At 41.9% G+C, this 288358-nt stretch overlaps 4 protein-coding genes and 1 long non-coding RNA gene across 18 annotated transcripts; 3 read left to right on the top strand and 2 right to left on the bottom strand.

Moving 5' to 3' along the window:
• Positions 1–68469: 68469 nt before the first annotated feature.
• LOC123373056 (V-type proton ATPase subunit S1-like protein) lies at positions 68470–95612 on the bottom strand. 3 transcript variants are annotated; one of them, XM_045021807.1, is made up of 10 exons: positions 95562–95612; positions 88843–88914; positions 88433–88497; positions 86496–86541; positions 78208–78248; positions 77266–77327; positions 75422–75654; positions 72150–72200; positions 70226–70469; positions 68470–68907 (listed from the first exon to the last, which is right to left on the bottom strand). In XM_045021807.1, the coding sequence occupies exons 4-10, from the start codon at positions 86516–86518 to the stop codon at positions 68605–68607; spliced, it is 957 nt and encodes a 318-aa protein (XP_044877742.1). In that variant the 5' UTR covers positions 86519–86541; positions 88433–88497; positions 88843–88914; positions 95562–95612; the 3' UTR covers positions 68470–68604. The 3 variants fall into 3 exon arrangements, with proteins under 3 accessions (XP_044877742.1, XP_044877741.1, XP_044877740.1); XM_045021806.1 differs by lacking the exons at positions 86496–86541; positions 88433–88497; positions 88843–88914 and having other exon boundaries at positions 95562–95603; XM_045021805.1 differs by lacking the exons at positions 88433–88497; positions 88843–88914; positions 95562–95612 and having other exon boundaries at positions 86496–86683.
• LOC123373057 (40S ribosomal protein S23) lies at positions 95549–98738 on the top strand. Of its 2 annotated transcripts, none has more exons than XM_045021808.1 (4): positions 95549–95798; positions 96231–96390; positions 98097–98217; positions 98545–98738. In XM_045021808.1, the coding sequence occupies exons 1-4, from the start codon at positions 95582–95584 to the stop codon at positions 98689–98691; spliced, it is 645 nt and encodes a 214-aa protein (XP_044877743.1). In that variant the 5' UTR covers positions 95549–95581; the 3' UTR covers positions 98692–98738. The 2 variants fall into 2 exon arrangements, with proteins under 2 accessions (XP_044877743.1, XP_044877744.1); XM_045021809.1 differs by having other exon boundaries at positions 95653–95779.
• A 2019-nt stretch (positions 98739–100757) lies between these two features.
• On the top strand, positions 100758–103690 carry LOC123372196 (40S ribosomal protein S23). The gene is made up of 4 exons (XM_045020192.1): positions 100758–100906; positions 101377–101536; positions 102966–103086; positions 103494–103690. The coding sequence occupies exons 1-4, from the start codon at positions 100903–100905 to the stop codon at positions 103638–103640; spliced, it is 432 nt and encodes a 143-aa protein (XP_044876127.1). The 5' UTR covers positions 100758–100902; the 3' UTR covers positions 103641–103690.
• Positions 103691–111799: 8109 nt separating this feature from the next.
• On the bottom strand, positions 111800–271478 carry ATG10 (autophagy related 10). 11 transcript variants are annotated; one of them, XM_045021168.1, is made up of 10 exons: positions 271290–271390; positions 255451–255575; positions 238760–238885; positions 230997–231113; positions 163211–163337; positions 153067–153164; positions 122095–122192; positions 121681–121800; positions 115817–115866; positions 111806–113425 (listed from the first exon to the last, which is right to left on the bottom strand). In XM_045021168.1, the coding sequence occupies exons 3-8, from the start codon at positions 238883–238885 to the stop codon at positions 121689–121691; spliced, it is 678 nt and encodes a 225-aa protein (XP_044877103.1). In that variant the 5' UTR covers positions 255451–255575; positions 271290–271390; the 3' UTR covers positions 111806–113425; positions 115817–115866; positions 121681–121688. The 11 variants fall into 11 exon arrangements, with proteins under 11 accessions (XP_044877096.1, XP_044877095.1, XP_044877099.1 ...); XM_045021160.1 differs by lacking the exon at positions 255451–255575 and having other exon boundaries at positions 111804–113425; positions 271290–271470; XM_045021164.1 differs by lacking the exons at positions 255451–255575; positions 271290–271390 and adding an exon at positions 239493–239578 and having other exon boundaries at positions 111805–113425.
• Positions 242496–282481, top strand: LOC123372754. Its single transcript, XR_006580436.1, has 4 exons — positions 242496–242615; positions 279305–279385; positions 280431–280628; positions 280737–282481. It is a non-coding gene; the product is annotated as an uncharacterized LOC123372754 (long non-coding RNA).
• Positions 282482–288358: the final 5877 nt, after the last annotated feature.

Here is a 288358-nt window from a genome sequence, read left to right as displayed (position 1 = left end):
CAACTTTGTATGGATGAACAAGAGGAAAGAGAATGTAAGCAGCCTCCGCTCCCTTTGTGAAACCGTGTAGGTGATGAGCACAATGTGGCTCTGGCACAAACTGGGGACAAAAATTGCATGATCCTAGTACTTCTACCTGCACAAAGTGATGCTGTTCTCTCCCCATATGCCTCCAGAACCTCCCACTCTGCCCCTAAGGTGGGACTTTGCCTTAAAAATTACAATATCCCTTAGACTCTGTGCGTTTATTTTAAACCATCACAAAACATAATATTTAAAAGAAAGTGTGATTTAAATGTAACCAGTTACCATCATCAAATTCTCACTTCCTGATTTCCCATGGAAACCCTGTTCTGATTCGAATCACTCATGTACACTGAAAACCTATCATTCCATCAGAGAACAGTCATGGCTATAAATTACTTCCTACTTCAAAAACTAACAAATTACTTTGATGCATTTTGAATGTCAATGTTTTCAATTCTCTAACATTTTTGCCTTGATCGTATGATAGGAAATCATTAAATAGGAGAGAACACCTTGTTTCCATTTACTATTGTTATCTTTATGGGATGGCATTAACCTCTCTGCCCTATTAGATATTGGTATCAGTAGTATCCAGATCAAACAAGTTCAAAGAACAGCATCAGCCCAAACTGAGATACTGAAAATTATTTTTAGGGAGCATTTTTTATTCTGACTGGTCCTGCCTTCTGCCCATCCAGTTGTATTGCCCACCAAATCAGTTAAAATATTTTTGTGTGTGTCCTTAGTAATCAACAAAACAAAGCATCAAAAAGTAAAGCAACTGGCTATTAATCACATCTCTTTGATAACCCTGACCCTAATAAAGCATAACATCTGTCTTGTGTTTTTTGTGGCTGAGAGCCAAAGCTCGGATCAGGAAACAACTATTTCACTGGTCAGATGTTAACGTAGCACAGCATGTTGCCTTTATAACCACCCTGCAAACCCAGAGAATTTAATGGGGCTGTCTTTTATTTGGCTGAGTCCCATCTACTAATATTACTGGAGTTGAGTGACCCATGTGATCAGACAGGCAAGACATGTCTAGACAGACCCAAAAGTGCCCACTCCCTTTTCCAGAATTAGGTAAGAGCTGAAGATTGTGAATGGGATAGATACATTCATTGCCCAAGTTCACACTAACATTGCCATTAATTACTGTCAATGCAGATACTTAAAATGGTAATTATACAGTCGTATCACAGGAAGGACTATATTCCATGGACTGAGCATTTAAAAATACCAGACATCTGTATAATCTTAATGTTAACCAGCACCAAGAAAGAAAGAGTGTCAGAGAAATAATGAAGATATCAAAAGGAAAAGTAACAAGCCAACAACATATTTGAAATTAGAAGTTCAATATCAATAGACCTTGGCTTCATCTAATACCTGAGCCCAGTACTTGGTCCTAGTATGGAGATGATTGGTCCATTAATCTCCTGCAATGTTCCACTACCTAAACATCTGCTTTCAGCAGTAAGTCTTTCCAATACCTTTCAGAGGTGTAAAGAGTCTTTAGAGAGTTAGGCTGATGAGCCCAGATATTTTGTATAGCAGTTATATATAGATGCACTTTCCCTCAAATCCTGTTCCCAGTGGCCAGCCTGAGATACTAGGTGACTGATGAGTATCACCAAAGAGAGTCAATGGCGTGGCATCAGAGATGATACGCACATGCTTTTGGAGTATGCTTCCCAGATCTAGCCTATGTGCTCTGCAGGGGGCCAGTGGATCCATCAGCTCCACCCTCTTGCCCCCTCCTTGTCTCAACCCTGCCCTCAATCCCACCTGCGCAACAGTACATATGGAGCCCTGACTGGAGTTTACCCTCCATGTGGTCCTGAAATCCTCCCCTACTCCCATGCCATGGAGTGGTTCTGTGACCCTCTATACCTGGGGGTCCCAGATTAACTAAATTTGGAGTATTTAACTTAATGTTAAGAATAACTTCACAGTAATCCGTGCTAGGTTTGCAGGGCCGGCTCCAGACGTCTGTGGGAGGTCCACCGGAACCGCAGGACCGGCGACCGCTAGAGTGCCCCCCGCGGCGTGCCACCGTGCTTGGGGCAGCGGAAATCCTAGAGCCGCCCCTGTAGGTTTGGATTTAAAATCAGATTAACTCTGCAGACTCAGTTCTCTAAAATAAATGGAGTTGTATTAATTAGTGATCACAATGAAGCCAAATATTCCTCTTGATGCAGTAAATTATTACTGTTTATTTTGACATAGATCATTAATGACAAACTAAATGTTCTCATTTATCACATGAATTTGTTCTATTTCTTTTTGACAGCCCTGGCAGAATGAACTACTCAGACTAATAAAAAAATGCAAGAGCAAAAATATCACCTACCGATCCCTGGCATGACTAATGTCTTGTATAATGCCTTGCAGAATCATCAGTACATTTTGCATTTGGCATTGTTTAAATGTAACATTGCCAAACAATTCTACCTGTTAAGCAGTCTGGCATTTACAGCACATCAAAGCTATTCTCTAGAGCTCTCGCTATTGTAATTATTACTAAGTATTTGTATTACAGTAGTAACTAGATGCCTCAGCCAAGATTAGAGCCCCTTTGTGCTAAGTGCTGTACAAACACATAGTGAGAGATATCCTCATTCCCTCTCCACTCCAGGCCAGCTCCACCTCTAGCCCCAGCTCCTCCCTCATCCCCAGTGCTGCCACCCAGTCCACCTTCAGCCCAACCTCCTCTGCTGAGCCAGCTGTGCTGTAATGGAGGTGGGGAGAGGGCACAGACAGATTCAATTACTGGTAAGAGGGGGCACAATAGGAAAAGTTTGGGCACCACTAGTCAATATTGTAAGCTTTGGATTTAGTAGAGAAAGCACCAGTCTTCAGGCCCTGCAATTCAGACTACAGGATGCTGTGCTGTGATTCCCCCATGTGCATGCTGTGGGTGTGAATCATAGACTGGAACAGGGGTCAGCAACCTTTCAGAAGTGGTGTGCCGCGTCTTCATTTATTCACTCTAATTTAAGGTTCCGCGTGCCAGTAATACATTTTAATGTTTTTAGAAGATCCCTTTCTATAAGTCTATAATCTATAACTAAACTATTGTTGTATGTAAAGTAAATAAGGTTTTTAAAATGTTTAAGAAGCTTCATTTAAAATTAAATTAAAATGCAGAGCTCCCCGGACCGGTGGCCAGTGTGAGTGCCACTGAAAATCAGCTTGCGTGCCGCCTTCGGCACACGTGCCATAGGTTGCTTACCCCTGGAATAGAATATCAGGGTTGGAAGGGATCTCAGAAGGTCATCTAATCCATCCCCCTGCTCAAAGCAGGAGTTATCCCCAGACAGATTTTTACCCCAGTTCCCTAAATGGGCCCCTCAAGGATTGAACTCACAACCAGACCAATGCTCAAACCACTGAGCTATCTTTCCCACCATAAAGATAGTCCTTCAAACAGGACAATATTAATATGAACTAGGTAACATTTCATTTGTTTCCACAGGATCCACATGGGGAAGGTAGAGCACAGCACTTTGAGGCATACTGATATTCAAAGGTGGGAACTGTGAGGCAGTGGAGATGTGTTCTTCGTGTGCCTAGAGGTACACAAATGCACCGAACAATGTATTTTGAGCATTTTAGTTCCTAGGATCTCCTAATATCATGGGATTTAGTTGTTCATACTCAACATAATATGCCCATTAGAGATAGGGGCGATTGATGAGTATCGCCAAAAAAAGCTAATGACGATTTACTGGCCGTTGAGAGAAAACAAACACATCTTGCTAACTCGTGAAATACTCCTGGATGCTTTAAACATACAGCCTGACTAATGCACTCTGCTTTAATGCCACTGCGTACACTTTGTTGGCAATTGATCTCCATGTGGTGTTAGATAGTTCCCGGGTCAGAACTACCATGTAGAACTATTTTGCCCAATTTTCAGTATACTCCTTTTTATAAATGAGATGGGGAAGGCAGAAACACACTTTGTGAGATTCTTTAGGCCGTGATCCAGCAAAGCACTAAAGCATGTGCTCAATTTTAACCACCTGGGACTACTGAAAGTGAAGCATTTGCATATATCTCTTCCAGAGTTAGCGAACTCAACAAGAAAATGTTTCCAGCAGCTCTGCAACCTAATTGTTTGGGACCCAATCTTTCCCTCTGATACCTGGGACAAATCCCACATGACATTTGGAGAATTTTTTTATTTTTAAAAAAATCCTAAAAAGGCCATGTAGTAAGTGCAGGCCCTGATAAAGGCCCGGCCTGAGGCCTGAACTAAAGTAATGAACAAGACTTAGCTAAAAAGCAAAGTAAGGCTGTGAGCTGAAGGCCGGCTCACATACCGAAGTATAAACACAGCACTAGAATACACTATACTGAAACATTCCATAGATAATAAAAGGACAGGCCGACCCATCCCAATGACAGGGGCAAAAGGGTAAAATGATGGATAGAGTTGTTTTGATTGAACCAACATGTACAAGGTGAGGGGCGGCACCTTAATACGTAGAGAGGTTGAACCTTGCTGCGTAGAGGGGTTGCACCTCAATACGTCAGGCGTGATGTGTAACTTGTTTGTATCTGTGTATAAGAATGCATCCCTGGGGTGGTGTCTTTGTCTGGCCTAAGGGGCAGTGGAAAGTCCCACCACTGACTGAGCCGGGTCCATTGCCAAGAGGCACTTTCTCGTAGTATGCCCTGAATTAGGCTAAGAAACCTACAGGGAACTGCAATTGTGTCTGAGGTCGCAATAAACCTAGCCGACGTGGCTTTGCATCTTACTGGACTCTGTGGTTATTGGGGGTTCTCGTCGGGTCTGCTGTGTCAGCTATCTGCGCAGAGCTGGGGCAGCACACAGAGGGAACACACGCACGCAGCCGAGTGATATCAACATTGGAGAGAGCAGAGCACCATACCGGTACCACTCTGACAACAGGCCACATCTACTATATGGGGCTACTTTATAATGTGGGGAGTCTTTCACACTCAGGCTAAATGCATGACAAACCAGGCATGGCCTGATACCCCATACTCATCAGGAAAGAAAGTGGTTGCCAGATAAAGCACCTGATCTAATTGCATCAAGTCAATGGGACTTTTGACCCCAATTTCAATGGGAGCAGGAGCAGGCCCTATATTATTAACTGGTAATTTGTGATATTTGTGTACTTTAAAAGACCAAGAGGTAGGCAAAGGCATGAGGTGATCAAAATTTTACAATGTAAATAAATAGGTTAAGAGCATCTCTCTTATTCTAATTATATACAGTTCACTATATAGTTTCTACAAAGGAAGATGTTGGTATGGCATGGTATAGCACTGAGAAGAAACACTTATCAACAATAGATAAATTGAAACCTGAACAATGGCCACCAGGGTAAGTGTAGTCTGTGCAGTCTGCCAATATCCATCCTGACACCACTGACTCAGGTGAGTACCTTCCCAATCCCTCTCTATCTACTAACCCGGTCAGCTCACAGCTCAGATCTTACCCGCAAATCATGCTGTTGCCAATCCTTTAGAATCTAAAATCTCAAGGTTTATTCAAAGAAAGAAAGAAATATAGATGAGAGCTAAAATTGGTTAAATGGAATCAATTACATACAGTAATGGCAAAGTTCTTGGTTCAGGCTTGTAGCAGTGATGGAATAAACTGCAGGTTCAAATCAATTCTCTGGAGTACATCCACAGTTTGGATGGGTCATTCTGTCCTTTGTTCAGAGCTTCAATTTGTAGCAAAGTTCCTCCAGAGGTAAGAAGCAGGATTGAAGACAAAATGGTTTCCAGGGCCTTTTATATCCTCTGCCATGTGGAAGGAAACCCCTTTGTTCCTACTGTGGAAAATCACAGCAGCAAGATGGAGTTTAGAGTCACATGGGCAAGACACATGTCCATGCATGACTCAGTTTGCAGGCAGCAACCATTGCTCACATGCTACCTTGAACGTCCCAGGAAGGCTTCTCAGAGGTGGATTGGAGTCTCCCATGGTCCACTGTCAGTTAAGTGTTTCTTGATGGGGCACTTACTCAGAATAGTTCCTTCTCAATAAATTGGCCAAATGCTTCACTGGTGCTACTTAGAAACAAACACATTGAGATTCAAATACATAGCCAATATTCATAACTTCAAATACAAAAATGGTACACACATACAGACAGCATAATCATAATCAGCAAATTACAATCTTTTCATAGAAGCCTTACTTGACCTTCGATATACAACATTTGGTGCAACTATAGGACCTTGGTTGCAACAATGATCTATATGGCCACAGTTCATGTAAATAATGTCACAAATGCCCACAACATTTGTTTTAATTTCCCTTCTTGGAAAATTTCAAAAAAAAAAAGAGTTTTGCTCCAATGGGAAACAAAGCCAAAATTCTAAATCTTTGAGAAGCAGAACTTCCATCCTCCATAGGGTTGCCAACTTTCCAATCACACAAAACCAAACAGCCCTGCCCCTTCCTCAGTGCCCCACCCCTTCTCTGCAGCGCCGCCTTGCTCACTCCATCACCCCTCCCTCCATTGCTCACTCTCCCCCACCCTCACTCACTTTCACCAGGCTGGGGTAGGGTGTTGGGGTGCGGGCGGGAGGTGAGGGCTCCAGCTCGGGGTGCAGGCTCTGGGATGTGGCCGAGGAATGAGGGGTTTGGTGTGTAGGAGGGGGCTCAGGGCTGGGGCAGGCTGTTGGGGGGTGCAGGCTCCAGGAGGGAGTTTGGGTGCAGGAGGGGACTCCAGGCTGGAGTAGGGGGTTGGGATTTGGGGTGCAGGGTCCTGATGGTGCTTACCACAGCTCCCAGGAAGCAGCCTAGGGGGTCTCTGCAGCCTCTAGGTGCATGAGCAGCCAGGGAAGCTCCACGTGCTGCTCTTGCACCCGTAGGTGCCGTCCCCGCAGCTCCCATTGGTCGCTGCTCCCAGCCAATGGAAGCTGCAGAGCCAGCACTAGGGGTGGTGGCTGCATGCGGCGTCTCCCTGGCTGCACGTGCCATGGGGCCGCAAAGACTGGTGGCCGCTTCTGAGAGTCACATGGCGCTGGGGCAAGCAGGGAGCCTGCCTTAGCCCCGGGGCCCCGCTGCGCCATTAATCAGACTTTTAATGGAGGCACCAGCGTCTCTGTTTGACCGGGCGTTCCAGTCAAAAACCAGACACCTAGCAACCCCAATCCTCCACACAGCTCTAGTCATTTTTATTCTTTTGGAAACATAGAGGAGAGTGGTGGATCTGCACTGTAAGTGTATCTCCTCATTTCAAAAAAAGTAGAAAGGGCCTTACTGCACTTGTAAAATCATGAAGCATAAAAATGATCTTGCATAACTAGTCCTCAGAGAGAATACATTTTAACAAGTGCAGGTCTTGAACTGAAACTGTGTTTACAATGATTCCGTGAATTTTCCCTCCCCTGATTACATTCAGTCATTGCTGGAAGTTTTCTTGCCTCTTCCCCTCACCCTCCCTATCAGTAAGTACACATGAACTCAAGCCAGGAATATTGTTTTCTTATTCTGTATTTTAGCCTGGAAACTCCTGTATAGCCAAGGATGGAGGAACTTGTTTCTATGTATAATACTGGCACAGCTGTCAAAACATTGGATTCTCTTCTCCTATCAGTTTTACGCAGGGGTGCTGAAACAATTTGTATAGTGAAGGTGCTGAGAGCTGTTGAACCAAACTGTGAATCCTGTAGATGATGGAAACTACTTCAAGCGGCAGCACCCCCAGCACTTCTAGTTCCAGGACCTATAGTTTTTTGCAGATGTGACTTCATTAACTTCAGTGGAGTTACATCTGATTTACACTGGTATAAGCAAAGGAGAATCAGGCCATTGGAGTTTGAGATTTATCTGTGTTTGTCATTGTAGACAGAAGTGTATTTTTGTGATATTCAGAGTAGCCAGAGCTTCATAAATGAAGAACTTCTCTGGAGTAACATCTGTATTCTGCCATAAAATTGATGGGTCCACTTTATAAAGCACCACTTTAAAAATGAACTTGTGACACCTTAAGTGGCTTTCCACAGTGTGTAGTCGTGTGTGCCTGATGGTTCGCTTCAGCGCACATTTTTACAAACCAGTTGTCAACAAAATGAATAGAAAGTCTTCTAACTCCTAGATCCCTACCTCTCATCTATTTCTCCAAACTCAGCCTTCTTGACAACCCCCTCAGCTGTCAACAAAACATATAAATACAGACACAGCTGAGTTTGGGGTATCTGCATATTTACATAGCTCGCCACCCGGTGTTTCAGTCCCACAGCTGTTTCCAACTGATAACTGTCTGCCTCCAACCATGGCTGTGCAGTTTTATTTCCTTGGGGAATATGTGTAATCATAAACATGATATGACAGTCCTGTTTGGTATATTAGTCTGTGTGTCTCCAGAGACCATTTGATGCTCCACATATACTGTAGGACTGCTGGATTCCATACCTCTTCTACAATAATTTTAAACATTATTGTCCCGGTGCCAGTATCATTAAAATGAAGTGGTCATAATGCCATAATGCCAAGTAAGGAGGGAAACAGGGTCAGTCTCTATATGTGATAGAAACTGTGTTTTCTCGAGATGCCTAAGTATTCAGCAGCGCCTAAGCACAAAGGGCAAATACAGATGGGCGTTAGGGGGTGCAACTCCATTGAAGTTGATGTGCTAGACATGGCAATATCCTTGAAAACTTTATTGACTTAAGTTTAAATATCTTCAGTTTGCATTGTATTAAAAATGCAAACTTTATGTGTTATTGTGGGATTGTATGGAACTTTTCCAGGGGAAGGATGTGGCCAGTATAAACCTTGGGAAGTGTCACGAGCGTCAAAGGACAATATTGAATGATGGTACAAACAGAGTTAAGTGAGAATCTCTAGGGGAAGCTGTATACAAATTTATCCCTCTGTATTTATGCAAAAACTCAGCCATTTGAAGTTATGCCCTGAGGAAGGGACCTTTGTCTGCTGATCACCTGTTACAAGACCAAAGGCCCAAGCTATATAAAGGAAAGAATGAACTATTCATAGTTATTCTTGTTCTGAGCAAAAGCTGTTATGAATTTGTAACCCACAGAAAAACTCATTTGTGGGGTTTGAAGAACAGACACCTACCAGAGTCCGTGTTGGAGTTGGTAGGTGGTGATCTCTGGTAAGCTGGTTGGCATGGATGGATGTTCTTTTATTGTTTTATGTGTTTCTTCTGTAATGCTTTCACCCTAAGAATAAATGTGTTTCATTTGAAAAAGCTGTGTGGTAATTTATAACTGTGGGCAATTATGCTGGTCAGCCTCTGAGGAGAAAGCAAAGAACAGACACAGGCCTACTTAGGCAGTCTGGCTTGCTGGGGAACTCACAGTGCAAGAACAAAAGAATGGCCATACTGGGTCAGACCAAAGGTCCATCTAGCCCAGTATCCTGTCTTCTGACAGTAGCCAATGCCAGGTGACCCAGAAGGAATGAACAGAACAAGTAATCATCAAGTGTCATCCATTCCCAACTTCTGGCAAACAGAAGCTAGGAACACCATCCCTGCCCATCCTGGCTAATAGCCATTGATGGACCTAGCCTCCATGAATTTATCTAGTTCTTTTTTGAACCCTGTTATAGTCTTGGCCTTCACAACATCCTCTGTCAAGGAGTTCCACAGGTTGACTTTGTGTGAAAAAATACTTCCTTTTTTCTCTTTTAAACCTGCTGCCTATGAATTTTATTTAGTGACCCCTAGTTCTTGTGTTATGAGAAGGAGTGAATAACACTTCCTTATTTACTTTCTCCACACTAGTCATGATTTTATAGACCTCTATCATATCCTGCCTTAGTCATCTCTTTTCCAAGCTGAAAAGTTCCAGTCTTATTAATCTCTCTTCATACAGAAGCCGTTCCATACCCCTAATGATTTTTGTTGCCCTTTTCTGAACCTTTTCCAATATCTTTTTTGAGATGGGGTGACCACATCTCTGTGTAGGCAGGGAACTGTGCAGCCTGGAAAAACACCTGTCAGGAGGGAGAGAGACATGAGTCTCTACCCTGGAGATGTGATAGCTGAAGAGCCGGGAGCCCAGAGTGGCTTAATGGGCCATGGAGGGGGAATACAGATGCAGTTGCCCTGAATCTGTGACAACACCCACATATACCAAAGGCAAAATTCTGATCTCTGTTAAGCTGGTATCCATAGAAGTCAGTGGACTCACGGAATAGTAGTGGAGTCCTGTATTTACACCACTGTGTTCTATGGTAAACTAGTGTTTTTCTGCTTTCAGCTGCTTTGGACAGGGTGCAGTTCAAATGCTTTTTATCTGAAAGCTTTTCAAGGACACACCAATACTATTTGATTAGCACACCACCTACCAGGAGCCCATCCTCACAAACCTTTACCTACACAAATAGTCCCACATATTCCACAGACACTCTTATCTGAGCAACGACTACTCCTGCGGGTGCTAAGGGTTTTCAGGACTAAGCCTGAGAATTATACTAACCCTTCCTCTCCCTGCATACATAGGAATTTTAATTTGCCCCCCTCCCTGGGAGGAGCTCGCTGCTCCCCACTGTCCCACCCCCAGAAGGAGCTTGCTCTTTCCCCACCCCGGCAGGAGCTCACTCTTCCCTCCTTCACCACCTTGGCCCTGGCAGGAACTTGCTCTACCTTCTCCCCCAGCCCTGGGCCTGGGAGGAGCTCGCTCTTCACCCCACCCCAGCAGGAACTTGCGCTTCTCTGCCTCTGTGGCCCCGAGACTGGAGGAGTTCTGTACCCCCCAACGATAATTGGGAGAAGCCATGCCCCTGCTTGCCCCACCTTGTGCATGCCCATCTGAGACTGGAGAGTAAAAGATGACATCCATGATTACTTGAAATATTGCTTTTTGAAAACGCTCCAGTTTAGAAATATTGCATGGGAATTCCTTTATGCAAGAATCTTCAATACAGCAGGACAAGCTGAGTTGTACATCTTATCTGTTTTCTCAGACACCAACAGTTCAATTTAAAAAAAATCTTCATTTTCTAAGCCAATTTCAGGATTTTCTTTTGACTACCAGAACTGACAATGCTAGGTATCAGCACAACTGAATTATAAAACTGTCGTCCAGTCTTATTCACTGACCTCCACCCCATAGACAGTGTTTGACTGTAGAAATTTCAGTGTGAAAACAGTCTTCTACTGAACAGGTTTTTGCAAACGTACAAAGGCGTTTAAAAAAGAATGAACCTTGTTGTTCTTCTACTACTGATCCATTCATTCGCTTACAGCTGAACTGTCACTGCTGAAAGCATTACCACTTTAGCAGCCAAATGGAGGATGTGGGCCAGAATAAATCAAAAGGAGATTGCAACAAATGATTTGGTTCTGGTCCACAAGGGGTGGCAGGTTTGTGCTCCCTGAAAAGTATGGGTACAACTCTACAGGAACTCCCTCTGCACTGTTATACTTTACTGGAAGCAAGAGCCAGAATGCCTACTACTGCATAGATCCTTTGCCACATCCTCATGCAGTGGGTCAATACAAGGCTAGCACTTTTAGCCATCAGGCTGGAGTAGTAACCATGCAGTGGTTCTGTTGTTGATCCACAGCCTCTGAAGGAGGAGTCCCCCTACCCACTTCACTGCTTCGAATTGGTCAGCACCCAGCCATGCACAGCTCACTTTGTCTGTATCATATCAGCCTGCCATACCTAAAAGGTCCACCTCATCCTCTACACAGAACTTTTACACAAAACTTTCAATAAATAATGATAGCCAGTGATGGCCCTTTGAACACTGCTATCTGCCTCTCTGCCTGCCATATTAATTGTTGGTATCTGCAGCATCCACAGGACTAACTCTAGCTTTCATGAAATTGTGTATATTGACAGCTTATGTGTAAAAGAAACTTATTTTTAGAGCTGGTCAAATTATTTTCAACAAAACTTTTTCTTTGTCAGAAAATAGTATTTTTCAAAAACAATTTTTTCATAATATAATATTATACATTCATCATATGATGATGATGAAACATCTTCCCGGTCAATAATTACTCAGGAGTCTGTTAAACAGTAGCTACTAAATTTAGACATTTCTAAATCAGCAAGTCTGGATAACTTCCATCCAAGAGTTTTAAAACAGCTGGTCAAGAAGCTACTTAGACAATTAATGTTGATTTTTCACTAAGGGTATGTCTACACTATCCGCCGGATCAGTGGGCAGCGATCGATCCAGCGGGGATCAATTTATTGCGTCTAGTCTAGACATGATAAATTGACCCCCGAGCACTCTCCCGTCAACTCCTGTACTCCAGTGCTGCGGGGGAGCAGCAGCAGTTGATTGACCACAGTGAAGACACCACGGTAAGTCGATCTAAGTACGTCGACTTTAGCTACATTATTCACATAGCTGAAGTTGCGTAACTTAGATCGATTCCTCCTCTCTCCTCTACCCCCCAGCGTAGATAAGGGCTAAATCTTGGAACACTAGGGAAGTTCCTGAAGTCTGGAAGAAAATTAATGTTGTGCCAATATTTTAAAAGGGTAAATGGGACAACCCAGGTAATTATAGGCCTGGCAGACTGACATCGATCATGGGCAGCATAAAGGAGTCGCTGACACAGAACTCAATTAATAAAGAATTAAAGGAGGGTAATGTAATTAATGCCAATCAATATGGGTTAATGTCAATCAATATGGAAAATAGATCCTGTCAAACTAACTTGATATCTTTTTTTTTAATCAGATTACAAGTTTCATTGGTAAGGGTAATAAAGTTGATTAATATATTTAGACTTCTGTAAACATTTGACTTTGTATGGTGTATTTTAATTAAAAAACTTGAATGATACAAAATTAACATGTAACACATTAAATGGATTAAAAACTGGCTAAATGATCCGTCTGGAAATGGAAATGGAGAATCATCATCAGATGTGTTTCTAGTGGGGTTCAGTTCTTGGCCCTTCGCTATTTAACATTGTTATCAATGACCTGGAAGAAAACATAAAATCATTACTGATAAAGGTTGCAGATGACACCAAGATTGGGAAAGTGGCAAATAATGAAGAGGAAAGGTCACTGATACAGAATAATCTGGATCACTGGGTAAGCTGGTTGCAAGCCAATATGTGTTTTAATACAGCCATCTCTACTGAATACCGAGGCTTGCGCGCCTCCACTCCAACAATTATTTTGGATTCAATAGAAAACGTAATTTCTCTTCTTTTCTTTCTCAATGTCTGTATGAATTTTTCTGCTGAGCTGATTTATGGAAATTCAGGGGCTCTATCTAGTACTTGATTTGAGTCCTAATATTTCCCATGTTGGTGATTTGGATCAATTAAAATTCCTGTAGAACATTTGCCATCAATACAATTACAGATCAATTAATTCTGACCTTTTTTCTCAAAGTGAAAATGGAAAACTGATCATAAATATTTCACACTGGGGATAAAAAAGACATTAAACAGCAAGAGTTCCATATAAAGAAAATTTGTTTGGGAGGTAAAGTCATTTTGGAAAAGATTTATCCATTTACATATTTTATAAATACACTTTCTCCCACATCCTCTCTGTTTTCATTAAAATCAAATGCTGCTTTGGTTGCCTCTCTTAGTCCTCCTGGTGCCAGTTGTCTCACGGAGCCAAGCCTGAGGGAATTGTCTGAACTGCATGTCTCTAACTTGTAGATGAAGAGCTTGATTCATCTCTGCTGGGGACTGCTTGTTTGAAGCTCTCTCTGCCAGGGGGGACAGCTGTGCCATTGGGGATTCCCCTGTGCCCTGGCCACACCCCCAAGGCAGCTAGTCCTATTCACTTTTGGGCCTGCATTAGCTTGGTACAAGCCTGCCAATGGAAATGGGAGTATAGGTGGCTTGGATTACTGCAACCCCATTTACATGCAGACTTTCTGCTAATTATTTGGAAACTTTGGGCCAAGTTCTGGCCCTTGTTCCATGACCTTTCTGTGGCTCTGGCCAACCCCAGCTGGCAGATGTCTCCTAGAGACCTGACAGCACAGTTAAAAGCAGCCCTCTTAAGATCAAAGCTGGGTCTGGCATAAAGCCAGCCCCAGGATCAGGAGTCATAACCATATCCCTTACAGTCCCCACCCTCAATAGTGGAGATGGGGCAATCTGAGTCCCTAACTTGCAGTGTCACAAAATTTTACATCATTGTAATTTCCAACAACATTTATTTTTCCTCAACAAATACATCATAATTTCTAAGTTATAGATTCAGTGCAGCTACGAAAACAAAATGCTGACAAGAAAAGCATTATTTCAGCACTAAAATAGATGTATAACCACAGAGAGGGATTTTCCCATGAAAACTGGAGCAGAAAATAAATCTGGAAAAGGACTTGGAAGAAAATTCATGTGAGTCTTTTTTTCCTTTTCAGATTACAATAAATTTCCACAGTATTCAATCCTGTGAAAATGTTTCAAGACAGACTTCACAACTAGAGTAAACCCTAAAGCTTTGAAGAAACCTACGGGTAGCCTTGATTAGGTTTTACTTTAGATTCAGCTTAAACAGCCAAATTAATCTCTGACCCACAAAAAATTGCCTATTACTTCTGGAGCCTGAACTTAGCAATGTCCATACATCTCTTGCTCCTTTCAGTGAGACCAGCTCCTACATCACACCTTTTTAATAACCTTCATTTTTCAAGAGAGAAATAAAACCCAGACTTCATCTACTTGGTTAAGTAAATGTGTGCCTGGTCCTGCAGAAAAACAAGGGTTGCTCCTAGTTTGCTTCTGTTGCCAATTCAAAGCCTTGGTCTTGAGCTTCAAAGCATGTCTAGACTGCAGTGCGACTAGATTGTAATCACAGAGTGAAACTGCAGCTTGAGTAGATTTACCTGAGTTAGCTTTAATTTGGCTAGCCAGGTCCCAGAGTAGTGACGCTACAGCAGTGCATCCTTCAGCACAGGCTACCCCACAAGGAGTTACCTAGGCTTCTGGGCAGGCTTGTACAGCCTGCGCTAAAGCACTCACTGCCACAGCTTCACTGATCAGGTCCCGGGCTAGACAGGTTAAAGCTAGCTCGGGTATGTCTACTCAAGCTGCAATCACACGCCTGGTTTGCAGTCTAGACATGCCATATTGGCAGTGGCTATCAATGACTCAGAAAGACTGCCGAGCCTCTCTAGCACAATGCCCTATTTTGAGGGTTTAAGTGAATCATAGGCCTTGCACTGGCCCTCTGCACAGAGGTCATTTGACCCCTAGTCCATCTCCTATCTCACATTTTGGGGTGCAATCAAGTCCAGTGAGGGGTTGTGTGACAAGGTTGGGGGCCTCACAATGCTTTGCCATTGTAGCTCACAACCGGGCCACTCACCGATAGCCGACCAGCATGCAAGTCACACCCTGAGTGTCTGTGTGTGACGGGTTGGATCACAGTTCCCCCTTGGGAACTGCCAACTGATGTGCCAAGACTGCTTCTGCCCCTGCTTTCCCTGCCAGCTCAGGATCCCAGCACCCTGTCTTGCTGAGCCAGACACCCCCATCTGCTCCAACACAGACCCGGGGTCTGAATTACTTGCCCCAAAGCTGCAGACTTAACTGAAAGCAGCTTACAGAAGTGTCTTTGTTTTTAACACTCAGATGCTCAACTCCCAAGGGGGTCTAAAACCCAAATAAATCTATTTTACCCTGTATAAAGCTTATACGAGGTAAACTCATAAATTGTTCGCTCTCTATAACACTGATAGAGAGATATGCACAGCTGTTTTCCCCCCACTCCCCGATAGTAATACATTCTCTGGATTGATTAATAAGTAAAAAGTGATTTTATTAAATACAGAAAGTAGGATTTAAGTGATTCCAGATAGTAACAGACAGAACAAAGTGAATTACCAAGCAAAATAAAATAGAACATGCAAGTCTATGTCTAAGAAACTGAATACAGATAAAAACCTCACCCAGTAAGCTTCCTTTTACAGATTAGTCTCCTGGGTCCAGAAATTACTCACACTCCCTGTAGTTACTGTCCTTTGTTCCAGTTTCTTTCAGGTATTCTTGGGGGTGAAGAGGCTCTCTCTCTTTAGCCAGCTGAAGACAAAATGGAGGGATCTCCTGGGAGTTTAAATAGACTTTCTCTTGTTGGTGGAGACCTCCTCACTCCTATGCAAAGTCTAGCTCCAAGATGGAATTTTGGAGTCACATGGGCAGTCACATGTCCATGCATGACTCAGAACTACAGGTAGCAGCCATGGTTCACATGCTACCTTGAACGTCCTCAAGTAGACTTCTTATGTGGATTGGAGCATTCCAAGATACACTGGTCTTTAAGTGCTTCTTGACTGGGCACTTAACTTTGCAAATTCCTTTCTAAAGAAGCTGGCCAAATGCCTTACAAAGCTTACTTAAAAATCAAGCAAGTATACAGCCAATATTCATAACTTCAAGTACAAAAATGATATATGTGTACAAATAGGATGAATAGATTCAGTAGACCATAACCTTTACAGAGATAAGTTACATGGCACATGTAGCATAAAACATACTCCAGTTATGTCATATTCCCATAAAGCATTATGGGATACGTCGCCACATTGTGTATAGCTGTAGTCCTGGTCAAACAGCTCTGACCCCAGTCAGGAACACTCCAGTCACACTCTGGCTTCCAGCAGCCTTGGTTACTATTTGCAGGGTGACCACAGCACACTCCTAGTTCCCAGTTTTCCCCAAAACATGTGTTCTGCACTGTTCAGCCCTTTCTTGATATTTAAGGTCCATTGCCCGCGTAAAGGGTCAATATTCAATGGTTTGCTACTCTAACTGGACTTACCAAACAGTTCTGTTTAGACACAACATTGGATTAGTTTAGATTAAAAATAAAACAAGTTTATTTAACTACAAAGAGAGATTTTAAGTGAGCACAAGTACAAGGTATTAAAGTCAGAAATGGTTACAAAAGAAATAAAGATAAAATGCTTTCTAATAGCTAAAACTTAACAAGCTAGACTTGGTTCAAAGTAAAATCCTTACCCCAGGTTCCCTGCAATGTGGCAGATCAAATTCTCAGGTCAGGATCTTCCCTTGAAGTCAAAAGGCTGGTTCCTTTGTCACCTTAAGTGAAAGAGAGCAAGGAAGATAACCTGGGGTATGTTTGCCCCTCATTTTTATAGTCCAGTCATCCTTTGAAATGCATTTTCCTGAGGGTTACCTGCAGATAAAGTTGACTCCAGCTGTGAGGATGGAGACATGGAGTCTAGTGGTGAAAGAGGTTCCATGTTGTTGTTTGCTAAAATGCAGATCAATCTGTACCTGCCTCCCTTCATTGCCAAAGAATGGCCACTTGACAGGTGATTGCCAATCAACTTTGTTGACACCTGGCTGGAGACATCATCTTGTCCTTTGTCTTTGAGAAACGGTTTATCCTCTCCCCAGACCTGTCTGGTAAACACACTGTAGTCATAATTTCAGGTTATGTTCATAACTCTTAATATACATTTCATACATACAGTAAGAATATTGACAATCAGTGCGTTATTAGTTTTTAAATTATACCCTACATGGCATATTTTACAGAAAGATTATTACAATAATGTGTACGGTGTAAATACAAGGGTACTTTCAGTCACTCTGGTATTGCGTCAAGTCTAGTTTTAAATATCCCATATGATGGAGCATTCATCACTTTCCTTGCGAGTCCAGTCTAACAGTCCCCTCCTGGGCAGGATTTTTTCCTGCTATTCACCCTACACTTTCACATTCTGAATTTCATCCCCTTCCTCTTAGATACATCCTCATGCATGATCATAAAGGACGAGCAGGACTTAAGGCTCTCTCCATTACAGTGAGAGCTGAGGGAACAGAGCAGCCAGCCAACAACAGCCTGTAGCTGGCAGACATAAGCTATTCTGGATGTCAGCTAGGTTTACTTCATCAGCAAAATAACACTCCACTGAAGAAAAGATTGTCATCTTCTTTTATTAATTTCTTTTTATTGCTTTTGCAAGAAAGTCAACTACAAAAGAAAATGTTTAGATATGTTATTCAAGAAACCGCCTTTAATATTCCTACCCACCAAAGAAAAACATAGGGCCTCATTTGGTCTTATATCCATTTTACATCTGGGTGATGCTATTGACTTCAATGCCATTATTTCTAATTTACACTGTAATAAACAGGATAAGAACCAAGACCATAAAACATTTTAAAAATACAAAGGATTGAAAGAACCCAGATAATCAGGTCTTTTCATCCAGAAATTCAATCGTCGTGGTCCAACTCTTCAGAAAGCAGAGCTAAAGACCTCTGAAGAATATCAGGCTCACCCATATATCTGGTTTTCAATAAAACTATTCCCTCACTCCTTATTCTTCAGATATTTTTTCTACAAAAATTGTTTCTCTTTTTGCCAAACATAATCCTAACTGCACTCTGTCACTGACTCCTTCTGCAGCCTAAATGGGAATACTAATATTTACCTAATTGACAGGGGCATTAAGAGTATTGAAATTAGTTAATGTTTCTAATACACTTTGATTACAGAGGGTGAAATTCTGATGTCAGTTACACTGGTGTCAATCTGAAGTCAGTGAAGTTATTCTGGTCTCATTCAACTCCACAGTAATTAAGAGTAAAAATTGTCTCAAAAAGCAAAGTTTGTTAATTGTTGTTATAATCCAATGATTTTTTTTAATTGTACCTCCAACTTTGACATTTTCTGGGATTAACTCAGACTCAGACAATTTAAAAGATGGAGCCAGTAATTAAGCAATTACTAGAAGTTGTCTAACACGGCAAAAGCAGTGATTGTGGGCATTTGTTTGGATTCCAGTTGCTGTTTGATCTGAGCGTGTTCAGATTTCTTACTATTTGTGTTTTTTTTCACACAAATGACTGTGCTTCATACAAATCCCCACAGTCACAAGCAAAGGCATTTGTTCATGAACATGAATACTCATATGTTCACTATTTTCTATTTATTATTCATTATTCTATTGCTTTAAAAATTTCAGTGCCCGAATCAGGGAGCAGAAACAACACCATGTGATTTAGGCCTGTCTACACAAGCAAGTGGTGCTCATTTAACTATATAATTGTAGAAGCTGATGTAGATAAATCACTCCAACACCTTTGTGTGGACAGTCTTAAATTATTATTTGTATTATGGTAGCACCTAGAGATCAGGGCACCAATGGTGGGCACTGTGCAAGCATATAACAGAGACAGACTCTGTCCCAAAGAGCCTAATGTTGATTTAGATTTCTTATTGACTTCAGATACTTCGATATAAGGCACTTTTAAACCAACTGAAAAGTGTCCACCCAAGGTGGTTGCACCAATTTAACCACATCACTTCCTAAACTGTTTTAATTAAATCAGTATAACCTGTATGTAGACAAGGCCTTAGGGGCCCAGTGATATCCACCACAGTTCTCAGAAACCTCACAGGCTGAAAGACATTTGTTGAATCTATTCAGTAAAGACATAAATAACAAATTCATTCACAGAAGTGGTATCCATTCTGAACAACTCACAAATAAAAATAAGAGCCACATTTCTCCGATAATTTATTCACACAGGATGAGTCAATCAGCTCTACACGTGACTAGTGTTTCTGAATGACAAAAAGATCAAAGTTGCTATCTCATTTTTTATTGTATTACAGATTTTGAAAAGATTTTTGCTATCAACTTCAGCACAATTACTGGCTCCTTTTGGCACAGCCCTGCCAATGGCTCCCATTAATCTCATGCTCTATATAAATACCCACCGTCTTTATTGTGGTATGGGAAGCCATTGCTATTATGTACAGATTTCCCCAGTGGCTCTGCTTGGTTATTGAAACAGCCCCCAAACTAACGAATTCACATTAAATTGAAAAAATCCCTGCAACTGTCTCAATTTACTTAGTCATGTCACATTTTTGTTAACAATAACAAACCACTTCCTGAGCAAAACAATATGATGTCAGTGAATCCACGATATTTCAAAATTATGTGCTAATCCATTGGTATCCAAAGGGTTGTTTCTGGGAATATTAGTAGGTCAGCACAATGCAAAAGCTACAGCAACTTACTTCTCTAGCTTTATTTTTCTTCATAGTTTTCTTCTTTTTTAAGAAATATAGTTTAGGGCTCATGTAGGTTCATTCCTGGTAGTTCAAGAAGACTCCCATTACCCCCTCAGCATGGGAGGTCAGACTAAATAAAAGAACGCCAGTAACAAAGTCACTGTATTTCTTCTGTTAAGAAAGCAGCCAGCACAGAGAATTGATAATTGGGTCCAAGGTTTTGTGCCCTTCTAAATCAGCCTTTTCTAATCTAGTCCAGGGTGACAGTGAACAAATGTTGTTACCATCTGATGAATGCTTTGCAGTCTAAGTTCAGTTTCAAAAGAACAGGTCTGTATATCACAAAAGCCACTGTGGCAATTGACACCAACTGGCACCTTTGTGGACATGCTTAGCAGAAAGACCAAGAAGTGAATGGGCCGTGAAGACTAAACTACCTTCTCCAGCTACGGGTTGAGGTTCACTGACAGTGATGTGGCCTGTTCTCTACCTGCTCTGAGGATTTCAGTCTCATGGCTGTGAATCCCAGCACATGTCAAAAGCCTACATTAAAAGAGAGCAAAACAAAAGTGCAGCCCCCTAGTACTGCCACGTAAATTCAAGTACAGCGGTGACGTGACTTTGAGGACAACATCCCCATTCACACCTTGGCAATATGGGACATGATTTTGCTTGACTTCTACTTTTATTAGCCTTAGTCAAAAACTAGTTTCTTCTTGTCAAGAACTTACTGTACAGAAGAAGGAATAAAATCAGACTGACATAACTACTGTAAAAATAAACTTGGGAGTTAGCTAGAAGTAGCTATGGCAAGTCTCTTTCTTAGTTCCATCTGGAGCTCCTTTTAAAGGTATTTTCAAAAAGAAAGCCTTTTGGGGGAAGCTAATGACAAAGAAAAGGAGGGAAGGCTCGACTATGATAAAAGAAGCCCCGGAACACATCCAAGGAGTATTATTAAGAATTGTTTCCCAAAAAAACCCCAAAAATCTCTTGGGATAAACTTGCTGGGAAAGCATTTACATTTAGTCACATCCATCTTAGTGGTGCTTCATTTGCCAGCACAGATAAAAGGTAGTGACTGATATAAACTGTTTCAAATCTTTTTGCTTATCCACACCTTTGAAAAATATGCCAGGCTTTATTTCCTGTCCGTGATTCAGAGAGGCCCATGCTTTCAAATTGTCAGCAATCTCTCCCATGCGTTCGGAAAATGAATATTTCCATGCATATATGAATAGTAGTCAAGTGCAGCATTAGGCCATGCTTTGACCTTTTTGCAATGGATATACAGAGTGACTACAGATGGTTTACTGGAACTTAGAAACAAATCTCAACATAGTCTCTTTCCCTCTCATCTGTTTATTATACCTCTTCCTTTTGTCTCTTCCTGAGGGAATACACAAGTATCAGTGTGTAACAGGGTGCTGAAGTCCTTGGACAAATGCATGTATCCCAGCACCCTCTTTTCCAAACTCTGGCCTGTGGGTGAGTCAGGTGACCAAGGGTCACATGCTGATAGCTCAGAGGCGGCACTTCAAGAGGCAGCCCATTCAGATAGAGAGGGGACCCAGGGTCAGGGGAAGGACCTGGGAGAGAGCTCTCTGCCCTAATCAAGTGGGAAGCAGGGAGCTGGAAAGAAAGCCTCAGATGGACAGGGCTGCCCAGAGGGGGGGGCAAGAGGGGCAATTTGCCCCAGGCCCCGGGCCCCACAGGGGCCCCCACGAGAGTTTTTCGGGGGCCCTGGAGCGGGGTCCTTCACTCGCTCCGGAGGGCCCGGAAAACTCTTGCGGGGCCGGGCCCAGGAGCTTCTTCTGCTCCCGGTCTTCGCCGGCAGGGGGTCCTTCCGCTCCGGGGCGGAAGGACCCCCCACTGGCGAATTACCGCCGAAGCGGGACCCGCCGCCGAAGTTCAGCTCGGTCTTCAGCGGTAATTCGGCGGCGGGGGGCCCTTCCATTCTGGGACCCGCCGCCGAAGTGCCCCGAAGACCGGGCTGCACTTCGGCGGCGGGTCCCGCTTCGACGGTAATTCGGTGGCGGGGTTGCCCCCGCCGCGGGCTTCGGGGCACTTCGGCGGCGGGTCCCGGAACGGAAGGGCCCCCCGCCGCTGAAGATCCCAGGACCCTGGAATCCTCTGGGCGGCCCTGCAGATGGAAAAGAAACAATTTTGGGAATGAATTGTACTGCAAGGTTTGTATTTGAGTTCACATTGAACTGTTCTATTTTGTTAATAAACCAGACCCCAAGCAGGGGATGTTACTTGTACTATGTCAGTTGTTCATTTATTAGGGAGACCAAGAATGGGGGAAATTGAGGCAGCAGACACAAGACAAGGCAAGATAAGCTGACCATCCCTCCTTTGCCTCCTAGATCTGCCCCAAGACTTATTGAGAACTCTAGCACAAGGCTATCGGAGGAAATCAATTTGTGATCTGAGTGAGATCTTGGCACAGGAAGCAAGAAGGAAATCCACATGTGTCTGAGCAAGCTCTTCTTGGACTCTGAAGATACTTAGTTATTTGTGGGCCCATTTTTTTTACTTGCCCTCATTGACCATTACCCTTGAATTCAAAATGTTACATTCTGACAGATGGTTGATGAGCCCGAGGGTGGCAAGGGTTAAGAAATATAGTCTCTTAGCTGGGGGGTCACTATTTTAGCAACCACATAGTTTCCCTCTCCTCCCTGCCTCTCTGAAAGGTAGGAGAAAGGAGAAAAACTAACCATAATCCATCAGTCAGAGTACAGTAAATCTATCACAACCCAAGGTCATTGCTTTCAAAGAGAATTTCATTGCCTTTCAAATACAAGTCAAGGCGCTTTTTCTTTCTAGCGATGACAAGACCTGCCCTCAGGCTGCAGGGCCATTGCAATTGCACTGGGGAAATATTGCTGGGATTCTGAAATGGTTCTCTAGTCTAATTCAGAAGATATGAAAAGCAAGAAAAGGAGCTCATGTCAAAAAAAAAAACCCTAGCTTTCCTTCCCCCCCTTCCCAAACTCTTTATCCCGAGCTAGATATGGAAAGTGGGTTTTAGAGTGGCTTACATTGCAGTCACTTTAGAATTCTCCTTTTCCAACAGGATCCTTTAAAGTAAATGGCAATGGCCACCATATGAGAAATGCCTGGCACAATCCAGTTTTGTGAAGCCTACTAGTCTAGGAAGCTTCCCAAAAATCTGAATTCAATTTCCAGGACACTAAATGTTGTTTGCCTGGTTACAACATACCAGAAGCTTCATACGCTTTTTGTTTTCCATTAAGAAACCAATTGAATTAAATTCTGGATAAAAATTAAAACATCCCAGTTATCTATTATTGCTTGTTCATTGTCCATATGCTGTTCTACATTTGTCCTCTTCAGTGAGCTATTGCTCCATAGGGGCACTACAATTCTAAGAGAGCACAAACTCAAACCACATTGTAAATAGTAGATGGCTTCATTTAATCCAGCGTGTATCCATTGGCATCAGAAAGCACCCCAGCCTAGAATAGCAGCAGGCGACCTGCAAAAATGATCTCAGTCACAGTCATTAGATATTGGCTGCTGTATTCTAGTGCTGGGTCATTGTTTTCTTTATTTATATATATTTTTAATTGCAAACTAAATGGCTTCCCCACAGTAAATTGTCACTGTTATATAGATGCTTTAAGAGTCTCCATGTGCTAGTTAAAAGCTGCCACTCATGCATTGGCCTATTAAACTCTCTTAGCAAATTTACTGATCTGTTCCTCCATTATAACCGTTTTGAAACACAGGCTGCTGACGCCCTCTGCTGATTCACTGCAGTTTTTTCTGTTTCTGCAGAAAGAGCGAGAGAGAGCTAGTTGGTATTATTTTCACTCCTAATAAACATTTGTGCCTTGTCAACAAGCTACTGTAAATAGCCTTCCACCAAAAAGTCTGTTACAAACATACAAAAGAGCATACTGTTAATTACAGTGTCTTCTTTTTCATTCTAAACTATAACCTCTTTCTTTTTCTATTTAAATCTTACCATGTCAATATTGATTACGTTCAAGACAGAAGGAATTTATAATAAAAATGACAGGCATTAAATCTTGTAACCCCACTGTTCTCTACAGAAAATTGTTTTTTGTTGGATAATTGCCTCGAATACACATCATTTACATTTGATCAAAAATTATTAGAAAATTCACTGAGGCAAATATATATGGCAAAAACCATATATATACTACCCAGCACCTGATCCTGTTCCCATTGCCTTTAATGGGAGCAAAAGCAAGTCCAGGCTATGTTCTTTAGGCCAGATTTTCTCTTTGTTTATTAAATCTCTGTTGTCCATGTCACAGCACAGGTCATCCACTGGAAAAAAATCCACTAGAGTAGATTGTTACATCCCAAAGCAGTTGTAATCTCTCTTTCCCCATAGGATTAGCGGCCCCGGAAACATGAAGGACACTGGGTAGGGAAGGGGCATGACCAGCGGGTATCTAGCTTTATGGGATTACATTGTAGTATGTATTTTAGTAGTCTCCTGGAACCACTGAAGGAGAATTTCTTGTCAGTGCTCTACCCGTATAGTACAGATTTCCTCTTGCTAAGAGATGATAAATTAAGATGAGACCCAGGCAAAGAGAGCTGCTTAAAGATGAGTTTCGGGGTGGTTCTACCCTAGTAGCATCCCCTCAGAAAACTGAAATCAAAGTAAAACAGATGTACCTTCCCCTAGTTCTTTACAGTATTCACCACTGTTAATTTATTGGGCTCATAAGCTTCTGAAGACGGTTTGGGGTGGGCAGGGGAGGTGTGTCTCTTCTAGTTCCCAGAGGGTAGTGTTAAGGTATGTTCGATGGACAAGAGCCATCCTGGGTGAAAACAATTTGACAGTGCAAAAGATGAAAGTGGAGAGTGACCAGAGCAATTCAGTGCTATATCCTTTGAGTACCTGTCATGATAATAGGTCAGACTAAAGAAACAGACCCACCTACTTCTGCCAACTACATTTGATCAATGAAGTATAATTGAAAAAATGCTCCTGACAAGGACTGACATAAACAGTGCATGACCCAGCTCACAAGTGGAAAACAGGAGAGGGAGGGCGGAGCAGGCACCACTTGTGGTTAAGTGCCAATGTAAGAAGGAAGCCTGCAGTTAAGGAGATATTTTTTAAAAGCTTTGAGATAAGCTAAGGGGCTGGAAGCAGACTTAGCTGCGGCATTTAAGATTATGAAGGACAAAGTAAAAAACTCACCAACCCCTCCTTTTTCGCCTTGGCCCATCATGTAAGAAAAGGGGTATGTTAAGAGATGTAAAGAGATGCACAGAGGACTCTATTTACAGTGCACAACAAGTTTTATTACTGGTCCCACAAAACCCAGGAACTATGCTACACATTCTTGACATCCATCTATTGGCACCTTGTCTATTAACTACTTACCTATTTACAGACATAGAGCTCTCTTGTAACATCTCTTCCTATGAAGACAACTGAGTAAATTCAATTCACTCAATAGTCTGAAACTACTCGGCATCTTCAGCTTCCACTTCAGATGGTTCCACTTCGAGTCCTTTCCTTCTCTTGCTCCCTGCTCTCAGAAAATTTCTGTGCAGCTAGATTTTCTGCCATCACTTTGCCAACTCCTAAGGGTCAGAGGTGAACTCCATTCATAGTCATTGACATTTTCTCCTGCATCCTTATACATGCGGGATCAGTCTTCCCCCACTCCTGCTGGCTTTAAAGATTATTTGCTGTAGGCAATAGATTCTGTGGGCAGTGTACTAGGCTTCTTTTGGTGTATTTCTCCAGTCCAGTAACATTGCCCATGAGTCTTTTTTATCCCAGTATGCCCTTTTAAAGAGTTTCTGGTAATCTTGACAGCTGCTTCTGACTTGCAGGGCCGGCTCCAGGCACCAGCTTATCAAGCAGGTGCTTGGGGCGGCCACTCCAGAGCGGGGTGGCACTTTCAGCTATTCAGTGGCAATTCAGCGGAGGGTCCCTCACTCCTGCTCGGAGCGAAGGACCTCCCGCTGAATTGCCGCAGATCGCGATCGCGGCTTTTTTTTTTTTTTTTGGCTGCTTGGGGCAGCAAAACCCCTGGAGCTGGCCCTGCTGACTTGCCATTCGTATCCGCAGTATGCACCAAGGCTGTGATATATTTGAATTCTGCTCATGCTGCAAACGGCAAATTCCCAACAGGAAAACTGAGGTTCATTATCAGTAATAACAGTCTCTTCAATTCCATGTCAGGCAAACTGAGCTTTGCAGGGTTCAGTAATAAAGGTTGCTGTTGCTGTAGGTAAGGGATCTATTTTCTCAATAATCCAAATAGTAAGCAACCATCACAAGGTATATTTGATTTCCTACTACACATAGATCCATGTCTACCTTCCTCCATGAATGATCAGGTATTATGAGTGGCTCCTTTGTTAAAGACATCTGGCTGGAATTCTGCAGCTTGTAGCAGAAATTCTTATTATTAAACCTAAGTGCATGATGTTGCACTTTGTACTATTGAATTTCATCCCATTTCTGTCATTCTCGTCTTCAAGGTCATTCATATATTCCTGTATAATATTCAGATCCTCCTCTGTATTGACAATGCCTCCCAACTTGCATCACCAGCAAATTTCTTTAGCACAGTCCTGCTTTTTTGTGCCAACATCATTCATAAAAATATTGAATAAGATTGGTCCCAAAACCAATCCTTGAGGAACTCCACAAATATCTTCCCTCCATTCTGATAATTTGCCTTTTAGCACAACCCATTGCCTTCTGCCCATTAGCCAGATCTTTATCTACCTTACAAATTTCCTAATTTAACTAATAACTTGATTAAATTGAAGGCAGGTAATTCAAAACAAATATAAAGAAATATTCTTCACATACAATCTGTAGTCAGTCTGTTGAATTCACTGTTGCAGGAGAGCATGGAGATAAATCACTGTAGCCTCCTGACTTGGACTCTGACCCCTTGGTATCAGCCCTGGCCTGGAACTGACTGTGAACTTCCCTGCCACTCTCAGCCTCAGATTTGCCCCTGCTCTGACCCTTGGTACCAACTACCCTTGTTGGGCTCCAGACAGACTTAATAAATCAATGGGAAATCTTATGTTCCTAAGCAAGCCAAGTGGTAAATATAGGAATGGTAGAATTAAAGCCCTGAACGCATGGTAATAGGAGTAAGGAAGAGTAGACTAGTATTGGAGGAGAGAAGGGGAACAGAACACCAAGTCAAGAGGTAAAGAGAGGTAAGCTGTAGAGGAGACAAGATTGGAGACTTAGGAGATCAAGGTTCAATTTCCTGCTCTACTCTATACTTCCTCTGTGACCTTGGGTAAGTCACATAACCTCTCTGTGCCTGGGTACCCCATCTGTAAAATAGGGATATTTATACCTCCTTAACTCACAGGGATGTTGTAAGGATAAATGCATCAAATCGGTAATACTCAGACTGAGGCTCACAAGCTGCAAGTGGCTCTTTCATGTGTCTACTGCGGCTCTTTGCAGCACATGGCTATTAAAACACTGGTTAATAATTAAATCACATAGTCTAGGTTATTAACCACTCGGATGCTTTTACTATGTTATTAACCAATTGTAGTTGATAACGTAATAATACTTAGTCATTTTACTGCAAGAATTATATATAACTAAATATTGCCCTGTCATACTGTTTCAATATGGATATATAGTACTAAAGTAAAGGAAACAATGAATTCACACTGCTGTGGCCCTTTTGGGTAATGTTGATCTCTAATTTGACTCCTGAACCACTGAGGTCTGAGCATCACTGCATTAAATGTTTAAAGTACTGCAGATACTATGGCAATGAGGGCCATATAAGTAAGATATGTAGGTAGAATCATGATTATGAATGCAAAGAACAAAATAAAATAGACAATAGGAAATGTTCTTTACACTGTAGTCATCCCATCATATGATGTTTTTAAGGAGATATCTTTTTCCTTTATTCCACCCTCAGCTGGGAGCTACAGTCACTTTTTCATGTCTAAATGCACCCATGTTCTTCATGTAATACATAGTTGTCAACCTATCTCATTAACTGTGTTCATGAAGAGCTATTTTTCAGATTAAGTTTGACAGGCATTTCAGTCAAGCACCCTCTCCTTATCACTGAGAATAGCTCCTTATCACTGAGAAGAATGAGACTTCAAGCAGGTGTTGACACATCTTCTGTCAAACAAGTCTCTCAGGATGAACTGATAGTGACTGAGATACTTTCAGGTGCTTTCCATTAGCATCATCTGTTACTGGGCAACATCAGTTACTTATTAATATTACTTATTAGTATTGTTTAGTATTTCCATTGTTAAAGAATAATGGATGGATTGTTGGCCTGTCTGGGGTTAGCAGCAGCAGCAGCAATAATACATCCCAGAATACACTAGGATTTTGACTAGGACTCTCAAAGAGAACTAAGAGTTAGGTGCCCAATGCCCATTGGTTTCTTTGGCTGGGAGGAGGGTACCTAAGGCCCCTTTGAAAATCCCAGTCTTGTGTAGAATTTATTGTTCTAATGGATCGGAAAATGATTGCACAAGCCACAAAGGGGACCACTGTCAGAACAAGCTATGAGAAGCAGCATTGTATGCTGGGATCTACTGTTTCCATGGGCTGCACCTCCATATTAACAAGGAGGAAGGGCCATAGGAAATGGCTGGCCTCATTTGCTTGTGGACTGAACTTTGGCCACCCTGATTCTAGCCCTTAGAAATCAGCTGGGAATTATTTTGTTGCCGCTAAGAAGAAGATTCATTTTCAAGCACAGCAATTTTGCAAGCATTATGTGTTTCACTGGGGTTAACTAAAACAATACCAAACAAGTGGATTATTCTTAGTAGAACAAACAATTAAATTTGGTGTTTTAATTTATCTTTTTTTTTAAAAAAACAATCACTACCATGCTTGCTTTGTTGGAAAACTTAGCTCCTTCAAATTTGCCTGTGCACTTAGTATCTGGAAACAATTGACTGATGAGTTAGACAAAATAAGAGCCTTTGTTAAGCTGTAGCTCTTGTTCACTGCTGTTGCTCATGAATTTATTCACTCAGATTCACCCAGCTGCAGAAGAACCCTCAATGAAGAGAACTGCTGTCATCTTTCTACGTATGGGATTGTGAGCTGTGGAGAGGACAAACTGGGAATTCCTAACCTGGTATGTTCAGCAGAGCTGAGCTCCATGTCATAGAGCCATTGGCACAACTGTGGAGCGACAGGTTGTCTTTCAAATAATATTTAAGGGACAGATCACCCCCTCCCATTGAGTCTTACCCAGATTGCTCCATAGGGCAGGCAGGTTTGCACTTATTCTCTTTACAGAATTAGCAGGGAGGTTTCAGCCCACAGAAAACCTTGGATCCCCCAAGATCCATGTGAATTTTTGTGGATTTCCTAATGACATAGGACCATCTTTATGGAGCTTCTGTTGATTTTTGGGAAAACTGTTTGTTCTAGATTAGTCTACTTACTCCACAGAGGCATCCTGGGGTTGCCTGAGCTGAGCTTGAAAATTGCATTTAATTTGGAATTTGCCTCTGTAACCAAAAATGGAATAGGTGCATGACTATTCTTTTTAAATCCTCAGTTGAACTTGAATGTGAGTCAAAGATCTTATCTGATTTTTTCCTAATTCACAGCAAATTATAAAAGTGGCTTTTTAAATAGGTCAGAAATACTCAGAACAGAAAGAATGCTTGTTCATGACCAGTCCTACATCATTCAATGTATGTGCTATTTGCCTTCATTCAAATCAGAGATGCATGCTCCATTATTGCACTAACTTGGGCCCTTTTTCAGCACAGCACTTGAAGCATGTGCATAACTTTAACTTCAAAGGCACATAAGCCTGTATTTAAAATTAAACACCTCCATAAAGAATCAGAGCCTTTGGGCTTGATTCTCTAGCACTTACACACATGTAATTCGCATGGGACTTTTGTGTGTGTAACAACTGCACGATCAGACCAATTATTGTATCTTTTATAATTCAGTGCCAGTTTGGGGGGGTTTTAATAAATATTGTCATTAGACATTACAAGCCTAGCTTTCATGATTAGGTACATGCAATTATACATGCTAAGACGAGTAAGTAGTTGCTGTGTGTTTAGTGTGCACACCTCTGGTAATTGCACACTAAACGGCAGTGAGCTGTGTAACATGCTCTTTGCCCACACAATTACCTGATTTGCTTTCACAATTTACACAATTATTAACTGTATAATATTGCATAGGTAATCAAACACACCAAATTTTGAATATCAAGGCCTCAGTTACAAATAAATTAGTATTGAACAGAAAACATCTAGAAGAATGCTGAGAAAATATGCACATAGGGTGAAATTCACCTCAGCACATAGGAATAGGTTCTATTTCTTAATTTAAATGTTCAGTAGAACTTCCTAGTGGAAAGTGAGCAGGATTTGCCCCAAAAACATATTTTTTAAATGAACATGGTGCAGATGTCACTATTTTAGATAGACAGAAGTATTAATACAAGTGAAAGGAGTATTTGTAAAGCTAAGCAATGGTTATTAGCAAATAATCTGTGTTTCAAAATGTCTGGTGTATTAAAAAAACCCAGCATACTTATATCTTGAGTGTTGTGGCCAGGGACATCTATTCTATTTAGCAATGCAAATGCAGTGCTCCTAACAAGGGTATTTTTAAATTTTTACATGTTACAGCCTTATTCCAAAATTCCAGAATGGAATGCTGAGTCGCTTTAACAACCATGACTTGCACATTTGCTTTGTAGGAAAAAAATCAGCAAGAGAGCAAAATATGTAAATAACTCTCCACAGGTTGAGTATAATTGCACAAGCTGGATGTAACAGTGTAAAGCATGTTCTTAGTCCAGATTAGTTTAAATTCTTCTTCAAACTAACCCAAAGGAAAAAGTGTAGATGAAATGTTTCCATGAATAAGAAGCCCAGTGGTTGCAAAGTCAATTACAGTAAAAATATAGCTGATATTGAGTCAAACTCTTTTGTGGTAAGTAAAATGTTCTTTACATGACAAGTAGAAACTGGGTATACAAAAGAGGACAAGTTCCAACAAACAGGGATTTCTTAGTGTTCTCAGCAATCAGAACCAAAAGCCTGAATCTTAGCTGGGTTTGCTCTGCCTTTTATTTTTCAAATGCAAATAAGCTGAGCTCCCATTTGTTTAGGGAGTGAATGTCAATCAGATGGCACCTTAAATTGAAATCTTGTTGTCGTTTCATGAAAAGGTTTGCCCACTGTCCTAGACTGACGTTTCTCTGACTGTCCAGTCTGTCTGCCTGAACTGCCCTCCTAGCCAGCTGTATCTTGTTTGTAATACTGTCTGTGCAGTGTACGGCTGGTCAAAATATTTCAAAATTTGAAATATTTCAATAAAGGACAATTTTTGTGAAATGTTTGCAAAAAAAAGTCCCTATTTTTCAAGCAGCTCCAGAACAGTACAGTATTTCAGACCTTAGCCTTCTCTCCTGACAAAGGCAAAACTCACAGTGAGGTCAGTAAGGGTCTTATCTGGGTCAGAACTCCAGGATTAGGCCCATGTGTTGGAAAGCACTTTGGGATGGAAAGCACTATTACTACATTATCTGCCTTAAAAAAAAAAGAAGGCTTGTTGGGTTTGTAGATCTGTCAAGTTTTCCACAAAACCACATTCCAATAACATAAAGAGCCTAAAATCTTTTTAAAAGCAAGGTATTCAGAGTTCAAGCTGAAAATGTGATCCTAAGTTTCTGTGTTGTGCCTAGATTTTGCTAGCCATTCGTTAACATAGTGCATTCAGAGTTTGAAAACTTGTGTGAAAAATTAACAGTTATAGCTTCAAGCCCTAACTATTAATTTGTCAACAACCAGAGCCCCTGAGAAATGCCTGAGCTAGCAAAGTACGATAGACTGTGTTTTAAGTCAGACACTAACTAAACTTTCAAAAAGTTATCCATAGTTCTAGAGCCATTAAAGTCAACATGAATCACATGACTGAAACCCCACAACTCTTTGAAAGTTCATCCTATGGCTGTAATAGGTTTTTTGTGGATTAACATTGTCTCTTTACCCTATTAATAAAAACATCAAGAAGAAAACTGCCCTTGATTATGTGGATGGGAATTGGCGACAAGGCACAGAACCTGCCTAGTTTCTAATCCACTCAAACAGTGTGGGTTTGAAAGCTTGCTTTGAACTGAGACATGACCAGGCCGGCATTCTGCTGAGCAAAGACAGTGCTGCAGGTAAGGAGCAGAAAGCACAAAGAGAAAATACTGAACTGAAATACTAGGATTGAAAAGCACATAGAGAGCAGCCAAAAAATCAAATATACAACAGTGGTGGCCTTAGGCACCCACATCAGAGGGCACCATTGCTGCTACTACTAAACTTTTATTTTTAATTAATATCTGTAAATGCAGTCGGGAAATAATGGGACACTCATGTCATTGTACTCTGGTTGTAAAGCAGAGATCACCTACTCCCACCTTTGACTGGGCTGCTCTGATGCCCTCTCTTCCCTTCTCCAAAGATGTGTGTTGGCCTGAGCCACAAGGATAAGGGCACACCAGATCTGGTTGAACCCAGCTGTACTGCCAGCCCTGAAAATCCCTACACTCCCCAAAGCAGAGATGAGACCAACAGCAATTATTTGTGGACTTGTCAATTAGACTTTTAAATTCCTGACTTCTCCCACAAATCAAGATATCCAAATAACACTTGTGATGCGATAACAATCGCAGGTATAATTATGCACCAACAGTTTGTGGATGCAATAGAGGAGACTCACAACAGGAAATCTGGTCCTAACCATTAAGTTTAAACAGAGAAATGTTCCATATTTTCAAATAGTATTGGGAGGTTGTAGAAACTCCATTTCAGCCTAAACAATTCCTAGTTAAGGGAAGCCATGATCAAAGAAAGGAAAAAAGGCCCATTTCTATAATGATGGCTTTAGTTTAGATTAGATAGAGGAGAACCAGTAACTGCCATTATCATAATCTCTTTAAGATGTCTAAAGCTGTACATCACTGGTATGAGACTCTACAATATCAGCATAATACAAAGACAGATCTTTTTCTACCTGACTACACTGGTTCAGTCAGAACTCAGAGGTCAAAGTTATATATATCATCATGACAGCTGGATGGGTGATGAATATCCCAAAGGTTACAAAGCAAATAAAGGTAATGTTTGCAGTTTCTCCACCTCTGGAGTTTTATTGCTTAGTAGAGACAAAAAATAAAGGATTCAATACTGTTCACCAAAGGAATTTTATCTATTATAAAACTGAACTATATTCTCCTGTTTATTTACATAGTGTGGGGATTTTCAGAAACACTCCGCATGGGCTTAACTGCACTACCACTGAAATCAATGGGAGCTTTACCATTCACATCAGTGGAAGTGGAGATAGACACACTGAGAGATTTTGAAAGTCCAACCCATACTGTACAGCATGAAGAAGGAACCCACTAACAGAAAAAAACACTGGGGTTTGTGGATTTTTTTTGGTTGTTTGTGGGGTTGTTTGTTTGTTTGTTTGTTTTTTGAGGGAAAAGACAAGAAAATCCCTCCACTGGAGGATGGTAAAAAGAGAAGACTAAAGCAATGCTCTTCTAGACCAATCCCCAAAAGACCAATTTGGAAATTTGTTATCCAGATTTCAGCAGTAGTCAATGGCAAATAATTATATAACTGTCTGAATATTCCAGTGTTGAAATATTTCATATCAGCACTGGAGATATCAAAAATGTTCAAATATCAATCATATTTGAAATCTAATAATGTCTGGAAGAGATGTAACCAAGAGACTCACCCTAATGACACTGACATCAGGAGAGGGAAGGTACTGAGGTTTAAGAAGGCCAAGAGGAGAGCTGAGAAATATATGGCCCATGAGAATATGTCTGATACTCCTTAAGTTACTGTCTTGGGTATGGTTGGGGTCATGTGAGTGGTGGAGGGGTCTGCCTGCAGATGTCAGTGGCTCACAACAAAACTAGATACAACCGCATGTCTGACTAAAAAGTTCTTTCTTTCTTTGAAATTTTCTCTACCATTGGAAGCCACAGACTCTGACTATAGACACCTCTCACCCATACAAATGTGTATCGCCTAAAGCAGGGGTCCCCAACGCAGTGCCCGCGGGCGCCATGGCGCCCACCGGGGTGTCTAAGTGCTCTCGCGTACTGGCCAGCGGACGAGCATCCACCAAAATGCCGCCGACAAGCTGCATCATCCACAGGTGTCACCGCCGAAATGCCGCCGATTTTCAGTGGTATTTCAGCGGCGACACATCTGGATGATGCTCCTTGTCAGTGGCATTTCGGCGGCGATGCCTACTGACATTGCCGCTTGTCAGCGGAATTTCAGCGGATGCTCGTCCACCACCACGATCCTCCGTGGCTCGTCGTCTGGCACCCGCCAGACAAAAAAGGTTGGGGACCACTGGCCTAAAGGATTCTTATCTTCTTCAGATAATGGGTTATTCAAGTAATCAAGTTTTTGCCCATTAATTCATTTTGGGCCACCTTTGTCCATGCTTTTTTTAAAGTTCTTTTCTGCATTAAGTGTTTCTGTGTTGGCATCTAGGAGCTTCCTGTTCCCAAGGAGACTGAGGGAGAGAACTTTGCTACACAGTCTCTGAATGAGTCCAAATATCATGTCTAAACCCAGACTTCCTCAATGGGAATGCATTCCACTACCAGACTTAAGAGCTTTTATCAGCCTAATAGCCTAGCAGATAGAATATCAGTCTATGCTATCTCTTTTTTGTTTCTTCCTTACCTATGAGGGGTTTAAATTTTTACTATTATGATCTGACTCTGAAGCTTGCTGTTCTAATAGGTTAAAATGGTTCTTCTCCAACTGCAATAATAACATTTCCTTATCTCTAGTCCCTTTGCCTGAGAGTCTTCCCTAATGTTCCTGTGTTACAAGCCACAAAGTGGATCTCTTATTTAGATCATGATTCCATACTTTGCACTCATTCATGCATTGAACTTCTATCAACTTCTATGGGAGTTTTGTGAGTGGATGAAGTGTAGAATATTCAACAGAGATAACAGATCCATGGGGCGGGGGAGAGAGAGAGAGAGAGATTTTATCCTATACGATTTTCTCTCCATTTTCTAATTCCCTTTCCACCTTCTGGTGTTCAACAAATACGGGAAAAGTCTTCTTGGGATTCAGTTACTTATAGCCTAAGTAGGTTTTCTTAATCCCTCTGGCTTCAAAATAATTATGTAATATGTCAATTACAGAACACAGATGCACTGTATTAGCAAGAATGTAGGGTGGCTTTAAGCCAAGTCAACTATTATCCTTACCTGAACTAGTGCTCTGCCTTTATCCCCTATTATGTTCACAGATTTCAAAGGGAACTCAGGTCCTCTTGACCTCGAGCATATGTATAGTGGAACTTTCAGCACCTGCAGGTATATAGGAGTGCTGTCTATTCTTACCAGGCTTTGTACTGACACAAGTCTGTTATTAATCTAACCCCTAAGTCTACTGTAGAGTGGAATGCAGCAGTTCAGGGCGGATGGGGAGGGGAGGAATGAGTTTGACAGAAGGAAAAGACATGTATTATTTTAAGATCTTGGGTTTTATAATCCAGAGTCGTGAGTTTTAATCTGCCTTGAAGTGGCATACACAGCTATTTAAAGTAAATGCATATTTTCACACATTATAGCAGTGCCCAGAGGCCCTATTCAAGACTGGAGCCTACTGTGCTAAGCACTGTACAAACACAAAGACATGGTCCCTGCCCCCAAGAGCTTACAACCTAAAAAGACAAGCGACACAAAGAGTAGTGGGGAGTCATAATGGGGTATGTACTCCACAACAGGCTCTGAAAGGGTTAATATGAGCCTGAGAGGCCAGTTAGGCTACCTGGCTGCAGCTGGAGGATGGGCCAGGCCTAATTAAAGATGAGTCCCAGGTGGAAGAGGAGCTGGGTAGCTAGTTTAAACAGAGGAAGTTCGGAACGGACAGGGGATGTAGGGAGGAACAAGATGTGTTGTCTTTCTATGGGACTAGGCAGGTTGTGAGGAGAAAGCCCAGGGGGAGAGTTGGCCCAGGAAGCCTGGCAATTGCCAGGAGAGATATGGAGCAGGCTGTAGTGGTGAGCCCTGATAAAAGGGCAGCATCTGGACTTCCAGGGAGAGAGTGCTGGGAGGTGTTCAGTTGAGGGACAAAGCAGGGGAAACAGAGCTGTAGAGAGGGTAAAAGGTCAAGCCCAAGAGGGCAGAAGTCGGGTTTACATTTGTACTTTAAGAGATTCCATGCGGAAGGCCCTGTCTGAAAAGAAGGTGAACCAAGAGAGGCAGCAGGAGAGAAGACCTAAGAAAGGTAGCAGCAAGAAGCTGCATGGAACAGATCTTGGCTGCTAGTTAAAGGGTCCCTGGATGGAAACCTTGAGGGCTCAGGTCCCCCAACAGCCTCTGTGTTGTATCAACCAGGCAAGGTACTAACAAACTTCAACAGGACTTTATTTTTAAAGTGGAAACCTCTTTACCAAGCTGCTGCTGCACCCTCTGTAATTCTCACTCTGCCTCCTCAACTCCTCCCCCCTCCCTCCTGTTTCCTGTCCTTTCAGACTCCCAACAGCCGGTGCTCCCAGTTCTAATAATCACAAGCAACATCTAAACACCACACTCTGGTGAGGTGGTGTGAGGACAGAGAAGGGGACAGGGATGATGGTAAGCTCTGAGAGAAGGGTGTGAGGTCCCCTGGGCCCAGTGTTTGGAGCTGGTGAAGACCTTTATGCAGGGGCATTTGGACTTGTTGGGCTTTGTTACTCCAGAAGGGGTGGTACTAAAACATAACCTGGCCAGAGGTCTGAGTTCTGAGAAGAGACAGCATCACAAGGCTGGAGTGACCACTGGCAGGAGGTACTAGAGGAGAAAGAGCCACAACCAGCCATGAGGGAGTGCTCCAGTGGTAAGTCTGGCCTTGCACAGGAGGCATACAATAAAATATAATTAATGCATGCATACATAATTATTATTTTAACTTATTATTAGAAAGGCCAACTATCCTGAACTGCCTCTCAGTTGAACCATTTCTTGGAACCAATGATCCAACCAGCAGACCAAATTCAGTGATTAATCCTGGTCATGTACCACCTGAAGCATGTCACGCATATGCTAAGAAGCAGCAGCCCTGTTATGTTTGACTTGAATAACTGAGTAATGTTAGTCTATAAGGTGTGTCATAGGTTTACTCCCCACTTTGAACTTTAGCGTTCACAAGATGGGGACCTGCATGGACTCCTCTAAACTAAAATCCTAGTTTAGATCTGGTAAAGCTGCCACCAACCAAAAATATAGTGTTTTGGTACACTTTCCATTCCTCCCAAACCTTCCCTAGGAACACAGATCCAAGCTCCTTGAATCTTAACACAAAGGGAAATAATCCATTCCCCCCTCCCCTCTCCAAGTCCTTAGGAGAGATACCTGGATTCAAATTCCTTGAATCAAACAAAGAGGGATTCACTTTTCCCCCTCCCCTTCCCCTGAATATCCAAACAAGGGAAGAAATCAATCAAGTTCTAAAAAGAAAAGATTTTATTAAAAGAAAGAAAGTACATTATCTCTGTAATACCAGGATGGAAAAAATTACAGGGTCTAACTTATAAAAATTGGAGAGACCTCCCCTCCCTCCTCCTCAGAATAATCAAAGTAACAGCAACAGAAATAAAGATATTTCTCCAGCAAACACACAATTGCAAATGCAGAAATTAAATTATAAGACTAATTCACCTTTCTAATACTCACTATACTGAATAGAAGAAAATACTTCAGGAAACTTTGGAGAACTTGAAGAATATGTCTGGCCTCTCTTAGATCCAAAAAGAGAATGAATTCAAACAAAGAACACAGACAAAAGCTTCCCTCCACAGAGATTTGAAATTATCTTGTCCCTTGATTGGTCCTCTGGTCAGGTATTCATCAGGTTACTGAGCTTGTTAACCCTTTACAGGTAAAAGAGACTTTAACCCTTAACTATCTGTTTATGACAAGGTGCCACAGGACTCTTTGCTGCTTTAGCTGAGTAATGGATTCCTCAGGCACTGTAGGGGCAGAGAATCCCACATACAAAGGCAGGAACAAGGGACAATCAAGTAATCACACACATGTTGGGATTCCCTCGCGACCTCTTTCCGCTCATCTTCCCAAGAACTCAGTTAAACTCCAACCTTCCTCACTCAGGTATCATTATAGCAGTGCTATGCTGAGTTGATCAGATTCAAATGCGGCGAGGGGGAGCATCACAACTCCAAAATTACACAGAAAACTTCTCCCTTTATATATACACATCTCATTGCATTTACTATATATTGCATCACACATTTTTGGATTGGCTTGGTTACTTTGCAGGAACCAATCTCTGTGCAGCCTGCACTTTCCATGCACCTTCCATGATTTGACTTCCTCTTTACCTCACCTTTACATTCCTAACATATTTTGTCCCTTGTTTTCTAGTCCATAGTAAATATTTCCCTGGGTATTCTCCCACTTACCTTAGTCTGTCTTCTTAGCCTACTGACCTATTTATTTAGCTTATTTAGCACAAACATCCTGTTCTCAACCTGATGATTACATCCCTAATTCTTCCAAAAAATGAGGCCTCCCTCCATGTGTTACCTACTCATGTCAGGCCAGGCCTCAGCAATAATATAATCAAACAATATAGGGCAGATTTTTTTAACAAGTTATTCAATTTACTGAGGTTGTGTGGCTAAGGTTTTTAACTAAGAAACCCCTAAATCACTATGCTGTTGTAATAAAGTTTGGTCAGACTATTTTTCACTAACTGTGTGGGATATTAAAGAAACAGAATTGAACATATGCTTCCTAGCAACCAACATGATATGAAAATAAGCTTGCAGTCTTCATTATCTTGTTCTGCTAAATGCTTTTTATATGTAAGCAGGTAGATATTAATCTGCATTATATGCATGTTTCTATTTAAAGATGACCTGATCTGATGCTCTCAGTTAGCCTTTGAGAGCCTTATCATTCAATCACTTTGGTTAAACTGGTGGGGACTCTTCTTTCAGAGTGGCTTATTTAGGTTGAAATTAAAACCTGGTTTTAGGCCTTGTCTGCACATAAAAATTATATTACTTTAACTGTACTGATATTGTTAAAACATCCCAGTTCCCCCTGGCCTGCACACAATTATCAGTACTGTTATGCTGGAAGGCGCTAATGGCTGCTATCAAGCAGGTCTTTAACCATTAAGCAATCACAGACCCGGCTAAAAACAATGGGTGTGCTATGCACCCTTCATTCAGGCTAAATGGAAGTGCAATTAAGTTCTTTTATATAATGATAACTGGAAGGGATAGAAACCACTGACCCAAATACCCAGCCACATGACAAGGTCTGAGCAAGAACTAACCTGGGGAAGAACAAGAAGGGTTTCCCCGGGATTGGTCAAAAACACAGGGGCAAAGTTTGGCAGGCTGTGTGAGAGAGAGGCAGACAGCAAGAGAAGCAGTTGGCATGGCCATGACAGGAGCTTTATTACTCCCTGAGGGAAAGGAGTAGTCTAGTGATTAGGGCTCTGGTTTAGGACATAGTTGACCTGGATTCAGTTCCCTGCTCTGCCATGACTTCCTGGGTGACCTTCTGCAAGTCACTCAGCTTCTGTGTTTCAGTTCCCCATAAGGAAAATGAGGATAATAGTCCTTCACCTCACAGGGGTGTTGTGAGTATAGACACATTACATTGTGAAGCACTTTGAGATCTACTGATGAAAAGCCCTATATAACATATTACGCATTATTATTAACTATACCAATATAAGGCACCTTTGATACTGATAGAACCATAACCACATCAGGGGCTGTATGGATTTAACTATTTGTTTAAAAAAAAATCAGCCCCCTGATTGAAATAGGTACACTAGTATAAAAACAGTGCAGCCAAGGCCTACTCCAGAGAAGTCTGGTTTGCATTTAATCTTTATTTCTATGACCAAAAAAATCCTCTTTAGGAATAGCTGCTTTTTAGAATTCATACCCATGCAAGTAAATGCAACCATAACATGGAGCTAAAAACTTTACACCTTTCAATGTATTTGCAGCTTTTGCTCTGTACATCACAGGGCAGGAGAGGCCATAAAATCAACTCTCTAGTAGCTTTATTTGTGCTACAAGATGTAAACAGAGAAATCCAGGCAGGCTGGACTCTCAGTGGTTCTATTTAAATCTTGTTTCCCTAAGATTATGGGATGGACTATAATTAACAGTGTTTGGCATGACACTGAGATTGAGAAAAGGGGGTATTGAAACTGGAACTGAAATGTAATGATATTATGAATGAAGTGTTTCTTCTTGCCTGCACTACCTTGCTCCCTAATTGTGCAAAGCATACAAGGACTGTGTCGGGAGTTCAGACTTTCTGTAGATCAATCTTTTAAATGCTTTTTCTTATTTACGCATTTTTAGCATATTCTCATATCCCTTAAAACTTTTGACAAACGGGCATGATGGATATCCACTGCAAATGCTAGAATGACAGACCTCTTTGTTACTGAGCTGAGATGTGGCTCTGGCAAACTTTCTAGCCAATAAAGCCAACTTGAGGTTTATGGGCTCATTACCTCTTTTCCCTCCAATGCCTCAAGAACAAACATCAGCACAAGTGAGATCCAAGAAGGAACATGCCTTCTGTCATCTGAAATGTGCTGCTGACTTACTAGTTCAAGAGTTGACATCAGTACCTCAAAAGGAGACAGCCATGATTTCAGTCTGCAGAATTCTGCTAGTTAGCACCAAATCTCCTTCTTACACACTTGGATGAAAAATGTCAAAGCTTTCACTGAATAGAGGGCTCCTCTTAACATAAGGATGGTTCATATAGCTGAGGGGGAATGTTTAGTGTAAATGTATGCTGAAAATGCACATTATACAATCTTTTGACTAAAAGAAATTATCTGTAAGAGGAACAGAGACAAAGTGGGTGGGATAATCTCTTTTATTGGACCAATTTATGTTGGTGAGAGAGAAAATTTCAGAAGAGCTTCGTAAGCTCACAAGTTTGTCCCTTCCACCAACAGAAGTTGGGCCAATAAAAGGTATTACCTCACCCACCTTGTCTCTCTAATGTCCTGGGACCAACATGGCTACAACAACATTGCCTGTAATGGGAATAGCCAAGTTGTTGGGAACCTGGCTATTCCCCTATTTCAGAGATGTGTAGGAGGGACTAAAGGGGAAATTAAAAGGAATTTCCCCTTGGAGTTCTGACTTGTTCTGCACTAGAAGAATGATTTAGTGATTACAAATGGATCCCTGCCATTTCTTGATACTGCTAAATCACCCCCCTAGAGAAAGGGTCATAAAATACTTCAGAAGAGGGTTTTGCTAAGGGTTTTTCCCCCTTGGGAACAAGCCGGATTGCACCAAATGTCAAGCACTGTTGTTGTTGTTTTTGTTTTGTTTTTTTTCGGGGGGTGGGAGGTTGTTTTTGTTTTTTTTAAATAAAATATCCCAGAAGAAGATACCCCCGAACTTCACTCCAAAGACTTCCTAGACACATCCTCCACCTCAAATTACACAAGCAGAATACTGCTCCTTTCTCCGTATACTTTCCAACGTATCTTTCAGGAACAAAGAATAAGTACACCCAGGGAAACACACTTAACAGCAGTTAAGCTTCCTTAGGCTATGGTTCTATGAAGTGGCTTGTTTAAATAAGAAAACAAATGAATAATTTTCCAGTCTCTCTTCCCTCCTCCCTGAAAGCGCATACACCCCTGGTATATGGCATTGGCTCCCAGGCTGAAGGAGAATTTTTGTGGGCCATTTTGTGCCATGTTAAACTATTGGCAGCACAGCTCCTCTGTTTCTGCTCTTTAAGATCCTGACCCAAAGCCCAATGAAGTCAATGGCAAGACTTTTAATATTCCCATTTTCTTCTAGTATTGTGATGATTGCAGTGATATAATTAAGAGGGACCTGATATTTCTATTATAAACTTGAATTCATATAATTCTCTTAATTAATTTTGCTCTGACCTGATCTTGGCATTCAAATTTGCAGCTAAGAAAAGTAAGTGTGTGTGTGTGTGTGTGTGTGTGTGTGTGTGTGTGTGTGTGTGTGTGTGTGTGTGTGTGTGTGTGTGTGTGTGTGTGTAAAAACAATGGCCTAGTTTTCAATATATAATGATCAATGAATTAATTAATTAACTCATATACTGTGTTTTTTGTAGGTTCTCTTTGAACCTAATTAAGTTTAAAGACTTACCTAATATTTTGTAGGCACCAAGTGAACTGTCCAGTATTGCCCATTGATGTGGGTGGAATTTACATTGCAAATTACTGAATATGTTAATCTTTTTAAAGCCACTTCTGTGCATGCTTTTCCATAGGGATGTTTAGGATCTCGCAGTCAATGCTGAGCTGTTTAACACACTTCCACTGAGATACTGGAGCCATTATGATGTCAGTGAATAATTGTTTCATTGCAAAAGTTTTGAACTTGGTGCCTCATCAGTGTAGTAATTTTTCCTATTCTAGTAGCTTATTTCTGGGCTTGCGTTTCCTAGTTCCTGTGCCTCCACATATGGGTAGAAAACTTGGGAGTGTCTAGTTTCACCAGTAATGGTAGCACTCTATGTTATCCCCCTGTGTTTACATAGCACAAGCATTAAGATTCTTGTTGCCCCTTTGAAGCAGTTAAGCAAGGCTATTTTAAAAAGCCACTTGTTTTGTGCTGCCTGAAGGATGAGACTTCATCAGTAGGCCAATTCTGTCACACAGGACATGGGTGCCTGGTACTACGTGTATTAAGCATGATGTCATCAGAGTGCTTACCACTTCTGAGAGTGAGATGAGGTGCACCTTATGTTATATAAGAACTTGGGAATTCATTCTATAGAGATAAAATAATCATCCTCAATAAACAAAATTATCATGATGGATTTTTCTTGATACTTCCAAAACCACATGCTAAATCGAAGATTGGGGGCTCTCCACCAGGGGGTGATGAACAAGTGGCAAAGGGTGGGGACCAACTACCCTTCCAATATTGCTAAATGGGAAAGGGGTGTCAGCTAGACCATGGTTAGACAGGAGTGGTGTTCTACTATGGAAAAGATTGAGAACCATTGTTGTAGATGACTGGAACTCTTATATCATCATAACCTCTTTTCCATCTACTGTAGCAATAATTTGTCTCTTCAAATATTCTAGAAGAGGGGAAAGTCAAATTCTAATACAAGGGGCATAACTGGACACTGCAAGATGGAGGTTCCTAGGGTTGTGTCTGGGTCTGGAGATATTGGCTAGTGTCATTCGATTGCACAATCCAAGGAGCAGCTTACATGCCAGAGGCTGTGCATGAACAGCCCAGGAGTGGGGGTTTTCACAGCAGAGCAGGGTAAGGCTGGCTCCCAGAGTCAAGGATTGGAGTGACCTAGCAGATCACTAGTCCATATAACACCAGAGGGGAACGTCACAGTGGGGAAAGACTATTTTTGGGTTGCTCTAATCTGGACTAAATGTAATGAGTAATGCTGGTCAAATAACAAAACAAATTATTTGCACAACATTTGATTTTGAATTTGATAATGTATTTGGTGAATATTAGTTGAACATAAATAGACCAGATGCAGTAATGAAAACACTTGTTCATAGATAAATACTGGGCATCTGGCACAGAAATTCTGCTGAGAGAGGTAACCTCAGTCTTCTTTCCACTTCTTTATAGAAGTGGCTATAATGTAGAAGACTGGAAGTATTACTGCAACAGTAGTTCTCAAGTGCTCTATGAGGGGAGGAGAGGGGAGGTGAGGGGAGGAATCTTCATAGATTGATGCTGCTGGCCAGGAAGGGGGAAAGGCATGCTGCAAATCAGGGCAACCTTGCGCCATTCTCTGGTTTATTTCTCCTAGCACAAATCCTTAGAGAAGTCCTGTTTTCCCTTTGGTAAATTCCTGTAAGGTGCAGCAGAGAAGGATGCAGCTGAGAGGTGTAATTTGCATCACCCTGTGGCAGCAGGAGTGAAGTTGCTCCACAGTTTTAAGAAAAATGTTGCTAATGAGTACTACTCTACCAATCCTTCTCCTATTAAAATCAATTGCAGATTTTCCACTGACTTCAATGAGAGCAAAATCAGGCCTGCAATCTATGGACATATTAATAAATTCCAATGTAGTTCAAGATATGGTTACTGCATAGCAACAGTTCCAATAGCGAGGGGCCAGAGTTATTTTCTGATTGTTGTGAGATGGAAAATGAGACAATGCCACAAGGGGCATTGCTATCCTTTCTCTAAAAATAGCTTGATTTACACTTCTTAGTCTGCTCATCTGCTTTCCATAATGGTGGAAAACAGCCAAATGCATTTTCCACCTATCTTGCAGCATTGTGCAATTTTATACAATGTAATCCAGCTTGAATAAGAGTTTTAAACTGCTTAACAGCTTTGGAGCTCAAAGGTTGGTGTCATAACTTGTAAGTCATATAGTTTACAGATGATCCCTTTTACATTATAAGAACAGCTATAGTGGATTAGACATCTAGCCCAGTATCCTGTCTTCCAACAGTGGCCAATGGGGAATGAACAGAACAAGGCAATTACTTAGTGATCCATCCACTGTCATCCAGTCATAGCATCTGGCAGTCAGAGGCTTATGGACACCCAGAGCATATCCCTGACCATCTTGACTAATAGTCATTGATGGACCTATCCTCCATGCAGTTAGCTAATTTATTTTTTAACCCCAGTTATACTCTGGCAAAGAGTTCCACAGGCTGACTGTGTGTTGTGTGAAGAAGTACTTCCTTTTGTTTGTTTTTAAATCTGCTGCCTATTAATTTCATTGGGTTACCCCGACTCTTGCGTTATGAGAAGGGGTAAATAACACTTTCCTATTCATTTTCTCCACATCATTCATGATTTTATAGACCTCTATCATATATCCCCTTAGTCATCTCTCTTCAGAGCTGAACAGTCCAATCTTTTTAATCTCTCCTGATATGGAAACTGTTTCATGCCCCTAATCATTTTTGTTGCCCTTCTCTGTACCTCTTCTAATTTAACATGTTTGAGATGGGGCAACCAGAACTGCATGCAGTACTCAAGGTGTGGGTGTATACATGGATTTATACAGTGGCATTATGATATTTACTTTCTTAATATCTAACATATTTTTGACTGCCATTGCACATTCATGGAGGATAGGTCAATCAATGGCTATTAGCCAGGAAGGGCAGGAATGGTGTCCCTAGCCTCTGTTTGCCAGAAGCTGGAAATAGATAACAGGGCATGGGTGATTTGATGATCACCTACTCTATTCATTCCTTCTGAAGCACCTGGCATTGGCTATTGTTGGAAGATAGGATACTGGGCAAGATGGACCATTGGTCTGACCCAGTATGGCTGTTCTTATGTTCTCATTGACCAGATGTTTTCAGAGAATTATCCACAATGACTCCAAGATCTTCCTTGAGTGCTAACAGCTAATTTAGACCCCATCATTTTGTATGTATAGTTGGGATTATGTTTTCCAATGTGCATTACTTTGCATTTAGCAACACTGAATTTCATTTGCCATTTTGTTGCCCAATCACCCAGTTTTGTGAGATCCCTTTGTAACTCTTCACAGTCTGCTTTGGGTTTAACTATCTTGAGTAATTTTTATCATCCGCAAACTTTGCCACCTCACCCCTCTTTCCATACCATTTATGAACATTTTGAACAGCACTGGTCCCAGTTCAGATCCCTGGGTGACTCTGCTATTTACCTCTCTCCACTGTAAAAACTGACCATTTATTCCTACCCAGTGTTTCATGTCTTTTAACCATTTACTGATCCATGAGAGGACTTTCCCTCTTCTCTCATGACTGCTGACTTTGATTAAGAGTCTTTGGTGAGGGACCTTGTCAAAGGCTTTCTGAAAGTCCAAGTACGCTACATCCACTAAATCCATGTTTGACCCCCTCAAAGAATTCTAATAGATTACTGAGGCATAATTTCTCTATACAGAAGCCATGGAGACTCTTCCTCAACAAACTGTGTTCATCTGTGTGTCTGATAATTCTGTTCTTTACTATAGTTTCAGCCAATCTGCCTTGTACTATATTTAGGCTTACAGGCCTGCAACTGCTAGGATTGCCTATGGAGCTTTTTTAAAAAAATTGGTGTTACAGTAGCTATTCTCCAGTCATCTGGTATAGAAGCTGATTTAAATCATAGGTTACATACCACAGTTAGCAGGTCTTCAATTTCAGTTCCTTCAGAACTCTTGGGTGAATACCATCTGATCCTGGTGACTTATTACTGTGAAATTTGCCAGTTTGTTCTAAAACCTCCTCTACTGATACCTTAATCTGGGACAGTTCCTCAGTGTTGTCACCTAAAGAGAATAGCTGGGGTATGGGAAACACCCTCCCATCCTCTGCAGTGAAAACTGATGCACAGAATTCATTTAGCTTCTCCACAATGGCCGTGTCTTCCTTGAGTGCTCCTTCATCATCTTCAATCATCCAGTGGCCCCATTGATTGTTTGGTAGGATTCCTGCTTCAGATGTACTAAAAATAAAAAATAAATAAAATAAAATACTTCCTAGTTGCTGTTCAAATTCTTTTTAGGCCTGCCTAATTATACTTTTGCACTTGCCAGAGTTTATGCTCCTTTTTATCTTCCTCAGTAAAACTGCTCATACCTGAAACCCTTAAGGGTCCATTTTCAAAGCAGTTTGTAGGAATGATGCAGCCAAATCCTGTTAACAAACAGTGAGTATCTTCTATATTCCTCTTTTGGGACACCTTCCTGCTAGGAGTTTAACATGTTCCACTCCTCCTGTTCAAGCTGAGAACCTCACAGGATTGGGCCCCCAAATTGCTTTGATCATTTAGGTGGTATGTCTATTTGAACCAATGCACAGGGATTAATGCCAAAGGGAAGGTGTAGGCCTGAAGCCCCTGCAAGCTTAGTTCAGCAGTCTGTAATGAAGGCCTGAACAGTGTGGATAGACAAAACCAATGGGTATTTTGAAATACGGATAACATAGGAGCCAATGTTCCCTTCCTGCATGAAAAGGTGCAGAAGACTGAATACCTTGCCATAGTCCCATTGGCCTGAAGAGGCTGGGATTTGCGCATGGCCTCACAAATGTGTCCAAGAGTTGCAAAACATGAAATCCCACAGAACTCCAGCTAGAGGCCAGGTGGTGGTTTTTTCCTCCATGCTTTTCTGCCCTCCTGCCACCACTGCTTGCAACATGGTATGGTCAGAGGCCACCCTGCCATAGGCAATCCATGGGGGGGCATGTGGGGTCAAATGCCACACACACACCCCCGATTGCTGCTTGGCCTGCTGGGGTGGGGAGGGAAAGGGGCTCTGTCCTTCTCCCGCTGCGCCTGCCCCCCAGCTCAGGTGGTCCCATGGCAGCCTAGCCTTGGTGAGGAATAGAAGGGTCAGGACCAACCACTTCTCACACTGGCTGCTCAGGGTCACTGCTCTGTGCAGCACACCAGCTGCCTGAGAGAGCCTAGCTGGGGAGGTGGCAGTGGCCTGCCCTCTCCACTGCCTGCCTGGGCCTGGCTTCCAGGGACAGGGGCAGAGTGAGCCAGAGTCCCTTCTTCCCCCTCATATGTTTCTGGCTCTGCGGGGAAAGCGCGGTGGCTGCTGGCTGGGGGCAGGGCGGGGGTGGAGTCGCTGGGAAGAGGAGACATGGGGCAGCCACATGTCCTCCCCTTTAGATTGTGCCCCCCAGTATGGAGAGGCACAAATCATCTCAGCTGTGCTTTGCGATGCCTTCAGGGAGGGGGTCCCAGAGCACAGAGTGGGAGGTTGTATTAATGAATACATTAATTAATGAATTCCCCTTTTGAACAAAGCACTTAGAGCTTACTTGAGGATCATGAGTGGCTGTTTCCTGACTCTGAACCTGGCTGCATCCCCTCTTAAAGCCTCTCTGAACGACTACTCTCATCAAGAAAGACAGTGTTTGGTGACACTGTGATAAGGTTCACTCAATAAACCAGGCATGGGAAGCAGTTCAAAACATCTTGGGACTTGCACATAGAAATAGATGGTTTAGCTCCTTCAGGACAAGATTGTCTTTTTTACAATCTGGCCTGAGTAAAAGGTGATGGAATATTTTACTGGCCCAGGAACAGACCAAGAGAGTTACTTGGTTCCTGTTTTTCTGCAAGGATCAAGTAATTTGCATCAGCCCTGTGCCTGGCACAGATTACTTCCCCTTCCACACCAATGAAGCTACACTGGCTGGCACACTGCGGGAAAGGGTGACAATGCTCTGCCCACTCCAGACCCCTGCTCAACTACTCCTAACCCATTCTCACAGGGTTGAAAGCAGTGGCTCTACACAACAGGGCTACTTGTTTCCAAATCATTAGAATGCATGGTGGAGGAGACCTCATAAAACCTCTGCAGCTGTGAAAAGAACCTGGGTAACCAGAGCAAGATCCACAGTGCCAGATTAAATAGTGACTCGAGCCTGCACAATTAAACTAGCATCCCCCAGTCTTAATTTAATGCTTTCAAAATATGATGAGTTCTTGGAGCTTGTTGAAATCATTAGTTTCATTCAGGTGGGTGATAAAGTGATGCATGAAATGTTCATTCTATGGCACTGACATTCATCATAATATAGGAACCTACCAAAATACATGGGAGAAGAATTCATTTTCAGAACTGTGGTTGCATTGTTAAACTTAAAAACAAAATAAGAGATTTTTACTGGAAGAGGCAGCAGAGGCCTTCAAGTTCCTACCTAGGGTGAGTTCAATCTGTCTCCCTTTTGGATCTTTGACCCACATCTATTCTGATAGTGGGGCCTGCTTTCTGTAAAACTGCTTTAGAAAAGCCAACCGCTGCATGCTTTCAAGAAAGCTGTCAAATATGCCCATCTGATGTTGCCATCCTGGAATTCACCAGCAACTCATAGTCCCAGTGTTCCCTATACTCCCGAGTTCAGAGGAAGTAACAACACCATATTACACCTGGATTGCTAGGCCATGAGGGAGGGAAACAATGCTTTCTGACCCCAGCTAGTGAACTGGTTATGCCATGAAATATAAGGATTGAGAACCCAGCTAATTTTAGCCTACCTCGTATAACAGCAGTTGCTCTTCTTATTTAAATGTCTATACATTTTTTGTAATCTTAATAAGCTATTTGCATCAGAAACTTACTGGCACAGGCTATTAATTTCAATGTGTTGCCTTTAAATGTTGTTATCCTTTGTTCTTAGATCAAGAGCAAAAGGAGATAAGGTTACTTGATTGACTTTGATTGACCATTAATATATCATATTTCCTCTTCTCCTTTCCATACTAAATAGTTCCAGTCTTCTTAAAGTTCTCCTCCTGTGGATTCCCCTCTCTAGGCACTGAACAATTTCCATTGCTTTATTCTGTACTGATTTTCTTATACTATATCCTTCTTTCATCTCTTCTCAGGTGACAGCTAGTCATCTGTCATAAGTTTTTCAGGATATAAGGAGGGGAAAGACTTTTCATGTCGCTAATGATATCAGGTTGCAGTTGTAAAGGAGCTATGTTCTTCGTATGTATCTGCATCCCCTTACTAAGCAATATGCCTTCACTGGACAAGTGAGCTTCATCACAGGCAGCCCTGATCTGACCCGACCCTCTTCTGAAGAAGAAAGGTACCTGAAGCTTGCTGAGCATTCCCCAGCCTTGCTATGTCTCTTAAAGAGATCATGGGAAATCACATGCGACAACAAGGAATGAACAGAGGAAGAGCTATCCCTATGGAAAGGAGCTACAGGAGAGCAGATGCCAAGGGCATTCATGCTTGTTAAGTCTAAAATCTCTCATACAAAAGGAAGCAAGGAAAGAAAGGAGCAGAGAAAGATGAGAAAAGGCTGCTGGTTTTGGTTTTGTCTTCCTGCTGCATCTACTTCACTGTTGTGTTAGGTGGACCATCAAAGGCTGTTAGTCCTTTGGGAAGCTCAAGTAGAACTGCTGAGGGGCAAAAAATGACAAGAAGGAATTGCATGACAAGGGCACAAGTAGAAATCAATAGAAGGAAGATTCTCACAGATGATCTGACTGGCATGATGCAGGAAGAGAAAAGATCAGAAGCTGGATGCTCTTGGGGCTAATTAAAGAAATAGCAGAGCTTTCTTTGTACAGTCTAATGTCTGTCTTCTTCTTAATTGTCCCCCCCCGGCTGTCAATCAAAATGTGAAAAGTAAAGCTGAAGTGGGAAACAGAGGATATGAGAGAAAGAACTCAATAAATGATATGCTGAATGAGTGGCTCTTGCTGCAGGGCATAGACTGTTCACCTGTCGGAGGTCAAGAAGGATTTTCCCAGCATATACAAGATAACATAGATAGCTAGGTTCACTGTAGGCGTCTTCTAATCCCTGACGCATGTGGTACTGACAACTGCTGGAGCCAGGATAACAGACCCAACAGCTTGAATTACTAGTGCCTGATCCAAAGCACATTGACTTCACTAGGTTTTGGATCTAAACTCTATATTTCAAATGAGTGCTTACAAGATATTGCCTAGATAAGTTAGACAGACCAATATGCCTGTCATCTAAACCTTGTTTCATTTGTTATCTGTCTCACCGCACAAGTGCTAGACAAAATCCGGTAAAGAACCATGAAAATGAGCACTGCTTTCTTAACTGTCAGATCTTTATATTGTAGTATAGATCTGTGTTCTACCATCCTAGAAGATATCTTCTTCTTTTGATAGACCCAACAAGGACTGTCAGAACAAGAGCACTAGCAGAGAAGGCATGCAATCCTATTGCAGCAGGACAAGGGGCACAATCTGCCTATGGCAGGATAGGAATGGGGGGCAATGGGAAATGTCTGAGCCAGGATTATATATGAATATGAGTTTTCAGACTTGCAGTCACTTTTGTTGCTTTCCTCTGAATTCCTTCTCATTTGTCAGCATTTTTCTGGTAGCAAGAGACCTAGAAACTGAACACAATATTTCAGATGTGGTCTCATCAGTTCTATCTAGAGTGACTATTACCTCCTGAACACCTTTTTGTATGCAGCTCATAATTATGTGGGGGAGGGGACGAACCAAAATCACATTTTAAGCACGTCTAATTTCCTGTCTAATAAGGGAAGTGCATATATAAAAATCCCATTAATTTCAATAGGCGCTTTATGTACCTTTTCAGAGTAAAATAGACCTTTAGGTCTACAGAGCCTGCTTAGACAGGTATAAATGACTGTTAGCATGGATATCTATCTGCTAACATTTCATCTGGTGTGTGTCTTAGAGGGTGAAGGGGTTGATATGTTAAAACTAAGGAGAAAGGTTAAATCCTGCTGGCTGTATGAATCAACAATCAGAGCTCTAAGTGCTATTTATCAGTGATCAGGTCATTGATAAAAATGTTAAAGTTTGCAGGTGACACAAAAATTGGGGCAGTGGTAAATGAAGAGGACAGGTCACTGGTACAGTGTAACCTGGATCACTTGGTGAACTGGGCACAAGCAAACACTATGTGTTTTAGTACAGCTAATTGTAAATGTATGCACCTAGGAGCAAAGAATGTAGGCTATAGTTACATGATGAGGGACTCTAGCCTGAGCAGCAGTGATTCTGAAAAAGATGTGATGGTAGTGGATAATCAGCAGAACATGAGCTCCCAGTGTGACACTGATCAAAAGCGCAAATGCAGTCCTGAAATGCATAAACAGGAGAATCTCGGGTAGGAGTAGAGAGGTTATTTCACCTTTGTATTTGGCACTGGTGCAACCACTGCTGGAATCCTGTGTCCAGTTCTGCTGTCTGCAATTCAAGAAAGTTGTTGATAAATTGGAGATGGTTCAGAGAAAAGCTACAAGAATGAAGAAAGGATTAGAAAATGTGCATTAGTAATGGACTCAAAGAGCTCGAGCTACTTAGCCTAAAAATATCTACATGGGGAACAACTATTTAATAATGGGCTCTTCAATCTAGTAGAGAAAGACATAACATGATCCAATGGCTGGAAGTTGAAGCTATTCAACAAATTCAGACTGGAAATAAAGCGTAATTTTTTAACAGTGAGAGTAAGTAACCACTGGAACAATGTACCAGGGGTTGTGGTGGATTCTCCATCATTGACAATTTTTAAATCAAGATATGCCCTAAGAATTATTTTGGGGAAGTTCTATGGCTTGTTATACAAGGAGGTCAGACTAGATGATCACAATGGTTCCTTCAGGCCTTGGAATCTATAAATCTATGAAAAGATAGTAGTTGCAATGTAGCCTATGGGATACAATCATTTATTCAACTACCATTTCAACTTCTGAACAAAAGTTTTCAAGGGATCTACATTAAAAAGCATGGACTGGAAATAAGTTGATTAAAAATTCCGATATCTAGTCACATGGTCAAACAATGACTAATTTCCCCCTATCTATCACTGTGTAAACCCTAATAGCACACAAACAGAGTCTGACAGGTAGGGTTTGCGTGTATTTTGACAATGGACCAGATACATCCCTGCAAATATGCAGAGACACAAACTTTGCCCCCTCTGTGTTTGAGGGAGATCTGACCTGTTTGGAGGGTGGGTGGAAGAACTGTTCACAAACTCTCCAGGTGGTTCTGCAGAGGGGAGGAGCTTTAAAATCTGTCAGAGATTAACCAGAAGATGTGCTGGAGCAGCACATCTCTTAGCTGACCTGGCCATGCCCCCTCCCCAAACAGCCCTGCCCATTTTGGTGCCTGTATCAGCTGGCTCCAACCCTTCCTTGGCAGAGAAGGCAGCTTGTTGCAGTTTGCTCCCATTCTAGGTGGAGTTTCCTGCTGGGGTCCTGCAATCTGGACCACCAAAGGAAGTGAATGTGACTCTTACCTACCTCTAATCATTGACTGTGGATGAGAACAAACTAGTTTAGTATGAGCTCTTCAAGGCAGGGGTCAAAGGTTTATATATTATAAGGCCAGAAGGGACCATTATGACCTAGTCTGACCTGCATAACACAGGCCAGCTTTCCCTTTGTGTTTATACAATGCACAGCACAATGCAGCTACTCAGTACGACCGGAACACAAACTACTAATACCAAATCTCAGTTTTTGCAAACATCAGGTCCAGGACCAGTTCCCCTTCCTGCTTCAGATTTTACTAATCAAAAGAACACTTCAACTCAACAGTTTCATTGCTAGGGTGTGGAGTTTTTTGTTTGCTTTAGTTTTTAAATTCAAAGTAAAAATACAAAAAGGGAAATGATTCCTTAAAATAACAAAATGCAAGTCCTTAGAGAGCAGTTTGTAGCACAGTTCCATGTGTTTGCATTTCCAGTGCTGATGCAGTGGCTTCATGAGCTTGTACCTAACAAAATAATGTTATGGCGGAAAAATGGTTGGTGGAGCTGAGATAGGAACTAGTTGTTTTTTTTTAACCAGACAAATTTTTATCAACTGATGTGGTTTGGAAAACTTTAAAAAGTCTAAATCTATCATAGTGTATACCGTGTTCTATCAATTTTGTGTCACCCCAACCCCCCATGTTTCCTTATCCTGCTCCCATAAAAGATAATGGGAAAACTTTAGCACTGTAAGATCTGCTCCATCATTCTGTGTTAGTGACATAGTAACAATTTCCTCATTCACAAATTCTGTTTCTGATGTAAAATATGGAATAAGCAGCCACAGTGGATGAGAGCTGAAGAAATAAAACTACTGGCATCTAGCCTGGGGTGCCTCTTACATTGTTTTGCTAGTGAACAGCAAACCCCTCTAGGCTCTGTTCACTCACAGCCACCAACATGTAAAGTCACACCCAGCTGAATACATGAATGCTATGTCTAGCCATCCATGAATAGATACAGTGTGACACCTACATATCCCTCAGTCCCAGCCTTGCCCCCCAGAAATGTGCATCTTGTATCGTCTAGTGGGCTACTGAACAGTACAAGTTCATAATTAGTCCATCATTCCAACAAAGAGTAATGAATATGCACTAGCCCTGTTGACCTAAGTAGACATTTCCCACACACTGTAATCAAATAAACTGGTTTATATAAAACAATAAAATAAGTTTATTAACTAGAGAAAGACAGATTATAAGTGATTTACAACTGATAAGGCAGAAAAGTCAGAGTTGCTTACAAAAGAAATAAAAAGATAAACACACAAGCTAATTCCTAAACTTTACCAAGACCAATAAGTTTAAAAGCAAAAAGGTTTCTCTCACCCACAAGCTTTCCACAATCTGTACTGTCTGGAAAAATATCCAAGCCAGGACTGCTCCCCGCAGTTCAATGCTGTACTATTGTCTTTCAAGCAACCTTGTTGCCATGAGCAAAGATGGGGGAGGAGAGGAATCTAGAGGCATTTTTCCCCCTTCTCTTACTCTGACCCTTTGTACTGGAAAAGTCTTTGCATAGTCATGGAGTCAGGCAGTTCCATGGTGCACATGAGCTGCCAACTGTCCCTCAGGTAAATTGTAAACTTCTTGTTTACAACTTCCCTGCTGGTGAATCTCCAATTAAGCAGGTAATATCCTGTTAGCATCTAGCTAGGGTGCTAGTGTGCCACTTCCTGGACACTACAGTGCAAATAAGTGATGGTCACATAAACACCACCCCTATACCGGAAATCTACGGACCACTATACTTACCTACATGCCTCCAGCTTCCATCCAGGACACATCACATGATCCATTGTCTACAGCCAAGCCCTAAGATACAACCGCATTTGCTCCGGTCCCTCAGACAGAGATAAACACCTAAAAGATCTCTATCAAGCACTCCTAAAACTACAAAACCCATCTTGGAAAGTGAGGAAACAGATTGACAGAGTGATACGGGTACCCAGAAGTCACCTACTACAGGACAGGCCCAACAAGGAAAATAACAGAACACCACTGGCCATCACGTACAGCCCCCAGCTAAAACCTCTCCAGCACATCATCAATGATCTACAACCTATCCTGGAAAACAATCCCCCACTCTCACAGGCCTTGGGAGGCAGGCCAATCCTTGCTTACAGACAGCCCCCCCAACCTGAAGCAAATACTCACCAGCAACTACACACCACACCACAGAAACACTACCCCAAGAACCAATCCCTGTAACAAACCCTGTTTCCCTCTCTGTCCCCATATCTACACTAGCGACACCATCAGAGGACCCAACCACACCAGCCACACCATCCCCAGAGGCTCATTTACCTGCACATCTACCAATGTGATATATGCCATCATGTGCCAGCAATGCCCCTCTGCCATGTATATTGGCCAAACTGGACAGTCTCTATGTAAAAGGATAAATGGACACAAATCAGATGCCAGGAATGGTAACATACAAAAGCCAGTAGGAGAACACTTCAACCTTCCTGGGCACCAATAACAGATTTAAAAGTAGCCATTCTTCAACAAAAATACTTCAAAAACAGACTTCAAAGAGAAACTGCAGAGCTACAATTCATTTGCAAACTTAACACCATCAATTTGGGCTTGCATAGGAACTGGGAGTGGCTGGCTCACTACAAAAGCAATTTTCCCTCTCTTGGTATTGACACCTCCTCATCAATTATTGGGAGTGGACCACATCCACCCTAACTGAATTGGCCTTCTACATTGGTTCTCCACTTGTAAGGTAACTCCCTTCTCTTCATGTGCCAATATATATTTAGACCTGTATCTGTAATTTTCACTCTATGCATCTGAAGACGTGAGGTTTTTTACCCACGAAAGCTTATGCCCAAACAAATCTGTTAGTCTTTAAGGTGCCACTAGACTCCTTGTCATTTATGTGGATACAGACTAATATGGCTACCCCTCTGATAGAGTGTGCTTTTGTCTTTGAAAAAATGGCCTGAGGGAATTACCCAGAACTACAGCATATTTTCAGTAACAATCATATAACAAGATCTCCTAGCTCCATATACAAAGTTGATACACACATTTTAACAGGACAGTGGTTCCGTGGATTATGAGTTTTCAAATGATACCTCACAAGGCATACTTTGTACACAATATATCATAGCCATATAAAAAAGTGGTGAATATGGGGTGCCACAGTAATGAAGAACAAAAGAAGAGAACGTTTCTTTGCAGAATATTTCTAAAAGCTTTCACAAGATGTCAACCTCTTTACGGGACAACTCATTATACTGGAACATGAGAACTCTGGCCTTGAGGAGGGTCAGAGAAACAATGAATTACATAGGCACAAATTCCAGGAGGCCCCTTCTGTTTTTATACAGAGCCCATACGTTCAGTTAAAATACTGGCTTCTTGAGGACTGAACCAGCTCAGATGCCTGCAGAATGAATGACTCTATCCTGGTTTCCACTAATTTCTTTCCTTTGTTTTGAGAGCAGTCCATTGTGGGCAACTGGAAAGCTGGGCTCAGGACCCACTGGAGACTTCTGCTAATAAGTGACTATTGTATGTATTGTTATGAGGTAGAAAAACATGTCATGGCCTGGCTGGAATAAAAAATATAGAAATAATCCCAGCTTTGGATGGACGTTCTTATAAACCAAAATAAAGAACAGTGGCTTACCATTTATTTATCCATTTCCTTATCAGAAAGAAAAAACTGGACTTTCCTGGGAAATTGCTGGTCTTCAGGAGACCACTAAAGGCTTAATACTACAGTCAAACTTTGCGATCCTTTTCTTACTAACAAGCTCCTGTGTGTACTTGAGCAAGACCAGATAGTCTTAGACTTGAGCTCTATTATGCTAGGATGGAAGGAGAACAGCTGAACAAAAGGTGGAGACACAACCGCCGCAATCTAATAAGGGATCCTATTCTTTATAAGTCATTTTGGCAAAGAAAAGTATGGTAGCTTTCCTCTCTCTCTCACCACCCCCATCTTCCATTCCTCCTCTGTAACAAATATGAGCCTCTGAACAAAAGGACACAAACTGTACATCTCTCATTATTAATACACTAATAAATACTACTCAGCACCTGTGAAGTTCTTTACATGTTCAACACACTGTACAAATATTGATTATATGCAAATAGATATTGTAACAGGCAACCCCTCCTCCATTAACTTGGTTTCAGTTGAATCTGAGAGAGCGTCTGGGGAAATAGGATTGAAAGAAAAGTATTTATTGTGGCCTGTCACCAAATCTAGAGAAGTTGGGTGCTGCTTTGTGAGGGCTCTGGCTAAATAAAGTTTGTTGGATTCTATTTCACTTTCCACGGGCACAGTAGTCAACCCTATCACAAGGTTGTCCCACTGAGTATAAGGGACCAGTTCGTGGGTGAAGAAGTGGCTCAAACTTAGCTCTTTTATACAGCTCCATGTGCTGTAGTATCCGAGCAGCTCATAATCATCAGTGTATTTACCCTCACACACTCTGTTCAGAGGTAGGGCAGTACTATTTTCCTCATTTTACAGATAGAGGACCTAAAGCTCAGAGAGGTCAAACGACTTGCTCAAGGTCACATGGGAAGTCTGCAGTGGAGTAGGGACTTGAACCCAGAAGTAGCCCAATCTCAAGGCTAATGTCCAAGCCACTGGACCACTCTTCTCAAAGTGAACTCACCCCACCCAAGACTAGGGTGATACTGGTTGTAAGGGGAAACTGCCATGACGAGTCAGCAGAACATTGTGCCTACCTTCCCTTGAAGGCATCTGCATTAGTACTCATTAATGAGAGCCAAAGGGTGTTAAATAAACACCTGTTATTGGTGAAAGTTTGAGACCATTATATTACAGAGATAGAATATGTGATTTTTTTACTTAGTTTGGGACAGCAGAAGAGAAGTGATCTAGCATTAGAATAGGGAAGTGAATCATTAAAGAGTCTGCTTGTTTTAAATATACTTTATCTGTGTGGTGATTAGGGGGATGTATGCTGACCCAGACAACAGTAGTGTTTTGTTAGATGTAAGGTTCATTTGGTTAATGGCCATTTATAAAAATCAGGATATGTGGTTGGGAAGATTAAGACATCATTTGGTTCCAGAATATTTAGGAATGCTGATGGTTTGGAAAATATTTAGCAATCCTCATCTGCATTTCTAATCTCAGAGGGGTCATAATTTTAAGGAAGAGCTGGTTGGATTGTGTCAAGTGATACAAAACTGAACTCTATTTATTTAGATGAAGCCATGAGGGGGAACAGAAATCCTCAAAGGGTTCAAGAACTGTCTGAAAACATCAGGGCCTTGCTGCCTGAGCTGCCTACAACATCTAAAGGGGACATTGATGTTCTGGGGTCCAGAGACTGGCCATGAAGGGGAACCAAGCAACACTGAAGACTTGGTGCATACAAGCACACAAACGCTTCCCATTGGAAGGGAGTCTGCTTGCTCAGGCTCAGTTATGATGCTATATATTACTGTCTGATTCACCTCTGGTTATAATTTCATCTTTCCTGAAAAACTGAATGACTGAGACAAGAGCTGAAGAGTTTGCTTATAATCACTTGGGCATAAGGATCAGACTTTTTTTCTTTATTCTCCACTTAGCAGTTACAGTGAGGATCTGGCTGATTTATTAGGATCACTTCCTAAAAAGGCTGGTAGGTTCCTGACTGATAACCAAGATCACCTGGGTATGCTTTTTAGACAGTTATGGAACCCATACCAAAATGGTGCCACAAGGGAGAGTCCTTCAATTTGCTGAAGGGAGCCTTGAGCCAGGCAGGTATTATACATAAATTAATTAGAATTTACATTTTTATTTCAGTCGCTCCTAGGATCCCCTGTGATGGACCAGGGCCCTGTTGTAATAGGCACGGTGCAAACACACTAAACAAAAAGATGGTCCTGGATGGGTCAAGAGGGTTATGAAAGTGTATGTATATAGTATGGGTTGACTTCAGTGGAGCTTTGTTGACTTGGCCCTGAGTGTACAAAGACTTGAGAAATTACTTAAGGGTCTATATTAGTCTCAGTTATTAGGGGTTTATTAGAAATTGTGCTGGTGATGTATGTTGTGAGGGATTAACCATCATATGACAGATGCAATCTGGGAAGGAGGCGTGGATGAATTGGTGTTGGAGTAATAGTCCAAATATTAATGGCTTTGAACACGGGATTGATTTCTGCCCTCCACCTATAGGCACCAACTTCTCCTGGCGCTGGTGGGTGCTCAACCCCCCTGCCCCTGCCCTGACTCCCCCTCCTCCGTCCCCTCCTGCCCCTGCGTCTCCCCCATTCCAACCTCTTCCCCAAAGTCCCTGCCCCAACTCTGCCCTGTCCCTGCCCCTATTGGACTCCTTCCCCAAATCCCCACCCCAACCTCGCCTCTTCCCCACTTCCTTCCCTGAGCGCACCGTGTTCCCGCTCCTCTCCCTCCCTCCCACAACTTGTCACGCCGCCAAACAGCTGGGAGGAGAAGCGGGGATGCGGCATGCTCAAGGGAGGAGGCGGAGGCAAGCTGGGGCGGGGCGAGGAGCTTGGCTGCCGGTGGGTGCAGAGCACCCACCCATATTTCCCTGTGGGTGCTCCAGCCCCGGAGCACACATGGAGTCAATGCCTATGCTTCCACCTTCCTGTACACTAATGGAGCTGTTTGGCCAGTATGTAGGTATAGCGCTAGCTTGAATTAATAAACTTGCTTTATTTGCAGACTTTTACTTCAACAAATGGAGGCCACCTTTCCAAGTTATTAGATGGGTAGAATGGATATTAAGATCACTCCTTTATTTGAAATTAGCCTGCCAGAATGAATTTCAGATTGCTCTGTTGTTGATCATAGAAGAAAACCTCTGCTGGGTGTAGAGGCAGATGCACAATGATGTCCCTTGTGCTTTTATTTTAGTTATTGGCTGCTTAGGGTGACTAATACATTTTTTTTAATCCAAAAAGGAATTTCAAATCCATTTTGTTTAACTTAAGCAATGGGGTACTGTTGAACCATAAGAATTTTAGGGAGGTTAAATAGGACTAATCAGACTTTGTACAGATTAACCTTAAATTTCTCACTCATTGAATACAGTTAGGAAAAGGAAAACTTTCGTCTCCCAAGGGGCAAGAGTAGGAAGCATGAGAACTGCCTAAGAGGTAGTACGTCTAGCAGTTAGAAAAGGAGACTGGATTCCATTCTCTGCCACTGAATCATGTGACATTGGCTAGGTCACCAAACTTCTGTACTTAATCTGCCAATAAAATGGGTGTGATAATAACTTCCACATGGTATTGTGAGACTTGCTGTGTAAGTCACTGTGAACACCTCAGGTGAATGTTGCTGTGACATGTACAAGACTTTATTGTTATATAGTTTGCACACTCTCATGACCAAACCCAGGAATACTCTGGGTTTCATCTGCAAATTCCCAGTCGCTCTCTGCAGTACGTCTTCCCTGCACAGCAAGCTTTGTTATTTGAAAGCAAATCAAACAATAGGCTGGAGGAGTGGGACTGACAACAGGCTGTCCAGCATTCAGAGTGATCAGTAACTTGTTTCTCAAGGTGCATATTTCGAGAGATTTCGTTTATAAAGAAATTTTAGGGAAGAAAATCTCGGCAAGTCACACCCTCAAGTCCCAATCCTGCACATATTTTATGCATGTGAACAGTCCCACTGAAGTCAGACATCATTGAAGCCAGTGATACTTGCCCCAGTCACCTACATGAAATTAAGCAAGTGCATTAAGTGTTTTCAATATCAGGGCCCTGCCACTTTCTGATTTCAGAGGGGCTCTGCAGCAGTGCTGGGGTCTGTCTGCATGGAGCAGCTTGAAAGCTTGGGACCTGGGTTAGCAGCTCATTACTGTGCAGAGCATCCCCTGAAGTGGTACATTTTCTACCTAGCACACTTAGATGTTAACTGTACCTGCAGATTACAGGCACGTGTTTGTGTACATGAGATTTTGAATGAACACAATTGGACTGCAAACTTAAAATGTACGCCATATCTCACAGTGGTTCCTCTTATTAGAGAGTCAAGCAGGTGAGGCAATATCTTTTACTGAACCATTTTCTGTTGATGAAAGAGACAAGCTTTCAAGCGAACAGAGCTTTTTTCAGGTCAGTGTTTTGCTAGATAATAAATAAACAAGTAAAACATTATAACTTGACTTCTGTATAATGTGGCCTAATTATCTAAGGAGTAAAAATGCATAATAACTGTTGCTTGGAATATATGACAGTCTTTATATGTGCTGAAAATTATTGAATGTAAACCCTTTTTAATTTATAGATGCAACTGTCAATGGTGACCACAAGGAGGCTGTCGTGTTCTGAATGAACAAAAATAATACTGTTACAGTACAGACATAATTTCACTGTTAGATACCTACAAACTCAGTATTTGTTGTTGTTTTTTATACAATTCCCATAACCTTTAAGCAGTGTTTATCTTTCTAGTGGCTTACAAGAGATAGACAAACGTGAACAAACAAACATGAAATCACTACATAAACAAATACAATTCTTCAATTATTTCCACATAAATTCCTACAGGAATATTATATAACTCACTACGCAGATTTCCAGCAGAACAGGAGTTCCCTTTTATTACAGGAAAAATCTATCTTCCACGAGCTTTACATGATCACTTCCTCATGCATGGTGACCCATTAATCTCTATAATATTTAGACAAGATTGTATTTACAGATATATTTATCTATTTGTCACTGTAAAACGTATGCAGAACTCAAGAAGGAAACCTAGATCATACTGAGGCCAGAGTTATCAATCTGGATCTTAAGTGACATTTGCAGAGCATTAATTTTTGTGTAATTACATATACATATTTCATCTGTTCAATCAGTGGATAGGGCATTAGACTGAGATTCAGGAGACGTAATATAGGCTCTTGGGCATCACATCTGTTTCTATTTTCTCTCCCACCTTCCATCTGATCTATTTACATTGTAAGCACCTTGGGGCAGGGACTGTCTCCTACTCTGTTTAGACAGCACCTAGAACAAAGAGGCCTCAAAAGAAGTTGGGGCCTCTAGGAGCAACTGTATTACTAACAGTAATGTGATAAAAGAATACTGCTGACAGGAAGTAATCATTTAGTGCAAGTAATCTGAGGTGGGTGTTTGAATTATTATTCATTATTTGTATTATAGCAGCACCTCGAGATCCCAGTCAGGATTGGTCTGCATTGTACTAGGTGCTGCACAAACACAGAGCAAAGGGTGATCTTTGCTCCAAAGAGCTCGGCATTTCAAATCTAAAAATAATTCAGAGATGTTCAAGGCCACAAGGCCACGTAGCCAGACCTCCTATGTAGCACAAGCCATAGAATTTCACCCAGTTACCCCTATATTGAGCCCAACAACTTGTATATGACTAATGCACATCTTCCACAGAGACCTAGTCTTGACGTGAAGACCTCAAGAGATGGAACATAGACTACTTCCTGTGGTAGTTTGTTTCGGCGGTTAATCACCATCACTGCTAAAAGTGTGTGCCTTATTTCTAATTGGAATTTGTCTGGTTTCAGCTTCCAGCCAATGCTTTTCTCACTAGACTGAAGAGCCCATTAGTAGCTGGTGTTTTCTCCTTATGAAAGCACTTATATTATAATCAAGTCACCTCTCAACCTGTGCAACAAATGGATGGAGGATGAGAGTAGCAGGGATAGGAACACAGAGTCTGTATCTTTCTTTACATATTTTACAATAATGTATAAAGGAGATGAGGCGGCTGTTGGAAGTGTTTATAGGGCAACAATCCAACAGAAGGAGCACAAAACCCTGTGAAGGGCCTGTGCAGTGTTGCCAACCCTCGGCACTGGAAAATCATGTCAGATTCCCCAAAACCATGAGATTGGCTTAAGGATTTTTTTTAATGAAATGGGGTTCTCTTTATTTCCCTTCAGGTTTCTGAGTCTCTACGGTGCTCTCAGGTCACATTTTCAATCTTTCCTCTGCAACTACATAGGTTTTCCTTTAATGAAGGCTGAGATTTTCAAGCAATTTCTTGATTTCAGCAGTTGAGGCTCTAAGAAAAACCCCTGATATCATGAGTGTCAGGGTTAAATCCCAAGAGCTGGTAACACTGCTATTGCAATGAGCTTCATGAGATAAGCAGTGAAGGCAAACTAGTATCCAATATTGTAGAGGCTGGATGCCTCCTGCAAGGTGCTGTCTTCCTCATTTCCCATTGACATAATTAGACTTGCCACCTCTGAGATGCACAAAAACTGGTCCCTCTCTCCCAGCAAAAAGGGTCGTAGTGCCAACTATGGCTAACTTTCCCCCAGGAGCCTCTACACCCAGGCACTCGCAAAGGAGCCTCCTCCCTCTGGGGTCCCCCCTCAATTGTCCCCTCCCAGGAGTCCCTGCCTCTCCCACCCCTGCCAGTGAGAGTCTGTCCCACTTCCCAGTCCTCTGCACCAAGAGAAGCCACCATGGTTGCAGAAGGATGAGGGCCTGGCATGCAGAGCAGGCCCCAGGTGCCAACCATGCTCTCATCCATGTGATGTGTACAGTAGTAACACAATCATTGCATAGCCACATATATGCACAGCTTACAGTGAACACTGGTCCCAAGTGGCAGAAAAAATGGCACAGTAAATCTTTTTACCAGCAACCAGCAAGGCTAAACAAAACCCAGCAAAGTGGCAACCTTAAGTCAGTGGCACTGTGAGGGGAATCAGGGCTTCATTGGCGGCAGCACCTGGAAGGGTTGAATTCCCAGTGCGCCAGGCTTTTGGGGAATCTTGAATGCTAACCAGCTCGGAAGGAGGTCATGTTGGTTTAGATGCCGATAGCGTACAAGGCCCCTACGAGTTCTGTTTCTACACTTAATTCTCAACTGTGCAATGAATTTCCATCCTAAAATGCTATCCCAGTTATTTGTGAATGGATGGGTTCTACCTTGCCCTGCACTCTCTCCTGGCAGTAACTTCTCTAATGCTGATACCAGCTGGTTGCTGGCAATGATGAATTGCTGTAATATCTCTTCAACTGTTTAAGCTGTTATTGGCCTGCAGGATGGGTCAGTATTGAGAAGTGAGACTTCCATGGCATCCTCAGATGTCACAGAATGATGCTGATAGGTGAACCTTTTTTCCCCCTCTCAGTCACTATTGAACCAAAGTGTCAGCATGGGTTTAGTGCTGCTGGAGGTGTTGGTTTACAGATGATGTAAAACCAGAGTCCTGACCAGTTGCAGATATTGGGATCCAATGGTACTTTTCACAAGAATAGGGGGATTCACCTGAGCATCATGGCCAATTTCCTACTTGGAAATTACATTCTACTACCAGAAATTACCTTTCTGTTCTAAAGGACGATGATAGTCATCACTGATTATTGCTTTGCTTTGGGCTGTTGAACAGCTGCTACATTGCAAGGCGAGGTGGCTACATTTTACTGGTGAATGAAGTGACCCCTTCTCTAGCCTTAGTTATTACAACAATGAGTGCTGTACAAAACCTTGACAAAGATGGATGGACAGAGAGATCGGAATCACTCCCTGTTTTGTATGAAAAAAAATCAAAATCTTCAGGTAAACTAGTAAAATAACTACAGTGTTAATTAAGAGAGATGAATTCAAATTACCAAATCAAGACAGAGTTTCCATCAGAGCTTCCCAAGAACTCCACACACCCCATTCTCCTGTAGGATACTCAATGATAACACAGTCAGTGAAGCACAAGACCCAGAGAAAGTGATGAGTGGCTCCGTGCAATTCAGAGTGACATGTTTTTAAGGAGCTATCTGCTCCTTTGCAAAGCTAATAGAGTCACTTTTATGGTAGTTGGGAGCTTTGCCATTTTACATCTCCTGCAGATGTGGCCTCTTGTTTCTGACAAAAGGACAGCTTTGTGAGATTAGACAGAGCTTTGTGCAGAGTATGCCAAACCTGCACTAATACTGTTGAAATTGGGGTTGCCAACTCTTCCAGATTGTCCTGATATCTCCAGGAATTAAAGATTAATCTTTAATTAAAGATCATGTCATGTGATAAAGCCTCCAGGAATACATCGAAACCAAAATTGGTAACCCTAGAAACTTGAAGTGTGTACCTTTAAAAACCAAACCAACCATGAAAATTAGCTTTTTAAACACGATTTCTTTAAGGGACTGCAATCCGATAGTCCAGGCAGTTGTGGTATGTCACCTAAATCCTGAGAGAAACACTGTAGATAAAACAATAGCAAAAATCAAGAGATGCCTTATAGCTCTGATCAGGCTCATGAAAGAAAAGGAAAGGATCTGAAGCGATGGTCAGCAGTTCAAGTATGATACCCTCCTACACTACCAGTATATGGCAGAGGAATTGGAAATCTGTGTTTTTCTATGTTTCTTTCCCAGACATTAGGGATCAGAACCTAAGGAGTCCCCAGGGTAAATAGAAGAAGGAACACTGTGACCCACTTAATGGTGGTCCATAGAACTGCTCTATAGTCCTCCAATAACTGATGCCCAAATACGAGTGCTAATGGTTTTTGAAGGAAAGTTGACTTCTGTATTGATTATTTCTTTTAACAAGTAACGTAGGTTCCAGAAACTTTGAGGGCTTGGGGTGGAGGATATGAGCAGTCATCTTAAAGGCTGACCAGTTCCCCATAATAAGTCTATACTCCTTACACTGCATATGATGTTGAATCTAAACAAAGCAAGGTAGTCATCTGGAACCCAAGAACTAAGATTGATTTTTGTTAATGAAAAGTGGCTCATAAGGACACTGTTTACCAGTGACCCGCTTTTAATATGGAACAGGGCACTGAGACCAAATGGATCCTTCTTTGTAATGTGCACTTGAACACAGCTCCACAAAACGCTATTATTAACATAAACCCCAAGCCGTTTAGGGGTTGTGTCCAGTTGAGGGACTGCCTTTCCTCTGGGCAATATTCCCACAGGTGTGGCTGATGTAGTCTCGCTGGAGCCCCAGTGGTTTTAAGAATGAAGGAGATGCTAGCTAGGGCATTTTCCTTGGGAAGTCCTCAATTTTGGAACTTCCTCCCCACCTTAGTTCCAAAACAATCCTAATCTATTGACCTCCAAAGCATGCTGTGAGGCCCATCTATTTACCTATCCTATTGTAGTGAGAGGCATGATAAGAATTGGCATTTGTGAGTCCAGGGGCATTGGCTGGGTATGGTTTCATCTCTGGCTGGTATTGTCTGGTTTTGTGGTTAGAAGAAACTGCTTAATCTGGTGGTAGTTTGTTGCGGGGGGCGGCTAATTGGGCTAAGGTGCTTGAGATAGATGTTTCTGAAATAATTCTCTATATATCTAAATAAATATGTTGGGTTTATTACTAAAACCACTCTTTACAAAATCAGGCATGAAACAGAGTTGGTTGCGGATCTGAAGGGCCAATACATTCCAATAAATACTGATGTCTAGTACTTTCTTAAGTGCAAAGCTTCTCACCTGATCATTGTGCATGGAATCTAAAAAGTGAATGCTTCAGGTCAAAACTTTGCAATCTACAGCCTTTGGGTGCCACTGGCTAATTAATGGACCCATATCTATATATCGCTGACCTTGGTTATCTCCTCTTTGATTATTCCATTAGGTATCTATATAAAATTCCAATGACAATAGGTGATGAATTTTCCACAAATAACAATAGTTTACACATCACCTGAACTCCCTTAGACTCCTGCATAAGTGAATCCTTCTAGATTTGTGGATGCATTTATGTAAAGGTTAAACTAGAGCAGATAAAACATATGACTGATATTAATTTGCTGATCCATTTAATTCAGTGTAACTATTGACTCAGATAGTGACAACTGAATGTACTAACTGTGGGTCTTATCCCACATGCACTGAAGACAATGAAAGCCTTTCCATTGACTTCAAAAGGAGTTGGGTCAGTTTCTACATTTGACCTTTTCTTCTGCTGAAGGTATGAAATAAACTTACAAAAAAGTAACATGTTTTTATGTTTAATGCTCTGTACCAAGTAATACGCCTGATATGATCTGCAAATCATGTTTGAAACAAAACAAAGAATGGCAGTATTAATATGTATTTGTTTTAACAAATATAAGTTGTTTCTTCATTGTACTAAAACCTCATCTTAATCAAATGTTGGACAGGCAGACTGGAAGTTTGTGCCAGTTCAGCCCATTTTTAAGCAACCAATTAATTTTGATCAAGTTTGCTTGTTTTAGAATGTCCTAATTGTTCTAAAATGTTGTTTATATGACACACTCAAAATGCTCTGACTGCAACACTCAGACTGACTGTGCAAATCCACATTTTTGTCTTACAGGACTGGATCATCTTCATCTGTGAGAGTGTGCTTTGGCAGCCTAGAGGGCAGCTTTACAGTCTGTCACTTACTCCTGCTTATTGTTCAACAAGGATCTTTTTGAAGTACGTCACTCAGTGAACCACTTGCTCCAGAATGACTTCACCAGCACATCTCTCTGTTGCTGGGCCTGATGAATTGTCTAACTGCAATGCACTCCCAACAGGAGTTTAGGACATATCTCCGTGAGTGCAAGGAACCCTAAAATAGATTCATCTTTAACTACAGTTTGGAAAGAACATATTCTATCGATTAGCTTCTTTTCTCTAAAATTAAAAAGAGGGTTGGTTACTAAATCTGGGTTTGCAAAAGATTTGCCAAAATATTCTTTCAGGATTAGCTTTGGCCCAATAGCAACATGGGTAGCTCATTATCACCTGCCTTCTTGCTGAGAGCAAGAGCGAAATTAAGACTAATTTTGGGTCCTCTAACCCTGGCAATGTCAATTGATAGGATTGTTAACAAGATGAAATTTTAATCTCCCACAGGAGGGAGAAGTGAAAATTATGTCTTGTTTCTAAATACCCCTTGCACTGCTGGGTGGCTTCCAGCCAACATACTTTATATGTATTTTCAGGTGTAGAACCACCATGTAGCTGTGACTTCGATGTCTTGCATGGGAGACTGACAGGATTTAGTTGTAAAGAAATTAGCCTAGAATTAAAGTGTGTAAAACCCATAATCTCTCTTTTGGCATAAAGCTCAGCAGGTGAAGTATGGGAAAGCCTATGGCCAGATGTCAAAAGCTCCACCAGCACCTCAACAAAGTAAGTCTCATGCCAAAATATAGAAAAACATTTAAGATGCCACAGTTCCAAAGATCCATCACCATTTCATTGGGGTGGCGGATGATATCAAAATGGTCTTTATGTATGTGGAGAGTATAAACAAGGAGGAGAAGGACTTTTATGATGGCACAAGGGGAATAAAACTAGGAATAACTGAATAAAATTAAGACAAGAAAAACTTAAGATGAGAATCAGCAAAGACTTCTAATGGGTGGAATCTATTTATACTGTTGTATATACTTTCTAAGGAAAGGATGGAAGCTGTTTTGCCAGGGACACTTGATACAGACTGAACAGACCAATAAAAAATACAGTGCAAGGAAAAATCTCACCCTTCGAGGAGATGAGTTAGGAGATATTATTCATCTTAATATTAATTATTATATTTATTTAACCCTAAGGTTCTGTTACCAATTCCTCTGTTCAGTGTTTGTAAGGTGGCTGTAACGAATTGTTTTAGTAATATGAGAGCAGACTCTCACCATGTTCATTCCCTCACTCCCATGGGAGATTTTTCTATTGTTCTGATTTCCAAGACATCTTTTAACTGGGTCTCAAACAATAAGCCAGAGAATGGCTAAACAAGCAGTCTGATATATTTATTTTTAATTTGATCAAATAAATCATTTGGTGAACACTTTTAGCTACTGTACAACTAAACAGGACAGAATAGCAGAAAGAAAATACCAATAGCCTGAATGAGACACTCTCTTCTAAATATAGACTTTACAGAACTGTTGACTTCTAAGTTCATAGGACTCATTTCCATTGCTTCTCAGTGGTTCTTTTTCATCTGCCATGTCACTGTCTTTCATTTGTGCAAAATAGGCAGGAGAGGCTTTGCTTTCATAATGCCTATCAAGAGACTTCAGGTGGATCAACATATGGAGAGCATAGGCCAGGACTAGAAGCAAAATCAGTGACATAATCAAGCCCATCAGAATTGCTGGTGAAAAAAAGGATGCACAATCTTTGGCATAAGCAAACTGTCCTCCTTCAATGTTAAAGCCTTGAATCTGTTAAGAGAGTAAAAGGATTTATATTAAAAATCATCACTTTCTTGGTTAAGGGGCAGTTCATGATTTTGCTCCTACTGCTAAGTAAGAATTTTTAAGCCAATGTTTACATATAAAAAAATGTATCTAGCAGCACTGGCTGGATTTGATTCACTCAGTTTATTCATGTCAATGTTTTAGAAACAGTCACTAATTCTAATCCCCTTGGCTCTGGGGCCCAAAGGATTTGCAGATTGATTTTAAACAAACTCTTCTGTGATCACTTTTGAGAGCCAAGTCAAATTTAACTGTGAGCTTGATCACTCTGGTTTACATTGTTTGGAAGGAGTCAATAGTTTCCCTGTTTCTGATTATACAAACACGGACACAGGTATCCAAAAAATGACCAAGAAAACACTTAAAGTTGCCTACCTCTAATAATTAGGTTGCGGGACCAGATTCAGTCCTGTCAATGTGGATGCAACACCACTGAAATAAGCAGTTTTGCATTCACATCTGGTCTGAATTTGGCCCACAGACTATAAATTTCACCTATGGCTGCAAACAAGTGAGAATTACTTTAACTCTAGGATGAAGTAAATCTGCTGTGCAGTCGTACATAGAGAAGACAGATGGGATTGGCTGCCTGTCTCAGATTGCTCTGGAGTTTTAAAGACCTTCCCCTCTTTTGTAGCTACCTTCATCTTCCCTCTCTTACCCATCCTCTATTTATTTATTTTGCTCCTCTCTAGCTGAAGAGTCCATTCCTGGGTGAGCTGTTAGCTTTGGCCTCTATCTCCCCTAATTCTGATAAGGAGATGGGGTCAATGACTGTTGTAAAAAATCCACCTTGACTGACCTCAGAAACGGACCCAGGTGTGATCTATTCACAGAATGTTGGGCTATGGAACACTTAACTTTCTTTCCCAGCTGACTGACGGTCAGCTGGAGCTGCAGGCCCTATGTAAGGACAGCTGGAGACTTGCTGACAGTGCTCAATGAAGACTCTACTGAAGTTGGTCTTAAGAGCCCAATTGCCAAATATACAAAGAACAAAGGTACAGAGATGTAGAGCAGAAGGTGACACTCCTATGTGTTGTGCTGACGTATATCCCTAAGAAGAAATTAGATACCAAATCAGTGCAGCCCTTTATCTCCCTTAACATGAAGTTAAGTACAAGACTTTAAATCTTCTTTTCTGTTCATTTTCTACTCCTTGATCCATCTCTGGAGATCCTATAAACTGCTTATAGTATGTCATTGTTTTCTTGGCACCAAGGCCTAGAGGTGCCAGTCAGCACACCTATGACATTTTCTTGGCTTAACTTCATCTTATTACCTGGAAATCGATAAAAGTGACTTCCCAGAGCCTGGACACATCGTTTGCGGAGCTGGGCATCAGGAGTGCATCATACCTCTGCAAGCTGCTCACATGTTCACAGTGATAGGAATAACTTGCTGGAGCATATATTCTGGTTGCATTAAATGTTGCTTGCACAGAATGGTTGTAAAGCAGCTGTATTCTGTATAAACTAAACCATTTCTGAACAGACAGCTTGTAATAACTGTTTATCAATAAAAATCTGAAAATAATTTTTAAAAAAAGAGAGAATTAGTAAAGTTGCAAAAGTGAGGGCATATACTGTTGAATCCAGCATGCAGAACAGCCATACAGGACTCACTGAAGTCGACAGATCTATGCCAATTTACACTGGAGAAGGATCTGGCTCTTTCTTGCTATATGGGAGACCTGAGTCTGGAAAATAATTTTTGATTCCTTGTTGCTGCAGCTGAAGAAGATCATTGGCCACACAGGACTGGTCCCAGGCTGAGCAAGGTAGTCACAAAAATCCTGAGCATCTTCTGACTGCCTAATTATGGAACAGCACTAGAAGAATATCATCCATTCTGCTTCCTTCCCTGCTATTACAGATCACATGCTGCCCAGGTAGCTGACTATAAGAAGCAAACTGGCAGAGGAAAACAAAGTAAAAATAGATGGAAGAAATTCCACTGGTTAAAAAAAACTTAACTCAGTCAAGCAATGGGTAAATTAGAAAACATCATATTGCCACTAGCTTGTGCTCCCATGTAAATATAGCTTTCCAAACCACATGTAGGTGAGCTCTGAGATAGGGGTCAGGCTCCAGGGAGGTAGCACCATGGATTAGTGGTTTGGAAGAGGAACAGGGAGCTGGGGAGAAGCCAGCTGGATGAAAAGCTCAAGCCCAAGGTAGACACCAGTAAGTTAACGTGTTTGGTTTTGTTTGAGGGTATTTGAGTTCTGTTGTGTAAACTGGGGAGAAACCTGCTACTCTGAAAGAAGACTAGGATTCAAGAGGAGCCCAGAAGGGACTGAAGACATTGTATGGATGACTAGGATTTGCTGAACGCTATCTATTTTGGGGACACTGACAGAGGTGAAAGTAAGCCGGTCCGGTACAGCGTACCGACAAGAGCCAGTACGCCATGCCAGACTGGACCAGCTTCCCCAGGCTAGGATTTAAAGGGCCCGGGGCTCCCCGCAGCAGCCAGAGCCCTGGGCCCTTTAAAGTGCTGTCCGAGCCTCACTGCCGGAGCCCTGGGATAGTGGTGGCAGCGCTCCGTTGGCGATTTAAAGGGCCCAGAGCGCCGCTGTGGTAGCAGCGGCTAGAGCCCCGGGCCTTTTAAATCACTCCTGAGCCCCGGGGCTTCCAGCCACTCTGCAGCTGGTAGCTCCTGGGGTGATTTAAAGGCCCCAGGGCTCCCAGCCGCAGTCAGAGCCCCTGGGCCTTTAAATCTTGATTTAAAGGGCCCGGGTATTTAAAGACCACGCCTCTTCCGGTTGAGGCCACGCCCCCTGCTCAGGACTCCAGCGTACTGGTAAGTCCTTTAAGTTACTTTCACCCCTGGACACTGATACTCTGGAAGGGTTGGGGCTGTAGATGACCTGGCTGGAGGGCTGAGTCACAAGAAGCAGTGGACCATCAGGACGCCTACCTAGATGAGGGGAGCCTGCGGTGCAGCAGTGAGGCCACTCATCTAAAAAAAATAGGGGGAAAAAATAAAACAAAAAGAAAATGTATTTAAATAGGCAAACTCTATTAAATATAATTGTCTGCTTTATACTTCGCTATATAATTAACAAATCTGACTCACAACCCTTGCTGATACATAATCCTTCTCACAGTTAATTTCCCAGACAACTTGCATTGCAAGTCATTCAGTAGATATTAACGTTTGATAATCTAATAAGTGTCTTTATCCTTATCTTGTAAACCTACCTAATAACAAGCCCCTTGAGGTTGTCCATGTCACCAAACTTAAGTGAAAGCCTAGATCAAAAAGAAAACAATGTCAAGTTGAAATGCAAATCTAAAGGAAAAAACAAACAAACTGACATTCATCAAAAGAGCAAAACATGATTACAACAGACAGTATTTTGAGGCTTTATTCAAATCCCACTGCAGTCAATGAAAAAAATTTCAGGGATGAAATACTGGTCCCAGTGAAGTCAATGGGGATTTTGCTGTTGCCTTGAGAGGGGTCTGGATTTCACACCAGGAAAGCACTTAACCACATGCTTACCTTTAAGCGTGTAGTTAAATCCCATTGACTTCAACATCAGTGTACCTAAAGCATAGTCAGATGAGATATACATGTTCCTTCACAGATCTATACATATTTATAAGGCATCTATCACCTTGGTATCTCAGATAAAAGTATTTCATTAATGCAATAATATAACCCATTCTTTGTCTCACAGACCCTGCTAGAGTATTACAAACCCATATGATAGCTAAGTTCAAAGTGTTACATTTACACAACATCACTGAATCAGCTTAAAGATGTTGATTGTAGCAGAGCTCTATCCAGCTTATTGTCCAATCAGTGAGGACAGCTGTGGCTTACCACGGTAAGAAGCATTGTTAGGTCAATTTTAAAATAGAGCCTTAAAATCAGTATGATTATGTAAATATTGCTCCAAGTACCATCTTTCTACTTTCTCACAAGCTAACAGATCCAACATTTCATTACTCTGTAGCGTACAGATTTTTTATTTAATGATACTATTTTGCATCTTAGAAACCATCTGTGTAACTGACTTTCATTGTTGACATAACATTGTGCTTTTCTATATCTATGATTAGATATTGTTACACAATTAATTATCATGCACACACTTACGTCACTTTAGAACTTATGGTGGAGGGAAATTAAAAGCATGATTAGTCAGACAATTTAATACTGGCTCAAGACTGGATGGGTTTCAAGTGCAGAGCTAATTTCTTCAAAGGTCACTTAACTCACTATCCCGAAATTGGGTCCAGTGAGCAAGGAGGAGGATTTCAGACCCTCACTTGCTTAAATTACGCCAAAATCAGACATAAATTGTGCCGATCTGATTATACCACACAGTTGAACCTCACATTAAATTCAGTGCCTGGACAGGACTCTGTGCATACAATATTTACCTCTGTGTTTGTGTTACACATATAGTACATCCAGACACAGAAGAGGCCAAATCCTTGGTTATAGGTCCAGCTGCTTTGTGCTGATCTAAAGGTAGATCAGAAGATTCTCTTAACAAAGTAGGGATATAAGAGCCTGGCTAGAATGGGAGGGGATGAGGTAGAGTACATAGAACTCTGCCTTATCTGCAGCCTGCAAAATTTAGAGCAGCCCTTAGGCCCAAAATCAGAGGAGCAGAAAGGGAGCTTCCACCCTTTCCCCTGCTCTCCTCAGCAGCACCAAGTGGAAACAGTGCATCTCAGGATCTGGCCCGAGGTTTCTATTTGGCAATTCCTGTGAGGCTAATCCTGATTCAGGAGTCTGATTATCTATTTTCCTATCTGCACAGCATGGATTTCCACATGCAGGGAATTGGGTTAATACTTAAAGACTGACAGAAGCACATGGACCAAAAAGGCTTTCTGTTAGTATATAGCAGGACTCCAGCAGAGATTCCAAGGATTTGGTCAGAAAGGTTACATAACGCTTTGACATACATCTCCTAATGCTGGCTAGAATAAAGTGATAGATACATCTTGTAAATTTTATCTCCTGGCCCTTTCCAGCAGGTTTTTCCATGAGATCTGAGGCAGAAGGCTATATATTCTAGTAGCCTATTGTTATTTTATTTGTTGACCAGTAAATTTTCCCAAATATTTTTATTTTATAACAACAAAGGACTTTAAACTGGCCTTACAGTCCAGGTTTGTTGTGAGAATATAGACACTAACAACTGTGAAGCACCCAGGCACTAAGGCAAGTATCTAAGATTGATAGAAAGTTACAGGATTTTGTTTTGTATTCATCTCCTTAGTCACTGTAAAGTGAGACCAGCTATTTTGATTCCATTTGAAAATGCTGAACACGTGAATAATTTTAAATCACTGATTTTTTTTGAAGTACTATGTACAACTGTAAACCTGTGCATTGCCTTTCAAACCGTTTCACATTTGTGCAGTGTTCTAGTGGGACACGGCCTTTACTGAAATGTTCCACGTACATTAGGAGGTTTCTAGGTCTGCACTAGCAGACAGGCTTATTGTTTTGAAATGTATCACTTCTTTTATTATGAAAACTAACATTATTTCTTCCTCATTTCTCTTTCCCTTCCACAATACAGCTCATTTATGAGTCAGATTCTGATTATTGAGAACAGCAACTGGCTTTCAGCACAGTTATGCATCCTCTACTCAATAGCATACATGGATTTTGCTGTATTAATTTGCCACTTGTTGAAAACGGAATTATTTTAGCTACCGTGGCCCAGTGGTGAGGGCACTCAGGAAATGTGGATTCAATTCCTTGGTCTGCCACTGGCCTGCTGGGTGACCGCAAGTCACCTCTCTGTGCCTCAGGTTTCCATTTGTAAAATGGGGACAATTACTCTTACCTTCTTTGGAAAGTGCTTTGAGCTCTACAGCTGGAAAGTGCTATATAGCAGCTAAGTAGTAATATTACTGCTGTGTGGCATCATATAGCCACACACAGCTTTACTTGCCTTTGCTCATTAAAGGTGTGATTCTTCCACCCTTATTCTGAATAGCATTTTACACAATGGTGCAATCCCATAGACTTTAATAGGACTATGTGTGGACTAAGGGACTACTCCATGTGAGTAAATGTCACAGATTAAGGGTTGAATTATGGCCAGACCTTACATAATCACCCTCTACCACCCTTGCACAGCCAGTATAAAGGCTGCTGAGAATCACAGTCCCTGCATTCAAGGCAGTTCAGAGGCTGCTCCCCACCCTGGCCAGCCACTTTCCAAAAAGGCATGGGGAGAGGGCAGAGCGTATGGGGTGAGGACTCAACCCTCACAAGCAGAGCTGGTCGGCCACACAGGAAAGAGGATGCCAGCCATCCCCTTAAAGGGTTAAAGAAAATGAGTCTTTCCCCCAGTGTAACAGGGGGAATTCTTAGGAGGCATTGTGCCACTGGGGCACTGTAGCTCCATCCCACATTACAATAGGCTGTGCCCCAAGGATTAACTAGCATCCCTGCCAGTGCCTGACGCCGCCATGGAGTAGGGATGTAGTCTTACGTTGCACTGTCTTCACTGCAGTTGGAATTTCCAACATCCACGGTTGCATGAACGCCAAATGTCTTCTCTGTCAAGTCCAGCTGTGTATGATTTTTAAATTTAATCATTATCCTCCTTGCCCAGAAAAGAATGCAGGGACTTCCATTAACAGTGACATTCACAGGGCTGTGTGGCCATGTCCTCCAAGAGTCTCTTTCTGATTGTCCTTTTCTGCTCAAGTTGTAACTGACCACCTAATAAACCACATAAAAGATTGTTATTGCAGGAACTACTTTCCACATCACATAATGAACAATAGCACTGGGATAGCACCCAATGGGTCCAGTCCTCAGCTGCAATGAGCTCATGCTCAGAGCTACTCAGCTGGGGAGACAAAGATGGTTCTACCCACCATTTCCATCTCCTCCAATCCTGGGGATGGCAGAGGTCCACGCACACACAAGCGTAGCCAGAGAGCTGATGTGACTTACATTGACTGTAATAGCCTCCTATGGACTGGACCAGGAGCATTGCAAAAGGGATTTAGCTTGGGCCAAGGATCAGTCTCTACATGCTGAAAGTACTGTACAAATATTAGCCAGTTTAACAAGGGAAGCAAATAAGGTTGCATGTGTGTAACTGGGAGCAGAATTTGGCCCAATATTGTTTTTAAACAAATGCAAATTTTTAGATAACTTCTACATAGGACCACGGCCAGTGTTAGGGCTCCTTTGTAAAATTATTAGTTTATATGTTTAAAATAGGGAGTGTTGCATTTTGCCTCGAAGTCAGAACATTGACTATAGGTACTAGAAAGATACTGAACCCTCATGGTCAACTTTCACAGTCAAGCAAAGCTCCCATGGAAATGCCTATAAACAAATAAAAATGTCAGTGAGTAAAGACTTCAGTATTTAGCTCTAACTCTTAGTTTTTGCTCAAGAATTCAGACAATGAGAATTTTTTCCAGTGTGCAGACCTACCATATCTGATAGTATAGCTGTAATTTCCATGGAGCTGCACCTGTGTAACTGAGAATGGAATTTATCCACTAGGTCTTGTTCATATGAGACAAATATTCTGTGTCCCAATCACACATACCATTTTATCAGACTGGATAGCTACAGTTAAGCAACAAAGTCTTGTATTGACTAGTAAGTTTAGCATACCAACTTTCCTAGCAGCTCCTAAAAGTCTCCTAAAAGACTCCCGTGCTACTTGGTCTGACACATGGCACAACAAGACCGCTTGAGTGTTGTGATTTAAAACAAGTAGATGTCTGCAGAAGACCAGGAGAGAACTTACAAAACAATCACGAACAAATATAATTGATTACTATATTATTATGACATTATCTCAAGGAAAAAATAAACCTGTCCATCTTCCCTGTTATAATGCAGAACATTTACCCATTAGCTCATTTAGGTTAAATTGCAGCATTTGCAGGATTCCTGACGTGTAAACCTTATTTTCATAGGCATGTATCTTTGGGACAAGTCCTATGGTCCTTACTCAGGCAAAAGGCCCATTGAATTTAATAAACCAGCAGTTTTTCTCTCAGTTTGATATTCAGCACCAAGTCGTACAAACAAATTCCTGCATCCCCTGCTCAGTGCCTCTAGATAGGCATCAATACTCTGAACTCTCATTAACTTCCAGTGGATGTCGAGATGACTCAGAACCTGCCAGGAACTAATCAGCAACTAGCAGGATCAAGTCATTACGAGGAATATCTGACTAGACTGTGGGAAATCAGTATTGTACCACAATAATTAGACAAGGCTGATTGTTAGCTCATGAAAATAATAAATACAATTAATTATGCCATGAAAGAACTTACAATCTGTTTCCTGATACCTCCATACCTGTGTAATTGCTACTTGTTTTAAGTTACGTTTTGGCTTCACACCACCCTCATAACGTCGGTCTACAAAAGAAAGAGAGTTATGAGTATAAATGGAAAACAACTGATATTTTAAGATGCATGATGCTGCATGTTCTCTTGCAAAGATCGACCTACAGCCAATGCACCTTTATGAGGGCTCTATTGATTTATGAAATACATTTCAGTTTGGTGCAGAAAACACTCATATGCTGAGCTCATCTTTGCCCATCACAAAGCAATTTTCTAGCAAATTTTACCAGTGTTGTACATCTTTTTTTTTTCTTTTAGAGACAAATCCTGCAGCCCTTATTCAGGTAAAACGCCAGTGGAAAAGAACTTCAGGGTTTAACCCGTGGTGCTGTAAATTCATCCACCTTACATCCATTTAAAAGGGACTCCTTGTTTCTTCATGCTTTGGACCACATTTTCAAAGGAGGGTGCACAGAAGGAGCATACACGAGCCTCCATGCACAAGTGGGGATTTTCATGCCTGTGTTGGATAAAGCTACACATGAACTGTAGGCGAGTTAGCAATTACTTGATATATTTGCACAAATGCAAGGTTTTGTGGGGAAAAACACAATGATGTTAGTTTCTATGTACACTCCCATTGCAGCATCCTTTGAATATTTGGCCCTGTATGTTTTCAATTGATGCCAAAAATGTAATATTTTATATCATTTTGTTTTTATCAAGTTTACACCCATTGCTCTGGGGAAATCCATACAGTTTTTATTTTAACAGGGCTAATTGTTTAATTTGGAATATTTAAAGAGGATTGCACTATGGAGGTTGTATAATACTCTCATTCCTTGGCAGAGCTCTCAATGACTTCAATGGAAATTGTGTGTGGGATTCAAGGGCATACTATGCGGCTCACAGAGACAATATCAGTGCATTCAGATTCATTTAAAAGCCTTACCATTTCTTTGGGGCAGCTCTTGGTATGAAAATGCATGTGAACTGAAACAAAGGAGACAGAGAAAAATCTTTATTGTACAATTGTGTATTTAACATCTGAACCAAGTTTGCTAAGGAGAGTTCCACTTTGTAACGTTTCGTTCAACAATTGTGCACTCACATGCAAAACAGCCAAAAGCCAGTGTATCCAGAAATGACAGTCACCCCAATATCGGAGGCTCTTTTGATGTAGAGCAAGCTCCTAAGCCGTCCCATCCCTACTGACAGAACAGAAGCTGTGGCCAAGAGACAGGTTAGGGCTCCCTCCCATCCTCCCCAATGACTCTAGCTTTCTGTATCAGCACATAGGGGATACTGTCGGCTATTTTAATTTAGACCAATCTTCAGATTCCTCCAAATTACAGTGGGGTACTGGCCGGTTCACAGCCAGCCCAAGAGCAAGGGGGAACAAAGCCAGCACTGTGCACTCCTCAGCTGCAGTTAAAGATTGGCATCAGCACATTTAGGAAAATATATAAACCCTAAAATACTTTTTCCTACTTCAGGAAAGAGCAGACATAATCCCCCAGATATATGGCTGTACAAAGGAACAATCATTCAAGGTGCCAAACATCCTCAACTCCCACTGAAGTCAATAGGCAAGGTGCTTGTTAAGAAAAGCTCAAGAAAACATTGACTGAATGCCTGCCTAAAACTGTCAGTCTCCTGAAATTTACAACCTGCGATTAGCCTCCTACAACATTTAGGCCCAGACACTGAGTGGGTTTCAACTGGTGCAGCTTTATTGTGGTCAGTGGATCTGTGTCAATTTATACCAGCAGATGATTTGGCCTGTAGGATCAAATCTTTTACAATGGCCAAAGCCCAAGCAAACAGGCTTTGTGCAGGTTTGCTTCATAGTGTATGGAGTGGAATCATCCCTCCCAATCCCATGGACACAAGTGTAGACACTCCTACACTCTCAGTGCTCTGGTAGCCTCCTTAGGAATTGTGCCTCCCTGTGGTGGATTGTTTGGTCGATCTGTTTAGATGCTGATCCACTGGCTATGTGCCCATTTCACCTGAGGCCCACTGCATGCAGGGGGTGATGATCCCCTCGCATCCGCTCTCCACAGCCTGTCCTGGTTTCCTGTGATGTGAAACCACTCAGTTCACCAACATGTGACTGGGGAGGGGCAAAGCAATAGAGTTGCCCCTTAGCCACTTCATCTGAGAGCATGCGTCCATGGGTCGGGGTTTTTCCCCTAATACATTTATTAGATTTAAATCCACCATGCAAGCAAGTTACGAATAAGACATTTCTAAAGGCTAGTTTCTTGAATGGTATTAAAATAAGCATGGTAGGTCAGTGTCTTAGCTGCACGATGGCTGGCCAGCTGGTGGATCCAGCCCTTTGAGGATTCCTCCTGTGTAAGGGTGGGGGTATGTAGGTCACCCCTTACCCCCACCCAGAGCAGGGGTGTTCCCAAGGAAAAGGAGGCATGTCTAGGGTATCCCTATGCCCTGGCGTTCCCTGGCTGCCAGAACAATCACTTGGGGCTAATGGCAGCAAGGCCTAAACTAAAACAATATATTCTAACTTATGCTGAGGGCCACCTCCAGGTCTGGAGGAGCATAAAGGTGTCTTAAAGCCACCTTTGCAGCACCTCCCCTCCTGCTTTTGTGCCAAGCCCAGCTCAGGCAGATCAGAGAATCCAGCTACATTCCCGATGGTAAAACTTCTAGGGTGCCTAACTATGCACCTCAGTGGAGCCAGGATTTTATCCTTAATGTTTGTTAAGGAGGCTTTGTCTTTATACCTGGTTCCTCCCCATGAGTGTGTGTATTTTCAGGCATACTCTGTGCAACACGGAATAAAACCATTGTGTTCATTTCCAAAATCCTCAAAGCCAGAAAGCAAAACTGAACAAACTAGGGTGGACTCTGTATTCCAGCTTGTCACTTTGTCCCTAACTACAAGGACTGGTGAGCAGCTTTGCTCCAACCACTGTGCAGACTACGCTCTGCTGCAACAGGAGGCAGCAACAAAACAGCAGCCGTTCTTCTCAAAAACCATAATAAACCAAGTAGAAAAGCCAGCTAAGCTTCTGCTGCTCCAAGACTGAGACTCTAATTAGGGCTGGGAGAACCTTAAAAGGTTCTACATTCCAATCCAGTTCAATGTAGATAAGTACCATGCTCCTACTTAAAACTATCTAGGGTGAATTTTAATTAGATACAATGAGCCAAATTCTGCTCTTAGTCACACATGTCCAATCCCACTGACTTCAGTAGGGTTGCACACTTTCAAGAAAGAGCACAATTTGGCCCACTATTCTTCACTTGCTATTCTACACTCTAGGTTAATGTTGTTGAGAACTATTAAACAATGTCCATGTTTCACACCAGAGGTGAGCATATTTCAGTAGGTGGTGAAATTATTCTTGTCCTATAATTAACCAAAGGTTGGTCAGATCCCTTGAAAGTACTGGGCACCATGCATGACCCCACTCTTCCTCCTCTTTTGGCATCTTGGTCCACACAGAAGAGCAGGAGCAAGTGTTTTGCTGTACTCTCCAGAGTGCAGAGACTGTTATTGTGGGAGACTCTTGCAGAGCTACATAAGGATAGGGGAAATTTCTTACATTGGCCTAAACACAGGCTGGTGATGGTCTGGCCCTACTGCATTTATCATTCTAACATATCAGGCTCCAACTTTTCTAAAAGTTTGGTTTGATGAAAGAAAATAGCCCTAAATCTCACCCATTGTTGGTTTGTCTTGAGAAAAGACTGGGGTGGGCCAAATCCTGGATTGTTTCCTCTCTTTTTAGTCAGTGGTTACTAAGGTAAAACTCCCACTCAAGTCAATAAAGGAGTCAGAACATGGACTTAAGGATTTGACAATTTTTTCTTTTCTAGCATTCTAAGATAGAACATCGTATCTTGTGGCAAGCAACAGCAATGCAAGGGTTATTGACATTTTTCATGGTAATATATATAAAGATGAGGGGAGGGAAGGGGAGAAAGCCCCAAAATAGGCATTCCAAAAACTTAAAGGCAAATAACTTAACATATAGTTATTTTACTGAACGTAAAATTAAAAGTTCTAGCCCCAGTGTTTCTACTCAGACTAAACGTTCGTGTTAGAACACTTTAATGCAAGGTTGCAAAATTCAATTCATTCCCTCATATAGTGGGAGCATTTTTTTTTTACGGGCTAGTAAAATATCATCTGCCCCTCCACCTCCCCCCCCCCCCAGAAGTCTCCCATCCCAAATGGGGCTAAAATTAAGACTGTGTCAAGTAAAAAATGAATACATCTCTGAGGAAGACTAACAATATTCAACACCAACCCCCATGTCAGAAAACAGACAGGATAAGGGGCATATTCACATGTGGAGCCATGCATATGTTATGTCCTTAACAGAACAGTCTGAAATTGGACTCCTCAAGGCCCATGATTTCACATTGGAAGCTTGTGACAAGAACAATTTAACACCCATATGTCTCGTGCGAAAATGTACCAAAGCTGCTCATGCAGACACGTCAAGATTCTTCTCTCAAAAGAAAGACACTCAAAAATAGATGAATGTGCACAGCCAATGAAACAGTCATACCCCAGTGAGGAATTCATTGGAGAGAGTGATGTGTAAGACACTGCTGAATACCATACTATGACAAATACCATCAGCCACATGACTGTTTCCATTTGGGAGGTAGGTGGCAATGTGGCAGGCATGTCAGTGAAGTGACCTTCGATATGCATTAAGGTGTGTGCATCTTAGGCATTTATAGAGTGCCAGTCACCATAGCAACTAGAAGTCTGAGATTTCTTCATTATCTATTGCTGCTCATTACTGCTTACATGCAGGAAAGTGGTATGTAAATTTCTCTCTTTTTCTGAGAAACATACTTGAGAAGATAGTAGTTAAGAAGCTATGGCAATACCTGCAGTCTTCAGTTTCCCTTGACCCTGGTCAGTCTGGTTTTAGGCCTGTGTATGGGACAGAAAGTGCATTGATGACAATGGCTGATGATCTCCTCCAAGCACATGTTTATGCTGATTTTATTAGATCTGTCAGCTACCTTTAATGCAGTTGATCATGAGGTGTTGTTGGCATGTGTGAGGTCCCTGCCAGGAGCGGGTGGAACCACTTGGAAGTGGCAATGCCGCTTCTTATACAGAAAGACCTAGAAGGTAATTATGGGCAATTATTCCTCCACCCCATGTACTCTCTCGTACAGGACACCACAGGATTCTGCTCTGTCTGTCCTCTTGCTCAGTGTATGTGATGAGGCTTCTGGGAGAATTAGTAAATAGACATGGTCTGCAGTGTTTGCAATACATTGATGATACCCAGCTGGGTATCTCCATTATATCACATCCACTAGAACAGAACAACCCCGTGTCTGCAGCAGATTAGGACTTGGATGCAGGCTAGCTGGTGTGAGACTCAATCTGGACAAGGCTGACATTCATAGGCTGGAGAGATCATTCAGAAGCAGAAACTAGGTTTAAAAGATTATTTGGCACAGTTTCACATTGGGAGAATGTATCTGCGCTTGTGGACTGCACCGGCTGCCTGTGGCTTCTAGGTAGAGTTCAAAGTGCTGGTTTTGCCCTACTAAGTCCTGAATGGTTTGGGCTTGAGTTACTTCAGATCTCTCCTCATGCTACACTACTGTGCTTCTGATCAATGGAGGAGGCAGAGTTGGAGCCACCTCAATGTAAAAGAAAGGGAGCCGCTGGCAGGGCTTCCCCGTGGTCTCCGAGGGCCCAGTTTGTTAACCTTCCAAAGCTCATATTTTTTTATAGACATCTGAGGAGGGAGCAGGGAGGAATCAGGTTGGGAGGGGTTGTTGATTGGTTTATAGCAGGATTAAGTTTATGGTAGGATTTGCTCTGATTAATAATGTAAGGGAATATAAGCAATTCTACTGGTTATTGTAAATGAATATTTTGTAAAGGCGCTCACAGCTTGGGATGGGCACTATCTGAATGCTGTCTCTGATCGGGTTACATGTGGCTCTCCAAAACCCTACCACCATCAGATCGGCAGCATTCAAATTCAAAGGACAAGTTGGGGAACTCGAAGGAGATCTGCTGGAGCAACGCTATCCTCGTAATATTGATGGGTAGATCTCAATGTGTGGAGGATTTTGGCCACGATGGACCATTTGGAGCACATTTCATGGCTCTTCTGCTGCTTTTTAAACTTGCTGGCAAAACTGTAGGTCAGAAATATCACGGGAAGACGGTGTGAAAACACAAATGAAAATGCCTTTAATCATTCTCAGGACTCACCCTAGACTTGTGCATAACAACATTCTGAGTAATAACATTGTAAATGTGAATATGACAAGAGAGAAACTAGCTGAGACTATTACTGCTAGACCTCTGCTATTGGCTAAAAGGGTCACATGAGCTAGAAATTAAACTATAAAACACTTAACAAAGAGTGACTAGACCTGCAACACATTTGGAGCAATTTTTAAAAATATAATGAAATAACTCCTGAATTTATGGTCACTTTTCCACCTATTTTAAACTAAAAACTTCAACTTCGGTATAATGTGTTAAAAGCATTGGCCTTTCTTTAGAATTACAAATCTGAAAATAACTGCTCCTTGTCCATGGTATGTCTGTGTCTGTCTTGTATGCTGAAATTACCATTCTAAGTTTGTCAGGAGCCCAACTGAAATTGGCTTAGTCCTAATACAAAGCACTGGAATGACTAATCACTATGTAATACCCAACTAAATAAGATTATATGTATAAAGAAGTGCAAATTCCTACTTATCAGATGACATTATCAGTCTATAAGGTAAGGAAGTCTTTTTTCCATCTGAAAAAGCTCATGTAAAAGTATAGGGCCTACTCCTGAAAACCTTTATGTGAGTGGCCCTTATTCATATTGATTGCAGGGGGAGTTAGGAATGATCAAATGAGGAAGAGTTTGCCATATGTAGTTTTCATTTCAGGAGATAAGGCAGCTAAAGGGAACTACATTAATAACACAAAATACAATCTATAGTATTATTACTGAATACTATCACTTTGAAGTGCAGATTACATCGGATAACACAATGTTCAAAATAAAATAGACTCCTGTAATATCTTCATTACTCCTTAAAAACATATCAAAAAGCAGTGCAGCCCACTAATGTTATCCAACTTCAAACTGACTATTGCTCACCTAGTGCACTAGTTTCAATTATTTACACAATATTTTACTAGAAAATAACATTTGAGCCACAGGTAAATCAAACATAATGCATAAAAGTCTGCTAGTGGACCATATAGCTACGTACCTGATTCTAATCTTAGGGTACAAATACACCACAAATTAAGATGTGATTGTAGAGTGGTAGACATACCTTTCCTAGCTTTACTCCAGCCAGGGGCGGCTCTAGGATTTGCGCCGCCCCAAGCAGGGCGGCACGCCGCGGGGAGGTGCTCTGCTGGTCGCCGGTCCTGCAGCTCCGGTGGACCTCCTGCAGACGTGCCTGCGGAGGGTCCGCTGGTCCTGCGGCTCCAGTGGACCTCCCGCAGGCACGGCTGCGGATGCTCCACCGGAGCCGTGGACCCTCCGCAGGCATGCCTGCGGGAGGTCCACCGGAGCCGCCTGCCGGCCTCCCGCGGGACGCCGCCCCAAGTGCACGCTTGGCGCGCTGGGGTCTGGAGCCGGCCCTGACTCCAGCTAGCATGGGTAAAAATAGTAGTGAAAATGGACTTCAACCCAAATATGTACCAAGGGTCCCTGGCCTACTCACGCTACAATCACACCTTTGTTTGCAGTGTAGACGTACCTCAGTTACACCAACCACAAGTAACTTGACTGAAGTTAATTCACTTACACTGGTGTGAAATCGGTGTAAGTGAGATCAGAATCAGGCCCAAAATGTAGGTTTCTTTAACAGAATCCTCCAATTAAAAATATTTTATTAGACGGTTTATTTCTTATCATTAACAAAGAAATCCCTACAAAGATAGTTAGCTTTACAGAGGGAAGCAATCATGCCTTTCAAATTATACTGTATTATTTTTATAGTAATTTCACAGGAGGAAACATACCTTTCAGAGACCCACATTTAAATAATTATTTTATATTTTAATTGAAATTTCACAATTAAGGACTTGATTCTGCAGTTCCAACTTAGGCGAAACTCCCATTGACTTTAATGGATTATGCCTGAATAAGGTCTCTAGGACCAGAACCTAAGAAGTAACAAAACTGTAAAGCTTTGTTTTTAAAAAAATAAATAAACTGAGTTCAGTATTACTCCTGGTGACTTAACATGTGAAGGGTATGATTCTGCTTCAGTCAAAGACAAAACTTACATTAACTTCAATGGGAACAGGATTGGGCCTTAATGCATTAATCTTTCTCATAAAGTTTGTGTGAAAACTCAATTAGTTCCATTCTGTTAGAACATCTTACTGATCGAAGAAAAGTGAAACGGCGAGGGAGGCACTAACTGATCTGGAAATTGCCAGATGAGAACAGAAAATAAACTATTTCCATGAAAACATATTGTAGTATTTATAACTGACTCACAGATCTCTTAATACAAGCTTAAGCAAATCACCACATGTCCCTGTTGCCCAAAATATTCAGACTTTATTGCCAGCTATGATCATCATCATATTTGATCTGCACGTTATTAGTGACTGTGTGACATGATGCAAATAATTTGGCTATTTTCACTTTTATAATGCTTGGCTTCAGAAAGCACCCTCTCTTTCTTGTCATTTTCAGTGCCCTCTATTTATGCTATATAAAAAAACAGAATGGACTCAAAGTCAATGGCAAATAAAAACACTTAGGATTAGGAACAATGTTGTCAGTTTAATATTTCTTACAATGTTGAACCTAGATTTCAATAATATACACTTTACAGAAATAGAATATTTTAGCACCTTTGTTTCTTGGCACCTCTGCTGCTATTTTATTTATAATTCTGTTTTAACAACTGGTTGGGAATGAAAAAGTGAGAAAAGCATTACAATGTAACCAAATATGAGAAAGAGATCATTAGGGCATATGCCTTTTTAGACCATTGTAGACTTATGTATAAAATAATTTGAAAGAGTTACAGTAACATTTCATATCTTAGAGTTGAGTAGGTTCATTTCTGCATTTGTCCTAGATGTTTTAAAATTAAAAATATTCTAATCCTCTGCTGCCATGCTGAACTGTGATCAAATCTATTTGAATAAGACACAAAGTAAAATTACAAAACTACAACATTTAAAACATGCATTCAGCTTCACCAAAGTAGTTTGTTGAAATGTAACAAATTACTGACCTTCCATCCATTCTTACAAACATTTGATCCACAGAGACTGAAAATCCTACACATAAAAAGAGGAGTAAAAAGCTAAAAGCAATATTTTTTTCCATTGAGAAAGGAATCTGCCTCTCCTGACCAAGCACATCTGTTTTTGCAAAGAGATCAGAGCCTGTATTCTCACAGATCATGTGATGGATAGCACCTCCAGCCAATAGGAAGCAACATTTGCTACTGCATCAGTTGGCATGCACTATGTAAACATAAAAAGCCTTTTCTAAGCCATTCTTGCTGACATACTCTATTATTCATGTTAATGAATTATTAGAAAAGAACTGAGTTCTTGGGTCCTAGTGAGTTAGGAAGTGAGCTGTCTTTTAAGAAAATAAATAATATTAAAAAAAAAAAAACCTCTCAAAGCTCAATGGAGCCCGCTACAGGTTACTCATTGTTGTAGTTGACCTCTCCCGTGAAAAGTGTGATTTCAAATAATAATGTGACTTTACCGTCTGTAATCATACACAGCTGAGAAGGTCACATTTTAATTAATTAAGCCTCATAACACCCCTGAGAAGCAGTTAAATATCTCAAATTTACAGATGTGGAAAGTGAGCTACAGAGAGGATAAAGACCTCTTTTGGGGGGGGGGCGGAATGGCATGAATTTGTAGGTGCTTTACTTTCTATCTTACTATGTTTTATCATCATAATTAACTTTACAATTTTCAGGTGTCAATTGATTTTTAGGTGCCTCATTTTGGGGATTGCCAACTTGAGATGCCTGGGGTCCCTTTGGATCCCTGAGGATTTGCCTGGGTTGATAGTAGGACCCGTGGCCTTATCCACGGGGATTCAAACCTTGCCATCTTTTGGAATGATGTGGGGGATGATCTGGGGCAAGCAAAGCAAGTGGTCAACTGGCAACCGACTCTTTTACACACTTTGGATCCTATGCAACTTCTGCAAAGCATGGGATGACCTTGTCTCCCTTTACAGTTGCAGGACCAGACAAAGAGGCAACTCAATAGTCCTTCTCTCAACCTCTTTATCCAGGAATTTATGAGTCCCACTCTTGTCTAGCACCTCTCAAATCATAAGGCTGATCCCAATTCCTTATTACTTTCATATTTTTCCAGTTTTTATTCTCCACACCTGTTGCTCTTTCTCATTTAATGTTGTTTCTTCCTCCTTGCTCCCCTTCTTCTCTGCTCTCCTCTCTGTTCAATATTCTCTCTCCACTCCCCCATTTCTTCATCTCTGACCCTGGAGCCCCCACCTTTCTCTGTTCTTCTCTCCCCACCCCACCTCCTTGGGACACTATCTCCTTTCCCCCAGAAATGTTTGCCTTCTTTTCCCCCTTTGAGTTGACCTCTCCCCCCAATCCCTCTCAGCAAAGTGCCTCCACTCTCTTCTCCTCACAGGGCTTCTCCTTTCTCTCCTCAGAGTTTCTCCCTTTTCATCCCAAAGAGGCTACCACTGTTGCTGATGAGGGAAGTCCAGGCTCCCCCTTGCTCAATACCCCATGCCTCTCTCTTCTCCTTCTTAGGAAGCTGATGCCACTGGGAGGTTAGGTTCCCCCTTCCTCTATCCTTCATGTTCCAGACAGAAACTGCAATCCATCCCTGGGCACAGAGCAAAAGGTAGAGACTCTTTGTGGCCCTCCCCACTTACACACTCACACTGGGGGCCAATCACAAGCCACCGCAGATGAGCCCCAATCTGCTGAATATATATACTATCCCATATTACTTGGCAGCTAATATCAGATACCTGCTGATGTGATCACAGAAGTAAGCCCTATTTGACTGATTAAGAGCTCCAGTCTGGTGCATTCTACATACAAGATTATGCCTGGGGCTTTAGCATCTGCAACCATTAAGCTCAAGGATTTACCGTCTTTAATTAATTTTTCCTAGAGTGATACAAAGGGTATACACTAATCTTAAAATCTCTCACCAGTTTGTGTTCAGGACTGCTACTACCAATTAGGGGAACCCCTGATACTTCTTAAGTGAGAATCCCTGCATGGAAAAAAAAAAGAGAAGGAAGTGCAGGTATAAATTGTTATGCAAGGCCTGGCTGAAAACAATATGTTTTATTTGAAGCACACAGATGTTTGTGGCACCAAATATAAAAGAAACATTGAAGCAAAGAAATGCAGGGCCAGATTTTGGTTTTAAATCATACCGAGGGAACAAGGAAGGGCCATATATGTATTAAAAAATGAATAAGAACAGCCGTTAAAGTTACAGACCCGTCAAACTTTCCAGGACCCCTAATCCCTATCTCTTGGAAATGAAATTCTACCTCCTGCCTTCTTTACAAAACTATTTCAAGCAAAAAATAAGACACTTTCACACTTGTACCTTTCAGAGGAGATTTCACACACAGGCTGCTATTTTCTAACTGCTCTTCAATATTTGGCTTGGGAGGGGGAGCTGTGAAAGAAAAATGCTAAACTGAAAACCAGTATGATATAAATCACTAGATGGGAGTCCTATTACAATAGTTTGTTATTTTGTATAAAGACAAGACTTTGGAGAAGGATTTGGTGGAAGAATGATTCCTACACAACAGTAGGTAAGCCAGGGCTAAGTCAGTACTCACTGAACCAGTAACTTCTCTTCTAGCCCATTTAGTTTCCAAACGATTTTTTTTTCAAAAATTACATTTCTAGTCCTTATATTTCCTGAGTCATACGCTGCCAACATTTTAGCCAGACTCCCAAAGAAAATGGCCTTCTTAGCATATGATGAACTCTGTGTTACAAGAGTGTATGTGATTGTAGAGAGAGGGCTACGTATTCATTTGCTTGATAAAAATGCTTTCAACAACCACAACCAAGAAGAAAGGCAATTCCACCTCACTTATTATAAGCTTCACTTTGTATCTGAAAAGTATACAGTACTGACTTTTACACTGGCTATACGCTTATGACGTCTGATGATACCTACCTTTAACACTGTGCTGTACTAATCCGAAGTATGGGTCATGATTAATACCTTCTAGAGCAAATATTGGGAATTTCCTCCTCCTCTGGGAAATTTTTTTATAATGTCTGGCATTCAATGCAAATTGCACAATCCACACAAAAAAAATGCTCTCAGAAGTATTTTTATGAGCTTCAGTAATAAGTAATTTCTGGAAGGACTGAACGAACAATACCAGAGAGGGATGAACTCCATTGGAAACAAACCATCCCTGACAGGTGTTTGTTCAGACCATTCTTCAAAACCTTCATGATGGGGATTCCACTACCTCCTTGAGTAGCATATTCCAGAGCTTAACTACCTTTATAGTTAGAAAAATATCTAACCTAATATCCTAGTATCTAACCTAAATCTCCTTTGCTGCAGATTTAAGCCCATTATTTCTTGTCCTGCCTTCAGTAGACATGGAGAACTATTGATCACCTTCCTCATTATAACAGCCTTTAACATATTCTCCCTATTCATATCAGTCTATTACTATTACAGGATGCTACAACCAAAGTTGATGACAGACTACTGTAAAGGGTGCATGCTCTTAATTTATTTATATTCCATTAATAAGTATTGGGCCAAGGACGTCTGGTTTTGCCACACATAATGAACCGGCTCCAGAAATGCTACATAAGAGCATATAAGAACCTGGTCCCAACGTACAGTAGCAAAAATTAGTACAAATTCTAGGGAAAGGCTCGTTTTGACCAACCATTCTACCCACATGCTACCTAACTCTCACTCTCACCATAAACTGGGATTCTGTGTCAATTCATCGCTTCACAAATCAGCTTCATTCCCTCAGCAGCCTGTTTCCCACACACTTAGGCCCCAGGCAGGCAGGTGGTGTGGCCCCAAGCACCGCCAGCCCTGGAGCCAGCCAGAGTCCCTGGCCACAGGCAAGCCACCACTAGCCCCAGCCCGGCCACGGGGGAAGAGTGCCATTAGGAATCAGGAGAGGGCCTGAGGGCGGAGCCATTTGAGCTGTTTGGAGAGGCTCAGCCACCCATGGATCTCCCTCTACCAGCACCCTCTCTAACACCCACAATAACCACTGCCCACCCTTAGTATTCTCCACACAGACTGTCCCGTTCCTTCCTAACAGGCCTCTGCAGAATGGGGACTGTCAGGCTTGCAGAAACTGAAGGAGCTGATTTCTGGAAATAAACCAAAGGCAACCTATATTTCACACTGGAACCACAACTGCAAAGGTAGGCACCCAAATTTGCACCCCACTGCTCCTTCAAACACACAAAAGTGGAAGCAATCCAGATCTGTGGGTCTATTTCCTATCCACCAATACTTTGAAAAGGAGAAGCATCCCACACCATGGGCACGAGCTAGCATCAGAGAAGAGAAATGGCCCATTATTACCAATTGTGAAACCTTGGCCTTGTCTGCAGCCCAAGTCCAATCCCTAAAAAGAAGCAAATGAAATATAAACCCATCCTTTCAACAGCAACTCAACCCAACAAAGATCTAATGTGGGAGACAAGGATCCACAGAGATGGCAAGCCAACAAGAACTCCTCTCTTCTTATGAAGGTCATGGTGAGGAGGCTGACGAAAAGATTGCTCTAAGTGGAATGATTGCATGAACAAATGGCTAGTTAGGTTTCTTGGCCTCCTTTTAAAAAAAAACTGATCCCCAGACTGCAGTTAAAAAGAAAACAATTCAGCAATATTAATTAGCGTCATCCACTGAGAATAGACAAACATGGGACATTAACTTGATGAATGTGTCTAGTTGCAGAGCAAATTAAGAACTCATTGACCAGTTTGAAGAAGCAAAGAGAGAAGCTGAATGAATAAAATATGCAGGGCAAAATTAATTCCCTCAGTTATAACAGACAGAGATGGCTTGGGCTGTTTTTCTTTAACCGTCCTTCATGGGCTCAGTATCGTTAACTTTTGTGATGTTATTGTAAGTCTTATAATATCAGTGTTTTTCTGGTAGACTCAGCTCCTGGATTCGTGAGTATGTGAGAATCTCAGCTAAACCTAAAAAAAAGTAACTTTCTTTCCCTTGTGGTTGTGGAGAAAACCTGGAAAATGTGACCCCTAAAGACACAAACATGAGAAGGTGAATAGACACCTCACTGTTGTTATCTGGTGAAACTGTGTGCTTCCTAAGCTAACCTCGTGATTTTGGGGGCCCTTGGCTCATGCTTTCTGAATGCTTGGGGTTGGCAATGCTGCAATGTGAGACCAAACTAGAAGATAATAAGGTGATTAGTAAGTCAGCATGGATTTGTCAAGAACAAATCGTGTCAAACCAACCTGATAGCTGTCTTTGACAGAGTAACAAGCCTTGTGGATGGGGGAAGCGGTAGACGTGGTATATCTTGACTTTAGTAAAGCTTTTGATACTGTCTTACATGACCTTCTCATAAACAAACTAGCGAAATGCAACCTAGATGGAGCTACTATAAGGTGGGTGCATAACTGGTTGGAAAACCATTTCCAGAGAGTAGTTATCAGTGGTTCACAGTCATGCTGGAAGGGCATAACGAGTGGGGTCCCACAGAGATCAGTTCTGGGTCTGGTTCCGTTTCTGTTTAATATCTTCATCAATGGTTTAGATCAGGGCTTCTCAAACTGGGGGTTGCGAGGTTATCACATGCAGGTCACGAGTTATCAGTCTCCACCCCAAACCCTGCTTTGCCTCCAGCATTTATAATAGTGTTAAATATATTAAAAAGTGTTTTTAATTAATAAGTGGGGGGTCACACTCAAAGGCTTGCTATGTGAAAGTGGTCACCAGTACAAAAGTTTGAGAACCACTGATTTAGATAATGACACAGAGAGTACACTTATAAAGTTTGCGGATGATACCAAGTTGGGAGGGGTTGCAAGCGCTTTGGAGAATAGGATTATAATTCAAAATTATCTGGACTAACTGGAGAAATGGTCTGAAGTAAATAGGATGAAATTCAAGGACAAATGCAAAGTACTCCACTTAGGAAGGAACAATCAGTCACACACATACAAAATGGGAAATGACTGCCTAGGAAGGATTACTGCAGAAAGAGATCTGGGGGTCATAGTGGATCACAAACTAAATATGAGTCAACAGTATAATGCTGTTGAAAAAAAGTGAACACCATTCTGGCATGTATTAGCAGACGTGTTGTAAGCAAGACACAAGAAGTAATTCTTCTGCTCTACTCTGCACTGATTAGGCCTCAACTGGAGTATTGTGTCCAGTTCTGCGTGCCACATTTCAGGAAAGATGTGGACAAATTGGAGAAAGTCCAGAGAAGAGCAACAAAAATGATTAAAGGTCTAGAAAACATGACTTATGAGGCAAAATTGAAAAAATTGGGTTTGTTTAGTATGGAAAAGAGAAGACTGAAAGGAGACATGATAACAGTTTTCAAGTGCATAAAATTTGTTACAAGGAGGGAGAAAAATTGTTGTTCTTGACCTCTGAGGACAGAACAAGAAGCAATGGGCTTAAATTGCAGCAAGGGAGATTTAGGCCGGACATTAGGAAAAACTTCCTAACTGTCAGGGTGGTTAAGCACTGTAATAAATTGCCTAGGGAGGCTGTGGAATCTCCACAACTGGAGATTTTTAACAGCAAGTCAAACAAAATCACCTGTCTGTATGGTCTAGAACAGCGGTTCTCAAACTGTGGGTCGGGACCCTGAAGCGGGTTGCAAACCCGTTTTAATGGGGTCACCAGGGCTGGTCCTGGACTTGCTGGGTCCTGGGCTGAAGCCTAAACCCCACCGCCTGAGGCCAAAACCGAAGCCTGAGGGCTACAGCCCTGGGTGGCTGGCGGGGCTCAGGTTACTGACCCCCTGCCCAGGGCTGAAGCCCTTGAGCTTTGGCTTTAGCCCCACCCCTGCCCGGGGCGGTGAGGCTTGAGTGGGCCCAGGCTTCAGTCTCCCTCCTGGGGTTGTGTAGTAATTTTTGCTGTGAGATAACAGTCACGGTGCACTGAAGTTTGAGAACACTTGGTCTAGATAATACTTAGTCCTGCCATGAGTGCAGGGGACTGGACTAGATGACCTCTCAAGGTCATGGGTGGCAAGTTTGTAGAAATTTTGGTGGTGCCCAGAACCTGACCCCCAACTCCGCCCCCCCCAACCTCCACCCCCACCTGCCTAAGGCTCTGGGAGGGGGCTCGGCGGGGGAGGTCTGGGGTGCAGATCCTGGGCTGGGGATTAGGGTGCAGGAGAGGTGCAGGGTGCAATCTTTGGGATAGAGTTTGGTTGCTGGGTGCTGGCTCTGGGCTGGGGCAGGGAGTGGGTGTGCAGGAGGGGGTAAGGGTGCAGGCTTTGGGATGGAGTTTGGGGTTGGGAAGGGGTGTGTGGGAAGGGGGAGGGGGTGCACCTTTTGGGGAGGGAGTTTGGGGATAGGAGGGAGTACAGAGGTGAGGGCTGGGGGGCTGAGGATGAGGGATTCATGATGCAGGAGGGGGCTCAGGGCTGGGGCAGAGGATTAGGGTGCGGGGGGATGAGGGGTTCATGTTGCGCGGTGGGGCTCAGGGCTGGGGCAGAGGATTAAGGTGCGAGGGGATTAGGGTTCTGGCTGGGGCTGGGGGATGAAGGGTTAATGATGCGGCAGGGCTCAGGGCTGGGGCTGAGGATTAGGGCGCGGGGGGATGAGGGCTCCGGCTGGGGCTGAGGATTAGGGCGCGGGGGGATGAGAGCTCCGGCTGGGGCTGAGGATTAGGGCACGGGGGGATGAGGGCTCCGGCTGGGGCTGAGGATTAGGGCGCGGGGGGATGAGGGCTCCGGCTGGGGCTGAGGATTAGGGCGCGGGGGGATGAGGGCTCCGGCTGGGGCTCAGGATTAGGGCGCGGGGGGATGAGGGCTCCGGCTGGGGCTGAGGATTAGGGTGCGGGGGGATGAGGGTTCCGGCTGGGGTTGAGGATTAGGGTGCGGGGGGATGAGGGCTCCGGCTGGGGCTGAGGATTAGGGCGCGGGGGGATTAGGGCTCCGCCTGGGGCTGAGGATTAGGGTGCGGGGGGATGAGGGCTCCGGCTGGGGTTGAGGATTAGGGCGCGGGGGGGATGAGGGCTCCGGCTGGGGTTGAGGATTAGGGTGCGGGGGGATGAGGGCTCTGGCTGGGGTTGAGGATTAGGGTGCGGGGGGATGAGGGCTCTGGCTGGGGATGAGGGGTTTGGGGCGTTGGGGAGGCTCAGGGCGAGGGCGGAAGGGCAGGGTAAGGGCAGCCTGCCTTGCCATTAGTGGAGGGCAGCCTGCCTTGCCATTAGTGGAGGGCAGGCGCTAGGACCCTGCAGCAGCAGACAGCGGTTCACGGAGCCGATCTCCGGCAGCACAGAGCAGGTGGGGGAGAGGCACGGCTGCTTTCTGTCAGGCAGGGACGCGGTGGGGTGGGGGGTGGGAGACCCGCGGGGGCCGGGGCCCAATCCAGGCAGGACCGGGGGAGAGACCCAGCTCCAAATATTGCTGGAGCAGGGCACCTGGCCCTGAATATTCCTGGATCCCAGGCACCGCACACATATATAACCTGCTGCCTATGCTCAAGGTCCCTTCCAGTCCTATGATTCTATGAAACCCTGCACACACACCACCTCCCACTGACGCCAATGGGCGCAGAATGGAGCCCGGGGCAAGCACCAGGCCTTGGGAACAAGGGTGCGAGGACACACATTCACCCGGAGAAATGGAGTAGACCCCTTGCCTGTATTGCACCTGCCCTGCAGCACCAGGTAGGGTTGCCAAACCTCCAGGATTGTCCTGGAGTCTCCAGGAATTAAAGATTCATCTTTAATTAAAGATTATGTCATGTGATGAAAACTCCAGGATCAGGTCCAATCAAAATTGGCAACTCTAGTGCTAGGGCATCCAGCCCAGCTCGGGGCAGCCACCTCGGGGGGTGGGGATAGGGTGACCAGACAGCAAGAGTGAAAAATCAGGACGGGGTGGGGGTCATAGGCGCCTATAGAAGAAAATGTCCCAAATATCGGGCCTGTCCCTATAAAATAGGGACCTCTGGTCACCCTAGTGCAGGAGACTGCGGCTCCGCCGGGGGCAGCCCTAGCACGGGGGGCGGGGGGGTCACACAGTCAAGGGCCGCCACTTCCGGGATGCCACAAAGGAAAGGTAGAACTGGGCCACGCGAACATACCACCTGGCGGGTGCGGCGCGATGCATTGTGGGAGTTGTAGTTTCCCTGACAACAGCTTCCGCGCCGTCATGGATTTTGCGACTGTCTCTGCGCCGGAGCTGCGTTTCCGATCAGGCGCGGCCAGGCCGCCTCGCGCGGGGTCCTCGCAGCGACGTGTAGGAGCCGCGGTGCAGGCTGGGTCTTTCTCTTTGCGGCTCGGGCCAGCAGCAGCGCGATGGGTGAGCGGCCGCGCCGGGAGTGAGTTCCCCCCCCGCCCCCGAGCACGGGGCCGGCCCAGGCACAGCGAGTCCCAGGGGCTGGGGCCCATAGGCAGCCCCCACCCGCCCCTGGCCGGGACCAGCAGCGCTCGCCCGGGGCAGAGGGTCCCTCCCCGGCTCGGGTCGGTGGCGCCGCCGCCGCGCTCAGTTGGTGGCTCCGTTTCCGAAGCGCTAAAGGAAGCGAATCCCCCTGAACACGCGGCGTTGCGAGCCCGCTGCGGGGGAGCATCGCGGTGCTCGGGGTGTTAATGGGGGGGAACCGCTACGTGCGCTCCTGAGGTTTGAACAATCGGAGCCCGGGTTGACCCAGTCGCTTCGATTCTGCAGCGGGTTTAGCTGGGCGCTGTTGTCTCGTGCGTGTAGTGTGTGGCACTGATTGTTTTTCTGTATCCTGCAAAATTCTGTTACGTAGGTAAGTGCCGTGGGCTTCGCACTGCCAGGAAGCTTCGCAGCCACCGACGGGATCAGAAATGGCACGACAAGCAATACAAGAAGGCCCACTTGGGTACCGCCCTGAAAGCCAACCCCTTTGGAGGAGCTTCTCATGCGAAGGGAATTGTCCTGGAAAAAGTGTACGTGAAATCAAAGTGTATACTGATGAGATAAACTGTGAATGTGTACTGTTTGTTGTGCTTAGTGTCTGGTAGGGTTGTTTTACTCCACCTAATAACATATGATCATACTATATTTGCAGCCTTTGTTAATTTGGTTGCAACTCTGTTGATTAAAAAAAAAGTAACCCTTATTTCTGCACCATCTGTTGCCTTTTTTGAATTCATTCAGGGCAGAGTTTCAGGCTTCTTCATTTTTTGTAGTTTAACTTAATAGTTAGGTCTGGGTCATCAAATATCTATCTACTTTACACACAGTACCATCCCAACATTATTGTACATAACACCTGAAAGACCAGTGGTTCTTAGATAGCTATATATGGGATTTAGAAGATTGTTTGTAAATCCTGTGTTTTAACATAGTTCTTCCTTATGCTTAACAAAAATGAACTATGCCTGCAGTTGTTGCTACCTTTTTTTCCTAATCTACTTCTCCCGAAGAATACGAGTCAATATATCTTCTTGGTCTTGGGGGTAGCTATGTTTTGTATGTGACCATTCGAAAAGGGGATGTCATTTCTCCAACATGGGCATCTGCTCTCCAGGAAGAAAATAGACACTTCTTAGACTAGTAAAAGAAAAAAGCATTATTAAAGGAAATCTTTAGTGATGAGTGAATTTCAAAGGAGCTGTTGGTAACATCAGTTTGAGTTGATTCAGAAGTTGTGTATCTTTGTTGTGACTGCCGTTTTAATAGGATCATAGAAATATAAGGTTGGAAAGGGACCTGGAGAGATCATCTAGTCCAGCCCCCTGTGCTGAGGCAAGACCAAGTATACCAACACCATCCCTGACAGGTGTTTGTCTATTCTGTTCTTAACAATTCCAATGATAGAAATGCCACAACCGGTCTTGGAAGTCTATTCCTCTGCTTAATTATCCTTTTAGTTAGTTTTTATCCTAATAGCTAACCTAAATCTCTCTTGTAGATTAAGCCCACTATTTCTAGTCCCACCTTCAATGGACATGGAGAGCAACTGATCACTCTTTATATTTGAAGACTGTTACCGGTTCCTCCTGCATCTTTTCTCAATACTAAAGATTCCCAGTTTTTTCACCTTTCCTCATAGGTCAGGTTTTCTAAATCTGTTGCTCTCCTCTGGACTGTCCAATTTGTCCAAGAATTGGGAGGCTTAATGCAGCTCTTTAGACTCTTCGGCCATGCTGCCAGTTAATGGTGCAGTTTTGTTTTGTTTTGTTTTTTACTTTGAAGAGGGACATTTGGTTTCATGAGATGTATTAAACCAGAAATTAACAATTTTGGTTTAAAAAAAAAGCTTACTTATTTTACCAAACAAAACACTTTAAAAATTATAAGTGGCAGTTTCCTTTATGATTATTCCTGAATGTGGAAGCTGAATGAGAGTTGGGTGTATAATATGGACACCGAGGGAAAAGAGGTGGAAGGATTGTGCAGCTGTTCCTGAGGAGAAGAGCTGGTACATTGTAAAGAGCTGCGGGTATCAATTTGAAGAGCCAACTCTTTGTTACAGCTCTGTTGCATTTATTAAAGAAACTGCTTCTTTTGTGCCCCTCTACTCCAATTTCAAATGCTGTAAGGAAGTTGAGAGATTTGTTTTTTAGTTTAGTGTTTACTATGTACATTATACAATTGATGCCAGCAGATGGCTACTTTCAGTTACAGCAATTACTTTTTTTCATTTCAGTGGTGTAGAGGCTAAACAGCCCAATTCTGCCATCAGGAAATGTGTCAGAGTTCAGCTGATCAAGAACGGCAAGAAAATAACAGCCTTTGTTCCTAATGACGGTTGCTTGAACTTCATTGAGGTGAACAATGAATCCCTAAAACTTTTTTTGTTGTGAATTGGCTCCATGTAATACAGCTCAAAGTTACATTATTGGCCCTATCTGTGCAGGGGCCTGTGGTCATCTGAAGGAAATTATTATTACTTTCTGCTTAGTAATATTATTTTTAAATTTCAAGTATCTTAATCAAAACATGAGCACTTACAGTACATTTACAGGTAAAAGGTTTGTTCAACCAACTGAATTTGCTTTTCTAAGTATTCTTAAACTTTTTTTTTATTTGGGTTCTCATTTGACTGAAAATTGTTTAATTGAACTTAGTAACAATCTTCCTTTCTTTCATTGTAGGAAAATGATGAAGTTCTAGTTGCTGGCTTTGGTCGGAAAGGTCACGCTGTTGGTGACATTCCTGGTGTCCGCTTCAAGGTTGTCAAAGTAGCCAATGTTTCTCTCTTAGCCTTGTACAAAGGCAAGAAAGAGAGACCACGATCATAAATTCCTGTCATGCCATCTAGGCTACTAATAAACTTCAGTTTGATAAACGGTGTGGTTTTTCAGGTCCTCCATGCAATGAAATATTGGGGCATGTGTTCTGATGAACATTTTTTGTTTACTGTTGCTTTTTGAAACACTTAAAATATTGTGCTAGTGCCTAAAAACATGAAACTATTTTTAAATGAAATTGGCTTTATTTACTCTAAACTAAATTAAAAATTCCCCAGTATAAATGCAGAAAAGTGGATGTTCCCAATTTAACGTGCGGTTAGATCTAGTATCTTTTCTAAGCCATGTCTACACTACAAAATTATGTTTACCTAACTTACGTTTGTGTACAGCCACCACAGTTATAAAATTGCTAATGTGCGCACAGGTGGTTCCTAGTGTCAGTGGTGCGCATCCATTACCAGGACCACTTGCATCAATTATATTGGGGCATTGTGGGTTAGCTCTTGAAAGCTAGTAAGAGTCAACATAAGCAATGTAATATCTCCACTGACTGTGTGTCAGTCCAATTACATTGACCATAACTACTCTGCTGGGTGTTACTAAATCAGAGTAGAGAGGCACTTACAGCGGTGGGAGCCAGATTTAAGTTGAGACACTTCCACAAATCTTGTTAAATTAATACATTCACCTGCTTTCCCTCCCCATGAACTTTACACTCTAACAAAAAAGAAGCTGAAGAATCTAGAGATGGCAAACGAATAATGGGTCAGGATATCTTTACAGGGTCGCTGGCTTGTTTAAGATGATATAATTTAATTATTTTTGCTTGAACTTCCTCGGTGGTATCTGTGGTGCAACAGCTGCTCTGGCATCCTTCCTCCATCCAGCTTATCTAACAGCGTGAACCATTGTACCATTATGATCTTTGTATGCATGGGGTGAGGATGCCCATTGTCCTTCAAGGCGAAGCTACAGGACTAAAGTGAGGGGTCCTGAGACAGGATGCGGCAGGTTTGTGGTTGCTGAAATCCTGACCACCTCAGTCTCCAACTAAGCCCGTCGGGGATGGCTGTAGCAATGCTGTCTGCTTCAAGCACGGGGCTCATGGGGGGCGGGATCTTTCTGCCACGTTACAGCGACAGGAAGGTGCCGGCTGCAGGCAAGAAGGGCCTGGCTCGCTGCACCTCATCTTGCTCTGAACCCGGCCTAGAATATAGTTGCAGAGCAAATATGAACTCATTGACTAGTTTAAAGAAGCAAAGTGAGAAGCTGAGTGAATAAAATATGCAGGGCAAAATTAATTCCCTCAGCTATAACAGACATGGCTTGGGCTGTTTTGCTTTAACCATCCTTCATGGGCTCAGTATCACCAACTCTTGTGGTGTTATTGTAAGTTTCATAATGCCTTCTTGCATCCGAAGAAGTGGGTATTCACCCATGAAAGCTCATGCTGCAAAACGTCTGTTAGTCTATAAGGTGCCACAGGATTCTTTGCTGCTTCTACAGACCAGACTAACACGGCTACCCCTCTGATACTTTCATAATACTGGTATTTTTCTGGTACACTCAGCTCCTGGACTCATGAGAATCTCAGCTTCACCTAAAAAAAAGTAATTTTCTTTCCCTTGTGGTTGTGGAGAAAACGTGACCCCCTAAAGGCACAAACACATCAATTGTGTTATGTGGTGAGACCTTGTGCTTTATAATCCAACCTCATGATTTTGGGGGGCCCTTGGCTTGTACTTTCTGAACGCTTGGGGTTGGCAATGCTGCAATGTGAGACCAAACCACGCACGCATGCACCGCTGATGCCAGTGGGTGCAGAACATGCCAGGGCAGGCACCAGCCTTGGGAGGAAGGGAGGGTGCAAGGACACATTTACCTGCAGAGATGGAGCAGGCCCCTCGCCCATAGTGCAGCGGGCAGACACCTGGGGGGGCTGGGAGGCTGCGGCACGACCAGGGGGCAGCCGTGGCACTGCGGGCAGGGCACAGAGCCAAGGGCCACCGCATGTCACACGGGGGGGGAAGAGCCGGACAGGCTTAGCGCCCGGAGGCGGCTGCGCGATGCATTGTGGGAGTTGTAGTTTCCCTGACAACAGCTCCCGCGCCATCATGATTTTGCGACTGTCTCTGCGCCGGAGCTGCGTTTCCGATCAGGCGCGGCCAGGCCGCCTCGCGCGGGGTCCTCGCAGCGACGTGTAGGAGCCGCGGTGCAGGCTGGGTCTTTCTCTTTGCGGCTCGGGCCAGCAGCAACGCGATGGGTGAGCGGCCGCGCCGGGAGTGAGTCTCCCCCCCCCCCGCCCCCGAGCACGGGGCCGGCCCAGGCACAGCGAGTCCCCGGGGCTGGGGCCCATAGGCAGCCCCCACCCGCCCCTGGCCGGGACCAGCAGCGCTCGCCCGGGGCAGAGGGTCCCTCCCCGGCTCGGGTCGGTGGCGCCGCCGCCGCGCTCAGTTGGTGGCTCCGTTTCCGAAGCGCTAAAGGAAGCGAATCCCCCTGAACACGCGGCGTTGCGAGCCCGCCCCGGATCGCAGCGCTGCGGGGGAGCATCGCGGTGCTCGGGGTGTTAATGGGGGGGAACCGCTACGTGCGCCCCTGAGGTTTGAACAATCGGAGCCCGGGTTGACCCAGTCGCTTCGATTCTGCAGCGGGTTTAGCTGGGCGCTGTTGTCTCGTGCGTGTAGTGTGTGGCACTGATTGTTTTTCTGTATCCTGCAAAATTCTGTTACTTAGGTAAGTGCCGTGGGCTTCGCACTGCCAGGAAGCTTCGCAGCCACCGACGGGATCAGAAATGGCACGACAAGCAATACAAGAAGGCCCACTTGGGTACCGCCCTGAAAGCCAACCCCTTTGGAGGAGCTTCCCATGCGAAGGGAATTGTCCTGGAAAAAGTGTAAGTACAACTGAAGTGCTCGTGGAGGTTAGCTGGAGAAATACACTCCAGCTACTGTGAGTAGTTTGCTCCACTGAGCGCTAAAGTAAATGCTGTTTAGCTTCATTGTAACTACCCGGCTCTGAGAGTTATTTATCACGTTATATGTGGCTGAGAGGCATTGTTTCTGCATCAGTACTTGAATCTGGAGGACTATATTGCCTTTTGCATTATGTACAATTGTTAGATACATTTTAGTTAGGTTCTGTTGGCGTTCAGAGGTCTTTGTGCTTGATTTCAGCAACATACTATTAGTTTTATTTTGGAAGTCATTTAGTAACATTTATCTTTAGAGTGGGCGTTGTTTTCAAAAAGGACTGGGCCTTGTTTTCAAAAGCGCTGAGTCGTCTCAGTTCCCATTGAAAACTGTTAGAGCTATAGAAATTCTGAATTTTTGAAAATCAGGTCCTGTGGAAAAATCCACTGTGTGATGTTTCTACTAACTTAGTGTTGGGCATTTTCTGAATAAAGCCTGTCAATCTACTGATTTATGTAGTGGTTTTTTTTTGAGAAATGGCTATTATGCATTAAATTGACATTACCAGAGCTATTTCTTGTTGTTTATCAGGAGTGAAAAATGTTTGCCATCATGCCACTCGATGTCTATACAGTGGAGTTGCATCATAGGCGCATTTAACTTGCGCGATTTTAACTATACGTGCTCGGTAAAACAAAACAAAAAAAGAGAAAAATAACAATTTAAATACTGTACCTGTAGTGCGGGTGATTCCGCCCGCCATTCCACTCAATGAGCATTTGACTATCCATGATTTTCGCCTTACGTGCTGTCTTCAGAACCTAACCCCTGTGTAAGATGCGACTTTATACAGCGACTAATACCTGGACTTGATTTGTTGTTTCAATCTGTATTTTGTCTGCAGTTACCACCTGCTTCTGAGGTCCCCTTCTCTCTTCCCAAATAAAAATCAGAACATAAAGACCTCATGCCTGGGTTCCTGTTGGCATTTTTAAGCCTCTTATTTAGGAGGCCAGATTATCCTAGTGGCTGCTCAAGCCTCCAGGGTGCCATTGTACTGTTTCTAATTTGCAGTGTCATTAAGTTAGCATTTGTCCCCATGGAACGCTTCCCTCTCCACTCCCCCACCCATCCTAGTATTGACTCAAATATTTAGGAAGCGAAGGGACCATTTGGGGCATTATTCTTTCTTGGACCAAGATACTAGACAGGCTGTGTTTCAGTAATTGTCCATTAAATGTTGGGTTTTATAGTACTTCATGAAAAACAGATACTGTTTACATTCTCCATAGAATGGAGTTGTACAAAGTGATCCAGCGTGTTTAATGTAGCAGTTCTTGATGTTCTAATAGATATGTGCTAAAATAGTCAAGCAGAATGTCAGTGATGCCTTTTCATGTGTTTCCATTTCAGTGGCGTAGAGGCTAAGCAGCCTAATTCAGCCATCAGGAAATGTGTCAGAGTCCAGCTGATCAAGAATGGCAAGAAAATAACAGCCTTTGTTCCTAATGATGGTTGCTTGAATTTCATTGAGGTGAATAATTTATCAGCAAAAACTTTTCCCAAGTGTAGTTGGCTGAACAGGGGGATGGCACGAACAGGGGCCACGCCCACTGCACTTTGATGAGATGATGGGCAGAAAACAGACATTAGAAGTGCTCTTTCACCTTCCGTCTGCCACATCATGCCTCAGCTGTGCTGTTACAAAGTAAGGGGTGTCCTAGGTAATATTTGTTCTGACCAAACCATTGAAAGGACTAAAGTTCCAAGTCTCTTTATATCTGACCACCACAGTTGTTTTTGTTTCATCTGGCCTTTCCTGGGAGAGGTTGTGATATGCTTAAAGCTATTGGGTCAAATTTGGGATGCTCTGATTTCTCACATGCATGAATCTGATGTTGATTGCTGTGCAACTGCAGTGTTTCCTGTTTTTAATTCTAGGAAAACGATGAAGTTCTGGTTGCTGGCTTTGGTCGGAAAGGTCACGCTGTTGGTGATATTCCTGGAGTTCGCTTCAAGGTTGTCAAAGTAGCCAATGTTTCCCTCTTAGCCTTGTACAAAGGCAAGAAGGAGAGACCAAGATCATAAACTTTTGTTACTCTGTTAAGGAAGTCAATAAAAATGTTCATCTAAAGAAACCTCTTGTATTTTTTTAATATTTTTTTTTTTTGAGAATAGTGTTGATTTTCTAAATGAATTGTTTGTAAATTACATGCATGTAACTGTGTTTCAACATCTGTAGTGCCCTGTTTGCCACTAACTTTTATTTTTCTTGTAATAAGAAATGTCTTAAAATTGACCAGGATAAAGGTGCTCAAGTTTCTTAATTCCATCAGTACTTCTGTGCACTACTGTAGCATTTGTTATATCTGTTTTACTTAGCTGGAGGCTTACAAGATATTTGTAAAGATACTCTAAAACCAGATTGTTAGCATACAGATAGTATTGGATCTGTTTGGGTTTGAGTTGAGAGTGGAGCTGGTTGGAAAACTAGCTCTTTTTCTTGTGGAAAATTTCATGGTTTTGGCAAAACTAAATCCAGACTTTTTCAGTTCTAAAATGATGCCTCACGGAGTCTGTAGTATGGGTGTTTCATGCTCCCATTCCCTTCTATAGGATGGGCTCCCTGGACTGTTTCTCCCATGATGCATCAGTTTCCCCTTTTGATGTGGGGAGGAGGTGTACTGTGAAGTCCAATGGGGAGCCTGTCCCATAGAACAGGAAGCATGAGGCGCTATGGCAGTACTTCTGAATCAATGTTTTTGCTTTCCATGGAAAACTAGCCCAAAACCTTTCAATTCCCAGGACATTTTTTGGTCAGGGAAAAACAAAACATCCATTAAACAGTTTTGATGAAAAAATTTCAACCAGACCCAGTTAAAGCACAGCTAAGAATAGTTTATTGAAATATAAATTTTCCTTCTAACTAGTAAATCTGCTTAGTAAGCGCTTGCTGAAGTAAACTTGGGAGTACTTGGCAAAACTGGCTTGTTAGCCAGGCCTGGTGCTGGGGAGATATAAGCAGAGGTAGTGGGGAAGAATCCCACATGCATCATCCCAGTTTGTAAGCCTCCATGGATACCATGCCAATGACTGGAGTAGCATGTGTTCTCTCACTGTCGAGGTGGGTCAGTGGATCTCCTTGATCTATGATCCCTACTCTCCAAAGCTGTCATGCAATGAACACTGGCAGATTCCCAACCCTCCTCTTGCTCCACTGAGCAGTTTCTGCTACTGGGAGACCCTGCACAGACAGGGGGGTAGTATTTGTCCTTACATTCAGAATCCTGGGCTGGAATCATGTCACTTGTTGAGTCATTATCTGGCAGAAACAGTGTTCAGACGGATGCTGCACCAGTGTACCATGTGAGAATGTTTCTGCTACGTTTAAATAAAGAAGAGTTGAGATTCCTGGTGGGTAAAAATGTAGCTCCTCTGGGAGGAAGCAAGGTCCACTAATAGGAGATGAGTCTGGCAGTTGAGTTTTAGTCCCAGATCTACCACTAGTAGCTGTGACCTTGAGCTAGTGACTTAACCTACCTCCGCCTCAGGTTCCCTGTCTCTTAACAAATGGGGGTAATGATACCCTTCTTTGTAAAATACTTGCCTGGGTGTAGCATGAATTTTTACTAGTGCTGAAGGGGGAAAATGCAGCCTTTAAGGTGACTAGCAGGGGGAGGGATAGCTCAGTGGTTTGAGCATTGGCCTGCTAAACCCAGTGTTGTGAGTTCAATCCTTGAGGGGGCCATTTAGGGAGCTGGGGTAAAAATCTGGGGATTGGTCTTGCTTTGAGTAGGGGGTTGGACTAGTTGACCTGAGGTCTCTTCTAACCCTGATATTCTATGATTCTAAGGGTCTCTTTCTTGGTCATGAAAGGACATTGCTTAGTCTATACTGATATTGTGGTTTTTGCTGATGTATGTGGGAAGGTTGGATGCAGGTACTGTATTTGAAGTAAGAGTTAATTCTATTAACAAAAAAATATGGCACTACAAAATCTGAAAGAAATAGTGGAACAGTTGCTGGCTTATTTTTAGATTGATACTTTCAGCTTCAGAACTGGTAAATGTTCAATGTACTTTGTGAATAGGCTTATTTTACTGCTATATGTCTAGAAAAGCTGGAATTTTATCCCCATAGCCATGTTTCCCCAAACCAGGCTATTCCCTTGGAAACATTGAGTAAGTTGCCTCTTACTCCCGGTATCAGACCAAAATCTCGGAGGTTTGTCGGGAACTGGTTTGTTCTTTTGTGACTGTTTGCTGCCCCTCTCTAGCAGGAAAGAGTGCAGGGAAAAGAGAGAAACATACTGTTGAGGTTTTTTTTTTACTTATGTGAAAAAATAACCTTGGAATGGAAAATGCTCAACGGAAGAATTGAATGTAGTGGTGGACTGTTACATTTATGCAAGGGTTTGGGGTGCGAGTAGGAGATCTAGTTCCGAGAGGTTTACAGCCAAATTTTCAAGTGACCACTGATTCTGTGAGCCTCAGTTCTTAGGAGCCCGACTTGAGACTGTGTCTGATTTTCAGATGTGGAGGACAACAATCTCCCACTCAATAAAATGTGGGTCCTTGACCCTAACACCCAAATACAAGGTGTCTAAGTATGCAAAAACTGAGGCGCATAACTCAGATTTTAATGCGAGAGGGACTATTAGATCATCTAGTGTTATACAGATCAGACAGGCCATCAGATTTCACTCAATTACTCCTACATAGCTGGAGCCTGGATCCTAAGCAAGGAGAAAAATCATAAGGAACTGTTGCAGGTGAAACTGGATGAACAAGCATCTCAAACAGGTGATTAAAAGAAAGCAGAAAGCCTACAAGAGATGGATCAGCAAGGAAAGCTACCTCCTGGAGGTCAGAAAGCATAGGGAAGAAGTCAGAACTGACACAGTCCAACCAGAGCTGGACCTTGCGAAGGAAATTAAAACCAATACTGAAAGGTTATTTAGCCATATAAATAAAGAAAACAAGGAAAGAAGTGGGACTACTACACACTGAGGATGGGGTGGAGACTAAAGATAATCTAGGATTGGCCCAACATCTAAATGAATATTTTGCCTCAGTTTTTAATAAAGGTAATGAGCTTTAGGGCAGTGGTAGGGTGGCTAACGAGGATATGGAAGTAAAATTGTGATATGAAAGCCAAACTTAAACACGTACCAGATTTGCCCTTACTTTGGGGTATTCTAATTTATTAGGGTTACTCTTCTGGGGGGGGGGGGGTTGTTCTGTAATTCTATTAATGTACTGCTTGTGTCACGTGTGTTTTCATAGGGAGCTCTACTTCTCCCTCTGCAAGTCCCTTCCCAATGGAGCTATCCTGCAGGACCTAGGTTCCCCAGGGCTGGGTTCCTCCAGAACCACACACCCACCAAGTCTGAGCGGACCAGGTCAATCAGAACTTTTCAAGCTGACCCTTTTTATGTCCCTGGACTCAGTGGGCTGGGTCAAGCAGCACTTTCAAGCTGCAACCCTTATATGCCACAGGTTCAGCATGTCCCTCTCCCCACTTTCATGTTACAATTGTACTGGTAGTAACCCACTTGATGAGCAAACCCCACAGTATTTTTGGGCGCCACAGGGATCTTTAGCTTAGGTAAAGTGTTGCTGCAGAGTAAATGGGGAAGCTAAAAACACAAAAGAGTAAAGTTGAGAGAGAGAAGCAACCAGCTTAACCATAAAAGTTATTTATTGAATAATAGTGGTAACTACACAAGGAGAGCTTAATCCAACATACCATTTACATTATTAAAGGTTACAAAAGTCATATATAGAAAACTATACCTGCCTGAGGTAGAAAAGAAAACAGATCTAGAGTTGGGATCTCACAGTCCATGAAGCTTGAAGTGGTTGGGGTTCCAAGGTTATGGTGGTAGCTTGGGCCTGAATGCTGGAGACAGGCAGACCTCCCAGCATGGTCAGTCCCACTGGAACTGATGCAGAGTTTGGATCCATGCATCAGAACACACTAGAGCATGGGTAGAGGTTTTTGTAGGGGAAAATACAATGGTTCCAGGGAGAACACTAGATTTGTTTATGGGTAAACTGATGACTCAAGGGTTTTCTTTAGGCTAGACAATAGGAGCTGATCACTCCTAGCTATGGGTGATGTTTCTTCCCAGGAGCTCACAATGCACTTAGGCTGCTTCAATATTTTGGATATCAATCAAGGATTCATTACTAGAATTGGTTTCATAACTGGGCTGGGCTAGGTGTGTGCAGGCCTGGGTTCATTAATATCTGAAGCAGAGATCCCTCAGGATGCAGTACTTCCCTGCTTTTCTGGTCCCAGAGTTCAGTGTGGTTCTTGCCTTGGAATCTCTGTTTTCCATTCTGTATGCTAATGGAGATGTCTCCCTGTCCATCTTCGATGCAGATGAGGCTAGGGGAGTTGCCTTAATCTTGTCACCCTTGTCATGAGGGGTCTAGATGTGTCTCCCACCGCCCTTCACTGCTCTCTGCAAGTCTTTTTTCTGATCAGTTTTGGTTCCAGCAGAGGCGGGGGGAGGGATGTTCTTTCATGAGTCAGACAGGCTGGATACTGCACCCTGGTTCCCCAAGAACACAAAACTGACTGGTATCAACACTTTAATGGAACCAAAATGGGGAGAGGGGAGAGAAGAAGGGAGGGGAGATATTATCCATCCAAGAATATTAAAGAAACTGGCATATGACAGTGCAATCCATTAGTAAGGAGTTTTAATGAATCCATAAACTCAAGGGGCATACCATATGATTGGAGAACTGCAAATATAGTACTTCTATTTTAAAAAGGGGGGTGGGGAATGATCTGGGAAACTATAGACCCCTTAGCTTGACCTCAGTTGTGTGCAAGGTCCTAGAACAAATTTTGAAAGAGAATAACTAAAGACATAGCAGTAAACAACTCAAACAGCTTAATGGGATGAAATCGGAGGGCCCAGATAATTTTCATCCAAGAATATAAAAGGAAACTGGCACATGAAATTGCAAGCCCATTAGCAAGAATTTTTAATGAATCAGTAAACTCAGGGGTTGTACCGTACGACTGGAGAATTGCTAATATAGTTCCTATTTTTAAGAAAGGGAAAAAAAGTGATCCAAGTAACTATAGCCCTGTTAGTTTGACATCTGTAGTATGTAAGGTCTTGGAAAAAATTTTGAAGGAGAAAGTAGTTGAGGTCAATGGTAACGGGGACAAAATACAACATGGTTTTACAAAAGGTAGATCGTGCCAAACCAACCTGATCTCCTTCTTTGAGAAGGTAACATTTTTTAGACAAAGTAAACGCAGTGGATCTAATTTACCTCAATTTCAGTAAGGCATTTGATATGGTTCCACATGGGGAATTATTAGTTAAATTGGAAAAGATGGAGATCAATATGAAAATTGAAAGGTGGATAAGGAACTGGTTAATGGGGAGACTACAACTGGTCATACTGAAAGGTGAACTGTCAGGCTGGAAGGAGGTTACTAGTGGAGTTCCTCAGGGATTGGTTTTGGGACCAATCTTATTTAATCTTTTTATTACTGACCTTGGCACAAAAAGTGGGAATGTGCTAATAAAGTTTGCGGATGACACAAAGCTGGGAAGTATTGCTAACACAGAGAAGGACCGGGATATCATACGGGAAGATCTGGATAACCTTGTAAACTGGAATAATAGTAATAGGATGAAATTTAATAGTGAAAAGTGCAAGGTCATGCATTTATGGATTAATAAGAATTTTGGTTATAAATTGGGGACACATCAGTTGGAAGTAACAGAGGAGGAGAAGGACCTTGGAGTATTGGTTGATCACAGGATGACTATGAGCTGCCAATGTGATATGGCCGTTAAAAAAACTAATGCGGTTTTAGGATGCATCAGGCAAGGTATTTCCAGTAAAGATAAGAAGCTGTTAGTACTGTTATACAAGGCACTGGTGAGACCTCATCTGGAATATTCCGTGCAGAATACTGTGGTCTCCCATGTTTAAGAAGGATGAATTCAAACTGGAACAGGTACAGAGAAGGGCTACTAGGATGATCCGAGGAATGGAAAACCTGTCTTTTGAAAGGAGACTGAAAGAGCTTGGCTTGTTTAGCCTAACCAAAAGAAGGCTGAGGGGAGATATGAGTGCTCTTTATAAATATATCAGAGGGATAACTATCAGGGAGGGAGAGGAATTATTTAAGCTTAGTACTAATGTGGACACAAGAACAAATGGATATAAACTGGACACTAGGATGTTTAGACTTGAAATTAGATGAAGGTTTCTAACCATTAGAGGAGTGAAGTTCTGGAACAGCCTTCCAAGGGGAGTAGTGGGGGCAAAAGACATATCTGGCTTCAAGACTAAGCTTGATAAGTTTATGGAAGGGATGGTATGATGGGATAGCCTAATTTTGGCAATTAATTGATCTTTGATTGTTAGCAGGTAAATAGGCCCAATGGTCTGTGATGGGATGTTAGATGGGGTGGGATCTGAGTTACTATAGAGAATTCTTTCCTGGGTGTCTGGCTGGTGAGTCTTGCCCACATGCTCAGGGTTTAAGTGATCGCCATATTTGGGGTCAGGAAGGAATTTTCCTCCAGGGCAGATTGGCAGAGGCCCTGGAGGTTTTTTGCCTTCCTCTGCAGCATGCGGCATGGGTCACCTGCTGGAGGATTCTCTGCACCTTGAGGTCTTTAAACCACGATTTGAGGACTTCAATAACTCAGACATAGGTTAGAGGTTTGTTACAGGAGTGGGTGGGTGAGATTTTGTGGCCTGCATTGTGCAGGAGGTCAGACTAGATGACCATAATGGTCCCTTCTGACCTTGTCTATTAAAAAATAAGAATAAACAGTAATTGGATAAAATACAACATGCTTTTACTAAAGGTAAATTATGCCAGACCAACCCGATCTTTTTCTTTGAGACAATAACTTGACTTTTTTAGACCAAGGAAATGCAGTAGATCTAATCAACCTCGATTTCAGTAAAGCATTTGATACAGTTTCACAAGGGAAGTTATAAGTTAGCAGAAGATGGTGATTAATATGAGAATAAAAGGTGGGTAAGACTACAACGGCTCATACTGAAAGGTGAACTGCCAGGCTGGAGGGAGGTTACTAGAGGAGTTCCTCAAGGGTCAGTCTTGGGCCCAATCTTATTTAACATTTTCATTAGTGACCTTGTCACAAAAAGTGGGTGTGTGTTAATAACATTTGTGGATGACACAAATACAGAGGCGGACTGGAATATCATACAAGAAAATGTGCATGACCTTGAAAATTAGAGTGTTAGAAATGGGATGAAATTTAATAGTCAAAAGTGCAAGTCATGCACTTATGGACTAATAACAATAATCTTTGCTATAAGCTGGGGATTTATCAATGGGAAGTGCCAGAGGAGGGGAAAGGCCCAGGTGATCACAGGATGATGACGAGACACCAATATGATGTGGATGTGCAAGAGGCTAATGCAATCCTAGGGTGCATCAAGTGAGGTAGTTCCAGTAGACGGGAAGTGTCAGTACCATTGTACAAGGCACTTGTGAGCCCTCATCTGGAATACTATATGCAATTTTGTTTAAAAATGATGAATTCAAACTGGAACTGGTGCAGAGAAGGGCTACTAGTATGATCAGAGGAACCTCTCTTAGGAGAGGAGAAGTAAAGAGCTTGGCTTGTTTAGCTTAACACAACAAAGGCTGAGGGGAGATATGATTGTTCTCTAAATACATCAGAGGGATAAACACCAGGGAAGGAGAGCAGTTATTTAAGCTAAGTGCCAATGTTGACAAAAGAACAAATGGATATTAAATGGCCATCAACAAGTTTAGACTTGAAATCAGACAAAGGTTTCTAATCATCAGTGGTATAAAATTCTGGAACAGCCTTCCAAAGGGAGTAGTGGGGTCAAAAAAACCTAAGACCGATCGTATGGAGGGGATGGTGAGTTAATACAGACAATTCTTTCCCAGGTGTCTGGCTGGTGAGTCTTGCCCACATGCTCAGGGTCTAACTGATTGCCATATTTGGGGTTGGGAAAGAATTTTCCCCCAGGTCATAGTGGCAGAGTCCCTGGGATTTTCCACTTTCCCCTGCAGCATGGGACACAGGCCACTTGCTGGTTTGAATGAGAGTAAATGGTGGACTCTCTGTAACTTGAAATCTTTAGATCAAGATTTGAGGACTTCAGTAATTCAGTCAGAGGTTAGGGTCTATTACAGGAGTGGGTGGGTGAGATTCCGTGGCCTGCAATGTACAGGAGGTCACCCTAGATTATCATGATTATCCTTTCTGTCTTTAAGAAACTATGAGACAAAACCTATTTTCTGTAGAACCAATAATGACAGGCACAATTCATATTTCTATCGTTTAATTCTTTATTGGTTGAATCTATATCATTTTTTTCCATTATTTTGTCCAGAACTGTTGTGAGGCTAACCAGCCTATAATTACCTGTGTCATCTTACTGGCTGTTTTAGACCATTGGCTTGACATTAACATTCTTCAAGTCTTCTAGATTGCCAATATTTATTAAAAAATAACAATCAGGCCAGAGATTTCCTCAGCCAACTTTTTTAGGACTTTTGGATACAAGTTATCCAGGCATGTCGATTTGTTTATCACATTCTCTTTTGTTGCTGAGCGATTGGAAGGGACTTTGTTGTCATGTGATATTAGTGCAACATCCTGCATCTTTCCAAATACAGAACAGAAGTATTTATTTAACACTTATTCCTTTTCTGCACCATTATTAATGTGACCATCTGGCTTTGGTAACAGGCCTAGCTCATTGTTGATTGTACAGTTAGGGAGCATGTCTGAAAATGTTGGTCCTTCATTTACAAACACTATTGTGACCAATTGCTGATGGTGGGATTGGGGCTAGTGTGAGGCTGTACTTAGCCCATCAAGAACCTGAAGCTCAAACCCTACTATTCATTCATGGCAGATCAGTTGGGTTTTTAAACTCACTGCTCTGGTTTAGAAAGAGCCACTAGGAATTGGAGCAGCTTCCAGAAATATTGAGGGAAATGATATCAACACCAGCAAGCAAGAAAGATAGCAAAGGGCAGTGTTAACGTGAAGTGGTAAGTGTTCAGGCCGGTAAGTGCAGCTGGTATAGTTTCCTAATGCAGAGTTGTCATGAGCTGCTTCTGCCACTAGGTGCTGCTATTGGTATGATGAGGGAGAAAGTTAAAAAAAGAGGGAGGGGGAGGCTGAAAACTAGAAAGCTGTTTAACTGCAGTTCAGTGAAAGAAATCTTCAGAGTGTTGAATCTGACTTTTAATTGAATGGGGTCAAAGTTTTGAAGGGCTAAGTACCCCATTCCCCTTACAGCCTTTGGGCACCTGAAAGCATACCTGGTGCTATAGAGAAACAGACATGCTCCCTGTCCTGAAGAGCTCACCATCTCAATTCAGCATGTAACGGGCCATACACAAACAAACAAACAAAAAAAAGGGTGGGGGGGCACAGAGAGGAAGAACATAGGTGCCAACAGTAAAATCAGGTGGAGACTCAGGCATGTGCACGTCTAGCTGTTTTTTTGTTTGTTTTTTTCTTAAGGAAGATGTTTTTAACTCCTTGCAGGCAATGCAGCAGGAGTGAATTTGGAGGAAGGATTTCAGTGCGGGGAGGAAGGTGGGTTTGGCACAAGTAGTGTGGAAGAAGGCCGTGGAGGTGGGAATGGGAGAATGGCACAAAGAGGCATCAAGGCTCATACTTTGTTTCAAGTTGAATTTTAATTTGTTTAATGAACCCATGTTATTAGGTTATACAGGCTAAACAGACATGTCAAACGGGTGAGTTAGCAAATGGTGTCAGGATTTGTCCAGAGAACACTTTCGTGTATTCTGCTAGCTCGGAGGAGCTCAGACTTGTGTTATTTGGAAGAAAGGATGCTCTGGAAAGGAAATCAAAGCCCAAATAAATTAAAAGGTAACTCAGATATTTGACCTTCGAATACAAATGGTTTTACACTTTATAAATCTTACAACCACCCGCTATAAAAGACAAATCCCCCAAAACAGGAGTCAATACAAATACGTCAGCGAGTAGCCTGGAGAAGAAAGAACTAGTTCCACTTTGCTGTTTGATTCTTTCATCAACACTAGTCAATGTTCCTGCTTCATAAAGCAGGGCATGTATAAATATTAAAGCAGATGGTTGACCACAGTAGGCAAGTGACAGCTAACTTTAGGATGTGAGAGAATGAACCTTATGATGCTTGGAGAACAGTTTCTCCAGCATCTGGCTCGGTCTTCCCTTGGCCAAGTAAAGCTTGGCTACAATCTACTAGTAACAGTTCAGGATTTTATTTTGAATCAGGTGCAAAGAGAAAAAGGATTAGCTCATTTCTACAGTTTGCCAAATCTTTTCTCACACAGGCTCAGCCAGTGTGCCACCCTGCTTTGGGCTCTCGTTGGCTCTGGAGGTGGAGGAAGCATCAAATATGGAGCTAAGCCAGCTATAGCAATAGCCAGCAACATGAGCTTTTCCCTCTGCATTTCAAGATGCGGTACACTAAAGGTGACCTGCTGAAGTTGAGGGGATGGGAGGTTGATTCAGCCAGCTTCCAGTAGTGTAACCCAGGGATGCAGATCATTGGTGGTGAAAATTTTCTCACAAGGGGCTGTGCAGACAAGGGGTGGGCATGGGTGGACCACACAGCCTACCCAGTTAGCACCCAGGCCCACCCAAATCTGAGTCTGTGTGAATGCAGAAGCCAATGTCCATGTGGTTGAGGGTCGGGGAGACTTGGCTTAAGAGAAGTTGGCTCTTGGCCCATCTGCAGAACATCATGGCTGGCCCCATCCCTGCCTTCACCCAGTGCTGCAAACTTCTCCTGGTTCTCAACAACTTTGGTGTCAGCTGGGCCTAGGCCCGCCGACAGCAATTCTGGGCCCCAGGGCAGAACAGTTAATGGGCACTCTTCTGGCACAGCCAGGGCTTCCATATGCCTGACCGGCTGCTTTCGCCACTGCCGGTACCACCCCATGCACGCCAAGGGGCCCTGCGGCCTGCCTGGGCAATTTAAAAGGGCCCGGGGCTCCCAGCTGCCATCGCCACTGCAGCAGCCAGCATCCAGGCACCCCCTGTCAGTGGGCCTGGCCAGGCTCCGCACAGGTGCTGACCAGCACCCCCAGCCCTGACAACCCAAGAGCTGTGGGGATTACCCATCTTCACTGGCCAGCCCAGTCCCTGGGCTCCCTGCATGCAAATTCCTTCTCTGCATCCTACAATCCTGGCCCCCAAGAATTCAATTAAACATAATAGGCAATAATAAATATATAGCTAGTATAGTAATATGCAAAATACATGTTTTGCTGTGATCTCAGAACTTTGGTCATTGCCCATCCACCATAAATTGGGGCCTACCCAAATTTCCACTCCTAGCTACACCAATGGCACACACTCTGCTCTGCCAATGAGCCTGAAGCTGGCTAGCAATGACTAGGAAAAGGATCGTGGGTAAATGAGGCACTGAATTAGTGTCTACCCCTATCTAGTGCCTGCTGGTGTGGTTTAGGGAGAACAACCACAGAGGAACAAACTGCCTGCTCTCCTCCAGATACGACCCTCCAGGGTGAACTAAGCACAGGATGTTGCTCTAGCAAAGCTACCACAAGATAAAAATCCACTGGTGCTGCAGAAACGGATGTTGTGATCTGACAGGCTTGAGAATAGGGAAAGGTGTTTCAATAAGGTCTTCTATAAGACCTCTTATCAAACAAGTGAATGGCTCCCCAACCTTCAGTTAAAAATCCTCCCTACTAAGTCACAGTTTTATCAGTCCCTTTAATTCTTAAGTGAAAGTTTCCTTGGAGTTTTAAAAAAACAAAACTTGGTGACAACCTTATGAAAAATAGGGCCTAACAGTGGTAAGCACAGCACTTTCCTATTCCCACTAACGCTCCCCAGCAGTACTTTCCCAGAATGCTGTTCTCAAGCTGGTCTTTTAAATTTAGCAGTCAAGCAGCTGTAGCCCGAGAGTGGGCAGTGGGAGCTTCTAGCTGTATCTTTCTCTTCCAGCTGGTAAGCATTCGTTATGACTTCCCTTTCTTATTGCTAAGGGGGTGAATCACAACAACATTTTTAAAAACTGTGTCTTTTACAAGATACATAACACATTACCGCAAGCTAGACTTTTTAGATGACAGAATTATAAAGGAGCTAGTAGGAACTTCACAGTTCAGGTTGTGTTATAATGGAATAGAAGTTACTCAATATTTTTTTGTTGCGACTGAAATTCTGTGTAACATACATTGAAATGTAAAAGTCAACAATAACTCACTGAATCATAGCTGTGTCAGCTGGCAAAGAACTATTGTCCCAAATTCATTCCTGGAAAAATGTCAATGAAATCAATGGAGTTAGAACAGGGATAAATTTAGGTTACTTGACCATATCCTGCTCTAATGTTGCCCAGTGTAAACTGAAATCAGTGTAGTCACTACTGATGAAAATGAGAACATTAATTTGACTCAAAGAATATTTATTCCAAAACCAAATTTTCTATTGGAGCAGATTATGCCTGGATGCAAAAAAGAAGCTTACATAAGTAGAACAGTGTTCCTGCCTACCCCAGGAAACCAAAAGCAAACTGCAATTGAGCACATGAGGCTTGTTCTGATTCTTGTAACCAAAGGCAAGTATTGGTAGCTTCCTTTAAGAAAAAGTCTCCAGTAGTAGGAGTCTCAATATATCTTTCCAGATTTCAGACAGGGCCGGCTCTACTGTTTTCGCTGCCCCAAGCAGCGCGCCAAATTGCCACCATGGACGGTGGGGACAGTCCGTGTGCCATTAGGGCGGCATGCGCACGACTCTACTTTCCCCTTTCCGACCTGCTCCTGCCACCTGTGCGCCCCCGCTCTCCCAGGCAGGCCGGGGCGCTTAGTGGTGTGACGTGCAGATCCCAGCGCACGCCACTGACCTGCCAGGACCGAGCTTGAGCTCCCCACGACAAACTCTTGGAAACCCCCAACCCCACCCGCTAGGTGCCGTTGCAACTCGTCCGACCGGCGCACCCGGCCGCGGGAGGAATGTTCCAGCTTCAGGAAGGGCCGGCCTGGAACGGGGCAGGGAGTGGTACCGGGCCCCCGGGGGGAGCTACACAGGGGTAACACATGTCCCCTCTCCCTCCCCCCCATCAGGCCCAGGCCACCCAAAGGGACGCCTCTCCCTCCAGCCACGCCTGGGCCGGGCTGACCCGTTACTCTGCGAGGCTGCTGTGGGTCGGCCCCAGCCGGCCGCCCACAGGCGCTGCCCGAGTTACACGGTACCCCGAGTTACACTCTCCCGACTGAGCTGCAGCCCAGCGTTGGTGCATGTGGAGTGTCCGCACTCCTATCTCCAGGGGCCCTGCTCGGCCCGCTGGGGACGGCTCGGCAAGAGCCGGCTCTGAACCTGGCCCCAGACCTCACTGGGCTGGACACTTGCAACTGGCTATGGTAGGGTTATTGTGCTAGGCTCTGCAGCCTCCACTGCTGGCCGCCAGGGCTGGCTCTACTGTTTTTGCCCCCAAGCAGCGTGCCAAATTGCCGCCGCAGGCGGCGGGAGCAGTCAGTGTGCCATTAGGGCGGCATGCGCGTTTCCGTGGCGGCGGCAATTCAGCGGCAGCTTCTGTCTTCAGCCGGAAGACAGAAGCTGCACCACCGTGGACAGCTGAATATAGAAGCTGCCGCCGAATTGCCGCCGCCATAGAAACACGCGTGCCACCCTAACGGCACATGGACTGCCCCCACCGTCCGGCAGCAATTCGGCGCGCTGCTTGGGGACAAAAACACAGGGACTACCGCTCCTTGTAGATTGGCGCCCCAAGCACCTGCTTGGGATGCTGGTGCCTGGAGCCGGCCCTGATTTCAGACAAGAAACTTAAGGAGTTTTAAAACTGCTTTATAATTGAATTTTTTTCTTTAGCAGTTTTGCAAAACTTAAAAGAGTAACCTATGCTGCCAAAAACTTAGGTGTTTTAGAACATACTTGCCAAATAAAATGAAATATAGCATTGGTAATTGATCTAATTTTGAAATTAGATAGGATTTTTGTGAGCAAACATGTTAAATGTTTTACAAGGTCACTAGATTACTTATACTAAATGTTTTTTATTACTGTTGACATCTTAGCCAAAATACAGAGAATTTTTGAACTAACCATCTTAATGATTTGACTCTTTAGTTATTTGTTAGTGCTAAATATACAAACTTAAGAGATATATGATGCGTTTTGCCGGATCACTCATCTATGTGTCCGACTCTCCCACTTGCTGTAACGCTCCTATTTATCTTCGCATTTAGTATCCATTATCATAGTATCTAAGCAACTGTGAGAGCAGCACCAAGGTGCTCATTATTACTCAGTTGGGATTTAGAAGGGGTTTATCAGCTGGACATGAATGGGCTTCAAAAACTGGAAAGAGTTTGTGTTTCAAAGCAGTTGCAGGGTGTGTTATTGGTAAAGAGTGCTCCTAGAGGTATGTACTGGGGGGAAAAAAGTCCCCGGTGCAGCTATCCATGTGGCATGTGCCTGGGGTTAGCTCTTCAAGGACAGATCTGAAATCAAAGACAATGTGCCATGCTTTTTCCAAATCATCCTGGGTCTTGTTTACAATGATAAATGAAAGAGGGAAAACCATGCTGTACAATGGGGACTGTTGCGTCTAAAAGGAACTGAATGTCGATTTCTCAGTCCACATGGCAACCCCATTTCTTTGTAAGGCTTGGATGAAACAGAGAGAAAATTGTGTCTGTAAAGGAACGTTGACCGAACAGAAGGGTGGTGAGGGTCCATTCTGTTGGACTAACTTCATACTTACCTCCCCAGTCTCAGGTTATGCTAGCTATGGCCTCATATGAGTAACTGCATTAATAAATGATACAAGCTGAAATTCCTTTGTCTATAATTATACTCCATGAGTTAATTTATCTAATGCTGTCACATGGGCAGAAAGACTGTATTCACAGTAACGCCTCAGGGCAGTGTTTTGTGGAACTTGTAATAAACAAGGATTATCTTAGGTAAATAGTATAGAATAGTCATGATTGGAAGGAGTATTATCAACAAGTCTGCTATGCCTGGAAAACAGGAAGCATTAGTCTCCTAGAAATAGCTAGGAAACTATGCAAATACATTTTACTCCAAACCATTTTGTTACTGCTATTTTCTGACAAGTGGCCAAAAACTAGTCCAATAAATAAGACTTTGAAAGTGAAAAAGAATATCTGTTGGTTATCAAGGAATCCTCCACACTAAGACTATGAAGAATATTTTAAAACAAGCACTCCAGCTATTTACATTAAATCCCACTCTATGCATTGTGTCATATTTTACTGGCCCTGTATCTTAAAAATTGAATTTCGTGGGGGCAAGGACTTGTTTATTCTGTACATTTGACCCATAGGTCAATGCTGGGTAACATCTGCGATGCTACATAAAGATAACCATGAGCTAGATCCTCCAATATGGCCATGCAGCAGTCAGTGCACCTGGTGCATATGTGTGCATACTTGTGCATGCACTTATATGGAACTGTGTATTTTTTGTGTGCCTCTCCTGCCTGATCCCGAGGACAGTGGGAGCTAATTCAATCCTCAGTGCAAGTAGAGCAGCCTTCTCTTATTTGCACTGGGTCTAGCAGCCATTCCAGTGTCCCAGGATTGCCAAAACACAATTTGCTTTGGCCACACCTCATCCTATCTCTTATGCTGGGGTGGAGGCAGAAGCAGTTGGTGCAAAGATGGCTAGATTAACCAGCTGGGAACCTTTAGCTGGTTATATGAGCCCCTTTGCTTCACTGGAGCAGCACAAAGGGCATGAAGCAAGGCTGAGCACAGGGCCGGCTCTACAGTTTTCGCCGCCCCAAGCAGCGCGCCAAATTGCCGCCCTGAGCGGGGGCGGGGGACAGTCCGTGTGCCCTTAGGGCGGCAGGCGCGTTTCCACAGCGGCGCAATTCAGCGGCAGCTTCTATGTTTAGCTGAAGCCGCCCCGGACAGCTAAACATAGAAGCTGCCACCGAATTGCCGCTGCCGCGGAAACGCGCCTGCTGCCCTAAGGGCACACGGACTGCCCCTGCCCCACCCGCCGCCCGCGGCGGCAATTCGGCGCGCTACTTGGGGGCAAAACAAGGGGGACTGCCGCCCCTTGCAGAATGCCGCCCCAAGCACCAGCTTGGAATGCTGGTGCCTGGAGCCAGCCCTGGCTGAGCATCTGGGCTTCTAAATACAGATTTAAAATTGTATTATTTTCCTGTTGTTTGTTTCTCCTTGTGTATAAAGAGAAATAATTCTTCTTTCAATGTGTGAAATAGGATACAGATATTGTTTACAATAAAACATACATAACCAAATGTTTTGAAAAGAAGGCAATCTGACTGCTGTCATAAGAAGTCAACAAAGAACTACATTTTACAAGTCATGGAGGGAACAAAGATATCACAGATCATTAGAATCCAGTATAGGATAAATAATGTGTTTTAGTATCATTTACTATGAATTCCAAATGGCTTGGCAAAAGAATTTCACCTTGTCAATAGCATTTTAAGGATTGTATTATGTTTCCATCACAAACACACATAATGCAACTAAGTAATAACATGAAGATAATAAAACTTCTGAGAACACAGATTTTTAAATCCCATAAATTTTACATTTGCAGTTTTGATCCAACATATTCTAATATTTGACTCCCCGTATGTCATCTTCACTGAACACATAAAGGCAAAATCTGTAATTCTTATCTACTGAGCAACTGTACAAAATAAATTCAGAACACTCGGAACAAAACGTGATTCAGAAGGAATCAAAACTGACTGTCATACTAAAGTTATTTCTAGCCTGTTTTTTGCTGATCTTGAGGCCCTATTATGCAATCTCTAATCACTCAAAACTCCATTGATATGAGTGGGAATTTAGCTTGAGTAAGGACTGCAGGATCAAGCCTTTACTCATGAATAACTACTAGCTCCACCAGAAATGCTAATTTACTACAACAGTACCTTCCCTTGGTGACAAAATCCTTTAGAAGTAGTGAAGAAGGAAGAAGCAGCATGCTCACATGATTGTACCAAGGCACCCTGAATTGTAGAATTGTATAATTTTAACCAATACATGGACTATTCGTACTATTCATCTACAATTCTGACCCATTTGTTCAATTAAGCAATACATATACAATACATTCTCCAATATACCCTGAGGTATCTGACGATCAGAGTTTTGGCAATTAAGTGTCGCTATCCTCTCCAGGTTACATACTAACCCTAAAATGGAATCAAGCCCATGTTCACATATATAACTGCATCATTGTGGACGTCTGCAGACTGATAGCATTCTTCTCTAAATACACAGTGGTGCTGTCTGATATCTTTCAGAGTAGAATTAAATCCATTGTTTCAATCCCATGCCAGAAAACTCAGCCTTTTATAGGTGTTCTGATATCGTCTCAGTAAAGACCAAACCCAAGGAAAAAAGGAGGGAGAATCTAAGGTAGGAAATGAGTAAGTGAATCCTAAAGAGTCAGTGCTGTCACATGGAATGGAGCTTGTGTCTGGGTGGAACATGAGGCGTCACTAATTGCAGCCAGCTCTTAGGTGTTCAGCTGTCATCAGGCATGTTGCTGCCAGGGGGGAAAACCCTGAATGGCAAGCTTTACTGACTGTGTGGGAACTGGGTAGTTTGTGTCAGATCCGTTGCAGACAAGGCTGCAGTGGCTTTACAATTCACAAATACCTGTGCTTCAACTTGGGGCCCTGAAGTAGAGACATTGAACAAGAAATTAGAAGTTGTGGAGGAGGCAAAATAAAAATCACTGCAGTGCAAGTACATTAGATCACACCATTAAATGTGCACTGGAGGAGTTAAGCCAAGAAGCTCTGATATTGCTGAGACAGCAGTCCCAGTACACAGAGCATCAACACCATGGCTTTCAATGGAGATCCTTCCTAGCTATTAAGAAGGGTGTTGGCAGAGCACCAGAAGGACCTCAGCTCAGCTCTCCAATGAAAAGCAAAATGGCAATGACACAGGGAGTGACTGTGTGTAAATTGTCAGATGGAAAATCCTCAGCACTCCTGAACTGAAGGCTCAGAAGTAAAAGCTGAAATGCTTGCAAACTAGAATCTGATTTTATATAAGACTAAAAAATATGCCATTCCCCTCTTACCTTTTGATTTAATCCGTTTTTGTATTCTGTTCAGACACTAGTTTTGCATAACTCAGAGGTAGATTTAGCCCCACAACTGGGCCTACAATACTCAGCCATGATGTAATGTAGTTTATATTCCTAAAAAACAAAGAAAACATGCATGTATTACAAAAATATTTAATGATGTTCAGATTTATGCCTGAAAGTCACCTTATGCCAGACAACTTTCTTTAAAATGAAGTTACTAATGCGCTTTATGCACTTTGAGTCTATTTTAACTTACTGGATTTAAGTGAAAACACAGAGTTTTACTACACACAGATGGGGGTGACAATTTCTTGATTGTTGTTCTGACCTTGCAAGTGTACACAACTGATTTACGTACATTAAACATCTTGCTATCGCCTCACAAACTGCACTGGTGTTCCTCACCTGTTTTCTCTTTGTGAATTAGCCAATACCGGAGCCATGAATTCATTAGTCCGGCAGGGATGAAGGACAAAGAATGGTTGACCAAGTAATGGGTGCTCCTGAAAGAATCAATCAGTTGTTTTTATTATCAAAATGGTTTTAGGGAAAAATACAACATGCTATTTGAACAAAAAAAAATGGGTCAATTCCTCCATAGTGTAATTCAGCAGCTCACTTCAGTGAAGTTACACAAAGGATAATTTGACCCCTGTTGTTTTAGTAACACTAAAGGCATTTAAGCAATCAATATTCAAGTGTACAGTTTCTAATTCTGAAATAGAAATAAGCGTACCATGTAGGTTATGCTCTCATTTTAATTATGATGCAAAGGTTTTCAAAAGCAGCTCAGGTTACTTGTAACAGCAGTGAGGAAGTTAACAGCTGAAAGCAAGTGGGCAAAGTTGCCATTTAAAAGTATATTTTGACAGAATGTAATGCATACCCCGGCTGAGCAGCCTCCACTGAACAGCTCCTTGACAATCAGGCCAGCTCTACACTACAAACTTCTGTCGATATAACTACATCACTCAGGGGCCTGAAAAATCCACACCCCTGAGCACCCTAGTAATACAAACTTAATACCCGGTGTAGACAGCGCTTCTCCATCAACATAGCTACTGCCTCTTGTGAAGGTGGATTGACTATCATGACAAGAGACTCTTTCCTGTCAGCATGGTAGCATCTTCACTAAAGTGCTACAACAGCGCGTCTGTGCTGCTGTATGTGTAGACAAGCCCACTGATCATGATCCTTGGGTCTTGCCAAGTTGAAGGGCAAAAATGGTTTTATCTGGGGATCAGATTGGGAGGGGGGTTCTCAGGGCTATTTTAACTTCCTCCAACTGGTAATGGCCCTGAGCTCTAGTCCACATGAACAGAGGTTATCTTCCAGTCCATACAAACAGAGAACTGCAGTTTTCTTCACAAAGAACACAGCCTATTAACAAACCAAAAACATGTTAAGGACAGTTAATGCTGCGGCAGGACATACCTCATCCACCCCAAGTATTAAAAGCATAGAATCATAGAAGATTAGGGTTGGAAGAGACCTCAGGAGGTCATCTAGTCCAATCCCCTGCTCAAAGCAGGACCAATCCCCAACTAAATCATCCCAGCCGAGGCTTTGTCAAGCCGGGCCTTAAAAACCTCTAAGGAAGGAGATTCCACCGCCTCCTTAGGTAACCCATTCCAGTGCTTCACCACCCTCCTAGTGAAATAGTTTTTCCTAATATCCAACCTAGACCTCCCCCACTGCAACTTGAGACCATTACTCCTTGTTCTGTCATCTGCCACTACTGAGAACAGCCTAGCTCCATCCTCTTTGGATCCCCCCTTCCGGTAGTTGAAGGCTGCTATCAAATCCCGCCTCATGAAGTAAGAAGTTAAGGGACAGGCTTTGTGCATTCCTTTTCACCTTGATATCATTTACAACACTGTTGATAACAGTCCAATTCTTCATAAGGCTCTCTCATTCATCACAAAAGCAATACACGCCAGACTCACTCAAACTTGCACTCTAATGCAAAACTTTAACAATGACCTCATCTGTAATTATAGCAAGAAGATTAGCACCTCTGACTCTCACATTGGGGAAATTAATTTGCTTTAACACTGCTAAGGTACCACTGCACCAAAATAAACAGAATCCTACTTCATCTCCGCACTCAGCAAGGGGCATAAGCATCTAGTATGTCACAGCCAAGAACAATCTGAAAACGATTCCAGAAAAGTAAAATATCAAAATAGGAACACCCAAAACAGGAACAGGTACCCTGCTATCTATCTATCTATCTATCTATTCTTACACAATACCCGTACTTAGTTTAGATGCTACTGAGCTAGATCTTTAGCTAGGGCCAAGAAGCTCACGCTGCAACTCAGTGGGGTGAAGAACAGGGGATGTGAGCATGTATATAAAGCCAGCATAAAGTTCACCTTTGCACTCTCCTAGTCCAAACTTGGCTCTGTGCAGGGCTTGAAACTGTAGTTGGGGACTGAAACATAATCTCTGGAACACTTGGCAAACATTGGGTTGTGTAGGTGGGTACATTTCCAGTACAAGTTCTCTGATAGACACCATACGTTCCTATGCTACTGGCTTCATTTTCACAACATCCCTGCCACCCATGCTGTTAGCTGGTGCGCTTGAATCAGTCAGAACTCTAAAGAGTGTGGAAGGGCAAGTTCTTCAACGCCAGCACCAACACAATGTTAAACTCATGAAACAAATGCTGGATGGACGCTGGACTCCCTGTAATACACTGTTCCAGTCACATCATTCCAATCAGGGTTGCAGATGGTGCTAAAGATACTGAGATCTGTGACAGACTGAAGAGTCAGCACAGCATCTCCTTCCAGGCAATAAACTACCCCAAAGTTCCATGTGGAGAAGAGCTGCTGCCTATTGCCACTACTCCTCATCACACACCTCAGATGATGAATTATTTTCTTGAGAAACAGGGCTTGATACTGTAGCTGGGGATTGTAGCTGAGGTGACAGAGGCACCCTGGCCGCAGGCCCTTAAATGCACTGTGTACCGGCAACAGGGGAAAGTGGTAGTACAGAAACCACAATACTGAGTTTACACTACTTGGGGAGGCCACTACTCCATGCGGCTGGATACATCAGCTCTGGGACCAGATTTCAGCAGTGGTTTGGCTGTATTTTATTGAAAGATTTAGGTCTTTGCTTACACTCACCAGCAAAATGTTCATAGACTTAGTCTCCCTGGAGTATAATGAAAAAATCACATTTCCTCCATTCCCCAGCCTATATCAGGGACAAATCCTGGTCCCACTGAAATCAGGGGATGTTCTTCCATTGATTTTATTGAGATCAGGATTTGCCCCACAGCATTTAAAATATTTGAATAATAACTGGGGGCCCTCTGACAGTGGCAGGACACTTTGTTCTAGTGCTAAAAACATGCACATGGGGATGGCCAGCATTTTCTTCTAACATAATATTCAGAGACTGAAAATATTTTCAGACCTCTTTGTTTTACCTCTTCAGTGCAAACAGTTAATTCATGCAAGACTGCTACCATCTGCTGTCAGTAATAGTGAACTGATGCCGTTCTGCACTGAGAAACAAATGCCTGTGTGAATTATGTATATTTGCCATTCAGCTGCTAGTCTGAATCAGTCTGATGTCTCTAAAAGACAGAGTTCAGGGAAGTGGTATTCCTTGGAGGTATTAAAAAGATATTTAATGCTGTTTACATACTATTAAAGCCCTCCTCCACCAAAAACAAAAAGTGCACAGCAAATAAGCAATTAGTCCCAGCAACCTTAAATATAATGAATAGTGCAAAGAGATATGTTCACCCCCTCAAATTAACAAAGGTAATTCATCTAGTTCTTGATTTTGCTTGCTTGTACAGGGCACAAAAATAATTTCACTAGCTGAATATTCACATTTTCTCCTCAGTGTCTTGCAGTCCATATTCGGCCTGATCCTGCACTGAGCTGGGCAAAACACCCTTAGGTGAGTCAGGAATGCAGGCCTATTGTTTTATGTAACATCCAGGGGCGGCTCTAGCCATTTCGCCGCCCCAAGCACTGCGGCACGCTCCACCGAAGCCGCGGGACCAGCGGACCCTCCGCAGGCACGTCTGCGGGAGGTCCACCGGAGCTGCCTGCCACCCTCCCAGCGACCGGCAGAGCGCCCCCCGCGGCATGCCGCCCCAAGCACACGCTTGGCGTGCTGGGGCCTGGAGCCGCCCCTGGTAACATCATATTAATTCATTGTTCTACATCTTTACTCTTCAAGTACCTCCTTGCTTTGTAACTTAATGACGCCTGGAGCTTGAAACATTTCCTAGATACTTTGGAGCCAGATGTACATATGAAAGAGCTGGTGCATCTTCACCATGCAGGAGGAACATTCCTGTCCCACCCAGCTGGTAAGACTGCAGCTGGGATTTTTACAAGCCTACTATTGTCCTTCCTTAGTCTCTCCAACTTTCATATCAGGCTCTACATCGTGGGTGTCTGATAACTGTCATCCTTCTATCTGCTGGAATGGAATAGAGCACTTTACCTCTTCTTCCTGTCCTGGCTGCTGGGAAACAAGAGTGCCAACATAAAAGCAAGTGGGTTTTTACAATACTTTGTAGCTGCTCTTCCCTCTTGTTGATCATTGAGATTTTAATTGAATATCTCTGCATTTCTCCGTCGGTGGGTTTAATCATATATTATTTTTAATATTCTCTTTCTGGCATGCAAACAGCTTGCCACTCCATTACTGCAAAGGCCATCACTGCTGGGAATGAGGAAGGTTTCTGCAACATTCCCTTCCATTGGCTTCCTGACTGCTGTGAGGGAGCCAGTGAAGTTTAGTCTGTTACTCTATCCCACCTCCCACTCTATTTCTTGGGTCCGTCTCCCTGTCAGTAACTCCACAGCTTGCCTCTGTCACGTTCTCAAGCAGAAGCAGCACCATGAGCGTGACATGATTCTTGAAAGTGTCATTGCTGTGCACAAGATTCTGAATAGCAGCAGTGAAGCTGACCAGTTTTGTTAATTTCATGCAACTGATGTTTGGCAAAGCTTTGAGCAGATGCACACTGAAAAAAGACAGAGTCACTTTGGTCCATATTTAGAAGGTTGTTGTCACAAGCTAATCACTGTGAATTATTTGTTCAGTTCTAATCCAGGAAATTGGAGTACATTACAGCTGTTTACTTTAAAGACCTCCTTTACCAGCAAGAGTAGGAGGGAATCCCATCAAGCAAATAGCTGTGTCTAAAGTTGGAAATTTAAATGTATTCACTATTGTGCAAGGATGTACTCGGCCCGAAAAAAGAGATATGAAAAACATGAATACTGTACTGCTTGGAAGTGTTCAAAACCTGAAGGTCAAGGATATGTGCCATGTAGAATGTACTGCATGTTTTGATGTGAAAGTCACTAAAGACCAGGAAATCACAACGCATCATTAGCCAAGGTCCACCAAGCACCATACCACAAAAACCTCCAGAAAGGTCAGGCTGAGGCAAGGGAAAAGGCTGCTGAGGGCTCAGTTAGAGAAAGTGGGAAGTCTGTCTAAATCCTGAATTCCAAGTCCTGTACACAGTCATGTCCCCATTCTTGTGTTAACCAGCTGTTATCATGCTCAATGTAAATTCAAGGTTAAATCACTGAATCTGCACCTCTGAGAAGGAAGTGATGGACAGTTGCCAATACATATGTAAGCATTATCACAGGATTGAATGACACCTGTGGAACTCCTTGCCAGAGGATATTGTGAAGGCCAAGATTATAACGGGGTTCAAAAAAGAACTAGATAAGTTCATGGAGGATAGGTCCATCAATGGCTCTTTGCCAGGATGTACAGGGATAGTGTCACTAGCCTCTGTTTGCCAGAAGCTGGGAATGGGTGACGGGTGATGGATCACTTAGTGATTACCTGTTCTGTTCATTCCCCTGGCGCACCTGGCATTGGCCACTGTTGGAAGACCGGATACTGGGCTAGATGGACCTTTGGTCTGATCCAGTATGGCCAGTCTTATGTTCTTATGGCATAAGAGATAGAGCCTTTTATTGCCAGGTCACCAGTTCAAATCCGCCCCAGGTTGGTAGGAGCTGAAAGTGATCATTGTACAATAGCCTTTATGAAATTAACTGCCAGGTTTTATATAATCAAAACTGGCATTATTTAGTGCCTTTGTTGATAGAGCAGAGAAGCCAATGACTGAATCAGCCATGGAGAATGAATTAATCTCTTGACCCTAGAGGTGGTCCCTCCAGGTCAGTGTTGAAGCACATTGGCAGGGCAGCGTAGGAATCTTGCACTATTACTGTCTGTGGTGCACCCATTACTCCTGGGGGAATTCTGTGCTACTGCGTGCACATATTTAATGAACCCGGCAGATTTCTAATCCGCGCAGAAAAAAGCTTCTGCCAAAATGTTACTGCAGTTCTGCCTTTTTGCCACCAGAGGGCGCTGTGGCGATAGAACAAAGTTGCAGCTCCCCGCAGCAAGGGAGAGCGCTGCCTTCGCAGCGCTTGTCAAGCCAGGCCAGGAGACAGGAGCTGGGGGGTGCAGGGAGGGGCGAGTCAGACAGGGCTCATAAGGGCTAGTGGGGGAGGACAGACTGGGGCAGGGGCTGAATGGGAGTGGAGGCACAGGGCCACAGGGGGGCGGAGGTGCAGAGACACATGGGGACAGGAGCAGATGTACCTGACTGAATGGGAGAGGCTAGGGGTCAGCCAGGGTCTGCATGGGGGAAGCTCCCTAACAATCCCTCCCTGCCTCCCCCCAAAAAACCTGTTCCATACTTTCCCCACCCATACCCAACAACCCTCCAAGTTCACACCCAGGCTCCTTCCCAGCAATTTACTTCCCTCTTCCTCAGCTCCTCCATTACCTGACTCCCCCAAGCCTTTGCACTGCTTCTGAGGGGTGTGCAAAATACAGTTCTGTACTGTAGTTTAAATGAATTATTACTCAGAATTCTGTATTTATATGCCTAGTAAGGAATCTATTGTCAAAAAAATTTCCTGAATCTTTTTTGTTGTCTGTATTGTTACAGACATACTTGCTGACAGGTATTTTGAAATAAATGACCAAAAATAATTGAAACTGGTATGATTATATTGTGTTATTTTGATAAATAAAATATGCAGAATTTTGCAGAATTTTAAAATATTGTACACAGAATTTTTAATTTTTTGGCGCAGAATTCCACCAGGAGTAACCCGTTCTGTGGATTAACAATGGACTCCAGTCTCTAGCACAGTCAATCCAGAATTCTTCAGAAGCACTACAAAAATGTTCTGAGCGAGAGTGAACAAAAGCCCCCTGAGAGTGCATTTCATACATATATTTATTATCTGCTGCACCTATGTGATAGAATGGTGATATGCCATATGCAGTGAAGTGGATGCTGAACTATATCCTAAGGAAGCAATACTATACATTAACTCAGTAGTTCTCAACCGGGGTACATGTATCCTTGGGGATATGCAGAAGTCTTGTAGATATTTGCCTAGTTTTACAACAGGCTATATGAAAAGCACTAGTGAAGTCGGCACAAACTAAAATTTCATACAGACAATGACTCGTTTATACTGCTCTATATCCTATATCATCAGCATTTTTCAACCTGGGGGGAAGGGGGTCATGATTTCTTTTATAATTATATGGTAAAAATGAGAGAGCACTTTTTCACTAATAGTGTGCTGTGACACTTCTGTATTTTTATGTCTGATTTTGTAAACTAGTCGTTTTTAAGTGAAGTGCAACTTGGAGTACACAACACAAACCAGCCTCCTGAAAGGGGTCAGTAGTTTGGAACTGTTAAGAACCACTGCTTTAGCTGGTCAGAGCTGTGTATCAGCCAGAAGAAAAACATGAGTCACATTGAGATTTTCAAGCACAAACCTAATTTAAATGGGAGGGGGGAATCTACTTATTTTTAGCTAGAAATTAATCTTGTTGCAATGTAACTCATGTAGTGGTAAATTTGCAGAGTAATGTGCAGGAGGTACAAATCGATTCCCACAATTGCTATCTGCAGTTGTACAGAATGGAATCTTACATTTATGGGTTGCACACAACTCTTCTGGACAGTAATGGAATGCCAGGCAGTGAGTCAGTTTATTTGAAATCTGCTGCATTATTTTCCTCTATATAACCCCACACAGACTCATAATACAATCTGTTCAGTGGCATAAGTTGGAATCCATCATATCTGCATCTCTCTTCTGAGTCTTGCCCAACTTTCATGGGAAATTGAATTTTTGCAAGCAGCAGCTCCTGTGGATTTTTCAGCTCAAACTGTTGTTTAATTTAGCTTCTGTGGAAAGACCTCTTTATTAGGTGACATCAAGAAAGATTTTTAAGGATGGTCCAAACCCATTTATGCAGCTGTTACCTCAGCTTCTGGCATGGAACATGCAGAGAAGGCTGATGAGCAAAAAATGTGACAGAGGAGAAGAGGTTTTTTTTGGTATGGTATTTGAAACTAAATTCAGTTTTTCTTAGTTACAGCAAAAAGAAATGCAAACTATAAGCTACTTGAGTAGGGCTGGCCCTAGATCAAATAGCGCCCAGGCAAGGAATGTCTTTGGCATGCACTGCTCCCCCAGTTTGTTAAACTTTTTAATACCTTATTTTTTATTGTATTTATAGCCCATTTCATGACTTTTATGCATGATTTGTATGCATGAGCAATCCAAAGACTGGCCAATGGCATTTTCAAATGATAAAATAGCAAGCAATGTCAGTCTCTCGGCAACCATCGTCAATCGAAGATATGTTTTAATGAGCTGCGTTTACCACTCGTGACTGTGACCAGGAGTGTAAGCAGAATCCTCAAAGCTATCCACACATTAGGAAAAGTGTTCTTCAGCGCTGCATCATGAATGAAATGGAGAACTTGAAGTGGAGAGTACTTCCCCTGTGGCAAAATGTGACGGATGTCGTCCAATTTGACATAAATGTCTTTATCATTGACGTTTGAACATTCCCCATGTGTCAGCATCCACTGATGGTCCGTGCAATTGTTCAAGCGTGTTTTCCTGTCTGCCGGCAGCTTACTAAAGTCATACAAAAAAACCCAGGTCTTTTTGTGGTGCTTCATTTGTCCAAACCTTTCATCCATGGAGGTTAATGAGGTTAATGAAAAATGAATCCACATATGGAATATCAAAACATTTTACTTCAAACATTCTATTTTTTCTTTGTCACTAACAACAAAAACAGCCCTCTGCACACACACACCCCCGCCAAGCCAGGCATCCCAGGTGGTCTCTTGGGTCACCTGCCCCTAAATCCTACCCTGTACCTGAGATGCTCAAATATGACAGTTAATGGCCACCTTTTTTCTTCAATGTGTGCAAGAGCAGCACTCTGGGAAGGCTGTCAGTCAGGGCTTTATTTGCTCTCTCTTATCACTCCCCTGTCAACAGTTACTAATTAAACTGTAACTTCCATCACAAGGTTGCAAAGAGTTAAAATATAAAACTTTGCTCCTTTTCTATCTTCTGCAGTGCAACAGCCTGCTATATACTGAAATGCCAGGGATCAATCAGAACAGTGACAAAAATGAGTATTTCCAAAGCACCAGTATAATTAAATGCAAAACTTCCATCGGGTTGGATTATGTCATTTTGAGATGGAACCTCAGGGTACGTCTACACTACGGGATTATTCCGAATTTACATAAACCGGTTTAACAAAACAGATTGTATAAAATCGAGTGTGCGCGGCCACACTAAACACATTAAATCGGTGGTGTGCGTCCACGGTCCGAGGCTAGCGTCGATTTCTGGAGCATTGCACTGTGGGTAGCTATTCCGTAGCTATCCCATAGTTCCCGCAGCCTCCCCCGCCCCTTTGAATTTCCGGGTTGAGATCCCAGTGCCTGATGCGGCAAAAATCATTGTCGCGGGTGGTTCTGGGTAAATGTCGTCAGTCACTCCTTCCGCTGGGAAAGCAACGGCAGACAAGCATTTCATGCCTTTTTTCCCTGGATTGCCCTGGAAGATGCCATAGCATGGCAATCATGGAGCCTGTTTCGCCTTTTGTGACTGTCACCGTATGTGTACTAGATGCCACTCACAGAGGCGATTCAGCAGCGCTACACAGCAGCATGCTTTTGCTTTTGCATGATAGCAGAGATGGTTATCAGCTATATTGTACCATCTACCATACCATAAATTGGTAATAAGATGATCGTGGCTACCAGTCCTTTTGCACTGTGCCATTTGCTGCTGTCATAAGTGCCCCTGGCTGCTCTTAGCCAGGGGCGCAAAAGCCAAAATTGGGAATGACTCCCTGAGTCAATCCCTCCTTTTTGGTATCTAAAAATAGAATCAGTCCTGCCTAGAATATGGGCAAGTGTACTAGAGAACCACTGTATCAGAGAACCAGAGAGCACAGTTGCTCTGTGTCAGATCCTGCAGAAATTATGAGCTGTATTCTATTCACAGGGGGTGCTCCTGCAACAACCCCACCTGTTGATTCCGTTCTTCCCTCAGCCTTCCTGGGCTACCATAGCACTGTCCCCCCACTTGTGTGATGAAGTAATAAAGAATGCAGGAATAAGACACAGTGACTTGTTAGTGAGATATGAGTGGAAGGCAGCCTCCAGCTGCTATGATAGTCCAGACAGGACATTAAGGAGTGTGTAGGAGAGGAGCCCAGCATCCCTCTGCTAGTTCAGGGGCAATTGAATCTTTTCTTTACACATGAAGGGTGGGGGCTGACGGAGCTCAGCCCCCTGTTGCTATGATGACGATGGTTATCAGCCATATTGTACCATCTACCAGGAAAAATTAGGGCCAGGCGCCCTTGATCGACCTAACAGATGCTAGTCAGCATGGTTACCAGTCCTTTTGCACTGCCCCATGTGCCAATAGGCTGATGATGAGGACGGATACCAGTCGTTTTGTACCATCAGCCATCCATAGCGTGGGGGGAGCAAGGATGTTGGTGTTGAGTGCTGCACCATCGCGTCTATCTGCAGCATTCAGTAAAGATAGGGTGACATGTAAAAGAGTCAAGAGAGGATTGTTTTCCCTTTCACTTCTGGGGGTGGGTGGGGGTGTGCGTAAATTGCCTAGCTATGCCCTGACCCACCGCGGACACTGTTTTTGACCCTAGAAGCATTTGGAGCTCAGCCAAGAATGCAAATGCTTTTCAGAGACTGCAGGAACTGTGGGATAGCTTGAGTCCTCCAGTCCATGAGCGTCCATTTGATTCTTTGGCTTTCCGTTACGCTTGTCACGCAGCAGTGCGCTGAGCCCCTGCTATGGCGTCTGTCTGGAGATTTTAAAAAAATGATTTTGAATTTCGTCTTCTGTAACGGAGCGCTGATAGAACAGATTTGCCTGCCCTTACAGCGATCACGTCCGCATGGTCCATGCGGGAGCTCTTTCTTTATTTTGATTTTTAACTGCATCGCCACACGTGCTGATCGGAGCTCCATGCTGGGCAAACAGGAAATATTCAAAACTTCGTGGGGCTTTTCCTGTCTACCTGGCCACTGCATCCGAGTTCAGATTGCTGTCCAGAGCGGTCAGTGGTGCACTGTGGGATACCGCCCGGAGGCCAATACCGTCGATCAGCGGCCACACTAACCCTAATCCGATATGGTAATACCGATACTAGAGCTACTCCTCTCGTTAGGGAGGAGTACAGAAACCGGTTTAAAGAGCCATTAAAATCGATATAAGGTGCCTCCTAGTGTGGACGGTTGTGGCGTTAAATCGGTTTTAGGCTCCTAAAACCGATTTAAACGCCTAGTGTAGACCAGGCTCCAGAGCTGGTGCTAGAAATAAGCAGACTAAGCAATTGCTTAGGGTCTCAAGCAGCTCAAGGGGACCCCCTGTTCACTTTTTTCAGTCTGTGTGTGGGCAGTCCCCAAAATATTCCTGCTTAGGGCCCCAATGGGCTAGCACCACCTCTGTGCAGCCCAAAATAATTTAGGGAATTAACAATAATCATCATTCCAGGCAATGGCTAATTAGCCGTAGGTAGCTAGTCTTGCTCCTGCTCCCCCAGCCAGCAGGTATTTTGTTGTCTGTACATCTCCTGTAACAGCGCCATTTATTTTCTCTGTCATAACTGGAGCATCTCCAATAATAATGGCTTCTATTTTCTCCAGTGCTACATTAAACTGCCTTAGAACATCCATCAAAACATTTATGGCCTCTCCATTTATATCACAGTGAAAGGGATTCGTGTCCAAAACAGCCTCTGCCACATCCAGTTTGCATGATGTTGCTTTGATAAAAATCATTCCTGGAGGGATGTCAAGCCTTTTATAAAGGGTGCTACTACTCAGTGCTGCAGCAGGCACTGTTTGTGCTAGAACATTTTTTCAACACTACCTGCAATCTCAAGTCAGTCTCCTGTCCCGCAGAAGAAAGTAGAAGTAATAAACCTTTTTTTCCACATAATCTTTTCCATTTGGGGCAATGGAAACGGTGATGCATTAAATTAAGATACACAGCTTCCTCACTTCACATCTGTAAGAGTTATGGTCATATCATGCCATCAGTGTTAAACAGTACTTGCCAATTAAATCAATGCCCATCTTTAACTCCTACATCTGAAGCTTATGCTTACACAAGTATTTTATGTTACAAAGTTTATTGTCACTATAATCTTTATTTTTTTAAATAGTTTAAGTTTATAGAATGATCCAATCTCCCTCCCTCCCTCTATCTTTGCTGTACTGGTCAGCCTTACCAATAATAATATTACAGAGCAGATAAACACTTTCCTTCTGTTAGGAAAATGGAACAATTCTCATGTAAAAACAAAATCAGACGTTTCCTTGATCCAACACACTGCATAAGCCAGTGTGCAATTTTAGGCATGTTGAATTTGAAGTAACTGGGATTACTTGCATGCTTAAAGTTACACACCAGCTTAGGTGCTGTTCTGGTCATGCTCTAAAAGGGAAGTGATTTTTTTTTATGAACTTGGGGGTGGGATTTCAAACATTACAATGCAGCCAGAAATACGGAAGTGAAGGCAGCATATTCACAGTGGGTTTACAATGATCAGTCACATTCCCTGAGAAGGCAACAGGACAGCAACAGCAGTCACATAAAAATATTCCAAAGTCTCTCTCTATGCACTTCTGCAGAAAATGTTGCCCCAATAATGGAGTTGCTACAACAGAAACTCTATTACTATGGAATCGCTATGTTGCAGAAGCAGCATTTTTCTAGAATTGCAATTACATAAGGAACTTGTATCATTCTGATAGAAGTTACAGATCACAGTAATAAAGACGTTATAATACTAATTGTACAGTACTCTGTTTTGCTTACTGATGGAGATTGTAACATGTCTATTAAAGCAGCAATTTCATAAAAATGTTTTAGTAATAGGTTTGGTACTGGCTATGCAGACGTGATAAGAAGAAGAAAATGCTTCAGAGTGGGCAAAATGACTGATGGAAGAGGTTTGCTGTAATGGCTACATACTCCAACTAAGACTAAAAAAGCTCCACCTATCTTATGAGCTGTGGTATATAACACACTGTCTTAGGCCATAGATCCTAGTTGTCCTGTTTTCTACTTACAAAGAGAAGCCCAGCCAATTTAGTGGAACCTTGTTTTCAAAAGCAACTCCCATTACCCAAGCCTTCTGAAAAATCAAACAATAGAGTGGAGGAGTTACATGTATCTGTCTGTAGTAGTCATTCTTCAATAGCCACTGAAGCACAACTGTTGCTGTCTTGGAAGAAACGCTGCACTCCATTCTCTTAATAATCAAAATAATATTGCATCGATGCTCAGCAAGGGTGGGATTTTGGAGGGGAAAATCAGATGAGAAATAATGGGAAAATTACAGAGGGAAGCAATCTTTTTCCACTACTGAACACCTGTGCAGGAGTACAAAAAAAGGCAGAGATGTTTTGATTTAAGTCAGGTTGTACTCTGAAGAGAAACTGTTACAGTGGCCCGTTGTTACTCAATAGATCTGTTCTCCATGTGTATTCAGAGTCAGACCATCTGACTTCAGTAACACGTCAGTTTTTACTCCTAATAACCTCCTAATAACCAAGAGAAAGTGAGCTGCATACTATTTCTTCTTCATGCATCATCAATAGAATTGTAAATTAAATTCCAATTGCAGGAGCAATTAATTACACATCACCAATTCCACTGAAGAGAGTAGAGTTGCATACGTGTGACTAAGAATGATTAAGAAGTCAATAGGGTTGTACAACACACTTGTAACAGTAGATACAGTTTGGCCTATGGAATCTTCATTACCAGTGTTGCATGAGAAGGAAAGATCTTTTTAGTTTGACTTTCAGATCCCAGGGTGAGTTTGCAGGACTGGCAATTATAAACGTCTTACTTCTGAAGTGAGCACACTTGATTTGGAAATTATTAAGATGGTGGATATTGAACCCCCAAATGACACTTTTTCAGAGCAGAGGTGCACTTTAAACTAGAGATGTTAGTGAATAATTATGAAAAGTAATGCACCACAAAAAGGGTACCATTTCTTAAAGAGCTCAGTGCCTGCATGAAGAACAGATGGATCAAATTAACTCTAGGTAAGAACAGGGTGATGCTTGTCTGAAAGAGTAAGTATTTCAAAGAACAATCAGACACTCCATCCTCTTCCACACTAGTCTGCCCCCCATTCATCACAATGGGTGTCATAGGTGCTGACTTCCCCTCTATTTGGGGGATGCTCAACCCCTCAACTCTGCCCAGACCCCACCTCCACCCCATCCCTTCCCTCCAAACCCTCACCCCTGCTCTGCCTCCACATCTTCCCCACCTTTTTCCGCCCTCGCCTATGAACATGCTGTGTCCCCACTCCTCCTCCTCCCTCTCAGAGCTGACCTGAATGCCATGAAACATCTGTTTCGCAATGGGTGGGAAGGGCTGGGAGGGAGGGGGAGGAGTGATCAGCGGGGCCACTGACGGGGGAGAGACATGGGGGGGCAGGGAAGAGGCACAGGGGGGGAAAAAGGGGAGCTTGTCTGCGGGTGGGTGCTGAGCACCCGCTAATTTTTCTCCTCGGGTACTCCAGCCCTGGAGCACCCACGGAGTCGGCGTCTATGGCGGGTGTAACATCTTAAGGTATGTCTACACTGCAATAAAACACCTGTAGCTGGCCTGAATCACCTGATTCAGGTTTGTGGGGCTCCGGCTGCAGGCTATAAAATTTTAGTATAGATGCTTGTGCCTGGCTGGGGCCTGGGCTCTGAGTCCTCTTTCTGCCTGGACAAGGATCAGTGCTCGATACTTTTAACCTCCAGCCTAGGTTACAGTAATTTATTGTACCTGTTGATGAAGGTGGAAACAATACAAAAGCTCCAGCTTGTGCAGAATGTAGCAGCCCATCTTCTCAGTGTAATGGCATGTCATGAGTACATGACCCCGGTGCTCCACACCCTCAACTGGCTGCTAATTCACTTCCCTAGTCAATCTTGGGCTTGTTCTTCAAAGCCATTAAAATATCAAGACCCAGCTACACCAGCCAACCCTATCTCCATCCATGACATCTGAAGACAGCTGTGCTCTTCTGGTACAATGCACAATATAGTTTTTACAAAGTCAAGGACTAAGCACGTCAGACAGAAATAAAGCGTTTTTAGTTGAGAGGACATAGGTGTGGATGACACATCTGAAGGAGATTAGTCTAATCTGGAATTTCACCATCTTTAGGGCATCCTGAAAGACGCCCCCACCTCATTTGGAATCATGGGCGGGAAATTAAATATAGCTATTCCACAAACGGTGATGAGTGGATAGACAGACAGACTTTAAAGGACACAGATGGTCAAGACCGGTTTCATTTTTTATCCAAATGACAATCTGCCCCATAGTACATGATGGAATGTTTGTAAGCTCCGCTCCTTAGGACAGGACAATTGTTTTGTTCGTCACAGTGCCTAACACAATGCATCACAATTCCTGATTGGGTCTTCTAGGAGCTATTGCAATACTAATAACAACATTGAGTGAGAGGGAAGAATGGTACCTATTTAATTGCCAACCCCACTTCTGTAGTATATTAGTATTTCCATAGAAGATCCAGAGAAAATCAAACCAGCCCAGCCTTATGAAGCTTGATCTGATGAGCTCACAGCAATAAGTGGTGTGACTGCAAAATTAGGTTTAAAAGGCTAAAGCTTTTTTTCATTATAGAAATAAAACACATCTCAGAAGTTTGCAACTCAGTTGTAAAAGTTTTCAAGAGGGATTTATAGTGGGAAAACTGGTATGCAATTATATTGTCACAATTGGCACCTCAGTCAGTCTTTCAAGAAAATAAACAGATGACTCGTTGCATACTTGCCAAAATAGGATTAGTTTAGTTGTCAACATTTTAGTAATCTTGCATGAAGTCTTAATTAATTACTATTTAAAATCTGTTCTGAAGTTAAGAGATTCATCTAATGTGTAAAACTTGAAGATTCAACAAGCTGTGGAAGTATGGATGAGATGAGATATGAGCCAGATTTACTACCCTGATTAAATAAGGACGAGTTGGGGGGGGGAAATGATTTTTAAAATCTCTCCCACCAGCATCTGACAAATATGTCTTAAAAAAAGGTTCATCTTATAATCCTAGGAAATCTTGGAATCTGATCAAACTAAGGTTGAACAAAGGGATCTCAGGAAAAGAGATGACAAGCACACCTCTCACAAGATTTATAAACCAGAAGTATTACAACCAGCAAAAGAAGAATCATGTGCATTCCTATCTAAGTTTTGCAGTTTATAAAGAAGGCGAAGAGACCATTTGATATAACAGAGTAGAAGCACAAATGAGTATCATAACCTGGTGAAGCAAAATCTTTGCTGCAGTGATCAGTAACAGGATGACCCATTTATCTCTGTCAAATACATATAGCACTGAATGTATCAATAAAAGTATGACTGAACCTTCATGTATGCAGCGTGGTAGCTGCTCTCAAATGAACAGAAAAAATAACGGACAAAAAACACCATATCACTCTGTATCTAATCTTCTAGTCCTCGTCCTCAAAGGAAACCTGCACAACACCTTCAAACAACGAGCCTGAGAGCTTAAATTCATACCATGGCTAGGCATTAAAAATCATGGACTGGAGACGATGACACTGAAGTTAGACACTGGCACTAATCACCCACACACACACTCAGCTGCCTTTTTTTCTTCCTCTCTTCCTTTTCTCCCCCTATGACTGAAGAAGTGTTAACAGGCAACTTCACCTTGAACGGTCCCTTGAAATATGTGTTAACTATTTATGCTAAACAATCTATTCCACACTGTATTTAGCTACAACACTCTGGTTATGTCTACACTGCAGTTAGACACCCACAGCTGGCCCATGCCAGCTCACTCAGGCTCAGGGGCTGTTTAATTGCGGTGTAGATGTTTGGGCTCCGGCTGCAGCCTGAGCTCTGGGACCCTCCCACCTCACAAGATCCTAGCACCTGGGCTCCAGCCTGAACCCAAACATCTGCACTGCAATTAAACAATCCCTCAGCATGAGCCTTTTAGCCCAAGTCAGCTGGCACAGGCCAGCTGCGGGTGTCTAATATCAGTGTAGACATACCCACTGACATTTCCCAGACCTGAAAAAATGCTCTGTAAGCTTGAAAGCTTGTCTCTCTCGCCAACAGAGGTTGGTCTACTCTATGCTGAGTTTGCCTAGAAAAGAATTCCCCCATCCTTTCATCACGTCTAGTACGATCTGACTGGCTATGTGCATTACAGAGCTGCATTCTCTTTCTCCTTCTAAAGCATTATGAATTGGCTACTACTGGAAATAGCACTTGCTGGACCAATGGTCTGAGGCGGTTTGGCAAATCTTATGTTCCTATGTAGAGAAAGAGGACTGTTGATATTATCCACGGTAGCTCTTTTGTTTGTTTGTTTGATAGAATCAAATTTAAGAGATTATGTTCTTTCTCTTATTAGAATCTCTGTGAAAGCTACCTCTTATAGCAAACTTTCCAAACTCAAGTAAAATAGGTGATGAAAAGTTCTAGAAAATTTCAGAGAACAACCCATCATTTGGATGGCTGTAGTCTGTCAATTGAAATCTTTTTCTGGAGAGGAGACATTTAGGAGAGAACAGTCCTTTCCAGTTATTACAGAAACTGAATCTCCATGGAAAGAGATCTACAGTGAGCACTGATACCTAAAAGGCCAGTAATGAAAATACCATTGCCAGAATGAAAATTAACAGTGGACCTTCCATCAGCGGTGGCAGTGCTCTCAACATTTTCAGCCTAGTGACTCCCTTATTTGAAGTAAAAAAAAAATTTTTTTGACCACCCCTTATAATTACAACAAAAATATCAGTGGTAACAATAAACCTATGTAACTTGTGTATGCTTTGAGAGGTTGACAGAGAATACTTGACCTTGAAAATAAGGGTGTGCACGGAGTGGAGGAAAGAGATTTCCTTAGCATTAGACTGCAATACAATTTTCAACACCATGAAACTCCCTCCCTGATTGCTTTTTGTGCCCCTTCCCTCTGGGGGATTGTGACCCATTGCCTGTAGCTCAGCGTTTCTAAACCATTCTCACTTCCCTCAGATTGTGCTAGCAAGTTCTCTCAACTTTTTCATAGGAATACATACATGCTGTAAGTGAGGATGAATGGTCTCCATTCACTTCTGGGACTGCAGGTCCCCTGAGGGAACGGACACAGCAATGCAAGCCATCTGCAACCTGTACCGTGCTGGAGAGACGAGAGGAGGGTGGTAGAGCCACCCAATTTTGCCTATAAAGTGAGCAGGCCCAGACCAAGAAAGGGATGTGTTGATTTAGCATCATAGGTGGAGTTCCTGTGGAGCCCTAACCAATAGTTAAAATTGCCTTCCATAGGAAAAACACCATATCCAGTGCAGCTATAACCCCAGGGGTGAATAGATGGGACAACACCCCAGGCACTGACAGGTGGGAATCTGGCCCAAATATATATAGCTGGAAGGTGTCATTTGTAGATATGTTGTTTCCAGATACTTTTTATTATTATACATTATTTATGTAGTAATGCCGGTGTGCATGGAGATTTACAGACACGTAAGGAAAGGTCCATGCCCTGAGGAGTTTATACTCTCAGATAGGCATCACAATGACTGCAGTGGGTAAGGTAGGGGTGCTCTCTTCTGCTTTATCTGGGGATTCAAGAGTAACTTTCCTATAGTATGAGAGAGGAATCAATACAATTAAGTTGTAATTCATTCAATTAATTTTGTATCTGTGCAGAAAGCAGTATTCAATCTCCATCTTATAGTTATAATCAATTCAAGTAACAATACAGCTATGACTTGAACCTCCATTCTGAAACTGAGCTACAGAAATCTGCAAGGAACCCTCCACCCCTTTCCTTATCTTTAAAGCATCACTCGATCAAGTATGTGTATGTTGTATTTTTTTAATATTTATGCAGTTTTCTGAAGAATGAGTACCTGCTCCCACTGATGTCAAAGGGACTTTTCCCATCAACTTCAAAGGGAGTAGTATCCATACCACAAACTGCTCTGTAAATGCTAAAACCTTATCATCATTAGACGAAAGCATCACTAAATGGAAAACTATGCAGTAGTGTTTATTCTAAAATCAAAAGTACTTGCTAGATTCAAGAATACTATGAGTGGATTGTATGGCGTAAATAAAACCTTTAAGTTCAATTGATCACAGAAAATTTTAGCTTGAAATAAATATTCAGCTAAACTGCCCTTTCTTAGACTTTATTTTCTGTATTGACTTTCTCCAATCTCTGCTGGTAAGACTGATATCTCCCTTCTCTCAGGAAGTAGTAATTCAAATAATTTCCCAAAAATATTAGCAGGGGACCCATAGCAACTGTTGATATGACTCAAAATGATTTAAAAGGCGATCTTAGCAGCCTTCTGTTAAGATACATTGTATGTAGCCTCCCCCACTTAGCAGAATCCCACAATATGGCAAGAAAGATTTGTATGTCTAAAAATAGCTACCTATACACATTTTTCAAGATGCCTGAGCCATAATGTTTTAAATCTTCCCAACTACAGTTTCAGCTAGATGTGCTTCTACAACACTATCAGTGTTCTGTTAAAAAGAGTTTAGAATCTTTTTCCTTTTAAAAAAAAATCACACCATTAACATCCCTGACACTTTAGAAATAATGTTTATTGATTTTTGTGTTAACACTGCCATAAATTAAATGATGTAATGGACAGAATTATTGTACTATAAAGAACCTGTCTTTCAGATTCTTAACTACATATTGAAAAAGAGCAGATTGTGGATTAATGTAAAAATAGGCCAGTTCTGTGCTGCTATTTGAGAGACGGGTGTGGATAGAGACTTTTATATGTGAGAGAATGAACATATAACTGGGTGGTTACCACAGCCACGTGCTAGATACCAAGTTACAACCCTTACATACCAGGACATCACAATCCTTCTAATATCAGTGCAAAGAAATACTACTAAACAGAGTAAGTTCCCTAATTATTATTATTATTAATTATTCTTATTATTATTTGAATAACAGCAGCATCCAGGTGTCTCAACCAAGATTGGGACTCAATTGCATTTGGTGCTGCAACAAGAAGAAGAAGAAGAAGATGATAGTCCCTGCCCCAAAGAGATTACAATCAAAATAAATCTAATTTTTCTCTTCCTTGTACTACACCAACTGTGTAAAACAAGTAAGCAGGGAAATGGTGATTCTGGGTAGGATTTTCTTAAACATTCAGCTCTGGTCCAACTATTTTCCCACTGAAGTCAGTAGGAGTTGTGTCAGATTAACACTGAGGTTTTTGAAAAACCCACCTTCATTTTTATCTCACATAGTTTAGAATTCTTTCCCCCTAATTTCACATGTATTTTTATAGTATTATTTTGCTTAATTAAAATCAAATACCAATAAGAAATCTCAATTGAAAATGCACAACAAAGATATTTAGGGCCTGATACAAAGCCTACTGAAGTCAAAGGGAGACTCTCAAGTGGCTTCAGTGAGCTTTGGATCCAGCCTTTTAGTCTTTACTCATATAATGGGTTTCCATCAGTTAAATGTATCAGTTCAGAACTAGGGTTTCTGCTCAATGTACTGTTATAAAATAGATTAGGACATATTTTTTACTACTAACTACTATTGCTTCTTGGATTGTAAACTCTTCAGGCATGGATCATCTTTTTGTTCAGTTTGTACAGTGCCAAGCACAATGGGGCCCTAAATTAGTGACTGGGCTCCCAATCACAATACAAATAATAATTTAATTTTGGTGCTGCCAATTCTTTCAGATGAAACTTCCACTTTCCTCCTACTGCACCAGAAATAAAAAGTTAAGCCAGTGAGGCACTTTCCCCAAAATAAGTCAAAAGTGGAACAAAATGGGCTAAATCTTGAAAAGTATTGTCCACTTGTTGTTCCCATAGCCTCAATGAGCTTCCATGATTAATGTGCAAGGGATGCCCTCAGCCTGGTGGACATGACTTGTTCCATGGACACAGGTGCTTTCTCTGAACTTTCAAATATGAACAAGATCAAAATTTCTTAGTTCCATGTAAACAAAATTACAAGGCTCCCAGAGCTCCAGTGGACTTTCTCAGAAGAGATTAGTAAAGAAAATCTATTGATTTAGATGAAAGGGAGAATAAATTTTGGGTAAAACCAGGCATGGGAGAGAGAATTAATTACTAGGGCATTATGTAAGCTTAAAGATCTGTAACTTACAGGACAGGGCTCCTAATTCATCCACTTTTGTTGTTAATAATGAAATACAGTATGTGAAATCAATTAAATAAATAAAAGCAAGTTTATTGTTACAGAAGATAAAGGGTAGAATTTTTTGAGAACTGTATTAATATTTCAGATAAGTTAATCACCATTCCAACAGAGTATCTGAGTTGATGAAGCATGAACTATGTGGAGGAGAAACAGCAGGGACACTATCAGTCCTAGTTCTATTAGCATTAGCATCTATGCCTTGTACTTTTATTTTAAGGGTTATACTAGGTGGATCTTTAAGCTAAAGTTGGAGCGTAGCAGAGGTCTTTTACTAGAACATCACATGGAGAACAATGATTTCCCATATTTAAAAATTTATTATAGAGTTTGAAAAATGGTGAACCACACACTACAGGGGAAATAAATTTTGAAGGAAAGTGTTTCTTCAGAGATCACTATTCATAAGCTAGACCACTGAGTTTATCTTTTCTGCATGGCTTTGAAAGAGGGGCCCAGGAAAAAGCAGCTTTGTGAGACCGGCAGAATAAAGGGGGAAAAATACAATTGTAGGACATCTTTCAGTCTTAAGGATCTCAAAGTGTTTAAAAAACTTCTGGAAGGGAAACATTGATGGAAGAAGATCTAAACTAAGAGCAGAAGAGCCACCCTGGAGTTACGTGGATTAGCTTTGCTCTGTTTTGGCAAACTATTGTAATGACTGTGGACACCACAATGCCCTGAATGTCAGCATTGTGGTGACAGCAGCTGGTGCACCAAATTAGATTCTGGGATGCTGAGGAAAAGGCCACAATCAGGGGAATTTGTCATATACTTACATGTTCTTTTGTTACTTGTTCTGTTGGTGGGAAGGAGCGCCTAGCACGATGCTGTTTTAGTGTAACAGGAGAGGTGTCTGAACAGCTTTTTTAATAATAAAAAAATCAATAAATTTCACAATCCCCCACTACCTTCATATTCATGAGTCAGTTCTAAGATTTTTAGACAATTTCTTCAGAACCTTCAAATCATCAAGTGTTTGTTCCAGTTTTATAGGGCAGTTTTTCAACTGTTGAGTCTCCTTCTGCAACAAGACAAACTGATTTCTATCCTTGGATATTTGATTTTACATTCCATCATCACTAAACATTGATTAAGCCTTAATGCATAAACTCTCTTGTGCTTATGACTTTGTGTTTCTCAAGGGAAGGTCAGGGTTTATTACAATGTCATACTCTTAAAACAAAAAACACTTGGTTACTGGTGACACACTTGCTACTGATTGCTATCAGCATGCTTCTTCATCAGAATTTTTTTCTTGTTTGTTTTAAAATGGGGGTGGGTAGGATTTTAAACAAGACCTTCACATGGCAAACAAAATCAGCAATATTGTCCCTTCAACAAAAAATATATTTCTAGAGTTTGGAAAATTTATTTCCAGTTTTAATGAATAAGCAATTTCTAAATATTTCTGTATCATCTGAATGATGTCCAGAGGCCTATGTGAAATTAATGGGTGATCTTAATCCAATTCCTAATGAATAACTGTTTACGTCACAAAATCCATTACCAAGTGATACTCTCTGTAAGAGAGGTCAATCAATGAATAGACACACGGAGTCCGAACTACTCTGTTGTCCCTAGATGTGGTCCTTCCAGAGTAAGTTCGAGGCATGTTGCCAGGACTGGATGAAAAAACTTGCCCTGTTGATGCCCATCTCTTATCCATTCCGTGTGAAGAGGACTTCAATCCCGAAGGCTGTCATTTTGACCCCTCTTCATGAGTGCTAAATTCACTTATAGTTTGAAAAAAAATTAAATAAAAAGGGGACATAGATAGTTTGGGACATCTTCATTCAAGTTGCTTTGTTTTTAATATGACATTACTTGAATAAAGCCCCTTTTGTTTTAAAGTTCAAATGGCTGAGTTATTAATTGAAAATTAGCTACTGGGCATATGCAGTAAACCTTTCAAAACACTTTTTATTGTATGCAACTTTATTTAATTTATAGGGGAAGGTGAACCAGGTACTTTTCAGTTCATGAAATTTCAGGTTAATGCGTCACCATTGCCAGACCAGTTTTTTATTGGGTATCTAAATTTAGGCAGCTAAAGCTTGAAGCCACGTGTTCTTAGCACCTCTCAAAATCAGACCACTTTAGGCACTCAGGTTTGAAATTTTGTCCGTAAGTCTTTAGGAGTTTTATGTCCACTAATAATTTTAAGTTAAGATTGCAAAAGAACTCTGAAGTGAAAGTATAAGCATATCAAGAAACAATACAGGTAAACAAAAGCACAAGCAATCTCAACTACGGAAATTAACAATAAAGGAGAGGTGGATACTCTAATACCCTCGCAGTTCAAATAAGTGTATAATTTACAGTGCATTAAAATAACATTAATTCTGCCCCACATTCTCACCCTTCTATCAACATATGGGCTGAAACCTATCTCAGCCTCTAAAGGAAAGTTAAACTCATTCTGTAGTGAGGACCAAATTGCATTTTAGTTAGAAGTCTGTGGGTCTGGTTGTAAATTTGACTACATATTACTTGTTTTGGTTCAAGGCAACTGCACGTGTATTTCCCCTCAGTGGTTCTGCAACGTCATCATTTCTCAGGCTTTCAAGCTTCCCCGCCATTGCTTTTCTTGTGTGGAGGCCCGCCTTTTATTTCTTTCAGACTCGGGGTATTTCCAGGCCACAAAATGCCCTGTTTTTACTATGTTATTTCTGGAGCAGACAGGCTGTTGAAGTACACCGGCTTGCTTTTTCTCCAGAAACTTAACAGTGTGAATGCCCACAGTAATAGATACCACACATCTTTCTTTCTGCAAGCCAACTTTATTTTTAAAGTAAAAAGCATTACAGAGAAGATATAGTAAAAACAATAAAAGAATCTACATGCCTGCTATAAGCTTACCAGAGATCACCCCAACACTCACATGGGCTCTGGCAGGAGAGTTCTTTAACACTTCACACCAGGTGTTTCTTTCTGGGTTTTAAGTTTTATCACCGCTTTCAGCTCAGAACAAGCATGCAGTTTTATGGAGCCTCAGTAAGCTCAATTTTTCCAGTCCTTCTCTAAGGATTGGGGTTCTTCGTGGACCAGAGGTCTTGTTCACTTGCTCGATTAGGAAGAAGCCATGAGCCCGTTTAAAACTAGGCTATTAATTTTTTTAAAATTATTGGTTCCTGGATAATTTAGTTTGAACTAGTAAATGCAAACTTTACTAATGGGTACCTTTAAAAGGGCTAATAACTGGAGGAATTATAGTAGCATCCCCCTCCTCTTAGAGGAGTTGCATACTATTCCACAATAACACATGCACAACTGCAATTTTAATACAATAAACCCCAATGGTATTAGCCTAATTCAATAAAGTTTAATTTCATTCAATAAAGTTTATTTTAATTCCATAAAGTTTTGAGTACAGCAGGACATTATCACTTTGTTACACTATGCTCAATCCACAGCAGATCTGCTAATGGCAGGTTGTTTCCACAAAGATAAAGGGTAGCATCTGGCCTTTATATAAGTAAACTTTTAGATATTATTGATTATTAGGTGACTGTTTGCTGCACTATGCATCATTCAGTGGTTAAGAGATTCACCCTATGACCACTGAGATTTCTGCCTTTTATTTCAATTCCTTCTCCATCCAGCTTTCTCTGTATCTGTCCCTTTTATATGTCTTTGTTTCTCCGCCTCTCCCTCCTCTGAATTTCCCTCCAGGCAGCAACTCCCAGCTTCCCATGCAATAGTGTTCTCTGAGCTGTCTCCAATTTTTCAGTCTCTTTCTGGTAATGTTGTACTTAGAATTTAATGCAATATTCCAGGTGAGGTCACATCAGAGCCACACGAGGAGGAAGTGTTACCTCTGTACTGTCTGACATGATGTCTCTGTTAGGGTTGTCAATCGCAAAAACAACAAGGAGTCCTTGTGGCACCTTTTAGAGACTAACAAATTTATTTAGGCAGAAGCTTTCGTGGGCTAGAACCCACTTCATCAGATGTATGGAGTGGAAAATACAGTAGGCAGGTATAAATACATGAAAGTATGGGAGTTGCGGCAACCACAAATATTTAAATAAATGGTATTCTAATATTGTTTAACAGTGTGATTAAAACTGTGATTAATTACAATTATTATTTTTAATCTCATGATAAATTGGGATTAATTTTCTTAATCATTTGACAGGCCTTGTTTCTGTGTATCTACCCAAAACTGCACTGGCTTTTTTTATTGAATATTGCAATGTCAAATGAGTGTCTTTTGCAGCCATCTATCACCGTTATGGTCTTTTTCTTTATCTCTGTTTTTTAAGCTTCTCCCTCCATTGAAAATGTTTTTCAGGTTATTTTCCCCCAGTTGTATTAGCTTGCATTTTTTCAGGTTGAGTCTCATATTGTTACCTTCTGCTAATATTTCAAATCTTTCCAGGACCCTTTGTATTATTTCTCTGTCCTTGCTATATTTACAACTCCTCCCAAATTAGCATATACATCAATGTCACAGACATACTGTTTATTCTCTTCCACTTTATCAATAAAGATATTAAATAAAACTGATTTAGTATTAATCCCAATGGTACCTCTCAAACTGGGAATATAACTAACGGATTTAACAATTCATTTTAAAAAACAATAATGCTAGAAAGGAACAAAATGTAGGACAAAGGAATATTCCTCTGTGATGGAATGAAAATCTGAAGATTTGGGATTCCAAAGGATGATGCTGTAACATTGTCACGGATGGTTACACATCAGAAAGCAGGTCTGGGAGTCTGTTCTGGTTTAAACTCAGATAGAAAATTCAGTTGAGATAGAGCTGAGGAAAGCTTTGTTTGCTTACAGCTCAAGATAAGTTACAATGGAATTATGTTTGGAGACTCTGAGCTTCAAGGAAGGAATGGATTTCTAGAATCCACTAATCCTAATAAAGATGAGAAGGGACTATTTCCTGAAATATAAGAACTGGAGGGAAATACCGCTATAAGATACCTGTGAAAACACTCAACAAATTAACACTAAACTTTTTAGGACGTAATCATGTGACGTCTGCACCTCCATTACTGACTTTAACAGAAGCCAAAATTAGATTTGGCAACAATTTTGAAAAAGCATCAGTAATCCATAAATACTACTTAATTTTCTTGTCATTGCCACATTAAGTCACTTCCAATTCACACAGATCTTACCAGGTGCGCTAAATTGATGTCATTATGAGCCATCAGGAAATACCCACAGAGACCTGTAGCAACATTTAGAAGTTTCGTTAAACAGCTGTGTGTTTGTATAATTGATTTGTATTATTTAAAACGGGAGCAGTTAAAGCAACTTATCTGATGATGTAGAAAAGGGATGACTGAAAATTCCAGGGAGATTCAGTACGGAAGAAAGCCAATCATTGGAACTTCAGCTGGCAGATTTAAAGATTATTACGAGAGGAAGTGCAATTAAATCATCACAGTTTATCAACTATCTTTATAAACCACTATGCAACTTATCAAGCTAATTTATTTATGAGAAATTAACTAGTTGATTTCTGCCTATTGCAATAAAAAAACAGGCTAGTCAATAAAAATATTTCAAGATAATTCCTCAGCAAGTGAACATGACTTCCCATAATAAATCTAAAGTAACTGAAATTAGTTTAAAGGTTACCTTAACCATATGCTCCAACATCCTAGTAATTACAGCTATGCTTTTACAGACCTGATTCATATCTCAGATGCTGGTTTCAGATACATGCCTGCATTTAATCACACAGCTTGTAAATCACTGACATTGCAACACATATGTGCAAAGTATAGCAGCAAGATTTTGTAAGACTCCTAGAATACAAGCCCCCAGTATGTTAAAATGGAGTTAAATCTTAAATGTGTAAAACAAATGAAGCTTGATATGACTTTCTACTACTAGTAGTATACCAACTACTGAATCCAAATATCAAAATTAGCTCTAGTTTGAATTCAAATGGCACTGTGAACCAGATGTGATTTGCTCAAATTTTGTTCATGTTGGAATGGTGAATGGTTTGTAGAATTTTTTCTGATTTATCTGAATACTATGAACTTTCTCTGATTGCTGTTCATGGCATACTGAGAGTTTTGAGTTTGATTTGGTGAGACAGCAAGTGACATCCACCAAGTGACCTGTGTCCCTAACTAGTTAAATCTATCTCATGTGACCAAGTGCGTCAGCCCATATAAGCAGACAGGAGACAGAGAAGGGTGCATGTCAGTTCAACTCTCAGATCTAGAAAAGACTTTCTTGTAGTCCTAGCTCCTGTTTTGGTGTGAGACTGGCAGGCAATTGCTTAGTATGTTTATCATCTTCTGTAATTCCTTTGTGAATAGTCTTATTTGTATGGTAGTTTTTTATATTTGGTCTGGCATTCCTATCTCCCAGTTTTACAAGGGGAAATGTGTTTGTTACACCAGTGGTAGCTGGCACTAAAAATATGTGATAGTGTTGGCAACACCACTAACTGCACTGGTTCCTTCCCTCCCACGTGACTCTCCACTGCCTTGTTATTGTTTTTCAACCAGACCAAAGGAGGTTGGATCACCTATTAATGAGCCCTCAACACTCAGCTTCTCTCTGGATTAATCTAAAATTAACACCACCGCACATAGAAATCTGCTCTTCTTGTAGGCTCTCACTCATAGCCATACACAGAAAGGAGGGACTCAGCAGGATCAGTACCCCATTTCACAACCAGGGTGCAACTGGAGACTTTGGATCAAGTTCATTACTGCTGTGAAGTGGCGCAACCATGCTGAATTCAATGGAATTCCAGTCTTAAACCAGTGACAAACAGCCTTAGGGAGAACATATTGCACAGAAAATTAATGAAAGTATAAAACTATTAAAATATATATCCAAAATAATTAGTGGTCTTATTGGTGGGGCTTAGCCCCTAATTGCCAGCAATCCTTGTATCACACTGATGTCTGAATTCCCTTGAGCCATCACCCTGAGGCCCATAGTCTGTATTATTCCTGAAAAGAGGGTTAAACTCATTCTGCAATTTCCCCATTTCATAGGAAATCACCGTAGTATTATATTCAATTAATATCTTGCTACTATAACTGTCTCTGTTTTGCAAAATGGTTTCCCCTGATATTTAAGTTCACTTTGGACATTGGACTAAAATGTAGTCTATTATTCCTGGAAAGGTGCCACAAAGACATTAGCTTCAGTGCAAAGCATATTTTACCAGCCAAAAAGCTTGTTACCACAAGCTTGTGTGTATCTGTGTGTTTCATGCACACCATTTGGTGTTATGTATCTCAGGGCAGTTTTATTTCATTGCTCCTTTACAGGTAAACATCAGCTTTGCTTTTGGCTTCCATTACTCTAATTTTACACAGTACACACATATTTTGTCACTGAAACTTCCTTTATTCTCAGAAACATCTGTATTACGATTTACTCTTCCTATATAGCCGTAGGTGTGGCATACACTGTTCTTTTCACAAAAGAGTCTGATTGTGGCTTTAAGCCACAGCCCACAGGTAGGGGAGGTATAGAGGTGCGGCAGCTAAGAAGGCACATTGCTTATGGAGTGCACACAGCAGAGGCTTCTGCTACACATTTTTACAGGTTATAGCATGCAATTGTTCTACATGCCAGGACAGCTCTGTTGGAAAGTACAGAGGGTGTAGGGCCTGTTCCATCCCTAGCCCTAAGGGGTTCCTAGCACTGTTGCTGGCATTAGAGTCTCAGGTCCTTGTGCACTGGGAATGCAAGGACTGAGGGTGATCCTAACTCTGTCAAATAAGCGTAAAGGAAGGCTAATTGCATTGTTCTTGCCCAATGTAGAACTAGTCACTATCCAGCTTTAAATGAAGAAAATTTACAATTTGAACCGTGATATCCACTGGAGAACACCAGTTTATCAGCTACCAGATTTTATTAAACTCTGATTTGCTCATCCTTAGTCTGCAATGGACAGGTCACACTAAGTAATGCATTGACTACAGGTATTTATTAACAACAGTTGTATTCTGCAAACTCACAGGCAAGACCTAGAAGTGCACAACAAACAGCATACATACAATCTCAGTTGGGGTCTCCAAGCACTGCTGTGATACGAAGAATGAGAATAGTTTGGGATTGTGCAAACATGAACGCAGCTCAAATTCCCATGACTGTGCATCTTTTATGAATGTGCTTCATTATTGTTTGTTACTTGTATTATGATAGCATCTAGAGGCCCCAGCTGAGATCAGGGCTTCACTGAGCTAGGCACTGTACAAACACAGAATAAGAGAGAGTTCTTGCCCTGAAGAGTTTACACTTTAAATAGACAAGGCAGACAAAAGGCTGGGGTGGAGGTGGGGATGAGGTAGCAAGTAGTATTATCTTAATTCTGCAGTGGGGAACTGAGACATGGAGATTCTACAATAATACAGACACTAAATAACATGTCCAAGGTTATATAGGAGGCCTGTGGCAAAGCCAGAAACTGAACCCAGATCTCCTGAGTCCTGCTTAGAGCCTTACCACAAGGCCCATCCTTGTCATGCACAATCTAGACCAGAGGTGGGCAAACTACGGCCCGCTGGCCACATCCGGCCCACGGGACCCTCCTGCCAGGCCCCTGAGCTCCTGGCCTGGGAGGCTAGCCCCCGGGCCCCTCCCCCATTGTTCCCTCTTCCCCGCAGCCTCAGCTCACTGTACCGCCGGCGCAATGCTCTGGGTGACAGGGCTGTGAGCTTCTGGGGCAATGCAGCTGCAGAGCCCGGCCTGACTTGGTGCTCTGTGCTGCGCGGTGGCGTGGCTGGCTCCAGCCAGGTGGCGCGGATGTAGCGCCGCCAGCCACCAGTGTTCCAGGCAGAGCAGTAAGGGGGCAGGGGAGTTCGGGGTGGTGGTCATGGGGTGGGGATGTGAATAGGGGTCGGGGTGGTCAGATGGCAGGGAACAGGGGTTGAATGGAGGCAGGAGTCCCAGGGGGGCAGTCAGGAAGGAGGGGGGGTTGGATGGGGGGTCAGGGGATAGGGAGAAGGGGTGGTTGGAGGGGGCAGGGGTACCAGGGGGGCAGTCAGGAATGAGAGGAGGGGTTGGATGGGGCAGCAGGAGGCAGTCAGGGGCGGGGGTTCTGGGGGCGGTCAGGGGACAGGGAGCGGGGGTGGTGTGTGTGTATGGGGCTAGGATCCCGGGGGGGGGGCATCAGGGGGCAAGAAGTGGGTGGGGGGGTAGGGCCGGGCCACGCCTGGCTGTTTGGGGAGGCACAGCCTGTCCTAACCGCCCTCCATACAATTTCCGAAACCCAATGTGGCCTTGAGTCCAAAAAGTTTGCCCGCCCCTGATCCAGACCGTTTTCTAGAGGGCAATTATTGGAATCTTGAGAAAAGCCCATAACTGTATTGGAACACTAATACTAATTCTAGTGACTTTTATTGCCATTTAAAATATACGTGGTTTAATCACCTTTAGCAGAGGATAGTAAAACAAGTTACAAGTACAGTATTGAGCTACTGTTTCTTTTAAAACACTGACTTCATTAAGTACTGACTTTTAAACACATTAGTCAGCAATAACAGATTATTTGACTAACAAACTAACTTTGTCATTCAATTTTACAAATTATTCGTTTATTTTAAATTGAAAGTTACACTTTAGTCTTCTTGATAACATAATTAGTAACCACCCCATGAATCACTGCACAATACACACAAAGCCTCTTCTATTTTAATCGGCGAATCTAATGCTATCTACTCTCTTGGTAAATGAATTCCATACTGTAAAAGAATAGTAGCATCTAACCTGTTGTGTAATGGTGTCCCAGGGCCCCTCCAGTAGACGAGCCCGGTAGCATTCATGAACGCCTTCCCAAATTTCATCCAGAGTTAAAGGTCTTCCATCTGTAAAAAGACACATACAATACTCTCACAGTGATCTTGCATTAAATATATCGAATGCTTCATATAAATCTGAAAAATACTGATTATCTGAAAATCAAAACAGACATGACAACAGCAAAAACATAACTGGTCAAATTCTGTGCCAGTAATTCCCAAGCAGCACAGCTCAAACCCTGATCTGTATGTGCACTTAAAACTATACCTTAAACTATCTGCTGCTCAGTTTCCCTACATGTAAAATGGAGAGAATAATTTAGCTAACACACTATAAGAGAGCTGTGAGACTAAATTATGTTTTGTAAAGATGAGCTCCTTGGACAAATGATACATAAGTGCAAAATATTTTTATTATCAAATATTTCACAAATACAAATCATGAATGAGAAACAAAATTCTATAAACAAAAGGTAAATACTTTTTCGTGTTCTACAGACTTTTTTCCCCCAACTGTATACATGCAGTATTTACTGTTATGTCCTGGATATTACCTGTGGCATTAAAATAGAATTATGATACAAGATTAGTGTCAACCACTTTGAAAATAAGCATGTCAATTTTGTATCAATATTTGTTTTTGACAAATAGCAATAGAATATTTTGATCTATTTCCAATAAGTAGCTTCATCTTGGCATTTATCGGGTGTCAGAAGGCCATTATCCTGTGATAAATAGTGCTAATCCATTGACATTTTCGTGTCTGTAAAATGAACAAGATTTATTCATCCAATTAACATTTGAATGTCATGTTTAGATACAAGAAAAAAACCAACTACCTACAGTCTCTCTTTTATCTTATTTTCTGCATACATTTAGAAAACAGCACTAAATTCTACTCTGACATAAGCATCATACTCCAGTAGCATCAAAACATGTGGCAAATTAAGCATTCGAGGAGCTAACAATATCCAGTAACTATATTTTGCCATCCTCAAGAACATGTGGCTTGTCAGACCAACATGCCCTCTGTGTTGTGATGACAGATCATTAGACTACAGTGGGGTAGGTCAACAGTTGACATTAAAGAGAAGTTTGTTAATTTATGCTTCTTAAATTTGTTCTAATTTTGGAAGGATTAATGTATGCTCTTAAATCGCATCCTCTATGCAGCTATTACAGGCTCCATGGCAACTTATTTTCCACATCTTTCAGCCAAATTGAAGGTACAAATGCAAAATCTAGGATATACTAGTTTTGTGATACTCTAGTGTAGGACTTTAATGCACATCTAGGGTTCTATATTTTACTCCCACCCTGGTATCTGTGTATCTTCAATGTGATACTTGAGCACCTTGAGATCCCAAAATCACTGAATAGATTACTCTGATTCTAAATGGATTTACTCTGCTTTAGTATTATGGAGGTACTGGTTGAATATCCATAGTTAAGAATGAGATGAATTTTGCACTTAAAGCAAAATTTCTACCACTTTATCTATAAAAAAATGCAGCATCTCCTCCTCAAAATTACAGCACTTAATCTTTGAGTTATAGAATAAATTTTCTGAGAAATTACAAATCCATTAATTAAATTGAATTAAAATTAATTAAAAAATGTGTCCTTTAAAAAATGTAGCAGCTGATGTCAGTCATGGTTTGGCCCAAAAGATCTCAGTAATGAAAAAACAGACTCTTCAAGCTTCCCATATAATTAACTCACTGAAATCTTGTGTATAGACTACATTTGAAAAACATTTTTTAAGATTAATGGTCATACTTTGTCATTATTCTACATAACTGAAAGTTTTGCCTTCAGCAAAGACTAAAGAATAACATTCTACTTCAGATAATTCAGCCAAGAATTGTCGTCTTTCAAACGGCTGCCATCTCCTATTGCTGGGACTGAAGCCAGAGGCTGTCCTTGGGCACAGATGGCCACTTCCTCCATTTTCCTCCACTTACCGTATTCCTCTCTGCCTGCTGACAGTGCAAAGGGCCACTATCTTCCCCAGCTTGTCTGAATTACCATTGGGAACAATGGAAGGCAGTAGCTATTTTGAAAGAGGGCATCTTAACTGAGGGAAGCCTGTGGCCTCAGTGGAAGGAGGAACTTTCTGTAATGAAGAATAATGGTAAAAAATACCATTAATTCTAAATATTTGTTTTCAAAAACTAACCAAGGCACCAAGTTTATTCTGGGACAATGAACACTAAAATACTTTAATCATAAACATATATTGTTGTTTCATAGCATCACTGCCGGGCAGAGTGAAGGCTATTTGAATGCCCAAACTGTGCATTTCTGTACCTTAACATATTTTGATTTACATTTAACCTTGTCTGAATTTCCTGCATTGTTTTGTAACAATTATACCATCCCTGTAACGCATTTTACCCTAATCTACTCTTAACCTAAAGTCCATTTTAATGTAGTTCATCTGGGAATTGATAAAGATGGCATAGCTGCAGATAGCTATTGTTTTCCCTGTAAGCTCCTACCTTAATTTACCAGTCTAGGTCTGCTGAATGATAGGACATCTTCTCAATGGTGCCCTAAATCAGCCAGGTGATTCCCCTGGTTTGATCCAGCAGCCAGAAGGAACAGGTTATCAAGCATTTAATGGATATGAGGACCAGCTGTGTCGGTGGGAAGAATTAGTGCCTGAAAGGCTAGCAATCTTCTCTCACAAATATCTAGACTATGGGAGGATGCAGCATGACTGACCAGAGGATTGTTCTGGTAGCAAGTAACCTGGGAAGGAGGGAGGTGTTTGTAGTCTTATTTTTTCAGTGACGGTGGTAAGGGTGGTAAATAGCAGAAATCTACTCCCAGCAAACATTTGAGTAGAGGAGTGTTTTGTGTTGGGAAGTTCACTGGTTTGCATGCACTTGGTCAATTGTTTCAAGTTATTTTTGTTTGCTTGTTTTTGCTATACTAGCTTTACATGCCTTTTACCTAAAGCAAATGCACACAATTTTGTACAAAACACACATCTATATACTGTGGACACTCCACGTCCCCCAGGCCCTATGGCTGCCGACGTTCATACATTTACCAGCCTTTTCACACATTCCTGCAGCCCAGTTAGATCTCACACAGCCAACTGGGCAGCAGAAGTAGTCTGTAATTGTTGCTGCTAACCACAAGGGACAATGTGGCACCTTTGCCTCTTATGTCCCTACTCCCACTGCTGGATCAGAGCAGGGAAGGTGCAGCCATAAAGAGGAGGTGATGGCAGCCAGAACAGCAAACACAGGGAAGTGGAAGGGAGAGAAGGTGAAGGGCCCAGAGTTGGCCTTAGGGTCCTCCAGTGTGCACCCACTCCATCCCTGCCACTGCTGCCAAGTTTTGTGCAGCTCCATGTCCTATCCCCACCTTTGCTTTGAGCAGGGTGTGTTGACCACAAGTGGAAATATGTAGTTTATTTGTTAATTAGTTCATTAAATAATCTGCATACAATGTCATAGAGTGAAATGAAAATTTTTTCACATATCTATATTTCTCCTGTGTGTCATACAAGATTTACTGTGCCTTGACAAAACATAGGTGCCATTAAAGTAAAAAAGCCAGCACATGATATGTCATGAATTTAGAGTTTTAAAAGACTCCAAGATTTTGGTTCAGAACCTGGAGCACATGAGAGTTACTGCTAAAGAAGCACTAACCAATACATCCACAACAGTGGAGACTGAATGTGGACTCTGACACCTACCCAAAGGAAAATGGGAAAGTTGTCTTGGGAAATGTCCAACCAGGAAATGTTTGATTTTTTTTTTAGCACAGTCTAAAAGAGGAATGAGCAAAGAGGTAGGAGTTAGGAACTCCTGAATAGTACTCCTGTCACTGCCACTAACTCATGACAGTATATGGCCTTGGACAAATCAATTCACCAGACCAGGTATATGAATCTAGATAGACACAAGCAGCAGCAATCGGCATCAAACTTTTCTTAGGATGGAGGCCTTATTAATCAAAGCCTCAGATCTTCATATTTTACCTCTCTGTGAAATGGTCATAATCAAATTCCTTTGAGAAATGTTTTTCCATATTCCAAGGTGGGTTATGCACCCCGATGCTAGCAAGATTCAGGAACATCCAGAAAACAGTAAAGAGCACCCCTTCTTGGCACCGAATGTTTGGAGCCAAGACTATATAAGGGCTGTGCAGTTCCAACTGCTTCAGTTTCTTCCTTTCTACAGTTAGAAAGGTTGCTGCAGATAGAAAAATCTTGGCTCCATTCCCAGAGAGCTGTACTGGGGTTCTCCCAAGTTTCTATCATATCTTTTTTTTCCTTGTAGTTTAGTTAATTAAGGATTTTAATTTATGACACTTCTAGCTAAAGTTTTGTTTTCTTGTTTGGCTTAGTTTGACCCCATGCTTGGCACCAGGAGCATCATGGCTAAGTTGCCTCTTAAAGAACCAGAGAACAAGACCCTGTTCTCAGAACTGATGTGTGTTGTCTCAGGAAGGCTCACTACCCACCTCAGGCCCAGAGGCAGCACCAGATTGGACATTAGGATAAACTTCCTGTCAGGGTGGTTAAGCACTGGAATATATTGCCTAGGGAGGTTGTGGAATCTCCATCATTGGAGATGTCTAAGAGCAGGTTAGACAAACACCTGTCACAGGTGGTCTAGATAATACTTAGTCCTGCCTTGAGTGCTGGGGACTGGACTTGAAGACCTCTCGATGTCCCTTCCAGTTCTACAATTCTAAGCTTGCCTTATGATAGTGGCCTTACAAACCAGAAGTTCCTAAGAGAGTTAGAGTGCAATGTCCACCACATTCCTGTCATAGTTTCAGGGTAACTGCACCTGTAATCCCCCTCCATGGTCCCTTGAAGGCACCTACTTAAAGGCTTCTGGCTCCCAACTGTTCCTCTCTTGGGTGTAGACTCGCGTCTATCTCCCTCCTGACTGAGGTTTTAAGGCTGTGTAGCTCCCTGCCTTATGCTGTGATATTCTCAGCAAGCCAGGCTGCTTGAAAAGGCCAGCATATGCGCTTTGCTTTCTCTTCAAAGGCTATGAACAACATAAATGCCAGCAATTATAAGTTACCATGCAGCTCTTTATAAGTAAGCACATTTATCCTAAAGGTGAAAGCATTACCAAGAAAACGTATTAAAAACAATAAAAGAACCTACATGAATTCTAAAAACCTTATCAGAGGTCACCTTGACTCCAACCCTTGCGTTCTGGTAGGTGTCAGTCTTTCAAAACCCACAACTGGGTTCTCCTCATGGTTAGAAGTTCATAACTGCCTTAGATTCAGAACCAGAACCCAGGCTGGCCAATTCAGCCATTTCTTTATATGGCTTGGGCCTTTGATCTCCAATCCCTGGGTTCAGGTAATCAACAGACAAAAACCCTCTCCTCAGGACATAGCTTCGGAAGGCTCGATTTTTGCCTAACCAGAGGTGAGGAATTTGCATTAACCTCTCCCTGGTGTTCCCCAGGAAATCCAATTCATACTTATTGTCCAAAATGTCCTTTCTTGTCTGGCACATTTTCAATATAGTCCTTTGAACTACCACGCCTCACATCACATCTTCCACCTGGAGAGATTACCTAAAGTCCCAGCCCACAATAATACATAATCTATTAATTTAACTTAAACTTAATTCAATAAGGTCTCCCAAGAATGTGACAGGACATAGCCATATCTGTCACAACCCCACCAATTCTCCTTTTTCACCGCTAACCAGCATCTGTGACTCCTCCTCTGCCTGTGAGGAGGAAGAGGTGGTGGGTGACTTGCATCATTCTTTTCCTAAAGATCAGGAGTGATAACCATGTCCACATGCTACATCCGCATAACCACAAGATTATGAACAGCTTCAGGAGCTGTTGGAATGTATGGAAGATTCCTTGGAGCCAGAGACCATTACAGTCCATAAAAATACATCACCTCTTTTGGCATCTTGAAGACTAAAGGAAAAGGAAAGTTACTCTTTTGATTAATGCAGGGTTACTAGACCCAGCCCAGGACTTCTGGTTCATGTCAGCATCGAAGAAGGCTGACTGCTTACACCAGCTGTCTGAATGAAATCTTATAGGCTACATCAAATACTTCAACCAGGATTCCTGTATTTCTTCAGCTATCCTATTCTTGGATCTTTGGTAGTCTCAGCAGCTAGGGAGAAGATGAAGAACTTCCATTGGAAAAAGGCAATGAAGAAGGTGGCATGTGGGGGAAGGAAAGTATATTTCTCTGGGACTCCAGGGATGTCTCCTGCTACCAAGCTGTAATGGTTCTATACCAGTTTCATCTTTGGGAACGGACGCTTTCACTGCTGGACCTTTTGCCTGAGGAGCAGCAGGAGTCAGTGAAGGACTGTTTCAGAGGAACATGTGATGCCTAAGAACTTTCTCTTTGTGCTCTACAATGCTTCTAACATATCTGTTAGAATAAGGGCATCAGGCATCACGTTTAGTCATTATTCACAGACCAAGTCTTTGCCCTCACTAAGGCATAGAGGTCTTTCCTGTACATTGACCCTCAAAGTCTACAAAAAGTTTAGATATCTTCCCTAAATATTTTCATTCTATGCAAATTCAAGTCCTTCTGACATGTAGGGTAATGTAGTTTAACTTTCCCTGGATAAGGAGGAGATTTCAGGAAGAATTCCAGATAATGATCAGTTTCAGGTAGGTATAAAGTTTGGATGAGGATAAAGAACAACTTTGACCCTGTGGAATACATTGAAGGGAGAATCAGCCATTAATGTCTCAGCTCATTCGCTCTTCTTGTACATGAGAATTAAAGCCGGACAAAGATGTTGCAACCAACCATGAGGCTCTCAAAGCTACCATCCAAGAACAGCTGAGGATCTTAGTGGAAAAGTACCAGAAACAATTTCTTGGGGAGCCTTTTTTTTCCTTAAGGTGCAGCCAGAGACTGACTGAGTAACTCCATTCAAGATGGAATCTTATACAATAGGAGAAATGAAGGATGTCATTATTCTAGAACAGTTTTTTTAAAATAGTGTGCCTGGGAGGGTGCAGACTTGGGTGTGCTGGCACCAGTCATTTTTATAACAGACAATGTAAGGAAGTGCTCATGAATATTGTAAAATATACAAAGCTATGTAGTCTGGTTGAACAGAGGAATTATTATTTCCTAGGCTGGCCTACAGGTCTAATGGCCGCGTAACACATTGCAGTGCAGAATCTGAGTTTGGGATTCCAGTTTAGCCCTTTCCTGTGGGAGCATGATGATCAAAGTCCCTAGAAGGGTTACAGCTTACATTTATCTCTTGCAACCCACTCTAATGTAAAGGGAGATACAGACAGGCTTCAATGGAAACCATGCACAGCCCACCTACTCCAGAGAATCCTAGCAATGCAGGATATTTGGGATGTAATATACCAAAAAGGGGAGAAATGAAGGATCCCAGGGAACCCCAGAGGAGACAAGATAATTTTCTAACAATGATTCTAACACAAGCGAAGTTCCAAAATAGTTCAAACACCAAGATTTTAGGTTTGTAAGACCAATTTTACATTTACATTTTTGTTAAAAGTTAAAAATTAAATTAAAAAAGAGTGAACTGGCCTAATAACACGATCCTGTTTCCAGATTTAGGGTCCTGGCCCTGGGCCTGGAGAACTTTGGACCACATAGGGGAGAGAGAGTCAGAAAGAATCTATATGCAATAATAACAATTTACAGAGTTGCCAAATTTCATATGTTGTAAGCAGATAAATAATGAATTCACAGAATATCAGGGTTGGAAAGGACCTCAGGAGGTCATCTAGTCCAACCGCCTGCCCAAAGCAGGACTAATCCCCAGACAGATTTTTGCCCCAGATCCCTAAATGGCCCCCTCAAGGATTGAACTCACAACCCTGGGTTTAGCAAGCCAATGCTCAAACCGCTGAGCTGATGTAGGGCTGAGTGTGGGGTGTTCTCCCATCCACTCAGCAAACGGAAGAGCTGAACAGTAGTGGCTCTCAGAAGAAAAAGGGGCAAGAGGTTATCAAGGGAAGAATAGTAGCATCATAATGAAAAGGCAAAAGTGGGGACCAGGCAAGGCAAAGGAAAAGCTTGCTCAGATGTCTGTCATAAATAATGATCTGTATAGTCTGAAAAACGTCATATGGGGGGTTTTGGATAGCACCAGGCAGTAAGTAGATAATCTGTATCAAAGGAAGGATTTCCAATATCTAAAAAACTATGCTATACAGAATGAAAATAAGAGATTTAGTACTAATAGAATATTCTTCTGGGAAAAAAAGAGTTGGATGCCAGTATTTGTATCCTCCTCTCTTCAAGCCAGATACCAAAAGAAAAATGTTAATAAGGATATAAAGAGACTCCAGATAACTCCAGAAATTCTCAAAAAACCCATAATTTTCGACTGTGAAAGATTCCCAAGAAGTGTGTTAAAAACATAATTATACTTGAAGGAACAATTACAGTTCTGTACTGCAAGGGGAGCTATTGGCACATAATACTAAGATTGTGCATTAGCTCATCCACCAGCTTCTGTAATATCCACTTCCAGCTATAAGGAGTCATGTTTCAACACCTCCGATTCCCTGATGCTGACAAGCTAAACAACTTGTTTTGTCTCTGGGAGCTCTTCTCTGGTGATTAACTGCTTATAGTGAATACTAATTATATGAAAGTACAGTACTATAGAAATACTGTTTCCTCTACCTGCAGCATCACCATTCTCTTACACAGAGAAGGTATACTGTTAATTCAACTAAAACGAAGATGACCTTTTTCAGCACCACAAATAAATTAATCAGCCTCTTAATATGGTATTTCGAGACAGCAAAAGTTACTGACTAGCAAGAGTTTCTTTATCCTTCTGCCTGCAAAACAAGTTTAATGACAGATTATTGCACATTTGTAAATGCTTGTAACAGTCCTAGGAATAAATTTGCAACATGAAGTGTATGAGAATTTGTGATCTGTTGGTGGTTACGGAGACTGAGCTGTATCCCCAATTCCCCAATTTGAACATTTACCCCAAATTATCAGTTCTTAGAAATTGCACCTCAGACTAAAATCTTTTCACCAGTGAGTCTGAGAATTTGTTTTTCAATTTTAAATCTAAAGTGCTTGTTAAAACGCTAACATTGCAAAATTAGAAGTGATTAAACAATAAGTCCATGAGTGATTAAATCTACCAAACACAGTCAAAGCAGCTTAAGCGACTTTTTAATTAAAAAGAAAAATATCACAAGCAACGTTCAGATGTCATCAAGATAAAATTAGAAGATCATTCAAAACACAAAATCTGCTCATGCTGCCATGCAGGAGACCAAGTTTAGAAATGACCTCAAGATTCCAACTCCTCAGCCCCAAGTGCATTGTCTTTTGGAAGAGGAGAGAAGCACAGTCAGTGCTGCAGTATGATCCCTCTATGCTTGTTGATAAAATAAGCATGACTAACAGTGGCTATGAAGGGAGACAGTGTGTTCCACTTTCCTGACAGGAGACAGAGTGAAATCACAGTGGCAGTAGTAACTGGGCAATGGGTGAAAAGATGTATAGATTAGGTAGAAAATAAATTATTTTATTGATTTCAGTCATTTTACGCAATGTTTTAAAACTGTTTCTTCCAGTGCAAACTGACTTTATGTTGGTTTTATGTTTAAAAGATTTGGTATCTTATAAAAACGGTTTAAATTAGAAAGAAAGACAGCATACAGACTGTTTTAAATGTAAATTTTGACCTAATCATTGTGGATCCAATTCAGCTCTGAAATAAGCAGGCGCAACTCAGCTGAAGTCACCGCAGTAGAGCTTACTTATTCCATGGCTGAATTTGATGCTGTAGCTTTAAGTTCTTTGTATTCATTTAAAGAAATCAAAAAAGAAAAATGGCCAGCAGGTTTCGTCAACTATGGGCATGATGCCAGGAGTCTAAAGATCAGACTTCTCCAGGCTGAGATGATATCATCTACTCCAAGGTCCTGAGACTCACAGTGTCTGGAGTATCAGAAAATTTACTAGTGAACACCCCATCTCATATATTTTATATTAAACATTATTATTATTATACTGCCAGTTGACTACAAAATCTGTTTCAAAGATTCCACTTCATCCCTGCATTTTTTTCTTTTACTATGTGTTTAATGTATAACAAGTCTTACCTAAAAAGCATGCCCTAAAGTACAGCACAGGTACTTCGTAGCTGCTGGAATACAAGACATGATACTCATAACGAATCACTTCTGATGTTGCACAGATTCCAGCTACTTGAGAATCATCCAGGGCTTCCTAAAACAACAAACATTAATACAGTACTTCAGTAAATTATGGGCTTACCCGTGAGGAGAAAATAAGGGCTACCGTTATAGTAATTAATTTAATAAATATAAGGAGCAGACATGAGAGGCATTGTCTCTTACTGAACACTCATCAGTTGAGTCCTGAGGAAATAGTAAGACCAGAAAGAAAAACACGAAAGCCCCAATTCTGCAAAGATTTACCTACTTGCTTCACTTCACACACCATGAGGACTGTGTATATAGTTAAACCCATGTGTAAGTCTTTGAAGGATTGTGGCCTTAATTAATCCAGATTGCTTTTATGAGACAATCAGACAACAAAGCAACTGTGGAAAATCTTTATCACAATACTTTTAGCAATATGTTGGCTACAGCAGCTACTTCCTTAGTTACCTGTTACTATTGAAGATCATCCTAGCAACTGAAGGTGAAGTTACAATAGATCCTTAAAGAATCTGCAGGTTTAAAACAAACAAAACAAAGTATTTCTTCACACAGCGCACAGTCAACCTGTGGAACTCTTTGCCAGAGGATGTTGTGAAGGCCAAGACTATAACAGGGTTCAAAAAGAAGTAGATAAATTCATGGAGCTATTAGCCATGATGGGCAGTGATGATGTCCCTACCCTCTGTTTTTCAGAAGCTTGGAATGGGTGACAGGGGATGGATCACTTGATGATTACCTGTTCTGTTCATTCCCTCTGGAGCACCTGGCATTGGCAACTGTCGGAAGACAGGATACTCGGCTAGATGGACCTTTGGTCTGACCCAATATAGCTGTTCTTATGTTCTTACTTTCCAAAGGATAATTCATTTTTTGCAGAAAATTCTGAGTTCCATTTTTAATAAGAGCTATTTTGCAAGAGGTTGTGTTGGTTAATAACACTTCTGAAGTTGAGACAATTTTTCCCCTCCTCTTACTATATGCTGCTAAAATCAACTTCAACTATAGACTGGGTTTCACCTCTTCTGTTTGTTCATAAGCAGAAGCATTCCGATACATTCCCAGGAGCTCCCAATTACCAGCTTACGTTTTGTATCTTCTTTTACCAATGTATGAACATAATTTTCAAAAGGTGCTGAGCACCCATAGTTCTTATTGACTTTACAACCAATTGCGAATGTTTATCACTCTGAAAATAAGGCCATTACCGTTTTAACCCTATTAAATAAGCTAATTAGATATACTGGAACAAATTTTCCAAGAAAACAAAACTGAAATATCCACAAAATGCACGTGCACTTGCTGAGCCTTGAAAACCCTGAATTTGCATACACAAACCAACTGTATGCCCTAGAGGGTAGGTATACATGCACAAATATGGGCTTTGTGGGTGCACTAGTACCAACTAACTGTGAATATTTAGTTCTTTGCCCAAGCAAAATGCCAAAGACTGAAAAGGAACAATGAAGAAACAGCATTTTTTAACCCTCAAGTTGTTACAACACATAAGACAGTTAAAGCTATTTTGTATTTTTTCTTAGATCCTTAACTCACCTTAATGCTTGCTCTGCCATGAATCAATCCATGAGGGAGATGCAAGAACTGACAAACTATAAGAGTAACCATAAAGAACATACTATGACTTTTTGGAAAGCCCATGTAAATTGATTTCATCCAAATAGTATTTTAGACAATCAGGTGTTGCTGATAAACAAGTGTACAAGACTGTGACTAGAGGTCCCAGATTCTGGATAGCCACATACCAGTGTAGTTGGAAATAATAACAACACAATTTTAAACATTAAATTAAGATATTTAGAAAATCACACCAGCTGAAAGAACAAAAGAATTCTGGGAATAATGGCCAATTGCAGAAAGCTTGATCTTAGTTTACCAAAAAACAGACACCTAAAGCACTGAGCCTGGACATTAAAGGAAATCCTCTCTGTTGACCCAGCTTTTAAAATCTTAGGCAATGAGATATTAAAGACAATATGCCAGAAAGGACAACACTGATTACTGTTTTTGACTTTACCAACCAGATACAGATCTGTATGCTTTACCCAGTTCACATATAATAGACTAAGGACACAAGTTTTCCGTTCTTCTCTCATAGCAATCCCACTGATCAGATGCAGGGAGTTCAGGGTTTGAGCAACCTCTGCAGAAAAACCTTAATTTTCTGGAGATGAACTGGACTAGGGAATAGAACAATGAAGGAGTCAGAAGCTCTTTCTGATGACCCTGTTCCTCAAGAGGGAGGAGATGGACTACAAAAAATCTCCCTGGAGGATTCCTGGTGTTACTGGAGGGAAATTAGATTACGATGTGCCTCTCTAGAGATCCTACTTCTCAAGAGACTAGAGCTATTTCATCCATCAGTGGCATCCCCAGAAGAGTCCAGACACCTCTGGAGGGTTAAGAACAGGAAAGAGCAGGTTGTGCAAGCAGTCTTCTCCTGAAAAGCCTGATGTTTTATGGAACTGGAGGTTGACCATTTCATTCATGTTTTAGGGAGGTGGAGGTTGACCATTTCTCATTTTGTATTAACCTGTTTTTTGCTTTTAAATGATGGTTTGGGCTATGTCTGAAACAGGGAATTCAAAAGAATGCAAAGCTTAAGGAAGCTTTGGAAGACAAAAATTCTCCCTTCTTTATCCTGTAATTTGGTCTAGTATATGAAGTGTCTGTTATTCAAAATATGATTTTTGATCATTCAGATCTCTTTGCATGCTATATATATAGTGACAAGTGGAAGCACTATTCTGGTCTGTATATATGCATGGACACTTGAATCCTTCTTAGAGCTATTTCTAATCCCTTTTCATTTGGGTAAACAGCAGTGGCAGGACTTGTTACATAAAAAGATACAGTACCAACATGTAATCCTATACTTTATAGTCTCTAAGGATGATGCATAGAATTTAACATGGGAAAGTAAATTTTGGAGCCTACAAGCACTCAGAGTGTCTCTTTAGCTGGTGAGTTGAGCCTTTGCTAAAGTCATGTTCTAGAATAAAATGAACTGGGTCTCTTTAAGATGATCTTTAGAGCATTTAAGACCCTGTTTGAGACTCAACAGAACCCACAAAGACTAAGAGAATATTACATTGGCCCAACAGAAGATAAGTCTGAGGGGGTTTTAAACAAATGGCCATAGCTTTTTGCATAATCACTAACGCGCCATAAATAACAGAAGGTATAACTAATACATAAAATAAAATCCAGTTATTTTCACATAAGCCATGTGATAGCCTATTTATAGGTTGTTCTTTAAATTTTTAATTTGTTCCTTTCCTTGCTATATATACTGCTGTCCTGCACTCTTTGAGCTGTTAACAATACTTTATGTACTACGGTATTATGACAGCTACGATGCAACATAAATAATTTACTCTTGAGCATTGATAGGTCATAACATGCACAGTACCATTGCTCCAAAAATATTCCTGGAAATATAAATATAAAGAGGGTGAACTAGCTCTGTTGTTGAATTGATGGATTTTGTTTAGATACTCACTATGGCAAAAAGATTTATCTGTACAATGGATAAAATGCTAATGTTATTAAAGTGTTATTAAATAGGGATTTCTGGCTAAATTATAATTCCTAGAAAAATTACACAGCCACTTGATTTCTCAGTTCTTGTTTCTCCATAAGAATTTGCTTGCATGGCTGCCACACTGCAAGGGAAAACTGAATCCAGGATAGACTGACTGTTTCCTAAACAAATTGGGAAGTTGTCATCAGGAAGCATCTGTTACTTTATTACTCTCACGAAAAAGCATTCTTGTGCTATCATAACGGACTATTGAGCAGATGCTTTAAAGCACTATACCCACAGCAATGTATGTATAATAAAAAAGATAAGCAGCTACAGCCTAATTAATGATATTGGTTCCTTTATAAATGCATTCTTACTAATTTTAATTGATCAAAAGTTGTCTTTGACATTTTAGCTCTCTCTTCTACCCAATATATTTGTTCTGTTCCTTTTAAATGATAAAATATTACATCAATAGATAAGAATTGATGTTGCACATCATTTTGAACGCAAAATAACACATTTCTTCTCTAACAAAAGATACTATTTTAGCCCTTTGTGAGGCAGAAAACAAGTTAAAGACCCTGGGGGGTGAAGAATTAACTTGTTTTTGACAGTATTTAATAAGAACTGTATCCATGAGGGGTAAGGCAGGTCATGTTGGGAGGACAGGCCTCAATGGGAAGGATAGGGAACAGAAGTTGATAGCATGAACTGGGAGGGAGACAAGAGTTACATGATCAAAAGGAATCAATGTCTTCCCCTCTCCCACCCACATACACAAAAAGAGTGTGAGCCTGCAATCCTTGTCCCACCAAAATTCCCTTTGAAATGCAGGATCAGAACTTTTTTGGGAGGAGAAGGGGGAGGAAGTGCAATGATTTCACCAAGAGCAGGCTCATTTCTCCTTGTGATGAAGTTACTGTTGCCTATCCTCCTAATTCCCATGTTTGTCATCTCCCACTGGTGCCATGACCCCCATGACCTCCTGCTGTGGGTTAGCCACTTGGGAGGAAGCAGGGGAAAAGGTGACACATACAGAGTTACTGGTATTGTTAGTTTAGTCATGAGAGGAAAGATGTACCAGTAAGCTAGGTTTTTTCAGTTGCTCGGAATGTGTTTGCTCTTGATATCTTACTGTTCTACGCTCTAACTCTGACAACAAATGAATAATGTTTGTGCTTCTTAATGTTTCTCCAACTCTGTGGTTCTCATTTTTTCAAGTATACTGTAGGGAAACAGAAATGCTCTCATGGAGCAGCTCCCCACCCAGCCTCCCACTCCACGCTTTCCCTTTGGCAAGTACAGTGCTTAGTCCCACAAACATGTACAACTAACATAAAGACAGTATTAATCAGATAAGATTAAATAAACTTTAATGTGAAAGGTGCAGTTGCTTGGATAGATTGTATCAGGGATCTTGATTTCTTCCCCCTGCATGTTTTTTACATTTATTAATACTGAGTCTCCCTTTGTTGACTGCAATCCCATCTGTTCTAATCTCCCCAGGTCACTTTGCAGTTTGGCTTTGCCTCTCTGTATGTTTGCTGCTTTATGCAGAATCTCAAGGCTAACCCATCACAGACACTGAATTTATGGGCCTGATTCTCCCCTCGCTTACTATGGCATAAATCAAAAGTGAAACTGGAAAAAAATCAATGGAGTAACACTGTGTACAACTGAAGTGAGATCAGAATCCAACCACTTGACAGTAGCCTCCCCAAAACCCCAACCAGTATTTATGGCCTGAAAGACACACCAGATGACATCAGGAGAGAGTGTGCCTCCTGACACCTGATCAGGAGTTCTTCCCAGGCTGGATGATAACATGAAAGCTAGACAAATTGAATGATCTGTGCAGTTTGCAGAGCACAACTCTGAATTTCAGTTGTTGTTCAAGAAGTGACAAGTGGACCATCAAACTGAAGTTTGTTCATCACAATGATCAACAGTGAGAAAAAGACCAAGACTTCCCAGGGCTTCCAGCACACACACAGAGTAAGTTATTTTTATTTTCACACAGTAACAGGACTTCAGCTCTAGAAATTTCATGACAGCCACACAGAAGAAGATAGGCCCAGGTTCTTCAGAGGACTGCACATCTGCATGAGGTCACTGTCTCCAACCTCTATTAAATATTCTATTATAATACCCAGAGGCCTTAATCAGACTTGGGGCTCCCTTTATGCCAGGTGCTGTACAAACACATACAGAAATGTTGTCACTACCCTGAAGAACTTACAATCTAAGATGATTGATGTACAAATGTGATTACCACATACATCCATTTTTACATACATACATTGCAAATGTTCTTTACTGGAAATAGATAAAGGAAATGTCAACTATCCCCATATGCTTCCCAACATAGCCATCATTAATTGATTTCTTATAAGCTATGCGGCAGAGGTTGGTGACGTGAAGAGATCTGAAGGAGGAGAGTATAGTGGTTTTACGGATTACATTCATTGAGGAGATCCATTCTCTGAAAGTGCCTGGGTGGCTACGGATCACCACTTCTATTTCTGTATCAAGCTTATATATCTTCCAAATCTGTTGGCCTGGTGAAGATCTAGTTAAACATGTATAAGATGCTACCATACCCATAACTGCTACTTAACACAAGCAAAAAAATTCCCCTTAAAAACAGTTTCTTACGCATTGTCACTAACTGCTAAATTCTCAGAATGATCACAGCTAGAAATGGATGAACCCTTTTGAACTCAACAGTTTCCTTGGAAAGTTACTAAGTTGCCACATAAACAATTCAAAAGTGAACTAATGTAGACAACCAATGGATACCTGTGGTCATACAGATTCTTCATAGTTCAGATCCCAAAGGAACAACCTTTTATTACCTGTCAGCATTCTTGCTATAAGACTGTTAAAGAATCTAGTCATTATAAAAATGATTCACTTCCCTAGCAAAAGATAAATGGGGAAATAGAGAATGCAACTTTTTTTCCCATTCACAGCATACCAATAGGCAAAATCCAAGCATTCCATCCCCAAAGAATGCCATACATAAAGTTATAATAGTTTCTCATGCATTAACAATCATTTCTAATGGTTGGAAATTAGATTTGTCTTTTGATTGCTCTAAAACTGTTATCACAAGTGAAAAGCAGAATCTATTCAAGTGAAAGAAGCAACAGACCATGAAAACTTGCAGTACACCTAAATGTAGAGATTTCTTTCAAAATCTCTTTATTCTTTTTGTACTGTTATATTGAGGCAGAATTACAAATGTCTAGGATTTGTTGGGGTTTTTTTGTTTTTGTTTTATTTTTTGTTTGTTTTTTTGCAAAAGCTGAACTAAAACTTTTCTTTAAAAAATATACAAAATTCCACTTAGTGCCTTAGATATATGAGCTTTACCATTTTAGGAATACAATGAGGTTATTGTATTTAATATTTTGGAATGTTAGTAATTTTAAAAAATTTTATAAACAGTACATACAAAACACGATAATCATCAGCAATATGAAAGTATCATCCAAAGATTTATTAACATATGAGGACAAGTTGCAGATCTAGAGATAAAGATTCAGCACAGTTATTCAAGGTTCATAAAAGCAAACCAAATATATAACAAACACTGTAGTTATAACTGCAGTTAGTTCCAGTGACGATTTAATTAAAATAAAAACAAAACAGCACAAGAGTATGTGTTAAATTCTATATTACTGAATTTCTCCCATGAACAAACAAATATAAACCAGGTAATACACACTGACATATGCAATATTTTTCAGAAATGTCAGCAATTTACTGAAAACGGAAGCAAATGGGAGTTAAAAAGAGTAGTTAATTACACTGCAGTAGCTGTGGTTCTTTGAGATGTTGTAGTCAGTGTGGCTCGTACTCTAGGTGCATATGTGCCTCATGTGTTCAACATCAAAATCTTTTTTGAATACAGCATGCATCAGGGCCACGTATGTGTCCTCATAGTCATATAAAAGGCAGAGTGACCCTGACCCTCCCACAGTTCCCTCACAATTTAAAGCCTGTGTTAGCTGAGGATTTTGAAAGAATGGATGGAGGATGAGTTGTGGATCCACACTCACTACATCTCAAAGAACCATAATTACTGTAGGGTAAGCACTAATCTCAAAGAACCATAATTACTGTAGGGTAAGCAATTGTTCTTTCTTCTTCAAGTATGTGTCAGTATGGATCCTAGTGTAGGAGATTGGCAGGTAGTATCCTCTTCAGGATGGTGGGCATGAGGTGTATCAGCTGCATCAGTTCAACAGAGTATGGAGTACAGCTCTCCCAAACTTTGCATCTGATCTGGCAGCAAAGCGCAGTGCACAAAGCTTGGCAAACTTTAAGAGGCTGCTCCCCATAGCAAACTTGCAGATTTTGGACACTGACATTTGGCACCACGCTGAGGATGCTACTAGAGCTCTGGTGCAATGAACCCTAACTGTCAGTGGGAAAGGAACATCAGCCAGTGGCAGCACAGTGAGATAAAATGTGTCATCCATTTTGAAAGTATTAAGGATTAAAGGGCTTGACATTTGTAGAGACCAGCTACAAATAGATGTGGAGACTGTCTGAAAGATTTGGTCCTGTCAATATAGTATTGAAGAGCTCTGAATATGTCCAAAGTGTGCAGCTTCTTCTTTCTTTGCATAGAATATGGCTTTGGGAAGAACTCAGGTAAGCTGATTGATTCAAATGGAATTCCAAAATCACTTGGGGAGGAATTTTCCATGAGGTCGAGGTACCACTCAATCTCTATGAAACAAGGTATACAGAGGGTCTGCCATGATTACTTGGACCTTGCTGACTCTTCCGGTTGAAGTGAGGGTGACCAAAAATACCATTTTGAGAGTAAGATGGTAGATGGAGCAATCCAATCGGGACTCAAAGGGGACCCCATAAATCTGTGAAAGATGATGTTGAGGTCCTCTGCTGATGCAGGGTCTCTAAACAGTGGGTAAATATGCATAAGACCCTGTGTAATTTTGGATACTATTGGATAACAGAAGATCAAAAGTGAGTATTGGTGAATAATATGCAAATATTGCTGCCAGATGGATCTTAGTCAAACTGAATGAGAGTCCAGAATGCATTAAGTGTAGCAAGTAGTCCAGAATCTTTGGTATCAGGGCTTTCACTGGGTCTAGACCATGTTGGGCTATCCAGATCGAGAACCTATTCCATTTAGGAAGAGCCAAGTTTTCCTCATGGACAGTTTACAGAACCTTTCCATGGAACATAGCAAGCCAACATCCAGGCCATCAACTGCAGCAATCTTGGGTTTGGATGGAATACTTGACCTTGATCTTGCAACAGGGCTGATCAATGGTTGCATGGACATCTGCAGCAAGTCCACCATCCAGAACTCTCTTGGCCAGTAGGAAGCTGTAAGACTGAGTGCCCCTGATCTCCTCTGTCTTTAGCAATCATGCTGGGAATCACTAGGAAGATGTAAAGAAGGCCCTGATTTCACTGTAGAATGAAGGCATCTGGCAAAGATTCTGGGGTCATTAACATTGGGTATGAAATCACTGCATTTAGTAATGACCAGAGAGTGAGGGATCTGTCTTGAGATAACTAAGCCCTTGCAGTGGTGGAATCTATCCTGTTATGAACTCTTATCATCTGCGAAGGGCTGAGAGACTGTTTCTTGTAGTTCACCAGCAAGCCCAACCAAGAGAACACAGGGTGAAGCAGAGGCCTGATGTGATTTGCCTCCTGTCAGGCAGTCATCCAGATACAGGTAGACGTGGATGCCTTTCTTCCGCATGTGCACCTCCACCACAGTGAGGCATTTCAAAAAAACTCAGTGCCTTGAAAAACTCAGTGACTTGTCCCCAATGTGCATCTCAGATTCTTCCATATCACCATCCCCCTCACCCACAGGAAGTACATGTCCTGTCAGTGGAGAGCCACAAACCAGTCCTGAGCTTGGAGGGATGGAATAATAGAGGCAAACACCACTATTCTGAATCTGAGATGATGTATGTATTTGTTTTGTCTCCTCAGATCTAGGAAAAGATTAAGACCTTTTTCTTCAGAGTGAGGAAATATTGGGATTAGAAACCTCTTCTGACCCTATACTCCTGTGGTATTCTTCTATGGTTCCTAGACAAAGTAATTAGGTTACTTCTGTTTCCATGAGAAGGGTCCTTGAAGAGGGACAGTGAAGTGAATTAAATGGTGCAGCCAGAGGCAGCAATGTCCAAGACCCATTGGTCTGCTGTAATGTCCACCCAGACCAAATGGAAGGGAGTGAGGTGGTTTCCAAAGGTCAACTCTGCGGTGGTTTTAGCATGGCTCTCAACCATCTTGTTAAACCTACTGCTTCTGGCAGGGAGGTTGGTGCACAACAGAGGAAGGGGAGAATGGATGCCTCCTCAAATAGCAGAGTTGCCTTCTGGGTGGATACTCAGGCCAGCCACTGTGGGAGAAAGATGGTATTCTCAGTCTCTAAGGTGACTGGTACTTGAAGGGCCTGCAGTACTAGTGGTGCAGTATAAATGCTCAAGGATCTGAGTGTCGCTCTGGAATCAGAGCAGGAAGGAACGGCAGATTGTGCAAGGGGCAACAACATGGGCTTCATCGAGGAAGTAAAGGCACACTGGTGTTTGTCGCTCACAGAGAAGGGTGTGGACATGAAGCACAGGTTTGGAGGGTTTTTTAAGCTGACTTGTCAGGACATAATCCTTAGGCTGGGAGATCTCACCAACAGGGGAAGAAGTCCAAAAGGAAATCTATCTACGTAGAACACTAACGCTACAAAAAACAAGAAAAAAATTACCATCTACAGCTATATACACAAGAAAGAATGGACAACCAACTCTCTTAACAAGGCTAAGAACAGGGAGGAACAGGAGTTCCTACCCGGGCCATGCGGCGGTAAGAGGGAACTGGGGCAGCATTGACCCGCATGGCCTCTTATAGTCTTGGCTGCGCACATGAGGGCGATGCACAACGCATGTGCGGGTCAACAGATGCTGCTACAGAACTGTTCTGGCCCCAGCACATGGCACATGTGCACACCCATATTTGGAATCCATATAGGGACCATCACTCAAAGAACAAGAATTATTATCCTTGCATTGAGAATTTCAGCAGCAACCCAATTCTGGTCCCACTGAATTCAATGGAAAAATTCACACTGAAATCAGAGGAAGCAGAGTTGGCACTTAGACTCCTTTCATTTTATGCAAGAAAAATGTAGATCCTCTTAAACGTCTCAGGCAAAAAGCTATGTTAAGATGGAGTTAAGACAGAGTATGTATCAGTAATTTAAGGGGGAAAAGCATCACAGGGATGATGTAAATTACAAATCCAGGAAATTTAGAGTTAAGGCTACTTTTAAAAGAAATTGATGCTAAGAGGAGGAGAGGCAGGCAGAGCCCAGTCCTAATATCTTTGTGCTATAAAGAGTCCCTTTGCACTCTTCTGTCAGTGCTCCCACAACATACAGTGAAGCATAGGCAGCAGTGATATGAGAAGCCTTTCAAGTATTGATGCCCAACCTAGTATGCAGCCTTGGAATTTTTAAGGAACAGTGAGAGTTGGGCCAAACTACCTGTGAGACCAACAGTCTTTCATACCATTGACTCATTACAATCAACAAAATTGTTGCATGCTAATTCTATGTAGAGGAAGGGTGGTGATTGGTTGACTTACCTCTCATGACACAATGGCCCCATTTACGAGTTAGCTGTGCTATTGATCTGAGCCTGTTGGTAGCCTATATAATCACAGCAATTAGAAAAATAAAAACCTTAACTCTTTGTAATTAAGCTAATCTAATTTATTCAAGTATAGCCTATGCACAAGATTTCAATTAATTCTAACTATATGGAAAGTTTGAAATGTGTGTGTTAATCTCTTATTTAGATCATTTGAGACAAAAACAAGGGACCAACACAGATGCTCAGTTTCTTAAAGGACTCCATTGTAATTATTTTAACTAATAAACCAAATATTTACTTATAAATTCTCAGAAAATTCATTCTCAACTCAAAGGGTAAGTGCTTTAAGTTTAGGGGGAATATACCATATTTTTCACAGAATCATAGAAATGTAGGACTGACCCCTGTGCTGAGGGACGACAAAGTAAACCTAAATCATCCCTGATTGGTATTTGTCCAACCTGTTATTTAAAAAAATTAAGTTGATTTGGCATTATTTGTTCTTGGCAAATCCATGGGAGTTATTCCTTATAACCCTATTATTCTCTAAATGCTTAATTGTTTAATTATTTGTTTTAGTATTCTTCCAAGTATGAAAGTTAGGCTGAATGGGCTATAATTCTCTGGTTCCTCTTCATTCCCTATTTTAAAGATAGGTATTATGTTTACCATTTTTCAGTCCTCTTGGACCTCACTTGTCCTCTGAGTTCTCAAAGCTAATTGTTAACAGTTATGAGATTGCTTCAGCTAGTTCCTTAAATACTCTATGGTCAATTTCATCAGGCCCCATCAACTTCAATATATCTAACTTATTAAAGTATTCGTTAATCTGTGCTTTCCTTATTTTGGCTTGGTTCCTTCCTCCTTGCTGTTAATATTAATTGTGTTGAGTATCTGGACACCATTAACCTTTTACAGAACACTGAAGCAAAATAGGCATTGTAAACCTCAGCCTTCTTGATGTCCTCAGTTATTAGCTCTCCTTCCCCACTAAGTAAAGGACCTGCACTTTCCTTTGTCTTTCTCTTGTTCCTAATGTATTTAAAGAACCTCCTCTTTTTATCTTTTATGTTCCTTGCTAGTTGTAACACATTTTGTGCCTTAGCCTTTCTGATTTTGTCCCTACATGTCTGTACTATTCTTTTGTACTCCTCCTTAGCAATCTGTCCATGTTTCCACTTTTTGTAGGATTCCTTTTTGATTTTCAGGTCATTAAAAGAGCTTCCTATCTTTCCTTCATATTGGGATAGTTTTCAGTTGTGCCTTTAATATTGTTTCTTTGAAACTGCCAGCTCTCCTGAACTCCTTTATTCCTTAGATTTTTTTGCCTTGTGACCTTACCTACCAGTTTTCTGAGTCCGTTAAAGTCTGTTTTTTTGAAGTCTGTTGTCCTTATTCTGTTGCTCTCATTCCTTCCTTTCCTTGAAATAAGGAAATCCATTTCAGGATCACTTTCATCCAAATTGCCTTCATCCTTCAAATTCACAATTAAATCCTTCTTGTTGGACAGAATCAAGTACAGTATAAAATGGCTGTCCCTCTGGTTATTTTCCCACATTCTTAAATGAGAAGTTGTCCCCAATATATTCCAAGAACTTACTGGACATTTTGTGTTTCGCCTTTTAACTTCTTCAACAGCTGTCTGGATAGTTAAAATCTCCCATTACTAACAGGATATTTCTGTTATTTGTTCAGGAAATACCTCATCCACCTCCTCTTCCTGATTTGGTGGTCTATAGTGGACCCATACCAAGATGTTACCCCTATTTTTTTTCCATTTTACCCAGAGACTTTCAACTGGTCTGCCCTCACCACCTTCTAGACTTCAGAACAATCATCATGCATAACAAACCAGTTGAATCCCTGCTTTAAGCGCAAAACAGAACTCAACCTTAACTATGGAGTCATAGCAAGTGTCTCCAACATATGTATAGATGTGCTCTTTTGGAAGCCATAAACCCAATTAGCAAAGCACAATATAGAAATAAATATTTTGGGTGGACAATATATGGTAGCCATCTTCCTTGATAGACTGCAATTTATTAGTAAACTACATTCTGTGATTTTTCACATTATCTTAGCAAAACCAGAAATACAGTACTTGAACTAACTGGTACTATCTCCTATGTAATTTAATTTATCTTTGTCCTTAAAGGTGAATGGAAAACTTAAAAAAAATCCAGATCCCAAATTTCTAAATATGTATAAAAATATAGCTGAAAAACATTCCCTCCTTTATTTTCCTTCTAAGACCCTAATGCTATTTTCCCTGGAAGTCAACAGCAATATTCCTATTGATTTTGTATGGAACTAGACTGGGTTCTGTTACTTGAATTCAAGTTTTTCTGGCCCTGCACAAGTTATTGCATTACTAACATCCAATGCAATACATCTCTCCTATCCTGTGTTAGGTCAACTGTTTCAGGAAAAAAATACAGATCCCTGGAATATCTATATAGGCATGTAAAGACAAAATGTATAACTAGAAAAGGTTCAGTTACAACATAAACTGTAAGCATATTTAGTTTGTCAACCTAACAAAATTACACCCTGAAACTTGCTGTGCTCCAAAGATTAGGATTTGCTTTTCACTGACTCAAGGGTCAAGCAAACACTGCATTTAGATTTTGAACAATATCCCAGGTCACAATGAATCAGTTAAAATTATCCCTCTTCAGGAGAATTTTTTTCATATGACAAGAAAAACCTTCCCAATTCCCTTTCAGGTTAAGTAGTCAAACAAGAGTATGTGACTGAACACTGCTGTAATGGTGGACAGCACTGTCTAAATTAAATGACATTGAAATAATAGTGGTCTATCAGTACCATCACAGAGGAAGGATACAAGAAAGTATACACAAGAAGTGGGGATACCAGGAAAAAGGTACTACTAGGGGAAATTATTATGTAGAGTAGTGTTGCCATGGATATTTTACACAGACATGCAAAATCAAAATAGTCTGTGGATCATTAACTATGTGAATTCATCTTAGTAACATGACACTCTTTTGCAAGTTGAAGTAACTGCTCAGTGGTAGGCCTTGAAAGTTTATTCGGTGTATGAGTGCAATCATCTTAATATTATACACATATCCAAAAGCTCTCAAGTCTTGTAACCCAAGGAATAATTGAAAAACAGTTAGAAAACTGAAAACTTCACAATGAAAAACATCACAAATGTCAGATGGAGCTAAATTTTCAATAATCAAAGAATAATAAAAATCTTGAAATCTGAGAAAATTAAAAAAGCTAAAATAAAGTACAATTGACTCTTCAGCTGTAACCTAGTTAAATACGTTAGCTGCTCCCTCTGCTGGCTCTGTAGTAGCAACTAATTAATTAACCTTATTCTAGGACAGGGGTTCTAAAACTCGGGGTCGGGCCCCCTCAGGGGTTCACGAGCTGTCAGCCTCCACCCCAAAATGTGTTTTTAATTTATAGAGGGGGTTGCATTCACAGGCTTGCTATGTGAAAAGGGGTCACCAGTATAAAAGTTTGAGAACCACTGTTCTAGGATCTAGGATCTGCACTGCTACCAATGATGTTGTCTAACAAAGTAAAAGATATTTTTCTTTTGTAATTTCAAAATCCATTAGAAACACAAACCAAGAAACAAAAATTTGCATTTAGTAAGAAACAAATATTTCCAAGTGTCTAAGAAGATGGTATACTAAATGGAGAATTTAAAAATTAAAATCTCTAAAAATATGTTCTAATTTAACAAGAGGTCATGGGCTTGATGCTGGAATTACTGAGTGAAATTCTATGGCCTGTGTTATGTCAGGAGGTCAGACTAGATGATCATAAAGGTCTAGCCTTAAAATCTGTGGGGAAATTTTTTTTGTTATGTGTTCTTGACAGTGATTTCTAACTATTGCTCATAGTGTTCAGTGAGCACTAAGTCTTGTAATGTGGCTTTTAAGGCCCCTACAACATTAGAGGGAATGCAAAGAGTATTAAAGTTCTTGGAAGTATTCTGCATTTGAAAAATGTAATGTCTCTAAAGGTACTGGAGAAAGAATGCAGTCGTAGCAGCAACTGCTACACCCTCTCATCATTGCCAACCCACACCACTAGCCATGACCCATTGGTAACACTAACCTTTCCACACAACCCCCATGTTCAAAGAGTTGAATCTAGGACATACTAAGTGCTCCCAATTTCATTTAACTTTAATGGAAGTTTATGTGTTCAGGACCTCATAAAGTTGAAACCACAGAGAAAAATCAGCAAAATTTTGGCTAGTAATGGTATAGGCACAGGCGGAGCATCTCATTTGCAAAGAGAGATGCTGAATGCAGGTTAAGTTGAACAACTGGAACTTTATCGAACCCTGTAGACTACTCTGTCCATACAGCTGAGTTGCTTCCAGCCTAAGTCCTTGCATTCCTGGTTCCTTGGTGTCCCCTTAATAACAATCCCTTAAGGAAACATGGCCCCTTTGAGTCCAGTTTCAATGATCATGATACACAGAGGAAGCCAGAATCTAGATCTAAACATGTTTGGTTACACTTTGTCTCCTATAACTTCCTTCAAAAGATAATTTGTGGCTTTGGGAACTAATGTAGCCACTCCTAGGTTAATTAAGGGGTCTCAGGGACTACTTTACGTACTCCTTTCTTTTTTCAACTAACTGGAATCATATCTAAAAGGATGAAGTATTTAATTGGTTAAACTGTTCTTGTTTTTCTAAAATGAGTTATTCTAAGTACCCTGAAGACATTTAATTTCAAAACAGGAAGCCAGTGAGAAGAACACTCAGTTACTCTAATCTTGTACAGATCTTTTGGAAAGTATTTTCCTAAACATTTGCTGAAAGAATCTTTTCTTGTACTGCATGCTACTACACGTAGCCTAAATGAGGAACTGCAGAAATCTCAACACATTTAGTATTTACTCCTAGTTAGTATTACTCCTGGTTATGTAAAGGAAATAACCTAGTACCCAGTATCAAAATTCATTCTCTCTCTTCCTACAATTTATTAAACTGTAATCATTTGCCAAACAAATAATTCAGTGAAAAGAAAAATAGTTTAAGATTAATAAGCAATTTAAAAAAAACACACATACAACTCTATAGAAACAGAAAAATCTGCTGCTGAGACTGTCTGGTACTATTACAAAACTAAAGGCCAAATCTGATGTTTTATTATAAAACCCTGCAAGAAAAGTTGTTTATAATGCAATTGTAAAATTCTCTCTGGTGTAGTTTTAGAATAAGGGCTTAGCACACATATGATATTTTTTAATGAATTACTTAGGTCCCACCCCTGTAATGTGTTGGGTGCTCCCATGCAGATTCCCACTGGCTTCACTGAGACACAAGTGGGCCCAATGATCTTCCCCAGGGGCGGCTCTATGTTTTTTGCCGCCCCAAGCACAGCAGGCAGATGGCTTTCGGCAGCGCGCCTGCGGTCGGTCGGCTGGTCATGTGGATTCAGCGGCCTGCCTGCGGGAGGTCCGCCAGTGCTGTGCCATCAGCGTCCCCGCTGCCAAATTGCCGCCGAAGCCGCGGGACCGGCGGACCTCCCGCAGGCGTGCCGCCAAAAGTCACCTGCCTGCCGCCCTCACAGTGACTGGCAGGCCGCCCCCACGGCTTGCTGCCCCAAGCACATGCTTGGTGTGCTGGTGCCTGGAGCCGCCCCGATCTTCCCCAGGCTACACGTTGCATGATCTGGGCCTTAGTGAATGGTTATACAGACTTTTCAACATATAAATATATTATGATTATTATACAAACAAAAGTCAGGTGTAGCCATTTAATTTATAGAAGTGCATACATATTTACATATGCATGCATGTACATAAATGTGTACATAAGGTACAATAGGTATGTATATAAGAAGACTGCAGGATTGACACCTGTCTGTGTCACCTGCAGAAGCCAACATGAACCTTCCAGCACATCATAATGCACACACCTCAACACAAAGCTCCCAGCATAACCTCCAGACACAAATCAACACAATCAATACATATACATCTCCCAGCACAACACTACAATCAGCACACACAATAATCCCAAACACAGATAGCCCCTCATCACAGCACATACCCCTCACTTGCCACTCACACAAAACATAAAAATCTCCCAGCACAACACACACACAACCTCACATTCATTCATACTTACTATAAACTTGAGTGGCAAAGCCATGGGTCATCACTAGTGTGTACACATTATTACACACAAACTATTTTAAAAGAATATTTTTAAGGTTGCAAAGTTAAGCACTCAAAAGTTAAGGAATGCCAGAATTAAGGTTGCCTGTGCAACTTTAATTCAGCCCTGTTGTGTACTCATTACAGATTATCAGGGACAGGCCTACACTTATGTAAGATTTTTTCTTTGTTTAAAAAAACCCCTACATTAAAATAAAATCAAAGGTGTATCTTCAAATAGCCAAAATCCAAAAAGTCTAAAGTTTAAACCATACATGCTAACTGCCTATTTTTGAACAACTTTCAAGTAGCAAGATATCTCTAGTTTCCCATTATTTTCCTCCAAAAAGCTCTCAAAAAAGTGTACTGCATTTCAATGGAATGTTAAAAATATCCGTATTTTTCTCAAGTACAAAAATACGTACTTACCTACCCTATTGGGCTTAGCAATTACAACACATCTGGTAAGGAAAACTATCCACCCTTTGGAGATCCCCCGCACTGCCAAGCCACAACAGGAAGTTATATTTCAAACTAAATTCTGAATTTTCTGAATACTGGGAGTTAAGCCATCCCTCCAGCCCTATTCGAGAGAGAGAGAGAGAGAGTGTGTGTCCGTCCTCCAAATGCTCAGAGGTATGGGTCACCAGAGAAATGTGCAACTACTTACAATGTAATATGTTACCACTCAAACAGAAAATGTGGTTACTACTCAAGCTGTAGCAGGGGAATCCATAATGATATACATGATCTCATTACCACAAAACATGCAGCAGGAATTTCTTATAAACATACATGCTTCACTAGGACAATCTAATGTTTCCTTTCTATTGTTCAGATAAGTTTTTAACGTTGGAATGAAACAAGGGGCCAAATTTATCCCTGATGTAACTCCACTGGCTTCAATGAAGGATTAATGTAAACATTTGGCTACATCCCATTTTACTATAGAATATTGTGTATCTATATTTTATCTTGAGTTAAAGCTTAGTGTGATTCAAAATGGCACAATTATCATACAGATCTTGATCCCGAAACTCTTACGTGCACAAGTAGTCCTTACTTACTTACATGGGAAGTCATATCGACTTTGAGCGTAAGGGCATGTTACTTTTGCAATGATCATTCATTCTATAGACTTACTCTAGATAGAAGGTAAATGTGCAAATCTTAAAAAAAAATTGAAAGAAAGAGACACTCCTAAATGTGATAACCATAAACTGCTTTAACTAGGAACGTGTCAACAGTAAACTAGACCTACAGCAACTACGTGTTTGTGCAGTGTAGAGTTCCCATCTTCATACCTTCCAACCATCCCAGGTTTTGTGGGACTGTTCTGCTTTGAACTCTAAACCCCTCAGTCCCAGTTGAAGGGAAGTTTGCCCCAGTCTCCCCCATTTCTGAGGGCACCCAAACTGAGTACCAGGTTGCAATGCTACATGGGGTCACAGCACCACTCAGGTTTGGGCTAGCCATTACTTCTTCTCTGTCTCTGGAGGGGTGGCAAGGACAAATTCGAGTGGAATTGCAACTTCACGTGCTGGGTTGCAACACCAATCAGTGTTGGTCTGTCAGCCCCTTCGTCTCCATCTGTGGAAGGGCAGATGGGCCAAACCTGAGTGGTGCTGTGTCCCACTTTAGCCACTTGAAATGCTGAGAGTTATGCTTCTTAACAATTTTATGGGTTGTATGAGGAAGGATTTTGATGCCAAAATGTTTTTCAACTTTGATACAGAATAATTAAGTCACTTTACAAATAGAAAGATAGCTTTATTCCCTTAACTTCTAGCTTTGCAAACACAACCTGGGTCTGTGAAAACTTAGAAAGGTGAAGTGACTTAACAAAGCTTACACAGCAAGTCAGGGAAACAGCTGGCACTTGAATCTATTTCTTCTGACTCCCAGTTTTCTGCACTTACCTACTTGATTGCATTGCACCTCCAAACATACAAAACAATTATAACCAACTGATTTCACAATTTATATTTAACAAAGCAACTTTAAAACCTATTCTGAAGTTTTAATACATAAAAGCATTTATGGACATCAGTGACCTTTAAACCAAAGGATGTTAGTAAAATAAGCTTTAGAGACACATTACTGTTCTCAAAACCAAACATTCCAGAATCAAAATCAAATACTGTCAAGCTGTGATCATTCCGTGGTAAAATATCAATGTGTTTAGAAAGTCCTTTTCATAATTGTTTAATTTAAAATTAAAGTGACTTACAGACCATGCTTAAAGGTTTATCAGAAGGTTTGAACCATCTTTAATCACAGTACTATACTTACACAACCAAGTCTCAGAAGACCTTAAAATAGATCTTAGAATCTTCACAACTTTACCCACAGTTGAACTTATTATTGGGGAGGGGGATTAAAACAAATCACTATAACAAAAATAATGAATTTGTATCAAATATCTAATTTTAAGATTTAAAAAGGACTGCCAAATTGTTACATAAACTAGGCAATCTGCTCTAGAAAGCTACCTGCAACTTGGTTAGCCAAGAGAAAATGTAATCTTCAATAGTGGAGGGAAACACAAGCCTGAACATATCTGAAGGGTGAAATCCCCAAAGATGGAGAATTGTTTAGGTTAGTACAAGGATATTGCTAGGACTAACTGGATAAAATTATATCCCTAATAGAATTTATTATACTGGCAAAGGTTCCCAGTGAAATCCTGGCTACAGAGTCTGATCTACCCTGATGATGCTGGAGGACTATCGGCAGTATCAGATATGTTTATGATCTCTTAACACTGTAACTGAGAGGGTGAGGACATTGACACTTTAGCAAAGGATTATTGTATTCAAAATTATTAGTATCCACTAGTTAAATAGGTGTTAAACAAAAACCAAAGGATTTTAAACATTCTGACTAAAAATTCTCTTCCCTTTGTTTCTTGTGATGTCATTTACACATTAGCTCTCTAGTCATGGAGTCTTCCAGACAAGAACCCGAATTTCTAATGTAAAACAGAAGCAGACGACACCAGTTTTTAATTATTATGTTTTTCCAGAAAAACCCTTTCAAGGCTTCCTTATACATCAAAAGCAGCCATAAAGAATGCAAACCCAAATTTTCTAACTTTTCAAGGCTCTTTGTTTTTAAAAGAGTCTTAGCCTATGATTGTGATGGATGATGTGTATGTGTCAAATGGGCCCAGATAAAGACTATGCTTTCTAGATGTTGTTGTTGACTGATTACTGTGTATGTGCTTGATGGAACTCAACTGTGAATTTCCTATTTTTTTTAATATTTGGGTTGATGGTTGTACTTGAGCAACCTTAAGTGATGCACAAAAGAGTGTTACACAAATCCATTTTCCTTGATTATTAAATTGCCTGTAAACAAATATTAGTTCATGGATATCTTTCACAAGAGATGGTCTCAAAAATTTTGAGAGCGAAGGAAAGGATATAATAAATGGAGCAGGTTACATTTTGGGCTTTACTGGCATCCGGGTCTTGCACGATGAATGTGTAGTAGATCAAAATAAAAAGTCTAATAGTACCTAAAATCAACCAACCTACCTGGGTAGTTTTATAGTCCTTGTCACATTAGTACATGAGTGCCAACAAAATAACTAATTTCATCTGGCTAGTTTCTTAATCACATTGAAACTGAAGGAACTACTAGCACTATAGATGCTTTTAAATAATGTGTATGCTTGAGCCAACTGCTATACACTATTCTAAAACAGAAAGAAGAGTTATACAGAAGAGTTTACACTGGATTGAAATCCTTTGGTACGACTGAGAATAAAAGGAAACATCTGCATAAGGGAGGATTCAATATAAGACTCAAGAAAATGTATATCCAATCCCCTGCTTGGAATTTATTAGAGATTTTTATTTTGGTTTTAAGTTTTAGGGACAAATTCATCCCTGATGAAGAGTTTGTTGAGAACTACCAGTTATGTAAATTATTCTACTTGTATATCTCTATAATCCCTGCTTCATCTCCCTAAAAGAGAATGTACGTATGTACAGAACGTGTTTGATACAAAAATAATAAATGCATAACAGTGTTTTAGTTCCCTGCAACAAGCCTTCCAGAGAAGCAACATATTAAATTGCTCTATGCTGTTTCAAATTTGACATGAATTTAAAAAAATGTCTGTTATTAGCTGTGAATGTTCAGTCTGACTTTCTGTAATGTCCACTCTGTTTCATACTTAACTTTCACCTTTTTATACAAGTCTTTTGCCTCTCAGGTGCTTTATACTTTAATTTGTACAACCCTCATGAACTCCGTCTTTAGGGAATCATGTGTATCTCTGCAGAAAAACAAACAATTATATCATCTGCATTAAAGCTTGTCGTTTTGATGAAGAAATATGACTGTGTTCATATTATTGCTATTGATAGTTCCCATTGTAATTAGCAATCTGTGTGTCAGACAAAATTAACTTAAGAAATGTTAAAACCATAATTCTATAATCAAGATAATGAATTATTTTGCAACACAAATTTCCACTAAAACAATTAATATATGGGTATATCTTGCACAACCTCTCCCTCCACTTGTGACTGTGGATGATCTTTAATACAGCAGAACCAGAACAACAACGCAGACAGAGGACAGGCTCCTGGGAGCCCCTGCAGGATGCCCACGTCTGCTGTTTGCCCCACAAGGGATTCCTGGGGATGGAGGTGTACATAGGCGTGGAGGATTGGTGTGGGCCAGTGGATCAACAACTGTGCAGATCCAAATCCACTGACCATATGCCTGAGATGCAGTGTAGGGGGTGAGGAGCAGCTGGTTTTCGGAAAAGAAATAGAACTCAATGTAGTATTTCTGAAAAAATATTGAGGGCCCCCTCTCATTTAAAGAAGGGAAATGAAAATTAAATATATTTGCAGATAGCTTTTATTCAATCTTCATTTTATCTTTATCAAAAACGTATTCACCTCAAATCCTTTACAATCTACTTGCTCATTTTTACAACATAAAAGTAAAATAATAAGCTTGAATAAATTACATGCAGATGTGTGGGGTGGCAGCAAGGGCAAGGGAAGTTAAGAGCCATGTTAATATTCAAATTCATATATTTCAGTCTGTCAGGCTTTCAGCACTGATGTATAAAATGGCATGTTTAAAAACATTTGTTCGTTTTCCAAATGACTGCACCTTCAGCCAGTAGAAGGCGGGTAATACAGACATTTTAATAGCATACGTTCTTTACCTCGTAACACTATTCTTAACTACCACTTAATTTAAGTGTTATTAAGAAGTGCAGTTTGTGAAGCTGGAACCTAGGGTATGTTATATTAGAGAAAACAAAAGGGCTAGTGGATTTAATTATTCGGTAAGCATTTGGGGGAAGGGACTGTCCATCTATATAAAAAGATGCCAGGATTGTCATTCTGGGTCACTATGAAGCCTAGAATGCCTCTTGAGTCAGTGTGAAGTGATGAAAACAGCAATAAGCATGGTTGGGAGCTTTTTTGGGTTCAGAATATCACCAGGTTCAATCATCTCTCGGATTCAGTTTGTTACCATCCAATTTTTAACTTATCAGCCATTTTGACTTTACTAATTACACCTATGAGAAACTCAATCACCACCCTTACTCTACAGCTAATCTGCATGTGATAATTTAATTGGTTGTCTGAGAGACTGCACAGATAATCAGAAATGTAGGGCTGGAAGGGACCACAAGATACGGGATGTGGACCTGAGGCTGAAAAGGATCCTAATGGGAGCGGGAAAGAATCCGTTGATTGTCCTTCATGTGGGAACGAATGATATGGCTAGATTCTCGCTGGAACGTATCAAGGGAGACTATGCCAGACTGGGGAAGACGCTTAAGGAAATCGAGGCTCAGATGATCTTCAGTGGGATTCTGCCGGTTCCTAGAGAAGGGCAACAAAGGTGTGACAAGATTATGGCGATCAACAGATGGCTCAGGCAGTGGTGCTATAAGGAGGGCTTTGGGATGTACGGCCACTGGGAAACATTTATGGACAGAAGACTGTTCTCTCGGGATGGACTTCACCTGAGTAAGGAGGGAAACAGACTTCTAGGATGGAGGCTCGCCCAACTGATTAAGAGAGCTTTAAACTAGGAATTTGGGGGATATGGCTGGGAGATGTCCAGGTAATCTCTACGCTGGAATTTAACCTTGAGAGGGAAGAAAACAAAGTAAGAGAGGATACAGCCGTGGGCAGAAGAATTGACATAAGGAGGAAGGGTAGTGTAGATACCAGTCTAATAGGTGATGCTGGTGGTAGAATGTCTCTGCCTAACCGGGTAAAGAATGTCAGTGAAGCCAAATGGCAAAAATTAAGATGTCTGTACACTAATGCGAGGAGCCTAGGTAACAAAATGGAGGAACTACAGCTACTGGTGCAGGAAGTGAAACAGGATATTATAGGGATAACAGAAACATGGTGGAATAGTAGTCATGACTGGAGTACAGGTATTGAAGGCTATATGCTGTTTAGGAAAGACAATAAAGGCAAAGGTGGTGGAGTAGCAATGTATATCAATGATGAGGTTAACTGTGAAGAAATAAGAAGTGATGAAATGGATAAGACAGAGTCTGTCTGGGCAAAAATCACACTGGGAAAGAAAGCTACTAGAGCCTCCCCTGAGATAGTGCTTGGGGTGTGCTACAGACCACCGGGATCTGATTTGGATATGGATAGAGACCTCTTTAATGTTTTTAATGAAGTAAACACTAATGGGAATTGTGTGATCATGGGAGACTTTAACTTCCCAGATATAGACTGGAGGACAAGTGCTAGTAACAATAATAGGGCTCAGATTTTTCTGGATGTGATAGCTGATGAATTTCTTCACCAAGTAGTTGAAGAACCAACAAGAGGGGATGCCATTTTAGATTTGGTTTTGGTGAGTAGTGAGGACCTCATAGAAGAAATGGTTGTAGGGGACAACCTTGGTTCGAGTGATCATGAGCTAATTCAGTTCAAACTAGATGGAAGGATAAACAAAAATAGATCCGGGACTAGGGTTTTTTACTTCAAAAGGGCTAACTTTAAAGAATTAAGGAAATTAGTTAGGGAAGTGGATTGGACTGAAGAACTTGTGGATCTAAAGGTGGAGGAGGCCTGGAATTACTTTAAGTCGAAGCTGCAGAAATGATCAGAAGCCTGCATCCCAAGAAAGGGGGAAAAAAACATAGGCAGGAGTTGTAGACCAAGCTGGATGAACAAGCATCTCAGAGAGGTGATTAAGAAAAAGCAGAAAGCCTACAAGGAGTGGAAGATGGGCGGGATTAGGAAGGAAAGCTACTTTAGTGAGGTCAGAACATGTAGGGATGACGTGAGAAAGGCTAAAAGCCATGTAGATTTGGACCTTGCGAAGGGAATTAAAACCAATAGTAAAAGGTTCTATAGCCATATAAATAAGAAGAAAACAAAGAAAGAAGAAGTGGGACCGCTAAACACTGAGGATGGAATGGAGGTTAAGGATAACCTAGGCATGGCCCAATATCTAAATAAATACTTTGCCTCAGTCTTTAATAAGGCTAATGAGGAGCTTAGGGATAATGGAAGGATGACAAATGGGAATGAGGATATGGAAGTAGATATTACCACATATGAGGTAGAAGCCAAACTCGAACAGCTTAATGGAACAAGATCGGAGGGCCCAGATAATCTTCATCCAAGAATATTAAAGGAACTGGCACATGAAATTGCAAGCCCATTAGCAAGAATTTTTAATGAATCAGTAAACTCAGGGGTTGTACCGTACGACTGAAGAATTGCTAACATAGTTCCTATTTTTAAGAAAGGGAAAAAAAAGTGATCCGAGTAACTATAGGCCTGTTAGTTTGACATCTGTAGTATGTAAGGTCTTGGAAAAAATTTTGAAGGAGAAAGTAGTTAAGGACATTGAGGTCAATGGTAATTGGGACAAATTACAACATGGTTTTACAAAAGGTAGATCGTGCCAAACCAACCTGATCTCCTTCTTTGAGAAGGTAACAGATTATTTAGACAAAGGAAATGCAGTAGATCTAATTTACCTCGATTTCAGTAAGGCATTTGACACGGTTCCACATGGGGAATTATTAGTTAAATTGGAAAAGATGGGGATCAATATGAAAACTGAAAGGTGGATAAGGAACTGGTTAAAGGGGAGACTACAACGGGTTGTACTGAAGAGTGAACTGTCAGGCTGGAAGGAGGTTACGAGTGGAGTTCCTCAGGGATCAGTTTTGGGACCAATCTTATTTAACCTTTTTATTACTGACCTTGGCACAAAAAGTGGGAATGTGCTAATAAAGTTTGCGGATGACACAAAGACTAAGCTTGATAAGTTTATGGAAGGGATGGTATGATGGGATAGCCTAATTTTGGCAATTAATTTTGGCAATTGATCTTTGATTATCAGCAGGTAAGTATGCCCAGTGGTCTGTGATGGGATGTTAGATGGGATGGGATCTGAGTTACTGCAGAGAATTCTTTCCTGGGTGCTGGTGGGTGAGTCTTGCCCACATGCTCAGGGTTTAACTGATTGCCATATTTGGGGTCGGGAAGGAATTTTCCTCCGGGGCAGATTGGCAGAGGCCCTGGAGGTTTTTCGCCTTCCTCTGCAGCATGGGGCATGGGTCACTTGCTGGAGGATTCTCTGCAGCTTGAGGTCTTCAAACCACAATTTGAAGACTTCAATAACTCAGACATAGGTTAGGGGTTTGTTATAGAAGTGGATGGGTAAGATTCTGTGGCCTGCTTTGTGCAGGAGGTCAGACTAGATGATCATAATGGTCCCTTCTGACCTTAAAGTCAATGAGTCTATGTGGAACTGTGTCAAAATCAATGTATATCATGTAGATGGCTTCCTCCCAACCACTAGGCCATTAACCCTGTCAAAGAAGGCTGTTGGGTTGGTCTGTCATGATTTATTTTTGACAAACCTGGGTTGGCTATTACTTATAACCATATTGCCCTCTAAGTGCTGTGATACAGCATGGCCAGAGGGCAGCAGGAGAGTGTTAGCAGGGAGCCTTATTCCCTGCAAGGGGAGGAAGGTTTGCTATAGATTAACTAGAGCACCTGAAGCCAATTAGAGCACCTGAAGCCAATTAGAGCACCAGCAGTCAGTCACATTATATAAACCCCCTGCTTCAGTCAGACAGTGTGGGGGTTGGAGCAGGAAGGTTTGGTTGGAGCAGAGAGTGGTTTGAAAGAGTTGAAGCAGAGAACAGTTTTGAAGAGAGACAAAAGGAAAGTTTGGAAGAGTGCTGCGGTGGGCTGAGAAGTCCAAAAACCCTAGGTAAGGGGCACCTGGCTTGTGTAGAAGGAAGGCAAGAAGCCCCTCCACAAGCTGAAGGGCAGGAGAGGGAAGTAGCCTAGGGGAAGGAACCACCAGTTCAAGTGGTTCACCTCTAACCTCAGGGCCCCTGGGTTGGGACCTGGAGAAGAGGGCGGGCCCAGGTCCCTCCCTCTCCACTCCACTCCTCAAGGACACTAGTGGGGTAATTAAATACCGGTTCAGAGGCAAGCAATGGTGCCCTGAACCTTCCCCAAAGAAGAGAAAGCGTGAGACCCAGCATAACAGTACTGGCAATTTGCCACAGTGCATACAAATTGATTGATTGCTTAATAATTTGTTCCATTATATTTTGAGGTATTGAAGCTAGGCTGAATGGTCTACAATTCCCCAGGTCCTCTTTGTCCCTTTTTAAAGATAGGTATGATTTTTTTCCATTCTCCAGTCCTCTCAGACCTCACTCATCCTCCATGTGTTCTCAAAGATAACCATTAGCAGTTCTGAGATTGCCTGAGCTAGTTCCTTACGTATCCTAAGATGAATTTTATCAGATCCTGCCAACCTCAATACATCTAATTTATTTAAATATTTTTTAATCTGTTCTTTCTCTATTTTGGCATTCCCTCTCCCTTCCCTGTTAATATTAATTGTGTTAAGAATCTGGTCACAATTTGCCTTTTTAATGAAGAGTGAGGCAAAAATAGGCATTAAACACCACAGCCTTCTTGATGTTATCAGTTATTAGTTTTCCTTGTCCACTAAGTAGAGGACCTACACTTTTCTTTGTCTTTCTCTTCTTCCAAATAAATTTAAAACCTCTTCCTATTGCCTTTTATGTTCCTTGCTAGGTGTAACTAATTTTGTTATACCTAGCAAGGAACATAAAAGGCAATTTTATAATTACATGCTTGTGCTATTCTTTTGTACTCCTCCTCAGCAATCAGTCATTGTTTCCACTTTTTGCAGGATTCCTTTTTGATTTTCATGTCATTAAAGAGCTCCTGATGGAGCCATATTGGCCTCTTACTATTTTTCCTATCTTTCCTTCTCATTTGGATAGTTTGCTGTTGTGCCTTTAATATTGTCCAGCTTTCCTGAACATCTTTATTCCTTAGATTTTCTTCCCAGGGGACCTTATCTAAGCTTTCTGAGTTGTATTTTTTAAAGTCTGCTTTTTTGAAGTCCGTTGTCCTTATTCTGTTGCTTTCAAATGCCCTTCAGATTCACAACTAATTCCTCCTTGTTGGTCAGAATCAAGTCTAAAATGGCTCTTCCTGCCCCCCCCCCTATTCTTAAGCAAGAAGTTGTCCCATAGGCATTCCAAAAATGTATTGGATGTATTGGACATTTTGTGTTTTGCCATTTTATTTGTTCAACAGATGTCTGGGTAATTAAAGTCTCCCATTACTACCAAATCTTGTGTTTTGGGTACTTCTGTTATTTGTTCTGGAAATGCCTCATTCACCACCTCCTCCTGATTTGGTAGACATCATCCGTTTTTTCCCCTCTTTTATCTTTACCCAGAGATTAGCAACTGGTCTCCCTCTTAGCTCCTTCTGGACCTTAGATAGTGGATTGTTTAGTCCAACTGCCAGAGTACTTCACAACCACCCACATAACAACAGACCAGCATGCACAATATTCCCAAACATACACAACCACTGATCACAGCACACACCCCTCATTTGCCATCCACACAACTCTCCCAGAACAACACAACCCACAAGTAAATCAATGCAACACAACAACACACATAACAATACAACCAGCATACACAATAACCACAAACATCACTCTGAATCCTAGAAAGTCTGCTGAGTTGGTGTGAAACAATGGAAATAGCTATAAGCATGTCTGAGAGCAATTTTTTGTTCAGAATATTACCAGTTTCAATCATCACTGGGATTCGCAGTCTGTTACCATCGAGTATTTAAGTTCAACCACTTTTGGCTTTTTTTTTTTTTTTTTTACACACACAGCTTTATGAATTACACCCATATGACAGCATTGCCTTCAGCTACTAGTTACTAAGTATCTGTACAGTGCTCGGTATAAACAGATGTCTAACTGATCATCTAGACTTCCACATGATACAACCATTGCTGATGTGAGGGAAAAGAGTCTTCTTCAGTTCCTTAGAACATTGCTGTAACTCTTGGCTTCACTGAATCTTCACTGAATTTTTAATCTCAGCCAAAAAGATAACTAAAGTAGTCTCCCTTGCATATATCTTAGTTTCTTTCCCTCTGCTACTATTTATTTCGGCAAATGTTTAGTTGTGTAAAATGTCATGGGATACACATTGTAGGAAATATGCCAGTTAAAATAAAGTTGAGTTTTAATTGTTCTGAAGTGATTCTGGCTTCTACAACACAAAAGGCAGGAAGATAGCTAATAAAGTCCAGAATAAACAAATAAAGGCCACAGAACCTTCTTTGGGTGGGATAAATCTACTTCATAGTGACTGTCTTTGCAAGGAAAAGGGATCCATGGCTATGTGCCTTGGATAGGGCTCTTAGGACAAAAAAAAGCTGGCATAAGATTGCTCAGAGTTCCCAAGCACTGAGGAGAAAAAATTGGAATAAGCATAACAGTTAGTTGTGGGCTTGCTAAGTCTTGCTAGGTCTTCCTGGTGTACTTACATGATCCAGTTTTCACTATAGCCACCTCTTCTCTAACTGCAAAGATAAATGGCTCTCTATTCTGTTACATCTGTTTTTAGGATGTCTGGTGATATAAAGAAGAGAAGAAGGAATTCCTAAATCTACTTCAGAGAGACAAGGTGGATGAGGTAATATCTTTTATTGGAGGAACTTCTGTTAGTGAAAGAGACAAGCTATGGAGCTACACAGAGCTCTTCTGTGAGTCTGATTAAAAGATATTACCTCACCCACCCTGTTTCGCTAATGTCCTGGGACCAACACAGCTACAACAACACTGTAAACATCAATGGGAGATCTAATTCATTCATTCTGAAAGTATTAGAAACTTGGAGTCAGATTTTCAGAAAGTAAGGTCCGAAGTCCATGCAAAAGGTATATATTAGTTTACATTTGCATACACAGTTAGCATAATTGCACATGTATATAGGGTATTAGCACATATAAATTGCAGTAATTGCATGCATGTGCAGGCAAGAAGACTGAGATTCTGTGCTGCTGAAACACAACACAGAACTCACAGCCTTGGGGAGAGAGCAGGCTAAAGTGGCTATAAACCACCTCTGTGTGCTTCTGATTTGGTGCTGTTCCTGGGGCTGTAGTGTCCCATGGCATAACTTAGATGACTCCTGGGGGAATTCTCTCCCAGCCAGATCCATGGATTTTGTGGCCCCTTTTCCTGGAGCAGGGGTGAAAATCTCACCTTCAGATATTACAGAGATGGGGGCCATATAATAAGCATTACAAGATTAAATTTAAAAATGTGTATGCAGCCTGTTGTCTCATTTTCTGATCATCTGACCCTTAAAACAGCTTTGCAAAACTTAAAATGTACCAACATAGGCAAAAAATTTAGTTACTCACCCTTTACTATGGCTATTGATGATGATGATGAAAACAAATGATATTTCACTCATCCATCCATAAAGTTACTTGCTGTGGACAAGTGGATGACCAGAATTTTACAAAACAGTTTTTCTGAGGTTGCTACTAGACATAGTAGATATTTCTTAGTTCAAATGTTATTGTAACCTAAAAAGCTGCAAATCCTCCAGAACTGATTTCTAGTTCCTTTAATAAATACTATTTCCTATCCTATTTTTGAAGGGATGGGCTTTCTGCATTCCTCCAAATACCCAGGGATATGATTACTTTTTATTTATCATGACTAAAAATACTCAAGAGAAATGTTGAATATAAATAGTACACACAAGGAGAGACGGGAAATAGGGTGGAGGCATTAGCATTTGTTCTGAAGCCCAGTACCGTGAGGGAGATGATTATCTTTGTTTCTTTTTCTTTTGGGGTTCATTTATCTATATTTTTTTACTATAAGGTTATTTGCTATTTCACTAACTTTACTGAAACTTTTCACTTCTTATTCACTAAAGGTCAGCTTCTGCCACCCTTATGTAGAGTAGTACCTTACCCCATAAGTATTTCTATTGATTTCAGTTGGACTACTCATGGAGTAATGTACTACTAAATATGAATAAGGGTCCTGCAGTATGGTCCAGAGTAAGGCACTACTCAATGTGAGCAAGGGTGGCAGAATCTGGCCCTCATTTTATTATATTATTAATTGGTTTATTGACTGTCATTCAAAGCCATGTGATTATTTCCTGTTTTTAACTAAAATAAAACATTGTTTGAAATGCCTCAAAGTGTTTCTTTTTTCCTCTCTTCTATTGTACAATGCTTGGATTTTGTAAAACCTGTATCAAATATACCAGTGCAGCAGGGATGGTATTTAAGAAGGCTTTTTCCTGCTATCAAGCTGACGTGCTATTGAATTCAACACTGTTTCTAATTAAAACTTCCAGATTACTGGAGGTTGCAATTTACTGTTCAGGAGTCATAGTTTTATTTAAATATTTTTAAGTATTATTTAATTCAGAACCTATTTACAACTATACAATTAATTTACCACAGGATGATAGAAAAGGTAGTTGCAAGAGCCCGATCTGTGATCAGAGCAGGACCAGAAAGGGGATGGAACAGTGGCTCTAAGCCACCTTTCCACTCTCCTGATCCTGAAGCTGAAATGGCCTTCAGAGCAATTTACAGCACCCCTACAGCTGCTCTAAAATAAGTCTCCAATTAGCTTCTTTGCAAAAAATCACCGGATTGCATTATGCAGCAGCTCCACCCCCTTCCACCTCATTGCACTCGTTCCTCCTTGCCCATCCCTTTTTTTTGGTAAATACCTCTACATACTATTACCTAGTTCAATTCCAGGTGTAAAACTCAATTTTTTATATTACTATTATTAAACACCAAGAGTTTGCTAGACCCACAATTTTGATTTGATTTCCTTGAGCAATTAGCTGCATTACTCATGTAGCATTAGTTTCTTCCATGTACAGCTATTAAATGTGCTTCGGTCCGCCAAAGAAAAAGTATTATTTTTTTTAATTGTATATTATTATTATTATTTTTTAATTGTATATTATTTATGCCTTTAAAGAATGTTAACCTTTCTGAAGGACCTTGCACTTATTCTACTGAATAACTAACCATTACAATTCGGGCTGTCGATTAATCACAGTTAACTCACGCGATTAACTCAAAAAATTTTATCGCAATTAAAAAAATTAATTACGATTAATTGTAGTTTTAATCGCACGGTTAAATAATAGAATACCAACTGAAATGTATTAAATATTTTGGATGTATTCTATATTTTCATATATATTGTATTCCGTGTTGTAATTCAAATAAAAGTTTGTATTATTTTTATAGACTTTAAGGTCAGAAGGGACCATTATGATCATCTAGTCTGACCTCCTGCACAATGCAGGCCACAGAATCTCACCCATCCACTTCTATAACAAACCCCTAACCTATGTATGAGTTATTGAAGTCCTCAAATTGTGGTTTGAAGACCTCAAGCTGCAGAGAATCCTCCAGCAATTTGCACTGCAAAAATGATAAACAAAAGAGAGAGTATTTTTCAATTCATCTCATACAAGTACTGTAGTGCAATCTCTTTGTTGTGAAAGTACAACTTACAAATGTAGATTTTTTTTGTTACATAATTTCATTCAAAAACAAAACAATGTAAAACTTCAGAGCCTACAAGTCTACTCAGTCCTATTTCTTGTTCAGCCAATCGCTAAGACAAACAAGTTTGTTTACATTTAAGGGAGATAATGCTGCCCTCTTCTTATTTAGAATGTCACCAGAAAGTGAGAACAGGCATTTGCATGGCACTTTTGTAGCCGGCATTGCAAGGTATTTACATGCCAGATATGCTAAACATTCGTATGCCTCTTCATGCTTCAGCCACCATTGCAGAGGACATGCTTGCTTCCATGCTGATGACGCTTTTTAAAAAATAACGTGTTAATTAAATTTCTGACTGAATTCCTTGAGGGAGAATTGTATGTCCTCTGTTCTGTTTTACCCACATTCTGCCATATATTTCATGTTATAGCAGTCTCGGATGATGACCCAGCACATGTTGTTCATTTTAAGAACACTTTCACAGCAGATTTGACAAAACGCAAAGAAGGTACCAATGTGAAATTTCTAAAGATAGCTACAGCACTCGACACAAGGTTTAAGAATCTGAAGTGCCTTCCAAAATCTGAAAGGGATGAGGTGTGGAGCATGCTTCCTGAAGTCTTAAAAGAGCAACACTCCGATGAGGAAACTACAGAACCCAAACCACCAAAAAAGAAAATCAACCTTCTGCTGGTGGCATCTGACTCAGATAATGAAAATGAACATGCGTCAGTCCGCACTGGCTTGGACTGTTATGGAGCAGAACTCATCATCAGCATGGACGCATGTCCTCTGGAATGGTGGCTGAAGCATGAAGGGACATATGAATCTTTAGCACATCTGGCACATAAATATCTTGCGACGCCGGCTACAACAGTGCCATGAGAACACCTGTTCTCACTTTCAGGTGATGTAAACAAGAAGTGGGCAGCATTATCACCTGCAAATGTAAACAAACTTATTTGTCTAAGCGACTGGCTGAACAAGAAGTAGGACTGAGTGGACTTGCAACCTCTAAAATTTTACACTGTTTTATTTTTGAATGCAGTTTTTTTTACATAATTCTACATTTGTAAGTTCAACTTTCATGATAAAGAGATTGCATTACAGTACTTGTATTAGGTGAATTGAAAAATACTATTTCTTTTGTTTTTTACAGTGCAAATACTTGTAATCAAAAATAAATATTAAGTGAGCACTGTACACTTTGTATTTTGTGTTGTAATTGAAATCAATATATTCGAAAATGTACGAAACATAAAAAATATTTAAATAAATGGTATTCTATTATTTAACAGTGCAATTAATTGTGATTAATTTTTTTAATCGCTTGACAGCCCTAATTACAATATTTTCAGTTCCTTATATGTGAAAAATAAAAAATACCTTCATCTGGAGATCCACAACATAACCGGCTGTTATCAATAGTACAGGCTGATGTCTCTCATAATACTATTGTATTTACAGTAAGTCAAGAGATCTATGATGATTTTCTGGTTTTGAAAGCCAACAGGTAGAAGTTTAAATACTCTCAAGGGACGTTAGCTAAGTAAGATACTCCGAGGAGAGCTTCCAGAAAATTAAGCATTAAGGATCTCAACAGGGTTTTCAAATGAAGCTACCTATAAGACAAGAGGATAATCAAGTACATTAATTGAAAGAAACCAATCACAATCCCCATCTCCTCGATGATTTCCTATTCTACTCTGTTTTTATAGGGTGTCCATTAAGATAGCAGATTTTTCAGAATTAGAAGATTAAACAAGGAAACTGATGTCTCTCTGTGAGGAGAGCTGCTTCTAGAGATAGGGATGAACCTCATTTAGTAATTAAGTAGTGAATCTACTGTGGCAGCAGAGTGCCTTCTGACCTTCAGCCTCTTCTCTTGATCCAGTGGCAACGGGAATAATAAATGAAATTGCTATTCCAGATGACAGGTTTCAGAGTAGCAGCCGTGTTAGTCTGTTAGTACTTGTGGCACCGTAGAGACTAACAAATTTATTTCAGCATAAGCTTTTGTGGGCTACAGTTCACTTCTTCAGATGCACAGAATGGAACACACAGACAGGAGATATTTATACATACAGAGAACATGAAAAGGTGGAAGTATGCATACCAACTGGAAGAGTCCAATCAATTGAGATGAGCTATTGTCAGCAGGAGAAAAAAAACCTTTGAAGTGATAATTGAGATGACCCATAGAAGGTGTGAGGAGAACTTAACATAGGGAAATAGATTCAATTAGTGTAATGACCCAACCATTCCCAGTCTCTGTTTAAACCTAAGTTAATTGTATCTAATTTGCATATTAATTCGAGTTCAGCAGTCTCTCTTGGAGTCTGTTTTTGAAGTTTTTTTGTTGCAAAATTGCCACCTTCAAGTCTGTCACTGAGTGGTTAGAGAGGTTGAAGTGTTCTCCCACTGGTTTTTTAATGTTATGATTCCTGGTATCAGATGTGTCCATTTATTCTTTTGCATAGAGACTGTCTGGTTTGGCCAATGTACATGACAGAGGGGCATTGCTGGCACATGATGACATATATCACGTTGGTAGATGTGCAGGTGAACGAGCCCCTGATGGCGTGGCTGATGTGATTAGGTCCTATGATGGTGTCACTTGAATAGATATGTGGACAGAGCTGGCATCGGGCTTTGTTGCAAGGATAGGTTCCTGGGTTAGTGTTTATGTTGTATGGTGTGTGGTTGCTGGTGAGTATTTGCTTCAGGTTGGGAGGCTGTCTGTAAGCGAGGACTGGCCTGTCTCCCAAGATCTGTGAGAGTGAGGGGTCATCTTTCAGGATAGGTTGTAGATCTTTGATGATGCGCTGGAGAGTTTTTAGTTGGGGGCTGTAGGTGATGGCTAGTGGCATTCTGTTATCTTCTTTGTTGGGCCTGTCCTGTAGTAGGTGGCTTCTGGGTACTCTTCTGGCTCTGTCAATCTGTTTTTTCACTTCAGCAGGTGGGTACTGTAGTTTTAGGAATGCTTGATAGAGATCTTGTAGGTGTTTATCTCTGTCTGAGGGATTGGAGCAAATACGGTTGTATCTTAGAGCTTGGCTATAGACAATGGATCGTGTGGTGTGTCCTGGATGGAAGCTGGAGGCAAGTAGGTAAGTATAGCGGTCAGTGGGTTTCCGGTATAGGGTGGTGTTTATGTGACCATCGCTTATTAGCACAGTAGTGTCTAGGAAATGGACCGCTTGTGTGGATTGGTCTAGGCTGAGGTTAATGCTGGGATGGAAATTGTTAATCATGGTACAATTAACTTAGGTTTAAACAGAGACTGGGAATGGTTGGGTCATTACACTAATTGAATCTATTTCCCTATGTTAAGTTCTCCTCACACCTTCTATGGGTCATCTCAATTATCACTTCAAAGGTTTTTTTCTCCTGCTGACGATAGCTCATCTCAATTGATTGGATTCTTCCAGTTAGTATGCATATTTCCACCTTTTCATGTTCTCTGTATGTATAAATATCTCCTGTCTGTGTGTTCCATTCTATGCATCTGAAGAAGTGAGCTGTAGCCCATGAAAGCTTATGCTGAAATAAATTTGTTAGTCTCTAAAGTGCCACAAGTACTCCTGTTCTTATTCCAGTGAAATTCTGGGAGCTCTAAATGGATCAATGAATAAACTATAAAGTCCAAACATAACAAATTTGATTACTGATGGCAAAGATTAGAATCTTAGTGCCAATGGATACCAAGGCTATTCTACAAACCCATGAAACTTTATATACAAAAGCAAGGAGCAGACTTACATCATCATACAGCCATTTTCCACTTTCATTTTAAGAAAGATGATTACCACTGAGCCTAGGCCTAAGAACCAAACATGCTACTATCAAATAAGAGCCCAGTTAGGGCCAGATTTAGTTCCCAATGACATCAAAATGAGTCTTTCTATTGACTTTAATGAGAGTTGGATCAGATACTTCATACTTACTTTTTCTGAAACCTGACAAGAGACGGTTACTCACCTGTAGTAACTGTTGTTCTTCGAGATGTGTTGCTCCAATCCATTCCAGTTAGGTGTGCGCGCCGCGCGTGCACGGCTTCTCCGGAACTTTTTTACCCTAGCTACTCCGGCGGGCCGGCTGGCGCCCCCTGGAGTGGCGCCGCTATGGCGCCGGTTATATACCCCAGCCGGCCCGTCCGCTCCTCAGTTCCTTCTTGCCGGCTACTCCGACAGTGGGGAAGGAGGGCGGGTCTGGAATGGATAGGAGCAACACATCTCGAAGAACAACAGTTACTACAGGTGAGTAACCGTCTCTTCTTCTTCGAGTGATTGCTCCAATGCATTCCAGTTAGGTGATTCCCAAGCCTTACCTAGGCGGTGGGGTCGGAGTGAGACGTGGCGGAGTGTAATACCGCAGAGCCGAAGGCTGCGTTGTCTCTAGACTGCTGCACCAACGCGTAGTGGGAGGCGAAGGTGTGAACCGAAGACCAGGTGGCCGCTCTGCAGATGTCCTGGATAGGGACATGGGCCAGGAAGGCGGTAGACAAGGCGTGCGCTCTCGTGGAGTGAGCGGTGAGGTGGCACGGTGTCACGTGAGCCAGCTCGTAGCATGTCCGGATGCATTGCGTTACCCAGGAGGAGATGCACTGGGAAGAGACCGGCTCGCCTTTCATGCGATCGGCAACTGCTACGAAGAGCTGTGTGGAACGCCGGAAGGGCTTCGTCCGCTCGATGTAAAAAGCAAGCGCTCGACGGACGTCGAGGGTGTGGAGCTGTTGTTCCCGAGGCGTGGTATGGGGCTTCGGGAAGAAGACCGGAAGAAAGATGTCTTGATTAAGGTGGAAAGCCGAGACCACCTTTGGCAGGAAGGCCGGGTGAGGACGAAGCTGCACCTTATCTGCGTGGAAGACGGTGTAGGGCGGGCCCACCGTCAACGCTCGGAGCTCCGATACTCGTCTTGCCGATGTTATGGCAACCAGGAAGGCCGTCTTCCAGGAGAGGTAAAGGAGAGAGCATGTGGCCATAGGCTCGAATGGTGGACACATGAGTCTGGCCAGGACGAGGTTCAAGTCCCAGGTCGGGGCAGGACGTCGAACCGGCGGGTATAAGCGGTCGAGGCCTTTCAGGAAGCGGGAGACCATCGGATTGGAAAAGACGGAGCGACTCTCCACCGACGGACGAAAGGCGGACACTGCTGCGAGGTGGACCCTCAAAGAGGAAACCGCCAAACCTTGCTCCTTAAGGTAGCAGAGGTAGTCCAGGATGGTAGGGACCGGTACCACGAATGGGTTGAGCCCCTGTTGGTCACACCAGAGTGCGAACCTCTTCCATTTCGCCAGGTAGGTGGAACGAGTGGAAGGCTTTCTGCTTTCCAACAGGACTTGCTGCACGGCCGCCGAACAATCCCTCTCTGCGTGGGTCAACCACGCAGGTACCAGGCTGTAAGATGGAGGGACTGCAGGTTCGGATGGTGGAGCCTGCCGAAGTCCTGCGTGATGAGGTCCGGCCATAACGGGAGCGGGATGGGATCCCGAACGGAGAGCTCGAGCAGCAGGGTGTACCAATGCTGTCTCGGCCAGGCCGGAGCCACGAGTATGACGGTGGCTCGATCCCTCCGAAGCTTCTGGAGCACTCTGTGTACGAGCGGGAACGGAGGGAAGGCGTAGAGGAGGTGAGTCTCCCAGGGATACAGGAAGGCGTCCGACAGAGAGCCCGGCGAGTGACCCCGGAACGAGCAGAACTGGAGACACTTCCTGTTCGCCTTGGAGGCGAAGAGGTCGACCTGGGGAAACCCCCACCTCCGGAAGATCGTGTGTGCAACGTCGGGACGAAGGGACCACTCGTGGGAGAGAAACGACCTGCTGAGATGGCGACATGGAAGTAGGCGTCCTTCATGTCGAGGGCAGCAAACCAGTCTCCCGGATCCAGGGAGGGAATGATGGTCCCCAAGGTGACCATGCGGAACTTGGGCTTGAGCAGGTATCTGTTCAGCCCGCGAAGGTCCAGGATAGGACGTAGCCCGCCTTTCGCCTTGGGGATGAGGAAATACCTGGAGTAAAATCCCCTGCCCCGCCTGGAGGGAGGCACCTCCTCGATGGCACCCACGCTCAACAGAGTCTGGACCTCTTGTATGAGGACTTGCTCGTGAGAGGGGTCCCTGAAGAGGGACAGGGAAGGTGGGTGGGAAGGAGGGGGTGAAACAAACTGGAGACGGTATCCCGAGTGGACCGTGCTGAGTACCCAGCTGTCCGACGTCACACGGGACCACGCCGAGAAGAAGCGGGAGAGGCGGTCGTGAAATAAACGGGAAGGATCCGGAGGGGAGAGTGATGTGCAGCCCTCGTGCGTCCCATCAGAAGGGTTGCTTGGCCGCGTGCGGGGCTTTGGAAGCGGCCTGGCCCTGGTTTCGGCGGTTGCCCGATGGGCAATGGCGATTTTGGGCCGGTCGCCGAGCCGGGTAGGGTCGGTACCGCGACTGATACCGGGAAGGTTGTGGGCGGAATGGCCTGCGCTGCGTCACCGGCGTATGCATACCGAGTGTACGTATCGCCACCCGGCCATCCTTTAGAGACTGGATCCGCGAGTCCGTCTTCTCCGAGAACAACCCCTTGGTGTCAAAGGGCAAGTCCTGGAGAGTATACTGGACTTCCGGAGGCAGGGTAGAAGATTGGAGCCAGGCGATGCGCCGCATCGTGACCCCCGATGCTAAGGTGCGTGCCCCTGAGTCCGCCACGTCGAGGGCAGCTGTAATGGAGGACCGAGAGGATCGCCTCCCTTCTTCCAACATAGTGGTGAAGTCCTGGCGGGATGTCGACGACAGGAGGTCAGAGAACTTGTTCAGAGACGTGAGTATGTCAAACACGTATCTGGCCAGGAGTACCAGCTGGTTACCAATCCTCATCTGCAGACCCCCCGCAGAATAGACCTTTCGGCCGAGCAGGTCCATCCGTCGTGCGTCCTTTGACTTTGGAGCAGGGGCCGGCTGGCCGTTTCGCTCTCTATCATTGACGGACTGTACAACTAGGGAGTCCGGAGCCGGATGCACATACAAGTACTCATAGCCCGTGGGAGGGACTGAGTACTTTCTTTCGACGCCACGGGCTGTGGGAGGCACAGATGCGGGCGTTTGCCAAATAGTGGTGGCGTTCCTTTGGACTGTGCGCACAAAAGGTAACGCAACCCGTACTGGCATGTCTGACCCCACCACGTTTGTGATGGGGTCCTCGTCCTCCTTTACCTCCTCCACAGGGAGGGCCATAGCCGTCGCCACACGGCGGAGCAGGTCCTGATGCGCCTTCGCATCAACGGGGGGGCGGCTCCTTTGACGCCGCACCGGCCACCGCCTCATCGGGTGAGGATGCGGAGGATAACTCCTGGACGACCTCGGCCGAAGAGGGGTCCACTGCGTGGTGCGCTGGGGGTTCGGAGGGGCCCTCTGGCTCCACCGGAATAGCTGGTGGTGGTGATGGCGGTGGTCGAGATATCGACGCCTCTGGGACTCTGTGCTGGGCCCCTGTAGGCCTCGGCAGAAAGGGCACACCGTCCGACTCATATTGGGCCCATGGCACCCAAAATCCCCACTGCTGCGCACCGCGAGGCTGGGCTGGTGGCGTCGGAGGCGGGAGCCCATAGGCTTCTGCGCCGGAGGCGACCGACTCAGGGCGAGAAGGCCAGGGAGGTGCCGAGGAGGTTCCAGGGCATACTGCAGCGGGATGCCCTTCCACTCGGTGCCGGGAAGGCGACCTCGCATGACTCTCTCCACGGTGCCGGGAGCTCGACCGGCGCCGGGAGCTCGACCGGTGCCGGGGGCTGGAGCGGTGCCGGGAGCTCAACCGATGCCGGGAGCTCGACCGGGAGTAAGATCTCCGGTGCCGGGAATGACCACGGTCATCGCGGTGCCGGGGGCTCGACCAGTGCCGGGAGCTCAACCGAGAGCGCGAGCTGCGACGTCTGGAGCGTCCGCGGGAGTCGCGGCGCCGGGAACGGTGCCGTGACAGAGACCGTCGGTGCCGATGCGGTGGCGACTTGGATCTGGTGCGACGCCGGGAGTACGACCGGTGCCGCGAAGAGGAGCGGTACCGGGACTGCGACCGACGAGCAGACTGCGATCGGTGCCACGATGGAGAGCGGTGCCGGGATCGCGATCGGCGGGACGGGGACCTGTCGACGGTGCGGGAACGAGACCGGGACCGTGTACGACGTCCATGCCGTGATTCCAGGGATGGTGGCCGGATCATCGCGGCCGGTTTTCCCTTGGACACGACAGCCCGCACCGGCGGTGCCGGGGGCCGGAGGCCTGGAGCCTCTAGGAGCTGTATCAGCTCTCGCGCGGAGGCGAATGTCTCCGGCGTTGACGGCGGCCGAGGCTCGACCACGGACGGCACCGGGGAGTGAGGCGGCGCCGGACTCGACGGCCCTTGCGGCGCCGGAGTCACAGGTGCAGTGCACGGCTTGTGCAGAGGCACCACAGGGGCTGCAGGCTGCGGAGTCGCTTTGGCAGAGTCCTCTACGCGAGCCTGAGCCAGGGCATTCGCCAGTCTCTGTTTCCTGGCGGGCGAAAGCGAGCGGTGCCGAGACTTCGTCACCGCCTTCTTCGCCGGCGGTGCCGCAGACGTGGAGCGACTCGGTGCCGGCGGTGTGTCCTGCACGGGAGGAGGCCACGGGACCGGTGCGGGCGGTGCCGCTGGTTGAAGAGACGCCTCCATGAGGATCTGCTTTAGGCGGGTATCTCGATCCTTGCGGGTCCGCGGTTTGAACTTCGAGCAGATCGGGCACTTGTCTGTTCGGTGCCCTTCGCCCAAGCAGCGGAGACAGGCGTCGTGCGGGTCTCCCACGGGCATCGGTCTCTGACACACCGTGCAGGGTTTAAAGCCCGGTGCTTTGGGCATGAGCCCGCACCGGCTAAGGCAAAAAAGGGGAAAACCCCCTTTTTACCTTATCTATCTAACACTAACTATACTAACTAAATAACTACAACTAACTATGGTAACTATATACAACGATGAAGAAGAGAGAAGCTAGGGACGTGGAGAACTGTTTAGCACTCCACAGTTCCAACTGCCGTCACGGGCGGTAAGAAGGAACTGAGGAGCGGACGGGCCGGCTGGGGTATATAACCGGCGCCATAGCGGCGCCACTCCAGGGGGCGCCAGCCGGCCCGCAGGAGTAGCTAGGGTAAAAAAGTTCCGGAGAAACCGTGCACGCGCGGCGCGCACACCTAACTGGAATGCATTGGAGCAATCACTCGAAGAAGAATAGTTAGCAGTGCTTCACTTGCTGGAGGATTCTCTGCAGCTTGAGGTCTTCAAACCACAATTTGAGGACTTCAATAACTCAAACATAGGTTTCGGGTTTGTTATTGAAGTGGATGGGTGAGATTCTGTGGCCTGCATTGTGCAGGAGGTCAGACTAGATGATCATAATGGTCCCTTCTGACCTTAAAGTCTATGAGTCTATGTATTACTACAGCTGCATAATTATGAAAACAAGGAAAAAAAACACTTTGAAACACAAAAAGGCCTGTCCAAAAGAAACAACAAATCCTTTCATTTTAAGATTTTTCCCTTGTATTTAAACACAAAAAGGAATACTATTCCAGTGTGTTCTGCTTTAGAAGATACCCCTCAGAGTTATTCATACTTCTCCTCTCCAGAAACTCATAATTTCCAATCCAGCACTAGCAGTGATGAATGGCTATGAGTCCTTCCTTGATAGTTTAATAGCTGAGTTATAGCCTATAACCTTATCAAAGCAGCAGCTTTTAAAATGTTCTACTTTGATAGGCTTGCATGGCTTTCTTCATTATTATTTAATATTTATATTCCAGTAGTGTGCAGACACCCTAAACAGGATGTGTTCCTAGTGTACTAGCTGATATACAAACACATGGAGAGAGGCTGATTGGCTGATTTCTTACAGGCATCACAGCAAATGAGGATCTGGAGGAAGGATATGAAGGACTTCTAAAGGATCAGTTCAGGGAAGGTCATTCCATGCATAAGGGGCAGCATCAGAATTTTAGTGGAAAGAGTGGCAAGCAGGCAGTAAAATCTGGCATTGATGGTGGAGCAGATGGGGGCAAGGGATGATGTGATAGGAAGCAGAAGCCGGTCACAGTAGGGAGGGGAAGTGCCTTGAAGGTGAGGACTTGCTGTGATAGGAAAAGGGAACAAATAAAAGATTAACAGTAGCCTTACTACTTGTAGAAAGGTGGAGAGTGGCCTCCCTCTGATGCTGACAGCGAGGAACCACTCCCTGCCCACTGGTGGGTGGAACCAGGCCCCTTTGGGCCAGAAACAGAGGGACAGAACAGGAAGTATAAGAAGCGGGGCCTCCAGCTCAGTTGAGGGAGAGCCAGGGAAGGAGTCAGATGCTGCTGGCCCCTGGACCAAGCTGTACCAACCCCTACCTCTAGAGGAATACCTGGAGGAGCTGCTGGAACTACCAGCTACCGAGAACCCTGAAGAGCCTGAGGGCCTGTGAGCCTACAAACAGGTAAGGGTAGGTAGTAGCCCAGGGTCACCAGACATTAGTCCAGTTGTGTTGCTGAAACTACAGGCAGCGTGTTTCGGCAGGATCCCTGCTGATCCAGTAGCGGGATTCCCTGCTGCTCTTAGGGTTCTGGGCTGGGAGCCAGTGGAGTAGGGTGGGTCCGGACCCCCTACCCCCTGCTGCCAACACCACCCCTGGTGTGGCAGCCTACCCACCTTAGGCTGGACAGCCTGTGTTTGCTTGCTCTCTGCCCAGCCAGGGATCTGGGCCACAGACTGCTTTTGCTCTGCCCAGACCAGAGGGTTTGAGCCTGACTGCTGTCTGCGCAGCCAGGGATCTGGCCCCTAGACTCTTTACTGCCTCACTGTGCTAATCCCCTGTTGACCAGCTCTCAGTGGCTAGGTGGTGCTGTGAGGTGGAGTGGCCTCCCTCTGACTCTGGAAGGGAGGAACCACTCCTCTTCACTACTATATAGGTTTTTTTCTTCACCCAATTACCTTAACATTAGCTCACAGAACAGATTTAATTACCTGTTTATGAGCAAAAAAAACATATGTCCTAACAGTCACCTCTGTGACTCTCTCAACATATGGTGTACATATTGTCATTTAGACATTGCACTCTTCAGAACAATCAGCAAACCTTTAAAAGCCATCTCCCTCCCCATGTGAATGGAAGATTTGCATGTGGCTGAGCCAAAGAGCTTTACTGAACCTGCCTTACTAATTATTAAGTCCATTAGTCAACCCCAAACGTGTAAAATTGTCATAGTTCTGTATTCACATGGACTCTAGCTGCTATTATATGCACGTAAATTCACAAGACAAAAAAATGTCGACATAATTTAATAACTATAACGTTTAAAAACAATTTTTCAGCACAGTCACAAGAGAATAAGAAATTTCTTTTAGTGAAGTGATAGCTACCTTGCTTACAGTTAGTATATTATACCCCTCAGTGTTACCAATTATTTGGCATTTTTCTTAAAGCTTCAGGCCCTGATTAAAAATAAAACGTGAGATTCTCATGTAAATGAAAAGTAAGTCTCTAGCCCTCATGGTTGTGAGGGAAAAAGTGGAAAATGTGAATCTAAAGATTCCAACACCAGAAGACAAATAAAAAGAACTAAACATGCATTATTTTTTAAATCTCATTATTTTTTAACACTTGAGCTGTCAATACCATGACCTTTGGAACTCCAAACAATCCAACTAAGTTAAGACAGGGTCATATGACCAAAAATATTTTTAACTAATGCCTTGTAAACTTGTCAATAGTTCTTTAACTGCTTAACCATTGGCTTAAATCACATAACAGTTCAAAATGCATCCAACACAGGTGAAGTCTGATACTGCTACATAAGTAGAGCAAAAAGATTCTGGGTAAGGGACATTTAAACTTATTCCATGCTTACTGCACCATTTAGGACATCTGTACTTGATCTTGTGCTGCATTTTACTCTTATTTGACACACAGAAATGCAGCATTAGTTTCCTTAACTTGGCTTCTAGATCTGGGCCAAGATTTTCAATAATGAGCACTTAAATATGGATTTAGTACCCTAAATTTAAGTGGCAAAGTGGCCTGATTTTCAAATGTGCTGGGCACTCAGACGTTCCCACTGATATCAATGGGATCTCCTGAGTGCTCAGTAATTTTAGAAATCAGACCACTTACTTAGGAATAAGTAAGCATAGTAGGCATCTATTTTTGAAAATCATGGCCTAGATTGGGATGATAATCTTGCAGTCACTTACCCAATACTTCTCAGATCACCCCATCTCCTGGAGGATCACCACTGTTTGCTATTGTCCCAAGAGTGAGGATTCACACTGACAACAGCTGAAGGAGAAAAAAATGGTTACTGACCACAGTAACTGTGATTCTCTGATATTATTGCCCATATGAATCCACACTTCCATTATAAACTACATTTTGTGGCTGCTGAAACTTTCCATACAAGATCTTAGCATGAACTTTGAGACTTTTTCAACAAAACAATCCATACATTATACAGACATTTACAAGTTTGACAATTATTTTGAAATCTTATAACACAATAGCTAGTAGCTTAAAATTGAAAGTGTGTAAGTTATTAGCCTATTATAATACTGAATCATAACAAGTGGCCAAGATGTTATAGTTTTAAAACTGTACTGCAAGCACGCAATACATTTTTAAATAAGTTTTTATAGAGCATTTACTGCATAAAGCACTGTACTGTATGCTGGTTGTATAATTCCAAAGCTCCTCTGCATTTCCTGTCCACCAGGTACATAGCTAGGTTTTTTAAACCTCCCTAATTATCCATAAGACATTATGTGTTTCAGCTAACTCAGTTTCTCTTGCTTTCTTTGAAATATTCATTTTATTTTATTTGAAAAAGGACAGGAACTCCACAAATAAATGAAGCAATACTTAAAGGGATACCACTCAGGGTGTAAGACCTCAAAACTGGCCTCACATGACAAGTATTACAAATTGGAGCTCCTACCTTTCAAGATTACAATCGTATACATCTTATTAACAGACCATTTCTACATCACAATATAGATTATTAAAAAGCCCACACAATGTATGATGTGATTTACTGTAAAAAAATGGTATGTATGTACTATCATAAGGAATCAACATGAATGTATTTACAATTTTATCCCCCAAAAAATTATGGTAAAAGAAAGTAAAGGTTGCAAAGTCAAGTACTCAAAAGTTTGGCAATGCCAGAATGAAGGTTGCCTATGCATCCTAAATTTGGCCCTCATATGTATATGCATTATAATTACATGACCGTATTACTTACGTGATCACATACTGTTACCTGATCTTTAATTCTTTAATTCCATGATCCCACACTATTTTTTCCATACGACGCTTGCCTCATTTAGTGCACAGGATGGCCAGTACTCACTGAATGGGTAGATATTAAATATTTATTTCTAAACACATCATTCAGTGTATGGCCCATGCCATATTATTGCATACAAACCATGCACTGAATACAACCGATTTATTTCCTCATGGGCTTTTTGGTGGTATTCATCACCATAATATTTGAGTGCTTCACAAACATTCATGAATTTATCTTCACAACATCTCTGTGAAGAAGGGAGGTATAATTATCCCCATTTTATAGCTTAGTAACTGAGGCTCAGAGAGTTTAAGGCCAGAATTGTCCACTAATTTTAGGTGCCCAGTTTGAGACAACTGGGACCTGACTGTTCACGGTACTTAACATTTTTATGCCACTTCATATGTGGCCATGGGATCAACCATGCTGGCCGCTGCAGAAGTCATGGAGGTCACAGAAAGTCACGGAATCCGTGACTTTCTGTGACAGACACGGAGCCCTAATCATAATGTACATGTATAAGGGGGCCAAATTAAGGTCATCTGAGACACCTTAACTCTGGTATTTTCTGACTTTTGAGTACTTGACTTTGGAGCCTTAATCTTCTAACATGGGTGTATGTGGGGGGAGGGAGGGGATGCATGTAATTACCTATGTTTTTAAAAAAAGCAAACAAAAACGAATTCCATACTGTAGAACCACACTGAACTCCCCACATGCTTCATCAGTACACAGTTCTACCATTTGAGCTAAGGGAGTAACTGATAGTAATAGCAGACTGTTATCCTCTTTGTGGACCAGCTCTAGAGGGGATGAGAAACATACTTGCCAGTTGATTTCAAAGATATTGGTTAGACAGCAGAGGAACATTGAGACTAAGAATCCTTGGTTCTATTTTAGGTTCTGGAAGGGAGTTGTTTATCTTCCAAGAAATGCACCACTGATCTAAAATATAATCCTACGTCTCCTGCTGCCACCGTTCATTCGGTCACGTCTGATGTACTGTCTGAGAGGCTCAACTATTTCAGAAAAGTGGCATCTTGACTTTAACCAGCATTTTTGATGGGCTTTCAGATTAAATTTTGAAGTAAGCTCTCTTGTTAGTTGGCTGTGCACAGTAATGCATCCAGGATCCTGCCTTTGCACCTGTTAGGCCTGAATAAAGATGTAGCACAAAACCAGTTGTGCCAATCTGACTGAAGTCAAGCATCTAGAGGTTTCTGGGTAATCTCAGAGTGGAAAATACTGAGAAACAGCATTGTCTCACAAAGCCCTGGGAAAACAGTGAGATCAGTGAAGGGGCTGGGACCAGCTGTGTTATATTGAGAAACAAACTGTCTGAGGAACTGATAAGACATACAAGCATCTCACAGTTCTGACTTACTCCTTGGTTTAGTGTTCGGTGTGTTTTAACTCCCTCGCATTCCTAACCTTTGGCGCTTGTTGAGATATTAACAATTCAATATTGTAGAGATTAGGCATGCGTATATATTAAAAGGTGTCTAATTTCTAGTTGTTAGACAAAGGGGGTGGATTGTTCTAGTGAATGATCTATGACATAATAAAACTGTCTATATAAGCTAATACTAAGCTGTAAAGAGCTGGCTGGTTCTCTTCGGATACGAGCTGTTCTTTTACTGACACGTGCACTTGTCAATAAAGAACTTTTGATCGGACCTTGCTGGTGTTGCCTGTCTCTCTGCGGTCAGACAACGAACTTCGCTGTTGGGGTTCGAGTCCCCGACACACCTAATAGCTGGGAAGCGAGAAACAGAAGGTTGGAAACTGGAGTAGTTCAGGTTGTACCAGTAATATTATGAAGGGCAGAGCCAATCACTGAATACAACTTGCTGATTGTTGAGTCCAACTGAAACTGAGCTGATAAATTGGTTGTTCTTCCAACAACTATCCTGTCTCTTATTAATTCTTCCTTTAATATTCCATATTTGCAATGTTCAGCAAGAGCCCCAAAGACCCGGAGCAGAAGGAGCCTCCGCCGCCGAATTGCCACTGAAGACCCAGAGCAGAAGAAGCTCCAGGTCTTCGGCAGCGGGTCCATCACTTGGCGGTGTGTTCGGCGGCACTGAAAGACCTGCCACCAAAGACCTGCTGAAAACTCTCGTGGGGACCCCTGAAAACTCTCATGGGGGCCCCTGCAGGGCCAAGGGCCTGGGGCAAATTGCCCCACTTGCCCCCCCCCCCACAGGCGGCCCTGCCTAGGGCCATGCCCACCCACTTTTTAACATGGGCATAATAGCCTCGGGCAGGCGGAGCAGTGGTGGTACAGGCTGCATTTTGTGGCAGGGGAACTAATAAGGTGATCCACTCCCCTGCTGCAAAGTGCAGACCCCGCCAGCAGCGCCAGCCTCTTCCTGGTTGGGGGTTGGGGGCTGAGGTGGGCCTTACCCCCCTTGCCATTAGGCCCCACCCCCACCCCTGGCCTGGCTGGAAGCCGGAGCCAAGCCTTGTTAAGAGCCGCCCAAAGAGCCCAGGCCACTGTAGAGAGCCACAGACATTCCACCTGCCCTGGGCAGCATCCCCCAGGAGGCGGGGATATAGGCCAGGGGCTGCTCTGAATCATCCCCCCCGCCCCCCCAGGGCAGGTGGAGGATCCGGGGCTCTTCACTGTGGCCCGGGCTCCCTGGGCAGCTCTTACCACTGCCTGGCTCTGGCTTCACCAGAAGGCAAGGCTCCAGGGGGAAGGGGAGGAGCAGGGCCACAGTTCTGGTGACCATGGCCCCCCAACTTCTACACAGGTTCTGGCAGGCCTGGAGAAAGATCCACTCACTTCTTACACCATGTAGTATGAGGTCAAACAAAAATAGTCCGGCTTTAAGCAGTAACTAAATAACTTCCTAACCAGTAAGTTTCTACATTTATTCAGCTCCTTACTGCAAAACATCCTGGTCTTCTTTAGTAACTGTGGGAGACCAGGAATTCTGTAACCACTCCTCCTATCCAAGCACCTTGTCTCCCCCATCCTTACATGCTGGTCTCTATCCCCCACCACCTCTTCATTCCAGTCAGGTGGCTTCCTTCTTCTCCTGGGCTTCAGAAGTGTAAACACTGAGAGCACAGGAGAGGTTGTCTCCTCCTGACACCACACTTGTCCGTGGCTGCCAGGAGGAGTTATTGCAGCAAAAGCCCTGCTCAGCACATGCAGCCCTGGGATGGAGCATGCCCAGTGAAGACAGAATCTTTGGAGACCTACCAAACTCCAACAAGTCTCTGCTGACCATGTGTGAACTGTGATTTTTCAGAGGCTTATAACTTGTACAAATTTGGACAAGTTATTTTTCCCTCATCTTGTTCTTGGAAACGGTAGAGTGTTTTTTTTGCTGAAACTTTCCAAAAAAACCTAACCCTGAGGCAGACACATGGCATGGAAAACTTCAGCCTGAATAACTGAAGTTTAGCAAAGTTATAAATAACTGAAAACGGGATCTTATAATGGGAAACGTTGGGCAACCTTAGCTATAGGTGCACAGTAAATTAGAGGAAATCTATATGTTGTGCCTTAGCAACTATTGGTTTAAAATTGATGCATTTGGAATCCTTTACACTTTTCAATAGGGTATATCCATCCATGGTAGATTTTTAGCTGTGTTCTGTTCAGAGAGACTAATAAAAACTTTTGCAGTCCCTCAATCTCTCTCTCCTTTTTGGCCCTGCAGGAATTCGGCCTCCCTCCCCCAGACCTAGCTGATTCTCCTTCTCTGAATAGAACTCCCTAACCCTCCCATAATGACAAAAGATACAAGCCCCCTCAGGCAGCAGAGAGTCTCATGCTCCCTGCCTACCTCACAGCACACCCATTCCTGTGTCCTTTCACTGATCTGCTCTGGTCTCTTTCACACCCACAGATCTATTTAGCCTTTTCCCAGCTGGTTCTCGTCCTAAAGAGAGGTGGGGAAACTGGCGACAGGAGAGTAAGGTACATCAGAAAAGCAAAGTAGGAAATGAGGGAACTGGTGGGAGGAGAGGGAAACGACCAGACAGACAGACTTGCTCTTCCTAATAATCCAATCCTGTCCTCATCTTTTAGTCATATTAAACCCTCCATTCTTTACAGAAAATTAACAGTATCCAGATACTTACAAATTAACTCCAGTAATTCTCAGAGTTAAAGTAATGTTAAGGCTGTGATATTAGCTAACACAAGCCAGGAAATTTAGAATGAAATTTGAAATTTCTGCCTTAGCTAGACCTGTTGGGCATAGATATTGAAAGATACTCCTTTAGAGTATTGTTATTGGAGATCTCCACTCCTGGAACTAGACCTGAACACTGCACTGCAAAAAAAAAAAAAAAGAACCATAACACACACAGTTACTTTCAAATTTGATGTTTCGATTCAGACTGACTTTTTTTCTTCAAATATTAATTCACGTTTGACATTGATCACGGGACACAATTTTGCACCAAAAAACAAGCCAGTAAACTACCTTTCTTCCATTTTGTAAATACTTCCATACTATGTAACTTAAGCTTCATGTCCACCTAGGTTCTTATGTAATATATGATTAAATGTATTTATTTCAGTTTATACTTCATGTTTTTCCTCTATTCTGATAATTTGCCAATAAAATTTGTTTCTACAAACAGCTGAGCCTAGCACACAAACTGACAGGGAAATGCAAAACACCTTCAAAGAAAAGCACATTAAAAAGCTTAGAAATCACCAGAAAGCTTTAACAGCTCTGTTGGCTGTTGCACAATGGGATGAAGGAATTGCAGTAATGTTCTTCTTCCATCTGGTGCCTGCAAAGTTGCTGTTTTCAGAGGCATTCATTACTCTAAGCAAACTGTTCACTTGTTCGTTCATCAGAGGCTGCCCATTATTCTTTGGGAAAGTCTTCAGTTGTGTCTCTCCCCCATCGTAAAAGCTGGCTGTCTTTCTGTATCTCATTTTATCACCTGTCCCAAGGAAACATGCATCTCCTCTGTCCCAAGCAGAGTCTTTATGTTTTACTGTCTTCCTTTTTGGTTCACAACACGTAAATCTTATCATATGACATTCCCCAAAATTCAGGCAAAATAGTAAATGCTGTTTGAATTCAGTTCAAATGACCTGGGCTCTTTTGCTACCACCAGAGATCATCATGGGAAATCTGCTCATTCAAGAAGATGAAAAACCTTCAGTTATAGATGTCAGCTTATGCTAAACAATGTAGTTCTCTGTCCTCAAACACACATGCAAGCAATTTCCCTTTACTTTGAATCCACTTCCACTATCTCCTACACAGTCCACTTAAACTGTGAACATTTAATTTTAACTTGTTAATAAGCATGTCTAAGACATGTTTGAGCACATCCCTGGCTAGCTGGAACTGGAAGATTATACAACAGTAACAAGATGAAGTCAAGTAAAAGATATCTGGTATATTTTAAGATAATATTTTCTCATATGTCCAGGCACAGCTATCTGTCCCATGCCATCAGCCAAATTCATCCTTGTTGTAAGCTGTAGTAACAACCTTGAAGTTAGTGGTGTTGCACCCCTTTACACTAGTGCTGGATTTTAAACACTTCGCTGTGTATCAAACTCAAAAGCAGTCCAAGAGTACAAACTTGTAGATTGCCATAGCTATACCATTTACAGAGTACATATTACAAGACTTTGATCCCTACACAGAAACCAAAAATTGTCTCCTCCCAATAAACATCCATACCTTGGGAAGCATCACACAGCGCTGGAGGATATTCAAAAGATGTGAAAACTTGTATAGCAGCAGCTGAGACCATTTTTGGACCTTTCAACAGCCCCTGTAAAGTCATTGTGACATGAAGCTTGCTACAAAGCTGGGGATCTTCAGAACCCCAGTTATACCAACTCTATTGTATGGCAGTGAAATGTGCGGCTGAGGAAGGCTGAAGAGCAATTCTCCCTTCATCAGCTGCTCCATGGTAACTGGCAGGGCAAGATCAGCAATGAGCACATTGATAGCTGAACCTAGCATTCACCTCCATCAGTACTGGTTCAGTTTCAATGGGTTCCTAGGTATGGATATATCATTAAGATGGAAGACCAACAAATTACAAAGCATGTTTACCAAGGAAAGCTGCTAAACAAACCGTGATCATGTGGTCACCAAAAGCTTCAGTGGCATGATAAAATTGCCAATTATGGCTGTAGGCTGAATCTCCAGCCAGACCATCTTAAGAACCGAGCTACGGATGGATCCAGGTGGTACTGTGTCCCTTTTAGAGGGATCAGGGCCAAGTTCCTTGTGAGCAACAGCATTCTCAAAACAGAGGGCTAACTGAGTCCAGTGAGAGACACCTGCAGCTAGTTAGGTCATTACTAGTCCCAGCTGGCGTCAACTAGGAATGATGGTTAAAAGAAGAAGGGGTGCATACGGACAGGAGGTTTGCAGGCTCTGTGGCTGAGAAGGAAGGCTGCCTGAGTAGGGAGGCTTAGGCAGTGACAATCCAAATGGGATTGCGTGAGCTAGGCCTGTCTCTAAAGGGTTCCAGGCAGGGAGAAATGGAAACAGGTTGCAAGGGAATCAGAACAATCTGGTAAAAAGGCTCAGACTGGAGAGGACTCTGGGGAATGTGCCTGTGGATGAGAGAAGGACAGAAAGTATGGCGCCTGAGAGAAAGAGATTGCCAGGACTTTACAGCATGTGAAACTGTTTTCCTGTTTTGTGTTAAAGTCTTTCTGTTGGCCTGTGTTTCGGGGCCTGAGAGACCTGGGGTACCCCAAGAAAGAAAACCTTATTTGGAGTGGCTATCTGAGTAAAGGAATGTGTGAGGGCTTGACAGAGCAGCTGGACGTGACAGACATTATGCGGCACCAGGGAGCTGACTTACCCCTGACATGTATTGTAGAATAGTTACAAGGTCGATCTACAAGAAGCCTACATACTTTTGGGAATTGCCATAATGGTGATGACAATGAATTTGAACATCCAAATGAGGCAGGGTAAATTACAGGTATTACTGACCAACACGTTTTATATTTATGGAACATATTTTCCTATCAATGCAAGTTTCTAACTCTCCACCAACACTAATGCAAATTAAATATATCTCAGCGAGAGCAGACCTCAAAAATCACACACAAACTATGGAGTGGGTTTGACATTAAACTTGAGAGAGGCTTCATTTTCTGACCTCTTGATCAAAGTAAAAGAGCCACAGAACCAAACATTAAAACAAGCCCAGGAGGGTATGAATTTTTAAAAAACAGTGAGGCCAGCTGAGTGATCTAACGATAGACCAAGATGTCACTATAAGGAAAGGAAATTCAAGATCCCACCTCACTCTTCCACTACCAGGCCTTCACTCCTTCACTTCCATAATAGGAATGCTGAGTAGACAAGCAAGCTCTGTCCCAGATGGGACAAGGAATTGCTTCACATACCTTTACAGTGACCCCTCTCAACAGTTCAAGAGCAACAATGATGAGCTCCAAAGGGAGCCACAGCCAGCTCTCCTCAGCTAAACGGACAGTAACAATGGTTTGGGGATCTTTCAGGTAAAAAAGTAAAGAAAAAATTGGGATCACAAGAGTCTGGCCTTAACCCTGAAGGACAAAAAGAAAGTCTACATTTTGAGCATATTCTTTTAAACTTTGTTAAACTTCATTCTCTGCTTACAATTCTCTACAGTAGATTTAAAGTTTGATTGCTGCAAATAATGCAGCAAATCCAAAAGCTACAATGTATTAAAATAAAAAAATATTTTTCAAAAGGTAACATATGTGACCTTAAGAGTCCCTTAATGCCAATGGTACAGGGTCCATTATACTGTAATTAGTATTAGGCCCGACATCCTGACTACCCCCAAAACATTGTTGTCATAATGTGTATCCAAGAGATATCATATAAGGTATCAGATGTAAACCGGTGATGTGCTGGTCAGGAATATCACTAAGTGATGTGTGTATGGGCTGTTTATAAAGATATATATGTGTGTGCTGGAAATATGTTCTTAAAATGTATTTTGGAGGCAGTGCATAAGCCAAGTCTGCCCTAGACAAAGGCATGTGGATTTACCTGTCTGACTGGCTTGATCACAAGCAGAGGACAATGAAAGCACATTTATATGTAAGGTAAACAAAGCAATCAAGCTAACAAGTGGCGGAGGAAACAGCTTATTGAGCATGCCAAAGAACAGAATTTGAGGCAAAGACAATGGACTTTGGGAAATACAAGGGGAGCAAAAAGACATTCTAGTTATCTATCACTTAGAGAACAAAGGGGACAGCACCTTCTGATTCTGTGAATATTGGCCTGGAGGGCTAGAGATGCTGGTAACTTGATATAATGAGAAAACTGCTTAGGCAAAGATTGTAACTTGCTAAAATTAAGTTTTAGTCACTAGAAACTGTGTTTTGTTTTGTTTGCAACCAGATCTGTCTCTTTTTCTCTTCCTTAATATCACTTAAATCTCTGTTCTTTATTCACAACGTTACTAGTTTTACTGAAAACCATCTCTGTTCTTTATATTGAAGTAAAGAGTGATTCCTCAGCTAATCTAATAGGCTGGTGTGTACACCGTCTCTTTGGAAGCAGCACAGTTAATTTCTGTGAATGTCCAGTGAGAGGGACTGGACATTGCAGAGAGATGACTCTGGGGAACTCATGAACTGGGGGGATTCACTGATTATTACTTGCAAGGCAAGGTTAAGACTGACAGTGTCCCAAAGAGCTTGCTGCTGAGGTCGACAGACTGATGTGATAGGGCGGAGATACAAAGTTTAAATCCCAGGAAAGCTCTCTCTTGTTGAGGCAGAGAGGAAATGAATCGTGCTGTGTGTGTGTGCGCGCGTGAGAAATGTAACCCTCTGCAAAGTCTACTTCTACTCCCATGCTGCCATAAGAGGAGTGCCACAAGACAGTATTCGTTTTGTTTCATATCATAAACAAACTAGGGAAACACAATCTAGATGGAGCTACTATGAGGTGGATGCATAATTGGTTGGAAAACAATTCCCGGAGAGTAGTTATCAGTAATTCACAGTCAAACTGGAAGAACATATCAAGTAGGCTCCCACAGGGATTGGTCCTAGGTGCAGTTGTGTTCAATATTTTCATCAATGATTTAGATAATAGCATAGAGAGTACACTTATAAAGTCTGTGGACAATACCAAACTGGGAGGCATTGCAAATGTTTTGGAGGATAGGATTAAAATTCAAAATGATCTGGACAAACTGGAGAAATGGTCTGAAGTAATTAGGATGAAATTCAATAAGGACAAATGCAAAGTATTCCACTTGGGAAGGAACAACCAATTACACACATACAAAACAGGAAATGACTGCCTAGGAAGGATTACTAGAGAAAGGGATCTGGGGGTCATAGTGGAACACAAGCTAAATATGAGTCAACAGTTAACACTGTTATAAAAAAAGCAAACATCGTTCTGAGATGTATTAGCAGGAGTGTTGTAAGCAAGACATGAGAAGTAATTCTTCCACTCTCCTCTGCGGTGATATGGCCTCAGCTGGAGTATTGTGTCGAGTTCTGGGTGCTACATTTCAGGAAAGATGGGGACAAATTGGAGAAAGTCCAGAGGTGAGCAACAAAAATTATTACAGGTCTAGAAAGCATGATCTATGAAGGAAGATTGAAAAAATTGGGTTTGTTTAGTCTGGAGAAGAGAAGACTGAGTGGGAACATGATAAATTTTCAAGTACATAAAATATTGTTACAAAGGGAAGGGAGAAAAAGGTATTCTCCTTAACCTCTGATGATAGAACAAGAAGCAATGGGCTTAAATTGCAGTAAGGGAGGTTTACGTTGGACATTAAAAATGTTCCTAACTGCCAGGGTAGTTAAGCACTGCAATACATTGCTGAGAGAGGTCGTGGAATCTCTGTCACTGAAGGTTTTTAAGAGCAGGTTAGACAAACACCTGTCAGGGATGGTCTAGATCAGCAGTTCTCAAACTGTGGTTCGGGACCCCAAAGTGGGTCATGGCCCCCTTTGAATGGGGTCACCAGGGTTGTCTCAGACTTGCTGGGGCCTAGGGCTGAAGCCCGAGCCCCACTACCCAGGGCCGAAGCCAAAGCCCAAGGGCTTCAGCCCTGGGCAGTAAGACTTGGGTTATAGGCCCTTGCCTGGGGCTGAAGTCCCTGAGCCTCAGCTTTGGCTCCCTTTCCTGGAGCTGTGGGGCTCGGGCTTTGGCCCTCAACCCAGGAGAGTGGGGCTTGGGCAGGCTCAGGCTTTATTACCCCCTCCTGGGGTCATGAAGTACTTTTTGTTGTCAGAAGGGAGTCGTGGTGTATGAAGTTTGAGAACCCCTGATCTAGATAATACTTAGTCCTACCTTGAGTGCAGGGGACTGGACTAGAAGACCTCTTGAGGTCCCTTCCAGTCCTATGATTCTAAAAGTTATAAAAAGGACAATAATATTATTTTTACAAATTAACAATTAGATGTTGGCTTTGCAAGTCTGGAACAAAGAGTGTGGAGGTCTGGCCATCCTATCTATTTAGATTGTTCATTAAAATGTTTGCATATTCTTCCTTTACCTACAACATTACCTGCCAGTCAAAGGTGAACAAAACAGGTATGTTGACTTGAAAGATGGATCTTAGAGTGCTGCTGTGTGCAGAACAGAGGCATGTAGCAAAATGCCATTATTGGTCTATGGGAGTGGGCACTGCCCTATATGATAGTTACAGCACATTACTGCACTATTACAACTTTTTTTAGAAGAGTCAGAGAAAGGTATATGTAAGACTGGAAAAAAACAGGCATTCTGAGTCTCACTATAAACAGGAAACAGTTAACTTTAATTAGATTATATTTTTGGTAAAACAGTATTGGCAAACACTACATACTTTGTGGTTGTGAGTTCATGCTATAAACATCTGACAATAGGGGCTGGATTGTGAGATAATAATCTGCCGAGTATGGGGCAGTGCATTGTTGCAGTGTCTGTGCAGCAGTCCAGGAGTGAGATTGTGATTCGAGTGTCACAATCTTTCTCCTGGCTTCCCTGCTGCTCCAGAAAGGGAGTTAACTGTGCAGTGTATACCTGGCACAGCATACGCTGCATGGCATGTTTTGGAGGTGGAGCTCTTTCCCACCCTTACCACCCATTGCCCCCCAGCCCTGACTCAAAAGGCTGTACGTGAGAGAGAGAGAGAAATGTAACACTCTGCAAAGTCTGCTTCTACTCCTGTGCTGCTACCCAGGCTGTGACTAGCTCATTTACACCTCTGTGCCCTGTGCTAGTCAGGGCACAATTTAGTCCTACATAATTTCTTCCCAAATATTTTATTGCTCAATTAAATGTAGAAAATCCCTGATCTTTACAACCCATTACTTTACAGGGGCAGATAATTCTAAGCACATCTAATTGTTTTTAGGAATGCAGATGATATTTTAACATTAATCCCATTCTTCTCATATTTGACATCACTCTGTCAGTTTTAATTTACGTATTTATATGGCGCTCTCTTTGTATTTTGTAAATCTCAATGAAATTAACATTAATCAATTCTGAGGGATTGTCACCAATGTCATTTTCACATGTACTACTGAATTCTAAAGTAAAGTATGCTACTAAACCCAAAGCTATTAATAATAACCTAAAGCAATGATGCAAGTATAGAGAGTAAAGAGAGCACACAGTGATTAGAATTCAAAAGAAACAAACATTTCAGGCTTATTATGCAAGCCTGTACAATTGCGAGAAAAAGCAAACTGTCAGAGTAAAATTCAGAGTAACATTGCTCTTTTATGTATTTTATTGAGCTTTTAGCCATGTGCCTACCCCCATTTAAGAGTTGTATTCAATAAAAACACTGCTAGGCTTCCACAGTCTGAAGCCTCTTTCAAATCCTGAACAATCCAGTTCTGGAGGCTTCACTGGGTAACTGTGTGGTGCAGTGGCTAGTCAGTGTTTCTATCAAACACAGATCTTTCAAGCTATGTAGTGACAGTTACCTTCCCAACACAAGATGAAAAATCATTTTTTATACTGTATATTTTATAGTTTTACCAAAATACAAAGATCATAGTATAAATTCCAAAGCTTCAATTGCAATGAATCTATCGAATGGCTCCATATTTTTCCACAGTATATCAGTGCACATGAAACAGCATACTGGTAATTTGTTAAAAATGCATTATAGTTGTAACATTTTAAATAGTACACAATAGGTCTCCGATGCCACAGGACTTAAAATAAAGACGTGTCAACATGACTATCACCTTCAGTACTTTTCCCAGATGCAGCATCTCAGTTTTACTTTTTCTTTTCATTAAAAAGGTTAAACTATACTGGAGCCACTAATCAGCGAGTTGTGGGGGGATATGTGTGTTGTTTTTTTCTTTAATTAATGGTGAATGTTGACAACAGACAGAGGAGTATCAAAAGCTGAAGACAAGAAATATCTGTTTTTAGACCGACTTAAAAAAAGAAATCACTACACAAGTATATATTTTTAAATTGGAAATTTAAGGACAGTTTCTGACCTTTCACAAGTTCTTCCACTGGCATAACTGCCTGGATTGGACTCTCCAATTTTTGCTCACACATCTGAGGTTGCATGTGCTTAAGTCATGCATGTGCCTACTTAAAATCTGAGTCTATGTTCTAGTCTTGCATAAAAGGACACTTCCCCCAAAAAAATGAGGGGAAAAGAAGAACGGATCATTTAGGTGTCAGATCTAAGATGTGACCTACGTACCCCTGCAACTTTTGTATGGCATTATATGCAATTTTAGGGCAAATCAGCCTGAATATTTCATAGGCTGAATATTGGACCGTCAATGGAGTCTAGCCTAGATTTTTTTAAAAATTTACCACTTCAGAATAAAGACATAATTTATTTTAAAAGACAGTTTTTCATACACTGATATAATCAAACCATAGGGTGGTTTTTTTGCAAGATAAATCCTTAGATTAAATGGCTTGCAGAATTAAACATAGACAATTTAAAAATCTCAGTCCAGACTTTCAAAAATGTTTGTCTCTCTAGGTTTGATATGGTTACTCATCACAATGGTATTTGTCCCCCTAAATAGTTCATATTTAACGTTAGGCACCCATTTTTGAAAATCTTAGACTATTAATTTTATATAGTAAACATTCTAAATAGCACAAGAATCTACATTAAACAGACACTAAATTACACCCTCTGTATTTCTTTTTTAATGTCTTGATCACCATGCCAAATTAGGGGGATTATAAATACCTTTGTTATATCATTACTGCATTGGGCTTTCAAAGTTCAAGTATTAGGAAAACTACCTTCACATAACACAATCTGAATGATGCTTGCTTCATAAACAGGATGAGGTTTATTTACCAAGGGAGTTGAGGAAGGTATCCTGTTGAGATTATGCCTGTCTTCAAACCTCTACTACTCTAACTGAACTGTCACATTCAGTTACAAAATTTGAATTAGAACTTTTTAACAATTTGTTTGATGTGGAGTTTATTTGTTAATATTAAGTGACAGCTTTGAATGTTATGATAGCAGATAAAAAGTTGAAGTCACTCTACGCTAACACGCTAACTAGAGGGAGATCATTTTTGGAGGTTATACAACGTGCTTCAGTTCTCCCAAAAGCTTCATTATTAATTTATATATTTTCTTTGATATTCTTTCTAAGGTTTGTGGAAACTTATTAAGCATATTCTACTAGGTAAAACAGAACAAAAATCAAAGAATACTTAAAGATAGAGGAGAAACAAGATCAGAGCCCTACCACCCACAATGATAATCAAGCCAGTAGCATCTCATCTACCTGCCAAGGGCTACATGTGAGTGCTGTTACCCAGACTTGCCAGGGATAACAAAGTGACTGTGTCCTGCTGTAGCGAAGTTTGGGAGGGTGAGAGAGCTGACCATGCTTACAGCTCTTCAGAAGAGCAGAAATATTTAGCCCATTCCATTAGAATTTAGACATTTCATCAAGAATGACACACTTAGGACTCCCCAGAGGCTGGAAATATGTGGTACATTAATTGCCACCTCCCTTTCTCCTCTGTCAACACAAAGTTTTTCCTTTCTTGAGATTTTTTTCCAGGTCAAGGAAAGGATGTAATGAGTATACTAAAGTTTCTTACAGTTTTGATGTTTCTTAAACAATATTATTCTTTTGTCATTTTTCACGGTAATACACCAGTTAATTAAATTCACACAGGATGTATTTTTCTGTGTGCTAAGGACTAAATCAATTCTCAGATTAATGCATTAACAAAATCACAAGTATCTAAGCAGGGCATGAGATAACAGAGAAGATCTCAGTATATGGATCTTCTCAGGAAACAGAAATTATATTTGATTTTGTTTTGTTTTGTGTGGGGTTCCATCCCCCTGCCCCAATTTGATGTTCATTTCCAAAGAGTCATACAGACAGGAAAATGGACACTCCTGGAACGTGCTAAAAAAGAAAATGAGGAATGAACTCTAATTTGGAGGCAAATAGTGGCCCAACTGGTGTAGCAGTGCAGGGGCATCAGGGGACGCAAGGCAATTTACCCCCTAATACTGGCTAACTTTATCACAGGTAGAAGGCTCTACAAATTCTAGATTCCTCACACAGGTGGGCAGGAGGAAACTGAACAGAGTCTTGTCTCTCCTTCCCCATCCCATGACATGGCAGCTAGCATAGCTGTTCTGCAGAACATATGCTGTGCCAATAACAGATGCATCACAGTTTACTGCCTCCCCAGATCATCAGGGAAACTGGGTGGGAATTTGTGAGTCTCTGAGCAGCTTCTGGGGAAGTCAGGTTGCCCCTTACTCTGGGGTCCTGACAAAACCTCCATTATGCCCTTAATCAGTATAGAATACTTGATTTTTTTCTTTTTATAAAGATCCCTTTTTCTATTCCTACGGAATGCTGGGTTCCATTACATGTATTTACATTTTTTTCTGAAGTACTGTTTGTTAGGCTTTTACTTCACATTTTTTACCATCTAACAAATACTGTGGTTGTGCAAATGTTTACATTTTTGTTCATCTTATTTACTTTTGCACAAAAAAGAGAGTTGTTTTTTTCTAAAAATACTGGTTTTGTTTGGAGAAAAATGATTAATAATTACAGAGAATTGGGATTTTCACATTTATGTTATTATATACAAAACAGCATATCTGAACAGTTAGATTAACTCATATTCTGGAATACAAGAGAGATGTCTGAGGCAGTCCCACATTTTCTCATACAGGCATATGGGATGGGCCCCATGTTAGAATAAGTATATAACTTTAACTAGACCAATTGTAAAATGAATGCTCCATTTTCTAAAGGAGAGAGCTGTCCTTGAGCATTCTCAACCTGCCTGCTGATTTATAAAGTAGCAATGACGGTAGCTTCAGAAATGGTTTCACAATGACTCGCTTCTTCTGAAAGAATTGAGGCAAACCACACACAGAGAATTATTACCCCGAGTAACTGCTTCCGCTGGGCCATTTGACTAATAAGGAAAAAGAATTTATAAAATGAATCCAGGTTTCCCTATTTTTGCCCTTTTGAATGCAAGCTCCTCAGGACAGGACTGTCTTTATTTTGAGTCCTGTACAGTACTTAATAAGACATAATCATAATAGTTCTGCCCTCACACCTAAAGGAAAGGTGTTAACATAGCATTTAATAAAATCTTGGGATGAATTAAGTTGATGGTAAATACTGAAGCCTAGAAAGAGGGGCACTATTTAAGTTCATTGGGATACCCAGGCTCACAACAAAATAAGTGAAATATGATTTTGTGGCATTCTCTTTGGGGCAAGGTGTGATGAAGTGGGTATTTTCTGTAATAACAGACTAACAAATTTATTTGGGCATAAGCTTTCATGAGCTAGAATCCTTCTTCTCTGCACCCTCTTCTCTTCCATGCATTAGGAGTCTCTATTCCCCTGTACAGACTTCTGGAATTACAGTTTTCTTGCTGATAATCTTAATTTCATCTTCGAGAACCTCTTTTCTGAATTTCTCTGCATCACTGCTACTAACATAAACCATGATCAAAGACTCCACCCCAACACTTATTAAAATATTATCTACATGCATTTCAGCAAATGGTCTGATGGCTCTCATAATAATCAGCCCAGATATTTATATTCCTGATGTTAGCATGCCACCACAGCCTGTTTACTAGATCCCAAGTCAGCAATCACCTCACTTCACAGATCTTAGGCACTTCACCCTTACATCAATCAAAGTAAATGAGGTATATTTTGAGGAATGTTTTCAGTTTACTATTTTTTTAAATATAAGAAGTGCTGTTACAAATTAGGTGTTTTTGAGCTCAGGTAATAAGACATACAGAATCTTTTAAAGGCATTTTAAATATTACATATTAAGATCCTGAAATAATATGTTGCTTGATATCTGGGTCCATGTTTTAGGACATTAAAAATTTAGCTCTATAAACCATTTTTGTTTTTGACTTGTCAATCCCTCTAGAACTGGTGTTTCTCTAGATTCAATAGCTTTAAGTGGTGCTGATTCAAAGCAATCACTCAAAGGGAGTTAATTCATTACAATACAAAAGTACCAAGAATTTGGCACAATAGTCAGTTTCTGTTCAAAAGTAATTCAGTATATAAACAGTGATGGGTTCATGTAGGTCAGGATTGAAGAATATTGTCAGAATTGTGAGAGATAAATAACATCAGAGTGGTAGCAGTGTTAGTCTGTATCAGCAAAAACAACGAGGTGTCCTTGTGGCACCTTAGAGAATAACAAATTTATTTGGGCATAAGCTTTCATGGGCTAAAACCCACTTCATCAGATGCATGAAGTGAAAAATACAGGAGCAGGTATAAATACATGAAAGGATGGGGGTTGCTTTACCAAGTGTGAGGTCAGTCTAACGAGATAAATCAATTAACAGCAGGACACCAAGGGAGGAAAAATAACTTTTGAAGTGGTAGGAGAGTGGCCCATTACAGACAGTTGCCATATCCAAACAAAGGACAAGAAGGTGTGTCGTCTTCCTTAGATCTTTCCTTCTTCTCTGGAGAAGAAATAACTTCTCTGATGGAAAGAAATAACTGGTAACTTTCTGAAGGACTTTGTCCTTTCAACGTAAAAAGCTAGCACCCTTTGGAGATCCAGAGTATGAAGCATTGCTTCTCATTTGTTCCCATTAGGTTTTGGGAAGAATGATAGGAGATGGATTGGTTGATTCAAATGGAATGATGAAACTGTTTTAGGTAGAAATTTGGGATGTGCTTGTAGGGTAACTTTCTTTTTGAACAATTTTGTGTATAAAGCATGTACCATGAGGGCCTCCAGTTCTCCTACTCATCAGGTAGATGTGATAGCGACCAGAAAGGCCACCTTCATTGAAAGATGGAGAAGTGAACATGTCGCTTGTGGCTCAAAAGCCTCCCCCACCAAGGCACTGCAGCACCAGATCCCATGATAGAGTAGAGGCTCATATTGCAGGATAAAGGTTACGAAGACCCTTTTATTGGTAGTGTTTAGTGGTAGGGTGTGCAAAGATCAAAAACTCATCCACTTCATGATGGAATGCCGTGATTGCCTTGAGGTGTGCCCTGTTAGAGGTCATTGAGAGACCAGATTTCTTGAATTCCAACATGTAATCCAATAAAGGAGAGGTAGTTGCTATTATTTGCCTATTCTGGCACCATATATGGAATCTCTTCCATTGGCGCAGGTTGATATATCATGTAGTAGACCTTCTGCTGTTTACCTCCTCTGAACAGATCATTTCATTGTCTCGGAACCATGGAGTTGCCATGCCTTTGTTGTTTGATGACAAATGTCATTTCTGACATATGACCTAACAGTTGGAGGTAGGTCCTGGCCGATGTCTGTGGGCTGGCTTGCATTATAGCAATTAGGTGGACTAGAGTGGAAGCTACAGCCTCTCTGCCCAGATTTACCAGAGGGTCAAGGTAGGCCCTAATGAACTCCAGTTGCTGCACAGGTGTGAATGTTGATTTTTTTTGTTGTTGTTGTTCATTTGTAGATGTATCTGTGTCTTTTTGGTAGCTGCTAGGGCCCCTTCTTGAATTGAGGCTTTGAGTAAGCACTTATCGTCCAGATAGGGGACTATTATGACCCTTTGTCTGCAGAGGTGAGCTGCCACCACCGTAAGAACTTTTGAAAATCCCCTTGGAGCCATAGATAAGCTGAAAGGGAGTACTTTGGAGTGGAAACAATCTGTTCCCAGAGCAAATCTGAGAAACCACCTATGTGAGGGATGTATCGTTACGTGGAAATATGCATCCTGGAGGTCGAGGGCCTAGTGCTGGAATTATTGTTGCTAGCATGACCATCCTGAATCACTGGGTCTTCCTGAATTTGTTGAGTCTTCTTAAGTCGAGAATGGGATTCCATCCTCTGGGTTTTTTTCTGGGTTAGAAAATAATGGCAGTAGAAACCCTTCCCTCTGTGTTGTGTTCGTACTGGTTCTACTGCGCCTAGGCATATGAGACGGGTTTACCTCCTGTCACAGTAGGTGTTCGTAAGAAAGGGTCCCTGAAGAGGAATGGGGAGGCGGCTGGGAAGGGGGGGATGAAGGTAAATTGGATGGAATAGCCAGTCTCGATTTCTAATACCCATTGTCTGATGTGATGTTTTGCCATGCTGGATGGAAAGAAATTAGATAGTCTCCGAAGGGATGGATGGTGTCAGATGGGTCCAGCAACAGAAAAAGTGGAAGGTGTCTCTGGTCCTCGATCAAACCCTCAAAACTGTTGTTTAGAGGGAGGCTGTTGAGACGTTGAGGGCTGAGAAGGGAGTGGTCTCCGCCTTGCAGGTCTCTGCCTCTACCTCTGAGGCTGTGTGTAGGGCACGGATCTAGATCTTTGTGTCAAGTAATACTTCCTCTGTTCTTTCTTTTGTGTAGGTGTGTATATACCCAAGGATCTCAGAGTCACTCTGGAGTCCTTCAATGTGTGAAGGAACTCATCTGTTTTGGCTGCAAACAGCTTGGAGCCTTCAAATGGGAGATCATCAACAGTTAATTGTATCTCTTTGGGAAAACCTGAGAGGTGGAGCTAGGAAGCTTGTTGCTTTACTAAGGCCATGACGATGGAGTGTGCCGTCTTGTCTGCGGAGTCCAGTGAAACTTGTAAATCTGTGCAAGCTAGTAGTTAACCCTTGTATATGAAAGCTTTTTTTGTCCTCAGGTATGTCCTCAATAAAGTCAGACATTTTTGAGTAACTGGAGTGATTATATTTGACCATTAATGCTTATAGTTTGCAATCCTGAACTATAGGGTTGCTGAAGAGTAAACTTTACAACCAAAAAGATCCAATCTCTTCAAGTCCCTGTCATATCGGGTGGATCTGGAATGGTGTTGTTTGCTCTGCTCATTCATGGCCTCTACCACCAGAGAGTTTGGCGTAGGATGTAAAAATAGAAATTCCATCTCCTTGGAAGGGACATAGTATTTTTTTTTATTTGCTCTTTTAGAGGTGGGTGGAATTGTTGCTAGGGTCTGCCAGATGGTCTTGGCTGAGTCCATGAGCACCTTGTTTATTGGGAGGGCAATCTCGGAAGAGATTGAAGTCTGGAGGATGTCCCACAACTTATTGCTGGAAAAAGTTGCAGAGTCACAACATATCTTCAGTGAATCTGTGATCCTTTAAAATAGTTCTTGGAACTGTTTAAAGTCATCCCCCATCATGGAGAAGGGGGGAATAATAGCTTCATCCGGACAGGAGAATGAAAAATTGGCAGCTGGGGTGACTTCCTGAGCCGAAATCTCCTCCAGTTCCTCGACTGCCTCTTCTGGAGATTCAGAGGGTGATGGAAAATGCCTTGATCACTCCTTGTGTGGACTGGGAGGCTTCAGATAGTGTTGGCGGTACATTGCCCATGGGTCTCATTAAGGCCATTGTGGTGGGAATGGCATTAGTGGCAGCATCCATAGGTGTATGTACCATCCTTGAATTTCAGGTCTGGGGTGGTATTCATGTTTCTCTAGTGGACCTGGTCTGGTAGCTGTGTGGGTAGGCAAGGAGTGATGGGAGGAGGAGATTTCCTCTTCCATCATCATCATCCTTGTCGCTGGATAAAGGAAGAGGTGATCTGGGTAGTGTGGTAAGTTGGCACAGTATCGAGCATGCTGGAGTAAGGTCAATACTGAGAAGTGGAGATTCCAATGCTGAGGAGACTAAAAGGTCTTTATGTCAGACAAATTGCTGTGGTACCAAAAGCATCGGTACTGAGGAGGGGGGTGTTGGTAGTACCAGTGCCTTTACCATGGTTGCCAGTGCCAAGGATCGTGTGCTATATGCTGTGGAGGCAGAAGGTGGCACCACAGACTTTAGCGCTGCTGCACTGCTCAGTGCCGCATGTTTGAGCAGCTCCAGTGGTACAGCGGCAAGGATGGTAGGTATCCCTTTTGTGCCTTTTTCTGAGCCAGCCCACTTAGGATCTTTGGCTCACATGGTAACCACAATACTGGACGGTCCCACTACCTCAGAGGTGGATGGTCTTGGTGCAGTTGGTACCAATGGGGGCTGATGGGTCGGGGAATGTCTCTTTTTGAAGGGTTCACAAGAAGGGGGGTCGGTTTCTTTGTCGGAGTGCTCCTTCCTCTGAGAGAATGGTGGGGAACCTCTGTCAGATGCCGCCGTTGCAGACCAATGCCCAGGAGGGGTCCGTGATCCCAGATCGGACGCTGGGCACAGAGTCTTCTCCATCATGAGGAATTTTAGCTGTAGGTCCCTTGCTTTCCTGGCACAGGCCTTCAGACTGAGACAGTGGGAGCATTTATGTGGAATGTGTGTCTCACCACGGCAGCAGACACACTCCGAATGCCCATCAGAAACTGGGATTGATGACCGGCAAGTGAGGTAACGTTTAATATCTGGGGAGCCAGGTATGCCCCTTTGAATAGGATTTCTCCCATGAGGGAGGATAACTACACTACAGTAAGGGGAATCCTAATAACTGAAACTTAAATTCCTAAGATAAGAAAAAAAAACTTTTAAAAGAAATAAATAAATGGGGAAGAGACAGGGCAGTTAACTATTAACTAATTAATTAACTAGTACTTTAAAGTTAAAGCTTGATTAAAGATAAAGATCAGAGGCACTGCCAATTGCTCCATCTCAAGCAAGGGGCAGTAGAGAAGGAACTAAGGGAGGGTTGGGCCACACATCACTATGTAACTGTGTGAAGCAGCACGAGATGGGGACAGCACATGTGCAACCCAACTAGGCACTGCTACTAAAAATCTCTGATTACAAGTACAGGGGTGCAGATTTACTTAAAGTGGAGTACCCACAGGGACACGCCTCAAAAAAGAACCCTGGCTTATGATTGGCTGAAAAATAGTCATATAACAAGACAATGAGTTTCTATGGTGTATCTCCTGATTGGTACATAAAACTAAAGTCTGGAGCTATGTCAAAAATCAGATCACATATTTATATAATTTCATTCTGAGCTCAGGGAAAAATGAGGACCTCCAACTTTACTTTCCCTTTTTAAAAGTTAATTTAAAAAAATAAGCTATAGATAGATAGATTAGATTAGATTAGATTAGATAGATAGATTAGATAGATAGTAAAAGCTTTGTTATCTGGCATGTTGGGGGAATGGAGCATGCCGGTTAGTCAAAAATTCCAGTTAACTAAGAGTTATATGGAGGGAGGGAGTTTGGGTGCGGTTGGTAAAGTGCCAGATAACACAGCTTTTACTGTATAAGAAATTGATACCACAATGGAAGTGATTTCCATTTCTCTCTCTCTCTCTCTCTCTCTCTGATATTCAAAAATATTCACAATTCATATACTGACTTACTTCAGTAAATATCAATATTTACTGTCCCTCAAGGTAATTGACCTCATATATTTTGCCTTGATTAATATTTATCTCTTAGGTAAGTAAATCTTGATGTTCAGTTTTTTTAAAAAGTGAATATTTCCTTAATATTGTTAGATCATGGTACAAATAAGTACCATCCTTCCATGATGAGACTGTGTATGTGTATTACAGATTTTAGTGAATTACATTATTGCCTCTCTGTTTCCTCCCCAATTCATGTATAAACTGGAAGGAAGAGGATAAGATTTTACATGAAGATTGTTCAAACCCCCTGATCATTCAAGACCTGAATATTCTCACAAAATGCTGAATGCAACAATAGAAAAAACATTTTGCTCATAATTTATTTTATATACACACGTTTTAAGGCAAATCAATAGAGAAAGCTGTATTTACCTCAACATGTGTGAATGTTTGCTCATCACTTTCCTTAGTGCTGTCCTTGAAAATTGATGGGGTATTTCCATTTTTCATTTGGAAGTGTGTTTTACTCATATAACCATCAGGAAAGTCCTGTGCTCAGAAAATACAAACCAAAAACATTTTCAGTAATCATTTAAATATGTAAAGTTCTAACTGCTACCACCATTCTACAGAATAAATAAAACACAGAATTCTGGCACCAATGCTTGGCAAAATGAAGTTCTGAAACTGCTGATAGAGGGTCCTAACTGCACTAATCTTTAGTATCCCCTGATGGCCAGTTCAGAGCAATTCTAACAGCTTTAGACGAAGCCAACTGCCCCACTAATTAAAATAAAATGTGATACAGCTGCTAAGATAATGCATCAGTGCTACATATCTGGGTACCCGGAGGGGTGGCACAAGGAAGCTATTGGAAAACATTGTATTGAGGTCTGGAAGAGAGTTGAGCAGCTGAGGGCATAGGTGGAAGGTCTCAGGAGACAGGAAATAGTTGGTAGGAGACAGACAGAAAGAGCAACATAGTCAAAGTCATTTTTAGTATCGGATACCAAACTTTTTTTTCCCCAGAAACAGAATCATAAGACTATTCCAACAAAATGGCATGAACTATGTACAATTCAACCCCAGGTGGGGAAATTGTCCTATTTGCATTAGGTGGGCCTAATGTGTATTGGATGAAAACAGACTCTTCTCAGAATTAGAGTGCTTATGACATTAAAAAAACCTAACTATTAATGTTCTTAAAACTGCATCATAGAGGAATGCCTGAAGCCCACTACCAGTAAAGCCCTTGAATGCTCATTAAAATCTAGATCTGATCTAAAACCTTTTGCATATAAAAAGACAGTTAGAAAAAGGACAGTTTCATAATATTAAGATAACATCTATAAAAACAGTAACAGCAGAACAGGAGTTGATGGTTAAATTAAACAAGACACTTAGCATCTCTCTCTACTGGAGATTTCTGCCAAATGCAGCTACATTGATGTAGTCCAGGGTTTCTCAAACAGGGGTCACCGCTTGTGTAGGGAAAGCCCCTGGCAGGCCGGGCCAGTTTGTTTACCTGCCCTGTCTGCGGGTCCGGCCAATCGCAGCTCCCATTGACCCAGAGCAGCGATCCGAGGCCAGTGGGAGCCGCGATCAGCTGGACCTGCGGACAGGGCAGGTAAACAAACCGGCCCAGCCCGACAGGGGCTTTCCCTACACAAGCGGCGACCCCTGTTTGAGAAACCCTGACGTAGTCAGTGTAAACCCATAAGATAGATAAGCAGTACCGGTGTAAGAGAGGGCTCACACCAGTGCCACCTACCTGTGTAAATTCACAGGTTATGTGACACCAATTCATGCCCAATTTTCACTGGTGCAGTATATCTGTAGTAAGGGATTGTACCTGCATACTTACAACCATTTAGTCACACAAAAACGAATTTCCCTTATCTCAGCAAACTCCTAGGGTTAATCTGGATTTTTCCCTCTTGGGTTGCATAACCTCACACACAGGTGGTCAGAACTGGGGTGAGGGGACCAAAGTAACCCTAAACATGCTCTCATTTTTATCATTTGGATGATTAACAATTTTCATCTATTTTTATAGATCAGCTTTTTTCATTTAAACCACATACAAGCATGATACAAGTACTTTACAATATATGGGCATTTACCCCACTGCCTTGCACAGGGACCATTGCAGAGCTTCACTTCTCCATAAGGGGCATTCAAGAGGAGAGTTTGCCTCAGACAAGCACAGTTTCTGCAAGTGCACAGACCTCTGGCGTGCAGAACAGCAATCTGCTCCATCCTTTAAGAGAGAACAGCCTGGGCCTCAGACTCGGGGAAGATGGACATGGCCATGATGACCCTTCCTAGACTTCATTCCCTTTTTACCATAGGCATTGTGAAAGGTCCTTGCACAACTGCACAAGGATGGAGAAAGACTTTTGGTGGGTTTCTCCACACCCTGATATACATCCTTTAAAATGAGTTTGTCAATTAGAAATAAGATATGAGAGACCATGTTAATAATGGATTGCTGGAAAATGCACACGCTGAAAGGCAGCAAAAATGCATGGAGGACAATAAATAGTATCTGCATGCTAAGGACTTATTTCTCAAAGAAAACAAATAAATTGGGGTTTTATTAGCTGTTTCATTACATTTTATTTTAGACAAACAAACAAACAGAAAGCATATGTGTAACATCTGATGTAAAAGGATTCCATTCAAAACAGTCTCTGAACAAAACTCATTAATGTAGCTTTAAATTGCTTGACAGGGCTGCAAATTTAACTATAATTTAACTCTTTGGTTAATCTACCATTTCTGACACAGTTTAGTTCGTTTATTCTGATCTTTAAATCAACATGTGTTCCATTCTGACACATTCATTCTGTCTTGTCTTTTCTACGATATTACAAAATATATTTAACTGCAGCATCTGTTATGGGCTATTTGTGTGCTTTGTTCTTATCAAGTTTCATACCTGAAACAAGATGATAATGCTGGTTATATATATTTTTGTTAATAAACTTTTAACAAGGATATTTTGAAAAATTGCCTTGCTCTTAGCTTCTCTTGCTGACATGCTATATTTGTCTTCCTCCTAAATCTCAGTGGGTCAAATTCACTGACAGTGTGCTTATACATGGGATGTCCCTGATGGCAGAAAGAGCTGCACCTCAGTTTTGAAGTGCCATAAGGGCAATCCAAAAATTGGACAGAAATGACTGAAAAAATAGGCCTGACCTGAATAGCCAGAGAGCCCACTTAAGTGGCTTTCTGGAGAATTTTCTATTTGTGGACCTCCTCGAGAGCTGCACCAGACAATTAAACCTGCCTACATGGGCAGAAAATCTTTGGAGAAGAGGAGTGGAAGAAACACCACCTGCTCTCCACAGGGTTGAATTGCCCGGGGGAGGGGGGTACAATGAGCTCTGATGGAACAGGGGTGGGCATGTAGTATATACTTCCCTAAACCAGCTTTTCCTGATGGGTGAAGAAGGAGCCCAACCTCTCTGCATGCTTCCAAACTCTACAGCCTGTAATTTCCCTGCAAGATATATCTGTGAAAGCCAGGAACCTGTGGAGTTAGTAATCTCTATATTTTATACCAGCAAGATGGTAGGAAGGCACCTCTTGCCATCACTAGGCGTAGGGGACCCAAGAAAGATAAGCATCTCCCATGTTACAGAGCTTCTCTAGTACAACATATATTTATGTATAAATGAATCAATACAGCTGTAGGGACTTTTCTCCTTAAAATAAGGGAAGATAGTTTGCCTATACTTAAACTAGCTTATAAATACATGTAGATCATAATGTATTTGGGTCACAATAGCCTTTGACATGGTTACTCATGACTACATGGGGATGAGATTAACCTATTTGCCTATGAAATAAAAATTATAATGAAAGTAAATGCATACATGGCTTTGGCAGAGTAGCTGTAACTGCCTAATTTGTGCAATATTCAGTATTACTACCCAAATTCAGCTTCATCGGGTCTATAAGTGATGCACTCCTACACTGCACGTTGTAGTTCTCCCTTCACAAGAGAGGGTTATAACATAATATGGACCTCACCCTCCACATCTATACATACAGGGTTTTGCTTAGACCAGGTGAGTTTATGACATGATAAATCATCCAACTTTGTGAATTAGGCTATCATTTAAATTTAATTTCTACTGAATTCATGAACAGTTCTACAACCCTGACTTGCATGAGTAGTCTCGCTGACATCAAAGAGACTATTCATATGAGTATGGAATGTAGGAATGGGCTCCAAGTAAATGACATCAGCAACATTAAGAGTACACCAAACTGTTCCTGACACACATATATATTGAGGGGAGGGAGAGGAAAGGGAACAAAAAACCTGTCTATTACCCATTCTGCTTTAAGACACTCATCTCTTTCAAGGGAAATTTCCTCCCCTGATTATCACTGAATAAATGGATGTTCTCCATGGCCAAGTTTTTATCACAATCTGGAATCGGAGAGTCGCCAACTTGGCCCATTAACAAAAAATCTCACCATTTTTTATATGTGAGAACAAAAAATCTGTCTCATTTCACTATTTTCAGCCAAGCTTCTATTTCACAGAAAGTTCAAACTTTGACCCAAGTATTGAATTCCTGGTAGAGGCTCAGAGCATCTTTCTGTTCTGAATAAACTCCTCAGACACATAGCCTTGGACTGAAATCTAAGGTTTCAAATGGTTGACTATATGAAAGGGTGCATTGTAACTCTTTTGCTAATATTTTCACTCTTTTAAAAAAATGTGATTTAAAGAGAAGTTGCAATTTGTGGCTGAAGCAATGTTCTTCTTTTACCAGAGTCCTGCCTGTTTTGCAGTGAGAGTTTTAAATTCTAGTTTACAAATTCTAGTGTATAGGGAAAGCATTGTCACAGATCTACAAGCCTTCAATATATTTTAAAATATTATAAAGATGGCTTTAAACATTGCACATGATTTTCCCCAAAGTTTTAGAAAAGGATGGAGAGGTACTAAGTCACTAAATAGAATTACCGGTCTAGTTTCTCAGTTACAGCCATCTTTGCATTTTCTAATTCTGTGTAAAGGGCCAAGCTCTCTGATGTGTCTGCTAGAGCAGCCTGGGAGATGTTCTATCGCAACAGTTCTCAACCAGGAGTTCGGGACCTTCTGAGGTGCTGCGAGCAGGTTTCAGGGGATCCTTCAAGCAAGGCTGGCATTAAACTCACTGGGGCCCAGGGCAGAAAACTGAAGCCCCAAAGTACAGGGCTGAGGCCATGGGCACTGAGCCCTGCCTCCCAGGGCTGAAGCTGAAGCCTGAGCAACTTAGCTTCATGGGGCCCCTTCCCTGCTTGCTACCCCCTAACACTGGTTCTGACTTTTGTAGGCACAGGTGGGCCATGGAGTTTTTATAGCATTCGGGGGAGGAGGGGAGGGAGATAAATAAGGCAGCCCCGGCACAGAGAAACTGGGAAGAAGGTGGATTAGAAGTTGCTATGCATGCAGTACCCAACAAAATGTATCTTGTTACCCTTGAGTGCTCCACTCATGCCTAACTACCCCAGGTTTAGGTTCTGTATCCAGCAGTGTGGCACAAAATTTTCATACCAGAGAAGAGAATCTGGGCCAACGCGTTCAATGATGAATGGAAAAGATTTATAAATGAAAATGGCAAATTACATCTGAATGGCTCATTTTGATATTGTCTTCAACTAAGTTAAAAGTAGGTGAGAAGTTTTCAGACAAGGAAAATGTGTGAGGGCAGAAAAAGAAATTGGATTGGAGAGGCATCATGGTTGAATGAGACTAGGGCCTGGTCTACACTACGTGTTTAAACCGATTTTAGCAGCGTTAAACCGATTTAACGCTGCACCCGTCCACACAACGAGGCCCTTTATATCGATATAAAGGGCTCTTTAAACCGGTTTCTGTACTCCTCCCCGACGAGAGAAGCAGCGCTGAAATCGGTATTACCATATCGGATTAGGGTTAGTGTGGCCGCAAATCGACGGTATTGGCCTCCAGGCAGTATCCCAGAGTGCACCATTGTGACTGCTCTGGACAGCAATCTGAACTCGGATACACTGGCCAGGTAGACAGGAAAAGCCCCGCGAACTTTTGAATTTCATTTTCTGTTTGCCCAGCGTGGAGCTCTGATCAGCACGGGTGGCGATGCAGTCCCAAATCCAAAAAGAGCTCCAGCATGGACCGTACGGGAGATACTGGATCGGATCGCTGTATGGGGAGGCAAATCTGTTCTATCACAGCTCCGTTACAGAAGACAAAATGACAAAGCACTTGAAAAAATCTCCAGAGGCCACAGCAGGGACTCAGCACAGTGCTGCGTGACAAGCATAACGGAAAGCCAAAGAATCAAATGGACGCTCATGGAGGGAAGGAGGGAGGGGGTACTGAGGACTCCAGCTATCCCACAGTCCCCACAGTCTCCGAAAAGCATTTGCATTCTTGGCTGGGCTCCAAGTGCCTGAAGGGTCAAAAACATTTTCCCGGGTGTTTCAGGGTGTATGTTGTCAACTTACACCCTTCACCCCCCCCAAAAAGAAAAGGGGAAAAAATCGTTTCTCGCCTTTTTTCAATGTCACCCTATGTCTACTGCATGCTGCTGGTAGACGGGGTGCTGGAGAGCTAAACAGCAGAATCCTCTCCCCTCTCCCCGGTGGCAGACGGTACAGTGCAGTAGGACTGGTATCCGTTCTCGTCATCAGCCTGTGAGTGCTCCTGGCTGGCCTCAGGTGAGGCTGGCCAGGGGCGCCTGGGTAAAAATAGGAATGATTCCCGGTCATTCCCAGTAGATAGTACAGAACGACTGATAACTGTCCTCATCATAGCAACTGGGGGCTGAGCTTCATCAGCCCCCACCCTTCATGTGTAAAGAAAAGCTTCTGTACTGCCTAGACTATCATAGCAGCGGGATGCTGGGCTCCTCTCCCCCGCACCGTTTAATGTCCTGCCTGTACTCTCATAGCAGCTGGAGGCTGCCTTCCCCTCATTTTATCTCACTAACAAGTCACTGTTTCTTATTCCTGCATTCTTTATTACTTCATGACACAAATGGGGGGGACACTGCCACGGTAGCCCAGGAAGGTTGAGGAAGCAGGGAAGCAACGGGTGGGGTTGTTGCAGGGGCACCCCCCCGTGAATGGCATGCAGCTCATCATTTCTGCGGGGTCTGACACGGAGCAGCTGTGCTCTCTGATTCTCCGATACACTGGTTCTCTAGTACACTAGCCCCATATTCTAGGCAGGACTGATTCTATTTTTAAGATACCATAAAGGAGGGATTGACTCAGGGAGTCATTCCCATTTTTGTCTTTGCGCCCCCAGCCGACCTCAGCCAGAGACACCCATGACAGCAGCAGACAGTACAGAACGACAGATAACCGTCATCTCATTGCCAATTTACAATGGCAGCAGACGGTACAGAATGACTGATAACCGTCTCTGCTATCATGCAAAAGCAAATGAATGCTGCTGTGTAGCGCTGCTGTATCGCCTCTGTCAGCGGCATCCAGTACACATACGGTGACACTGACAAAAGGCAAAACAGGCTCCATGGTTGCCATGCTATGGCGTCTGCCAGGGCAATCCAGGGAAAAAGGGCGCGAAATGATTGTCTGCCATTGCTTTCCCGGAGGAAGGAATGACTGACGACATTTACCCAGAACCACCCGCGACAATGATTTTTGCCCCATCAGGCACTGGGATTTCAACCCAGAATTCCAAGGGGGGGGGGCTGCGGGAACTATGGGATAGCTATGGAATAGCTACCCACAGTGCAACGCTCCAGAAATCGACGCTAGCCTCGGACCATGGACGCACACCGCCGAATTAATGTGCTTAGTGTGGCCGCGTGCACTCGACTTTATACAATCTGTTTTACAAAACCGGTTTATGTAAAATCGGAATAATCCCGTAGTGTAGACGTACCCTAGGAGTCAGGAGACCTCAATTCTAATCCCAGTGTCCCAGTAACCTGCTGTGTGATTTTGGGGAAGTCACTTCACCTCTCAGTGCCTCTCTTTATCCTCCCACCCTGTGTTTGTCTTGTTTATTTAGGTCAAACTCTCCAAGGTGAGAAAAGTTTCTCATTATGTGTTTTCACAATGCTTTGCATAATGGGGCACCACATTTGGGGCTTGGTTGGCTTACCAGCCTGTAGGACATGAGGGAAAGCCTTGCAACAATACGTTTTTATTAAATATCAAATTACTGCCCATACCTTTATACTTTTCCACTCCCAACCATCTCCTATTTGCTGTGAATGTTTAATGAACTCTGCACAACACTGCTTGAATCTATTTTCTTCCAGATAGAAGTCATCTTCAGTATCCAAGTTAAGTGACATCTGCACAGAAAATGGAATGTTAGTATTGGCAGCTGCAATGAAAACTAAAAATAATTTGTGCTGATTTTACACGCAATCCAACAGTAAAATAACTAGTACATCAACAATTTTAAATGCATATTTTTGTTTCTTAAACTAAAGATTTATTTCTTTGATTGTAAGGTCTTTACGGAAGCGACTGTGTCTTTTTATATGATTCCAATCCTGCACATACTTCCACCTATGCACAACTTTACAAATATGAGTAGTTCTAGTAAGACCAAACTACCATATAAATTCTAGAGGCAGGCCCTCAACACTTAATGGGGGGGTTTCCCAAAGAAAGGGCCCAGCCCTATAAAATGCTGAGCACTTCCTGTGAGATGTGAGTGCTCTGAACCCTCATTTACACCAAGAGTAGTTGAGCATTCTTAGCACTTCTCAGGACAACACATTGCACGACTAGGCCTCAGGGGTCAAATCCTGGTCCCACCGAAGTCAAAGGTAAAACTGCTGTAGGTTTCAACAGGACATAACAGCCCAGTGTGCCACTATGGCCACAAGAGCTAATGTGATCCTGGGATGCATAAACTGGGGAATCTTGAATAGGAGTAGAACGTTCCTTTACCTCTAAATTTGGCATGAATGTGACCGCTGCTGGAATACTGTGTCCAGTTCTGGTGCCCATAGTTCAAGAAAGATGTTGATAAATTGCAGAGAATTCAGAGAAGAGCCATGAGACTGATTAAAGGATTAGAAAACGCATCTTATAGTGATAGACTCAAAGAGCTCAATCTATTTAGTTTAACAAAGAGAAGGTTAAAAGGTGACTTGGTTACAGTCTATAGGATATACAAATATTTTATAATGGGCTCTTCAGTTAAGCAGAGAAAGGTATACCACAATCAAATGGCTGGAAGTTGAAGCTAGACAAATTCAGATTGGAAATAAGGCCTACATTTTTGACAGTGAGGATAATTAAGCACTGGAACAATTTACAGAGGGTTATGGTGGATTTTCCATCACAGACAATTTTTAAATCAAGATTGGATGTTTTTCTAAAAGATCTGCTCTAGGAATTATTTTGGGAAAGTTCTATGGCCTGTGTTATTCTGGAGCTCAGACTGGATGATCACAATGTTCCCTTTTGACCTTGAAACCTATAAATCTAGGACCAGTATTTTGCCCTTAAGCAACATTGTTTGAACAAAGTTATAAAAAAGTTAAATATTACAATGGTAACTCAAATTAGGAAATAAAGTCTATCTTCAAACTGATATAAATTCATTGGGAACAGACTGTGGGATAGATTCTCTGCTGGATGTAACAGAAGAGGGATACTGCAAGGGAGCAGATTTTGTGTCGGCCCCAGCAGAGATTAAAGCATTCCTCAATGTACTTTAATTAACACTGGCTGGTTATAGCAGGCAAGTGCCATCTACCAGTTGCAGATTGCCAGAACACAACATGATTCAACCACACCCTCTCCCCACCCACCTATAGGAGAGGTTTTAAGGGGGTTGTGCAGATGCCAGATGGGGAGATGTGGCCAGTTTATAACCTCTTGTAGCACAAAATCTGGCTCTGTGTCATCATGGGCCCCTATGGTGCTATATACAAATATTTAAGGATAAAATAAATAAATAATAAATAATTATGTATCATGTGTCTGGGCAGTAAATGTGGGCTGACAGCCATACCTTCTCAGAGGAGGTGCTCAACAGCTAGCAAGATCTAGCCCTAAATCACTAAACTCCCACTCTCCCCACAGTAACAAATGTATTTATATAATTTAAACCACATTATTTTCAGTGTGAATGGACCAAACCTGTCTATGTTTCCTAGACGTGAGAAGAGGAGAGCAAAGAAAAAATATGTATGATTAACATGCAGGGGCGGCTCTACCTTTTTGGCCGCCCCAAGCAGTCATGTGCGGGAGGCGCCCCGGAGCCGCGGGAGCAGCGGACCTCCCGCGGGCATGACTGCGGAGGGTCCGCTGGTCGCGCGGCTCGGCTGGACCTCCCGCAGCTGCGGACGGTTCGCAGGTCCGGCAGCTCCGCTTGAGCTGCCGCAGGCATGCCTGCGGGAGGTCCACCAGAGCCCTGGGACGACCGGACCTGCCGCAGTCATGCCTGCGGGAGGTCCAGCCGAGCCGCGGGACGAGCGCCTCCTCCGCAGTCATGCCTGCGGCAGGTCCGGTCGTCCCGGGGCTCTGGTGAACCTCCCGCAGGCATGACTGCGGCAGGTCCGCCGGCCCAGCCTGCCGCCCCCCCGGGAAAGGGCCGCCCCACGCGCGTGCTTGCCGCGCTGGGGTCTGGAGCCGGCCCTGTTAACATGTCAGTGATTCCTAAATTTCTCATTTTATTCGATCAAAGTTGCAAAACAGCAATAAGAACAATGCATGTAAAGATCCTGAAGTTCTAATGAACATTTTAAATAGAACTATGAGTTTTAGTAAACACCTAGGGTAGGTTAAGGAATACCCTCGGGCAGAGAAAAAAATGAAGGGGGAGAGAAATACTGTGGTGAGCATGGGGGAGACAATCTGGATGGGGAGAAGAATACAAAGGAGAAGGAATGGGAGGTAAGCCTTTCGAAGCACAGGAAAGGAATTACCCTGCACTCAACAAGGTACAAAAACAGGCAGGCACCAAGGGAAATGCACAGACAGAGGAACGGGTCTCAATAGCCTCGGGACTCCAGCTAAACACAGGATGGGGACTTTGGGGAGCATACAGGGTGCAATTTATAAAGACGGGGTGGGGGAATCCTGGGTGAAGTGCTTCGGGACCCAGCATGGGGAGGGAGTTCCCTCGGGACAGCGGACGGGAGAAGCAGCACACTCGCAGTGCCCTGCCCGCACAGCCACATACCGCTGACAGCACTGCGCCCCTCCTCCGCCAGCTGCCACTCTCAGGTGGGGACACTCAGCAGGCTCCTCCCCTCCCCTCCCCGCTCCGCATGGGAACGGCCCGGCTCAGGCACGCGTTACAGAGACAAGCCCAGGGACCCCAACGTAGCCTGCTGCGCATGCGCCCACGTCCCTTATGAGCCGCAAGGCACAGAGCGCGAGTAGCTTCCCCGCGCGGGCAGGTTTGGGCGGGGCGGAGCCTGGCGGTTAGGAGGCGTCCCCCAGCCAGGCCTTGGCAGGGCCCAGGAGCTGCCGAATGGGAGAGCCCTGCCCCCCCCCCCGGCACTAGCGCCCCCTCGTGCCGGGGCAGCGTTACACATGAGCTGAGGGACCAAGCGCTCGGGCCCTCGCCTCGGCAGCCCCGGGCTCGCCCTCCGGCTGAGCCCCCGAGGGAGAAGCTGCCGTGCCCAACCCGCCTTGCCGAGCTGCGGGGCCGCCTGGCACAAGGGCAGGCGAGTCCCGCCCAAACCCCCTTCCCGCTCCGGGTGACCTGGGGCCTCCCGGGCCACCCCAGCGTGCGGCGCGATCCGCGAACACGCCGACGGGCCCCTCTGCGCAGCTCACCTAGTAGCGAATAGCGGGGGAGCGCGGAACGTGCGTCCCTGTGCGCAGCGGCCCCGGCGTAGGCTTAGTACGGGGAGGGGAGGAAGCGCTGCTTAGCGAGGCAACGCGGCCCCGCTGTTCCTGCCTTCCCCCGGTCGCGGGGCCAATACGGCCCAAGCCCTGATCCCGCTCTTCGCAGTGCTTGGGAGGCTCAATGGAGGCGCAGCAGCCGCCAGCAAGTTCAACGAGCTCTGGCCTGTGACTCGCGCCCAGCCCCACGTGAGCCGCACACGGAATGTGAGCCTTTTTAATTACGCTTCTTTATAAGCAGTGTTCTCCTCTCCCCCCCCCCCCAAAAAAAAAAAGTCGTGCAGCCCTTGAAGCTGAACCCTCTGTCAGTTCCCAGAACAATTCTTTGAATAAAGGAAGTTTCCCCACATTAGATTATAACTTTCAAGTTACCACCAGGCTGCCATCAACTGGAAGTAGTGAGCCTACTATAGGCCAAATGTTCTGTATCCTATTACCACTTAGCTCACCTATCCACTCCTTCGTATTTGTGGCATTTAGATGTATGGGGCTGAGTATAGCAGTATGGCCACGTATAGGCTCCACCTCCCCACCGCTTTTAATGAATGCTACTAAAAGACAGATGGCGAAACTAGAGAATTTTAGTTCAGATTGGGTTCACTACAGCAGCCCAGTAATCCTTGTTTTATTTGAATATTTATAATGATTTATATAGACTTACCTTTCCTACCCCATGACCCCAACGAGTGTGTGTGTGTGTGTGTGTGTGTGTGTGTCAGTGAGACTTCCTGTACTGAAAACAACGGGGGGAAAACATGGAGTAAGGATAGAAGTGATCACCTGAGCGTTATCACTTAATATTTCTAAGCATAAGATATTGGTTTGTTGGAAAAATTATTTTAATTATTTTAATTATTTATTAATTTTTTCACAGCCTAAACCAAAGTATATCAGTCATGTACCTTTCTGGGCAAGGATTAACACTTTTTATTTTCTTTCAGTTTGTGGCTATACATGGCCTCACCTAAAACCCATTCAAGTGAATTGGAGTCTCCACTGACTTCAGTGGGCTTTTGATCAGGCCCACAGTTTTACTACTACACCTTTAGGCTGAGTAGTGAGCCAAAATTCAGGGGCTTGTGGGTTATTTCTGTTGGTGGGAGAAATTATGTATGTTCCATAAAGGAGTTTGACTGTTTCTTATATTTAACTTGAATGAATGGCAGTGGTTATGACATCCCACCCCACCCCCGTTTAAATGAGATTTAATTTAACCCCCAGCATAACATTATTTTCAGGGCCATGGGTTACTTACTAGAGGGTAAATTTTATGCTGATTCAGGTATCTGTTTTGTTATTTGGCTATGGCTAAGCTGTCTGTTTTGCAATTGTATTTAGAAGTTACAGTTTTTTTGTTAGGTGCTCAGAGGCGTTTGAATTAGAATGCTAGAGAAATTATTTAAAAAATAGAGTGTGAACATTTTTCTACACTAACGTATTACCAAACATGATTAGGCTACACAAACAAGAATACATACAATATTTTAATAGGTTTAAGCAGAACATAAAATGTCAGGTTTATCAGTTTAGCCAAGGACAGTATCATTTTTTTTGAAGTTTTATGACCATTATAGAAAAGTGGGCAAGGTGAGGAATTGTTCTGTCAGCATTGGACAGTGTATTGCTCATTTTAAGTTCTGCATATGCAAATGATGCTTTGCAGTAGCTAGTTATAATGTAAAGTTTTCCAAGTGTGCTCAGGGCCAGCTTTAGGCCGATTCACCCGATTCCCTGGAATCAGGCCCCATGCCTTCGGCACCTTTTTAATTTTTTTTACTCACCTCGGCGGTGGTCAGCTCCGCCGGGGTCTTCTGTGGCCCCGCTCTCCTGGCCGGAACTCCAGCTGGAGCATGGCAGCCCCGCGGCCGGTGCTCCGGCTGGAGTGCAGCAGCTCCACGGCCCCGGAACCCCAGCTGGAGCGCCGCAGCCCCACAACCCCATCCGGAGCGCGGCAGCCCCACGGCCCCACTCTCCTGGCCAGAGCTCCGGCTGGAGTGCGGCAGCCCCACGACCCCGGCCAGAGCGCGGCAAGCCCCACGGCCCTGCTCTCCCAGCCCGAGCTCCGGCCAGAGCACAGCAGCCCCGCCCACGGCCCCGCTCTCCCGGCCGGAGCTCCGTCCGGAGCGTGGCAGCCCCGCGGCCCTGCTTTCCCGGCCGGAGCTTTGGCTGGAGCGCGGCAGCCCCGCACTCCCGGCCGGAGCTTCGCCCGGAGCACAGCAGCCCCACGTCCCCGCCCAGAGCTTCGGCCGGAGTGTGGCGGCCCCGCTCTCCCAGCTGGAGCTTCAGCCGGAGCACGGCAGCCCCATGGCCCCGCAACCCCGGCCGGCAATCTGAAGTGCTGCAAAGACTGGGAGTGCCGCCCGGTGAGTACAAGCCCTGCCCATTCTCCCCCAGGAATTGGGCCCTGAACTTGCTAAAGCTGGCCCTGAGTGTGCTGTTTCTAATTTTCTGGATACGGAGACCTGAGAGTGCCCAGAGCTTTTCTGTTAAATATTCTTGAGACAGACCATTCAACCAGCAATGCATCATTGTTCTTATGATTCAGTTTTCAAGATTTTAGTTGTTGCTAGCCTCCTGCAAGTACATAGCTTGCTTTATATTCAAGTATAATTTCCCCTGGTTTTTCTGAAAACATTAAGACTCCATAGATGTCCCTGGTTTCTGCATTAGCTCTCTTTAAACGTATTGTTAAATGAAGGCATTATTTTGGAAAGCCAGTAGCAATGTGTGTCATGTCAGGTGGGTTTTGAACATGACTTTACTTTGACTATATATATATATATATATATATATATATATATATACACACACACACACACACTGTTTGTTTTCTTTTCAAAAGGAGGTTGTGTTGTGTTTACATTTTGAGATTGGTGAATGAATACTCATTTTGGGTGAGTGTTAAGGTTATGTTGTGATGAATATTATTTTATTCTTGATAAGAACCATTTGTTTGTAATATATTAAACTATTGATTTCCTTGCTTTTAAGTGCTTGGATTTTGAAAATTAAGTGATAAGTACATTATTGTCACTTAGCAACTGTCATAAACAGATAGTTAAGGGTTAATGTCTCTTTTACCTGTAAAGGGTTAAGAAGCTCAGTAAATCTGGCTGACACCTGACCAGAGGACCAATAAGGGGACAAGATACTTTCAAATCTTGGTGGAGATTTCAAATCTTTGTTTTGTGCTCTTTGTTTTGGGGGTTGTTCGCTCTTGGGACTAAGAGGGACCAGACGTCAATCCAGGCTCTCCAAATCTTTCTGAATCAGTCTTTCATGTTTCAAACTTGTAAGTAATAGCCAGACAAGGCATGTTAGTCTTATTTTTGTTTTCTCAACTTGTAAATGTTCCTTTTTGCTGAGAGGATTTTACCTCTGTTTGCTGTAACTTTGAACCTAAGGCTAGAGGGGTTTTCTCTGGGCTATATAAATCTAAGTACCCTGTAAAGTATTTTCCATCCTGATGTTACAGAGATTATTTTTACCTTTCTTTTTTAATTAAAAGCTTTCTTTTTAAGAACCTGATTGATTTTTCCTTGTTTTAAGATCCAAGGGGATTGGATCTGGACTCACCAGGAATTGGTGGAGGGGAATAAGGGGGGAATGGTTAATTTCTCCTTGTTTTAAGATCCAAGGGGTTTGGATCTGTGTTCACCAGAAAATTGGGAGGGGAAGGTTTTGGGGGGACAGGGAGTGTGCCAGACACTGAATTTCTGGCTGGTGGCAGCGTTACCAGATCTAAGTTAGGAATTAAGCTTAGAAGGGTCCATGCAGGTCCCCACATCTGTACCCTAAAGTTCAGAGTGGGGGAGGAAACCTTGACAGCAACTGTAACTGATTTTTTTAAGCAAAGCTTTTTGTTTCTAAAATGTATTAGGGATGCCATTTTTGCTAAGAGGAAATATCTGTATTTTAAATGGGAGCATGATGAAGTGGAATATCTCCTTGGAAGCCAGAACTTCTGAAGTCTAGTTCTAGTTCTGATATGGTCTTGCTGGGTTGGCCAAAGCAAGAAACTTAAACCTAAAAATTGGTTTTTATCAAAAGGGGTCTCTAGAGTCCTGATCCGGCATTGTCAAAGGCTTTGGCTACACTTACACTTCAAAGCGCTGCCGCGGCAGCGCTTTGAAGCGCTAAGTGTAGTCAAAGCGCCAGCGCTGGGAGAAAGCTCTCCCAGCGCTGTCCGTACTCCACCTCCCTGTGGGGAATAACGTACAGCGCTGGGAGCCGCGCTCCCAGCGCTGGGGCTTTGACCACACTGGCGCTTTGCAGCGCCGCAATTTGCAGCGCTGGAGAGGGTGTGTTTTCACACCCTGCTGCAGCGCTGCAAATTTGTAAGTGTAGCCAAGCCCAAAGTCAGTGGGAGCTTTGCCATTTACTTCAATGAGCATAGGATCAAGCCCTAATTTGGGATGCCAAACTCCTGAAACCCAAGACAAAATGTTCTTATACCCAACTACTATTGACTTCACTTGGAGTTGTAGGGGAGCAGCACCTCTGAAAATCAACAGTATCCAACGCTGAGGAATTCAAAATTTGTGGTCATTTTTGCAAATATAGGCTTCAGCTTCTCTCTGTCTCTCAGTCTGTAAAACTGAGATAATACTATACTTAGTTTACAGAGGTGTTGTCAGGATTTAATGTGTGTATCGAATATGTAGTGCTATATAATTATGTATTAAAAGTATTCAATGATTTATTTTATATCCCCCCTCAGGGCTCAGTACCTTACTCATGGTGAGTATGTCACCATGCTTGTCGTGTAAATGAAGGTGGGGTAGTTGAAATATGTGCATCACATATTACAAAAAAATGTTAACATCAACACAAGTATTGCCATATTAGTGAAATACTACATGAGAAGCAATGTCTTCTAGTGGTTAAGACCTTGTATTTCCTGGCTCAGCCACTGACCACCAGTCTTGTGACCTTGGACAGATCATTTAATCTTTCTGTACATCTGTCCATTCTTTGTCTGTCTTGTCTAGTTAACTTGTAAGCTCTTCAGGGAATGGACTGTCTAAAACTATGTAGTTTTGCTTAGCAAAATGGGACCGTCATCCCACTTGGGCCTCTAGGAGCTACTGGAATACAAATAATTGCACATTGTTGCAGTTATTCCATGAATACAGATAACTTCCTGACAGTGAAATATATTAGCGTTGGAAGTTCCATTGCTTGGGACTTTAAAACTTGACTGGACAAAATACTTTAGAAAACAATCCTGCATCAGTAAAGGGATGGAAAGCATGTCTGAAAAGTCTTTTCTAGTTTTAAGTTCTGATTCATTCCCAAGAAAAACTTCTTCCAAAAAGCCATCAATCCATCCAGTAGTTCAGGCAACACTATCCCAGTAAAGTTCTCCAAAGAAATAATAATGTTATATTTATGAATTGATAGAATTAACATGACTTAAACTTAATTTCACCAATCCTCCCTTAATGTGATTCAGATTTTGAGCAATACACAGTGGTTGCTAATGCTATTTCTGCCACTTTTTGGTTTCTGGTCACTCTTGGTTTCTGATGCTAAGCACTATTGCTAAAGGAAATGGGCTAACAATCTGCTGTTGCCTATACCTGTCTCAGAAGGAAGAGCACCAGAGATTTTCAAAAGTGTTACAACAATGGAATATTGTAATTGAAGCCAAATAAAAATTAATTTATAATCAAAGAAGAATGCCCTGGCTTTAGTCTCACAGGGCTATCATGTGGCACACTTGAAAACAACATAGTACCTGGGAAATATCAAACTCTTTCTTTCTTTGCTGTACTTACACCAACTCAGCCAGCAAATGTGCCTGCTAAAACAACAATTAAAAAAAGGAAGGGCTACATACAGTGAACATCTGGAGCAAGGAAATGCTGGGCCTAATCCTTCTCTCCTGGAAATCTGTAGCAGCAAATACCCATCATGACTTGTTGCTTAATTTAAACATCCTTTTAAAATAATAAGGCCCATAGGGACTTGCTCAAATGTCACATAACAGAGAGATAAAATAATAATGTTTTACGCCCTTCTCTTTAGACTACACTACCAAACTGTTCACTTGTAATTCACTGCTGCTAGAATTGGAGAAGTATGGTTTTGAAGATTGCTGTTATAGATGTAGCCTTTATCATCAAATAACTTTAACTTTATAATATAATTAATAACTCACCTACTACAACCGTATGAAGTAGGTGAGTGTTTTTCTCTTCACTAGACAGATGGGAAAACACAGGTTAAGTGACTTACTCAAGGACACAGCGAATCTGTGTCAGGACAGGGAATGGAACTTGAGTTCTTGGTTCTCATAGCCTGTACCTAGACCACATTTCTCAATACCATGTGTATGCCATTGTGTATTTGGATAGCACAGCGTAGTTTCAAAAGGAAACAACTTGGGGGGTTAGGAAGAAGCATTCCTTATGGGAATTTTATTTCATACCTGCTCACATCAGGGTTTCTTGCATCTTCATCTGGCTGCTGTTGAAGACAGGATACTGGACTAGATGGACCACTGATGCGATAAAGCACTTCTTGCATTCTGATATTTTTTGGCAAATTTCCCACAGATGGTGGCTGTTTTGCTAGTATCTACTTTACTTTACTTTAAATTATAATAATCTTTTCTTTCAGACTTTCAACCTTCTTTCACAAATGTTTCACATCATCCTCTTTGTTACATCTCTCACCTTTCTTGTCTGTCTTTCAACATTTTCCATGTTAGACTAATATAGATTGAATTGGGGCAGGGACTGTGGGTGAAATCCTGGTCCCAAAAAAGTCAATAGTAAAATTCCTGTTGACTTCAGTAGGTAGAGCCCTGCGCAGATACAAATTTATATCTGCGGATATAAATTGGTATCCGTGGAACCGCAGGCCTCTCCCGGGAACCACAGCAGTGAAAGGAGCAGAATGTAGGGCTGCTGCTCCCAGGAACCAGCACCCCATGCCAGCAGGTCCTCTGACGCAGCTGTACTGCCCCCAAGTTCCGCCCAGTGGGACGGGCACCAGTGGGACAGGCACCGGCAGCTGTCCCTGGTCACGCTCTTGTATTCAAGCAGCACGCACGCCCCCAAATAGGAAACGCAGACAGCTGCGTGGAAGGGACGGGGACAGGGCTGGGGGCAGTACAGCCATGCCAGAGCAGCTGCTGGTGTGGGGCGCTGGCTCCTGAGAGCAGTGGCCCCACGCTCTGCTCCTTTCACTGCTGTGGTTCCTGGGAGAGCCCTGCAGTTCCACAGATACCGACTTATATCTGCGGATGTAAATTTATATCTGCGCAGAGCTCCATCAGTAGGGTTGGACTTTCACCCTGTGTGTTTATTTCTCTAGACCCGTGAAAACATAAGATGCTACATAAAAATTAACAGTTTAAGGCATCAAAAGGTGATAATACAAAACAGGAACATTGGATTATGGGGCTCTGACAGTAATTAAGAGAGCTCATTTGAAATAAAAAATATATACACACAGAGAACTATTTTTTAAAATTAGCTTTGATTAATCATTTTTAAACCTAATAAGATCAGAGTCAACATGAAAAAACAGCATCTGTAGACAATGGAGCAAAAGTTATAATAGGGGATTGTGATGGTATCATAAGAGGACACCATTATTAAGTTCTTTAATAGTCATATATCAAAACCAAAAATAACCAAGATAGCACTGTCAATTTCATTAAAACCAGTAAATCAGAATCTTCTAAGTCAACGTATAATAATGTCTTAAATATTTTGTATAGGATCTCAGCCACATCAGAGCTACATATTTGTTGTATTCCCAATGAGTGAGTTACTTAGGCTTACCAGGTTAGATTCTACTCATATGCACATGGATGTCAGTCCAGAGTAACTTCATAGATTTTCAGTGAGATTCAGGTTCCTACATCACTTTTGAAAATGGGACTTTCCTACTGCCTATGGACTACAGGAGTTAAATATCCATGTAAATAGTTTGAGAGTCCTCCAGTGGCACTTATGTTCTATGTTTTAGTAGCCAGAACAGCTATATAAAATTGCATGTTGTGTATATTAAATACAGTTATTTGGACCCATCATGTCCATGTGGTTTTTTTCATACTATTACAGTTGTGTAAAGAGCAAAAACCACAACAGTCACTTAGGAACCTTTTAAAATTTAACCCAATAACATTAAAACTTCAGATTGAGTCACCACTAGGATCTAGTTGAGAGGGTATAACTCTTCAGTTTGGCATTCTGAAATTATCATTCCACAATTAACATTAGGAAAGCAAAGATGGATGGCTACAAGAGCTAAAGGAGAGAGTGTTTCATTCTTGATTCCTAGAAAGTTTCTTACCCCAAACTGATATACAATATGATGTTTAGAGAAGATTTTCCCCAATAAGGTAGATTGGGGGGAGAGGTCAAGAGTGAAGCTGACTACACAAGAAATAGCATACTTGAGCAGAATAATTATTATCAATCTCATCTGGTATCCTGCCTTTGAGCCTTTGCCAGATGTTTCACAGTGAGGTGAAAAGCCTAATAATGAACCAAATTGTTCAAAGCTAAACTATGGGTGGAGAGTTCTTCCTGAGCACTGTTCTAATTCATCATGTGCCTTGATGCATGGGGAATGACTGATCTTGTATTATTTTCTTTCCCAATCTAACAGCAGATGCTGTTCTTATAGGGTCAATTTTTTTAACAAGTACCTAGATAAAACTGCAAACAAGTTAAACAAAAAGAGCTTAAACCTCCAGCCACTTGACAAAATAAAAAGCAGTAAATTCTCTAGGTTGCACCATATGGTGACAGGTCTTCACTGATCAAAAAATGTCCAAATAGATTTCTGTAACAAAACAAGATAGATATTTCTGAATAAACGTTGCCTGAAAAGAAACAAACTCAGCCAAAATGAACAATGTATATCTGCAACATTCTAAACAAAATGTATTTAAAATAAAAGTGGAGAAACAGCTTTACTGTAGTAAAGCATAACAAAAGTACAAGAGTCTTACTCCTCAGCCTTTACAATACTCATTAGTATCATTCATTCCAGCTGTCTTTTTGACCAATCTAGAAGTGGCCATCATTACAAGCTGTTGATCACAGGTGTGCATCCTCACCAAAATGGGTTTATTTTCTGAACTTTCCTCTGCTGCACTCAAAACATGTTCTTCGGAGCCTTCTGTCTTTACAGTTTTTTTTACAATGATTCATACAAAGGCTGAGGACTTGAGCTTCAGTTGTACTAATATTTGGTGAAGCTAAATGAGGGAGAAAGGAAAAGTGGGTCTAGGTCACCTTTCTTAATGTTGGAGCTGCCTGGGAGCAAACTGGCCTCTCACAGCTGCTCTAACGTACACTGTCTGGAATAGTGTCTGGGGACTACCTTTCAGCCTCTTATCACATCTGATCCCTACACTGTAATCCTTCTTACAAAGGTGACTTAAGCTGGCTACATCACTGGGGGAATCTCCAGCACATAAACCCGACTGCATCTTTAAGGGAATCTCCAGGTTCCCGTTTAGAGCATCTTTAAGTTTCCTTGGCACAACTGACAGTCTGGACAGAATATCTGGGCCTAGATATTATCTATTTTGGACCCTCAGTTCTGGTTGAGAGTACAAACAAGATAAGGAAGGCCTTAACTAGACTAAGATTTAAAAGTACTGGCTAACACATGCTAACACACACATTTAAAAAATGTACTTTAGACAAAGTACATTGCCTTTAATATATGCTAAACCAGCCAACTTAAAGCCTTGACTCCTCCCTAGGTTTTAACCTGTCCATTTTAGAGTATGTTCAAGTATAAATTGCCTTGTCTATTCTAGATTTCTGGAACATGTTTGTTAGGATATTTAGCAAACATGATACTAACACACTTTTATAACATACCTTTTATCTTAATCTAGACAAGGCCTGCAGCTTTTTTTCACTCACCTTAGCTATGCTCCAAAAGTTTGAGAGACTTTCAGAATTCAAATCCAGCTAGTAAATAAAAATCCAGTTGTTCTTTAATTCAGCTTCTTAGTATAAAATCTTCCATAACAATAGCTTATTCATCCAGATGGAATTCTACCTACAGCATGACTGAACATATGCTATTTTCTAATAAAGAAATCATTGAATACATCAGGTAGAATGATATTCTGGAGAACACTTTTCTTCATTCTGTTCAACAAACCGTGCTAGATTACTTTTCTGATCCAGCAACTCTTGATGATTACCACCAAAGAAATCAGTGCTGAAGAGGACTTATCGTATGGTCCTGATCTTGCAAACCCTTACTCATGTGAGTAATCCCATTAACTTCAATGGAACCTCAAGATAAACACATTGGAAGTTTTCAGTCCCCATTCCTTCTGTTTTACACAAGGCTTGTGGTTTCTTAATGCTTGTGGGAAGGGGGTTAACTCTAAAATCTTAGACTCAAATTACCAAATTCACCCCTGGCATAAGTAGGTGTATCTCTAATTATTTCATCAGAGTTGCGCACACTTCCACTAAAGATGAATATAGTCAAAATATTTAAGGTTTGGGAGGTGCAAAGGTTATCTAAGCCTCCCCATCTTTTGAGGTTCAGTCGTCATTACTTTAGTCACCTGCAGCATTTTAAATGGTAAATAATACAATAAAAGTCACAGACTGTTGAGAAGACAAAGGGGATGAAGAGCAGACTGTCATTGAAATTGGAATGATTTATTTAATAACACTGTGAAGTAGCACATTTTAGCTTCACCAACTCATCAGTGTCAGCTCTACTAATCAGTGCATGCCTCTGACAGCTCCTTAACAAGGAAACTAATGGGGCCAGATTCACTAGTATAGCTCTATTGAAGTTGATGGGGTTATACCCTGAATAAACGTGGTCTTATGTGATTAAAACTAAACCATATCTAAGGGCTAGTCTATACTAAAAGTGGTACATCAGCACAGATGCATCTGTAGCATGTCTGGTGAAGACACTTTATGCTGACAGGAAACAGCTCTCCTATCAGTACAACGAATCCACCTCTGTGAGATGCTCTCCCACCAACAGCACCAATGTGGACAGTACTTAGGTTGCTGTAACTTGTATCATTTGGGGTCGGGAGCTTTTTCACACCCCAAGCAAAATATAAATTATATTGACATAAGCAGTAGTGTATAGCTTCCCTAACAAAGGGAACTTTTCTGGGAATTGTCCTGAAGGCAACCGATTCAAAAATACAGGTCAATACCCTGTATGTTATGTAAAAGCAAAACACAAAGCCAAAATAAAATATAGCTAATATAAATCTTAGACCCCTATGCTAAATGTGATTTGTATTTTAAAGACAGAAGGTGTAGTAATCTGGGTGTTACAATATTTGGATGTGGCTCCAATTACATATTCAAAGGGACTCACCCAATACTAGTGAATGATGATGTATTCTGTTTTCCCAGCCCTGTTTCTTTTGTCTGTTATCCAGAATGTCCATCCTAATTCAAGCCACTCTCTGTTTCACTCCAGTCCCTTCTGACTTCTCCAATCTTTTCTCCATCCCCCACCAAAGTCTCTTGTGGGTCTGATTTCTCCTTAAACCCTTTCACACCCACACCTCCCAACAAATCCTTATTGGCTTTTCTTCTTGTGGCTCTATGCCACCCTTTCCTTCCCAGGTCACCCCTTCTCTCTTATAGCTCTGCCCCCCTTTTTTATCTCTGCCCTCCCAATTCCTAAATCTCTGCAAGCTCTGCTCCTCTATTTAATCTTGGCACCATAAAATACCCATATGTTTATGATGAAGGCAGTTTGGTGTTTGTAATCCCGGATTAGATTTAAATTAATTTTTAAAGACAAATTAGATTTTTTCCCCCTTCATGCTGTCACTTTAGGGCAAAATTAAGGTAGTTGGGTGCCCTAACTATGAATGTTTATATTTTATCATATTTGGATTTCTTTTAAGATTAGCTTTAACTCTGAATTTCTTGTTTAAAATCCTTGTTTGTGGAACAATTGCTTCATCCCATGAATGTATTTTACTTTAAATATACTCTCAAACTAACCCAATTTTAACATAGTTTTCGACTTGGAATTTCCATATTATACCGTCTTTCATATAATTCAATTGTGCAGTCTCCTCTGGAATATTGTGCACAGTACTGATCACCCCATTGAAAAACAATATTGTAGAACTAGAGAGGGTTCTGAGAAGGGCAGTGAGAAGGTTCAAGACTGGAAAATCTCTCTGTGAAGAGATGTTGAAAAGATTGGGATTATTTTAGAAAGGAGACAAATCAGAAGGGACATGATAAAAAAAATATATAAAATAATGAATGGTACAGAAAAGGCAGATTGGCACCTGTTCTTTCTGTCTCTCATAGCACAAGAAAAAGGGGACACTGAATTAAATTAAAAGGTGACAAATTCAAAACCAATAAAAGCAAATACTTCTTCACACAACATGGAAGAGACTGTGAAGCTCCCTGCCACAAGAAGTTGTTGAGGCCAAGAATTTACCAAGGTTCAAAAAAGGATTGGACATTTATATGATATCAATAATATCCAGAGTCATAGTTTATGATAAAAATTTTGGAGGGTTAAACCTCATACTTCATGGCTTAAAACAATCTCTCGCTATTAGAGATAAAGATGAGACCTAATGTTGGGGGCAGATTATCCCACATCTGCCTATTGTGGGATTCTACAACTTCCTCTGAAATATCTGGTACTGGCCACTGTCGGAGACAGGATTCTTAAGTCTGATCCAGTATGGGAATTCCTATGTTTCCATGCCTCCATAATATTTTTTAATAATTATGTGGTGGTTGCAGTTTAAAAATCTCTCCATTTCAATTACACACCCTCCATTTCAAGAGTTCTCAATTTTTTCATGGTGTGGGTCTCAATAGAAAGGTTATATTTTAAACCACCTTCTCTTACATTCACAAATGTGTGAACAATTTCCCCTCCCATTCATAATCAAATAACATCTTTGCATTGACTACTGCAGTTCCTTACATAGAAAAGTAATATTAGGATAATATTTATATATTTTATCTGTCTTTGATTTGATAAATGTTTGGTCCTTTTTGACTGAAAGAACCTGGATACTTACAGAAACAGCTGAAAGCAAGAAGAAGCTATCAACATCCTCAGATATGAGACATCTTTGCACCTCTCCAAGCTTAGTCTGGGAACAGCTGCTCTATTCCATTTGATCAATCTGAAGAGCGAGTATGTCTAGAGATAAGAGCATGAGGTTGGGTGTCAGAAAATCTGAGATCCATTCCTGGCTCTGCCACTAACTCATGTAACCTTTGGCAAGTTACTTGCCCTTTTATTTTCCCATCTGCAAAATGAGGATGATGATATTTTAAGAGGTATTGTGAGAGTTAATTCTATAATACTTAGAAGGTCATTTCAGATTCTCAGATGAAAATGTTCATGTATAGAAAATCAAAATACAATTATTATGAAAATACACCGTATTGTTTCATGTAAAAGAGAATGCAAGAGAGGATGATGAGATAATCAGACCACTGAAAGTGAAAGACTTTGAGACATGACATTAAAGAAGAAAAATTAATACCATCTCACTCAGTTCACAGAGCTCTTTTCTAGTAGGGAACGTTCATTTCCTTTATTATTTCTTTGCATATTGATATATGAGACAAGATACAAGCTGGTATAAAATGATTGGGAAAAGGAAATTGTAATAATATAATTTAAGGGCCAAATCTTGTAACCATTACTCCTGCAAGCAACCCCACTGAACTCACTGAGACTACTCCTGTAAGTTAAGAATGACTTTCAGGATCTGGCCCTATATATATAAATGATACTTGTAACATTGGATAATGGTGTATTGTAGATATCACATGGTTTTATTATAATTGTCAGTTTTTTTAGGCTCAAGAAAAACTGTGCCCTAAGATTGATCATTTTTTTATGTATTAGACAGCCAAGGTCAGAACTAATCCATGTTGCCATCAAGTCCCTTGGCTGCTCCTCAGCTAATGTTCCTTCTGAAACTAATGTTCTTTTTCAGAGAATATTTAGTACTTCATGAGATGAAGTATCTACAACTCAATCCAGAAAAGGCTAAAGGGATGACATTTATAAAGCTCAAGTTGCCACAAATCTGATTTAACTATAACTGTACTGGGAATGATGTAAAGTCAGACATAAATGAGATATAACACTAAGAGAGTGGAAGTTATACTATCCTACATTTCATTTATTGAACTTTCTTAAATTTGTCTGCTTGTTGGGATTACCATAGTATCATGGAGGTTTCAGTAGAAATATAATATAATCTATAATTGGGATTTGCATTTATGACCCAGTCCAGTGTCCAGTGCAGTCAAAGGATAAAACCCCCGTTTCAGTAACATAGATTCAGCCCCTTAAAATGAACTAAAATCCCTTTGTTTCACACTTTAATGATTGAATTTAATCTCCAGATTTGACCCAATAACTCTTCAAAGAACAACTGCATTTTCTGTGTAATATTTTGAATTATGACTTTGAAAGAGGAAATATTTTAAAATGCTCTTTTTTTATATTTTGCCTTGTTTTCCTTTGTTTAGCCAGAGAAACCCAAAGAAACAATCAGAGTCCTCACAAATCTGACTTCTTTCATACATGCATTTAGACATAGGCCACTTTTGAACTTTTAAAATGAAACACAAAAGACTTATTTCCCTTTTATTGTCATATCCTAATTGAATTCTGTCAAGATTAGCTGATGCAACTGCTCAGTTCTGTCTGCCACTTCTGTTTTCCAATGCTGCCAGCCATCAAACTTTTGGTGAAAAACAGCAATTTTCAAAAGCCATAAGCATATTACACCAATGAAGGCGTGTGCAAATTTCAGTTTCTGTGACTTACACTACCAGGACTAAAACTATCAAGAAAACACAGATCACTCACATTTTTCCTTAATCATTACAGATAATTTTCTCTCAGCCACCATTTGCAGTCCAACATGATCTCATTTACTTCCAAATACCAGTAAAAAAAAAAAAACAACAACTATATATCATATTACTAACAGTGCAGTTTTTTAAATCCATACCAACCTTATATTAATCATCCAAATGTAATCATATAACCAGTACACATTGCTGGGGTGAAGGGTTCATGTTGGTTGTTCAAGATAAGTGTGGTGATACACATGTGAGCAGTGCGTGGTGGGAAGGAGATGATAGAGGTTAAGAAAGGGAACTGATGACTAGAGCATAGATGGGTGCTTATTTCCTTGCTTTTACAATTTGCGTTGGTTATGCAGAATGGAACCTTAACTCAAAATTAATAATTTTTTGTGTATGGGAATAATACTGATAGCAATTTAGAAAATATCTTGTGGGAGCACAGTGACTGGGTAATGAGGCTTGTAAGCATTGTAATTACAGGTAATTATAGAGCCATACCTATACAGGTAAGAATGAATTAGCTAAAACATTAAAATACCCATTTAAGAAGCTCAATAATTCATTACGAGTTGTGTGGTTACATTGCAGCACATAAACTTCATGAGTGTGTTGGCACTCAATCTTTATGTGTATCCATATTATAACTGCAAATCCCTTTGTGCTTTATTATTTACATACTGTCTTTTTAAGAAAGTGATAAGACAGGTTTATAACATCTAGGAATGTCAGCTTGTTCTACGCAGCCAAATACTAGTCCTCATTTCAGACATCAGTACTCCCTAATCTTTAAAAAAATAAAAAAATCCCAGCCTCCCTCCCTCATACACACACACATAACAACTCCTAAAACTTTATACAGAAATAGCCTAAGATGCTGTAGTAACTCTGTTGTTTGCTGTAGTGTTCTTACTCAGCCAGATAGTCCCCAGGGGAAGGTATGATGGAGAGAGTGCATGTTAGAGTGGGAGCTCCACTGCCCTTTGAAACATGCAGCATACCCTCCCTCTCTGCCCATCCAGTTCTGCTAGCTATCCAGATGGATGGGAATGTAGTTTTTGTGAAAATGACACCTCTCCACTGGGAAATGTTTCCTTCCTAGTACTTCTGCCCTCCTTTCCAGACTGATTCCCAATGTTTGGTATCACAGTCACTCCCATGGCAGAGTGTCACACACATTATTAAAGGTATTTGGAGGAAGATGATTAGAAAGAAGAAAGCTTCTTGTTAAGCAGTCATAATGGGAAAGTAAATATATATGTCAAGTATCAGAGGGGTAGCCGTGTTAGTCTGGATCTGTAAAAGCAGCAAAGAGTCCTGTGGCACCTTATACACTAACAGACGTTTTGGAGCATTAGCTTTCGTGGGTGAATACCCACTTCAAGCATCCGACGAAGTGGGTATTCACCCACGAAAGCTCATGCTCCAAAACGTCTGTTAGTCTATAAGGTGCCACAGGACTCTTTGCTGCTTTTAAATATATATGAGTACTTGGTCATTAGATAGGATGTTGTTAATGAAGAACATTTCTTTAAAGTTTGTGTCCTTAACTTGCAACAATAAATGCCATTCTTTAACAGATGGTGTCAGACAGAGACTGCAGACAGTCCTGTAGATCACAGGTTTTTGTTTGTTTGTTTTATTTTACAGCCGTCCTGTGCCAGTGTTGGCACACAGGACAGAAACCAGTCTCTTCTGTTCCTCTCTGTCATTTGCTCTGGGGTGTTGAGATCTACAGTTTTGACCTCGCTGCTAAGGGTTCTTGTGCACCCACATTTCCTCACACTAGTTGGCTTCCATTTGACAACCTCATGTGGTAGTCTGTGTGTTGGAATCCGGAGTACATGTCTATATACATCCGGTACTTCCTTCTGATTCTGGTGGAAACAAGCTGCTGGTTGGTTTACTTCTCAGATCTCTTTATTGATGATGAAGTCTTTCCAACCAACGCCCAGAATCTTTCATCTTTTCAAAGGTCTCTAGTTTTCTGTCTAATGTTTTAGTAGCTCTCCAGCTCTTGCAGCTGCATATTAGCACTGAGGTTACATTTGAATTGAAAATTCTCAGTTTTGGTGCTGTATATCTTTCTTTGCCTTCCATGCATTTTTGAGTTTAGTAAGTGCTATGGATGCCTTTCCTCTTCTTGATGTTACTTCCTTCTTGAGGTCACTGTTCACTAATATGGTACTGCCCACATAGATGAATTGTTCTGTTGTCTTGATATTTTTGCCTTCTAATGTGATGTTGCTGATTGACGTGGATTTCAAGGATGTTTGTTTTAGCATAACTAATTTTGAACCCCACCTGGCCTGATATCTTTGTCATGGTTTTTCAGGGGTGTCACTCAGTAGCACAGCATCAGCAACAAAGTCTATGTCTTCTAGACATTTGCCACCTCCCCATGCTATACCAGTGTTTGTGTTCTAACATAACACATTTGATCACAGTAATGCATAATATTTCCTTTAAGTGTGTGCAGGACAAGTTCACACAAATGTGAGCTTGTTTGTTTTTTTAATTTGGTCGCATTTTCCTCAATTGAGTTTACTTCTCATTGGTGAATAACAGTGTTCACCAATTACATTTATTATTGTAAGCAAATGTATTCTATTTTACAATGACTTTTCATCTACCCTTAGTATTTATAATGCCTTTATTTAGAAAGCTGATTTTACTAAAGAGAGACACTCAAAGAAGTTGGAGCCGTGTGTTCTTAAACAGTCACTATTGCTTAGCAAAATCCTTCGTAATCTCAGCTGGTTTCAACTGTGACTGCCCTGAGTTAAGATTCTCCAAAGAAATTCCTTTTGAATAAAAAATATTCAGCCATAATTTACAATAAGTATGTGTTGTTTTGAAATGCCTTACATTTATTCTTACAAACTTGAAAAACAGGGTCAAAGCTGGCTCTGTATTGACCAAACTAGCAGGGTCATACTGCTGTATTTAGCTACACTATAGCAGTCATATTCAGTTTATCAGTGTAAATACACTGTATCTTGCACACACCAGAATGTGATATTTCTAGTCACATCACTGATGCTAAGGGTTGGCACTGGAAGTTTAAATACACAGGTTAAACAGCAGAGATTTACTTTCCCTTAAATTTACTGATCTTTTTCATATGTTTCTCATATAAGATATTCAGTATCATACTAGGAAAGTGACAGGAAAGAAATTCAGAACTTCTAATTAGTATCTAATGGAGTTGCCAGTTATTTTTAGTATGTAAAATGGTTGGCAAAGGTGTATGATGTGTCAGTAACTCAGTACAAGAAGTACATATTATTATTCTGAACAATTAGTAGAATGGTGGGACATCTTAAAGCTTTCGTCACAACTTGAACATGGGGTTTTTTTGCACAATTGCTCAGTTATGTAACTAGAAGTTACATATTTTAAAAGCCATTTTACATTGAATATGAAAATACTGTAACTACCTGACCAAAAATAGCCCACTGCAAAATTAAACTCATAAACTTTGCATTATTACCTATACATTAGTGCTAATCTTGCATTAAAACATTCTCATTATAGAGCTATAGTAGCCATTCCACAATTAAAGTTACAATTAGCTTCCCACTATAGGCTTGATTTTTAAACCTGCACTTTCACCTGCCCCTAATTGTTTCTCTAATAAGAAATCAATCTTAAAATTTTGCATCATCATTATGGGAAATTTGTTAAAAGTAGTTCTAAAGTTATGGCATTTTGAAAATGTGCTTATCTTTTTTTGAAATATTTCTCTGGCTCAACGTATCTCCAGAATGGCTTTGGTTAGATATACCAGATGTGTTTGTAGTGTTGCCTTCATTAAGGAGAAATGTCTTAGTATTTTAGGAAGAGCAATGGATGGGTTAATAATAGTTCTTACTATGTGTACCTTTTATTTTTATTTATTTTTATTATTTCTTTGGATTTATAAAAGAGGGATTTATCCAAGACTCTAGATGACACAGCCACAAATTAAATGGCTGTCTATACAGCAATATTTAAATGATCATTATTATCATCATTTATACATATTGTGCACACAAAAAATACATTTTAAGAACGTTATTAAGGTTGCAAAGTCAAAGACTCAAAAGCTAGGAAATGATACCATTGAAGTTGCCTGTGAAACCTTAATGCAGCTCCTTTGTGCATATACATTCTGATACAGTTTTAATGCCATATTTTTTCCACAGCACCCTTGCATCATTCAGTGCACTGGATGGACAGTGCTCGTTTAATGAGCAGCTATTCAGTATTTTGGTTTAATCTCATTGTTCGGTGTGGCCCTGTGCCTTTTTTACTGCACACTATTCAAACCCTGCCCTGAAGACTGAATTTTTAATTTCCGCAGGGGCTATTCTACGGCACTCATCTCTGTAGTATTAGTTTTTCATAAACATTAAATAATTTATCTTCACAGCACTTCTGTGGGGTGAGGAGGTGCTAGTAGCCTCATTTTATAGATGGCAAACTGAGGCACAGAGAGATTAAGGTAAAAAGTGTCCACTAATTTTGAGTAACCAATTGATGCTGATTTTTTTAGCATATGCAGCATTATATAGCACTCTGTATGTTTAAAGCAGCCCCTATTGACTTCAGCTGCAGATGTGAGTACTCAGCATTTCTGTAAATCAAATGTCAAAGTATCAGGTAGGGCACCCATAAAATGAGAAATACATAATGACCAGTTGTGAAAAGGCTGATTAAGTGGCTTGACTAGCATCACATAGGAATTCTGGGGCAGAGGCAGGGATAGAATATAATTCCCCAGGACAGCATTCAACTGCCTCACCACTCTTCCTGCAATCTCCTGTCTCATACACCATATACCTTCCAACTTCTGCAACAAATAAATCAGGGGTCCAACAAACAAGAGCCTGCTTTACTACGCAGCTCTCATGCATCCCAGAGCAGGTTCATCCTACACACTGAATGAGGCAGGGTGCTTGTAAAATAATTACTGTACTATTTATAGACTGTATTATAGTGCATATACACAAGGGGGGTATAAGTTGCACTGGCAAACTTAACTCTGGCATCTCCTAACTTTTGAGAGTTTGGTGTTGCAATCTTAATAACATTCAGTTAAATTGAGCTTTTTAGTGTGTAATTTCCTGAGTTTTCAAAAAGCATACTGAAAAAAACAGAAATTCCATCATGTGGCATCATACTGATACCTACATGCTTCAACTGTCTGGGAACCTTTAGATAAACCACACAAGCCTCTGCCACTTGATCTAACAGAGTAACTGATAGCAGTAGTAGGATTTCATCCTCTCTGTGGACCAGCACTAGAAGGGAAGGGGGACATTTTCACAAATATTTGCTGATAGCAAAGGAAATGGTAAGTCTCAGGAATCTTGGGTACCATTCCAGGCTCTGGATGGGAGTGTTGCTCTAGCGGGCACAGAGTCTTCTGCCCATTCCCCACAAGCAAGACCCCTTCTGCTCTATCCCCTCCAACCTGTTTCCCCCCTCCCCTCCCCATCCTCCAGTCACCCAGGCCTGATCTACACTGGGGGGGATCGATCTAAGTTACACAACTTCAACTATGTGAATAATGTAGCTGAAGTCGACATACTTAGATCTACTCACTGCGGTGAGTCGACTGCTGTCGCTCCCCCATCGACTCTGCCTGCGCCTCTCACAGTGGTGGATTACAGGAGTCGATGGGAGATCGCTTGGGGGTCAATTTATCGCATCTAGACTAGATGTGATAAATCAACCCCCGCTGGATTGATCACTGCCCGCCAATTCAGCGGGTAGTATAGACATATCCCCATTCACATTGCCTATCCCCACTGGGTCCCAGTCCAAATCTCCCTCCCCATGCTTCTTTTTCCATATCATTGCCTCTCCCCCAGCTCTTTGTTCCAGTCTCTTTGCTCAGAAAGTCCTGGTTGTCCCCCCACATCTTGGCTCCTCGTCAGATCTGTCTTCTCTCAGCACTCCCTCTGGCCCAACTGGTTCTCAGTCCCAGTCTCCTTCCCCAGCCAATCCCATGTGCTCATCCAATCTAATCTGTCCCCCACCTATTGGCTCTTTCCCTGCCTACCTCCCAGTCTCAGTCACCACTCCTAGATCCCAGTTCCAGTTTTCCCCCGCACTCCAAGTTCCTGTCTGTTTCCCTCTCACCATCACTCCCACCTCCAGACCAAGTCTCTGCCTCCTCCCCAGGCTCCTTGTCTCAATCTATTCCCTCTATCCCCCTTTCTCTCTCTACTGCAGATCCAGCCCATGTCCCCTCTTCATTCAAATTGGGTAGCTTCCTCCTCCAGGCCTCTTGGGCCCAGTAGTGGGCTCACTGAGAACTCCAGGAATAAATCCATGTTTTCAGTTCAAGTGCCTGGACCTAGACCCAGTGCAGCCCAGAGCTGCAACTATAGATACAGTCCTACTCAGTTCTGGAATAGAGCATGCCAAATGCAGATGGAATCTTAATGGAATTTTATTGCTAAAATCTAAGATATTTAAAGATAGGCTCTGTACTGAGCGTATGCAAACTGCACTTTTTAAAAAAGCTTATACCTTGACCAAATTTAGTCAGATTTTTACAGGGATGGAAAAAGGTACACCACTGACACAAAAGCTAGCCCCTGCCAAGTTTCAAGTCTCTCCACCTCCAAAGCAGGGAGGTGCTAGAGATTTTCCAAGAAAAGGCTGACAAATTCTTAACATGAGCAAAACAACATATTTTTCCCTAGCATCTTTTTCAGAAACAGCTGAACCATTTTGGCTGAAGTTTTCCAAAAAATTCAGACATGCAACATGAAAAAGTTCAGTCCAAATAATTAAAGTTTGGCAAAGTTAAAAGCAACTGAAACAGGTCTTACAATGGGAGATATCCTGCAAACTTAATAATAGGCATCCCTACCAAACCCCCCCCCCCATATATATTTATAAATGTAATTATTTCTAAAATAAATGGATCTTTTCCCATCTTCAGAGTTATCTGCAGGCATGAACCAAATTTAAGGTGATGGGCATGGACTCGGGGGAAGGATACAAGGGAAGGAATAGGGATGAACAGAGGTGGGGAGATACGGAGTGGGATGTAGGGGCACGGGTTGGGGTAGAAAGCTGAGGACACATATTAGGATCGTTTCTGACAGACTAAAGAATTTGCTGGCATGGTGGGAGAATCAGTTTGGAAGGAGTCTTCAGAAAGAAGCAAAGATGGAGAGTTTGCCTAGTGTCTCTTTTGTTCTTCATTCCTCCACACACCATATTATGAATCAGGTGAATATGAAGTGAATTCTGGGCTCATTACCCCCTTCCTGGGCTTCTCCAGTATTGCTGCCATCTTGGACATGCAGGAGGAGGCCTCCTAACGTCTTATCAATAGGGCCCTCCAATCTGAGGAAAGCTGCAGTAGCTCCAGTTGCTCTTCCTCCTTTTTTTGTACCATATCTTTAAAGAAGCTGTTCTTCTATCTTTTCCTTTCCTTATTAAAATGAACAAGTGGTTCAAATGTTCTGTTTCTCCAAATTCTTCATGCGCTCTTGTTTAAAAAAAGCCAACAGCAGCACTTAGGTTGTTCTGTTCTTCCCGCTCAATTCTATGGAAGGAGCCAACGGCTTCCTAACCTCATTCATACTGTTTTCCCAGCCAAATATTATGCTTATCCTGAACAAGTGGGTGAGCTGTTTTTTCAAGCCCTGACTGTATAAGATTTCATCTTCATATTATTCCACCTGATTTATACTACCCTCATACATCCTTAAAATTTGCGGAAACAAATGTTAATATAACCATTTACCTATCTACATACTAATATGTGATAGCTCTCTTCAGCCAAAAATCCCATTTCTTATTCAAGGGATACTTTTTCAATATAATTCTAACACAGACCACAACATTACTCATAAAAAAAAAAACCACATATGGCAGTTGTGACACAATATAGTTAAAAATACAAACTTGCTAGTCTACATACACTTACCTAAACCTACAACACCTTATAATCCACACATTTCATAATACCAAACAGATCAAGCATTCCAATTCAGTTCATATAAAATGGTTTTTTTTTACTCCACCAACGCATCACTTTATGAGAGAACATACAGAACTCTGACATAAATTAATGAACCCTGGAGCTATTCTTCTTTTGAAATCTTTATTACAAATTTCACAATACATAAAAACAGGATGCATCTTACTACCTTTACAGAACAAAACAACGGGCTGAAATTAAGTTTGGGTGGGTGGTGTAAGTTGGGTGGAGAGACAGTGATGAATGCTTACATGGGTGTGGGGAACTGCTTAGATCATTTAACTATTCATTTCCAGACATTCTAATATTTGGGTATTGTAAAATATCTAGAATTTTGGTAAAGAAAGCATAATATTGGTTTTGGGTATCAGCTGAACTCCAATGAAACATACCTTCAACTTCTACCTTTCTTTAAACAATGCTTTTTGTTTGATTTAGCCTCCCTCATTGTTAACTGTAACACTTTTAATTTGTAGATACATTTATTATACAATGTGAGAGCAATATATGACCAATTGTCTGAATACATCATAATACTCCCAATATCCTAGGGTCTGGGAGCACTCTTCATCCCTGAAGTAATTCTGTGTAACAACAATTAAAGTCTTACCCAAGTCCCTGAAGAGAAGCATTTTGTGTTGCTTTAGAGCAGTCTTCTTCAGCTTAGTCCAGGGGGAGCCATGTTCACTCCTCCTCTGACAGAGAATGTTTCCAATGATGCAACACTGCTATAGATCGACTGTAAGTGTCTCAGTTGTACAGTCCATGGGCCTAGTATTAAAGAACATGCAGGTCCGTTACTCCTATGGACAGCTCTGTAGCACCTGGAATGATCTGGTTTCACAGCAGTCCAGAAGAGTGTGGTGAACTCATTTTAATGAATTCCTTTTCCTTTGATTAGCTCTGTCCAGGTCCTGCTACAGGGGGAACCCTTCTTTTAGGATATAATTAGCACTTCTCAGGCACAGAGCATGTCCAGGCCACAGAGCCAGGTTCTGCACTTATAGAGCAGCAGAGTTAAGATTTGGCCATGTGTAGTCATGGACCCAAATATAATATTTCATATTCATCCTTAGCGATTTACAGTCTTGAGTAACCAAGAACTTTCAGAAACGGTTACCTGCACTCAATAATGGTTGACAGAGAATCTCATGGAAAATGCTGCTAAGTATTTTTCTGATTTGTTACATATTTATTGTTGTTCAATATTAAAGTATTTTAAATGGTCAGAAAAGTTATTTTGTACACAGTGCACCTTGGTACTGCCCATATTTACTTCTCGTGTGTCTTGTTATTTATTTAGTTGATTGACAAAATCAAATGTAATACTACTGTGAGTGTTGAAGACTAATGCTAATGGGAGGAGTTAGGCAGGGGCAGGAATTGAGGTTAGGACAAGCTGGGACTTTATTGGTCTTGCATCATCATGAACAAAATGCTCAACTTGTTTCTGATTCCAGACTTTCTAATGGTGATGATGTACCTGGCTAAAAAGTCCATTCTGTAGCAGGATTTTCACACATAGGGTTGAGCTTGTACTACTGGCAGTTAGCACAATCTTGTTTGGAGCTGTATCGTTAATGGACTATAAATATAGAACTCTAATAATTTCTACAGTGTCAATTTTCTGACCACATTCACACTTTAAAGAGCCACTGAAACATTAAATCCACCTCTCAGCTGCTTATTTTCTTTTCTTGTGTATATTCATTAAGCAAGCCACATACTAAGTGGTCATTTGGAGCATTATCTACAAAATTCCATAATTTACTATGAGCCAAAACATTTTTAAGTTCTGCTATAAAAAAGAAACATTTTAAACTTCCTTTAGATCGCTGAGGTAATATTTAAAATGCTCTGCATGATTAATGAACAGTAGAATGGCAACCAATACATGCAGGAATAAAGAACTGAATTAGCCCAAGTACTCCTAAATACAGTAACTGTGAGTTACCAAAGCTTTCTTTAGTATTTTTTCCTTATAGGAGAAGGAATGTCTGTAGGAATTAAAAAACACTATGCTAATATGCAGTTTTTTAAAGAGAAAATACATTTTGAATATTAAATATATTTCTAATTCATTTAAATTATAATTCTTATCAAGAGTTTGCAAATCTATATATGTTTGCAATCTTTCTTGTCTATTTTTAGCATTATACACATTTAACTAAACATAAATACAGAAGCTTATCACACTTTCAGTATAGCATATTTTCATTAGTTGTACTGCTAAACATGTAAAAACATGTTACGGGTTACAAAACAGCAATAGATTTCAACCGCAGGCAAAGTAATCTCAGATTAAAACTGGCATCAACACTACACAACTGACTCTTCTACAAAGCAGCACTCAGATGATTATTAGCAACAGCAAAGAAGGAAAAATAAAGTGGGATAGAAGATTTTAGAAAAGCATATACATTATTAGTCTCTTTGTACCATGGAAGATTCTGATTTCTATGATCCTTCAGTTTTGTTCTTCTCCCTCTTTATAGGACCAGTGCTGCACCACTGAAGTCAATGTGAGTTTTGCCATTGACATCAATGGGAGCAGGACTGGACTCCAGGAGGAGTACTGCCTATTTTAGACTGAAATTTACTGCTATTCCACACAAACTTAATACTACCCCTTTTTACAAATGTAAATTATTATGCTTTGATAAAACCCCATATATGTACAAAACGAGAAAATATTACAGCTACAATTGGATAAACAAAATTTAAAAAAATACTGAGAGAGGTATGGAATAGATCACAGCCCCCAGATTAACAGTCATAAAACTAGCCTGTGCTATACCATTAAAGTATATGAATTTCCTGTCAGTTCTGGAAAGTGTGGATATTACCCATATGATGCAGATATTTTGTTTAAGGTATAAAATAAAAATTATTATTTGAAAAGTCATCTTAAATATGCAATTAACACGTGATTTAAAAATATCTTATTTTGGATGAGATGGCAAAATCCCAAGAAACAAACCAAGATTTTTTAAAAAATAAAATGTAGTTTACAGTGTTTTCTAAACATCCAAGTTACAGACCTATTCCCATAAACCTATGCACATGGAAGTCGGGTCAATCTCAAATGGGTTTCCATGTGTGGAAGATGTGCTGGTTTGGCTCTATGCTTACAAAGACATATACTGTTGGCATTTTAAAATAATGTTTTGTTATCGAACGCAAAAAATAACTGAATCCAAATGAACACAGAGTTCAGAGAGGTCACATATTTTAATAAACTCCATTTAAGGAGTGGGCAATTAAAACTGGAGAAAAGATGCAACCCAAATATGCACAACCATTGATTATTCTTCTGATTCATTCAGCAATTTTTACAGCCTTGAAAATTAAGCACTTTTTTACCCTCATATAATGTGCACTGGGATCATACAAAAACTGCTCAAAATGACTAAGCCATACACTTTTAAAAATTTACCTTGTCATGTCTCTTTCTCCATTCCAGACATGCCCACAACTGTTACTTGGCTTGTTCAGACAGCATGTCAGGTAAAGTTTTAATACAAAAAAAAACTTACCCACAAAATTCAACAGTATTAAATAAGAAACAGATTCAAGGAAAAATAGGTTAGTGTGTTCATCTTGAACACCACAATGGTATTTTCCAGAAACTTCCAGGGTGGAATGTATTTGACAATAAGATGTTCCTTTCACAGCAAAGGCTGGTATATTTCCCTGATTCCTCTTTAGGCAACACCATTATTTTAAACAATAGGCAATCCTTATGCATGAGTTCTAGGCACCTTAACAGCAATTAAATATACAATCAATTAAAATTTATGTCTTTAAATTTATAAAAATATCTATACGAACCCATCCTATGCTCTGGGCACCTATCCCATAAATGTAAAACACACATAATATAATACAAAAATGCTACCCAGAAATATAAATGCTCCTAACCCTCAAGCAACCTCCTCTTCAACAGTCTGCAAAAAACTTGTGTATACAGATTACATAGTGTCTTCCAAATCACAACAACAACAACAACATTCTTTATATAAAGTGGGAGAGGCAGAAAGTATTCCTATTTAGTCTATAGAATGGGAAATTGTCCTTTGTTACTGAAAGACAAATACTGCTTGATCAACTTTATCTAGTATGTTTGGGTATTTGTTTATGTTTGGTTTAGTACATACAGTATATGAAAAAGTTTTATTTTAAAGTTGGTCAGGGACAGTGGCTTGCTGTCTACTGCACAATAAGTAAAGCTAATTGTCTCTCTCAGTCCTTATAGAACCATAGAAATGCAGGGCTGGAAGGGACCTTGAGAAGTCATCTAGTCCATCACTCCATGCTGAGGCAGGATCGACCATACCTGACAGATATTTGTCTCATGAACTGGTTGCCCTCAGACATCCCTCATAAGTAGGCCTACCAGAATTCATTTTTTATAATTTTGATGGGTAATATCAATTTTTATCAATTGAAATGTTCAGTTGTGGGAAATGGGGGGGCAGAATAATTATTTAAAGACAGTCAACATTGAGATTCAAAAAGTTTCATAACTGTTAAAACACAAATTGTCAGCATGTGTCAAAATATTCAAAATAAATACCCTTAAATCAAACTCAAATAAGTCCTCAAGCAGCATTTTTCTTATTTTATCTATCTGTAAATTTATCAATGGAAATATTTTTCATCCCTTTTATATGTATGCCGAAACTGACGTTTACTGACAGTTACTGATAGAAATCTCATCTTTTGAGCCTACTCAAAATACTCCTCCTCAGTCTTCCTTCCCCAACACACACAAACATGTTCATTTTAATATTCAGCTTTTCCTCCTAGTTCCTTTCTCCTTTTTTAGGGCTGATGGGTAGGTTGCACCATCGTAATTAGGCACTGATAGATTTCTGTTAAATGTTAGTAGAATTTAGTATGGCATGTTTGGGGCACCAATCTATCAAGGGTGATATGAGTGTTGTGCAGAGAATTCTGTAATCTTCTTTAAGGGTCTCATTCCTGAAGGTGTTCAGCACTCAGTCAATTAGTTCTCCAAAGGTAAACATATGCTTTAAGTGCTTCCTTAGATTGGACCAGAATCCTCAGCACCTCACAGGATCAAGCACTTATCTTTATAACAGATTCTCTCTCTATATATATAGCTATAGATATATGCTTTCTATGTAGTTACAAATGACTACTATTAAAAACAACTAAATAAAACGTTAAATGAGGGGAAAGAACAGTTGCTAATAGTTTTACAGTGTCATAGTTTTGGACCAATTGGATGCTTGTTTCCTTTTGTTCCCTCCTTAACCCCTTCATGTCATGACTTCATGCATGCCCAAGGTCATGGCTTTGCAAAGTAGGCCCATTATTTTCAAGTAGACTGCACTACATCACAGGACTGGGCATGCACAGCATGCATTCTTAGGAATGCAAAGTGTTAAATCTTCCTTTAAAAAAGCCTTGGGGGAACTCCAAGAGCATCAAGCCAGTAAAAAACCTAAAAATTATGTAAAACCTGTTCCTATATCAGATTAGGTCAGTGACTCAGTGGAAGTTTTTATACTGCACAGCTAGTCAAGGTGGCAGAGTAACTGCTCGTTCATAGTAAAAATAATAATAATTTCCACTCACAAATATTTGTGTTCATTTTCAAGAAACAGGAAAGGCTGTTTTCGACCCCTCTCTCTTTGTTCAAAGGTGGCCAGAGAGCAAATGCTTTGCAAGCAGATGTCTGTGTATGACTAACATCCCTGACTTTGCCATGCCACTGTTTCCAGGTAACCTCTGTTCCACTCTAAAAAGCAAAGGCTGCTTGCCACTTCCCATGCATATATAAAAAAAACAAACATCAAACTGTTGGACAAAAACTGCAACTAAATCTATGGGTTCTTCTTGTCCCCCCTCAGCTTGCTCAGACCGAGCTGCTGAGGACAATCTAATGCGCCATTGCTAACAAGTTGATGCCCCCGCACCCCCCTTCTCTGTGCATGAAAGAGACAGGGCATGGCGAGTGGTTGCTGCTGTTTTAATAGAGAAAATGCTGGCGGAAGGTGAACGTACCGCGCACAGGGTAAGTTTGATGTTGACAAACTTCTTGTGGCAGCGAGACTGTGTCAGCACAACTTCCAGGAGAACGAGAGAGCGGCTCTTGCAGGGACGGCGGGAGGCGGCCGCGGGGACGGAACAGCAAATGCTATTCAGCCCGAGCAGTTTCAAGCCGCCCATGCTGGGGAATTACTGTAGTCTAGCTACGGCTCTTAGCACTGGCGCTGGATGTGTGTGTGCGCGTTGGGGGGCGGGGGGGAGACTGCAGGCAAGGGAGCCGAGTGGGGAGCTTTCAAGTTACTTTGCTCCATCCTGCCTGCGCACAGCAGAGGCAGGCAGGCTGCGTGTGAAGTGCGAGCAGCGACTCCCCTGCTGCGTTGGGCTGCGGCCCCTTGGGTCACCCAACTTCTCCGCGCCCGAAAACTCCCTCTTTGTTTCCGAATGGGACTCTCCAAAAATGTAGTCTCGGGCAGACTGACAGCCGGGGTCAAGAAACAGCTGTTGGAGTTAATGTTTCTTCCTCCCACTTCGTCTGATGGCTGTGCCCTGCCAAGACAAAGTGAGAGAGCGCACTGCTACCTTCCTCAGACAGCCTGGCTGCTAGCAACAAGAGATTGCTTTGCTTCAGCACACACAATCTGATCCAAAAGGCAACAGCAGCTTGGATCGTGCCTTTCGTTTGCTGATATGAGTTTACAGGATTTGTGCAGGGGGTGGGAGGGAATGGGGCAGGGACACATGCAGGAAATTGTTCAAATTATTTTGTATCTTTTTTTCCCACCCCCCAACGATCTGACAGGCACAGGAGAAATTACATTTGTTTGCAAGGGCTGATTCACACTGCAGATCATTATCCAAAGAAGGCTGCCAAAAAGTCAGCTTGTTTTTTAGCGACTGGCCTGCCCAAGCTGCAAAGTTCACATCCAAATCCTGATTCAAACTACACCAAAGTTTGGGGATGCTCAGATCCAGGCTTTTGGATTGGCTCTTCTCCAATTGTCATTCTCTGACCCCAGCCTGAGCTGCTGACATTCCATGCTACTCTATAGCTCAGGCCACTTCTTGCCATTCCCAGCCATGCTCTCTGCAGGCTGCTCTTTCCAGGCTCGGCAAACCCACTCCTCATGCTGCTCTCTGTGGCTCAGGCCATCCATTCCATTTCTATCTTAATCTGGCTCTTCCCATCGCTCTCAAGGCCAGGCATCATAAGAACGGCCACACTGGTTCAGACCAATGGTCCATCTAGCCCAGTATCCTGTCTACCGATAGTGGCCAATGCCAGGTGCCCCAGAGGGAGTGAACCTAACAGGTAATGATCAAGGTCACCAAATGAAATTAATAGGCAGCAGGTTTAAAACAAATAAAAGGAAGTACTTCTTCACGCAGCGCACAGCCAACTTGTGGAACTCCTTACCTGAGGAGGTTGTGAAGGCTAGGACTATAACAATGTTTAAAAGGGAACTGGATAAATTCATGGTGGCTAAGTCCATAAATGGCTATTAGCTAGGATGGGTAAGAATGGTGTCCCTAGCCTCTGTTCGTCAGAGGATGGAGATGGATGGCAGGAGAGAGATCACTTGATCATTGCCTGTTAGGTTCACTCCCTCTGGGGCACCTGGCATTGACCACTGTCGGTAGACAGATACTGGGCTAGATGGACCTTTGGTCTGACCCGGTACAGCCGTTCTTATGTTCTTAAGTGATCTCTCTCCTGCCATCCATCTCCACCCTCTGACAAACAGAGGCTAGAGACACCATTCCTTACCCATCCTGGCTAATAGCCATTGATGGACTTAACCTCCATGAATTTATCCAGTTCTCTTTTAAACCCTGATACAGTCCTAGCCTTCACAACCTCCGCAGGTAAGGAGTTCCACAAGTTGACTGTGCGCTGTGTGAAGAACTTCCTTTTATTTGTTTTAAACCTGCTGCCCATTAATTTAATTTGTTGGCCCCTAGTTCTTGTATTATGGGAATAAGTAAATAACTTTTCCTTATCTACTTTCTCCACATCACTCATGATTTTATACACCTCTATCATATCCCCCCTTAGTCTCCTCTTTTCCAAGCTGAAAAGTCCTAGCCTCTTTAATCTCTCCTCATATGGGACCCGTTCCAAATCCCTAATCATTTTAATTGCCCTTCTCTGAACCTTTTCTAGTGCCAGTATATCTTTTTTGAGATGAGGAGACCACATCTGTATGCAGTATTCAAGATGTGGGCAACCATCGATTTATATAAGGGCAATAATATATTCTCCATCTTATTCTCTATGCCCTTTTTAATGATTCCTAACATCCTGTTTGCTTTTTTGACTGCCTCTGCACACTGCATGGACGTCTTCAGAGAACTATCCATGACGACTCCAAGATCTTTTTCCTGATTCGTTGTAGCTAAATTAGCCCTCATCATATTGTATGTATGGTTGGGGGTATTTTTTCCAATGTGCATTACTTTACATTTATCCACATTAAATTTCATTTGCCATTTTGTTGCCCAATCACTTAGTTTTGTGAGATCTTTTTGAAGTTCTTCACAGTCTGCTTTGGTCCTAACTATCTTGAGCAGTTTAGTATCATCTGCAAACCTTGCTACCTCACTTTTTATCCCTTTCTCCAGATCATTTATGAATAAGTTGAATAGGATTGGTCCTAGGACAGACCCTTGGGGAACACCACTAGTTACCCCCCTCCATTCTGAGAATTTACCATTTATTCCTACCCTTTGTTCCTTGTCTTAACCAGTTCTCAATCCATGAAAGGACCTTCCCTTTTATCCCATGACAACTTGTTGCATTGGACAGGTACCATTAACTGCAATGTCTTGACGTATCAGTCCTCATCCTCAAAGGAAACCTGCACAGCACTTTCAAAAGATGAGCCTGGGAGCTTAAATTCATAACTTTACTAGACACTAAAAATCATAGACTGAATAGAGACACTAGATTTATGGCTTATTACAACAATCTATAACCCACTAACATCCCACCCCACTCCCAGCTGCTTCCCCCCCTTTCCTCCCTATGACTGAAGGGATGTTAATCGGCCACGTCACCTTGAATGGTTCCTTAAAATATGTGTTAACTACTGATGCTTAACAATCTGTTCCATCTTGTATTTAGCTGTGACACTCTGAGGGCTTGTCTACACTGGCACTTTATAGCGCTGCAACTTTCTCTCTCGGGGGGTGAAAAACACCCCCCTGAGCGCAGCACGTTTCAGTGCTATAAAGCGCCAGTGTAGACAGTGCACCAGAGCTGGGAGCCCCGCCCCTCATGGAGCTGGGAGCCCCGCACTCTGCTCTAAAAAACCCAGCTGCCGCAGCAGTGCTTTAACATTGCCAGTATAGACTAGCCCTTAGTACATTTCTCAGATCTGAAGAAGAGCTCTGTGTATGGCTTTGTCTACACTGGAACTTTGTCAGCAAAACTTCTGTCATTTGGAGGGGGGTAAATTAAAAAACACGAGAAAAGTTTTACCGACTAAAGGCACTAGTGCCATTCATTGGGGGTGGAAGTTTTTTGTTGGCAGGAGACTTCTTTCCTGCTGACAAACAGCGGCTACACTGCGCGCCTTTTAGCGGCATGGCTGTAGCGGCACAGCTGTGTCGCTAGACAAAGCCTCTGTTGGAAAGTTTGTCTCTCACCAACAAAAGAAATCACCTCAGCACCTTGTCTCTCACTTCATCATCACATCAGTGGTGACAAACTGTCCTGACATGTCACTATGTTGCAACACACCTTTATCATGTTGTGATGTTGCATTGATCTTTGCATTTATGTATCCAGAATATTTACTCACTCATCACTGTGAAGAATGGCATAGAAATGCCTATTCATAAATAAAATAAATACATCATGGGTACTGTTGATGTCCTGCAAGCATAGCTTTGCAACAGCCTCAGTAAAATCAGAGCTCTCCAGTAAACCCTACTGCCTCCCTGCAAGCTGAACTATTTCACTTCTTCCCTATCAAAAAGAATGAGGCGTCCTTGTGGCACCTTAGAGACTAACAAATTTATTTGGGCATAAGCTTTCGTGGGCTACAGCCCACTTCTTCAGATGCATGGAGTGGAAAATACAGTAGGAACATGTATATACACAGATAACATGAAAACACAGAGAACATTGTGATATATGACATCATGTGCCAACAGTGCCCCTCTGCCATGTACATTGGCCAAACTGGACAATCTCTACGCAAAAGAATAAATGGACACAAATCAGACGTCAAGAATTATAACATTCAAAAACCAGTCGGAGAACACTTCAACCTCCCTGATCACTCAGTTACTAAACTAAAAGTTGCAATTCTCTAACAAAAAAACTTCAAAATCAGACTGGAACTGGAAAACAGCAGAACTGGAATTAATTTGCTGGACACCATTAAAACTGGACACCATTAAATTAGGCCTGAATAAAGACTGGGAGTGGATAGGTCATTACACAAAGTAAAAACTATTTCCCCATGCTAATTTTTCCCCTACTGTTACTGACACCTTCTTGTCAACTGTTTGAAATGGGCCATCCTGATTATCACTACAAAAGTTTTTTTCTCCTGCTGATAATAGTCCATCTTAATTGACTAGTCTCGTTAGAGTAGGTATGGCAACACCCATTTTTTCATGTTCTCTGTGTGTATATATATCTTCCTACTGTATTTTCCACTGCATGCATCCGATGAAGTGGGTTTTAGCCCACAAAAGCTTATGCCCAAATACATTTGTTAGTCTCTAAGGTGCCATAAGTACTCCTCGTTCTTTTTGCTGATACAGACTAACACAGCTGCTACTCTGAAACTTCTTCCCTAGTTCCCTCTCAAGGACAGCACCCCACCCAACCAATTACATTCTGTATACTCTGCTCTGCCTGCTGTGCTTTCCAAACTGGTCTACTCCACTTCTGCACATGTCACATCTCCACCATTCACTGCTAATTAATACCTGATTTTTGCTAGCTAAAAATATTTCTCTTTGATTAGCTACACCCACCCACACAAATCAGAACTAACTCTTGTGCTTTTGGAGGCTATAAGAGGTGAAATCCTGACCCCTTTAAAGTCTATGGCAAAACTCCCATTGACTTCAGTTGGTCAGGATTTCTTTCACCTATGGTACCCCAGAGCTGCATTTAACTTCTGTTCCTGAACATTCATCTCCAGTTATCCTAACTACCTTCCTATTAAGTTTCATGACTCTGAAGTACCTATAGCTTTTAATATTTGCACTACCTTTGTAGATGGCCCCTCAGCCAGTCTTTGCTTTTATATGTTCTGCAATCTCAGAATAACTAACACCATTATTCTAGCTATCTGGAGACTTCTTATTTCAAATACTCTAGTTGTAATTCATATGTATTGGCTTTTTGAGTCTTACTGCAATCTTCTTTTTTTATGCTAGCAGCTTTCAAGCATTAATCTCTAGAAGGTCAAATTTTGTCATTGCTTAAACAACATGGAACTCCATTGACTTCATAGGGTTGCATGGAGTGTAAGTCAAGGAAGAATTGAGTCCATCATAGTTAAAAACCCCTGAAGGACATGAAAAGAAATGGCCCAATCCTAATGGTTAGTGTGACAGCAAAATTATCTGGCACCTCAGAAGTTTGATTTTGGGAATTTGCTTTTCACACCACCCCAGGAAAGGAGCAGCAAAGGTGGGTCCTTCAGGCCAGCCTAGAGGAGCCTCATGGAAGCAGCCAATCAGAGCCCAGCAGGCTCAGCTGATAGCAGCTGCAGGGCCACTACAGGTCAGTTCCTGGCTGGGTCCAGAAGAGCAAGGAAGGGTTCTCCTCTCTGGCCACAGGAGCTTAAAGGTTAGCCAGAGTTTGCTTCTGGCTGCACTTGCTTAAGCTGGGAGAAAGAGGACCTGAGAACTTGAATCTGAGGTAAGGGGTGAAGATAAGCGGACCCATGGGAAGAGGCCCAGGGAACTAGAAACACACTGAAGTGAGCGGTATGTGGGTGCTGTTTATTGGGTCCCTGAGTTGGAACCAGAGTAGTAAGCAAATCTGGGTTCCCACTCGTGAAGTGCCTTAAGTCCTGAGAACTGGACACGCCTTGTTTAGAAGTCTGAGCAAAGGGTTCTATTTAAAGGGCCCAGAGCTGGAGCTGAAGACCCTGGTGAAGATAGATAGACAGTTCTTTACTATCTTGGAAGGGGTTCATTTGGACTTTGTGACTTGACCAGAGGGCCAAGCCACTGAAGACCCACCAAGCCAGGTTAACAACCTAAAAGGAGTGCCAGGAATGGGAAAAGGAGTACAGTATTACATGTACCAGCCGGAGGTGCTCAAGAGGTGAGTGCCTCCCATTACAGTGTTCTGTAATCTTCATTTGCACGATGCAAGATAATTTCATGCTTAGGTGCTGTTTTTGGGAGTAGATTAGGACCTTATGTTCTCACTGTCTCATATACAAGAACAAGGGGACAGTCGATTAAACTAAAAGTTGAGAAAGTCAATACAGATAAAATACATACTCATTGCCATAATGGAACTCATTGCCACATGAGGTCATTAAGGTCAAGAATTTAACATGATTCAACGAGAGACTGGACGTTACATGGATAACAAGAATACCCAAAACTATAGTAGTTAAAGCTAGCAAAGAGTGTTGAAGAGTTTTAAAACCTCATGCCTCAGGGTTTAAATCATTCTGTACTTTGCAGGGATTAGGATGAGATCTTCATGGTGGGCAGATCACCCCATAGCTGCTTATTGTGGGGTTTCTTGCACTTTCCTTTGCAACACAAGGTGCTGGCCACTGTTGAGAAGGACCTGGGGTCTGATCCAGTATGGCTTTTACCCTGATCCTTTGGCTGACCCCTAGCAAAAATAACGCTTATGTGAGTCGTAAGCGGTACAGATTACTTGCGCTGTCCCTGTGAACAGAGGTTAATTTCACCCCTAGGCATGTCCCTGTTAATCAAAAACCCTTGAAAGGTCAAACAACTGTGAGCTACCAAAGAAAGTATTTTGGTGAAATTTTCAAAAAATACCCAAGTCACTTAAGAGCTTCAGGCCCATTTTTAGTAGCACCTAACTCTCTTGGGATGCCCACTGAGTTTCACTGCACTTCGACTCTTCAGTTACATAGATGCTTTTGAAAATTCTACCCTCCACCATTGAAATATGAGCATTTGTTGAGAATAATCAGTAAGTGGTATCAGGGTCACAGCACTATTCTCTTGCACATAATATATTAAATAACTGGTATCTCAGAGGCCCCTGTATGGTAGTTGTTGGTAAATGTTGACTTATTCATGGTTACATGAACTGAAAGCTCAGAAAAACAATGACAGCAGCAATTATGCATGTGATCATCACTGGAAATTTCAAAATATTGTTTCAATTATCCCTGAGTACAAAATGAATATCCTTCCAAATGAATTTGGTTTGCTTTTATTTTTATAAGAGATGGCAATTATCTGTGTTATTAAAAACATTACTTTGATATTTTACATGAAATTCACTGGGTTCTACTTTAAACTCAAGGGTCTTTTGCTAATTTTAAAGAAACCTTCAGACCCAGGCTTTTGCTGCTCTAGAAACTTCCAAGAACATAAAAACCTTTTCCTGAAAAAATGTGTTAGAAATTTCCCTGAGATGCATCCCAACCTAGTCTCTATCTAAAGGAAAAATTAAATTAGTTAATAAAACTCCTTTTAATATTTGATCAAGAGGAAGGGCTTAAGAGTGGGGCTATAAGAAGGCAAAGATTCTCATATAGCTGATGTTTTAATAGAATCAAAATACACTAGATTTTCACAAACATCTGGTAGAAAATACGCTTTCACTAGAAGTGGAAAAACCCTAGTAAGTCCCCACACTTCTTGCCAGTATCGTATCTAAATATCTGTGGGGCTTCAATAACTCCAGGAAGTTTTAAGCTAATAAATTATAATATTTTAAAACATTTTCACATTTTTCATGGTTTGTTCCTAACTGGACATTATGTTTCACAAGCATTTCAAGCACCACCTTTCAAGTTAGTCTCAGGAGCAGCCTCCAATTTTTTTAATTTCCTGTGTAGGGTTCTCCATGGTATTGTGGTGAAACTTCATTATGTTAGAGGAGCCTCTAAGATCATCTGTCTTTGCAAATAAGAAAAATGGTAAGTAAGGAACTTTCCCCATCTTTTGAACTGAATTACACAAAGGTCTCTCTCAGTAATTATGATTTCCACTTACTACTGTTACCTTTAGATCATGCGATGGTATTGGTGAGTCCAGAAAATGCCATCAGCTCTGCCATTCCCGACCATTATTCCAGTGGCGCAGATATTTGACAAGCTGGCTGCATTGTCATAAATTAATTATCCCTGGGTCCTCACAGCTCAGGGCTAGTTGTCCACTTCCTGGCCTCCTTGAAGTACCCTTTCAAGTGTAACCCTATATCTACTTCAGGGTGGAATTCTGCAGTTCTCCCACTCTTGCGCTGCAGTATCATCTATATCAATTGTTCTTATCCAAGCAGGTCTGACTAAGTTCTGGCACTTGTGATTCTTCCCTTTGGGAATCTGTAACCTGTGGTATCCAGTAATCAAACAGTCTTGTTAAAACCAAAGTACACCGCTACCTCGATATAACGCCACCCGATATAATACGAATTTGGATATAACACAGTAAAGCAGTGCTCCGGGGGGGGACGGGGCTGTGCACTCCAGTGGATCAAAGCAAGTTCAATATAACACGGTTTCACCTATAATGCGGTAAGATTTTTTGGCTCCCAAGGACAGCGTTAAATCGAGGTAGAGGTGTACTTTTTTTTAATAGCAGAAACAAAGCATTTAGAGAAAAAGGATTTTAAAACAACAGTCTACACATATGTCTGTCTTACATCCCCTGGTGGTAAACGAGGGAGGCCTAACTTCTTCAGACAACCCAGTGAGGTCCGGTGTCTGGTTGGCGCCTCTCTCGGCACAACTACTCCCACCCTTTCTTGAGAGAATTTTCCTTTTTAAAGCTGCCAGCATTCTTTTGATCTCCTGTGTTTGTGACCCTTTCCTATCCTGGTTCAAGCTAGTTTTGTTGGTTAGTTGGAGAGGAGGTAAAATTGTCAAACCTAGTATCTTGGCAATGTCTTTAACAACTCTCCAGTATTTGTGGAGAGGTGGCTTATCCTGAGCCATTATTTCCTTTGTGCCTTTTTTTTTCCAGGCAGTCTCTTGTTGCATTAAACTAACATAGTCATACAGAAAACATCTCAATAACCTGGTCAACATTCCGTATTCATAAATTACAGAGCAGCTCCATATCCAGCACAATCCATCCAGTGATGGAGCTGCCTGAGCTTATGATGCTGGATGAATAACAAAAGTTCACTCTGGAGCCAGTTTGATCCCACACACGTTTGAGGTATTAATAAATTCAGTTAAACAAATGCAGCTTACTTTTATTTAGTGTAGCTAAATTATTCTCATGTGAATGCTGTAGGTCTCTACAACTACTTCTCTTTGATTACAGCCTCATCTAGTAGTGAGCAAAAAATTGATGAACTACAGGCAACCTTGTCAATGACTCGGGCAATAAGCCGATGGAAGTTTCACTGGGAAACAGCAACCTTCACAGGAGTAACTGCCAGCTTATTGCTGATAATAGAAACATATGGCAATAAGCTGAACAGCAGTGGAAAGTACTGAAATAAATTCTAAAGACTACCTAGTGGAATACAAAAGCATGTCAGCTGTTAAGGAATTTCATTTTTAACTGAGTGTTTTTTTCACAGCACTTTAACTTATGTTCACAATGGAGTCAATATTAATGTACATTTAATCGCTGCTGTCTACAAACAACCTGTGGGTTCAACAACATGCCACAAAGCACCAACAACTGTTGATATGTGTTATCGATGTCTAACACCCCTGCCTACATAGTGTGCAGAAATGATGGGGAATAGTTTATGCTCTGATTAATTTCCTATCAGGATTTCAGTTTCTAAACCATTTTCAGTGACATACCTAGACTGCTCACTATAGGCCTGATCCAAAGTTAATGGGAAGACTCCCACTGACATAAGTGGGTTTTCAATAAAGCCCCACAGTTCTTCAGTCTTTACTCAGATTTTATTCAGTCAATTCTCCTGCTGAAGTCAATGAAATTATTCCCTAATATAATAGAGCACACTGTCAGGAAGATTTTAATGATATTCAGCCTACATTTTCCCTATCTTAATCTCATCCCATTACTCCTAGTTAGACCTCATTAATGACTATTTTCTGTATGACTATTGTCTTCCTTTTGGGGGCCCAATCCTAAATGATGCAAAACTCCCATTGTCTTTGATTATGGAGGCAAGATCAGGCCAGAGTATTTACACACTACAACTGTTCTCATTTCCCTCCTTTTGCATCACTTAGCCAAGCTATTGCTGGATGACTTCTATCTATGGAATTTTTGATGGAGTGGGAACTGGGTAAAGACTTCAGAACTGAGCCTTATGGCAACACTGAAGAAGAGAGAAAATGAAAAGATTAGTCATTATAATGCCAAGGCACACAGCAACAGGAATTTTTAAATAAAATAGCCTTTATAAGATCAAATGTTATCTTCTTTCCATCCTCACAGCTATATATAAATCCCTAGTAAAATTATTAGATGTAGTTTCTTTCATTAAGAACCCAACAAGTTTTAAATTACTTTATAATTTTCAGTGGGCAAGACAAATAAAGTTACCTGTTTTTTGATAAACAATCAAATGTTGTGTATAATTTCGCCTTACTGATAGTTGGTTTGGAACTTCTTCTAGCTTACCAGAAGTTGAAAGTTCTTTCTCTTTAACAAGGTACTTTTTCTGCCTTGTGAGCTCAGAATTTACTTATGACCAAGATGTCACATGGTATTGATGATCTCCATACAGATAAACAAACATAATTTTTGCAATTTGCTAGAACTTTATTAATTCAGAAGGATAAACTTAATTAGTGGTTCTGGAACAGCAGTAATGTGCACTTCAGGGTAGATTTTTTTCCTTCCCATTACCCCAAGCCTCTGTACACTGTTCCAGCAAAATAATTTGAATCCTACTGCAGGGATAGTGTTGTGCCACTCTTCTTTAGTAAGGACAGGTTTTTACCACTGGAGATATCCATGCAAAAAGTAGCTATCTCAACTTCTAACACCTATTTCAAATGATCCATCACCTTTACTATGAGTGCAAGATTTCCCTGTGTTCCCCACACATGCCTGCAAGTATCCATCATAGTTTACATTTGTATCCTTTTTGCTTTCTCTTCATTTTTTTCTGTAACTATTCAGATGTCATATATATTCCGATTAAAGTTTTAAAACAACATTTTATTCTGTGATTCATTGTGATTGTCCTTTCTTTGCTCCATCCATTCTTTATTTGAATATTCTTCCCTGAGTCACTTCCTTGCTATGCTGACTTATACTACTTGAGGATCTGGCCATCTGTTCACAACTCAGACCCATTTATGTATCTGTCTGAATTCAAACACCCTACATTTGTGCAAACAGATTTTGATCATGAATTCAGTTTTTTCAAATTCAGTCAGGGGAGGGAGATGTTGCAACATTTACAGAGTTGAGAAATTTGATCCATGGTTGTGATTTTTGTCCATCACTAATTTTCAGATTTTAGGAGGTAAAAACACTTGAACTGTAAAGGCGTAAGAGTTAAAGGTGATCCTAAATTGCTTGTTTTCAGGGAGGAGGATCCTGAAGGGTCCATTTCTTTTTTAAAGCTTTTATTCTCTTCCCTTCAATTGCCCCATATGGTGGTGATCTTCCACTTGACTAAGAAGTGCTGGATGCAGCTTCTTCCATTCATGAACTGGAGAGTGGTGCTAAACACTCATGTCTCCAAGGTCAATCCAGTGTAGTGCAAGAGTACAATGTCTCCTTACCAAGAAATCCAGGGTTAAATTCACTCTTCAGACTTGGATCTCCTATGTGTAAAGGATTGTGTTGGCTTGACCTGAAACATCTTTGGCTTAATTGCTGAGCCTGGTACCTGTTCATAGCATTAACAGGAACCTGTGGAGTTAGTCATGATAATCCATTGCACATATATCTTATTACACCTCTACCTCAATATAACGCTGTCCTCGGGAGCCAAAAAATCTTACTGCATTATAGGTGAAACCGTGTTATATCGAACTTGCTTTGATCCACCAGAGTGCTCAGCCCCTCCCCGCTGGAGCACTGCTTTACCACGTTATATCCAAATTCATGTTATATCGGGTCGTGTTGTATCGGGGTAGAGGTGTAGTTAGTGTCACTACAGAGGTTAATGTCCTGTAGTCAAAAATAAGTTTAGTCCCATCCAATTATGATTGGAAAAGCTGTTAGGAAAATGTCCCATTTTTGTAAATCATTGTGTAGGAGTACCATTTTTTGAGCTAGCATTATGCAGGTTTCATTGAAAGATAAAAACTAGTATAGCAACATCTCTTGTTTCCATTAATTCTCTCTTTCTCATTGTGTGGGAGCACACCCTCACTCTAGTAGAGAGGTGGCTAATAAGCTCTTCTAGGCTCCGCCAGCATTAATCAGACACACCTGTAAGGTTTGCACTGCCCGGAGGGAGGAAGCTTAAAAAGGGAAAGCCCCCCTCCCCCACCCCAGGAAGGGATAATGACGAGGGAGAAGACTGCTGTACCTCAGAGGCAGATCAGCAAAGAAGAAGACAGTTGCAGAACTTGCCACCTCTGCGATTGCATGGACTAGATATAAAGCAGGAGCTGACCCAAATTAGTGGCTGGAGACAGATCCTAACCCTGATTAAAGACACTATCCCTGTAGTTAAGCCAACCCCCAAAGGGTGACCAAAAGGCTTCCTAGAAGACTGATCACATATGCTTTTTTCCTTTTACTAGGATTTTTCCTCTCTCAGGGGAAGGAGTGGGAAAAGGATCCTTTTGTCTATTTGGTTTATGTTTGTTTATTTGTTAAGAGAATCCCTTGTGTACCAGAAACAGGAGAAGGGCTCCGCAAGCAGCTCAAACCATGGTCTTGTGTGTGGGGGGGAGGGCTACCACATTAATTAATAACTGACCTAGAACAACAGGAGCCACCAGTGAATTCAGGCAAATAAGTCAATCCACTCTTCTAGGCCAAATCGAGTTTACTGCATAGGGCCATACAGTAATACACTAGGCAGCAATATAAGTCTCCAGCGAAACTGTTTATAACCCCACAAACGATGGCTTTACTGCATCTTTCCACTTTCACCTATTTAATCACTCCAGCCCAAATCTAATAACCTGTTCCACATACCCTTAAATAAATAAATAAATAAAAACTTCTTGGGTTTCTGATCCTGGAAAAATAGCAACATTTAGCAAAAAAGGCAAGTATACTATGATACCTATTCTACAAATATATATCCCATTATTCATTAGCTCTTCGATTGCCTTTCTAAATCATAGTATTTTTCATACAGTTTTTCAGCTGTGAAAACAGACTGTGTAACATGATGGTACAATGAAAAACAATGCACAAGAGATGTTTAATATGAATAATAATACAATATATACCTATCTCCTAGAACTGGAAGGGACAAGGGTTATTGAGTCCAGCCCCCTGCCTTCACTAGCAAGACCAAGTACTGATTTTGCCCCAGATCCCTAAGTGGCCCCCTCAAGGATTGAGCTCACAACCCTGGGTTTAGCAGGCCAGTGCTTAAACTCCTGACCTATCCCTCCCCCCATGTAGTGCTTAGGAATGTTAATGTTTTCATTGACAACACTAGATTTTTGCAGTGAAAGATAATTTGGTATTAAAATTATTCAACATTTAATTTTGATAACAATAGTCAAATGTGATTTTTCTATTGCTAGGTAATCATAAACTTTAATAATTGCTCTCATTCAGCTGTAGAGTATCTAAATGCTATAACTGTGCAGAGGCCCCTCACCAGGCATATGCATTGCTTTTGTTGGTTTGGTGTGTGGGTTTGTTTGTTTTTTTTCAAGATAACTCTAATATGAAAGTATGAAATACTATGAAGTTTCAGATATAACATCATTAGTTTTTGTTATATAACATATATTGAAGCGACCAGTTGCATTTGTTTGTGAAATACAATTTTTTATAGACATGTGTATTGTATGCTTCTTTAGAAAGCTGCACTTTAGCAACCTCATCTAAGTGTTCCATGGAAAACTAAAGCTGTGTGGAGTGCAACAGTTTGGGGCAACTGTACCTTTATTGCCCCTCTGTGATCCAGTGACAGCACGCACTCTCTGCTCCAAGCTGCTCTGCTTTTGCCTCTCTTGGGTGGAGAGATGCATCTCTATCCCTCCCTCCCTCCTGACTGGGGTATTTCCAGGCAGCACAATCTCCTGACTATACTGTTATACCCCCAGCAAAAGACAGACTGCTTAAACAGGCCTGCTTCGCTTTTCTCCTCAGAGATGGTACACACTGTAATTGCCACAGGTAGGTTACCACACAGCCCTTTATAAGCAAACACATTTACTCTTAAGGTGAAAGATTCCAGAGAAAACATTAAAAACAGTAGAACAGGGGTAGGCAACCTATGGCACGCGTGCCGAAAGCGGCACGCGAGCTGACTTTCAGTGAGAATCACGCTGCCTGGGTCCTAGCCACTGGTCCAGGGGGCTCTGCATTTTAATTTAATTTTAAATGAAGCTTCTTAAATATTGTAATAACCTTATTTACTTTACATACAACAATAGTTTAGTTATATATTATAGACTTATAGAAAGAGACCTTCTAAAAATGTTAAAATGTATTACTGGCACGCAAAACCTTAAATTAGAGTGAATACATGAAGAGTCGGCACACCACTTCTGAAAGGTTGCTGACCCCTGCAGTAGAAGAACCTACATGCGTGCTAATAAGCTTACCAGAAATCACTCCAACAAGTGCTCTGGCCTGTGAAAACTCTTCAAGTCCCAGCCAGGGGTTTTCCAGTGGTTACCAGTTTATCATTCCTTTTGCTCAGAATGAGAACTCAGTCTTACAAGTTCTCAACAGGCCAAAGTCTTTCCAACCCTTCCCTAAGAAGGCCTGTCTGGTTGCTGGATCAGAAGGAAGATCCAGAGTCAGTTTTAACTTAAGCTATTTATCCAAAAGTCCTTTGTTTGTCTGTTGGTCCCTGGAGAATCCAGTTTGAACCACTATATGTGAGCTTCTGTCCAGGGAGCGGTAGCTCTCTGCAATGTTAAAACCTGAGTGAATTTGCCTAACCACACCCCACTGTTCTTAGTTCCTGGAGGTCTGTGGTTCCCCTCTTCTGTGGAATTTCAGGCAATCCCTCAACATTTGCATTTTTAATACAGTGAACTCCTAAAATACTTAAACTTAATTCAAGGTCTGTCCAGGATATTGTCTTATCTGTCACAGTGAACTTTCACCTTTCGAGGAGAAATATTAATTCTCCATTGACAGTCAATGTCCCTATTGCTCCATGTGCATCTGAACAGATTACAGAGACAAGAGGAAGACTTTTGGTAGGGATCTGTACACATTGTGAGTGCACTAATGTTGAATATCTCATTTCATTTGTGATATGCTGCCCTGAGATTTAATTTCCACAGCTGAATGTACAAATATTAACTTTGACTAGAGTGTCCAAATATTTTAAGACTGCTTGGTATACAGACTGAAAATAATGTAATGAGCGTATAAAGTAATTTATGCTGGTGAGTTGAGTCAATTTTTTATGTGTAAAATTATTCCACTTGTTCCTTTAGGTTCCATTCTCTTCTCCATATGCAGGACAGTTACGCTCATATTCACCTTCAGCAGAATAGGTTCCATTATGGGGCTTGTAGGGTTTCCATAGTAAGTTAAAAAGGGTATGTAATCTGGGGCACCACAAAGCATACTTTGATGTTTTTAACTTATGGTGCATTTCGCCTAACAGTTGGCAAGTGCAGTGGTGCAGATAAGTCTGCAGCACATCATGGGGATCTTTGTGTAAACTGAGGTGAGTGTTAGATTATGCCTTGCATTGTACCACCTTTGATCTATGCATATTTTCCTATTTGATCCCGGCACAGCACATTTAGCCATGTACTAAGGAGTTCTTTCCCCTTTGTCTTTCAAATGCTATTGCATTGGACATTCTCTATCTTTTCAAATGTATGTTTAAAGTTGAATATATGTAATGTTCCCTTATTCTGCTATTTTTCATTTACAAAGATAAGTTTTATATACTGTAAATTTTATTTCATACCAAAAATATATTATCCTGCAAGCAAATTGAGTCTAATGTTCTCAATGTGCCTGTAATTCTGTTGCAATGGAGTGAAGTGTGAAAATTCATTTGACTGCTCTTAGTGAAAGATAGAAGGGGTGGGAGATGGAAATTGTTTTACTTCTGCCAAGTGAGCACGGAGAAGTACAGATTATGCATGTCACTGTTGGAGGAAGGATGGAGGAAACATGTGCTTCAAAAATGCATCACCAAATTCAAGGGAAAAGAAAAGGACTCAGGACAAATATTTGTTTTTCTCCAGCATTTATTCAGTAAATAGCCATTAACACAGAACAAGTTAATCAAAATAAACAAAGAGCTAATTAAGGTTTGAGCTAGTAAAAAAATAGGTTTGGCTTGCAGGCCACAAACGTCTCAAAATCAGAGATTTCCATGGCTGCTCACAGACTTCTGTAGGATGGAAGCCAACAGTGATTTTTCTGAAATAGACCCAAAAATAAAGCTTCACTTTTGCTCTTTGCTTGAAAACACCACTGCACTAAAAAAACAAACGAACAAACAAAACTAGATGGCTGATTTCATAGTAAGCGGTTGGGCCAGGTCAGACTTCCAATGAAAATATATGAATTGCAGGAGATTGTACTGTCAGAGCCGGCTTTACGCTGATTCCTCCGATTCCCTGGAATCGGGCCTCGCACTAAAGAGGGTCCTGTGTCCGCGCCTAAGGGGGTCCTGCTCCGGGGGTCTTTGGTGGCATTTCGGCAGTGGGGGGTCCGCTCTGGGGGTCTTCGTGGCATTTTAGCGGCGGGGGGTCCGCTCTGGGGGTCTTCGGTGGCATTTCAGGGGCGGGGGGTCCTTTGGTGCCACGGAAGACCCAGAGCGGACCCCCCGCTGCTGAAGTGCCACTGAAGCCCCAGACCACCACTGAGAATTCCAG

The sequence above is a fragment of the Mauremys mutica genome, chromosome 6, assembly GCF_020497125.1.
Source record: "Mauremys mutica isolate MM-2020 ecotype Southern chromosome 6, ASM2049712v1, whole genome shotgun sequence".
NCBI lineage: Eukaryota > Metazoa > Chordata > Testudines > Geoemydidae > Mauremys > Mauremys mutica.
This window is presented reverse-complemented; position numbering and strand designations above follow the sequence as displayed.

Bases quoted from the DNA above. Each gene is read 5' to 3' on its own strand.
- LOC123373056 (XM_045021805.1), bottom strand. From the start codon at position 86,668: ATGATCTGTGAGAATACAGGCTCTGATCTCTTTGCAAAAACAGATGTG. The intron at 78,249-86,495 runs GTCAGTAATTTG...CCTTTGTTTCAG, and splicing joins TTTGTAAGAATGGATGGAAG to TTCACATGCATTTTCATACC. The intron at 70,470-72,149 runs GTAGGTTTACAA...AATTATTTTCAG, and splicing joins CTCAAGGGGCTTGTTATTAG to ATTTTTATTGATAAACAGTT.
- LOC123373057 (XM_045021808.1), top strand. From the start codon at position 95,582: ATGCATTGTGGGAGTTGTAGTTTCCCTGACAACAGCTTCCGCGCCGTC. The intron at 95,799-96,230 runs GTGAGTTCCCCC...TCTGTTACGTAG, and splicing joins GGTGAGCGGCCGCGCCGGGA to GTAAGTGCCGTGGGCTTCGC. The intron at 98,218-98,544 runs GTGAACAATGAA...CTTTCATTGTAG, and splicing joins GTTGCTTGAACTTCATTGAG to GAAAATGATGAAGTTCTAGT.
- LOC123372196 (XM_045020192.1), top strand. The intron at 101,537-102,965 runs GTAAGTACAACT...TTTCCATTTCAG, and splicing joins GGAATTGTCCTGGAAAAAGT to TGGCGTAGAGGCTAAGCAGC. The intron at 103,087-103,493 runs GTGAATAATTTA...TTTTAATTCTAG, and splicing joins GTTGCTTGAATTTCATTGAG to GAAAACGATGAAGTTCTGGT.
- ATG10 (XM_045021163.1), bottom strand. From the start codon at position 271,454: ATGGGCGGCTTGAAACTGCTCGGGCTGAATAGCATTTGCTGTTCCGTC. The intron at 153,165-163,210 runs GTAAGACTTGTT...GTCTTTTTACAG, and splicing joins CTTTAGGGCATGCTTTTTAG to ATGGAAGACCTTTAACTCTG. The intron at 121,801-122,094 runs GTGAGGAACACC...TTTGTTTTTTAG, and splicing joins AATTCACAAAGAGAAAACAG to GAATATAAACTACATTACAT.